Raw genomic sequence first — 288,358 nt, forward strand, 5'->3', positions numbered from 1 at the left:
TGTTCAACATTTTTATAAATGATCTGGAGAAGGGTATTGATGAGAAACTGATCAAATTTGCTGATGACACAAAGCTAGGAGGATTAGCTAACACTAGGGAAGAGAGAGAGAGTATTCAAAAAGATCTAGAAAAGCTTGCACAGTGGGCAGCAACTAACAGAATGGTATTTAACAAGAAGAAATACAAAGCCCTACATCTGGGCAAGGAAAATGAAAAAATCACATACATAATGGGAGGAATTGAGCTAAGCAGCAGCACATGTGAAAAAGACTTGGGTATACGAATAGATCACAGACTGAACATGAGTGAACAATCTGATGCAGCAGCCAAAAAGGCAAAAACAATTCTGGGATGTATTAAGAGAAGCATAGAGTCTAGATCACGTGAGGTTATTATCCCCCTCTACTCTTCCTTAGTCAGACCTCATCTGGAATACTGTGTCCAGTTCTGGGAACCCCCCTTTAAAAAAGACAAATATCTGTCTGGGATGATTTAGTAAATCCTGCATTGAGCAGGGGGTTGGACCCGATGACCCTGGAGGTCCCTTCCAACTCTACCATTGTATGTTTCTATGATGTCAGCAGAGTGCTGTAGATTGCCTTTGCACTACAGTGATGCAAAGGAGAGAAAAAAAGAAATATGCAGACTGTATGCACAGTCCTAAAAAATTGGAGCTGGACCTTCTAAATGAAACGCGGGATATACTGGGTATGCTGCTGATGTCTAAGTCCCCTATTGGCATGTGATATGTCTCCTTAATATGTACAGAGAGACGAGAGGGGCAGGATGCCTTACCTCCATTGTGCTAGTGCTGGTAATAGAGTAGGTGATGGTGGCTTACTCCCATGTTGAAGGCTGTATCCGGTGGACCGCTAAGGCTGTGAGGCAGAGAAGGGCTAAGGAATGATGGCCGCTTTCGCCACTGCTGGCAGAAATGACCGATTGCTGCTACCGCTGGTCAAGATGGGGGCCACAGGATGGCAGCTACCAGTCAGAGCTCTAGATACAGGCCAGTGCTGCGGAAGTTTCCTGGCGCTGGATGAGAGGATCACAAGGTGTGGAGCACAATAGAATGCCCTAGGGTACAAAGCAGACTATTAGAAGGCACTCTACTGTAGAGATGAAGTGCTCTGCAAGCTTGACAGCTAATTGAGACGAGGCTTAACCTACGTGTAGGCCTCCGCAGGTGTTTCCAGAGCCATTTGGTGACCCATGGTATGAATGTACAGTAGGTGAGGGTTAATAAAATCCAAATGAAGCTCTCTACTCAAGCATTTGCTCCCACTGTCAGTCATGCTAAGTCTCTGGGTGTACTTTTTTTTAACTCACCAGGCTTCCCATTCCTAAACTGTCACTCCTGAAAGTTTGCATGTGGGCAGTGCAGCAGACTCATCTCTGCAGACTGTGTAAATGATACCAGCTGCTGCTTTTCTGTATATATGAAAGGGAAGCAGAATCTCCTTTACTTTCTGTGTGCAGTGTTTGGAGACAACATAGCAGCAATCACTTCCCCCCATTAGACATAGAGCTGGAAAAGGGGGAAACTGCTATAAAATTCTATAAAGTACACACACATAACAGCTAATTTTGAAAAGCCACCCGAAACAACAGATGTGTTTCAGGTAAAAAGAAAAATGTTTTTAAGAAAACACTATAAGGGAATTCATAAAACAGTTTATGCCAAATTTGGAGTATAAAAGATGCTATTTGAGCAAAAATTAGATTTTTTGGCTGCCTAGTCACTTTTGTAAAAAAGTAGGTATGACTTGATGGGATGGGGTGGGACTCCCACAACACCCAATGCCTATCAAATGCACTATTATTAATGCTAGAAACTGGCACAAAAAATACAGTGAAAATGTAAGGCAAGTTTTACCAGCATTGCAGCAGGTGGCACATGGGTGGTCCAAGATACAATAAATGTAATAAGAGGCATGCACTCCTTATTACATTTGGTGTTTCTTACTCTAGCATCACTAAAAGGGAATCTGCCATGTCCCCACAGACGATAAACTAATTTACAGTGCTATTAGGGGACGTGACAGAGAGCAGGGCAATGTATTTTTTACACTCACCCCATACCCCGATCCAGCAGTGTCCTACTCTGAAGTACCGGCGTGCTCACAAAACTCTGAAAATGGTCAGATTTCTGTCCAGCACCATTACCTGGCACCCTGTTACATCCCCTAACAGTATCATAACTTAGTCTATGGTGCTGTCTGGACATGACAGGTTCTCTTTGAAGGGGTTGTCCCGCGCCGAAACGTTTTTTTTTTTTTTTCAACCCCCCCCCCCCCCCCCCGTTCGGCGCGAGACAAACCCGATGCAGGGACTTAAAAAAAAAACCGCACAGCGCTTACCTGAATCCCCACTCTCCGGTGACTTCTTACTTACCGGTTGAAGATGGATCTTCTCCCTCGGTGGACCGCAGGGCTTCTGTGCGGTCCATTGCCGATTCCAGCCTCCTGATTGGCTGGAATCGGCACGTGACGGGGCGGAGCTACACGGAGGCGGCATCCTGCACGAGCGGCCCCATTGAGAACAGAAGAAGACCCGGACTGCGCAAGCGCGGCTAATTTGGCCATTAGACGGCGAAAATTAGTCGGCTCCATGGAAACGAGGACGCTAGCAACGGAGCAGGTAAGTGAAAAACTTCTTATAACTTCTGTATGGCTCATAATTAATGCACAATGTACATTACAAAGTGCATTAATATGGCCATACAGAAGTGTATAGACCCACTTGCTGCCGCGGGACAACCCCTTTAACTCTGACCAGCATGTCTAACATCAGTCTTAGGGTGAAGTCACACGAACGTATATCGGCTCGGTTTTTACGCCGAGCCGATATACGTTGTCCTCGTGTGCAGGGGGGGAGGATGGAAGAGCCAGGAGCAGGAACTGAGCTCCCGTCCCCCTCTCTGCCTCCTCTCCGCCCCACTGCACTATTTGCAATGGGGAGAGGTGGGACGGGGGTGGGGCTAATTCTCGGAACTTAGCCCTGCCCCTGCCCCGCCTCTTCCCATTGCAAATAGTGCAGAGGGGCGGAGAGGGGGACGGGAGCTCAGTTCCTTCTCCTGGCTCTTCCATCCTCCCCCCTGCACACGAGGACAACGTATATTGGCTCGGCATAAAAACTGAGCCGATATACGTTCGTGTGACTTCACCCTTAGATAAATTTGCCCTTATGTTACCATGGTATGAATACCAGTAGGTCACTAACTGCTGGAAACTGCCACTATGGCAAATGATTCACACTATGGAAATACCTCTAGTACACCAGGGACTAAGGTCTTTATAATGTTATTATCTGTGTCATACCATTGGGATATGACTTTTGTCATTTGGCACATTATATCACACTTAGTCCCAAAAGTAAGCACAATTTATACAATTAAGTATATTTTAATAGATAATTAATTACGATATTAAGTCAAACTATGACCAAGTTATCACAATGGTAAATGAGGGGTTTAACTAAGCACAATTGGACTCCTAGGACACAATATGCACCATTGGGCCTCTATACCCCATGCATACCCTGTTCCTTGTTTGGTAATACCTCTTTAGGTTGCTGTTTACAATAATTATACACTTTAGCTGGTTATATTTTTCTTAATCATTTGGGAACTCTCCATGACTAACAAAGGCTCTAATAAGAACTTACCGGCATTTATCCCGGTCTGCTTTAAGCAGCAATACAAAGAAACTATAAATAACATGCGGAAAAATAAAATTGGAAATGAAAAATGTATTCATAGTTAATGTGCAATTTATTTACCACAATTACTGCAGTGCCTGTTTGATTGCAGTCCTACTGTGGTAATCATCCTCGCTATAGAGCCGATAATAGCTGTTGGAGAACCTTGACATACAGTATTATGTATCATAGTAGATCACAATAGTTTTGTCAAGAATTAGGAAGGATTTTAGAATTCCTTTTTAGTAAATTTAATCGTAACAGAGATAATAGCAAATATGCAGTATCAGTCCATTGATAGTAATGGGACAATAAACATAATGTGCAAAATAAAACCTGGTAATACATGCTATTTAAATTCAGTGCATGTTAAATATCACGTCCCAACAATGATTTATATATGTAAAACACCCCCGTCAGAGTGCAGCATTGGTTTTTGAATAAGTTATTAGTTCTTTCAATATTCACAGGTTGGAATGTAGTCGGAGATTATAATCACTGTAGCACTGTTTTATCAGAAGAAGCGAAAAACTGAGAGGAACATTAAAAATCACGGCTAATTGCCCTAATAATTGCGTGAACAAACGCTTTTTTCGTGCAGAAGCCTCGAGCATCATTCGTGTGAAAATCGCACATTCACATGACCCGGACCAGCGTCGTTTAAAAAAAGTACTGCTCCTCTGGGAGGAGATGGAGAGAACGATGAACGAAAGTCCTTGGGGAACCCCCTTCTTCTTGGGGCTTCCCTTCATCTCAGCAGGGCTGGAGGGATACCCCCGCTGTGGGGAGAGAGAGGTTCACCTGCAAGGCAGAAGAAGGACTCCTCCAGCAGTGTGATACCAGGGTTTCCCTGCAGGGGAGAATAAGGGGCTCCCCCGCTGCTAGGGATTTCCTTATTCTCCCCTGCAGGGGAACCTCTCTCTCCCTGCTATGGGGGAATTCCCCTGTAGTGGGGGGAGAGAGAGAGGGCAGGGCTAGGTGGGTTCTCCCATGTATCCCCCTATAGCAAGGAGAGATTGGGTGGGGCTAGCCACACCCTCTCTCCCCTCTCTCATGGAGAATCCCTCATGGATGCCCTCTAGCTCCACCCCCCTCTCTCTCCCCGCTATGGGGATTACCTCATTCTCTCCTGCAGGGGAATTCCTTTTCTTCCCGTTATGGTAAATTCCTCGTTCTCCGCTGATAAGTGGGGGGGAAATGTACTGCTGTTCGGAGTTCAGGGACAGCTGCATAGCAAGTTTAAAATGTCTCGCTGTAAATTCCTGTTAGTCCCCGTTGGGAAGAGGGGAAGCCCTGGGGTGATGAAGTTAACTCTCAGAGAGTCCCCTTATCCATGCAGGGAATAAAGGGCCATTTATACGCAAAGACAATCTTTCAAACGATTGACAGTTTTAGTGATCGTTTTGCATAAAGTGTTAATGGACACCTGTCCATTAACACTTTATCAGCTTCATTTGTATGTAAAAGGGCCTCTGGGAGCTGTTTGCAGAGCACAGCATGTGGTCTGAGCTCTGCACAGAGCTCCATTGTTCTCACAGGGCTGTCGGCAGAATACAATATAGCCTCCGACTCTCATGCAGAACATAGCGTGCGGTCCCTGTAATCTCTCTCCGGCTGAATGATGGATTTTAAGCTCACCTTAAGATCATCATTCTGCCAAAGAGTGAAAGATACCAGTGTTTGCACGCAATGATTATTGCTCATATGCCATCATTTGAACAAATTTTGAGCGATAGTTGCTGCGTGTAAACGGGGCTTAACAGAACAGGGACATTTAAAATATGCTTCTGTGTTTAGTGACATGGTAGCACTCCCTCCCACCTTATCTCCCTTCATCTTCTATTCCAATTGTTTAGAGGTTTAAAATAAACAATCAGATGTTTACCTAATCAATCTCCCTCCCCTTTGTTATCCAGCTCCCATAGGAGTCTATAGAAACTCCTGTGCACCGCGCATCAAAGATAAGTCAGGTCCTATTTTTGCACGCAGCAGGAAATTTCAGTCGTGCATGTCCTGTTTTAGGTGCGTCTTTTTTGCGCATGTACGTGCATTGCACAGAGAATAGAATCCATTGTTTAGAATGATTTCATTCATACTCTCATTATATGCATGCATCCTGTGACAGGGTCTATTCCTGTGCTTTTAGGAGTCTATTGGGGTGTGCAAATATGCACCGATCCCTGTGAAATTGCACAATGAACTGTACAATTTTGCAGAGAAACCGAAGCGCCAGGAACTAATTAGGCTGCACAGCCTTTTCAATCTCTCCGCAGGTGTCCCACACCGATGTGAATAGCCCCTGCAGCGCAAAAAGTACAGTAAAATGCGCTAAAATACTCGCAGTAGCTTGACCTTCACTGCGCAAAAAATCACGCTATTGTGAGCCCAAATAAACCTGTGTGAAGCTGTCCTAAACCCAAAATTAAAGGGGTTGTCCCGCGAAAGCAAGTGGGTCTATACACTTCTGTATGGCCATATTAATGCACTTTGTAATGTACATTGTGCATTAATTATGAGCCATACAGAAGTTATCAGAAGTTATTCACTTACCTGTTCCGTTGCTAGCGTCCTCGTCTCCATGGTGCCGTCTAATTTTCAGCGTCTAATCTCCAGATTAGACGCGCTTGCGCAGTCCGGTCTTCTTCTTTTCTCAATGGGGCCGCTCGTGCAGGAGAGCAGCTCCGTGTAGCTCCGCCCCGTCACGTGCCGATTCCAGCCAATCAGGAGGCTGGAATCGGCAATGGACCGCACAGAAGCCCTGCGGTCCACCGAGGGAGAAGATTCCGGCGGCCATCTTCACCGGGTAAGTAAGAAGTCACCGGAGCACGGGGATTCAGGTAAGCGCTTTGCGTTTTTTTCTTAAAGTCCCTGCATCGGGTTTGTCTCGCGCCGAACGGGGGGGCTGTTGAAAAAAAAAAAACCCGTTTCGGCGCGGGACAACCCCTTTAATCGCTGATAACTTTCTATCAATATACAATGAGTTCTGTGTATCAAGGTTTTCCATACAGACTGCTGTATGGACATATGCAAACACAGGTGCCCAATCCTGAAGCTTTTTGGATAGTCAAAGAGGGACACTTATGGTTCAATGTGCACCAGATCCATTTTCCATCCATATCTGAATGCCTTTAATGTAAATATTATCACAACAATTATTAGAATATAGAATTTTTTACTATGTAGATTGCAACATATGATGAGATTATATACAAATTTGATTTTAGATACAGTTTAGAAGCATACAGATAGTTTATGGACCAATATGGTAAATTTATTAATGCAAATGTATTCCCAAGGTGAAAAAGAGGGACTTTTAAGAGCCACAGAGGGACTTGGGTCAAAAATAAGGACTGTCCCTCTAAGAGAAGGTCACTTGGGAGGTATGCTGAAGTACCAATCTCTAACTCCACCGCTCTAGCATTCTATTTCCAACACAAGTACTGTATGTCTATTCTGCAAATTCAGGGCATTTTTACAGGTTGGTTCCAACAAATAATTTCCATTAAACATAATATGCGCTGAAAATAAAGCGTCATTAGATAGTGCCAGATGGGGATTTCTCTTCATTTGTGTTTATCTTTTTAATAAAAATCTAATTAAACTTGCGTGATAGAAGTGCTGCCTTTGACCTGGGTGTATTTTTTCTTCTCTTTTCTCATTAAATAGCAATAAGGCACACTGTCTCTTTAAGAGAAGTGCCACCCAGTGTCACAGAAGGAGATAAAAAAGAAGAGATGTTCTCAGACAGGGAGGGGGGGGGGGGGGCATATGGAATGTCGCTCAGGGGCTACTCCATAATCAGAGTGCAGGAAAGAGTCCTAAATCCCACTAGTTCACTGGACTTTATAGTGGTGAGGTCTGTTCCACTGGATTGGCACATATCAAATGTGGTGCCGATGTTCAAAAAGGCAACCTGGAAACTTTATGCTAGTAAATCTAACTTCTATTGTGGGTAAAATATTTGAGGGGTTTCTAAAAGATTCTATCCTAGAGGACCTCAAGGTAAATAGCTGTATAAACATGGGCTTATGAGAAATCGCTTCTGTCAAACCAATCTGATGGGCTTCTACAAGGAGGTTAGTTCTAGACTGGACGGGGGAGAGTCACTGGATCTTGTGTATCTGGACTTTTCCAAAGCGTTTGATTCTGTGCCGCATAAAAGGTTGGTATATAAAATGAGAATGCCTGGTCTGGGCGAAAATGTGTGTAAGTGGGTAAGTAACTGACTTAAAGGGGTTGTCCCACGCCTAAACAGTAAAAAAAAATTTTTGCCCAGTTCCCCAGGTACTCCAAAGGAATACCGCTGCCATGTGTTATTTAAAAAAAAAAATTCTCTTACCTGAATCCCCATTCAGCATCTTTAAAAAGTCTTCTGTCCAAGATGGCGCCGCTCGTCTTCTCCCACGGTGCACCGCGGGTCTTCTCCCTTGGTGCACCGTGGATGTTCTTCTGCAGTCTGCGTTTCACTGCCGATTACAGCCACCCCATTGACTGATCGGCACCACGTGATGGAGGCGGAGCTACGCGATGACGAGTAGAAGAGGGAGGAGCCAGGCTGCAGCTCGTGAGCCCGGACCATCCAGAAGAGGAATTGTCTCTGCGCAAGCGCGACTGCTCCTGCGACCAGAGGAGAAGTTTGGTCGGCGCCATGGAAACGGGGACGCCAGCACAGGGGGGGGACCCCCTGTAGGTAAGTAAATAACTTCTGTATGGCCAATATTTAATGCACGATGTATATGACAAAGTGCATTTATATGGCCATACAGAAGTGTGTAACCCCATTTGCTTTCGCGGGACAACCCCTTTAAGGCCCATTTACACACAACGATTATCACTCAAAAGTTGTCTTTTGAGCGACTTCTGAGCGATAATTGTTGTGTTCATTTACAGCGCAAGGTGATCGCACAAACCTTGAGTGATCACCTTGCGCTCTAAGCGGGGGATGCAGAAGACAAGTGGGGCCGCTTGTATTCTACATCTAGCTGTTCCCCGCTCGGAGCCCCCGGCTGTTATACAGCGGAGCGCTCAGAGCGGAGGATGCAGAAGGCAAGCGGGGCCGCTTGTGTTCTGCATCCAGCTGTTCTCTGCTTGGAGCTCCCAGCTGTTATACAGCTGGACAGCTCTCTTCTTCATACCCAGCCTGTGTTCAGGAAGCGGGATACAACTGAAACATTAATATCAGCTGTATCCCGCTGTGAATTCCTAATAAGGATAAACGACGGCTTAACGAAAATTGCACAATGTCAGTGCAGTTAGACCCAACGATTATCGCTCAAAATGCGCGGCTCGCATGTGCTGGGAACGTGTGTATGGGCAATGTTTTATATGTGCAGCGTATGAAACATTGTCAATTCACTAGAGCTGCTGCGCTTTGAGAAACGCAGCTGCTCCAGGAGGAGGGAGAAGAAGCCCCACTGGCACGGAGAATGAGACGAGCTATGGGGGGTTTCCCCATAGCATGGAGAGATAGAGCGGGGTGAAGGGTTAATCCCCCATTGCTCAGCTCTCTGTCCCTTGCTATGGAGAATTCCCCCGTAGGTCCGCTTACTCTTCCTGTTCTGGGGAGATCCCCCATAGCTCTGCTAAATCTCCCTGCTATGGAGAAATCCCGAGGGATATCCCCATAGCGTAGAGTGAGTAGGTGGGGCTTGAAATAGTGAGTGGGGCTATAGGAATTCACACAGAGAATCCCTATAGCAGATCATAGGGGGTGGGGCTAGAGGGGTTGGACTAGAGGGTGATCTGTCTAGCCCTGCCCCTCCTCCCATGCTCTTCGGTGAAGCCGTGTAACTCCATCCCCCTCTCTCTTTCCACAATAGGGAAATCCATTCTACAGCAAGGTGGGGGAATCCCTTACTGCCCCCCACTGCTGGGGAATTGCCCAACAGGAGAGTAGGAGAAATACCCCCCTGCTTACAGCGAGACATTTAAAATGTGCTTCTGGTTAGAAGCACCTTTTAAATGTCCTGCTGTAAGCACCAGGGAAGCTATGGGCAGCTCAGGAGTTTCTATTAACTCCTGCTCCCATAGGACTCAATGGAAACTCCTGCTGTCACGCACGGAAGATAGTGCATGTTCTATCTTTCTTATGTGCACAGCGTTTTGCACCTCTAATTCTGCGCATTTGAATGCTTCTATAGGAACTCATTGGTTCTTTTAGGAGCGTTCATTTTGTGCACGCAAAAAGCACGTTTCTTCTGACCGAGGCCTAATAAACACAGTAAAGCAAAGTATATGTTTGCAAATGGATCTGGATGAGCTGGGGGCTTAGGCAGAAAAGTGGCATGTGAGATTTAAAACACTGGATAAAACTGACATGGAAAAGGACTTGGGGATTTTAAATAAAGGAGTTTTCCAGGTAGAATACTATAGATGACCTATCCTCAGGTCTACTGCCAGACATCTCTGTCAAAGGCGAGAACATGCACATGGCAATAGAACCTGGCTTACTATATAAATATGGTAACAGAACCAAGTTAATTGCATACATATGATACCAGAACCAAACTTACTTCTACATAGGCCTGATACCAGAACCAAGCTTGCTACATTGCTACAGTACTAGAACCAAGCTTACTACATAGATATGGTCTATGTAGTAAGCTTTTATAGAGTGTTAAATTAGGAACAGAGCGGAACCAAAACAGGGAATTAGACCAAGAATACATGGACAAGGTCATGCAGGGAGCTATCCAACTCTCTGAATAGCAGGAAGAGCCGCCACCTAAAGCACAGGAGCTCTTGGGTTCGAGTCCTCTGCTCTGTAACAGAATCAAGCTTACTAACAATATACTGATACAGTTCATAACCACGGTTTCAAGCTTACCCCTCCTGGTGGAAGCAGCATTCTATTCCCCCAGGACTCTAACCCAGGAGCTCCTGTGCTCTAAGTGGCAGCTCTTCCTGCTGAGCTATTCAGAGAGTTGGATAGCTCCCCTGCCTGACCTTGTCCATGTTTCCTTGCTCTTGGTCCAGTTCCCTGTTTTGGCTCTGCCCTGTTCCTGATTGGACACTCTATAAAAGCCTGGCCCTTCCACTTCCTCATTTCAAGATTATTGTGCTCTTGGCCCTTAGTCAAGCTTTTCTCCCAACTGCTCCTCTCACTACAATTGCTGCTTCTGTGTACAGACTGCTGGTTTCACCCTGACTACACTACCTGCCTGCTCCTTTTGTACCGCAACCGGTATTAACTGTGTATCGACCCCGGCTTTCCCTGACCATGCTACTGATCTGCACTGGTCACAACAAAGGGACTCCAACTCTGAACTGGATCGTTACACATGCAGCCGCTATCAGATGTGGCCCAGGAGCCATGACAGTAGGACCTGGCCAAAAGGAGGACAGGGAACAGAGAATGGCACTTGCCAGTGCCGGTGAGGGACCTCTCCACTGGCCCAGTGCTACAACTGGGGAGGGGAAGAAGAGAGGCACCGGAGCACCAGTGAAAGTCCCTGCACCCCTGCCAGAGGTCTGTGACAGGGAGTGGGAGAGTGTAGAGGGTGCAAAAGGCCATTTTGTTGAGGCCTCCTGGAGGCTGTATGAGTAGTCTGCCCCCTAAGTGACATGGCAGTGACAAGCTGCAGAGTGTGTATGCAGTAGAGCAGTGGGCAGTTTTGACTTTAAGGAGAGTGCTACAGGGAGACTTTTGACTGATGTGGTAGCTGCCATTCGGTGAGATGATCAAGGCACTGTCCCCCATGCTGGTAGAGCAGCGTTGGAGAAAGGGCCCTGATGACCAGAGCGCCGTATATGACAGCACTGCATGGAAAAAGAGGGAGGCTCCTTTCCCACAAGGACTTCATCCTGAAGAAGATGACAGTACTGTAGACCTGGATATGATAAAGTGCTCAGACATGTAAGATCAGTAGAACAACTGTTAGTGTGCGTATGCTAATGGATGAGTTCAGACTGGAGAAGTATCTTCCCAAAGGGCTGTAATGTAAGAAGTATGATGGGTGATGGGTTTTGATAGTAATACATAATATATAGAAGATGCATCCGATGAAGGGACCCAAAAGTATATAAAAGTAGTAACTCAGAAAACTCCTTTATTAATGTGGTAACATGTGAGGAGGGACCAGCATGACGCTATATTACTTATAAAACAAAAGGTAATAAATTAATTTGTATGTTTTAATTTTTGTTTTCTAGATCACTTAGAGCAAATATCATTGACTCACATAGCACTGACTTAAGGAATTTATAGAGTGGAAGTTTAGTGTTTTAATAATATCCAAGTTGTCCAACAGACAATGAATGTGATTAAAGGAAAACATGACTCACCTGTGTCTGTTCAATGTTAAGTCTCAAAATGATAAGACTGATTCCTTCTTACATTCAGACTGCTCCTGAGTAATGTGGCAAAACTATTAGCTATTATTAAAAACAGTTGGTGACCTTCTACTTTCTCATGAGAGATAATGTCTAGACCCTGACACAGTGGCATGTAAATCTGTAATGGTATAAAACAGATGACATTCTCCTGTATTTACACTAATAATATTTCTTAAGGAGGCAGGGGGCAGATGAGTGTTTTTTTTTTTTTTTTTGTTAAAGTCATTTTACAATCTTCATGTATCCATCTTAGTAATAGGATACTTAGCCAATGTTTTGCCTCTAAGAGATGCTCTTAGGAATCAGAGGTTAAGTAGGTACAGAATGTACTTTAACCAGTGGCCCATAATGATACTTAGAGAAATGGGACCTGACAAGAATCAATGTATTTGTTGAGCCCAATGTAAACCTGTACAGTATGTTAGCAAAATTCCCTAATACACTAATATTATTGAAATTTCTTCCAGACCACTTTAACACACCCTATTTTTGTTGCCCCATTATGTTAACTATGGGGCAGCATAAATAGCAAATTATATGCATTATATCGAAATACATTGCAAATGCACTGCATTACATTCACTCATTGTAAAAAAAAATCAAGCATCTAGAGGTAGTTGTTAGAATTGAATGGAACTTTCTATGTGTGATTGTAATATTAATATAAGTAAATGATTACAATATCAGAGCAAAAGGACAATTTATTGTGTAAAATTGAACCCTTAAGGGGAGGCTCTAGTACCCTGTTGGGCCGCCTCTAGCTTGGATGCAAGATGTGATACGGGTGGACATGCAGGCATACAGGTTCTGTATGGTATCCTGCGGCATATCAGTCCACATTTACTCTAAATGAGCCTTTAGATCGTGCAAACTTGTAGGCTGTTGAAGTTGGCGTCCCAGATGGTCCCATACATGTTCTATTTGTGATAAATCTGGTGACGGGCAGGCCACAAAAATGTGACAGTCTTGTGGAGACATTCATGTGACCCCCTTGTGTGCATGACTGAGCATTATCCTGCTGGAAAATGCCTCTTGGAAGCTGCCATGAGAGGAACACATGTGGCTGCAGGATGTCCTGAACATATCGCTGAGATGTCATCATACCACTACAAGGGCACATGTGATGGCCACCCCCAGATCATCACACCAGCAGTGCAGGCAGTGTGCTGCTTCACAGTAAAGGCAGAATTGAGGCACTCACCCCATGGTCTCTAAACACAAAACCCGACTTTTGTCAGTGCCCAAACTAAACCTGGATTCATTACTGAAGACAAGCCTTCTGCAGCAGTCCAGTTTTGTCATTCACAACACGACTGCAAAAGGAGAATGGGTGCCATGAGACCAAATGGAGATGCTCATGCTTATTGGATGATCAGCTTATCCGCTCCACTGACGGTTTGTTGAGGGTGTACTTAGCCCACTTGCCTTGTGTGCATGCCATCACACATGCACTGGCCCGAAAACCTCCTAATAGTCTGGTCTGAACACCCCAGTTGGCTGGCAATACATCGATAAGACCATCCATCTTCTCACATTTCAATAATGCGCCTCTCTCAAACATTGTTAACTGGGTGAAATCTCTTTGATTGCATCGTAGAGGTGTCTATTGGTCAACAAGCTCTACACAAGCAGAAAAAGAGATCCTCTACACACAAGTAGCCTCTAAGAGTATTTTCATAGGCCAAGGGTGGAACAACTTTTAGGGCTTATACAATTGACAGCAATCTTGCCAACACCATCCTACACTTGCACTCTTGGCCAAGATCTTGCACGTAGATAGGAAGAAACTGCTGTCAGACTCATCTAGCAGTGGCTTATCTCCCAGACAATGAAAGGATAAGGCAGATGAGATTTATATGCCTGATCCTCAACTCATGGGAATTGGAAGGCCCCATATTCATTAGATAATTCAGTTAGTTCTTGCAAAAGGGGCTACCCTTAGAATCAGCAAGGGAAGATTTGGGGTGGATTTACATGGCATGAGTGTCATTTGAATAATAGCTCAAAAGAGAAATTCAAAATGACAGTTGCTCCATGCAAACACAGCCACCAGCCTGGTGACAAGTGATAGTTTACTTACTAGTCGTTTTGTTTCAACTCGCCTAAAAAATAGTCGTTGGTTAATCAAAATTTGAGAGAAAGTCATAGTCATTTAGATTTGAATGACTTGCGAATAGAGATGAGCAAGCACCAAAATGCTCGGGTGCTCGTTACTCGAGACGAACTTTTCGCGATGCTCGAGGGTTCGTTTCGAGTAACGAACCCCATTGAAGTCAATGGGCGACCCAAGCATTTTTGTATTTCGCCGATGCTCGCTAAGGTTTTCATGTGTGAAAATCTGGGCAATTCAAGAAAGTGATGGGAACGACACAGCAACGGATAGGGCAGGCGAGGGGCTACATGTTGGGCTGCATCTCAAGTTCACAGGTCCCACTATTAAGCCACAATACCGGCAAGAGTGGGCTCCCCCCCCCCTCCCAACAACTTTTACTTCTGAAAAGCCCTCATTAGCATGGCATACCTTAGCTAAGCATCACACTACCTCCAACAAAGCACAATCACTGCCTGCATGACACTCCGCTGCCACTTCTCCTGGGTTACATGCTGCCCCCCCCCCCCCCCCCGCACGACAGTGTCCACAGCGTACACCAAATTGTCCCTGCCCAGCCTTCAGCTGCCCTCATGCCACGCCACCCTCATGTCTATTTATAAGTGCGTCTGCCAGAGGAAAAGCAGGCACACACTGCAGAGGGATGGCATGGCTAGGCAGCGACCCCCCCATAAAAGGGGCGGGCCGATAGTCCACAATGCTGTACAGAAGCAATGAGAAATCCAATCCTGTGCCACCTCCATCTGGAGCTGCACACGTGGGCATAGCAATGGGGAACCTATGTGCCACACACTGTTCATTCTGTCAAGGTGTCTGCATGCCCCAGTCAGACCGCGTTTTTTTATAAATAGTCACAGGCAGGTACAACTCCGCAATGGGAATTCCGTGTGCACCCAGAGCATGGGTGGCTCCCTGGAACCCACCCGCTGTACATAAATGTATCCCATTGCAGTGCCCTGGACAGCTGAGGTAATGTCGTGCTTAATACAGGTGGGCTTCGGCCCACACTGCATGCCCCAGTCTGACTGGGGTTCTTTACAAGTGGACAGATGTAGGTTAAACTCTGTGTGCACCTACAGCATGGGTGGCTCCCTGGAACCCACCGGTGGTACATAAAAATATCCCATTGCATTGCCCATCACAGCTGAGGTAATGTCGTGGTTAATGCAGGTGGGCTTCGGCCCACACTGCATGCCCCAGTCAGACTGGGGTTCTTTACAAGTGGACAGATGTAGTAACAACTCCCTGTGGACCCACAGCATGGGTGGGTGCCAGGAAGCCACCGGCGGTACATACAAAATATCCCATTGCATTGCCCATCACAGCTGAGGTAATGTCGTGCTTAATACAGGTGGGCTTCGGCCCACACTGGATGCCCCAGTCTGACTGGGGTTCTTTACAAGTGGACAGATGTGGGTTAAACTCCGTGTGCACCTACAGCATGGGTGGCTCCCTGGAACCCACCGGTGGTACATAAATAAATCCCATTGCATTGCCCATCACAGCTGAGGTAATGTCGTGGTTAATGCAGGTGGGCTTCGGCCCACACTGTATGCCCCAGTCAGACTGGGGTTCTTTACAAGTGGACAGATGTAGTAACAACTCCCTGTGGACCCACAGCATGGGTGGGTGCCAGGAAGCCACCGGCGGTACATAAATATATCCCATTGCATTGCCCAACACAGCTGAGGTAATGTTGTGGTTAATGCAGGTGGGCTTCGGCCCACACTGCATGCCCCAGTCAGACTGGGGTTCTTTACAAGTGGACAGATGTAGTAACAACTCCCTGTGGACCCACAGCATGGGTGGGTGCCAGGAAGCCACCGGCGGTACATAAAAATATCCCATTGCATTGCCCATCACAGCTGAGGTAATGTTGTGGTTAATGCAGGTGGGCTTCGGCCCACACTGCATGCCCCAGTCAGACTGGGGTTCTTTACAAGTGGACAGATGTAGTAACAACTCCCTGTGGACCCACAGCATGGGTGGGTGCCAGGAAGCCACCGGCGGTACATAAAAATATCCCATTGCAGTGCCCTACTCAGCAGAGCTAACGTCAGATACAATACAGGTGGGCTTCGGCCCACACTGCATGCCCAGTCTGACTGGTAATATGTACCTTAACAGTAACCGCGTTGGTGGTAATGTGGTGGTGACTGCGGACCTGGTAGCGCGGTTTTATGTAGTTGGTTTTCGGAATGTGGCCAGGATTAAGTGGGCCATGGCGGGGGGATGGTGGTGGTGCTCTTTTGTTGTGTCGTTAAAGGTGAAATTCTTGGACTGCCACCAGACGGACCAATGCAAAGGTATTTGCCAAGAATGTTTTCATTGTTGGAGGAGGAGGGGGATGTTTTGGAGGCACTATGTGTCCTCTACACGTGTCTGTGGTTATATGCACCTTAACAGTAACAGCGTTGGTGGGAAATGGCCTCGCCGCCATCATGTCTTTGTGAAGCCTCTGTTTCCACACCCCAGTGACATACCATTAGCAGCGGTATAGGCAGAGCCCAGAATTATTAACATTTCAGCGGTAGCATTAGGGACAGGCCCCACTAACATATCACTAGCAGCAGTATAGGGGAAGCGCAGTGTTAGTTCCATTTCAGTAATAGTAGCACTCAAGACAGGCCCCAGTAACATTCCCATTGCAGCAGTTTAGGGAGATAACAGTCTCTTTCACATTTCAGTAGCTGCAGTATAGACAAGGCCCCAGTTACATTTATGTAGCTAAAGTGTAGGCCAACCCCACACACCTTTCTGTACCATGAGTGCAGGCGAAGAACATAGAAATTACTATGATTACACTGTAGGTGAGGGCCCAAAAAAATTGGTGTACCAACAGTACTAATGTACCTCAGAAAAAATTGGCCATGCCCAACCAAGATGGCAGGTGAAACCCATTAATCGCTTTGGTTAATGTGGCTTAAGTGGTAACTAGGCCTGGAGGCAGCCCAGTTTAACGAAAAATTGGTTCAAGTTAAAGTTTCAACGCTTTTAAGAGCATTGAAACATATAAAAATTGTTTAGAAAAATTATATGAGTGAGCCTTGTGGCCCTAAGAAAAATTGCCCGTTCGCGTGATTATGTGAGGTTTCAGGAGGAGGAGCAGGAGGAGGAATATTATACACAGATTGATGAAGCGAAAAGGTCCCCGTTTTTGATGGGGATACAGAACGATGCTTCCATCCGCGGGTGCAGCCTACCTATTGCTTAGGTATCGCTGCTGTCCGCTGGTGGAGAAGAGAAGTCTGGGGAAATCCAGGCTTTGTTCATCTTGATGAGTGTTAGCCTGTCGGCACTGTCGGTTGACAGGCGGGTACGCTTATCTGTGATGATTCCCCCAGCCGCACTAAACACCCTCTCTGACAAGACACTAGCCGCAGGACAAGCAAGCACCTCCAGGGCATACAGCGCTAGTTCAGGCCACATGTCCAGCTTCGACACCCAGTAGTTGTAGGTGGCAGAGGCGTCACGGAGGACGGTCGTGCGATCGGCTACGTACTCCCTCACCATCCTTTTGCAGTGCTCCCGCCGACTCAGCCTTGACTGGGGAGCGGTGACACAGTCTTGGTGGGGAGCCATAAAGCTGTCCAGGGCCTTAAAGAGTGTTGCACTGCCTGTGCTGTACATGCTGCTCGATCTCTGCACCTCCCCTGCTACCTGGCCCTCGGAACTGCGCCTTCTGCCACTAGCGCTGTCGGATGGGAATTTTACCATCAGCTTGTCCGCCAGGGTCCTGTGGTATAGCAACACTCTCGAACCCCTTTCCTCTTCGGGAATGAGAGTGGAAAGGTTCTCCTTATAGCGTGGGTCGAGCAGTGTGTACACCCAGTAATCCGTAGTGGCCAGAATGCGTGCAACGCGAGGGTCACGAGAAAGGCATCCTAACATGAAGTCAGCCATGTGTGCCAGGGTACCTGTACGCAACACATGGCTGTCTTCACTAGGAAGATCACTTTCAGAATCCTCCTCCTCCTCCTCCTCCTCAGGCCATACACGCTGAAAGGATGACAGGCAAGCAGCATGGGTACGGTCAGCAGTGGGCCAAGCTGTCTCTTCCCCCTCCTCCTCATCCTCCTCATGCTCCTCCTCCTCCTCCTCAACGCGCTGAGATATAGACAGGAGGGTGCTCTGACTATCCAGCGACATTATGTCTTCCCCCGCCTCCATTTCCGAGCGCAAAGCATCTGCCTTTATGCTTTGCAGGGAACTTCTCAAGAGGCATAGCAGAGGAATGGTGACGCTAATGATTGCAGCATCGCCGCTCACCACCTGGGTAGACTCCTCAAACTTTCCAAGGACCTGGCAGATGTCTGCCAACCAGGCCCACTCTTCTGAAAATAATTGAGGAGGCTGACTCCCACTGCGCCGCCCATGTTGGAGTTGGTATTCCACTATAGCTCTACGCTGCTCATAGAGCCTGGCCAACATGTGGAGCGTAGAGTTCCACCGTGTGGGCACGTCGCACAGCAGTCGGTGCACTGGCAGATTAAACCGATGTTGCAGGGTGCGCAGGGTGGCAGCGTCCGTGTGGGACTTGCGGAAATGTGCGCAGAGCCGGCGCACCTTTACGAGCAGGTCTGACAAGCGTGGGTAGCTTTTCAGAAAGCGCTGAACCACCAAATTAAAGACGTGGGCCAGGCATGGCACGTGCGTGAGGCTGCCGAGCTGCAGAGCCGCCACCAGGTTACGGCCGTTGTCACACACGACCATGCCCGGTTGGAGGCTCAGCGGCACAAGCCAACGGTCGGTCTGCTCTGTTAGACCCCGCAGCAGTTCGTGGGCCATGTGCCTCTTATCTCCTAAGCTGAGTAGTTTCAGCACGGCCTGCTGACGCTTGCGCACCGCTGTGCTGCCACGCCGCGCGACACCGACTGCTGGCGACGTCCTGCTGCTGCTGACACATCTAGATTGCGAGACAGAGGTTGTGGAGGAGGAGGGTGCTTTAGTGGAGGAAGCATACACCGCCGAAGATACCACCACCGAGCTGGGGCCCGCAATTCTGGGGGTGGGTAGGACGTGAGCGGTCCCAGGCTCTGACTCTGTCCCAGCCTCCACTAAATTCACCCAATGTGCCGTCAGGGAGATGTAGTGGCCCTGCCCGCCTGTGCTTGTCCACGTGTCCGTTGTTAAGTGGACCTTGGCAGTAACCGCGTTGGTGAGGGCGCGCACAATGTTGCGGGAGACGTGGTCGTGCAGGGCTGGGATGGCACATCGGGAAAAGTAGTGGCGACTGGGAACTGAGTAGCGTGGGGCCGCCGCCGCCATCATACTTTTGAAGGACTCCGTTTCCACAACCCTATACGGCAGCATCTCAAGGCTGATAAATTTGGCTATGTGGACGGTTAACGCTTGAGCGTGCGGGTGCGTGGTGGCGTACTTGCGCTTGCGCTCAAACACTTGCGCTAGCGACGGCTGGACGGTTCGGTGCGAGACATTGGTGGATGGGGCCGAGGACAGCGGAGGTGAGGGTGTGGGTGCAGGCCAGGAGACGGTAGTGCCTGTGTCCTGAGAGGGGGGTTGGATCTCAGTGGCAGGTTGGGGCACAGGGGGAGAGGCAGCAGTGCAAACCGGAGGCAGTGAACGGCCTTCGTCCCACCTTGTGGGGTGCTTGGCCATCATATGTCTGCGCATGCTGGTGGTGGTGAGGCTGTTGGTGGTGGCTCCCCGGCTGATCTTGGCGCGACAAAGGTTGCACACCACTGTTCGTCGGTCGTCAGGCGTCTCTGTGAAAAACTGCCAGACCTTAGAGCACCTTGGCCTCTGCAGGGTGGCATGGCGCGAGGGTGCGCTTTGGGAAACAGTTGGTGGATTATTCGGTCTGGCCCTGCCTCTACCCCTGGACACCGCACTGTCTCTTGCAACCTGCCCTGCTGCTGCCCTTGCCTCCCCCTCTGAAGACCTGTCCTGAGTAGGCGTTGCAAACCAGGTGGGGTCAGTCACCTCATCGTCCTGCTGCTCTTCCTCCGAGTCCTCTGTGCACTCCTCCCTCGGACTTACTGCCCTCACTACTACCTGACTGCAAGACAACTGTGTCTCATCGTCATCGTCCTCCTCACCCACTGAAAGGTCTTGAGACAGTTGCCGGAAGTCCCCAGCCTCATCCCCCGGACCCCGGGAACTTTCCAATGGTTGGGCATCAGTGACGATAAACTCCTCTGGTGGGAGAGGAACCACTGCTGCCCAATCTGAGCAGGGGCCCGAGAACAGTTCCTGGGAGTGTTCCCGCTCCTGAGCATGTGTCATTGTAGTGGAGTGAGGAGGCTGGGAGGAAGGAGGAGCAGCAGACAGAGGATTCGGATTTGCAGCAGTGGACGGCGCAGAACTGTGGGTGGACGATAGGTTGCTCGAAGCACTTTCTGCCATCCACGACAGGACCTGCTCACACTGCTCATTTTCTAATAAAGGTCTCCCGCGTGGACCCATTAATTGTGCGATGAATGTGGGGACGCCAGAAACGTGCCTCTCTCCTAATCGCGCAGCAGTCGGCTGCGATACACCTGGATCAGGAGTTCGGCCTGTGCCCACACCTCACTTGGGCCTACGCGTCCTCGGCCGCGTCCACGTCCTCTAGGCCTACCCCTACCCCTCAGCATGCTGTATTACCAGTGATTTGATTTCCCAGCCAGGAAATAAATTGGCGCAAGCCTGCTGTTAAACTTAGCTGGCTGCGTATGATTTTTTTTACGTTCTCCACCCAGCACACACGTACCCAGAACGCTGAGGACTGTCAGAGGCAGGCCAAATAGAATTTTTGCCCTTTTTTTTTTTTTAAAGGAAAGGCCCACTGCGTATATTCAATCAATAATAAATGTGTTGTGGCCCTGCAGTGTGTCACAGAACTGCAGTGTTGCACAGTTATTAACTGCAGCAGAGCGGTGATTTCCCAGCCAGGAAATAAATTGGCGCAAGCCTGCTGTTAAACTTAGCTGGCTGCGTATGATTTTTTTTACGTTCTCCACCCAGCACACACGTACCCAGAACGCTGAGGACTGTCAGAGGCAGGCCAAATAGAATAGTAGTTGCCCTTTTTTTTTAAAGGAAAGGCCCACTGCGTATATTCAATCAATAATAAATGTGTTGTGGCCCTGCAGTGTGTCACAGAACTGCAGTGTTGCACAGTTATTAACTGCAGCAGAGCGGTGATTTCCCAGCCAGGAAATAAATTGGCGCAAGCCTGCTGTTAAACTTAGCTGGCTGCGTATGATTTTTTTTACGTTCTCCACCCAGCACACACGTACCCAGAACGCTGAGGACTGTCAGAGGCAGGCCAAATAGAATTTTTGCCCTATTTTTTTAAAGGAAAGGCCCACTGCGTATATTCAATCAATAATAAATGTGTTGTGGCCCTGCAGTGTGTCACAGAACTGCAGTGTTGCACAGTTATTACCTACAGCAGAGCGGTGATTTCCCAGCCAGGAAATAAATTGGCGCAAGCCTGCTGTTAAACTTAGCTGGCTGCGTATGATTTTTTTTACGTTCTCCACCCAGCACACACGTACCCAGAACGCTGAGGACTGTCAGAGGCAGGCCAAATAGAATTTTTGCCCTTTTTTTTTTTAAAGGAAAGGCCCACTGCCTATATTCAATCAATAAAATATGTCCCTGGAGTATTACTGCAGGGCGCAATGCTCTGCACGGCTGATTTGGAAAAAAAAAAAAAGTGCAACACTGCTAACAGCAGCCTCCACAGTACTGCACACGGTTAGATGTGGCCCTAAGAAGGACCTTGGGGTTCTTGAAGCCTACACTAACTCCTAACACTCTCCCTGCCTAACCACCACTTCTGTCCCTGTAGTATTACTGCAGGGCGCAATGCTCTGCATGGCCGATTTGGAAAAGAAAAAAAAATGTGCACCACTGCAAAAGGCAGCCTCCACAGTACTGCACACTGTTAGATGTGGCCCTAAGAAGGACCGTTGGGGTTCTTGAAGCCTACACTAACTCCTAACGCTCTCCCTACAGCAGCTCCAACACTATAGCACTGTCCCTGATCTCTGTCACAAGTGAGGGAGGGGCCGACTTTTATACTCGGGTGACACCTGATCTCCCCAGCCACTCACAGCAGGGGGGTGGTATAGGGCTGGAACATCACAGGGGGAAATTGTAATGCCTTCCCTGTCTTTCAATTGGCCAGAAAAAGCGCGCTAACGTCTCAGAGATGAAAGTGAAAGTAACCCGAACATCGCGTGGTACTCGTTACGAGTAACGAGCATCCCGAACACCCTAATATTCGCCCGAGCATCAAGCTCGGACGAGTACATTCGCTCATCTCTACTTGCGAACAAATTTGCATGCAGATACCCCCACAAATTATATCTTGGTGAACAACTAATGAACAATTAGCACTCTGTAAAAGCTTTCAAACAACTGTTGTTTATTCGTATATTTAAGCAAATTGTTTGGGTGACTGTCTGAGTAGTAGTTGTTCAATGTAAAGGTACCTTTAATCGCCAAACCCAGGTGAACTGTAAGTAGAATTTGGACCATAATACATCCCATAATTTAGGATTAATAAAGCAATATATTTGTAAAGATCTTTAACTTTTTGTGTAGATTAATTGTATGTATAACTATAAAAAGATGCCTGGCACTGGATATTTGCTTTAAGCGATTGTTTAAGTCTTAATATATGATGTAATATTAGTGCTTACTAGAGATGAGCGAGCATACTCGCTAAGGCAAACTAGTTGAGCGAGTAGTGCCTTATACAAGTACCTGCCCGCTCATCTCTAAAGATTTGAGATTTGGGTGCCGGCAGGGAAGACCGGTGAGTTGCGGGAGTGAGCAGGGGGGAGCGGAGGGGGGAGAGAGTGAGAGAGAGTACTCCCCCCCGTTCCTCCCCGCTCTCCCCCGCCACTCCCCGCCCCCTGCCGTCACCCGAGTCTTTAGAGACGAGCGGGCAGGTACTCGCATAAGGCACTACTCGCTCGAGTAGTTTGCCTTAAAGGGGTTGTCCCGCGCCGAAACGTTTTTTTTTTTTTTTTTTAACCCCCCCCCCCGTTCGGCGCGAGACAACCCCGATGCAGGGGTTAAAAAAACAACCCGCACAGCGCTTACCTGAATCCCGGCGGTCCGGCGTCTTCATACTCACCTGCTGAAGATGGCCGCCGGGATCCTCTGTCTCCGTGGACCGCAGGGCTTCTGTGCGGTCCATTGCCGATTCCAGCCTCCTGATTGGCTGGAATCGGCACGTGACGGGGCGGAGCTACACGGAGCCGGCATTCTACACGAGCGGCCCCATAGAAGACTGCAGAAGACCCGGACTGCGCAAGCGCGGCTAATTTGGCCATCGGAGGGCGAAAATTAGTCGGCACCATGGAGACGAGGACGCCAGCAACGGAGCAGGTAAGTATAAAACTTTTTATAACTTCTGTATGGCTCATAATTAATGCACAATGTACATTACAAAGTGCATTATTATGGCCATACAGAAGTGTATAGACCCACTTGCTGCCTCGGGACAACCCCTTTAACGAGTACGCTCGCTCATCTCTAGTGCTTACCATAAATATAAAGTCTACCAGAGTTCGCTCGCCACACAATAACTGAAAGAGTGTGCAGATATCGCCATTAGTTTAAATGCACTCAAAATGATTATGAAAACATATTTTTTTCAAACTGTTAAAGTCATCTACAACTTCCAGAGTTCGGATGGATTAGTGATTTCCACATCTCATCTTGATATTGTAATATATTTTCAGAGATTTTCGAAACCTCTGACTTCCGTAAGCATAAGGCCAGTTGTAGATGAATATACCGTATATACAAGAGTATTAGCCGACCCGAGTATAAGCCGAGTCGATAAGGTTTATCACAAAAAACTGGTAAAACTTATTGACTCAAGTATAAGCCCAGCTATACTCGAGTATATACTAGGTAAAGAAAAAATGCAATACTCACCTCCCAGCTGGCGTCTGTGTCCCCGGCGCGATGGTCTCCCCGGTGGTGCGGCAAGCTGCTTGAGAATTCTCCCCTCTGCCATCTCCCCTCTCGGCTTTGAATTCCCCCACCGTCAGCGCTGTGTAAGTAAGCGCTGTGTTTGGACCGGGGTTTTTTTTTTTTTACCTCACTCGAGTATAAGCCGAGGGGGGCTTTTTCAGCATTAAAAAATATACTCGAGCATAAATGGTATTATGGGCATAATTTTGCACATGTATTAAGGATGTGAGTCCAAGTCCAAGTCCAATCTCTAATGGTGTAAGTTCGGGTCAGTGGACCGGTAGTCACTTGATTGTATTACAGGTGCAAAAATATGCTTGTAATATGTTTCTCAGAAACTGGCCTCACTGAAATGATAAAATTAGCTCTGCTATATCTGTAGTTCTAACCAAAATATTATTTAACGAAAATATAAATTAGACACATTTTGAAGTGTTTAGTTTACATATGTTGCATAAGTTATAATTACATCTGAAAGATTCTCAGCAATGCATAACATACATATTTTTCTTGCTAATCAAGTAACATAGACAAACAAACAACACATCATTTATGCTTTTGTGCTCCATAGCTATTTTTATAGTGACCAAAGGCAAGTGTAATTGTTTAAGAAAGTAGATTATGGCTTTGATTTTATTAAGAGACCTCAAAGTTCAGCATTAGGGATCTGACATGTGGTTTGTGTTGAGGTCATGTCAACATGATTTGTTCTGGGTCTTTACTCGTTTGTTTCACAGTGGAGAAATTGTTGCGGAAATTTATATATTCATTGAAACAAAAAAATCAAACTTTATCTTGCTTCTATAAATCTACATAGTGAATAAAATTGGCAAGCCCGGCATTTTATTATGCCGTCAAACAGAACATAGGCTTCACTAAGCACTTGGCTTAAACGTACTGCAAGTAAGACTCTGCCCACATTATGTCTATGGTGTGGGTTTCGCATATATCTGTGGACCAATTCTTCACATATATCCTGATGTGCCCAATGACTCCAAAGAAACTGATCAATCTGCTGTTTTCATCTGTCTAATGCAAGTGAGTACACTTGTTTGTTTCCGACTATCCAAGGATGGGACTTGAGGTCCCCCATTATTGGCAATGGATATGATTTGTATATAGAGGTCCTTAAATGTTTGTGGACCCTTCAAAATGTTCCATATTTCTGCATGTATTTGGCCTAAAACTCTATCAGACTTTTGCATAAGTCCTAAAAGTAGATAAAGAGAACATAAAAACAAACAAATGAGTCAAAACATTTTAAACATGGTTATTTACTTATTGTCTGTCAGGGGCAAAAGAGTGTGAACCTTTAGGATTAGGAGATAATCTGAAAGTGAAATTAGAGTCAGGTGTTTTCAATCAATGAGATGACAATAAGGTATGACTGGGGGACCTGTTTTATTTAAAGAACAGGGATCTATCAAAACCTGATCTTCACAATGCAACACATATTTGTGGAATTGTATCATGACACAAACAAAGAAGATTACTGTAGACCTAAGAAGAGTAGTTTATGCTCATTAGGCTGGAAAAGGTTACCATCCCTAACGAGTTCATTAATCTACAGTCAGATTGTGTATAAAAGAGGAAATTCAAGACCATTATTACCCTCCCCAAAAGTGGTTGATCAATAAAGATCCCACCAAGAGCAAGACATATAATAGTCCACAAGGTCACAAATGAACCCAAGGGAACTTCTAAGCAGTTAAAGGCCTTTTTCACATTAGTTAATGTTAATGTTCATGAGTCAACCATCAGGAGGACACGGAATAACAATGGTGTACATAGCAGGATTGCAAGCAGAAAGCCATTGCTCTCAATAAGAACATTGCTGTTTAAAGAAGAATACAGTTGAAGTTTTGGAATAGCCAAGTCCAAGTCCTGCCCTTAATCCTATAGAAAGTTATGGAAGGACCAGACGTGAGCAGTTCATGGCAGGGAACCCACCAACATAACAAAGTTTAAGCTGTTTTGTATGCAGGAATGGGCTAAAGTTTCTCCAAGCAGGACTTATTAACAATTTCCTGTAATGTTTATATGCAGTTATTCCTGCACAATGTGGTCACAACAGATACTGAAAGTGAAGGTTCACATACTTTTTCCACTCACAGACATGTGATGTTGGATTGTTTTCCTCAATAAATAAGTGACCAAGTGTAAAATTGAAGAAAATGTGGAGAGCGTCTCAGGGGACACATGTCAGTAAAGGATATCAATTGATGGGGATATACAGAAAGTTATCCCTACTCGTTCTTCAGGTTTCACTTCAATCCTCTTGGGAAAAGGAGAGCTGCAGAATAAGACACTGGGGGTTGCTGAAAATCAGCTCTCCCCCAGAAAACGAAATAGGAAAATGTCAGAAAAAGGATCTGCGCTTGAGTAGTGAAAACCAGAATCACAAATTGGTGTATATGCCACACCAGGAAAGGATCAACTGGCCCTTACTTGAGAAGGAGGGGGGGTATGATGTACAAAAGCCCCCTCCTCTGAGTGTCGTCCACATATACCAAAGGATATTCACTCCAAAGTGTATGGTGTGAAGAAAACTTTATTCTGACGACGCGTTTCGGTGCAACACTGTACAGCTTGAGAAAGGTGCTAGGTGTTGCACCGAAACGCGTCGCCCGAATAAAGTTTTCTTCATTAATTGGTGCGAGTTCATTGCCCATGCCCCCAGTGATCAGCTATTCTCTGAGCCAATGTGCTTATGCATAGAGCTGATGTGTGCAACAAGCAGACAACTCTTTTCCCACTGCAGTGGGCCAGCTTGGGATTACAGGCCAAGGACTCACTGAAATGAATGAGAACTTGACCTGCAGTACTAAACTAAACCTCTACAGTGGGAATAGAGCTATCTGCTTTTTGCAGAAATAAGCTCAGTGCACAAATGCACTGGCCCAGAGAATAGCTGATTACTGGGGGCTCTGGGTGATGGATCCCTAGCTATTTACTATTGTCCAGTAAATACGCAGACCCAGACCCTGGCCTATCTACTGGACAATCCCTTTTTAACATGCACATTAAACATAGGCTCCAAATGCAATGTGTACAGAACCTTGCATCTTACTGCCAAACTTCTATATCATAGAATGGTAGCATTGGAAGGGACCTCCAGGGTCTAGACCTCCAGTCTATATATGTTTTTGACTGGCCACAGACATCTACAACCTTCTAAAGAGATGGCATTGATGTTTTCTATATATGTAGTGAACAGGTTCTGTTTTCTTTTACATTATTCTATCCAATTGTAAAGCATGTTGCCAATATAGAGATAAAGCTTATAATTATTACCCAGGTTAGCTGACCCAAGCATTGACACCGTAAGACTTCTATCACAGTGGTATTATCATTTCCGCAGAATGGTTCCATCATGGTAGCCGAACAATCAAAGTACCGGAAGCACTGGACCTGGCACATGGCAGACCCAAATGGCATTGGACAGACCCCATTGACTACAGTCCATCCAGCTTCTGCATGCCATATGCCATTGTCCTAGATGAAATAACGCAGCATGCTGTCCTATTTCATCCAGAATTTTGTGTCTGCTGTGGAGATTCCAAATATACCCTAAGATTTCACAAGAATATAAAATCAAATAACAATCCTGTAGAAATAATTTACAAGGCTAAAGTATGGTAATTCATTCCTCATCACCAACGTGTTGCTACTCTATACACAATATTAACCCTTTGCAATCCAATTTTGGATTCAGGGTTTCCCAGGGGGCTTTCTCTTTCTGCCACTATACAATGGTGCCATCTGCTGGTTAGAGCCAGTACTGCGGTACAAGACATGCTGGAGAGGCCCATGACAATAGAGTGGCCAGTAATCCACAGTAAGAATACCCTGCCAGACATCTTCCAACATCGGAACTGTACAGCTTTCAATCAGAATGTCTTTAGACATCAGACAATGGATTGGAAAAGGTTAATGCATGAGAAGGAAAGATAAGTCATGGCAGCATGTAAAGATGCAACAAAATAAATCTTTTATTCTTCCTCCATTGTAAAAGCTGAAACGTTTCGAACTCTACAGGAGATCTTTGTAGAGATCGAAACGTTGCAGCTTTTACAATGGAGGAAGAATAAAGGGTTTATTTTATTGCATTGTAATCCTGCAACTTACCTGGAATTTTTGGATCCAAATTCCCTTCAGTGCATATTTTGATCCAGTCCTGCTTTATTTAAAGCTAGAAAAGAGTGCTGCCTGTACTTATACTTGTGGTTAATGCATGAGAAGATGCAAAAAAAAGTAAATAAAAGATAAAAAATAAAATGTAGTTGGACACATTGTTTTTTCCTGAAGTAAAATGAGTAATTCTTTATTTACACAGTTGCCCCCATCATTAACAATTAACAGGTCACAAAAGAAAACGCCAATCTTTATTAGAAATAAGTAGTCACATCCCATTTCAAATTTGAGCTGTGAAGACACGGCTATACTCTACAGCTATCAATCAAGCCTGTTGATCTTATTTAGAACACATCTGTTTCTTATGCTTTCTTTGTTTTTTTGACCTGATAAGAAACTAAAGCTTTCCTGTTTTCCTATTCCATGTCAACATGGTTAGCATTGTTTTATCAGTGCCTTACTTCAGATTACTTCCCACAGAACTGCAAGAAAGTTGTTAAAAAGTTTGGTTTAATTCAGATATTTATATGTAATACATGATTAGATATCATCTGTTAAATATCATTTTGACTCAATACAAAATGAATAGAGCGGCATGTAGAGGATTTTATGAAGAAGTGTGTGAGTGATTTACACACATCCATACTGTACCTTGAAAGCCCTTATGAAGTCATGTTTAGCAACTGACCTCCCCAAATATTGCCTTTACAAGCGAACAGAAGTTCCGCCCCTGCTTGGTGCTGTGTGCTACATGTTGTAGTGAAAGGAATGAAGGAAGCATGGCAAGGCTTTGAAATTGTCAATGCTGAAGATGGGATGGTAAATTGACTCCATAGCTCAATGTTAAAAAATATAAAACAGTATGGTCAGCCTACACACATGGAATATGTCAGCTCTTAGGCCAACTTCATGGTCTGAACCAGAGGTGTAACTTGAAGCTTCTGGGCCCCCATGCAAAATCTGTAAGAGGGCTGCCAAATATAATGCTTTATTCATAGTACTCAACATTCTATATGCAGAAAAGTTGCCTTATGGACCCCTTAAGGCTCCTGGGCTTGGAAGTAACAGCATCCCTTGCATACCCTAAAGTTACGCCCCTGGTCTGAATATATTAGATCTTTTTTCATTATTTTTGCAAATAAATGTTAAAATATATTAAAGGGCCACCCAAGTGAAGTTTTTTCATTCATTATGTAACTTGTCCTGCAGTTTATATATGGCAGCTAGTATCACTTTGTTTAGTAATCTGGATTGGAGCTCAGCCAATCACAGGCAGCTCTCATCTGTCATTCAGCGAGAGCTGCCTGTGATTGCCTGAGCGCCTCAGGCAATCACAAGCAGCTCTTTCAGCAGGCAGGGATTTTAAATTCCTGCTTGCTGATGGATCAGTACTACAGAGCCGGGGACAGCCCAATGTCCCCGGTTCTGTAGTACTGATCTATCAGCAGAACTACAGAGCCGGGGACACTGCGCTGTCCCCGGCTCTGTAGTACTGACCTATCAGCAGTACTATAGGGCCGGGGGCCTTAAAACAGCCGGGCGCTGGAGCAGGGGAACAGCTGCATGCAGAAGACAAGCGGGGACACCCCGCTTGTCTTCTGCATCCTCCGCTCACAGTGCTCAGCTGTATAACAGCCGGGCGTTGGAGCGGGAAACAACTGTATGCAGAAGACAAGCGAAGACATCCTTTTTTTCTAACAGGACACAATTTTGAAACATATTTAGAGTAATGTATCTGTTGTGTAGCAAAGAAAAACAAAAACTTAGTCAATAGACTTTCTCCTACTTATTTTTCATCTAGTAGCAGTATGAAATGTTGATTATCTCAAATAGTTTTTTTCACTTGTGGCACCGCTCGCTGTGGTGTATGCTGGTTAGGTATAAAAGCACAGGGGTTTCGGAGTGCAAATGGCACTGTTAATTTCCCTATTAAATCATTCATTAATTGAGACACCAATCGTGTTGTATATAACATGTTTTGCACCAGCTGCAATTTAGTTTACTGAGGTTGCACAATCCGCAAGCTTGAAACCAGAATTATGGACCATTTATATTATATTGGAGAAAATAACAAAAATGCTTTGGGTTTTGACAAACATTTTGTAGAATGTCATGCTGCCTCTTTAAATACCATTAGATTCTGTGGTATTGAAGGGGAAAAAAAACTCTCCCATGGGAGGAGACTGGAAAAAGGAGGGGTAATCAGTTGTTCAGGAAGCTGTGATCAAGGAAGCAGTTGCTTCCGAAACGCGTCTTAGCGTGGCCATAGCCTCACACGGTACCTTTTCTTATGTACCTATATATTTGTGAAATGAAGATGGTTCCTTTTATATGGAGTCGGCATCTTTCTGCTAAGCTAAATTCACACGGGTGAGCGTGATATAGGGCCAAGAAACTCGTCCGATATCGTGCTTGCCAACGTGCATTTTTCACGCCAATGCAGATGTTTTTGAATCTGTAAATCTGTGAAATTGCGATTCACAAAGTCTTGCGTCATGCGTGTCAGAAAATCGCAAGTGTTTCCTGTTGATTTCAATGGCATGAGAGTGCCATGTGATATCCTTTAAGGTCCATTGAAAACGGTGGGCGAGGTGTTCCAAGGGAACACCAGAAGTTAGAACATGCTTGATTTTTTTTCCTCACAGTATTGAATAGATTTCATATCCGTGCGTCTCAACGCAAAAAACGTGCACAAGATTCTTGCCCGTGTTAATTAGCTCTAATTCACATAAATGACCAGACACATATAACAAGAATGAACCAAGTTTGCCAGAGCAAGCCATTGCTTCTTAGTAGCTTCCTGCTTTGACTCATTATGGGGGGGCCTCAGCGAGTGTCACCTTCCTATGTTATTTGTAGAGATGTAGCAAATATGATCTTTACGCTTTACGTGTTAAATTTGTAGTTACAGCAAACTCTAAACTGACACTTAGCATAGCAGAAGTCATTGAGAAAGTCAAGCTAAAGTTTGCTGCAGATGTACATTTAACACATAAAAGAGTCTGTACTAAGATTACAAGTTATTCCCTATCTACAGGGTAAGGGATAACTTGCTGATTGGTGGGGGTCTCATTTCTGAGAACAAGGGTCCCGTGTCCCCCTCTACATGTCACTGCTGGGGTTTCCTCTTCCCCCGCAGTGAAGTCAGAATGAATGAAGCACTGGCAAGCATGCACATTCATTTCAATGGGGCTGACGGAAATATCCAAGTGCTTGCCACTCTTTTCTCTTCACAGTCTCATTGAAATTGACCACCACTCTATTCAGTCTTTCTCACTGGGGGAGGTGCAGTAACCCCACAGTATGGAGATCGAGGGACACTAGACCCCTGTTCTTGAGATCTGTGGGGGTCTCAGCGGTGAGACCTCCACCAGTCAGCAAGTTATCTCTATCCTGCAGATACGGGATAACTTGTAATCTTGGTACAATCCCTTTAAGCGCTGAGCCAATCAGGGGGCAGGTCTGACTCACACCCCCTTCACACCCACTGCAGGCCGGCCACACGGAACTCCAGCTGCCGGGAGCAGGTGAGTATATATATATTTTTTATTTTAACACTTTTCTGGATGAATTGCAGGGAAGGGCTTATATATTTAAGCCCTTCCCGACAATTCATCCCACACTCGCCCGCAGCGCATTGCTTTCAATGGAGCGGGCTGTATTGCCGGCTCCATTGAATGCAATGCGCTGGACAGCTCCGGCCCGTTTCTAATGAAACGCGGCTAGGAGCAGATTTTCGGGCGATTTTCGGGCACCGGTCACGCGATTTGCGGATGCGCATCCGTCATGCGATCCGCAAATCGCACGAAAAAACGCCGTCTGACTAAGGCCTAATAATGTACATTTTCAGCTCAAATTCTCCCTCCCTTCTGTTAGCAACCAAATTGTCTATGTGTGGAGCAGATACAGTACTTACTGTAGTAGTTACTTAGGGCTTTGCTGTTTGTACTGCTGTACATTAGTGTCTAGATAGAGTTAAGTTTCATTTCATGTTGGTTTATCGTATTTACTTTTATAGAAAATGTACGATGTGGAATTATAGATTCTTACGTCTAACATCTATAGAATGGTCTTACTTTTATGAAGTTTTGTTAGCAATTTCCTTGACTATATGTTCTTGAATGAAAAGATAATGCAGGGTCATAATTCTTTAAACGACTTTGCTGAGTGGTTTCGATAACAGGTACCTCACATCACTTTGCTACAGAGTTATTCTTGGACCACAACGACCAGTCCATTTTCTGCTCACAATGGTGAATGGACAGTCATAACAGTGAATAGCACCTTGGTCTTTCTGCCTTTCTTCCAGTATAATACTAGTACTTGCTATTGGAGTAGTATGGATTGCACTTTGGCTCTTCAGACATCATTATCTTTCATTTCTTCCTTCTGAATGTTGCCTTGTCTGCTCCAAATGATGCAACTGTACTTATATGTTTTATCTTCCCTCTCCCCTAAAAATATCTTTCAGAAAGAAAACCATTATTTCAGCATTAATCTCCAGATAATCCAGATTTCCATGGTTTTCTCTTACACAGTTTAGATGAAAGACAAAGAAATGTGGTGAAAACTGCAAATGTCTACACTATGTTAATCATCCTTAAATGAAACACAATTTACAAGGTCATTTCTGTATATTTAGTCAGGATTTCAGGTTTATTTAAACAGTTTTGATATCAAGAGAAAAGTGAACTATTTGTTTTAGAGGAACAAAAACTTTGGACAAAGTGTGTTGACAAATGCTATGTAATGGCTTGAATGGTCATGCGGACTTGAGTTCAAAGTTGTCATTAAGAAGGTAGTTCTAGAATCAGTATTTGTGTTACTAAATGCATGGGAAATATGGATTTTATTTTGTGTTTGCTTTTACCTGTGGTGTACATAGAGGCAGCCACATAGCAATGGACTGCTTCTATAACACTTGTTTTTGCTAAGCACAGCCTTTTAATGATCTTTGGACTAGTTTATAAAGTACTGCTTGCTAATAAGGTCGTTTCTTTGGAGATGGAAGTCCAGTATAGGTGTGGTCCTTTTTGGACCCTTATGTCTTGGTGTGAACCCGTTTGTTTGTGCGGGCAAGGTGAATAAGCCCTGCATGTATGTAACAGCTTCTATGCTGTTTATTTGTCACTCCGTACCACAAACACCTCTATAGAACCCAGCAAGCTGCTACTTTTGATACCTGCTAACTAAATTAACTGCAACATCTAATGGCAAAATGTGAAGAATGGAAAGGAAGGAAGTAGTCTCCCCTGGATTTAAAGGGACAGTAGTTCAAAATATGGACAGCGGCCCCCAGAATAATAGTGACATCCCAAAGCAGCCCCCAGTGTACTAGTGACATCCCACAGTGGCCCCAAAGTAATAGTGACACCCCACAGTGGCCCCAGAGTAATAATGACACCCCACAGCAGCCCCCAGAGTAATAGTGACACCCCACAGCAGCCCCCAATGTAATAGTGACATCTCTCAGCAGCCCCAGTGGTAACAGTAACATCCCTCAGCGGCCCCTCGTGCAATAGTAATAGCCCACTGTGGTCCCAGCGGTAATAGTGACATCCCACAGCGGCTCCCGTGTAATAGTGACACTCAACAGCGGCCCCCAGCGTAATAGTGACATCCCACGGTGGCCCCCCCGTGTAATAGTGTCATCCTTCGGCGGCCTACCGTGTAATAGTGTCATCCCTCGGCGGCCCCCCGTGTAACAGTGACATCCCTCGGCGGCCCCCTGTGTAATAGTGACATCCCTCGGCGGCCCCCAGTGTAATAGTGACACCCCATAGCGGCCCCCGGTGTAACAATGACATCCCTCGGTGACCCCCAGTGTAATAGTGACACCCCATAGCGCCCCCTCCATGTAATAGTGACACCCCATAGCGGCCCCGGTATAATAGTGACACCCACAGCGGCCCCGGTATAATAGTGACACCCACAGCGGCCCTTGGTGTAATAGTGACACCCCACAGCGGCCCTTGGTGTAATAGTGACACCCCAAAGCGGCCCTCGGTGTAATAGTGACACCCTGCCCTCCCCCACTCAGAGTTGTGGTGCGCTCTCCTCCTGTACCTCAGCCTCTGCCACCGCAGCTCCCAGGGTCAGCGCTGTCCTCTGTCCTGACGCTCCCAGCCTCGCTGCTGTCCTGTATGCTGGGGCCGATGGGCAGGCTCTGCGCGGCCTGTGCCGCCGCCGCTCTCAGCCTCGCCGGCCGGTGCTCCTGGCCTTGGGCCCGCTGCTCTCAGCCTTGCCGGAGTCATCCGCCCCCAGCCAGTCAGAAGCTGGGGGCGTGAATCAGTTGATTGACAGGTGTATTATGTTGCCACCCCTTACTTCCGGTGGCAACATAGTATACCAGTACCCGAGAGCATATTAACTTTTTCCTCAACACTTCTGCCCTATTCAGCAATTCCAACAACCTGAGTGGTTGTTTGCTGAATCAGCCAACCCAAACAACCAATCAGGTTGCTGGAATTGTCGGGGGAGGAGGATCCTGGCTGCACACTGACATCACAGTGTGTGCTGGGATCGGCGCTGCTAGCAGTGCAGCTGAGTGAATGCCGGCAGGGGAGCCGCGACCCCTGCCAGTATTCACAAGTGGTGAGCGGCTGATGGCGGCGCGTGCCAGCAGGGAGGGCTCTGCGTGCTGCCTCTGGCACGTGTGCCATTGGTGCGCCACCACTGCTGTAGGCCCACCAGTGCAGACTGACTGCTGTGTGCCTGTGACTAGGAGAAAGAGGCGGTGGTGGTACTTGAGGCATGCTGTGTCATTCACTTTATGATCTGTACTGCATGCCTTGGATGAAGCACATGGGTAGAACCACTAATAAGGAATGGCAGCGAGCTTGCCTCGCCTCCTGCACAACATGAAGCTGTTGCTTCAGTGGGAGCTGCTTGAAGTGCCAACTTAGCCTGTCCTCTACCTCCTCCACCACTTCTGACATGCCCCTTACTTTTTGCTTTCTTCGTGTTTAATTTTTATGTATTTATTTTTTATTTAGTTGGTCACTGTTTAGTGCAGTTTTATGTAACTTATCAGCTAACTTTGTAGTTTGCAGAAAACCATTGTTAGCTGTGTAAGGCCTGCAAATAATTCATAGTGGCTGAGCTGATGACTTTCAATGATGTCTGAGGCTGCTGACATGCACTGTGTGTATTTGCTATTTCCCTGTTTGGTTTTATTTTTATTTTATATAAATAAAAAAAGGGCTACCAACTAAATAAGCCGCAATCCCTGGGAGGCACAATTTGTGAGAACAGAAGGCCGAAGAGTATAGCTTTAATAATAGTAACAATGTAGTGTAAAAAACTCTCCTTTTATTAAATAAAGTGCTATTTAAAAAAAGAAGTTTTTTTTCATCACATTGATGCTATTATTAATTTCATGCTTAGAGTGTTGGCCCATCAACACCAGTCTTTCTGTTCAATCTGGTAGGCAGCATCTTTGTCACTGCTACCTCATCCCATTCTTCATATATAATTCTTCTTCACGTACACGGGTTTTGTTCCACCCTTCTTCTTTCTTTCCTCATCTACAGAGTATAGCTCGTATCTTTGTGAGCTGTTTCTGTGTGGTGCAGCGTGATTGAATTCTCCAAGCCCCACTGCTAGCTATGTAAGGCCTGCAAATAATTCGTAGTGGCCAGACTTGTGACTGAACGACATCTGAGGCCACTTACACACACTGTGTGTATTTGCGGTTTCCCTGTTTGGTTTATTTTTGGTTATATTAACACAAAACACGTCCAACAACTAAATAAGTTGCAATCTCTGGTTGGCACGATATGTGAGAACAGAAGGCCACACAGTACAGTTTGTATATTTGCGCACTGTCCCTATGTGATGCAGCATAATTGAATTTTCCCAAACCCCACTGCCAGTGACATAACATCTGCAAATAATTAGTAGTAGTCAGACTAGTAACTAGTGACTTTGAACAATGTCACAAACTAAGAACTGCAATATTCCCCACACAGAAGTGTAGTTTGTCTGCTTTTGCTGCCATACATGTTGACAGCAGCAGAAATATACCCCCAATGTACAGACCATGTTTTATATAGACATATAAAGGTGATGCAGCTTCTTTCTCAGCTCCCTCTAATGGAACTCAGTTTACGTTCTCTTCTAGTATACAAGATTTCAACCGCAGCAGCAATACAAGATGTTAACAGCAGCAGAAATATACCCCCAATGTACCATGTTTTATATAGACATATAAACGTGATGCAGCTTCTTTCTCAGCTTCCTCTAATGGAACTCAGTTTATGTTCTCTTCTGGTATGCAAGATTTCACACCCAGTAGTAATATATCCTCTGCAGAATATCTGTCCTTATTAAGAACAGACCATGTGTTATATACGCATACAAGGGCTTAAACACATGGGTGTGTTTTTGTTCCGTTTTGCAGCCATAAAAATCATGGCCGCAAAACAGGAAGAAACTAAATCATTGATTTCAATGGTTTTGTTTTCACTAGCAGGATTCCCACACATTAATACTATATGGGAGAAAAGGTAGAACTTGTCCTATGTTTCCCACGTGTAGTTTTTCTACATGCAGGAAAGATATGGCAGGACCTATCTTCCCGCTTTTTTTTTTTTTTTTACCAGCACGCAATAGTGGGAAATTTGAATGGTAAAGAAAAAAAAGAGTTTTACCTGGTTCATCTGCTAATACGGTCCATAGCGGTGAGTGTATTTGTGCATTTCCAGTCTGTTTAAGCCCTCAATGTGATGCAGCTTCTTTCTCTGATCCCTCCAAGGAAGCTCTGCTATAGCAGACAAGCAGCAATATATACTCTGTAGAATATCTGGCCCTAACAACAGGTCACGTGTTATATAGGCACATTAACATGATGCAGCTTCTCTGTCCTGTGCTCAACTGTAAAACCGCTGTTGGTTACACTGTGCCTATGTTATATTTGGCTAGGTCATATGATGCAGGTGTCCAATGAAACTGCTACGCATATGCAAGATGGAGGACACATTTGGTGACATCACCAAGGTACCCCAGCAGTTGATTTACTGCATGCTGATCTCTGCAGTAGGCATTATGGGAAATATGATTTTCCCATGATTTTCATCAAAAATCGGTTGGACTTAAACTATTTGATTTTGGGAAAATTGTGACTTTTTTCACCCGGCCAATCAAGATGAGCAATACTAGTGGCACAGAGGGAGATCCATTAATATAAGGTGATAGAGTGAAGCCTCTATTAATATAAGGTAGCATAGAAAGCAACTCTGTGAGTATGAGGGCTCAGTCAGACAAGCGGCGATCCGTGTGTATTTTCACGCGGAAAAACGTCGGCACCACGTGCGGATGTAAATCCGCATGACCAGGTCCATTGCCAGCCATATGTTCTTTCTCTGGCAGGTGCGGATTTTTGTCCGCACCTGCTGTGCGGCAGTTTTTCAGCTTGCAAATACGCTCGGATCTCCGCTCGTCTGACTGAGCCCTCAGGGGACACAGAAGGAGCTCTATCAGTATGAGTGGACACAGAGGGGGCTCGGTTAATTTAAGGTTACACAGAAGGGGATCTATCACTATAAGGAAGGATCACTGTTACTTTAAGCCTGGTTTCACATGGGACAGATTTCCAGCTGAATTCTCACGGATTGGCCACACCGAAAATTCGCGAGAATACCACTGTAAAACCGCAGCTGTTTTGGATCGGCTTCACTGCCTGAATTTCTGCGAGGAGAGAGGACGCTGTGGAAAAAAAGAAAGAATTGACATGCTGCATCTTTAATTTCCGCGCGGCATGGCCGTTTCCGTACGGTTTGCCCACAACGGATTGGCTGCAGCGTGTGGATGAGATTTTTGCACAATCCGCACGGAAATTCTGTAGCAAATTCATCCCGTGGGAATCCAGCCTAAAGGCTTGTTCTAGTTGCAGCAAACTTTGATAGAGGACAAGATTTTTTTTTTTTTAAATGACACACTCCCCGCTAGTCCAGTGCCACCAATTCGGTCCTCACTGCCAATCTTTGTTTACTTGTCATTTTTGTATCAGTTGGTTTCCATCTCATTCCTTTTTAATGGTTCTGTTTTGTATTCTTTGTTTTTCTTCCTTTCTGCACATGTTCCTTTTAAAATGGATCTGTTAAAATGTGCTGCAGTCTGTACAATGACACAGAGAACATTTAATTTGATTCCCACAATTACTAAATTACTATTAGGTGTTTGTTAAATTTTTTTTACAAAGAATATATATATATATATATATATATATATATATATATATATATATATATATATATATATATCCTGTGAAAATAAGACCTACCCCAAAAATAAACCCTAGCGTAATTTTTCAGGATTTGTAGGTATGCAGCATGATTTTTTCTGGATTTTTGAGGATGCTCGAAATATAAGCCCTACTCCAAGAATTAGTCCTAATTACAGTTAATAAAACAGTCAATTGTCAATTTAAATAGTGCCCAGGCAGCTATACATGTGAAAAAGTAAAATCTTTTGGAGCAAAAATTAATATAAGACTCTGTCTTATTTTGGGGGAAACAGGGCATGTATGTATGTATGTATGTATATATATATATATATATATATATATATATATAGTGATGTGGGGGAAGGGGCCTGGGCCTATTCTTTGCACAGGGGCCCCCAGTGGTCTGTGTCCATCAGTGCTTAGAAGTACTATTAATCTGAGTAAACCTCTACTTCTAGAAATCTAATGTATACCAGAAGTTCCAAAGAAATTTCCAAACTCTGCCAGCTTTAAGTTGAAAGAAGAGCAGCAGTGAAATCCTGTATCGCACATCAATGAAATCCACATGATTAAACAGACATCTTTAGATGTGATTGTAAACTGACTGCATTCTGCGATAAATGATACATACCCGATTACATATGTTTTCTATCTGTGCTTTAATCAGTCAGGTGGTTTGGTCAGTGTACACTGCAGGATACATTGCAAAAGGCTCCCATGATATATTTTTTTAGTTCAATACATTTAGAGTGAACAGTAAATATTGCATGTAAGGGTTACTTTTCTAGCTTTTGTTGGTCCTTCCACTCAGTTATGCTTAGTAACAATATGTTGCTTTCAGCTTCACTTCAGCTGGTGCAGAGAAGTACCAGGTACTCGGCCACATTCCCGGACTGGTATCTCAGAGCACATGCACAACTCTACACCTGTTTATAACAACTAGTAGGCGGCTCAGATTGTTTTAGAGTTATAGGGACCTTTTACGCGGGACAGAATTACGCCGCAGGACGCAGCCAAATCAATTCTTGCAGAACTCCACACCAGAATTCACAGGTCTAACTTTGGATTTTGATGCAGAATTGCAGGCAGGTTTTAAGCCCTTTTCAATTTTGTATCAAAATCCGCAGGTAGTCTGTGGATTTTGGTGCGGAATTCGCTTTGATTCAACTTTGATATCGCTGCGTTTTTTTACGTGATTCTCAATGGGACTTTCTAATGCTAAAAACGCATCACACAGAAATCGCAAAGCACCAACTTGCGAGGCGTTTTTAACATTAGAAAGTCCCATTGACAATCGTGTAAAAAAAAACACAGCGATATCGCAGCATTAAAAAAACGCAAGTGGGTAAGAGCCCTAAGGGGGGTGATAAACGAAAAAAAAGAAAGTGTTTAAACTACTAAAACAAGAAGGCAGCGAAGAAGCACTAAAATTATACAGGAGGAAAAAATCATGCAAAGAAAATATCAAAATTGCTAAGGAGGAGGCTGAAACACTGATCGCCAAAGAGAGCAAAAATAACCCAAAACTATTCTTCAATTATAAAAAAAGTAAAAGGATTGCACTGAAAACACTGGCCCTTTAACAAATAATGCAGGAGAAACCATAGAAGACGATGGGGGGAAGGCAAATCTATTACATAGTTTTTTTTTCAAGTGTATTCATGAATGAAAAAGAAATATCCCACGAGATGCAAGGGAATTAACTCCTCCCCCCTCCCCCCCCTTCCCCACCGCTAAATATTGCATGCTTAACACAAGAGGAAGTGCAGAGCTAGTTAAAAAGTATTAAAATCGATAAATCGACGGGCCCAGATGGAATACACCCAAGGGTTCTAAGGGAACTAAGTGACGTGATAGCTAGACAACTATTTCTTATATTTATGGACACTATTGAGACCGGGGTTGTACCACTGGATTAGTGCATTGCCAGTCTGGTTCCAATATACAAAAAGGGGTCTAAAAGAGAGCCTGGATACTACAGGCCATATATTTATCAATGACCTGATAGAGGGGCTGCACAGTAAAATATCGATATTTGTAGACAATGCAAAATTATACAAGACAATTAATAAAAAGGACGACAATGTGTGGCTACAAAAGGACCTAGATAAACTGGGGGCTTGGGTAGAAAAATGGCAAATAAAGTTCAATATTGATAACTGTAAGGTTATGCCCATGGGCAGGAGAAACGGATGTCACCAATATACACTAAATGGGGTACTGCTAGGGAAAAGTGACATGGAAAAAGACCTGGGGGTACTAGTGGATTGTAGATTAAACTGGAGCAACCAATGCCAGTCAGCTGCTGCAAAAGCAAATAAAGTCTTGGGGTGCATCAAAAGAGGTATAGGGGCGAGGGATGAGACCATTATTCTTCCACTATATAAGGCACTTGTCAGGCCCTCACATGGAATACTGCACACAGTTCTGGTCACTGGTGCTCAGGAAAGATGTTGCAGTGCTTTAGGGGGTTCAAAGAAGGGCAACTAAACTAATAAATGGAATGGGAGGACTGCAATACCCAGAGAGGCTATCAAAAGTGGGATTATTCACCCTCGAAAAAAGACAGTTATGGGGCGATCAAATACCTATGTATAAATACATGAGGGTACAATACAAGGATCTCTCCCATGATCTGTTTATAGCCAGGACTGCGACGGTAACAAAGGGGCATTCGCTACGTCTAGAAGAAAGCAGGTTTCAGCACCAACACAGAAGGAGGTTCTTTACTGTAAGAGCAGTGAGACTGTGGAACCCTTTGCCTGAGGATGTGGTGATGGCAAAATCCATAGAGGGGTTTAGGAGGGGACTAGATGTCCTTCTAGAGCGCTATGATATTACAGGATATAGACATTAGGTTACCAGAGGGTTGTTGATCTCAAATATTGATCCAGGGATTACTCTGGCTGCCATTATGGAGTCAGGAAGGAACTTTTTTCTTCCAAATGAGGTAAATTTACTTGTGTTTTTTTTTTTTTGCCTTCCTCTGGATCAACAAGAGGAAGGGGGGAGGTAGAAAAAGGCTGAACTAGATGGACATTGTCTTCATTCAGCCTAACATACTGTGTTACAATGAATATACACAGGCGGATTTGCATTGCGGAATCTGGAGTGGGCGTTCGCCTCCGGATTCCGCAGCAAATACTGGTCATGAAGAATCCGGAGAGGTAAACAGGGTCGACGGCTGGGTAAAGGGTCAGATTCTGATGCAGCATCCCGCATGTGGAATCCGACCCAGCCATGTGCATTCAGCCTAAGATTACAGCAAATTTTGCAAGCTTTTGAAAAGTCGTTATTCTTAAATCTATCTAAAAAACTCCCACCACACAAACCACTTCTTCTTTCTTCTGTACTTTGGAAAATTGGAGTGAGAAATGTAAAAAAGAAAAAAAAGTTGCACATTTTTGGGCACAGCCCTACTTGTGCAAAAATTACCCATGCACACACTTACATCACATGACTCAAGTGCAACCACCAGGGATGATCTATCTGAGCCACTCAATCTTGCACATACCTTTCACACAGGCTGCAAATTGAGCATAGATCACACCCCAACACAGTCCTTACACCCTAAGCTCTTGCTGCCACCCTTCCTGGAGAAGGCCTTGGGACCTGCATACACACACCCATTCCAGCAATCTAGGGTGAACACGACCAAAGCTTCGGGTCAGAACCCCAAGATATGCCTACTTATAAAGGCTTTAGGCCTTTCTCACACAGGAGCTTCTTTCTGCGATTTCGCTGTGGCTGAAAACAAAAGTAAATCACAGCAAAGCGACATGAGGGTGCTTTCAGATGAGCGTGTGTGTACATAGGTGCGCACAAAACCACACATCTATTAGAAACATTGGTTCGCTATGGAGTGTTCACATGTCTGTGTTTTACAGGCATGCAAATGCACGTACCTGCAAAACATAGGACATGTGTGCACTATAGGTCCATGGTACATGTCAATATTCCCCAACAGGAAATCCCCTTGTCACTGAACACTGTGACAGCACTGTCACAGTGTTCAGTGACAAGGGAACACCCCGCAGGGAGTCAAGAATCCCCTGCCACAGCTGTCAAAGCTGTGGCAGAGGATTCTTCATCTTCGCCAAGAGTCCCCTTGTCACTGAACACTGTGACAGCACTGTCGACAAAGGGACTCCCTGCAGGGCTGAAGAATTTCCCTGCCACAGCTGTGAAAGCTGTGGCAGAGGATCGCAATGTTCTCCCATTGCTTTGAATGGGACCGGCGCTTCTGTAGCCCCATTGAAAGCAATGGGCTGCCGGCAAACCCTGCAGGGATTTTTGGGGAAGGGCTTTAAATATAAGCCCTCCCCGGAACATCATCCCTAGAATGTGTTAAAAATAAAAAAAAAATATACTCCCCTATCCACAGCTGCCGGGGCTCAGGCGCACTAATCTGAATCTCTTATTGCAACTCGCTGCTGATAGGCCTCCCCTGTTCCAGATTCTACCCTCTCCAATCCATCCTGAATGCGGCAGCCAGGCTCATCTTCCTGTCCAGCTGCTACTCGGACCCCTCTGCCCTGTGCCATTCACTGCACTGGCTGCCCGTCAAATACAGAATACAATTTAAACTCACTACCCTCATCCACAAAGCGCTCCACAGCACCACCCGCCCAACATTGCTTCCCTCATCTCAATTCACTACCCAGCCCACGCCCTCCGCTCTGCTAATGAAATCAGACTGAGTGCCTCTTTAATTCAAACCTCTCATTCCCGCCTCCAAGACTTCCTCAGAGCAGCACCTGTGCTCTGGAATGCGCTACCAAAAACTATCTGGGCAATCACTGACACACTAAACTTCAGGTGTGCTGTAAAAACGCACCTCTTCAGGGAGGCATACCATATTTCCTAAACCAAACCCCTCATTACTCCGCCTGATAACATGCTTCCTGTCCCACAGACTGCAATCCCTGCTAGCCATAATCAACCGGCACCTGCAGTCATCCCGATTCCGCCACTATACGGCCTGAGCATTGTCTGTGTGTATAGCATCCCTCACTCTCCACCTTACCATACCGTGCACATCTCCAGCCCCTTTACCTTCTGTATCCCCCCATTATTTGTACTATGTAAGCTCGTTGGAGCAGGATCCTCACCCCTACTGTTTCCATCAATTGATTACTTCATGTAGCCGTTGTCTTGTGTTATTTCCCCTGTTTTGTAAGCGCTGCGGAATATGTTGGCGCTATATTAATAAAGATTATTATTATTATTATTCTTTCAGCAGGCAGGCATTTAAAATCCCCGCCTGCTGAAGGGGCTGTATCTGATTGGCTGAGCATTCAGTCAATCACAGCCAGCGCTTAGCCATTCATTGAATGACAGCTGAGCGCTGCCTGTGATTAGTCACAGCGCTCAGCCAATCACAGGCAGCGCTTGGCCATTCATTGAATTCAAAGCTCATTCAATTCATTTAAAGCCCTTCCCTGAAAATACATGCAGGACTTGCCGATAGCCCATTGCTTTCAATGGGTGCTGCAGAAGCGTCGGTCAAATTGAAAGCAATGGGAAAACATCGCAATCCTCTGCCACAGCTGTCACAGCTGTGGAAGGAGAATTCTTCAGCTCCGTGGGGAGTGCCATGTCACTGAACACTATGGATGGTAGAAGTAGTTGCATTATCAGCGGCACAGTATTAAAAAACTTCACATGAAAACAGATGTGTAGTTGTCTAGGCCTGGTGATAGTGGCCAACTGCAGGTGTAGTGGACTGGTGGTAGTAGTGAGTCGATAGCAGGGGTGGTGGTAGTAGTAGCAATAACAGATCTAATCAGTTGCATCAGCCACTTGAGGTTTAAAATTCCCAGTAATCCAGGCCTGATTCCATTTCACAAACATGAGTTTTTCCAAGATTTTGGTGGACAATCTTGTTTGCCTAAGGGGGAATGACACCATATTCCACACTGGATACCCTCTTTGATACTGCACTTGAAGGTGTATACCCATGGCAAACTGAGCCAATTCTTGCCAATGCCCCAATCTACTGATTTAGAGGTCCATGTGGTCTGGGCTCAGGGTATCTGCCGAAGAAAGTGCACAGTTCAGGTATGACAGAACTGGTTCTTCAGGTGGTGGTACTCAACATCTCTATGGTGATAATAATGTGTATCAGATCGGTATATTGGATGCCAAAACATTGTCATTATCTTCCTACACCTCTAACTCTGGCTGCAATGACTGCTGAAGCTCTGGTGCATAGCTTTTTACAGTGCTCTAACCTGACCTCTATACTGTATCCTGATTAGCTGGGGGGGGGGGGGCTGTTTGCAAGAGATTATGGGCTACCATAAGGTCAAGCAATCCTTCCTCCTTCTCTTTTCTGCTATTTTAGTGGGTTTGGTCAACACAAACCGCCCGAGGTTTAGGTTTGCACTGAACCGAACTTTTAGTGAAGTTTCGGTTCTCTCAACTCTACTTGTGGATATAAAACGTACACACATATATACTGACATCATACATGTTTATCAACACCACCCATTCTTTTCTTTTGTAAAAGGACTATTGGTCTTGCCAACTGGATGCATACAATGTGACAGCAATAACCTCAAATAAGAATGCCTCAGGGCCTTTCTAACAATTTTACAAAGCATTTAACTACTTTTATAATAACAAGAGCAGCTGACATGACAAACTTAGTTGCAACTTTTAAGATGCCTCCGTTAAAGAGCAAGAAACAGATACATGTATAATAGTCACAGCAGCAGTATTCAAAAAGAATGCTTCAAAAGTAAAACTGCTTTCTTCATACATGAATTGACATACAATAGCCAGAATGATATGAAAAGATAGAAGAACTCTTCAGGTTTTTAATGCACCCAAGGCCCAATGCACAGGGGCGTATGTGCATTGCGGAATCCGGAGCAGGTGTCCGCCCTCGGATTCTGCAGCGCAATCCGACTTGGCTGTGTGCATTCGGCCTTACTGATGTTCAATAGGAGCACTGTTGGTGACACCATATGACCTAAAACAATGCATCTCGAATCGATAACACAAGATGTGCAGAATGTGTCTGGGCAATACTGGACAACCGACTGACATCCGACTTTACCAACGGCGCCTACATCAAACATCTGTAAAGTGGATTAAAAACTTAAGAGTTCTTCTATCTTTTACTGTCATCCTGTCAATTCATGTATGAAGAAATCAGCTTTACTTTTGCACCATTCTTTCTGAATCCCCCGTATGCTGTACAGAATATTTGAGGTCGTTTTCAAGACCGTATAAGTAAATGAAGCGTTTTGCTTTTGCTGTCTGAAGACTGAATGCCTCATTATTATTTCTTTCCCTATGTTAGCCAGAAGGCATGTACTAAACTGTGAATCCCCCTCCTGTAAGTGGAATGCCGGGAGTTGTAGTTCTGAGAGATCAAGGAGGGGGAAAGAAAGTCCACATACACGTCACTATAGACTGTTAACCCTCCCACAGCCCAGGAATGCAGGCATGAAACCCAGCATGAGAAAGGAACTACACAGACACAGATAAGTAATAAAATGCAGCCCAACACACTTCTGTATAGTTATTAGTGAGGCCCGCCTGAGATGTTCTATTCTTTAGTTATTTAACCGTGTCCTTAATTCTTCATCAAGTAGCAGAGCCACAAAGATGCTGGGCATGTATGTGCCAGACAGATTTTCTCTGAAGTCTTCCCAAGTCCAAGACGGGATGGGGATATATACCAGCAGGAGAGTAAAAAAGGTTTGTGTCCTTATACCTTAAAGCCTTGGAGGGTGGCACAGATACCCAGGAAGCAGCATTAGTACTTACTCAGTCTTGTAAGGAGGGTTAAGCTGCCACATCTACACATGAAGAACACAGAAGCTGCTGTAAAGGAAGCTCAGCCCGGCTCCTGGATATACTTCATATAGTCTCCCATGTTATCCGGCAAATTTGTATCCTCCCCAGACTGCAAGCTCCGTAGACTGTAAGGAAGAGTATCTGTTGCTATTAGATTGCTATATGGCCAGTAATATTAACAGTGCTGTACATTCTATGGAAGTAAGGATGAGGCTAAGTTTGTGTTTATTACAGTTTGGCCATTGCTATTTACTGCAGATACTGGATATGACATTGTAATGAATGAGATTAGAGAATACAGAGTTTTAAGTAAACACAAAGTTTTTTTCTCAGACTACTGCATGCCCCATCAGTCCTTCCAGCCAAAAAACATGCACATAGAAAATTGCAATTGCATAATTTCCAAGTCTCCCTTTGCTGCCGTGGTAGTGATGGAGTTTTCAGAGAGTATTGTATCCACTTCATCGCTGTCACAGGCATAGTGGGCCATCTGCATAGGCTAATGCACTTGGTACTGGAGCTCAGTCGAATTTAAAGGGATCCCTTTCAGAAAGCAGTGATGGGGCAAACAGCTGATCACCCGAGGTCCCTCTCCTGGCATCCCCATGAAGCAACTGATTCTGCCAGTGGAAGCAGCGACCAGCAATAATACAGCATATGAATAGAGGTTTCCTTTTTGGCACAAACCCTGTAAGTGAATGTAAGTTACCAGCAGCTGTCTCCCTTTTATGAAACATTGATGACTTATCCTAAAGATAGGCCCAGGGGCGTAGCTAAAGGCTCATAGGCCGGGGTGCAAAAGTTTATCTTGAGGGCCCCCTAACTTCTCTAACCCCTAACGCAGAGGCGTAACTTGAAGCTCCTGGGCTCCAATGCAGAACCTGTAACAGGGCCCCCAACTATAATGCTTTATTCATAGTACTGGGCTCCCTATATGGAGAAGAGAGGCCTTATGGGCCCCCTAAGGCTCCTGGGCCCGGGTGCAACCGCATCCCCTGCATCCCCTATAGTTATGCCAGTGGATACGCTATTAATATGAAAAACCCCTTTTAAGTATTGATTAGGAAACCAAAATCTAGTGAGTGCTATATTCGAATATCTCATTGCCTACTACTCACTAAGCCCTCTAAAGCTGTCTATGTATACTGTACATGATAGATCTGATATTATGATTAGAGATGAGCGAGCATACTCGCTAAGGCTAACTACTCGAGTGAGTAGTGCCTTAGTCGAGTATCTGCCCGCTCGTCTCTAAAGATTCGTCTGCCGGCGCAGGTGACAGGTGAGTTGTGGCGGTGAGCAGGGGGGGGCGGGGGGAGAGAGCGATCTCCCCTCCGTTCCTTCCCGCTCTCCTCCGCCGCTTCCCGCCCCCTGCCGGCAGCCGAATCTTTAGAGACGAGTGGGGAGATACTCGGCTAAGGCACTACTCGCTCGAGTAGTTAGCCTTAGCGAGTATATTCGCTCATCTCTAATTATGATCATGGAAGAATGTCCGCAGATCCTCTCAAAAATGTCATGATTCTCTAACAAAAGTCGTTTGTCAAAAACATCAAAAGAACTTTTTCTAAGCAATTCCTACTTTAAATGTTTAAGATGTAGAAAAAAAACAAATGAGATCTCACAACCCCAAAATGAAATAAACTCCGCTGAAGTCCAGATAAGACTCCAGAAAACATCAGTGCTGAGAATTGGGAAGAAAATAAAAGTATCTTAGAGTGCACTACACCTACACTATACGAAGAAATAGACAACCCCAATTCCAAAAAAGTTGAGACGCTGTGTGAAATGTAAATAAATGTAAATTTAAAAGGAATGCCATGATTTGTAAATTTCATATAATTATATTTTATTCACAACAGAACATAGAACACATATCAGAAGGGGAAATGAGACATTTTTCCATTTCATTAAAAAAAAAATTTAGAAATTTTTGGCAGCAACACATCTCACAAAAGTTGTGACAGGGTCATGTCTACCATTGTATAGCACCCCCTATTTTTTTACAACAGTCTGTTAACGTCTGGAGACCAATTGCTGGAGTTTTGGGAGAGGAAGGCTGTCCCATTCTTGTCTGATGGAGGATTCTAACTGCTCTACAGTCCTGGGTCGTCTTTGTCAGATTTTTTTGTTTCATAATGTGCCAAATGTTTTCTATTGGTGAAAGGTCTGGACTGCAGGCAGCCGGTTCAGCCCCTGGACTCTTCTGGGAAGCCATGCTGCGATAGATGCAGTTGATATGTGGCTTATTCTTTGCATTTGTGGATTGTATTAATAGATAATGATTAGAGATGAGCGAGCACCCAAATGCTCGCATCCGGGTTATTCGAGTCAAGCTTTCGTAAAATTCGAGAGTTCTACTCAAGTAACGAACCCCATGGACTACAATGGGAGACTTGAGCATTTTTGTATGTGGGACACCAGGTCCCGAGCTTTTTTTTCCCCTTGGTTCTCTCTCTCTCTCTCTAAAACAGGCACGTCACAGCAGGAAGGAGCTAAAAAGTGGGGCGGGGTCGAACACTGTTTGATGCTCCTTCGAGTAACGAGCACCACCGAGTATGCTAATACTCGAACGAGCATCAAGCTCGGCAGAGTATGTTCGCTCAACTCTAATAATGATTTCTGGAAGTATTCCTGAGGCCATGCAGTGATTTGCATTACAGAATCATATGTGTTTTTAATGCAGTGACGTCTGAGGGCCCGTAGATCTCAAACATCCAGTATTGACTGTTGGCCTTGTCCCTTGTGCACATAAATTCCTCCACATTATGTACTGTAGATGGTGGGTTATTCAAAAGTCTTTTGTTATCCCTGTCTCAACATTGGCGAGATGTGCTGCTGCCATGAATTTCTAAATGAGTTTTTTTTAATGTAAAAATGTTCAATTTTCAACTTCAGATGTTTTCTGTGTTCTATTGTGAATAAAATATGGCCGTATGGGATTTCCAAATCATTACATTCTTTTTCTTAACACTTCTGTACATTTAACACACTGTCCCACGTTTTTTGGAATTGGAGTTGCAGATGTAGATGTTACGGATTACTACCATTATTTATTGACAACACATTTCCCAGTACTACTCAGAGAATATATTCATTCTCATTGGTCATGGCCACAATGGGGTAACTATCATATGTCACTAGGACTACCACTTGGATCATTGATGATGTGTTTTTCCTTAATAAAATGGACTGATAAAATAAAATAAATGAAGCATGTCCTCTTTGGCTTTACCTCTTAAAGTAAATGAACTGCTTTACACACAAAATAATCTTTTGATGTATTAAAGGGAGTTTGTCAGCTTAAATATGCTGTCCAAACTACAGGCATCACCTTATAGAGCAGGAGGAGCTGAGCAGATTGATATATGGATTTATGGGAAAAGATTCAGTGGAACTAGTATTTTATTCATTGATATCTCTGCTCATTGTAAGCTGAACAGTCCAATGGGCGGAGCTATCAGTGATTGACAGCTACCACTGTATGTATAGTCATACACAGATAGCAATTAATTACTTATCTGCTCAACTCCTCTTGATCTTTAACATGCTGCCTGCACTTTAGACAGCATGTTTGAGCTGACAGATTCCATTTATGGTGCATTCACATGGGCGAGAAAATTGAGCAAGTTTTCTGCACAGAGCTCACACAAACATACAATCCTTTACATGGATGATTTTTCTCTCCCAGCGATGCTGCAAGACGGAAGAATTGTGTTATGTTCTATTTTCTTACAAGTCTCACACGAGAATAGAACATGCAGATGTGCGGTCTCCCACACATTGCACAGCACACAGTTGGGGTGGGCTGTTCGTGTGCTGTGTGATGCGACTCGTGCCTGAGAATGTCGGGTGTGACTCGCTATCACCCATGTGAACGCACCCTTAAAAAGACAACTTAGAAAATAGTATTCTGGGCAGTGGCGTACATAGAAGAGAAGGGGCCCCATAGCAAAGATAAAAATGGACCCCTTATTAAGGTGCAGAATTTTGGCACACCGGATAGAAGGGTCTGGTGTTTGAGTTCCCCTTCATTCTCTTTACATGACCTTTTAGACATTTAAATACCCCGTTATTTTTGAGCAATTTAGTTCCTTTGGAAAGAGGAGTTTTATGCTGGTTCCAAAACTTAGTAGAGAAGGGAGTGAGGCCAAACATTGCTGTGCCCCCATAGCAGCCACATGGTCTGTTTCTATGGTGCACTTGGGTCTGGGGTCTAGACAATGCTATCAAAGAAATGTTAGAGTAAAAAACTTTGTGGTGCTCAACAGAGCTCTGCACTGCTTTCACTTAGATCAGACAGTCTCTTGGTTTCTCTCTAAGGGCTTAAATAGAGGGGCGTATGTACTAATATGCTCGCTGCTATGGAGTGTATTAGTGCATGAACCAGGGTTCTTTTTCACTATTCGAACGATTTTGAAAAAAGAAGCGAGAACATAGCTCATGCTTTATCTTTCTTGCATGTAGTAAAACCACGTGCAAGAAAGATAGGGCTAGTCCTATCTTTTCTCATGCATAGTATTAATGTGCAAGAATCCCAATAGCATAAACAAAACCATTGAAACCAATTATTTCGTTTTGTGGCTGTAATTTTCACAGCTGCAAAACGGGACTAAAGCACACCCATGTCTTTAGGCCCTAAAAGTCATTGTTAGGCCCCAGACCTTTCATTCTAATGATCAGTATAGGAATCCGGATCTCCTTTATACAGACTAACATGTCTCTACGATATGTCAAAAGAGAACGTGCCTTTATTAAGCCTCATACACATGGTAGTGCTGTGTACACATAGTCTGTATGACACTACCAGAAAACCTTATGGCTAAGTAGTGCAGAGCCATACATGCTCTGTATGCTGTGTTATGGTGCCTATTAGAGATGAGCGAACGTACTCGGTAAGGGCGATTCCGCAATCGAGCACCGCGATTTTTGAGTACTTCACTACCCGGGTGAAAAGTACTCGGGTGCGCTGTGGGGTGGGGGGTTGCAGAGGGGAGTGGGGGGTAGCAGCGGGGAACAGGGGGGAGCCCTCTCTCCCTCTCCCCCCCACTCCCCTCTGCAACCCCCCGCTCACCCACAGCGCTCCCGAGTACTTTTCACCCAAGTAGTGAAGTACTCGAAAATCGCGGTGCTCGATTGCGAAATCGCCCTTACCGAGTACGTTCGCTCATCTCTAGTGCTTATGAATAATATCATATAAGAGAGAAGAACCCTGTAATACAACATTTTTATCATTTTTTCCACTTTTCTGTTCCATTATAGGAACAAATAATTAAAATATGACTGACACTTACAACACTCAATGGAACCCATTGACTATAATGGGTTGTGTTGGGTTTTTATCCTGATGTCTATCATTTTACCATTTTACCCAGAAAAATAGAGCTACATGCTGTGCTATGTTTTTCAAGATTTATGATGGAAACCTTGGATGGAACCTCCAAATATAAATGTGAATACAGCCTAATATGAAGCTATAACACTGCAACACGATAAAAAATGAGTGATTTATGGTCATTATATGTATATTATCAGTGTAAGTGCTTCATGCATTCATACTTAGTAATATGCATGTATACAAAATTTGGTAGCAATGACCAGCTATACAGTCCAAGGCAGAATAGAGACAAGTGTCTTGTAATAGATGTGCAATACAATTTTGGATAGACTTCTATGTAAGCAGCTCTATGGCTATAAGCAGACAACAAAACCATTTTACCAACAATGTTAAGCTGCATTTTACAAATCAAAGATGAAATACTTTATTGTTTATAGCTTGTCCCAAAAAAGTTGCTGTCTGATGTCCAGGGAAGACGTCCATGTTGGTAGACACAGGGTACGGGCTGTAGACTGACCTATCCTATATGTACTTCACCTTCTGGTACTGCAGATATCACCATTAGAGATGAGCGAACGTACTCGGTAAGGGCGATTTCGCAATCGAGCACCGCGATTTTCGAGTACTTCACTACTCGGGTGAAAAGTACTCGGGGGCGCTGTGGGTGAGCGGGGGGTTGCAGAGGGGAGTGGGGGGGAGAGGGAGAGAGAGAGGGTTCCCCCCTGTTCCCCGCTGCTACCCCCCGCTCCGCCGCTCCCCCCCTGCCCCCGCCGTACCCGAGTACTTTTCACCCGAGTAGTGAAGTACTCGAAAATCGCGGTGCTCGATTGCGAAATTGCCCTTACCGAGTACGTTCGCTCATCTCTAATCACCATCCTAAAAGATAATTTTACACATAGACTGATGTAATAAAGACATTTAGCAGTGCCAATAGTCCATTGTCCAATGATCTTCTAGCACAGACTTTCAAAGCAGGGTTCTTAGTCAAGCTGCAATCCTAATACAGGAATAAGAGTTTCAAAAATATTAATGCTGATATTTATTTCTAACATGTTCTTTTTTTGTAGAACATTAATTTTGGCTTCTTTACTTTATGATTAGGGTGAGAAGTTTGGACCATTTGCTGGAGAAAAGCGGATTCCAACTGAAGTGGATGAAATTATGGATAACAGATTAATGTGGGAGGTAGCAACACATAACTCTTTGATTTTACATTTTCTCGTTTGAAGATGACCGAATCTAGTTACTATAATGAAATGAATGCAGAAAAACAATTCCAACCAGATCACTGTCTGAAACCTGTTCTTAATATGCAAAAAAGCTGAGATCTGTTCCTGGGTGTACATCACTGAATTTGAGTTTTTTTATGTATAAAAGTCATAACATGTTCTCTCCAAAGGATAGGCCATAAATGCCTCATACAGATTCATTTTTAGCTTTATTCTTAATGTGATGTGCTATCAGGTTGGTTTATTTACACTTTGAATTGCTTTACAATGGTTTTTGTTGTGTTAACCTAAGAGAGCAATGGCATTTTAATGGGTTAAGATAAGATAACTTTCTGCACCATGTTATCGCAATCAAGCTAAAATTTACTGTCTGTAGATGGGGGGAGGGAATGCCTGATTTATAACAGCAACCAGCTGCATTGGCTTCAATGGAGAGGTGGTTGATTGAAATCTATTGGATCTATGCCTTTTTCAGTTATTTCCATAGACACCAATGGAAAGAGATGGCCGCCTTTCCATTGAAGTCTTTGCATCAAGCATACTTGTGTCCAATTTGCATCAGGAAACAGAAGTTAGAAGATCTCCATTCTCCTAATAGGTAAATGTCCCAGAGATGGGATGACGAGCTATAAAGAATTTTATGGCATATTCTGTGGCTTGATGAATGTGCTTAAGAAGACAATGCACATTTAAATATATAAACATAGGTAAATGGATTCTGTCATTAAGAAAAGAAAACAAAAATCTACACTTACCTATTTCTCCCACGTCAGTCTTCACCTCTCTTGCAGTCTGGGGAAAAAGTCACTTCACCTCCAGCTGGCTGATTCCTGTCCTTCCTGTGAGGTTAAGTACATTGCCGGCAGTCTTCTTTCTGCTAGCTAATGTATGTTATGTCACAGTTCACAGGCCAGCAGAGGTAGTGCCATTCTACTTCAGAGACTGCTCATGCAAGCTGTCTTGGCAATAGTTTAGAATTCCTTGCTAGGCAGTGAATGCTACAGCACAGGGGTGTGACCTTCACTGACCCGGCTAGAAGAGAATGTGAGGAATGCAGCCTTCACAACAAGCCGGTTGCCCAGAACTAGACACAGTATTCTGGAGGAGGTCTGACTAAGGAAGAGTAGAGGGGGATAATTACCTCACGTGATCTAGACTCTATACTTCTCTTAATACATCCCAGAATTGTGTTTGTCTTTTTTGCTGCCGCATCACACTGTTGACTCATGTTCAGTCTGTGATCTATTAGTATACCCAAAGATTTTTTACATGTGTTGCTGCTTAGCCCAATTCCTCCCATTCGGTATGTGCTTGTTTAATGTTTCTTGCCCAGATGTAGGACTTTGCATTTCTCCTTGTTAAATACAGTTCTGTTAGTTGCCGCCCACTGTTCAAGCTTGTCTAGATCTTTTTGAATTCTCTCTCTCTTCTCTAGTGTTAACTATCCCTCCTAGCTTTATGTCGTTGTCAAATTTATAAAAATGTTGAACAACACTGGGCCTAGGACAGAGCCTTGTTGTAACCCACTTGATACATTCTTCCAATTTAATGTGCAGCCATTTATGACCACTCTTTGAGTATGATCACTCAGCCAGTTGTGAATCCACCTAACAAATACTAAATAGAAATTTACCGGCCTTTTCACCAATTTACCATTTTCATCTTGTAATCACTCTATAGCATCTTTAACTTTTCTTTTGCTTTTGACATACCCCAAAATCATTGTTTTAATTAATTTTGGCCTTACTTGCAAACCTCAATTTATTATCAGCTTTAGTTATTCTGACACTTGCCCTACAGTCTCTGCAAACTGCATTATATTCTTCTTTAGATATGCCCTCCTTTTCCATTTCATAAACATATTTCTCTTCCTTTTTAACATGTGTGGAAATTCTGTGTTTATCTGGTCTCTTTAAATGCTTCCCATTCTTCCTTCTTTTAAGGATTGTTAACGATTGTGCTTTGAGAATCTCATTTTGCAATATTTCCCAACAACATTTCTGTCCTTAAGAGCATCCAGCCATTGGATTCTTCCTATCCTCTTTCTGAGTCCATTCAAATCTGAAACTTCCTAAACAAACTGCATGGTTCCATGATACTCTCCTGCCCCATTACTTCCTATGATTTTGCCCTTCTGCTTTCACTTGTATAAAAGGAAATTTCATTCAAAATTTAGTCAGATTTTGCAAATTGCACATAATTTAGCATTCTCCAACAGCATTTATGGAATTATTGTATTGCTTTTTACATCAGCGAGGATTAGTTTAGTGATTATTAGTTTAGTATTTATAGTGTATTTTCATTTATTTACAGGATTTTCTGTTCATATTTTATGATGGAACTTTGACGCTATGAGCAGAACAGATATGATTACAAAAAGAAAATGAGATATATGGTCAGTTTTCACTTAATCTCTAATAATATTGATCTTGTTAAAGTATACCAGAGATAATGAGATTTTCTTCCTCTCAGGGAATCTATATTCTCCACTAGCATTAAGACCTACTTAGGCTAATTTCACGGAAGCTCTGTTCAAACAAGCAATCATTTTCAACCTTCTTCTTTGTAAATACTGTAGAGAAGGAAACACATATGCTCAGCTCTAATGCTCAGTATATCAACATGTACAGTGTAGTGTTTGCCTATATTTGACACCATTCTGTCTGCGTCCCACATAAGGTCAAGAAAATAAACCCAAAAATGTACTGAAGAGAAGGCTTTTCTGTAAGGTTAAAACCACATCTGTGTAATGTCTCTCTGTGGGTTAATGTACTGAATATGGCATGCACTTTAAAGCTGACCATAGATGTTTGATGGTTCTTTTGAAAACTATCTTCTCTGACTCCATCATAAAAAATACCTGTTCCTTTAAGGCGGCCTGCAGACGTCCGGGTCAAATCCCCTGCGAGAAATCTTGCAGCGGGACCCGACCCTGCGCCCCTGCAGGGACCAGTGCGGCTCTCACCTTCTCCTGCGGCTCCAGCTCTGTGATGTGCTGGCTGCTGGCCAGCCAGTGCATGCGCATAGCAGAGCAGGGGCGCCAGGATTGACATTTCTGTACGGGCCTCTGCGAGACCTGCACAGAAGAAGAGCATACCGCAATTTGTTTTCCGCGTGCATTTTCACGCGGACAAAACAGTCCGTCTGCATAGGCTTGTGTTTGCAATGCAATCCTATGCAAGCGGGCAGGGGCGAAAATTCTGTGGGAAATGTTGCTGCAGAATTTCCGCCCATGTGCAGGGAGCCTTAGTGCATAAGCATAGTAATGATATGGAAGGGTGAGATAAGTAGCTGCCAGATACCTCTTATAGCACTTATCTTGCGGGAAGTATTTGTCTTTCTCCAGACAACAAATGTTGACGCAGATCTGTCCAAAAATCATGGACAAAATTGTACCGAATAACTCACTATTTCATCCAGTAAGATGCCGTAGAGCAGAACAAAAGTTGGCTGGTACACTATTGTAGTCAATTGGGTCTAGCTGGTACTGTTCAGTTCCATTATAGCGCAGATATGTTCTCTGTAGGGAAAAACAGACAGATGTAAATATGGTTCAAAAATATTTTATTAACTGCACCAGATATTACAGTACAATTGCAGAAATAATCAAAATATAATCAGGACCAAGCCACATTTCCTCATCCTTGCATAGTCCGCAACTACCCAACATGCCATAAAGATTTTTAGAAAAACAAAACATACCATTATCCCCCTTTACATATATCACTGAACATCCCATTATTTGGGGACTTGAGAAAGAAAAAATAAAAATATCAAGACCTGAGTAAGAAATAGAAAAAGATGGGAAAGACCCTGAAGAGAAAGAGAGAATGGAAAAAAAGGGAAGGGTAAGGGAATTAGGGAAGTCTGTCCAGTCTAGGAACACTCCGGAGGCAATCTCCCCAGCATGTTAGAGCACATTGTCCATAGTAGAGGGTGTATCAGAGCCATTTAGGGGGTAACAGGGCCACCACACAACCATGCATTCAACTCAGGCGAGGCCCGAAACTGTAGCCACACCGCCCATGTATTATAAAATTTAGAATATCTCAACTCATCTTTGGCACAAAGTTCCTCCATATGTTTTAAGTTATCCATGGCTTCCAGCCACATCAATCGCGAATGGGTAGTCGTGAACTTTTATCTTCTAGGAATGATTTGCCTAACTGCCAGTAAAAAGAAGCGCAATAAGGAGCCTTTTTGTTTGTGACAACAACCCCGGAATCATGAACAGCAGCGCCATTTCTGGGGTAAGGTTGGGCGAGCCTTTACAAATAGCTGTGTACAGAGTTTCCACTTCCCGCCACAGTGGTTGAATTAGTGTACAGGACCACCACAAGTGGACAAAGGTCCCTCGTTCGCAGAGACACCTCCAGCAGAGATCTGGATGCTAAGGGCATATTCTGGCTAGTCCCATCGGGGTCCTATACCATCAAGTCAGAATCTTATAACTAAGCTCCTGTAGTCTGCTGGAGATGTTCAATTTATGGGTCATGACATAAGCCTTTTCCCATGACTCAGCCGAGAAATCTATTCCTAGCTCTCTTTCCCCCGTCAATTCTAAAATCCTGTATCCTCCAGATGTTTCCATCTCTAGTAGCAGTTTATAGAGAGAAGAAATGGTCAGTGGGCTGTCCGGGTTTGACATACAGATCTTCTCGAAAGTCGTAATTGGCCTCCCCAATTGTTGCAGACTGCCCAAAGACTTAATGTAATGACACAATGATACCAAACTCAGGCTTGGGGGGGGGGGGGTCTCATCAATCTAATATCTCCTATAGGGTTTTTAACCTTGTACCAGTCATAGTGTCCCGGATCCTCAGAACAGGGTCTGTCATCCTAGCTGTCAAAGAGGTACCCTTTAAGAAGGCTGGCGCATCCGGATTACCCACCAGAGGGGTGAGCGGGCTGGGGATAAAAGTAGTCCTAATTTAAAGGCAGGACCGATCCAAGCACTGAGCAAATTATCTATGAAGGGAGATAATCCCAGATCTCTATGTCTATCCTTGCCCGGTATCTAGACGTACCCCTGTCCTCCAAATGGTGCCAAATCCTGCTCTGCCTCTACCCATCTTTTGCGCACTTTGCAATGAAACAGATCCAAAACACATTGGTCAGGGATGCCCTATATTACAATGAGAAATTGAGGACTCCCATCCCTCCGCTTCTCTTAGGACTAGAAAGGGCCCTCCAGTTCCGCCTGAGCCTATGATTGCCCCAGATAAATCTCATGACTAGACGCCGAATCTGTGAGAGGAATCTTCCTGTTAATTTTATATGGACTGTTTGAGAGACGTTCAAGAACCTGGGGAGGAAGTTCATTTTAATTGTGTTTATCCTCCTGAACCAGGACAGTGGGAAAGTCTTCCATCTATCCAGGTCCTTCTCAAGGTCTGCAATCAGTGGAGTGTAATTTTTTTTCAAAAAGCTTATCAGGATCTGCTGTTGTAACCGTCCCCAGGTACTTGATCCCGTCCTCCCTCCAGGCAAAAGGGAACGCTAGTTGTAAAGATTATCTTCCCCCGCTACTCAATGTTACATTTAACATCTCAGATTTATTAAGGTTAACTTTGAAATTAGATAACCTACCAAACACCTTAAATTCTTTCAGGATACATGGGAGTGCTACTCTAGGATTGGTGACATATATCAGCAGGTCATCTGCATACAGAGCAACCTTATGTTCCGCCCGACCTGTCTTGGATATTACAATTGGCTCTCAGTGCATTCGCCAATGTCTCCATCACTAATTTATAGAGGAAGGGAGACAGAGGACAGCCTTGCCTAGTACCATTATTAACCCGTATTGGTTGCGACAGCTGTCCATTGACCCGCACCCTAGCAGTAGAATTATGGTAAAGGGACAAAATCTTACTCAAAAAACGTGGGCCTCAGCCCACCGTCCGCAGAGTCGCTTCGACAGATGTAAATAGAGCCTTAAAAGGAACTTGTCATAAAAATAGGCTCAAGTATACTTTGTCAGCTTAGGGCGGCTTTACATGGAACAACTATCGTCTGAATAACTGCTGAATTGATTGCATTTAATGGAGAATCAATTGAATGAGCAAATAAGTTAGCGACATCACCGTTAACTCGTTAACACTTCTTAAGTCTGATTAGACAGGCAAATGATTTGTTGGCGAGAATCGTTCAGAATCATTTAGTTCCTGTATTAGCGAATACAGGGACTGAACAATTGCCGTTTAAACCAAATGATAAGCCAACGAGCCAACGATGATTCATATGCTTGCAGCAAATGAGCAACAAACAAACAAAAGTCTTCATTCACTATGTAGCTATCCCCCCAGTATATACAAGTGAATTAGTATTACCTTGGTTAGTCATTTCTTTCTGTCTGAATCTCCCAGCCTCTTTTTCCTCAGATGGTCATGTCATCATGAGATCTGAACAGCTCAGATATGCTTGGGGGTTATAGGTTCATTTCTAGAGATGAGCGAACGCGTTCGTCCGAGCTTGATATTCGTGCGAATATTAGGGTGTTCGGGATGTTCGTTATTCGTAACGAACACCATGCGGTGTTCTGGTTACTTTCACTTCCTTCCCTGAGACGTTAGCGCGCTTTTCTGGCCAATTGAAAGACAGGGAAGGCATTACAACTTCCCCCTGTGACGTTCAAGCCCTATACCACCCCCCTGCTGTGAGTGGCTGGGGAGATCAGGTGTCACCCGAACATAAAAGTCGGCCCCTCCCGCGGTTCGCCTCAGATGCGGTGTGAGTTAGATGAGGGACAGTGCTGTTTGTACCGGAGCTGCTGTAGGGAAAGAATTGGTAGTTAGTGTAGGCTTCAAGACCCCCCAAAGGTCCTTATTAGGGCCACTGATAGCTGTGTGTTGGCTGCTGTTAGCAGTGGCAAATTTTTTTTTCTCAAAATCGCCTCTGCAGACCGTTGCACCTGGCATTAGGGACAGAAGTGCTGCATAGGCAGGGAGAGTGTTAGGAGTGAGTGTAGCCTTCAAGAACCTCAACGGTCCTTTCTAGGGCCATATTTATCCGTGTGCAGTACTGTCCAGGCTGCTGTTAGCTGTGCTGCATTTTTTTTTGCTTCTCAAAATCGCCTCTGCAGACCATTGCACTCTCCATTGATACTGCAGGGAAAGAATTGTATAGGCAGGGCCACAACACAGTTATTATTCATAGAATATACGCAGTGCTGCCTTTTGGTGGAAAAAAACTGAAAACAAATCTATTTGTCCAGCCTCTGTCCGTCCTAAGGGCGGTGGACACGTGTGAGCTGCTTGAACAACATTGCTAAATCAGACGCACCCAGCTACGCTTTACTGCTGGCTTCGCCATTTGCTTTCCTTAATTGGGAAAAAAATACCTGCTCTCCAAGAGTTATAATAACTCTGCTACCCTCACGTTCTGTGACACATAAGCAGGGACACAGCACAGTTATTAAACTTCTCATGTTCATTGAATATACGCAGTGCTGCCTTTTGGTGGAAAAAAACTGAAAACAAATCTATTTGTCCAGCCTCTGTCCGTCCTAAGGGCGGTGGACACGTGTGAGCTGCTTGAACAACATTGCTAAATCAGACGCACCCAGCTACGCTTTACTGCTGGCTTCGCCATTTGCTTTCCTTAATTGGGAAAAAAATACCTGCTCTCCAAGAGTTATAATAACTCTGCTACCCTCACGTTCTGTGACACATAAGCAGGGACACAGCGCAGTTATTAAACTTCTCATGTTCATTGAATATACGCAGTGCTGCCTTTTGGTGGAAAAAAACTGAAAACAAATCTATTTGTCCAGCCTCTGTCCGTCCTAAGGGCGGTGGACACGTGTGAGCTGCTTGAACAACATTGCTAAATCAGACGCACCCAGCTACGCTTTACTGCTGGCTTCGCCATTTGCTTTCCTTAATTGGGAAAAAAATACCTGCTCTCCAAGAGTTATAATAACTCTGCTACCCTCACGTTCTGTGACACATAAGCAGGGACACAGCACAGTTATTAAACTTCTCATGTTCATTGAATATACGCAGTGCTGCCTTTTGGTGGAAAAAAACTGAAAACAAATCTATTTGTCCAGCCTCTGTCCGTCCTAAGGGCGGTGGACACGTGTGAGCTGCTTGAACAACATTGCTAAATCAGACGCACCCAGCTACGCTTTACTGCTGGCTTCGCCATTTGCTTTCCTTAATTGGGAAAAAAATACCTGCTCTCCAAGAGTTATAATAACTCTGCTACCCTCACGTTCTGTGACACATAAGCAGGGACACAGCACAGTTATTAAACTTCTCATGTTCATTGAATATACGCAGTGCTGCCTTTTGGTGGAAAAAAACTGAAAACAAATCTATTTGTCCAGCCTCTGTCCGTCCTAAGGGCGGTGGACACGTGTGAGCTGCTTGAACAACATTGCTAAATCAGACGCACCCAGCTACGCTTTACTGCTGGCTTCGCCATTTGCTTTCCTTAATTGGGAAAAAAATACCTGCTCTCCAAGAGTTATAATAACTCTGCTACCCTCACGTTTTGTGACACATAAGCAGGGACACAGCACAGTTATTAAACTTCTCATGTTCATTGAATATACGCAGTGCTGCCTTTTGGTGGAAAAAAAACTGAAAACAAATCTATTTGTCCAGCCTCTGTCCGTCCTAAGGGCGGTGGACACGTGTGAGCTGCTTGAACAACATTGCTAAATCAGACGCACCCAGCTACGCTTTACTGCTGGCTTCGCCATTTGCTTTCCTTAATTGGGAAAAAAATACCTGCTCTCCAAGAGTTATAATAACTCTGCTACCCTCACGTTCTGTGACACATAAGCAGGGACACAGCACAGTTATTAAACTTAGATAATTCATTCACTAGAGGCAGTGGGGCCTTTCGTTTTCCAAAAAGGGCAAAAATTATATTTGGCCTGCAGTCTTGCGCCAATTTATTTCCTGCCTGTGAAATCAAATCACTGGTAATACAGCATGCTGAGGGGTAGGGGTAGGCCTAGAGGACGTGGACGCGGCCGAGGACGCGGAGGGCCAAGTCAGGGTGTGGGCACAGCCCGAGCTCCTGATCCCGGTGTGTCGCAGCCGACTGCTGCGCGATTAGGAGAGAGGCACGTTTCTGGCGTCCCCACATTCATCGCCCAATTAATGGGTCCACGCGGGAGACGGTTATTAGAAAATGAGCAGTGTGAGCAGGTCCTGTCCTGGATGGCAGAAAGTGCTTCGAGCAACCTATCGTCTACCCGCAGTTCTGCGCCGTCCACTGCTGCCAATCCGAATCCTCTGTCTGCTGCTCCTCCTTCCTCCCAGCCTCCTCACTCCACTACAATAACACCTGCTCAGGAGCGGGAACACTCCCAGGAACTGTTCTCGGGCCCCTGCTTAGATTGGGCAGCAGCGGTTCCTCTCCCACCAGAGGAGTTTATCGTCACTGATGCCCAACCATTCGAAAGTTCCCGGGGTCCGGGGGAAGAGGCTGGGGACTTCCGCCAACTGTCTCAACAACTTTCTGTGGGTGAGGAGGACGATGACGATCAGACACAGTTGTCTTGCAGTGAGGTAGTAGTAAGGGCAGTAAGTCCCAGGGAGCAGCGCACAGAGGATTCGGAGGAAGAGCAGCAGGACGATGAGGTGACTGACCCCACCTGGTGTGCAACGCTTACTCAGGAGGACAGGTCTTCAGAGGGGGAGTCAAGGGCATCAGCAGGGCAGGTTGCAAGAGGCAGTGCAGTGGCCAGGGGTAGAGGCAGGGCCAGACCGAATAATCCACCAAGTGTTTCCCAAAGCGCCCCCTCGCGCCATGCCACCCTGCGGAGGCCGAGGTGCTCTAAGGTCTGGCAGTTTTTCACAGAGACGCCTGACGACCGACGAACAGTGGTGTGCAACCTTTGTCGCGCAAAGCTCAGCCGGGGAGCCAACACCAACAGCCTCACCACCACCACCATGCACAGACATATGATGGCCAAGCACCCCGCAAGGTGGGACGAAGGCCGTTCACCGCCTCCGGTTTGCACCCCTGCCTCTCCCCCTGTGCCCCAACCTGCCACTGAGATGCAACCCCCCTCTCAGGACACAGGCACTACCGCCTCATGGCCTGCACCCACACCCTCATCTCCGCTGTCCTCGGCCCCATCCAGCAGTGTAGTTCAGCGCACCGTTCAGCCGTCGCTTGCGCAAGTGTTCGAGCGCAAGCGCAAGTACGCCGCCACGCACCCGCACGCTCAAACGTTAACCGTCCGCATAGCAAAATTCATCAGCCTTGAGATGCTGCCGTATAGGGTTGTGGAAACTGAGTCCTTCAAAAGTATCATGGAGGCGGCGGCCCCGCGCTACTCAGTTCCCAGTCGCCACTACTTTTCCCGATGTGCCGTCCCAGCCCTGCACGACCACGTCTCCCGCAACATTGTGCGCGCCCTCACCAACGCGGTTACTGCCACGGTCCACTTAACTACGGACACGTGGACAAGCACAGGCGGGCAGGGCCACTACATCTCCCTGATGGCACATTGGGTGAATTTAGTGGAGGCTGGGACAGAGTCAGAGCCTGGGACCGCTCACGTCCTACCCACCCCCAGAATTGAGGGCCCCAGCTCGGTGCTGGTATCTGCGGAGGTGTATGCTTCCTCCACTAAAGCACCCTCCTCCTCCTCCTCTGTCTCGCAATCAAGATGTGTTAGCAGCAGCATGTCGCCAGCAGTCGGTGTCGCGCGGTGTGGCAGCACAGCGGTGGGCAAGCGTCAGCAGGCCGTGCTGAAACTACTCAGCTTAGGAGATAAGAGGCACACGGCCCACGAACTGCTGCAGGGTCTGACACAGCAGACCGACCGCTGGCTTGCGCCGCTGAGCCTCCAACCGGGCATGGTCGTGTGTGACAACGGGCGTAACCTGGTGGCGGCTCTGCAGCTCGGCAGCCTCACGCACGTGCCATGCCTGGCCCATGTCTTTAATTTGGTGGTTCAGCGCTTTCTGAAAAGCTACCCACGCTTGTCAGACCTGCTCGTAAAGGCGCGCCGGCTCTGCGCACATTTCCGCAAGTCCCACACGGACGCTGCCACCCTGCGCACCCTGCAACATCACTTTAAGCTGCCAGTGCACCGACTGCTGTGCGACGTGCCCACACGGTGGAACTCTACGCTCCACATGTTGGCCAGGCTCTATGAACAACGTAGAGCTATAGTCGAATACCAACTCCAACATGGGCGGCGCAGTGGGAGTCAGCCTCCTCAATTCCTTTCAGAAGAGTGGGCCTGGTTGGCAGACATCTGCCATGTCCTTGGTAATTTTGAGGAGTCTACCCAGGTGGTGAGCGGCGATGCTACAATCATTAGCGTCACCATTCCTCTGCTATGCATCTTGAGAAATTCCCTGCAAACCATAAAGGCAGCTGCTTTGCGCTCGGAAACGGGGGCGGGGGAAGACAGTATGCCGCTGGATAGTCAGGGCACCCTCCTGTCTATTTCTCAGCGCATACAGGAGGAGGAGGAGGAGCATGAGGAGGATGAGGAGGAGGGGGAAGAGACAGCTTGGGCCGCTGCTGACGGTACACCGGCTGATTGCCTGTCATCCTTTCAGCGTGTATGGCCTGAGGAGGAGGAGGAGGAGGAGGATCCTGATAGTGATCTTCCTAGTGAAGACAGCCATGTGTTGCGTACAGGTACCCTGGCACACATGGCTGACTTCATGTTAGGATGCCTTTCTCGTGACCCTCGCGTTACACGCATTCTGGTATAAGGAGAACCTGCCCACTCTGATTCCCGAAGAGGAAAGGGGTTCGAGAGTGTTGCTATACCACAGGACCCTTGCGGACAAGCTGATGGTAAAATTCCCAGCCGACAGCGCTAGTGGCAGAAGGCGCAGTACCGAGGGCAAGGTAGCAGGGGATGTGCGTAGATCGAGCAGCATGTACATCCCAGGTAGTGCAACAGTCTTTAAGGGCCTGGCCAGCTTTATGTCTCCCCACCAAGACTGTGTCACCGCTCCCCAGTCACGGCTGAGTCGGCGGGAGCACTGTAAAAGGATGGTGAGGGAGTACGTAGCGGATCGCACGACCATCCTTGGTGACGCCTCTGCCCCCTACAACTACTGGGTGTCGAAGCTGGACATGTGGCCTGAACTAGCGCTGTATGCCCTGGAGGTGCTTGCTTGTCCTGCGGCTAGCGTCTTGTCGGAGAGGGTGTTTAGTGCGGCTGGGGGAATCATCACAGATAAGCGTAGCCGCTTGTCAACCAACAGTGCCGACAGGCTAACACTCATCAAGATGAACAAAGGCTGGATTTCCCCAGACTTCTGTTCTCCACCAGCGGACAGCAGCGATACGTAAGCAATACGTAGGCTGCACCCGCGGATGGAAGCTACGTTCTCTCTCACCATCCAAAACGGGGACATTTCTGCTTCATCAATCTGTGTCTAATATTCCTCCTCCTCCTCCTCCTGCTCCTCCTCCTGAAACCTCACGTAATCACGCTGAACGGGCAATTTTTCTTAGGGCCACAAGGCTCACTCAAATAATTTTTCAGAACAATTTTTATAAGTTTCAATGCGCTTAAAAGCATTGGAACTTTAACTTGAACCAATTTTTCGTTACACTGGGCTGCCTCCAGGCCTAGTTACCACTTAAGCCACATTAACCAAAGCGATTAATGGGTTTCACCTGCCCTTTTGGCTGGCCATGGCCAATTTTTGGGATGTACATTAGTACTGTTGATACAGCAATTTTTGTGGGCCCTCGCCTACAGTGTAATCAAATTAATTTTTAGCCCACCTGCATTACAGCTGACGTTACCTCAGCTGTGTTGGGCAATGCAATGGGATATTTTTATGTACCGCCGGTGGGTTCCAGGGAGCCACCCATGCTGTAGGTGCACACTGAGTTTTTAATACATCTGTACACTTCTAAAGAACCCGTCTGACTGGGCCATGCAGTGTGGGCCGAAGCCCACCTGTATTACGCACGACATTACTACCTCAGCTGTGTTGGGCAATGCAATGGGATATTTCTATGTACCGCCGGTGGCTTCCTGGCACCCACCCAGGCAGTGGGTCCACAGGGAGTTTAACCTACATGTGTCCACTTGTAAAGAACCCCAGTCAGACTGCGGCATGCAGTGTGGGCCGAAGCCCACCTGCATTAAGCACGACATTACTACCTCAGCTGTGTTGGGTAATGCAATGGGATATTTTTATGTACCGCCGGTGGGTTCCAGGGAGCCACCCATGCTGTAGGTGCACACTGAGTTTTTAATACATCTGTACACTTGTAAAGAACCCGTCTGACTGGGGCATGCAGTGTGGGCCGAAGCCCACCTGTATTACGCACGACATTACTACCTCAGCTGTGTTGGGCAATGCAATGGGATATTTCTATGTACCGCCGGTGGCTTCCTGGCACCCACCCAGGCAGTGGGTCCACAGGGAGTTTAACCTACATGTGTCCACTTGTAAAGAACCCCAGTCAGACTGGGGCATGCAGTGTGGGCCGAAGCCCACCTGCATTAAGCACGACATTACTACCTCAGCTGTGTTGGGCAATGCAATGGGATATTTCTATGTACCGCCGGTGGCTTCCAGGGAGCCACCCATGCTGTAGGTGCACACTGAGTTTTTAATACATCTGTACACTTCTAAAGAACCCGTCTGACTGGGGCATGCAGTGTGGGCCGAAGCCCACCTGTATTACGCACGACATTACTACCTCAGCTGTGTTGGGCAATGCAATGGGATATTTCTATGTACCGCCGGTGGCTTCCTGGCACCCACCCAGGCAGTGGGTCCACAGGGAATTATAAATGCATCTGTTTCCACTTATAAAGAAACCCAGTCTGACTGGGGCATGCAGTGTGGGCCGAAACCCACCTGTATTAACCCTTTCCAGTCCACTGTGTGACCTGTGAAGACATTAGGGTTTAAGGCTGTACAGCTCCGTTGTTGGTAGACGTCCGTCGGGGTTCTCTTACTGTATATTGCCAGCCTCTCTGCTGTCGGAGCCTATCCTACGTGTCAGCTCATGCAGTACTGGCTTTAGCCAGCATATAGCGCCGTTGTATAACAGCAGAAAAAGAGTAAGCCCCCTAGGAAAACCATATACAAATTGGATTGGAAAGGGTTAAGCACAACATTACTACCTCAGCTGTGTTGGGCAATGCAATGGGATATTTCTATGTACCGCCGGTGGCTTCCTGGCACCCACCCATGCTGTAGGTGCACACGGACTTTTTACTACATCTGTACACTTATAAAGAACCCCAGTCAGACTGGGGCATGCAGTGTGGGCCGAAGCCCACCTGCATTAAGCACGACATTACTACCTCAGCTGTGTTGGGCAATGCAATGGGATATTTCTGTGTACCGCCGGTGGGTTCCAGGGAGCCACCCATGCTGTGGGTCGACAGGGACTTCACAATAGGGAGTTGTACCTGCCTGTGTCTATGAATTAAAAAGCCCGGTCTGACTGGGGCATGCAGACACCTTGACAGAATGAATAGTGTGTGGCACATAGGTTCCCCATTGCTATGCCCACGTGTGCAGCTCCTGATGGCGGTGGCACAGGATTCTATTTCTCATTGCTTCTGTACAGCATTGTGGGCTATCGCTCCGCCACTTTTAAAGAGGGTCGCTGCCTAGCCGTGCCAACCTCTGCAGTGTGTGCCTGCGGTCCCTCGTCATGGCAGACGCAATTCTAAATAGACATGAGCGTGGTGTGGCATGAGGGCAGCTGAAGGCTGCCCAGGGACACTTTGGTGTGCGCTGTGGGGGGGGAGGGGGGGCGGTTGGGCAGCATGTAACCCAGGAGAAGTGTCAGTGGAGTGTCATGCAGGCAGTGATTGTGCTTTGTTGGAGGTAGTGTGGTGCTTAGCAAAGGTATGCCATGCTAATGAGGGCTTTTCAGAAGTAAAAGTTGTTGGGAGGGGGGGGGGCCCACTCTTGCCGGTATTGTGGCTTAATAGTGGGACCTGTGAACTTGAGATGCAGCCCAACACGTAGCCCCTCGCCTGCCCTATCCGTTTCTGTGTCATTCCCATCACTTTCTTGAATTGCCCAGATTTTCACACATGAAAACCTTAGCGAGCATCGGCGAAATACAAAAATGTTCTGGTCGCCCATTGACTTCAATGGGGTTCGTTGTTCGAAACGAACCCTCGAGCATCACGGGAAGTTCGTTCCGAATAACGAACACCCGAACATTTTGGTGTTCGCTCATCTCTATTCATTTCCTATTCAATTTCTTAGTCTGTGTGATGGTATTACAAGAACCCTACCACATAAACTGTCTAGAGGTGGATACAGAATCTATCACAGGTACTGATAATGATCACACACCTCTTGTCACAGTTATAGTAGAGTAGATCACAGCTCATCCTCCTGACTGTATATGGTCTGCAGTTTATTTAGGTGACTATAGAAGGAATTAAAAATCAAACTATATCCTCACCCCCCATCCTTTACAGGCGAAAATTGTATAGCCTTAACTAATACAAAACTGATACATTATGGGATTGATTGAAAGTGAAAGTCAAAAATCTCACCATCAAGAGGGTGACTGAAAGGGGGCTTCACAGCATGGAAGTGACTGGAATACACCGAGGAGACCTCCAGAGTATAACAGGCAATCAGGAGAGGGGCCAGGCATGGAAAAATGTGTTTTCTCCGAAGTCACCCTTTAACATAGCATCATAGTAACATAGTATGTAAGGCCGAAAAAACACATATGTCCATCCAGTTCAGCCTACCCCCCAACATATTAACCAATGAGTATGAGTTACACTATTGATTGTACAGTAAACTGTTTCTAAAATTTTGGATAATGAAAACAAAGATCGGGTACCGTGTTAGCCAGTAGAGCAAAATGTGATTGTTCTCAGCAAGAGAAACGACGTAGTCTTGTAGATATGATACCTTTTAATGGCTAACAAAAATACATGATGTAATAATAGCGAGCTTGCGAACCAACGCAGGGTTCTTCTTCAGGCTTATGGATTGGATCTGAAGAGGCATGGATATTTATACACACTTATAACATACATACTTATGACAAGGCACAGATATGGATGTGATTGGTTCGCACTTAAAAAGAATTCTGCAACAGCAAACAAACATTTTTGTCTAGGCACTGATAGCGGAGTGAAAGTTTTATGGTCCCTAAATTACTGTTGGGGGGGGGGGAGGTCGGCAGGCTAGAAATGCTATAAGAGGTACACAAACATTTTTAGCTAAACACTGATAAGGGAGTGAAAGTTTATGGTCCCTGAATTACTGTTGATCGGGGTCTTATCTGTGCAATAAATGTCTCACACTTCCCATTCACGCATAAATCCTGGGGAATAATTTAACCCAGTATTCAGCGTGTCAAAGGTTGTTATCAATTTATATTCCCAAATTCTTCTGTGGTTTTGTGACTTGAAACCACCCTTCAATATCAAAACTCTCATATCTCCTATGTCATGTCCATGGTTAGAAAAGTCCTCGGCCACAGGCAATTCTCTTTTTCTGTGTTTAATCGTGTGGCGATGAGACCTCATCCTCGCTTTCAGTTTCTGTCCTGTTTCTCCAACATAAAGACCCCCAACAGGACATTTACTGCACATGATCAGGTACACAACATTGGACGAGGAACATGTGAATGTCCCTGGGATCTTATAGTCCTGCTGTGTGTTGGGGATCCGTATCCTGTCCGCAGTCAGTAGATCCAATCCATAAGCCTGAAGAAGAACCCTGCGTTGGTTCGCAAGCTCGCTATTATTACATCATGTATTTTTGTTAGCCATTAAAAGGTATCATATCTACAAGATTACGTGATTTCTCTTGCTGAGAACAATTAAAATTTTGGACGTACGCGGGCCATTGGTGCCCTGAGATTTTATTTGTGAAGTTTTGATACTCTGACACATTTTTTACTTGTTAATAACAAGTTGTTATGTATGTGATCAATTGTTCAGTAAAGAGTAGCTATTTTTTATTCATAGCTTGTGTACGGTGAGTGAAGGGCTTTTTGCACAGCCCCATTATCTATCAAGAACCAGGGTTGCCAACCTAAATGTTTCTTTTTTCTGCACAACATTTTTTAAAACCATAATGAGTGATAAAGATTGTAAGTTATACATTTCTATAGGGCAAAAGTCTGATATGAACTAGTTGCCAGTATTTAATGTGAGCAGCAAAAGGCTTATAATTGCAGTCATTATAACTGTTACAGTATACTGCCCTTGATATGCCAGCCCGGGTATGCCCTGATCTTACCCACAACCCCTGTCCCTGCCTACTTGCCTCCACTCCTGGCTAACCCCAGGCGGGCAACTGGGCGACGGTCCCTACTCTCGCTAGGGACTGAGAAGGGACACTGGCATACCTGATGAAAAGGGCAGAATACTGACAGAAAAGGCAGATGTAATAAACCAACACGAAAATACAAAGCAGACCTGAGGCAGATGGAATAACCTGACAGAAATAGCAAACAAGCTAACAAGAGCAGGAGACCCACAGAGGCAGGCTAGCTAGCTCACTAAGGGAAACCAATAACTGGCAGTGATTGTAAGTCACTGCCAGACTTATAAACAAAAGCCTCCGCCCAGGGGCGGAGAGGGGGAGAAGCCAACCCCAACAGACAATGTAAAAAGGAAGCTAGTGCATGGCAGCTGCACTCACCGGTGCATGAGCCACCAGCACACCTCTGGCCAGGCACCTGCGCCCCCGGCAGCCGGACCACAACCTGGGGGGGCACGCCCCGACTGCGGGACCCAGCACCCCGCCGCAACCGCCGCATGGTAATAATAACCTGCCAAAGAACCACCAGCTTAAAAAAAAATCACAGAGGCATACATTATTTTTAATAGACACTGGAAAAAAGTTCCCTATGTTTATGGACTGTCCAGGAATTTCTGGCAAGAATCTGCATCTGAATGCTCACTTGCTCTTGTAAAAGGGCAAATGAATAAACTGTATCTTTTATGTAAACATAAAAACACTCGCTGGTCAGCTGCTGATCTTTCTGTGTAACTGGGAATAGCCGACCAATGATAGTGGTATATAGATAAATGATTGTGCCACTATGCAGCAGATAATCTGCCTGAGTGAATAATATAAATGAGCGCTGACCAATATGCTCATTAGTGTTGAGCAATTAAATATTCAGGTCAGCATTATCTAACACAATTTTCCCCAAATAATCATGAATCGGAACAGCCAATTCCGACTCCCATTGATTTAAATGGGAATAAAAATTGGCTTCACTAAGGTACATGTATGTGTTCTATTAATGTGGCCCAGTAATTAGGACTGTTGCCCTTCAGTGCTATGGTTGTAAGTTCAAACCCCATCAAGGGTAACATCTGTATGGATTTTTAAAAACTACAAAGAGGCAGTAAAATCCTAATAGTCAACAACTCACTCAAAGAATAGAATCTAAAATTAATTCCATTATTATACAATGATTAAAAACAGAGCAAAACATATGGCTTTGCAGCCGTAGACTGATTACTATGGCTGCCGGTCACAAACTAATAGAAAAATCCTGTGTGTAAGACCACAGCCTAATTTACAAGCCGGCAACCCAAACAATAAATAACCCCCTATTTGTAGGCCATTGGTAATTGATTTTATTACTTGTGTACTGAGGCGTATGGTTGCCACACTTGTAATAACAAGGTCACTTGTCATGTGTCAATGTGTTCACATATAGATTTATAATGGAACACTCATTTCATACTGACTTGGTATTGATAATTTACAGCGGCGCAAAATCACTTGTCAAGAATGTGAACATGTGCCTACACCTAGCTGTGGATTTGAGCACCAGAGTGTACTAATAGCCCATTGTGACATATTGCATGCATACTGACCCTAGTCTAATGTAGATGCTGCACTACAAAGACCCTGGTCCGAAAGGAGAACTTCAAGTGGGTGCCAGGGTCTATTGTTACATTAGATAAATGACCCAACCTGACACCCCTAGAGAAGCCTGGATATTTCTAGGAATGCCCTGTCTGTTCCTATATCAACACTCAAGCTCAATGTGTTTCTAAGCTCAATTTAATAGACCTCTCATCAGGAGCCAAGTTAAAGTGATAGAAATTAGTCTTTTGTTAATCAAGCTGTCGTGATAATGACAGGAAAGATTATCGAATCACATGAGAACAAAATAATAAAGGTTGATATTCAGGTAATCCAACTGTCATGATAACGCCAGAGAGGATTGTCAAATCGCCATGCACAAAAGTTGATATTCAGGTAATCTAACTGACATTTGGACACTGACATACTGCCAGGCAACATGGCTATTTGACAGTCCTCTGACATTATCATGACACATGGATTACCTGAATATTAACTTTTATTTGAAAGTACACTGTCAATGCGAGGTTGGTGCTCAAATCCGCATGTAGAGTGAACTTTTGAAAAGTTCGGTTAAGCCGATACGCTAAATGCTTGCAAAGTTCAATTCAGTCTGAATTAGTTCACACTAAACTGGAAGTTCACCAAATCCCCTAAAACTAGTGTATAACACTGTCTACGAGCCATGAAAGCCCTGTATTACCTCTTAGACTCTTATACAGGATTTATTTGTCTCTTAAGGCCCTTTTACACACAACGTATCTCGTTAAAAGGTCAGTCGACCCACCGAAAAAAGAGCGACTGTTTTCTTTGAAAAAAAAAAAAGAGCGTTTAAACCTAACAAATTTCACACAGTCTGGCGCTTGCTAGTGTTTACTTCTGCAATGACGGAACGAATGTCAATTAGACCATGCAAAAACAAATTTGTGAATGAAAACTTTCATGTGGACTTAACGTCAACGATCAGCGAAAGGTCAGCAAAAAAGTTATCACCAACTTTTGGCGGTTTGGGCAAAATTCTTTGTGTGTAAAAGGGCCTTTAGACAGTCTTATACACCAGTATTAACCCTTTCCAATCCAATGTCTGGCCTGCCCCGACATCATCATTTTACTCCACAGCTCCGATGTCGGGACAGGCCCGACACTGCAGTGCAGGAGTGCATCTGCACCCGATGTGTCTGATGATCGGGTGCAGATGCACTCCTGCACTGGTCCTCATCGAGGACCCCCCAAGGAGAAGGCAAAAAGGGTTAAAAACCCTTTCTGCCTTCTCCTTTACACATTACATAGCGCTCAATTAGCGCTATGTAATGCACGGAGATTCCAGACGACGATCATGTGACCGCGAGTGTCACCTGACCCCCAGCAGTCACATGAACGCCGAGCCATGAGCCTGAAGGAAGAATGCGGAAGTATTACTTCCACATTCCGCCTGGCGATCATGTAACCGCCGTTGTCACCTGACCCCCAGCGGTCACATGAACGCCGAGCCGGGAGGCTGAAGAGAGAATGCGGAAGTATTACTGCCACATTCCCCCCACGGTGTAGTGACCACCTGCACCCTCCTGAACTGTCAGATCAGGAGGGTAAAGGAAAAACTTATTTTTTCTCATCCATTATCCCCAGCTCTAATTTATTTGGAGCTGGGGAGAATGGATGAGAAAAAATAAATGGAATGGAAAGGTTAAAGGGTAGTATTCAACAAACCAAACCTGTTTCGGCTCGGTACAGATTCATGCCGAACTGAATTTTTAGCAAAGTTAGACCTGAAACAGGGTTCTACTGGTTTGGTTTACTTAACACTAATAAAAATCATTTTTGAGTATGTCATTAAAAAAATAAGTTGCATTTAAGTTAATGAGATCCACTGAAAACAGGAATATGGCAACTTGCTCTTTATGTGATCTGTTGATTTGTTAGTACAAATGTGAGTCTTTAACTAAGTAAAATTAGTTTCTCTGAAGTACTATGTGTTTTATCATGGATTGCTAAAACAAATATCTGCCTAAAAGACATAACACATTCTTATGGCATCAGTCATCAGAATTATAAATGGTACAGTTACAGAATTTGCTTTGGACCCCAAGAGCCTCTGGTTATGCCTCTGTTGTCACCTACAGAATTCTAGCAGCAGTTTGAGCTTTGGAGTTGGTGTTCTTTCAATCATTGTAGACAGGAATGTAAGTGACCCAATTTCTGAGGATCAGTCAGTACTCCTAACAAAGGCGGACTTCTACCTACACCGATGAAGGGCAAATACCCTGAAACAGCTGTCTGTACATGGAGTCTGGCTTTGCTTTCAATTCCCAGTCATTGTTACAAGGCCTGAAAAAAGAGACTGACTTTGGCTTGAATGCTGCCTTTCAATAGGTGGCACTGTGGAGGTTTTATTCCATCTCCCTTATTTGCATATTACCCAGAGGAGCGTGCATGGCCATTTGAGTCTCCTCACTCACCGTCTAGGTGCTCTCCCTAAGGAGAAAAGATAGCGTTTCAGTCAGCTCTCCTGACACATGTTTTACTGAATAATTGTGTTATCCATGAAATAACAATTCTGGAGTACTGCTTCTTAGAACCCAGCATTGTGCTATTATTCCTTCTAGAAATAGATTAATACATTTACAGCTGGGTTGTATCAGTTGGTGGTAGGTCACTACAGTTTGGTACTGTCTAATCCCTGCTGATTGTTTAGGGACACATACTTTTGAAGAGGGGAATTTGTTCATAAATCTCTAGGAGGAATTTACAGAGGAACGGCACAACACAGAGTTGTAAGAAAAGTTACTCCAAAATTATTTTGTTATGGAGTAAGAAATTATTTACTAAAACAGACATGTCAGGAGTACCAAGTCCTATTTAATCCCCCCACCAGTCATGTTAAGATTGGAAAAACCCTCACTTTTTGGAAAAACTTCACAAAAAATGTCACTTTTTTCTCTAGATTTTGAATTTATGTCTCATGGGAATATATTTTAGGCAGAACACAGTTCCCTTAAGTGCATTTTTAACCCCTTGGTGACATAACTAAGTTTAGCCTTAAGAACCAATAAATTGTTTCCCCTTTTGTGTTGCAGCAGTCATAACTTTTTTTTCTTCATTGTAGCTATGGGACACCTTGCATTTTAAAGGATTAGTTTTTATAAGAACTAATTTCAAGTACATGTAATGTATTGAATACCATTACATTTTTTGGCTGTGGGGCAATGGAAAAAAAACCAATTTCACCATTGTTGTTTGGGATTTATTTTTACAGCGTTCATAGTGTGGTATAATTATTATGTTACCTTTATTTTACAGGTAATGTAGGTTTTAACATGTTTTACCACTTTTGTACAATATAAAACCTTTTTTTTCACAGGAATAGTTTTTGTGTGGGGCCACATTCCAGGACCAGAGCATTTAGATTTTTCAGTCAACAGAGCCTGTTAGGCCTATTTTTCTTTTTCAAGGAATTTATTATTCTAGATGAATAATGAAATATATTTTACAGTATGGGCTGTCATGAATGTAGAGATACCGGATATTTGTAGTCTTTTTTTTTGTTCTTTTTATTTAGTCCATATTTAAAACCTTGTGTAAGAGGAAAAAAAGTTAGTACTTTTTTTCTGTAAAACATTTAGATGCCACAGTTAGCAATGACTGCAGCATCTACAGGGTTAAAGGGTGTAGAGGAGTGATCAGATAAACAAGTTCACATCATTTCCCTCCTTTCTGGAGAAAAAAAAACATATGTGACAATCAGAGCTCAACTATACTCTCTGATTGATGGTGGGCTGATGACATGAACAAAACGTCATGTCACCCCTCTCCTGGCACAGTGAGATATACGAGACAATCACTGTAGCTGGTCTCCCCTCCCTCTCCTTCTCCACTCAGCATAACCTGTCTGAGATAACAGCTTTAAATTCAGTATTCTCAACTCCATTTTAAATGGCTGTAGCTCTGGTTCTGTAAGGGCTATCTGTAATTGTAATGTTCCTTTCCTGCAGAATGAACGGAACATCTCCAAAACTAATGAAGGGGGGGGGGGGGGGGGGCGGTTAAAACTGGTGAAAACCTCATGAGGAGATCATGGCTCATCTCCCTGATTATATACTTATGGCCTGTAGCTTATTTAGGTCAATATAGATGGTATATATAATTAAAATGCCCCCTCGCCTGGCAGGAATAAATTGTATAGCCCCTGGTATAGCTGTGCTGATGCATCATGGGATAGATGTGTATGGGAAACTAAAAGAATTTCAATCTCAAGATCATGCCTGATAAGTATCAGACAGGGGGCTGCATTGCAAGGAAGTGGCTGCAGTATACAGAGAAGACCTTCAGAGTGTGACAGGCAATCGGGTAATGTGGGCAAGCATGGAAAATGTTTTTTTTTTTGCCGGAGTGGCCCTTTAAACTGTATCATTGCATTTGCAGACTATGTCATCAATAAGGTCCAATAGGATTTTTGTGAATCTCATAAGTAGACCTGAATGACAAACAGTTGGCTGCAAAGTCAGTGCCAAATAGTGTTGATCTTCTTCTGCACTTTTAAGGCTCGGTTGCATGAGAGGCGTACTATTATGGCAGAACTTGGACCTAATTAATGATGCTCACATTGCAATTTCTGTCTTTGAAATGTATCAGAAGCCATTAGGACCGGAAGTCACAAACACAGATATATTCAAATCCAGAGAGAGGACAATCACCATACTTTATCATCCTTTTAGTTTTGCTGTCACGCACAGATGAAATACGAATAGTAGAGACCCACTCATGTAGATGAGCCTAGCATTTGTCTATACACGGTTTTATTTTCAGCCTCTTTTCATACAGAGCGGTTTTGTTTGTCTTCTCTTGTTTTATTGCAATGGAAAATAAGATCTCATTTCCTTAATGGCCAAATCCGATAACATCCATATTCTCACGGTGTATCCAAAGGCCGTGAAAATTGTTGATAGGTCTTTTAGTAGTTGCATATATAGTTTGTTTTGTCAGTGGTTTTCTATTTTTCTTTTGTGAAGGAATGTTTCTTTTTCCTCTTCAGGTTCGAGGAAACAAAGGCGAAGTACTGTATATTTTAGATGCTACAAATCCACGCCATTCCAATTGGTTACGCTTCGTCCATGAGGCACCATCCCAAGAGCAAAAGAACTTGGCAGCTATTCAGGTTACTTTTCCTTATGCATTGACACAATTGTGTTTAGAACTTAACAACAACATGCAACTCTACAGTGCATTCTTTCAGTAGCTTGTGGGATGCCACATCGTTTTCACACACCTACTTACAGACTCAGCACTAATTAGCTTACAAATGAAGAAAGTTGAGTATGTCCTTATGACATTTGAGCAGTGGATGCCACCTGGCACCTAATTCTGGTAACCCTTTCCAATCCACTGTCTAATGTCTGAAGACATTCTGATTGAAGGCTGTTCAGCTCCGATGCCGGAAGACGTCCGACAGGGTATTCTTACTGTATATTACTGGCAGCTCTGTTGTTCGGGGGCCTTTCCAGCATGTCCCAGTACTACAGTACTGGACCTAGCCAGCAGATGGCGCCATTGTATAATGGCAGAAGAGAATACCCCCTAGGAAACCCTGAATCCAAAATTGGATTGCAAAGGGTTAAAGGGGTTGCGACATGAAGAAAATAGTTTCTAGTTAAATCCAGCCTATAATTATAAACATTTTCTTATTTTAAAAATGTTTCTATCCCCAGATAGCCCAGGACTAATGTTAGAATATTGCCACCTATTTTGTGTCCAACTCAATGATTGTTCCACCAGCTCTGCCTTGCTTTCTTCTCTGCTCTACTGGGTAGTAAAGGAATCCCTGGTGTGGTGAGCGGCTGCTTCTGAAGTTGCTGCATCTTCTCTCATGTCAGAAGAGATGCTGAGCAGGCGATAAGAGAGTGAGGCAGCGTTATTGCAGAAAATGAAAACTGATCACTTTGGAAAATTTTACTGTGGTGGACTGGACACAGAATGGCTATTTAATAGAAACAGCAGGTGGCGCTATTCTAACATTAGTCCCTGAATATCTTGGGATAGATACATTTATTTAAATAATTGGAAATACAAGAAATATTTAGAATTATGGGCTGGATTTAACTCAAAACAATATTTATCATAGATTAATCTCTTAAGATTAGAGATGAGCGAACGTACTCGTTTAGGGCGATTTCGCAATCGAGCACCACTTTTTTCGAGTAACTGACTACTCGGGCGAAAAGATTCGGGGGGCGCTGGGGGTGAGCGGGGGGTTGCAGAGGGGAGTGGGGGGGGAGAGAGAGAGAGCTCCCCCCTGTTCCCCACTGCTACCCCCCGCTCCACCACGCCACCCCCCGCACCCGGCGCCCCCGAATCTTTTCGCCCGAGTAGTCAGTTACTCGAAAAAAGCGGTGCTCAAGTGCGAAATCGCCCTAAACGAGTACGTTCGCTCATCTCTACTTAAGACCTCATGCACACAACTTTGCTTGTAAAGGAAAAATATATTTTTCAATGGAAGCACCTTTTCTAATACCTTTTTTTAGGAGATTGTTAGTTAAGTGGGTTTTCTGCATCTCAATATTGATGACCTATCCTCAAGATAGGAAATCAATTTTCATTCTGTGGGGATCTGCCCTTTGGGTCGCTCACCGATCTGTAATTTAAAAAGGCTGAAAAAAGGAAGAGAGCTGTTAGTCTACATGCTGCAGGCAGGTAGAGGCTGTCGTGATCTGCCTCAGAATCAAACTTCAAAGTGTGTTAACACATATACATGGTGTGGGCACTGTGCATACCTGTCCTGGGGACATGCCGCTCATGGTTTGGGCAGCAGGAATCTTGTGACAAAATCCCTTTAAATACATTTGTAAATACTTTCATTTCATTAATGTAAACATTCTGAAGGCTCGATCTTAGAACTTATGACTACTGTTTATCATTTCTCTCCATTATAACTGTTCATTCCATTGACTGTGAATACCAAAAATGATCACTATTGTCAATGGTATTGATAAGTATGATTGATGCTCATAGTAATACTTTCAATACGTGTGTCTGTGTAGTCCATGGCTGTTGGGAGAACCGTGATAAAGCAACAATAATGCAACTTGTTGTCTATAACTGTCATTCCAGCTCCCACAATGCACTGTTCTGTAGTAACAGGGAACCAGATATCTCTTAGATATATTTATATTAGTATAGAGGGGAAAAGGTCATGTAATTAAAATGTAGTACAAGTTAAGAAAAGCAAAGTATTTACAAATGCGGTATATAAAAATGTAATAGAAATGTAAAGTGTGTAAAGTTGCACAACATCGTTTAAATGATTATAGAAAAACTCAAGTTAATGCTAGAACTGCAGGTTTAAAACAATCAAGCTAACCTAATGTTACATAACCAGACTATCACAGAATACCAGGCAGAAATGGGAGAACTCTTACGAATTGAGAGGGCACTAGATAAGCTACTTATTTGAATTTACATATTACCGAAGTGTTTGGTGAACACAGCAAATCTACTACATTCTGCATAACTACAAAGGGAAGATTAACTTGTAACAGAACACAAATTGTAAATTGGAGATAGAATTTGTGTCAAGGATACATTGAGGACAGAATTAGGCTGTCTGCTTGATGTTTTTCTTTTAAAGGATGCTAAAATCCAGCTTTTTAAGGTTATCACAAATACGAAGGAAACATTTCTTTTTGGTGCACTGTTTGATAGTATTAACTTTAGTTAAACCTCGGATGACTAGACATTCATTGAAAATCTAAAGTAAAATAATACTGCCTGTGAACATAACTGGGAGTTATTTCATTCTGCATCAATCTGAGCTCTAAAATGCCTGGGTGTACAGACATCAAATTCAAAAGTTTAACTCTTCCAGGGGTCAGAAAACTTTGACTAAGGCCTCATGCACACGGGGCAAATTGAGCAGCGGATTCCACGCTTGTCAGCAGGCACAGGCGATCTGCTGCTCAATTTGCCCATTGATGTGTGTGTAGATTCCTCTCTCCACGCACACCAGCGGATTTTATTTGTGGCCCCTCCGTGCCAAAGTAAAATTGCAGCGTGCTCTATTTTTAGAGCGGATACGCAGGGATGGCTTCCATTGAAGTTAATGGAAGCCATCCCTCCCGTAGCACTTCTGCAATGAGCATTGCAGAAGTGTCGTGGATCTGCGTGATCGCCTATGCATTCTTTCTACTGCGCATGTGCACCGAGGTGCTAGCGGCACATCGGCATACAGAAAGAAGAAGAATCTGACAGGTACACAGGGTCGCCGTCAGCGGGCACGGAAGGATTCCGTGCGGGATTTCCCACATGAAATTCGTGCATGCCCGTGTGCATGAGGCCTAAGAAGATTGAGGTTTAGTGTTAAATGATCATTAAATATCAAACAATCAGAACTGTTACAAAATTTGCAAATATGTTTTACTTAAGGGTGTTGTTGCAGCCGTTCTGAGGCCTGCACCTTGCTTGCAGGCCAGACCAGGTTTTGGGTGTGCCATTGCGTCTCCTGGAGCTGAGGGGTGTGGTAGTTGCAGGAGTAATGTCAGTCAGCACCTGGTGCTGAGTAGCTTGGCTCCTACTTAAACAGTGCCAGCATGATCTCCTGTGCTGGTCAATCCTTCAGTTCCCTTTGGACAGCGACGGAGGAACACACCTTGGCTGAAGCTCCTAGCTAAGTTCTTTTATGCTTTGTTTGGTTTTCTGTTTTGCCTTTCTTTTGTGCTAGGGCTCCCTGATAGGGACTTGTCAGTGGCCCAGGCACGCGTGCAGGCTCACACTTGTCAGAGCGGTCGGTCTGCAGAGTAGGCAGGGCCCCCTCCCGGGTTAGGGGACCATAGGGAGAGAATTCCCCTTAGTTTTATGTTTCCTTTTTGCACTGTTGTGCCTTTTGTTTGTGTTTTTGAGGTTGTCCGTCCGGAGGACGCAACAGGTGTATTCTGTTTTTTTTAAATTTAATAATACATCATATAATAGGATTTAGATTCAGAATAGAATGCAACATTTTATATTATACATGTGCTTAAAATACTGCTCATAAATACTCATTACACCAGTGTAGTAGACTCCTTTCTCTACATGCAGATATACCGGCGCTGATTTAGAAATCAGGTGTGCTTCCTCTGCACTGCAGACCACAAGGAGCCTGTCAGCCATGCTATGCTAATTGCACAGTGGGGCCTCTGTTATCCTTTTTTAACAGAGGTCATGCTGCACAATTAGCATAACCGCGTTGAGTCATGCTGACCCGCAAGTTTTTTAAAATCTCTAACCATTAATGCGAGATTTATTAGCAGTGTTACATCTGTTGTCCATCAATATGGCTTCATCACGGCTGGATTGAGGCCCCTGGGCAAAAATTTTAGAGGGAGTCCCTCCCTAGTAGCAGTGCCGAGTAATGTGTGACTACTCATGCTGGAAATAAAAAATACATTACATTTTATGGTACATTGAATGACACCATTAAAAAATATAGCTTGGCCAGCAAAAAAAAAAACTTTCTCAGCCATATTGATGAAAAGAAAAGTTGTGATTGCTCTTGAAAGGCAGGGATGGCATCAAGGGGTTAAACTCAATAAGAAAATTGTATGGCTTCCACAAATATTAATTAATTTATTAAATAGAAAAAAAAGTAATACTGTTTCATAAAAAAATAGATGGGGTACAATTAGAGATGAGCGAGCGTACTCGGAAAAGCACTGCTCGCTCGAGTAATGTGCTTTATCCGAGTATCGCTGTGCTCGGGTCTGAAGATTCGGGTGCCGCTGCGGCTGACAGGTGAGTCGCAGCAGGGAGCGGGGGAGAGCGGGCGGGAGAGAAGGAGAGAAAGATCTCCCCTCCGTTCCTCCCCGCTCTCCCCTGCAGCTCCCCGCTCCGTGCCTGCACCCGAATCTTCAGGGACGAGCACAGCAATACTCGGATAAAGCAAATTACTCAAGCGAGTAGTGCTTTTCCGAGTACGCTCGCTCATCTCTAGGTACAATCCATTAAGCCAAGGATAGACAGATGCTAATAAAGTACTAGAGTATTTACGTGTTGTAGTCTAGGTGTTAGCACTTTTTAGGTTGTGCTCTAAACTACGTGGTTAAAACTGAGAAGCACAAATATCCGAAATGCCGGACTCGTCAAATCCTTCTGCATTTCTCACAAAAGAAACATCTTTTAATGCATAAGAAATAGAGCTGCAGACTCAGCATATAATATCCATGACTTACTTTGAGCTCTACGGGCCATCGATGCTTGGCATGCATGAAATTTGCCTTGCGCTCTATGCTAGTGATGTGCTAACCAGAAATATGATTGATGAATGTTGTGCAGAACAAAGATTACAATTATGCACAGAGCAGAATGAAACTGTGCTGTGGTTTCAAATGGCTTTTGTGAAATGTGTTGAGAAGTATGGAAGTAGTCAATATGTTTGAATTTACCTTCCTACACGGGGCTTCACAGAAATCATATAATATTAAATATGCTCACCGCCATGTTCTAATGGACTCAGCCCAGAGACTGCTCTGTGCCAGGAGCACTCCCCAACCTGTGGCAGGGTAATGAAGTTGAAAGAAAATCCAATCCAGCATAATAATGAGTTATAAAGTTGTATATTTTATTCATTTTCAATAAAAACATATGATAAGAGTTCACATCAGTACTACCCCACAGGCTTATACTGTAAGCAAGGACTTTCAGTTCGAAACGCGTAACCTTGATTTTGGTGCCCATTACAACCACAAGGGTTTTTACCCAACTTTTTTATAATTTTGCATGATAAGTCTGCCTGCTTATTCAATGATGTCCACTATCTCATTGTTATGTAGTTAGTTATCATTATAACTCTAGTGGGAAATGTAATGGCGGCCATGTTGATTCAGACCAAGATTTAACAGCAAGAGGTATAAATTTAAATGTAGCTTGAGCAAAACGTTAAAAGGCTTCCTGTCGAAATAACATCAGTTCAATATTAATTGAAGGCATTAAAACAATCTGTAGCATTTTAATTTCTTATGCTCTGACTTCTCTCTATCTCAATTCCTGTAGTCACCTTCATTACTGCTGGGTAGAGATGAGCGAGCATACTCGTCCGAGCTTGATACTCGTTCGAGTATTAGGGTGTTCGAGATGCTCGTTACTCGAGACGAGCACCACGCGATGTTCGAGTTACTTTCACTTTCATCTCTGAGACATTAGCGCGCTTTTCTGGCCAATAGAAAGACATGGAAGGCATTGCAACTTCCTCCTGTGATGTTCCAGCCCTATACCACTCCCCTGCAGTGAGTGGCTGGGGAGATCAGATAACACCCGAGTATTTAAATCGGCCCCTCCCGCGGCTCGCCACAGATGTATTCTGACATAGATCAGGGACAGTGCTGCTGATGCTGCTGCTGCTATAGGGAGAGGGTTAGGTGTTATTTTAGTCTTCAAGAACCCCAACGGTCCTTCTTAGGGCCACATCTGACCGTGTGCAGTACTGTTGAGGCTGCTTTTAGCAGTGTTGCACAATTTTTTTTTCTGTATATCGGGCATGCAGACCATAGTGTCCTCAGTCTGCTGTCATTTTACTCAGTATAGGGGCAGTACTGGTGAGGCAGGGAAAGAGGTATATTGGCTATATAGGCAGTGGGCTTTTTCCCCAAAACTTCCAAAAAATACAATATTAGGCCTGCCTGTCACTGCCTTCAGTTTACTGCGTCTATGCTGGGGGTATTAGTTGTTGAATTAATACCCAGCCTTGCGCATAATTGTTGCCTGCCTCTGCAGTGTGTTACGTACGCGAAGTCAGCCTCGAACAGGGCAATTGAAATACAGTGCATATCACAGGCAGTGGGCTTTTTCCCAAAAAGTTCAAAAAAATACAATGTTAGGCCTGCCTGTCACTGTCTTCAGTTTACTGCGTCTCTGCTGGGGGTAGTAGTTGTTGAATTAATACCCAGCCTTGCGCATAATTCTTGCCTGCCTCTGCAGTGCGTTACGTACGCGAAGTCAGCCTCCAACAGGGCAATCGAAATACAGTGCATATCACAGGCAGTGGGCATTTTCCCAAAAAGTTCAAAAAAATACAATATTAGGCCTGCCTGTCACTGCCTTCTGTTTACAGCGTCTCTGCTGGGTGTAGCAGTTGGTGAATTAATACCGAGCCTTGCGCATAATTGTTTCCTGCCTCTGCAGTGCGTTACGTACGCGAAGTCATCCTCCAACCACAGGCCAATAAGCGGCACATTTAACTACAGCTTTCTGTTTCTGCTAATCTCGTAATACACCATGCTGAGGGGTAGGGGTAGGCCTAGAGGACGTGGGCGAGGACGCGAGGCCCAAGTCAGGGTGTGGGCACAGGCCGAGCTCCTGGTCCAGGTGTATCGCAGCCGACTGCTGCGGGATTAGGAGAGAGGCGAGTTTCAGGGGTCCCCAGATTCATCTCACAATTAATGGGTCCACGCGGTAGACCTTTATTAGAAAATGAGCAGTGTGAGCAGGTCCTGTCGTGGATGGCAGAAAGTGCATCCAGCAATCTATCGACCACCCAGTCTTCTACGTCGTCCACAGCTGCAACTCTGAATGCTCTGGCTGCTGCTCCTCCTTCCTCCCAGCCTCCTCACTCCATGAAAATGACACATTCTGAGGAGCAGGCAGACTCCCAGGAACTGTTCTCGGGCCCCTGCCCAGATTGGGCAGCAATGGTTCCTCTCCCATCAGAGGAGTTTATCGTGACCGATGCCCAACCTTTGGAAAGTTCCCGGGGTCCGGGGGATGAGGCTGGGGACTTCCGGCAACTGTCTCAAGAGCTTTCAGTGGGTGAGGAGGACGATGACGATGAGACACAGTTGTCTATCAGTGAGGTAGTAGTAAGGGCAGTAAGTCCGTGGGAGGAGCGCACAGAGGATTCGGAGGAAGAGCAGCTGGACGATGAGGTGACTGACCCCACCTGGTTTGCTAAGCCTACTGAGGACAGGTCTTCAGAGGGGGAGGCAAGTGCAGCAGCAGGGCAGGTTGGAAGAGGCAGTGCGGTGGCCAGGGGTAGAGGCAGGGCCAGACCGAATAATCCACCAACTGTTTCCCAAAGCGCCCCCTCGCACCATGCCACCCTGCAGAGGCTGAGGTGCTCAAAGGTGTGGCAGTTTTTCACTGAGACTGCAGACGACCGACGAACTGTGGTGTGCAAGGTTTGTCGCGCCAAGATCAGCCGGGGAGCCACCACCACCAGCCTCACCACCACCAGCATGCGCAGGCATATGATGGCCAAGCACCCCACAAGGAGGGACGAAGGCCGTTCACCGCCTCCAGTTTGCACCACTGACTCTCCCCCTGTGCCCCAACCTGCCACTGAGATCCAACCCCCCACTCAGGACACAGGCACGACCGTCTCCCGGCCTGCACTCACACGCTCACCTCCGCTGTCCTCGGCCCCATCCAGCAATGTCTCTCAGCGCAGCGTCCAGCCGTCGCTAGCGCAACTGTTTGAGCGCAAGCGCAAGTACGCCGCCATGCACCTGCATGGTCAAGCATTAAATGTGCACATAGCCAAATTGATCAGCCTGGAGATGCTGCCGTATAGGGTTGTGGAAACGGAGGCTTTCAAAAACATGATGGCGGCGGCGGCCCCGCACTACTCGGTTCCCAGTCGCCACTACTTTTCCCGATATGCCGTCCTAGCCCTGCATGACCACGTCTCCCGCAACATTGTACGTGCCCTCACCAACGCGGTTACTGCCAAGGTCCACTTAACAACGGACACGTGGACAAGCACAGGTGGGCAGGGCCACTATATCTTCCTGACGGCACATTGGGTGAATTTAGTGGAGGCTGGGACCGAGTCAGAGCCTGGGACCGCTCACATCCTACCCACCCCCAGAATTGCGGGCCCCAGCTCAGTGGTGGTATCTGCGGCGGTGTATGCTTCCTCCACTAAACCACCCTCCTCCTCCTCCTCCTATGCAACCTCTGTCTCGCAATCAAGATGTGTCAGCAGCAGCACGTCGCCAGCAGTCGGTGTCGCGCGGGGTGGCAGCACAGCGGTGGGCAAGCGCCAGCAGGCCGTGCTGAACAGCGTAGAGCTATAGTGGAATATCAACTCCAACATGGGCGGCGTAGTGGGAGTCAGCCTCCTCAATTCCTTACAGAAGAGTGGGCCTGGTTGGCAGACATCTGCCAGGTCCTTGGAAACTTTGAGGAGTCTACCCAGATGGTGAGCGGCGATGCTGCAATCATTAGCGTCACCATTCCTCTGCTATGCCTCTTGAGAAGTTCCCTCCAAAGCATAAAGGCAGAAGCTTTGCGCTCGGAAACGGAGGCGGGGGAAGACAGTATGTCGCTGGATAGTCAGAGCATCCTCATGTCTATATCTCAGCTCGTTGAGGAGGAGGAGGAGGAGGGGGAGGAGCATGAGGAGGAGGGGGAAGAGACAGCATGGCCCACTGCTGAGGGTACCCATGCTGCTTGCCTGTCATCCTTTCAGCGTGTATGGCCTGAGGAGGAGGAGGATCCTGAAAGTGATCTTCCTAGTGAGGACAGCCATGTGTTTCGTACAGGTACCCTGGCACACATGGCGGACTTCATGTTAGAATGCCTTTCTCGTGACCCTCGCGTTACACGCATTCTGGCCACTACGGATTACTGGGTGTACACACTGCTCGACCCACGGTATAAGGAGAACCTTTCCACTCTCATACCCGAAGAGGAAAGGGGTTCGAGAGTGATGCTATACCACAGGACCCTGGCGGACAAACTGATGGTAAAATTCCCATCCGACAGCGCTAGTGGCAGAAGGCGCAGTTCTGAGGGCCAGGTAGCAGGGGAGACGCGGAGAGCAGGCAGCATGTACAGCGCAGGCAGAGGAACACTCTCCAAGGCCTTTGCCAGCTTTCTGGCTCCCCAGCAAGACTGTGTCACCGCTCCCCAGTCAAGGCTGAGTCGGCGGGAGCACTGTAAAAGAATGGTGAGGGAGTACGTAGCCGATCGCACGACCGTCCTCCGTGACACCTCTGCTCCCTACAACTACTGGGTGTCGAAGCTGGACACGTGGCCTGAACTCGCGCTGTATGCCCTGGAGGTGCTTGCTTGTCCTGCGGCTAGCGTCTTGTCAGAGAGGGTGTTTAGTGCGGCTGGGGGAATCATCACGGATAAGCGGACCCGCCTGTCAACTGACAGTGCCGACAGGCTTACACTCATAAAGATGAACAAAGCCCTGATTTCCCCAGACTTCTGTTCTCCACCAGCGGACAGCAGCAGTACCTAAACAATACGTAGGCTGCACCCACGGATGGAAGCATCGTTCTCTATCACCATCAAAAACGGGGACCTTTTAGCTTCATCAATCTGTGTATTATATTCATCCTCCTCCTCCTGCTCCTCCTCCTGAAACCTCACATAATCACGCCGAACGGGCAATTTTTCTTAGGCCCACAAGGCTCAGTCATATGACTTTTGTAAACAATGTTTATACGTTTCAATTCTCATTAAAGTGTTGAAACTTTCACCTGAACCAATTTTTATTTTAACTGGGCTGCCTCCAGGCCTAGTTACAAATTAAGCCACATTAATCAAAGCGATTAATGGGTTTCACCTGCCCTCTTGGTTGGGCATGGGCAATTTTTCTGAGGTACATTAGTACTGTTGGTACACCAATTTTTTTGGGCCCTCGCCTGCACTCATGCTACAGCAAGGTGTGTGGGGTTGGCCCATACTTTTGCTACATAAATGTAACTGGGGCCTTGTCTATACTGCAACTACTGAAATGTGAAAGAGACTGTTATCTCCCCAAACTGCTGCAGTGGGAATTTTACTGTGGCCTATCTTGACTGCTACTACTACTGAAATGGAACTAATACTGTGCTCCCCCTATACGGCTGCTTCGGAATTGTTACTGGGGCCTGTCTTGACTGCTACTATTACTGAAATGGAACTAAGACTGTGCTCCTCGTATACTGCTGCTAGTGATATGTTACTGGGGCCTGTCTTGACTGCTACTATTACTGAAATGGAACTAAGACTGTGCTCCCCCTATACTGCTGCTTCGGAATTGTTACTGGGGCCTGTCTGGACTGCTACTACTACTGAAATGGAACTAATACTGTGCTCCCCCTGTAATGCAGCTAGTGATATGCTACTGGGGCCTGTCCCTAATGCTACAGCTGAAATGTTACTAATTCTGGGCTCTGCCTATACCGCTGCTAATGCTATGTCACTGGGGTGTGGAAACGGAGGCTTCCCAAAGACATGATGGTGGCGAGGCCATTTCCCACCAACGCGGTTACTGTTAAGGTGCATATAACCACAGACACGTGGAGAGGACACGTAGTGCCTCAAAAACATCCCCCTCCTCCTCCAACAATGAAAACATTCTTGCCAAATACCTTTGCATTGGTCCCTCTGGTGGCAGTCCAAGAATTTCACCTTTACCGACACAACAAGAGAGCTCCCCCACCATCCCCCCGCCACGGCCCACTTAATCCTGGCCACTTTCCGAAAACCAACTAAATAAAACCGCGCAACTATGTCCGCAGTCACCACCACATTCCCACCAATGCGGTTACTGTTAAGGTACATATTACCACTCTGACTGGGGCATGCACTGTGGGCCGAAGCACACCTGTATTGTATGTGACGTTAGCTCTGCTGAGCAGGGCACTGCAATGCGATACATTTATGTACCGCCGATGGGTTCCAGCGAGCCACCCATGCTGTGGGTCCACAGGGACTTCACATTAGGGATTTGTACCTGTTAGTGTCTATGTATAAAAAACCCCGGTCAGACTGGGGCATGCAGTGTGGGCCGAAGACCACCTGCATTTAATCGGACGTTACCTCAGCTGTGCTGGGCAATGCAATGGGATATATTTATGTACCACCGGTGGCTTCCTGGAACCCACCTATGCTGTCGGTCCACACGGAGTTGTAACTGCATGTGTCTACTTATAAAGAACCCAAGTCTGACTGGGGCATGCAGTGTGGGCCAAAGCCCGCCTGCATTAAACCTGACGTAACCTCAGCTGTGCTAGGCACTGCAATGGGATTTATATATGTACCGCCGGTGGGTTCCAGGGAGCCACCCATGCTGTCGGTCCACACGGACTTCACAATAGGGAGTTGTACCTGCCTGTGTCTACTTATAAAAAACCCCAGTCTGACTGGGGCATGCAGTGTGGGCCGAAGCCCACCTGCATTAAACCTGACGTTACCTCAGCTGTGCTGGGCACTGCAATGGGATTTGTTTATTTACCGCCGGTGGGTTCAAGGGAGCCACCCATGCTGTTGGTGCACACGGAATTCCCATTGCGGAGTTGCACCTGCCTGTGACTATTTATAAAAAACCCCGGTCTGACTGGGGCATGCAGTGTGGGCCGAAGCCCACCTGTATTTAATCTGACGTTAGCTCTACTATCCGGGGCACTGCATTGGGACAAACTACAGGAGCAATACAGCGCTAATGAGACGTGCACAGCTACGCTAGCATTGGAGTCCGCTGTAGGCCCGCGATTGCTGAGGGTTTGTGCAGAGGCCTATGTCCTGGGTGCAGTGAAAGTCCGCTTCCTGCCTAGGATTGCTGAAGCTGGGGGCCGAGGCCTATGTCGTGGCCACGGTGCAAGTCTGCCATGTTTGGCCGGTCAGATCAATTTTTGGTTCATGTCTTGGGTTTCCTAGGACCCACCTATGCTGTTGGTGCAAACTTAGCTCCCATCGCCGTGTTTGACCTGTCTGGCACAAAGACACTGACTGACTTAGGTAGGGGGCAGATCGCAGACGGCTTTCCCCTTGCAGTGTGGATTGAGCTATGCGACACCTTGACAGAATGAATAGTGTGTGGCACATGGGTTCCCCATTGCTATGTCCACGTGTGCAGCTCCTGATGGAGGTGGCACAGGATTGAATTTATCATTGCTTCTGTACAGCATTGTGGGCTATCGCCCCGCCCCTTTTAAAGAGGGTCGCTGCCTGGCCCTGCCAACCGTCTGCAGTGTGTGCCTGCGGTTCCTCCTCATGGCAGACGCACTTATAAATAGACATGAGGGTGGTGTGGCTATGAGGCCAGCGTGTGGCATGAGGGCAGCTGAAGGTTGCGCAGGGACACTTTGGTGTGCACTGTGGACACTGGGTCGTGCGGGGGGGGGGGGGGGGGGGGTTGGGCAGCATGTAACCCAGGAGAAGTGGCAGCGGAGTGTCATGCAGGCAGTGATTGTGCTTTGTTGGAGGTAGTGTGGTGCTTAGCAAAGGTATGCCATGCTAATGAGGGCTTTTCAGAAGTAAAAATTGTTGGGAGGGAGGGGCACTCTTGCCGCTATTGTGGCTGAATAGTGGGACCTGGGAACTTGAGATGCAGCCCAACATGTAGCCCCTCGCCTGCCCTATCCGTTTCTGTGTCGTTCCCATCACTTTCTTGAACTTCCCAGATTTTCACAAATGAAAACCTTAGCGAGCATCGGCGAAATACAAAAATGCTCGAGTCGCCCATTGACTTCAATGGAGTTCGTTACTCGAAACGAACCCTCGAGCATCGCGAAAAGTTCAACTCGAGTAACGAGCACCCGAGCATTTTGGTGCTCGCTCATCTCTACTGCTGGGCCCTGACAAAGTAGACAGACATATACAAAAATGCAGATTTTTTTCTGTCTTCGAGGGCATAATGACACCTATTGAAAGAGCCTGAAATTTGGACTTGAGGAGAATTGTAAATCTAAAGTAACTGAATTTGCTTCTGTAATTGTATGTATTGAGCACTCTACGAACAGCGATGTTCAGTTATCATCAGCTCAGGCTGAATTGCACCAAATTATTTCCATGCAGAATCTACTTGATAACTTTGATTCTAGGCTAAAGAGAAACCATGTTAAGTACTGGACTGAGACTGAAACTTTATCTGTTATTCCTAAACTGACAACAATTTTTGAAGATGTATTAAAGTTACCCTCCAGTCCTGAACTAAGAAAGATGACCGCACTGCTCCTCTGACTACCTGATGCACACTGTGCATTAGTAGGAATCATTAGTCTAAGACACTACACACTGATCTGATTGGCCAGTGTTTGACCAATCCTTTTTTGTTATGTGCTACCTACAGCCCATTCTTTCTGTGTTAGATTATGGTTTCATCATAGCCAACTGTATCATGGCACATACTGTAAATTAACCCATGAACTGGGTATCATCGATCTATCCTACACTGAGGCAATGTCTTATTTCTAGACCCCACTCACAACTGTAGACTGTAATGTCTTCCCTTTCTTCATGCCCCAGTTGAGATGGTTCTTCTCAGTCACTGAATTCTGCTGAGAGGGTGCAGCTGTAGGGTCAATTACTAGAGAACACAGTCTGTGTGTTGGGGAGTCTAAGTAGCAAAGGAAATGGGTGGACCCGATGGTATTGGAGGCTTTGGTCCCAGATGAATGTTTAGAGATGAAACATGCCTTAGGAAGGGCTGTGAAGAATGAATGAACTGTGGAGGTGCTGCAAACCAGCGGTACCCATGACAGATGTGTGAAGAAAAGACTAGTGGATAGGCGCAACTCGCCAGAAAAGATGGTGGGACGGTAGGATGTACTATCCAACTTCTCTTTTATTAGGTATATTAAAAAAAACAGCTATGCTGGTAGGTCTGGGACACAGGCTTAATAACATGTGGACCTCATTAGGCTAAATAGTCTTTTAGATCGTGGCCAATACATGCGCAAATCTACTTTGTTCATAGCACAAATACATTGCACTAAAGCGTTCAAAATTGCGCTTACGCTTGTGTGAAGGAGCCCTACAAGTATCTTCTACTCATACAACCTGACTACCAGAGGAAACTTTTTGTAGTCAGTATCAGTTTAGTTTACCACACGATTCTGTACAACAGTAACATAAACACCCAACAATGAAACAGGTCTTAAAGGAGATGTCCCGCGCCGAAACGGGTTTTTTTTTTTTTAAACCCCCCCCCCCCGTTCGGCACGAGACAACCCCGATGCAGGGGTTAAAAAAACCACCCGCACAGCGCTTACCTGAATCCCGGCGGTCCGGCGTCTTCATACTCACCTGCTGAAGATGGCCGCCGGGATCCTCTGTCTTCATGGACCGCAGGGCTTCTGTGCGGTCCATTGCCGATTCCAGCCTCCTGATTGGCTGGAATCGGCACGTGACGGGGCGGAGCTACACGGAGCTACACGGAGCCCCATAGAGAAGAGGAGAAGACCCGGACTGCGCAAGCGCGGCTAATTTGGCCATCGGAGGGCGAAAATTAGTCGGCACCATGGAGACGAGGACGCTAGCAACGGAGCAGGTAAGTATAAAACTTTTTATAACTTCTGTATGGCTCATAATTAATGCACAATGTACATTACAAAGTGCATTATTATGGCCATGCAGAAGTGTATAGACCCACTTGCTGCCTCGGGACAACCCCTTTAAGCTGGGTTCACACGGGGCGTAATCGCCGCAGAATATCGGTGCAGACTTTCTGGATGGAAATTCCAACCATGGCTTTTTATCCCAGGTTTAGCCAACAAAGTGGACAAGATTTGCAAGAATCTTGTCCACATGCTGCGGCCGATCCAGAATTCAAAGACACGGCATTTCAGTTCTTTCTCCATTTCCGCAGCTGCCGCTCTCCTTTCTATGTGGAGAGATGGCCGCAGCGGAATGCACGTGGCGAAACCGCTCCAAAATCCGTGCAGGTTTTGAAGCGGAAATCTGGCGGTATTTCCGTGAGATCATTCCATGGGATTTCCACGGGACTTCAGCGCCGTGTGACCCCAGCATAAAGGGCCAAGATATGTAATTAAAATAAATTACAAGGTGACATAGTTTTCTATTTAATGATTACAGGTTCTAATTTGTTAACTAAAGGTAAACTTGTACTTCATGCGGTTTATGATTATATTTTTAATTGTTTCTTCGGTCTATGAATATTTCAGGAAGGAGAGAACATTTTCTATTTGGCTGTTGATGACATTGACACAGACACTGAACTACTGATTGGCTACCTAGACAGTGATATGGAAGAAGCTGAAGAGGAGAGCAAAGAAGTTGTGAATGTGGTCACCAAAGAAGAGGAAGAGAGCATTAAAGAGGTTCAGCAATCTGGAGAAAAAAGTGAAACAGGTTAATATAATTGTCTTCAAGTCGGGAATATATAAATGTTAGCTCTAGGCTTATTGTACAAATACTAAGTGAATAGCTGTAGAGTTCTAACTAAAACACAATTATTTTGAAGCAAGATTTCATAAAGCACTAAACATGATAGAGATGTGCAGATTGCTAGTTATTAATACTTAAGGGGAAGCCCCCTCAATAGGATCCTCTGGTTTGTAATAAATACAAATGAGAAGACGTTTTTCAAGCCAGAATTAAAGGAACTCTTAAAGAGCTGCAAGTTCCTTGACATTGTTCATAAATTTCTGTTAAAGGAAATGTGATACAATCGAAGCAAAGGACAGTGCAAATCAATAGCACTTTCTTTAGAGCTTTTAATTTGAAGAACACTACAAGTCAAAAGAATTGGAGCCATCTATAAAGTGCCCATCATTAAAATGGTGGAAAAAAACTGTACCTAAAAGTCCTTATTAACTTATGTTGGGGAAAGTTGTCTGCCATTTTGATGGAAAAATTGGCCCTGTATTTTGAAAGTCTTTGCAGTGGAGGAACCACCAATACAAATGTGAACAAGGATCAGTTTCATTGGATTCCCCCTTTAAGATAAAGGCTTAGTCAATGGACTTGGAAGGGAGAAGATGACCAGGCACAGATATGAAGAAACAACAATGCACTATATGTTGAGGTTACTTCATCTGAAACTCCCTTCTGATTATTGGTTAAACATGGTGAAAAACATGTCCTGATTATATTTGACAAGGTACTTGAGGGCACATGCCTAGGGCATCCATTAATGGCTTATTATGTTGGTGTAACCTTAGAGCTGCTGACTGTGTCCCCCTCTAAAGCAATTTAACAGTAATAAAATAGGCGTAAGTTGGGTGGGCACTGATAACATTCATAGTGGCTGGTACAGAGATTTGGGAGAGAAAGGCAGTATGAACCCAGCCTTATATATGGGGTGCATTCAGATTCTGTGCCTAGGGCAGCACCCCCTGAAAACACAGCCTTGTGTTGGGGCATGTAAAGGTAAATGCTAAAATACGTGCACCAATAAACTTGAGTAAATCTTTCTAGAATAGTATTCACTATAAGAGCAAATAACCACTATTGTTTGAGCCATAGATGCATAGTTGTATTAAGTGCCTTTCCTTTCAACTTTCTAGAGCACAATTGTAAGGATGACCATGACTGCCCACTTTGTGAGTCCAGTTTTCCAAGCCAGGAAATCTTAGCAGAACATCTTCAGACTTTGCATCAGAAGCCAAGTGAAGAGAAGGAGTTCAAGTGTAGAAACTGTGGGAAGAAATTTCCAGTAAAACAGGCTCTCCAACGACAGTATGTACTTGAAGTTAGTTTTTGTTATTTAATGCAATCTGCCTGCCTGGCTTGTCCTATAAACGTCTTAAATGTGTGGTGAAGGTGGAAGTGTAAACTTTCAATGCAAACAGGTAATGACTACGGTATCAGTAACTATTAGTTCAAATAAAAGGCGAATGGTTGCCTGGAGCAGCCAATAAAGTTGCAGTTGTCACTTTTCTAGGTTTTAAAATATAAGTTGTGACCTAATTGGTTGTTTAGGCACGATTTTTCATTTGCACTGCTTTGTATTAGTAACCACAATCGGTACCGTGTTTAATACTGAGCTCATTCATTCTCTTCTATATCCTTTGTTGCCTGTTGTTCTGTGGGATTCTGAATATCTCAATATATTTTAGTCTCGGTTTACATATATCTGTTATATATGCCCAGTTGTTTTATGCTTGAGATGGACACACTTGATATCAACGTTGTATAGAGGTGGAAAATGCTGCATGCAAAGTGTTACTGTCCAGTGCTGGAGATGCCCATAACCGATGCCACCGGATGCAAAACTGTTCTCATCGAAAAGTATGGGATTATGCTGGCCTAGAAATATGTGAAAAAAATAGTAATAAGTTTGTATTTGTACGTAGAGAAAAATATACAATATTTTTAGTGCAGTAATCCCTTTCCCCATGTCACAGAAACATAATTTTAGAAAACTGTTGACCAAATAGCTGATAGCTCTCTCCCAATTCCCCCATACGCATGCTAGCTTGGCTAGGCCAAATATGCATGTTTTGTAAACGGGAAGAGGAAAATAAGCTGCTGCCTGACTCCTATGGAGGCAACTTATCTTCCCGAGAGCAAAAGGAACAGCATGTTGAAATCCTACTGCCCGATCCTTTTCTTTCCCAACATCTGCCATCGGGGAAGAGTCATTCAATTGGTTGGCTTGTCTGAAATTAATCTAATGTGTATGGTCAGTTTAAGTGATATAAAGCACATATTCCTCAATGCATTACTTTTAGGGTATGCAACTAACATACAAAATGATAAATAGCTTAAACCAAAGGTTTGTAGATAACTTCTTTTGAAAACCCCTACTAATTGCTAAAAAGAAGGGACAAAATTCTATGCCTTTTTTATTTGAATGGAGCTATTATGTGAATGATGATAGCCCCTATTGGGGATTCCAGCAACCTCTATATTTGTCTTTGAGGCTTTAGTAATAGTGTAAAAACCACAAAATGCTTATTACACGTACAGTAAGGGCCCATTTACATGGAACGATGATCACTCAAAGATCGCTCAAATGACAGTTTTAATGACAGTTTTGAGTAATCATTTTGCATAAACTATTAAGTAGCTACTCAGCTACTTAATAGCTATTTAGCTGAAAGCAGTTAAAAGCCCGAGGACTGTTATCTCCATTTGGCTCCTTTGTTCTCCGACGGGAAACAATGCTATCAGCACTCCCCGAGGAAAACTTCTGATAAGACCGCACAACGATTTTTAGGTTGGCCTGAATTTAACGATCAACCAGCAGTGCATGAAAATTGCACGATGACCACACGTTTAGACGCAACGATTATCGTTCAAACGATCGCTCTTTAGCGATTTTTGAATGATCATCGCTCCGTGTAAATGGGCCTTAATATAATTACAAATGTAGTACTTTTTACCTGTTCCTATCATCCGCAATGATGCAGAGTGAGTTGTCAGTTATTTATCACTTTGTGTTACTTCTGTGTTATGACCTTATTAAGTGTGCTCACCTTCGCTACCATGTTATTACAGTAATAGCTTATGTAAAAGTTTTTTAGCACATTAGTATGATTTACTTAATTACACTCAAAAAAGTAACAATGTACCACACATTTAAGTAGCTAAAGGGTAATTTATAAAGTAGGATACTCGTGTCATTGAATCTGTTTTTATACATAGGATATGCTGCAAAAACATCAGATTAAAATAGCATTACCTGTGCCAAGTATGGCTAAATGTGTATAAACCAAATATTTTTTCCTAATATGTCAGGGAAATAATATTGAACTGATTATATCTGTTTATTCTAAATTTTCCATATTATCTCTGACCTGATCAAACGCTGTAGTTAGCAGAATGTATTTATAAGTGAGAGTTGGTCCATATGTTGACCCAGAGTCGGCATCGACTGAATGGTCAATCATCATTTATAAGTGTGTGTGTGTATATATATATATATATACCTGTCAAGTTAACCGGCTGAACCAGATGGACATTGTCTCCCTTCAGCCTAACATACAATGTTACTATGTATATAATTTTATATATTCGTTGTACTGGTATTGACAGCATCAGACTAGGGTTCCTTTGGCAGACCAGAGGATACAACCTCCATCTAAGAACATTAACTTTCTCGTCATCATTGTTTAAAGCTAGAGATGAGCGAACACCAAAATGTTCGGGTGTTCGTTATTCGGAACGAACTTCCCGTGATGCTCGAGGGTTCGTTTCGAACAACGAACCCCATTGAAGTCAATGGGCGACCAGAACATTTTTGTATTTCGCCGATGCTCGCTAAGGTTTTCATGTGTGAAAATCTGGGCAATTCAGGAAAGTGATGGGAATGACACAGTGACGGATAGGGCAGGCGAGGGGCTACGTGTTGGGCTGCATCTCAAGTTCACAGGTCCCACTATTAAGCCACAATACCGGCAAGAGTGGGCCCCCCCCCCTCCCAACAACTTTTACTTCTGAAAAGCCCTCATTAGCATGGCATACCTTTGCTAAGCACCACACTACCTCCAACAAAGCACAATCACTGCCTGCATGACACTCCACTGACACTTCTCCTGGGTTACATGCTGCCCAACCGCCCCCCCCCTCCCCCCCCACAGCGCACACCAAAGTGTCCCTGGGCAGCCTTCAGCTGCCCTCATGCCACACCACGCTCATGTCTATTTAGAATTGCGTCTGCCATGACGAGGGACCGCAGGCACACACTGCAGAGGTTGGCACGGCTAGGCAGCGACCCTCTTTAAAAGTGGCGGAGCGATAGCCCACAATGCTGTACAGAAGCAATGAGAAATAGAATCCTGTGCCACCGCCATCAGGAGCTGCACACGTGGGCATAGCAATGGGGAACCTATGTGCCACACACTATTCATTCTGTCAAGGTGTCTGCATGCCCCAGTCAGACCGGGCTTTTTAATTCATAGACACAGGCAGGTACAACTCCCTATTGTGAAGTCCCTGTCGACCCACAGCATGGGTGGCTCCCTGGAACCCACCGGCGGTACACAGAAATATCCCATTGCATTGCCCAACACAGCTGAGGTAGTAATGTCGTGCTTAATGCAGGTGGGCTTCGGCCCACACTGCATGCCCCAGTCTGACTGGGGTTCTTTATAAGTGTACAGATGTAGTAAAAACTCCGTGTGCACCTACAGCATGGGTGGGTGCCAGGAAGCCACCGGCGGTACATAGAAATATCCCATTGCATTGCCCAACACAGCTGAGGTAGTAATGTTGTGCTTAACCCTTTCCAATCCAATTTGTATATGGTTTTCCTAGGGGGCTTACTCTTTTTCTGCTGTTATACAATGGCGCTATATGCTGGCTAAAGCCAGTACTGCATGAGCTGACACGTAGGATAGGCTCCGACAGCAGAGAGGCTGGCAATATACAGTAAGAGAACCCCGACGGACGTCTACCAACAACGGAGCTGTACAGCCTTAAACCCTAATGTCTTCACAGGTCACACAGTGGACTGGAAAGGGTTAATGCAGGTGGGTTTCGGCCCACACTGCATGCCCCAGTCAGACTGGGGTTCTTTACAAGTGGACACATGTAGGTTAAACTCCCTGTGGACCCACTGCCTGGGTGGGTGCCAGGAAGCCACCGGCGGTACATAGAAATATCCCATTGCATTGCCCAACACAGCTGAGGTAGTAATGTCGTGCGTAATACAGGTGGGCTTTGGCCCACACTGCATGCCCCAGTCAGACGGGTTCTTTAGAAGTGTACAGATGTATTAAAAACTCAGTGTGCACCTACAGCATGGGTGGCTCCCTGGAACCCACCGGCGGTACACAAAAATATCCCATTGCATTGCCCAACACAGCTGAGGTAGTAATGTCGTGCTTAATGCAGGTGGGCTTCGGCCCACACTGCATGCCCCAGTCAGACTGGGGTTCTTTACAAGTGGACACATGTAGGTTAAACTCCCTGTGGACCCACTGCCTGGGTGGGTGCCAGGAAGCCACCGGCGGTACATAGAAATATCCCATTGCATTGCCCAACACAGCTGAGGTAGTAATGTCGTGCGTAATACAGGTGGGCTTCGGCCCACACTGCATGCCCCAGTCAGACGGGTTCTTTAGAAGTGTACAGATGTATTAAAAACTCAGTGTGCACCTACAGCATGGGTGGCTCCCTGGAACCCACCGGCGGTACACAAAAATATCCCATTGCATTGCCCAACACAGCTGAGGTAGTAATGTCGTGCTTAATGCAGGTGGGCTTCGGCCCACACTGCATGCCCCAGTCAGACTGGGGTTCTTTACAAGTGGACACATGTAGGTTAAACTCCCTGTGGACCCACTGCCTGGGTGGGTGCCAGGAAGCCACCGGCGGTACATAGAAATATCCCATTGCATTGCCCAACACAGCTGAGGTAGTAATGTCGTGCGTAATACAGGTGGGCTTCGGCCCACACTGCATGCCCCAGTCAGACGGGTTCTTTAGAAGTGTACAGATGTATTAAAAACTCAGTGTGCACCTACAGCATGGGTGGCTCCCTGGAACCCACCGGCGGTACATAAAAATATCCCATTGCATTGCCCAACACAGCTGAGGTAACGTCAGCTGTAATGCAGGTGGCCTAAAAATTAATTTGATTACACTGTAGGCGAGGGCCCACAAAAATTGCTGTATCAACAGTACTAATGTACATCCCAAAAATTGGCCATGGCCAGCCAAGAGGGCAGGTGAAACCCATTAATCGCTTTGGTTAATGTGGCTTAAGTGGTAACTAGGCCTGGAGGCAGCCCAGTGTAACGAAAAATTGGTTCAAGTTAAAGTTCCAATGCTTTTAAGCGCATTGAAACTTATAAAAATTGTTCTGAAAAATTATTTGAGTGAGCCTTGTGGCCCTAAGAAAAATTGCCCGTTCAGCGTGATTACGTGAGGTTTCAGGAGGAGGAGCAGGAGGAGGAGGAGGAGGAATATTAGACACAGATTGATGAAGCAGAAATGTCCCCGTTTTGGATGGTGAGAGAGAACGTAGCTTCCATCCGCGGGTGCAGCCTACGTATTGCTTACGTATCGCTGCTGTCCGCTGGTGGAGAACAGAAGTCTGGGGAAATCCAGCCTTTGTTCATCTTGATGAGTGTTAGCCTGTCGGCACTGTCGGTTGACAAGCGGCTACGCTTATCTGTGATGATTCCCCCAGCCGCACTAAACACCCTCTCCGACAAGACGCTAGCCGCAGGACAAGCAAGCACCTCCAGGGCATACAGCGCTAGTTCAGGCCACATGTCCAGCTTCGACACCCAGTAGTTGTAGGGGGCAGAGGCGTCACCAAGGATGGTCGTGCGATCCGCTACGTACTCCCTCACCATCCTTTTACAGTGCTCCCGCCGACTCAGCCGTGACTGGGGAGCGGTGACACAGTCTTGGTGGGGAGCCATAAAGCTGGCCAGGCCCTTAAAGACTGTTGCACTGCCTGGGATGTACATGCTGCTCGATCTACGCACATCCCCTGCTACCTTGCCCTCGGTACTGCGCCTTCTGCCACTAGCGCTGTCGGCTGGGAATTTTACCATCAGCTTGTCCGCAAGGGTCCTGTGGTATAGCAACACTCTCGAACCCCTTTCCTCTTCGGGAATCAGAGTGGGCAGGTTCTCCTTATACCGTGGATCGAGCAGTGTGTACACCCAGTAATCCGTAGTGGCCAGAATTCGTGCAACGCGAGGGTCACGAGATAGGCATCCTAACATGAAGTCAGCCATGTGTGCCAGGGTACCTGTACGCAACACATGGCTGTCTTCACTAGGAAGATCACTTTCAGGATCCTCCTCCTCCTCCTCCTCAGGCCATACACGCTGAAAGGATGACAGGCAATCAGCCGGTGTACCGTCAGCAGCGGCCCAAGCTGTCTCTTCCCCCTCCTCCTCATCCTCCTCATGCTCCTCCTCCTCCTCCTGTACGCGCTGAGAAATAGACAGGACGGTGCCCTGACTATCCAGCGGCATACTGTCTTCCCCCGCCCCCGTTTCCGAGCGCAAAGCAGCTGCCTTTATGGTTTGCAGGGAATTTCTCAAGATGCATAGCAGAGGAATGGTGACGCTAATGATTGTAGCATCGCCGCTCACCACCTGGGTAGACTCCTCAAAATTACCAAGGACATGGCAGATGTCTGCCAACCAGGCCCACTCTTCTGAAAGGAATTGAGGAGGCTGACTCCCACTGCGCCGCCCATGTTGGAGTTGGTATTCGACTATAGCTCTACGTTGTTCATAGAGCCTGGCCAACATGTGGAGCGTAGAGTTCCACCGTGTGGGCACGTCGCACAGCAGTCGGTGCACTGGCAGCTTAAAGTGATGTTGCAGGGTGCGCAGGGTGGCAGCGTCCGTGTGGGACTTGCGGAAATGTGCGCAGAGCCGGCGCGCCTTTACGAGCAGGTCTGACAAGCGTGGGTAGCTTTTCAGAAACCGCTGAACCACCAAATTAAAGACGTGGGCCAGGCATGGCACGTGCGTGAGGCTGCCAAGCTGCAGAGCCGCCACCAGGTTACGCCCGTTGTCACACACGACCATGCCCGGTTGGAGGCTCAGCGGCGCAAGCCAGCGGTCGGTCTGCTGTGTCAGACCCTGCAGCAGTTCGTGGGCCGTGTGCCTCTTATCGCCTAAGCTGAGTAGTTTCAGCACGGCCTGCTGACGCTTGCCCACCGCTGTGCTGCCACACCGCGCGACACCGACTGCTGGCGACATGCTGCTGCTAACACATCTTGATTGCGAGACAGAGGAGGAGGAGGAGGAGGGTGCTTTAGTGGAGGAAGCATACACCTCCGCAGATACCAGCACCGAGCTGGGGCCCGCAATTCTGGGGGTGGGTAGGACGTGAGCGGTCCCAGGCTCTGACTCTGTCCCAGCCTCCACTAAATTCACCCAATGTGCCGTCAGGGAGATGTAGTGGCCCTGCCCGCCTGTGCTTGTCCACGTGTCCGTAGTTAAGTGGACCGTGGCAGTAACCGCGTTGGTGAGGGCGCGCACAATGTTGCGGGAGACGTGGTCGTGCAGGGCTGGGACGGCACATCGGGAAAAGTAGTGGCGACTGGGAACTGAGTAGCGCGGGGCCGCCGCCTCCATGATACTTTTGAAGGACTCAGTTTCCACAACCCTATACGGCAGCATCTCAAGGCTGATGAATTTTGCTATGCGGACGGTTAACGTTTGAGCGTGCGGGTGCGTGGCGGCGTACTTGCGCTTGCGCTCGAACACTTGCGCAAGCGACGGCTGAACGGTGCGCTGAACTACACTGCTGGATGGGGCCGAGGACAGCGGAGATGAGGGTGTGGGTGCAGGCCATGAGGCGGTAGTGCCTGTGTCCTGAGAGGGGGGTTGCATCTCAGTGGCAGGTTGGGGCACAGGGGGAGAGGCAGGGGTGCAAACCGGAGGCGCTGAACGGCCTTCGTCCCACCTTGTGGGGTGCTTGGCCATCATATGTCTGCGCATGGTGGTGGTGGTGAGGCTGTTGGTGTTGGCTCCCCGGCTGAGCTTTGCGCAACAAAGGTTGCACACCACTGTTCGTCGGTCGTCAGGCGTCTCTGTGAAAAACTGCCAGACCTTAGAGCACCTCGGCCTCTGCAGGGTGGCATGGCGCGAGGGGGCGCTTTGGGAAACACTTGGTGGATTATTCGGTCTGGCCCTGCCTCTACCCCTGGCCCTGGCCACCGCACTGCCTCTTGCAACCTGCCCTGCTGATGCCCTTGACTCCCCCTCTGAAGACCTGTCCTCCTGAGTAAGCGTTGCACACCAGGTGGGGTCAGTCACCTCATCGTCCTGCTGCTCTTCCTCCGAATCCTCTGTGCGCTGCTCCCTTGGACTTACTGCCCTTACTACTACCTCACTGCAAGACAACTGTGTCTGATCGTCATCATCCTCCTCACCCACAGAAAGTTGTTGAGACAGTTGGCGGAAGTCCCCAGCCTCTTCCCTCGGACCCCGGGAACTTTCGAATGGTTGGGCATCAGTGACGATAAACTCCTCTGGTGGGAGAGGAACCGCTGCTGCCCAATCTAAGCAGGGGCCCGAGAACAGTTCCTGGGAGTGTTCCTGCTCCTGAGCAGGTGTCATTGTAGTGGAGTGAGGAGGCTGGGAGGAAGGAGGAGCAGCAGACAGAGGATTCGGATTTGCAGCAGTGGACGGCGCAGAACTGCGTGTTGACGATAGGTTGCTCGAAGCACTTTCTGCCATCCAGGACAGGACCTGCTCACACTGCTCATTTTCTAATAACCGTCTCCCGCGTGGACCCATTAATTGGGCGATGAATGTGGGGACGCCAGAAACGTGCCTCTCTCCTAATCGCGCAGCAGTCGGCTGCGACACACCGGGATCAGGAGCTCGGGCTGTGCCCACACCCTGACTTGGCCCTCCGCGTCCTCGGCCGCGTCCACGTCCTCTAGGCCTACCCCTACCCCTCAGCATGCTGTATTACCAGTGATTTGATTTCACAGGCAGGAAATAAATTGGCGCAAGACTGCAGGCCAAATATAATTTTTGCCCTTTTTGGAAAACGAAAGGCCCCACTGCCTCTAGTGAATGAATTATCTAAGTTTAATAACTGTGCTGTGTCCCTGCTTATGTGTCACAGAACGTGAGGGTAGCAGAGTTATTATAACTCTTGGAGAGCAGGTATTTTTTTCCCAATTAAGGAAAGCAAATGGCGAAGCCAGCAGTAAAGCGTAGCTGGGTGCGTCTGATTTAGCAATGTTGTTCAAGCAGCTCACACGTGTCCACCGCCCGTAAGGACGGACAGAGGCTGGACAAATAGATTTGTTTTCAGTTTTTTTCCACCAAAAGGCAGCACTGCGTATATTCAATGAACATGAGAAGTTTAATAACTGTGCTGTGTCCCTGCTTATGTGTCACAGAACGTGAGGGTAGCAGAGTTATTATAACTCTTGGAGAGCAGGTATTTTTTTCCCAATTAAGGAAAGCAAATGGCGAAGCCAGCAGTAAAGCGTAGCTGGGTGCGTATGATTTAGCAATGTTGTTCAAGCAGCTCACACGTGTCCACCGCCCGTAAGGACGGACAGAGGCTGGACAAATAGATTTGTTTTCAGTTTTTTTCCACCAAAAGGCAGCACTGAGTATATTCTATGAATAATAACTGTGTTGTGGCCCTGCCTATACAATTCTTTCCCTGCAGTATCAATGGAGGGTGCAATGGTCTGCAGAGGCGATTTTGAGAAGCAAAAAAAAATGCAGCACAGCTAACAGCAGCCTGGACAGTACTGCACACGGATAAATATGGCCCTAGAAAGGACCGTTGAGGTTCTTGAAGGCTACACTCACTCCTAACACTCTCCCTGCCTATGCAGCACTTCTGTCCCTAATGCCAGGTGCAACGGTCTGCAGAGGCGATTTTGAGAAAAAAAAAATTTGCCACTGCTAACAGCAGCCAACACACAGCTATCAGTGGCCCTAATAAGGACCTTTGGGGGGTCTTGAAGCCTACACTAACTACCAATTCTTTCCCTACAGCAGCTCCGGTACAAACAGCACTGTCCCTCATCTAACTCACACCGCATCTGAGGCGAACCGCGGGAGGGGCCGACTTTTATGTTCGGGTGACACCTGATCTCCCCAGCCACTTACAGCAGGGGGGTGGTATAGGGCTTGAACGTCACAGGGGGAAGTTGTAATGCCTTCCCTGTCTTTCAATTGGCCAGAAAAGCGCGCTAACATCTCAGGGAAGGAAGTGAAAGTAACCAGAACACCGCATGGTGTTCGTTACGAATAACGAACATCCCGAACACCCTAATATTCGCACGAATATCAAGCTCGGACGAACGCGTTCGCTCATCTCTATTTAAAGCATAACTTTTTAGGTGATTTTATAGAATAAAATGTCATGAGTGTGTCTGCATAAGGATTAGCACTATTTCTGGCTATTGTATATGACATTTTTTCACAAGTTTTTCCCTCTGCAGGCTGTATCTTATTCTAAGTTTTCTCTGAGCTAGTAGACAGAGACTATCAGCTGTGACATCTCCCATACATAGCTTCTATAGAGAAGATAAGATCCTGACCACCTATCTGTATTTCTCACACACAGAGTAGCAGAAAAGATGACATTATACAGCAGTAGTGAGCAGTATAGAAGTGAATCCAGTAGCTGCGAGATCATAAACACTTACTATCAGCTGCAACGGCATCTGTGTGAGTCCATCTACTTCTGTCTCCCTCCAGTAGCTTCCTTCTATTCCTTTATTTCTTCTCAATAGACTTCTGTGGGTAGCAGGGACATACCTTCACTGACTCCCTGTAATATGTCTTGGTGTATTTGTTACTAGAGATGGATTTCACATGACCACAGACAGTGAACAAGAATTTAGAAGGAAGTGGGAACCCTAGTAATCAGCAATTTAGAGAAATTTTTCAGCACAAAATATTATTCTAGGTAAATAAAGTGATTTGCACTTTTCCTAGTTATCACATTGGATATCACATAAGCCCAAGTTTACTGAAAAGTTAGTGACCATTTATACATAACGTATTAATTATATGGTCTACTATTGGTGTATCAACACAGTTGTGGTTGTTTTCTGCAGGACCTTTTGGGTCCCATTATTGTGTCAGAGCCTGAATCATCTTGGGCTCTGGTTAGCCGTTCTGACCCTGGGTACTTACAAGTGGAAGCATTGTAGCTGAACATTTACTCACCTTAAAACTCTACTGAAAGTCAGTTAGAATTGCATGTATAATTTGAATACAAGTCAAACAAATGCATAAAGCAAGTCACAGATCCTACAGTGAAACTGCAAATATTAGCTTAAATGCTACATTTCTTGCTTTTCCTATTCTGCCTTGTGCCTAATTCATATATCTGTTTCATTTTGCTTCAGTGGGTTGTTCCATGCCTATAAAGGGGTTTAGTCTTTGGGTGTTTACATATTAGTGTAACATTATAAGTAATGCACCCATGGACAATTGGATTCTGTCTGGAGTTATTCTGTGTCTATGGTCATCTTCATATCCTGTTTTTTATTCTGTTTTCTTTCTGGGGACTCATACACATCAGCTCTCAGGGCACCCCTCTGCCCAAGCAAGTTCCTATTCTATAGATTGGTTCTTCTGAATATAGGATGAGATGTACTCTCCTACAAGTCTCCCTCTAGCCCTGCACTTAATACAAGTAGGCAAAATCTGGATTTCACTGTGTATTAGAAATCTGCACCCCATCCTGAATGGTACAAATGGAACAATACTCTAAGAAATTGTAGGACCCTTTCTAAAGAGGTTTTGGACAATCCCACTTCGTAGAAGGTTCCTTCAATGATAAACTCACAGATCACAGGATGTTTTGCTGCTGGGGCCTTTAGCAATCAGCTAAGCTCTGCAACAAGTGCTCTATTCCTTGGCAGTGCTGAGCTGGGAACATTATTAGAAATTACTAGACGGGTTTCACTAGAAATCAATTGACTGTACCTGATTATCCAGAGCAAAAGATGCTCTTTATTGGTCCCATTCAACTCTAGGGCTTGGTATGAGGCTCGTACTTTCTAGTTGCAACTGGAACACACTTATTTTCTTGCTTTGATCATGGTTAATACATTGTTAGTGCATTACTGTTTACGAGAAAAATAATAATTGCCATTTAGTATATAAAGTTCCTAGTGTTAAAGTGGATTTTCCCATCAATGGAAGTGATGGCGTATTTCTAGGAAGGAAGGCCCATGACTCGGATGCCAACCAATCCTGAGAACCAATGTTGTGGCTCCTTCAAGTAATTGGGTCATATGCAGTTCGCTTCTGCAGCTCCTTCATTCTCTAGATTAGTGGGGTTCCTGACCCCCATTGATCAAAGTCATTGCATATCCTAGCAATATTTTATCAGTTTCTATGATGGAAAACTCCTCTAAGTGTTTCCAAGGGTCAACTTTTTATATGATATTTGTGTGACGATTGAAAGTAAGGTCAAAATACAGCATTTTGCTGTTATATTCTAGACTCTAAACTGTTCTCTTTTCTTTAGTGTACTTCAGTGCTCAGAAAGTATCATCTCCGGAGACACTTCAGGGAGTTATCAGTGTTCCGTTTGCAATACCTTCTTCGGCTCAGCGTTGAGGTTTTGTGTTTGAATTACTGAACCGCTGTCTAATTTCTGGCTTCCCTTTTTGCATGCCTGCTTTCAAGCTTCTTCTTGTTCTTTTTTGACATCTAACCAAGAAAAAAGAAGTTCCTCCTTACCTCCTATTTAGGTAATGCACGTGTTAACTTGTGTTCGTAATATAAGGCATTGGTCTCTAACCTGTGGCTCTGTAGCGGTTGTGAACCTACAACGCAGGTTGAAGTCCATTGCTATAAGGCATGCTCAATTTAAAGTGTGCAGATTCACCATATTCTTTATTGCTATTCAGTCATTTTCTTTATTGCAGCTTTGACCAACACAAAGAAGCCTGCAAAGGAGATGTGAGATTTATATGCAAGTCGGATAGTTGTGGGAAGAAATTTAGAAGTAAAGATGCCCTGAAAAAACACAAAGAAAATGTACATGGTATGATCTTTATGTATATGAGCAAAATAGCTACTTACATATACCTGCATGACATTAGGCCTTGTTCAAAGGGTTTTAAGAGTGTCTGTCACCAGAATGCTGTTTTCCGGTTTTTGGAGCAACCATTATAGAATCATATGACAAATACAGCTGGTAGAAATTGAGAGCGTTACTCCCAAAAGGAATTGGTGGATTTTCATGAAACTTGGTAGATACTCAGAATAAACTTATTGCAAATTGGAATTAATCAATCAAAAGTTCATTAGTGTTTGGTACAGGTTTCAGTAAGATCCTTGGATCCTTACAGGCATTGAATCAATAAGCATTCAGATAGCTTGTTGAGGTATGTCTTTCCATTCCTGCAAGACTTGTGCAGTCAGTTGTACACTTTGTGGTGGGTGTCCTTGCGATGCATTTGACATAACACGTCTACCTATGGCATCCCAGTAGACTAGTGGGGATAAATCTGGTGATTGCAATGGCCAATCCATGGTCATGATAACTTGCAAGGCCTGTCTTTTGACTGATGCAGTATATGGATAGGCATTATCTTGTTGGAAGATACTATTTTGGGTATTCGTCATGAAGGGTATGACAATAGCATGTACCACATACTGGCTGGCAGTCATTGTGCCTTTAATAACCAGCAACTCATTGCCTCTCAAACCATGACTCCAAGGGTTTGACCTGTGTGGCACTTTGAAATCACAGCAGCGTAGGCCTTTTCTCTATAACACCAACGGATATGTTGCCGATTATCACTTTGCCTCAGATAGAATTGGGACTCATCACTAAACTCAACTATTCTCCATTCATGTGTCCAATAGCCTCTAGCAATACACCAGTTAGTTGTTGAAGGCAGTGAAATCGGGTTAACGGAACACACTGCATGGGGGTCCGAGAATGCAACCCAACTTCAAGCAGTCAGTTTACAATTGTTCATGGTGAGACTCTGACTCCAACCATCGCTTGGATCTATGCAGCAGTTGCCCATCTATTAGCAACAGCCATCCGCACAATTTGGCAGTGTTCAAGTGGCATTGTCCTTTTGCGTGGACCTGTGCCTGGTCGGTAAATACTAAAGCCTTCTTGTGCCCACTGAGTAACCATTCTCTGTCCTCACATTGCACTCTGGACAGTCTTTCAGGAGGTTTCAAGATATGATGCCCCTATTTTGAACATACCAGTTATCCGACCTCTGCCAAAGTCAGGCGTTTGGGTATACAAAGTTCAAACTCTACGATTTGGCATACCTGATCACCAACAATTTGTGGACAGAAGAGGATCTTCTTATGTAACACACTTTACAACTTATAAACCAAAACAATGTAACATTTTGCATAACAAAGGGTTCAATAATTAGCATACTAATACACGTAAGTCATTCAATTTTTAACTATTCAGCACTAATGATGAGCGAGCATACTCGCTAAGGGCAATTGCCTTTAGCGAGTACCTGCCCACTCGAGAGAAAAGGTTCGGGTGCCGGCAGCGGGCAGGGAGCTGCGGGGGAGAGCGGGGAGAAACGGAGGGAAGATCTCTCTCTCCCTCTCTCCCCCCCACTCCCCCCTGCTGACTGCCGCAACTCACCGCTCACCCGCATCGGCACCCGAACCTTTTCTCTCGAGCGAGCAGGTACTCGCTAAGGGCAATGCTTGCTCGAGCAATTGCCCTTTGCGAGTATGCTCGCTCATCTTTATTCAGCACCCTTCATATGGAGATACTTTGATCTAAGTTTCATACATTTTCTGCAACTCTGTCTAGGTGTAACACTTTCAATTCAGTGTATATGCTGCGCTACATAACTATAATGCATACTGCAGCTGTTCTGAATTTTATCTATGTGCCATTAGAGAATGACCTATTGTATAAATCAAGTATGTTTAAATATGCTAAACATATTTTGAAAGAATTTTTGATGTCACAATCTATATTGTAAAATGTGAATGACTGAATAAGCACTGTTTAAACCAAACGAGAAGTAAACAAATGATTTTTATGCCTGCATAAAATGAATGGCGAGCAAGAAGCGAGCGATTCTCGTTCATTGGTCAGTCAATGGCTCGCATTTAGACTGAACAATTATTGTTCACTTTTGCTCATTTTGAATGTTTTTTTGAACGATAATCATTTCGTCTAAAAGCACCCTACGTCTCTGTTTATGCATATATACAATACCTAGTATCCACTATTCCCAAAGGATACAAAAGATGATAGTGACAATTCAACACTTCCCCGTCCTGATACAATGACCTCTGCACATATTACAAAGCATTCCTTGAACACTCCCCCATGGAAATCAATGGGTTCCCTTATGTCCATTGTGTGAATGGCTAAAGATTTCTGCTGTCTCAAAGGGGAACTAAAGGATCAAGCATTGAAATTCATGGCACCCTATCCTTCTTTCCCCCAATATTATCTGTCTGGGGAGAGTCAGGAGGCCCCATACGCATACAATACTGAGCGAATCCGCCAAAATTGGTGGAACCAGCGAATATTTTCTCTAAGGTGGATGATGGAAGCCATTAGACTTAAGCTCACACAAACTGACTTATTAAATTCACTTCAAAGTGAAAATGATTGAAAAATACACACAGGAGCACTAAAGATGCAATAGATATAAAAACAGTCTCCTTGAGTGTGCTCATGAAAATATATGATAAACTGCTGTCATACTAATTACATTGAAAAAACATTGGCAACAGATATACCTTAAAGGGGTTGCCCCGCGAAACAAAGTGGGGTTATACACTTCTGTATGGCCATATTAATGCACTTTGTAATATACATTGTGCATTAATTATGAGCCATACAGAAGTTATTCACTTACCTGTTCCGTTGCTAGCGTCCTCGTCTCCATGGTGCCGTCTAATTTTCAGCGTCTAATCGCCCGATTAGACGCGCTTGCGCAGTCCGGTCTTCTCCCTTCTGAATGGGGCCGCTCGTGCCGGAGAGCGGCTCCTCGTAGCTCCGCCCCGTCACGTGTGCCGATTCCAGCCAATCAGGAGGCTGGAATCGGCAATGGACCGCACAGAAGACCTGCGGTCCACCGAGGGTGAAGATCCCGGCGGCCATCTTCACAAGGTAAGTCAGAAGTCGCCGGAGCGCGGGGATTCGGGTAAGTACTGGACGGTTTGTTTTTTTTATGCCTGCATCGGGTTTGTCTCGCGCTGAACGGGGGGGCTATTGAAAAAAAAAAAACCCGTTTCGGCGCGGGACAACCCCTTTAAAGTAGTTGAATAAGTAGAAATAAAGTAGGATCTCCTATCCACAGGATTCAATAATCAAGCAAGATTTGAATTATTCTAGTTAGGTTTCTGACATCATTTAAAACTGACACCTAAATGGAATTGAGTTGTAATACCAGACACAGACCAGGTACTAGGGTGGCACTGTTTCTAGAAAAATAGCAGACCCTTTTTTTATATTGATCACCCCCTCTGTTACATTCTATAAACACCTCTAGCACATTTTTTAAACTACCATTTCTAAACACGGTGTAGCCTTCTATATTTATTACCCTATCATGGCTGTTCCAAAGACTGTAAGGCTACTAATTCATAATTGCTGTACATCTTAGAACATATAATTCTTGAATTTTGTTTTTGGAAATTTCTGGCATTTACCAGTATACATGTAATATTACACAAAAACTCCTAATCATTTCCCAATTTTCCCACTAAATTTCCATTACCCCACCTACGGTCCACTCTTTAGCTACTCTATATTCCATTTAACCCTTTCCAATCCACTGTCTGATGTCTAAAGACATTATGATTTAAGGCTGTACAGCTGTGATGTTGGAAGACGTCCGTCGGGGTTCTCTTACTGTATATTGCCAGCCTCTCTGCTTCTGGAGCCTATCCAGCGTGTCACCTCATGCAGTACTAGCTTTAGCCAGCATATAGCGCCGTTGTATAACGGCAGAAAAAGAGTAAGCCCCCTAGGAAAACCTGGATACAAATTGGATTGGAAAGGGTTAACTTGCTTTAACCCAATAGATTTGACCTTATATCATTAAAACAAACCTAGTATGTAGTGCAGGGATTTGATACCGGAAATTCTGGAGCAAGACCACAGGTTTACATGTTTTCCTTGGGTATATTTGGTAAACAAGCAAAAGTAAGAAAGGAATCTAGATCAAAAGTTGTGATCCGATTAGCACTTATAATTTCTGCTGCCAGTTTCCAAACCTTTGCCCCCTCTCTACTCTAGACGCACATTGATAAACAGACTGGTATTTTTATTTTACTGGTGTATGAAGTATTTTATGTGGTTCATTTGGATTCAGTAGCCAGAGGGATCAGAAAAAAAGAGGTGATATTCGATACTTTCTAAAAGTCTTTGCAAGTTTGAAACCGGAAAATCAGCTAATCAACCAGTTCTGCTAACTGAAAATCATCTCAGTTAAGAAAAATAATCAGATGTTACTCTGAATCCTATAGCATATGGCTGCCTTCCTGCATAAAATAGCGCTTTGTGAACCGATCATGCTAGGACATCTGTAAATGTTTTGCAAGTAAGTTGCTTTGATAGAAATGGTTACACTTGATTCTGGTCTAGTCATTTTTATTTGTAAAGCTTGTATTAAAAAGAGGATATTCAAAAACATTATATATTGTTGGAGTTTCTTCCAATTTCCCAAGAACTAAAATTTTAATTTACCCAATTTGCTAAGTTGTAGTAATAATAGAACTATGTCACCATTATTAGTTAAGGCACATTTTTCATAGGCTGATAATTGGCCAAGCAAACATTCATACTAATGCTCGTTTCTGCTTATAAACAGGACAGCAATAACCCTACTGCATCTTTTAAAATCATAATTTTAAAAAAATCATCATTATTGGCAGTACATCTCCCCATGTAAATAAGGGATACCCTACAAACAATAATGGAAGTGTATGGTGGATGAAGAATCATATTAATGATTGTTCATTCCCCTTACAGTTTGCATTGACCTATGTGAAGGCACTGAAATACTGAGGGGTGCAAAAAAATCGCGTCTCCTGTCCAATTCAGTGTTTGATACTGAAAACAATAAGTGAGCAGCATGCAACCTTCATGAACTATTGTAATTACATTTAAAGTACATTTTATGGAGGTCGCTTACTGTTTTTTGCACCAAATGGAGCATTTACAAGTGTTTGACAAACCAAACAGTAAGGCTGTTCTTGCTGTCTATAGCAACCAATCATAGCTCAGCTTTCATTTCTTAAACTGTTCTGCCAAAATGAAAGCCGAGCTCTGATTGGTTGCTATAGACACCAACCTAAGTCTTACTATTAGTTTTGATAAATTAAGCCTTCTGTTTACACATCAGAACATTATGTATCATACTGTAAACACCCTATAACCGTCTGTATTATATCTTAGGGGTTTTCAAATAGTGATTGTTACAAAGATGTTCTACATAAAGTATGCTGTTGCCATATAGTTGTGTTATATATTAATGCTCCATGGCAATTTCAATATATTAATGTCATATAGGAATGCACCGTAGTAGTGTTCAAATGAAGGCGATGCCCATATTCCTTTAGATACGTCATATGTACTTCACCTTAGTACTTTTATAGGTCTGTTGCATACGGTAGTACTTTCCCTATTATTCCTTCTTCTTCTTCCTTGAGTTGTATTTTTCTTTTATTTCAGGAAATTCTAAGAAGAGGTTGATGTGTACAGTTTGTAACAAAAAATGCTCATCCTCAGTTAACCTTCAAGAGCATCGGAAAGTAAGTACCGCGTTTTCCCGATAATAAGACCTCCCCTGATAATAAGACCTCCCCCGATTTTCGGGCGGAGGGGGCTTAAAATATATGCCATTCCCCGAAAAGAAGCCCCAGCTAGGCTGCATGTAAAAATGAAAAAACAATACTCACGTACCGCCGACGATCCAGTCCTCGCGCTGGTCTCCGTTGCTGCTGCAGGCTTCCGCGTCCTTCTTCAAGCCGACAGAGCAGTTCTTCCTAGAAGCAGGGCTTGAATACCCTGCTTTCAGCAATCTAATGCTCTGATTGGTTAATCCAGCACCGTGTCAGCCAATGAAAGCCGGGGCTGGATTAACCAATCACAGCCATTCAATGATGTCATTCCAAACAGCTGGAAAGGAGGAAAGGATTTGGCTGTATTTTTAATCGTGGAGTTGTTGTGGTATTTAACCCTTGTTTTTCAATGGTTGAATTCCACAGCATTAATAGACATGCTGCGTATTTAGGATACCTTCAAACCTATAAAAATTGCTGTTGGCATCCTACAGCGGAATACCAGCAGCAATTCTGCATGAAATCCATGGTGGCTAGATCCACACCTAGATAGTGAAGATTTGCCCACATTTTTAATTGTGGATCAACCGCAGAGTTTAACACTTGTATTTAAAATGAAAAAGGTATTAATAGGCGGCGCTCCGAGAGGATTAGCTAATAGAAATACAATAATAGATGATGAAATAAATCAATAAAGTAAAGTAACCATTTGTGTCAAAGGATATCCTCAAGAAGGTACTGTGGATCTTCTTGAATAATATGAAGAAGAAGAAGAAAAACAACCGCCAATCAGATGGAAATCCTATGAGTTGCAGGAGAGCGACCTGAGAGTGCTCCAATCATGAAATATGGTGGAGAAAGAAATAGAAGCAAAGGAAAAAAAATTTCAGCACTCTGGCGGTATCTGTAATTAAAGAAGAGCAGTGATATAATATATTATGTCACTTACTTCATGGAGGTGCCTGTACTTAGGCACCCCCAATCCCAGCAGGCGTATAGATAATGGTCAGCGGCAGTAGTAGTTCCACAAGTTTATTAAAGTACGACGCGTTTCGGCCTTTACAAAAGTACTTGAAAAAGGCCTACTTTTGTAAAGGCCGAAACGCGTTGTACTTTATTAAACTTGTGGAACTACTACTGCCGCTGACCATTATCTATACGCCTGCTGGGATTGGGCGTGCCTAAGTACCAGCACCTCCGTGAAGTAAGTGACATAATATATTATATCACGCTCTTCTTTAATAACAGATACCCCCAGAGTGCTGAGATTTTTTTCCTTTACTTGTATTTACAAGGTGTAATTCTGCAGTATCAATCCGCAGCATAAGTGGACATGCTGTAGATTTAGAATCTGCAGCGTTTTTCACAAATGCTGTGGATTCATCATGGAAAATTTCTGCACCACATGCTTATACTGTAAAGACTGCAGAATTTCTGTACGGATTCTGCCAATGGAAATCCGGAGGAATTTACTACCCATGTGAAGGCGGCCTTAGCACCCGCAGTGCTTTTCTAAAACGTTGCAGACATTTTCCACACCACGTGAAGGAGATTTTGTTAAATTCCACAAGGCTTGTACTGTAAATGCTGCAGAGTGTCCAAAGCAATTCCGCCAATAGAAATTCAACAACATTTCTGCCATGCATGAAGACGGCCTTAGACTTGTTTATGAGCCATAGAATGGTTCCCTACAACTTTGAGGTTTTGTGCATCAAGCCTAATACTATATAATACCCTTCATTTAGAATGCCGGTATTTTCATGTCATCCAACTACCATTAGTCCATTGTAAAGACTTGTAATGAGATCTCTAATTACAATTGTGTGTCTTCAAATTGTGCATAACAAATTGGGGCTTTCAATTGAGTTTCCTGTTTCAGGCCACAACGCTGCCAGATGTGGAGAATAAAGCTTTAGTAAACGATGTCCCCAAGAGTGCTACATTTCTCTTTTTCCAATTTACACTATTTACTTTGCCTTAACATCCCACTTCACAATGTTATCAAAAGAAGTAAACGAACCACTAGGCTCTCAAATTGGTTTAATTACGTCTTGAATAGGAGAACCTATACATTTTAGTCTTATTAACTGTATGAAACCAGAATGGTTTGTGTTGGTGTCATCAGTTGATTAATGTTCCCTATCCTTGGAAGCGGTTGTATCTACTGCATTAAACGATAACATTTTATCTTCCTTTGATGCTAATTTACTGTAATTCAGAGTTTTTTGGTTGCAGTTTTCTATACAGCTCTAGAGATAAGGGATACTATATAAAGATTATCGAATATATGGTCAATTTAATAAGTCGGAGCATTGCAGAGATAAACTTGCATGTAAGTTTTTGAATAATACTATGTTATATTTGCAGCAATTAAAGGGGTTAAAAACCAATGCAATATCCTTAAACAGTGGGTACATAAAATGATACATTTTTTAATATAAATACTGTCAGAATTTTGCTGCTATCAGCAGCTCTTGGGAACCGATGTCTGAGGAGGAGGCAGACCGACGCTACAGCTGAATTCATAATAAACTCAATTGTTTATTGCATGTTAGTTACATAGTGTCATCATATTTGGCAATGCCTTATATACAATGCATCCTGTCCCATCAGCCTCTAGCATTAATGGAATTACGGTCTTATTGCCCTGTCACTGGCTCAGAGGAGTGTATAGTAACACGTCCGTATTACAGATCTGTATTACAGACATGTGACTGATGACATTGCAATGGTATGTCATCAATATATGATCAGTACGTGCCTCTGTATATTTCATTTTCTAAAGGGCAAATACTTATCCATATTTGCCTAATAGAAAAGAACAGCAATACGGAGGTAAAAACACACACAAAAAAAATCGCTGCTGGTGCATAAAAAAAAGGCAGTGAAAAATACGCCATGTAAATATATATATAGATTTTAGAGATGAGCGAGCACCAAAATGCTCGGGTGCTCGTTACTCGGGACGAAATTATCGCGATGCTCGAGGGTTCGTTTCGAGTAACGAACCCCATTGAAGTCAATGGGCGACCCGAGCATTTTTGTATATCGCCGATGCTCGCTAAGGTTTCCATTTGTGAAAATCGGGGCAATTCAAGAAAGTGATGGGAACGACACAGCAACGGATAGGGCAGGCGAGGGGCTACATGTTGGGCTGCATCTCAAGTTCCCAGGTCCCACTATTAAGCCACAATAGCGGCAAGAGTGCCCCCCCCTCCCAACAATTTTTACTTCTGAAAAGCCCTCATTAGCAATGCACACCTTAGCTAAGCACCACACTACCTCCAACAAAGCACAATCACTGCCTGCATGACACTCCGCTGCCACTTCTCCTGGGTTACATGCTGCCCAACCCCCCCCCCCCTCCCAACAATTTTTACTTCTGAAAAGCCCTCATTAGCAATGCATACCTTAGCTAAGCACCACACTACCTCCAACAAAGCACAATCACTGCCTGCATGACACTCCGCTGCCACTTCTCTTGGGTTACATGCTGCCCAACCCCCCCGCACGACCCAGTGTCCACAGCACGCACCAAAGTGTCCCTGCGCAGCCTTCAGCTGCCCTCATGCCACACCACCCTCATGTCTATTTATAAGTGCGTCTGCCATGAGGAGGAACCGCAGGCACACACTGCAGAGGGTTGGCACGGCTAGGCAGCGACCCTCTTTAAAAGGGGCGGGGCGATAGCCCACAATGCTGTACAGAAGCAATGAGAATTCCAATCCTGTGCCACCTCCATCAGGAGCTGCACACGTGGGCATAGCAATGGGGAACCTATGTGCCACACACTATTCATTCTGTCAAGGTGTCTGCATGCCCCAGTCAGACCGCGGTTTTTTATAAATAGTCACAGCCAGGTACAACTCCGCAATGGGAATTCCGTGTGCACCCACAGCATGGGTGGCTTCCTGGAACCCACCGGCAGTACATAAATATATCCCATTGCATTGCCCATCACAGCTGAGGTAATGTCGTGCTTAATGCAGGTGGGCTTCGGCCTACACTGCATGCCCCAGTCAGACTGGGGTTCTTTAGAAGTGGACACATGCAGTTACAACTCCCTGTGGACCCACGGCATGGGTGGCTCCCTGGAACCCACCGGCTGTACATAAATGTATCCCATTGCAGTGCCCAACACAGCTGATGTAACATCAGCTTTAATGCAGGTGGGCAAAAAATTAATTGGATTACACTGTAGGCGAGGGCCCCAAAAAATTGGTGTGCCAACAGTACTAATGTACCTCAGAAAAATTGCCCATGCCCAACCAAGAGGGCAGGTGAAACCCATTAATCGCTTTGGTTAATGTGGCTTAATTTGTAACTAGGCCTGGAGGCAGCCCAGTTAAAATAAAAATTGGTTGAGGTGAAAGTTTCAACGCTTTAATGAGCATTGAAACGTATAAAAATTGTTTACAAAAATTATATGACTGAGCCTTGTGGGCCTAAGAAAAATTGCCCGTTCGGCGTGATTATGTGAGGTTTCAGGAGGAGGAGCAGGAGGAGGAGGAGGAATATTATACACAGATTGATGAAGCTAAAAGGTCCACGTTTTTGATGGTGATAGAGAACGATGCTTCCATCCGCGGGTGCAGCCTACGTATTGTTTAGGTATCGCTGCTGTCCGCTGGTGGAGAAGAGAAGTCTGGGGAAATCCAGGCTTTGTTCATCTTGATGAGTGTAAGCCTGTCGGCACTGTCGGTTGACAGGCGGGTACGCTTATCTATGATGATTCCCCCAGCCGCACTAAACACCCTCTCTGACAAGACGCTAGCCGCAGGACAAACAAGCACCTCCAGGGCATACAGCACGAGTTCTTGCCACGTGTCCAGCTTCGACACCCAGTAGTTGTAGGGGGCAGAGGCGTCACGGAGGACGGTTGTGCGATCGGCTACGTACTCCCTCACCATCCTTTTACAGTGCTCCCGCCTTGACTGGGGAGCGGTGACACAGTCTTGCTGGGGAGCCAGAAAGCTGTCAAAGGCCTTAGAGAGTGTTCCCCTGCCTTTGCTGTACATGCTGCCTGATCTCTGCGCCTCCCCTGCTACCTGGCCCTCGAAACTGCGCCTTCGGCCACTAGCGCTGTCGGATGGGAATTTTACCATCAGTTTGTCCGCCAGGGTCCTGTGGTATAGCATCACTCTCGAACCCCTTTCCTCTTCGGGTATGAGAGTAGAAAGGTTCTCCTTATAGCGTGGGTCGAGCAGTGTGTACACCCAGTAATCCGTAGTGGCCAGAATGCATGTAACGCGAGGGTCACGAGAAAGGCATCCTAACATGAAGTCAGCCATGTGTGCCAGGGTACCTGTACGCAACACATGGCTGTCCTCACTAGGAAGATCACTTTCAGGATCCTCCTCCTCCTCCTCCTCCTGCTCCTCAGGCCATACACGCTGAAAGGATGACAGGCAAGCAGCATGTGTACCCTCAGCAGTGGTCCAAGCTGTCTCTTCCCCCTCCTCCTCATCCTCCTCATGCTCCTCCTCCTCCTCCTCAACGCGCTGAGATATAGACAGGAGGGTGCTCTGACTATCCAGCGACATACTGTCTTCCCCCGCCTCTGTTTCCGAGCGCAAAGCGTCTGCCTTTATGCTTTGCAGGGAACTTCTCAAGAGGCATAGCAGAGGAATGGTGACGCTAATGATTGCAGCATCGCCGCTCACCATCTGGGTAGACTCCTCAAAGTTTCCAAGGACCTGGCAGATGTCTGCCAAACAGGCCCACTCTTCTGTAAAGAATTGAGGAGGCTGACTCCCACTGCGCCGCCCATGTTGGAGTTGGTATTCCACTAAAGCTCTACGCTGCTCATAGAGCCTGGCCAACATGTGGAGCGTAGAGTTCCACTGTGTGGGCACGTCGCACAGCAGTCAGTGCACTGGCAGATGAAACCAATGTTGCAGGGTGCGCAGGGTGGCAGCGTCCGTGTGGGACTTGCGGAAATGTGCGCAGAGCCGGCGCACCTTTCCGAGCAGGTCTGACAAGCGTGGGTAGCTTTTCAGAAAGCGCTGAACCACCAAATTAAAGACGTGGGCCAGGCATGGCACGTACGTGAGGCTGCCGAGCTGCAGAGCCGCCACCAGGTTACGGCCGTTGTCACACACGACCATGCCCGGTTGGAGGCTCCGCGGCGCAAGCCAGCGGTCGGTCTGCTCTGTTAGACCCTGCAGCAGTTCGTGGGCCGTGTGCCTCTTCTCTCCTAAGCTGAGTAGTTTCAGCACGGCCTGCTGACGCTTGCCCACCGCTGTGCTGCCATGCCGCGCGACACCGACTGCTGGTGACGTGCTGCTGCTGCTGACACATCTTGATTGCGAGACAGAGGTTGCGTAGGAGGAGGAGGAGGAGGAAGGTGCTTTAGTGGAGGAAGCATAAACCGCCGCAGATACCACCACCGAGCTGGGGCCCGCAATTCTGGGGGTGGGTAGGACGTGAGCGGTCCCAGGCTCTGACTCTGTCCCAGCCTCCACTAAATTCACCCAATGTGCCGTCAGGGAGATATAGTGGCCCTGCCCGCCTGTGCTTGTCCACGTGTCCGTTGTTAAGTGGACCTTGGCAGTAACCGCGTTGGTGAGGGCGCGTACAATGTTGCGGGAGACGTGGTCGTGCAGGGCTGGGACAGCACATCGGGAAAAGTAGTGGCGACTGGGAACTGAGTAGCGCGGGGCCGCCGCCGCCGCCATCATACTTTTGAAAGACTCCGTTTCCACAACCCTATACGGCAGCATCTCCAGGCTGATCAATTTGGCTATGTGCACGTTTAACGCTTGAGCGTGCGGGTGCGTGGCGGCGTACTTGCGCTTCCGCTCCAACACTTGCGCTAGCGACGGCTGGACGGTGCGCTGACAGACATTGGTGGATGGGGCCGAGGACAGCGGAGGTGAGGGTGTGGGTGCAGGCCAGGAGACGGTAGTGCCTGTGTCCTGAGAGGGGGGTTGGATCTCAGTGGCAGGTTGGGGCACAGGGGGAGAGGCAGCGGTGCAAACCGGAGGCGGTGAACGGCCTTCGTCCCACCTTGTGGGGTGCTTGGCCATCATATGTCTGCGCATGCTGGTGGTGGTGAGGCTGGTGGTGGTGGCTCCCCGGCTGATCTTGGCGCGACAAAGGTTGCACACCACTGTTCGTCGGTCGTCTGCACTCTCAGTGAAAAACTGCCAGACCTTTGAGCACCTTGGCCTATGCAGGGTGGCATGGCGCGAGGGGGCGCTTTGGGAAACAGTTGGTGGATTATTCGGTCTGGCCCTGCCTCTACCCCTGGACACCGCACTGCCTCTTCCAACCTGCCCTGCTGCTGCCCTTGCCTCCCCCTCTGAAGACCTGTCCTCAGTAGGCGTAGCAACCCAGGTGGGGTCAGTCACCTCATCGTCCTGCTGCTCTTCCTCCGAATCCTCTGTGCGCTCCTCCCTCGGACTTACTGCCCTTACTACTACCTCACTGATAGAGAACTGTGTCTCATCGTCATCGTCCTCCTCACCCACTGAAAGGTCTTGAGACAGTTGCCGGAAGTCCCCACCCTCATCCCCCGGACCCCGGGAACTTTCCAAAGGTTGGGCATCAGTCACGATAAACTCCTCTGGTGGGGGAGGAACCATTGCTGACCAATCTGAGCAGGGGCCCGAGAACAGTTCCTGGGAGTCTGCCTGCTCCTCAGAATGTGTCATTGTAATGGAGTGAGGAGGCTGGGAGGAAGGAGGAGCAGCAGCCAGAGGATTCAGAGTTGCAGCAGTGGACGGCGCAGAACTCTGGGTGGACGATAGATTGCTGGATGCACTTTCTGCCATCTACGACAGGACCTGCTCACACTGCTCATTTTCTAATAAAGGTCTACCGCGTGGACCCATTAATTGTGAGATGAATGTGGGGATGCCAGAAACGTGCCTCTCTCCTAATCCCGCAGCAGTCGGCTACGATACACCTGGATCAGGAGCTCGGCCTGTGCCCACACTCTGACTTGGGCCTCCACGTCCTCGGCCGCGTCCACGTCCTCTAGGCCTACCCCTACCCCTCAGCATGCTGTATTACCAGTAATGCAGTAACAGAACGCTGTAATTAAATGTACTGCTTATTGGCCTGTGGTTGGAGGCTGACTTCGCTTACGGAACGCCAGGAAATAACTTTGCGCAAGCCTGCTGTAACACTTAGCTGGCTGCGTATGAATTAGGAGGACTACTACACCCAGCAGAGACCCAGTACACTGAGGACAGTCACAGGCAGCCCAAATAGATTTTTTTCCACAAATGTTTTTGGAAAGGCCCACTGCCTATATACACTGTATATGTCTTCTCTCTCTGCGTCACCACTACTGGTCCTGGAGTATGTCAAATAACTGCACTCTGTTGCACTGTGGACTGGAATACAGCGGTGATTTAACAGCCAACACAGAGCCAGGAAATAATTTTGCGCAAGCCTGCTGTAACACTTAGCTGGCTGCGTATGAATTAGGAGGACAACTACACCCAGCACAGACCCAGTACACTGAGGACAGTCACAGGCAGCCCAAATAGATTTTTTTCCACAAATGTTTTTGGGAGGCCCACTGCCTATATACACTGTATATGTCTTCTCTCTCTGCGTCACCACTACTGGCCCTGGAGTATGTCAAATAACTGCACTCTGTTGCACTGTGGACTGGAATACAGCGGTGATTTAACAGCCAACACAGAGCCAGGAAATAATTTTGCGCAAGCCTGCTGTAACACTTAGCTGGCTGCGTATGAATTTGGAGAACTACTACACCCAGCACAGACCCAGTACACTGAGGACAGTCACAGGCAGCCCAAATAGATTTTTTTCCACAAATGTTTTTGGAAAGGCCCACTGCCTATATTCAATAAATATGTCTTCTGTCCCTGCCTCACCACCACTACTGGCCCTGGAGTATGTATAATTACTGCAGGACGCAATGCTCTGCACGGCCGATATACAAAAAAAAAAAAAAGTGCAACACTGCAAAAAGCAGACTCCGCAGTACTGCACACGGTTAGATGTGGCCCTAAGAAGGACCGTTGGGGTTCTTGAAGCCTAAAATACTCCTAACACTCTCCCTATAGCAGCTCCGGCACCAACAGTACTTTCCCTCCTCTATGTCAGAACGCATCTTTGGCGAGCCGCGGGAGGGGCCAATTTTTATACTCGGGTGACACCTGATCTCGCCAGCCACTCACTGCAGGGGGGTGGTATAGGGCTTAAACGTCGCAGGGGGAAGTTGTAATGCCTTCCCTGTCTTTCTATTGGCCAGAAAAGCGCGCTAACGTCTCAGAGATGAAAGTGAAAGTAACCCGAACATCGCGTGGTACTCGTTACGAGTAACGCGCATCTCGAACACGCTAATACTCGAACGAGTATCAAGCTCGGACGAGTACGTTCGCTCATCTCTAATAGATTTACATTAGCTTCGTCTTACCGTCCCCAAAACACGGATCAAATACGGATTCACGTCTGAAAGCAGCCTTAGGCCTCAGTCACACGGGCACATCGGCACCCGTACACCGGTGCCGATGCGCCCGTATGACTGACACCAGCAGACGGACGTACCTGCAGACGGCCGTCTCTCTGCAGCGCTGGAGGAAAGAACATGTGACCAGCTTCATTGCCGGTCATGTGTTCTTTCCTCCAGCGCTGCAGAGAGACGGCCGTCTGCAGGTACATCCGTCTCCTTCCTGCAGTCACACGGGCGAATCGGCGCCGGTGTACAGGTGCCGATGCGCCCGTGTGACTGAGGCTTTAGGCCTCTTACACACGACAATATCCGTTTTTACGTTCGGCCAATCACCACTAAAAATTGCGTGTAAGAAGAATAGCCGCAATCAAGTCCTGATCTAAATTAGGCGACTGTGGCGTATCAGCAAAAAAATACGCTGCAGCACGGAAATCCCTCGGTCAGCAGAAATCCTCGGAATGACAATTAATGCCTAAATAGAGCCACCTGCCTTCGTTTCCCAGCGTTGTACGCAGCTAAACTCCCTCCACCTCCCATTTTTATTCGGCTCCCATAGAAGTCTATATTTAGACAGAATTTCTTTATGATGAGCTATTCCTGAGGATAGGTCATCAATAGCATTTTGCTATACAGTGAATTATACAAACTTTGTTAATTGAATAATGAAAAGTTTTTGTATTGGCTACACATGGTTTTCAAGACCTCTGCTTGCCTTCATTGACTACTTTCTGGGGGTATAAATCTGTCCTGGTCATGTGCTAATCACACAGGCGCACAGCTCGTTACAGTGACAGTGCAGCCATCAGATCTGTGACTTGCAACAAGCCATATATCTGTGTGATTATCACATGATCAGGGCAGACTTATATGCCCCAAGAAGTAGTCAATGAAGATTTCTATTTAATGACAGCAAGCAGAGATCTTGCAAACCATAGGAAATTGATACTTATTAGAAAATTGTATTTTCACTATATAATGAATAACCTTTCAATGCCCCTATACTTTATCGAATCCTCCTTTATTCTGTAAGCATTCTGTTTTTAGATACAGTATGTTTGAGGAGCAGCAGCCATGTGTGAAATCAGGTCGTTGCTTAGAGGGGACTCTCCAGCACTTAATACTTGCAGTGTGAGAACAATCACATTTTTAATTATCGTTAAACATTCATTTTGCAGGTTCATGAGATCTATGAGTGTCAGGACTGTGACAAGAAATTTATATCAGCTAACCAGCTTAGACGGCATATGATAACTCATTCAGGTAATAACCCCCCCCCCCCTCTCTCCCACATATTTATTGCCTTGTAGTGTGCTATTATAACAGCATTTAGAGAATGCCTATTGCTGTGTAGTATTGCGGATGAGAAAGTCCATTCTTTGCAAAATTGTTACTTTTGAATTTCCTTGTGTTTATCCATAAATGCATTGCACATCTCCCAGTTTATAATCTTGTAGTTAGACTTCTTTGAAGTCATTCTCTTTTGATTTAAGCTAGTTAATGCGATGTCGGTTTGGGAAGATTATTGTGAAGAATGTGGCAGTGTCTCGCTATTCCATCCGCTATGAACCATCATGTTAAAAAGGGCATTTGATGCTTTTCTAATTGGTTAATCTTAATTGGACTGACTTAAATGCAAGAGTCTCTCTGGAGCGGACTCTGTTTGCCTTTCATCTTCTACCTCCTTCTCAATGAACAACAGATTAAATGTCCCCAATCATTTTCTGCAGAGAAGCGCCCCTACACCTGCGAGGTTTGCTGTAAGTCCTTCAAACGTCTTGATCAAGTGACCGCACACAAAATAATACACAGCGAGGACAAGCCTTACCAGTGCAAACTTTGTGGGAAAGGGTTTGCTCATAGAAATGTTTACAAGAATCACAAGAAGGTAAAACTACTAATTTACAGACTTTGATGCTGAATGCTAATATGCTTAAAATGAAAATGTTTAAAAATAGAGAATAGATCCCATGCATCACTATGGGAGAATAATGGTATCAGTCTTATACAATAACATAGTATGTAAGGCTGAAAAAAGACATATGCCATTGAGTTCAGCTTATTACTCCACAATGTTGATCCAGAGGAAGGTAAAGAAAAATTTCCAATGAGGTAGAAGCTAATTTTCCTCATTTAGGGCAAAAAGAATATTCCTGACTCCAAGTCTGGTAATTGGAATAATATTTGGATCACCGATCCTTCTGAAGTAATAAGTGACTATAACATGTCACTAATTGTAAAGCTCGAGAAAGGTGTCCAGGTGCCTCTTAGGCCTCATGTCCGCTAGCTAAATCTGCCCATTAAATTGATTTTTGCACCCGCGGATGGCATTTTAAAAGAATTGCGTTTTTCACGTGCGGATATCTGTATGCAAAAAAAATACCATTTAAAGCAAGTCCGCACGGAATCCGCCACGGAAATCCGCGGCAGATTCTGCACGGATTGTATTTTTCTAGTGGACATGAGGCCTTAGACTCTTTTAGTGAGTTCACCATCCCCATGTCCTCAGGCAGAGCGTTCCATAGTCTCTTTGCTCTTACAGTAAAGAACCCCCTTCTATGTCAGTGTAGAAGCCTTCTTTCCTCTAGACGTAGAGCGCCTGCCCTTATTAAAGTCATGGGTACAAACAGATGATGGGAGAGATTTCTGTATTGTTCCCTGATATAGCTATACATAGTTATTACGTCGCCCCTTTTGTAAAGGGAATAACCACAATTTTGATAAAATCTCTGGGTATTGTAGTCCGCTCATTCCATTCATTCATTTAGTTGCCTGCCTTTGAACTCGCTGAAACTCTGATTTGTCCTTCTTGAGTAGCGGTGCCCAACACTGTCCACAATATTCCACTTGTGGTCTGACCAGTGACTTGTAAAGAGGAAGAACAATGTTCTCATCATGTGCGCCATGACCTCTTTTGATGCACCTCATGATCCTATTTGCCTTGGTAACAGGTGCTCGACACTGGTTGCCCCAGTTAAGTTATGTTTACAGTTAACTAAAATCCCCAAGTCCTTTTACATGTCAGTTTTGCCTGGTGGTTTCTCATTTAGTGTGTAATGGTGACATGTATCTCCTCTGCCTGTGTGCATAACCTTACATTTATAAGTGGTAAACCTCATTTGTCACTTTTCGGCCCAAACCCCCAACTTATCTAGATCCTGTTGCAATCTCCATGCATCCTCTCTTGTGTTAATTACTTTACATAATTTTGTATCATCTGCAAATATTGATAGTTTACTGTTTGATCCTTCTACCAGGTCATTAACAAATATATAAAAAAATAGGGCCCAATACTTACCCCTGTGGTACCCCACTGGTACCTGTGATCTAATCAGTGTATGTAGCTTTCATAACCACCCTCTGCTTACATACATACTCGCCCAGACCAACCGTCCTTATTTTATATACCAAACTTTTATGCAGCACAGTATCAGACACTTTGAAAAAGTCAAGATATACAGGATCCAATGTCCTCCCCGGTCCAGTCTAGAACTTACCTTCTCATAGAAGCTCATCAGTTTAATTTGACAGGGGTGACTCCTCATAAACCCATGCTGATATGGAGTTATACAGCTATTTACCTTGTGGTACTCCAGAATGGCATCCCTTAGAAACCCTTTAAACATTTTACCCACAATAGAATTAAGACAGGTGCTATCGTCTCTGACTGGATGGTCCTATTCACTGATCGACAGTTATTTCCATATACAGAGTCCTACAGGAAAAGCTGTCAATCACTGAGTAGAACCGCCCACTGGACTCCTAAGCTCTGAATAAGTAGAAGCTTAAATTAATTTATCTCTCAGCTCTTTCTGTGACACTGTATTAAAGGCTTTAGTTACATCCAGATAGACCATATCCACGGCACCATCTTCATCCACCACTTTTGTAACATAGTCAAAGAAATCAATAAGACTAGTTTGACTTGAACTTCCCTCAGTAAAGTTATGCTGTCCAGGATCCGACAGGTGGTTGCTGTTTGTTAGGTGATCAATTATCATCTTTTTCAGGAGACTTTCCATTACTTTAATGCCGCCTGTCAACGGCCACGACGGAATATTGCAAGGGATTTTCCACCGTGGGGGAGCACTAAAGATCACCGTGATGAGCCTATCTTAATGATAGGTTCATCGCGGATAATCGCGACAAATCGCAGCACGCCACGATTTTTAGACGCGAGCGGAAAATCGCTATGGCTTTCCGGCTCGTGTACATCAGTCTGCACTTTCCATAGTTATCTTATGGAAAGCGTTTCAAGCATGATCCACATTCAATTTATTGCCATGGATCGCACTATGAAATATCGCCCGTGGACAGCCAGCCTAACTACAAAAGATTTCAAACTATCAGGCCTTTAGTTACCAACGTCTTCTCTACTACCTTTCTTATTTCTGAACAGCCACTAAACTAGGACAATATCAGATTATAACAGTGTACAGGATGTAAATAATTGACATAATGATAAACAAATGAAACTACTATGAGTAGTTATCTATCATTGTACAGTATGTAGATTATTCATAGTTAAGACACATAGATGATCGCTCAAAAGATGGCTTTTAAGCAATCATTTTGCATAAACTACTAATCGGTACTAATGTCTGTTAGTACTAATTGGTAGTATGTTAGTCCTTTGGAGCTGTATTCAGGGAACAGACCACCCACTGTTCTCTGAATACTTCCCCTTTGTTCTGCCTCGGGGCTGACAGCTGAGAGAATGTAATCAGCGCTCCCCCGGCAGAACACAACATGCAGTCCTTTTTATCAGCTCTTCTGCTGAATCACAGATTTCATGCCGAACTGAAGTCTATCGTTTGGCAGAAAACTGAAAGATGGGCACATTTACACGCAACGATTCGCTCAAAAGATGGCTTTTGAACAAATTTTAGCAATAATCGTTGTGTCTAAATGGGCCTTTAAAAATAACTTTCAGAGTTATTTCCCCATTGAACTAAATGTGTCTAAAACCTCCCAAAACTCATGGGCAGTGTTCTGAGTTTTGAAAAAAGATGTGTTTGGAGTAAGACAAATGGTGCTAATACGGTAGATCTGTTACTTCACAAGTATTGGTAATTACAAGCATTCTGTCAGTGATATAGTTTTTCTTGGCTTATTTTAGGATAATATTTTGACGAAAAACTTATTATTCTTTGATCGCTACATTTTCTCTAAGTTTCCCACACCTAGTAATGCAGAACTTCCCAGGCTTTCTAATAAGTGGACCGTTGCAGAGGGTCAATTCAGCCAAGCACTTATAGCTAATGATAATTGTTTTCTTGTGTAGCCTTTCTCTGTCTACTGCTTTTTGCGGTCCGCTTGCTACATATCCAGCAGCTGTGCAAAGAAAGGTTGCTTAAGTGATGTGGCTAGTTTCCTTCTCACTATGTAGAGTTTCACCCTCATCTTTAATATGTTATGACATAAAAGGTTCTTATGCCTCTGGATGCCATATGGAAAGGAATTATCAGGTGAATTCTTCCTCTTATAGAAGTAGTCATAAATCATGCCTCTGCTGATATTGGTTTACTGTACCTTATTCTTACAACCTGCATTAGCCTGCTGGAAAGTGTACATTTACTGTATGCGTGCTCTTTGAGTAGACCTAGTAAATACAATTCTATCACAGAGTGATTGATTTCTAGACTGAAGCATGTAATTCATATTTCCACAGTTGTAAATTCATATCAGCAGGCATATCTATCTATCTATCTATCTATCTATCTATCTATCTATCTATCTATCTATCTATCTATCTATCTATCTATCTATCTCGTATCTATCTGTCTGTCTCACATCTATCTATCTATCTCTCTCATATCTATCTATCTATCTATCTATCTATCTATCTATCTATCTATCTATCTATCTCATATCTATCTATCTATCTCATATCTATCTATCTCATTTCTTTCTTTATTTCTATCTATCTCTATCTCATATCTATCTATCTATCTGTCTCAAATCTATCTATCTCATATCTATCTATCTCACATTTATCTATCTATCTCATATCTATCTATCTCTATCTCATATCTATCTATCTATCGATCGATCTATCTCATATTTATCTATCTGTCTCACATCTATCTATCTATCTATGTATCTGTCTCACATCTATCTATTTATCTATCTCATATCTATCTATCTATCTCATATCTATCAATCTGTCTATCTATCTATCTGTCATCCATATATCTATCTCTCATATCTATTTATCTATCTATCTGTCATCCATATATCTATCTCTAATATTTATCTCTCATATCTATCTATCTATCGATCTATCTCATATCTATCTATCTCATATCTATCTGTCTCACATCTATCTATCTATCTCTCTCATATCTATCTATCTATCTATCTATCTCATATCTATCTATCTCTATCTCATATCTATCTATCTCTATCTCATATCTATCTATTTATCTATCTCTATCTCATATCTATATATCTATCTATATATATCTATCTCTATCTCATATCTATCTATCTATCTATCTATCTATCTATCTATCTATCTATCTATCTGCCTCACATCTATCTATCTATCTATCTATCTGTCTCACATCTATTTATTTATCTATCTCATATCTATCTATCTATCTCATATCTATCTATCTATCTCATATCTATCTATCTGTCTATCTAGCTATCTATTTATCTGTCATCCATATATCTATCTCTCATATCGATTTATCTATCTATCTGTCATCCATATATCTATCTCTAATATTTATCTCTCATATCTATCTATCCTTCTGTCTATCATGGCTAGTTCTAGATTGGTCGATCTACCGATCTGTCATCACTAGTTCTATATCTATCTATCTATCTGTCATCCATCTATCTATCTTATCTATCTATCTATCTATCTATCTATCTATCTATCTATCTATCTATCTGTCATCCATTTATCTATCTCATCTATCTCTCTATCTGTCTGTCTATCTATCTCATATCTGTCTATGATTTGTATATAAGTAAAGGGGATTATTATTACTGTATATAAACTGTATTCAGCCCAGCTAGAATGAAGTGTGGAATATAGAAATACATAGTCACGATGCGCTGCTATATTTGATCTCATTTGTAACGTCATTTTCATAATGTGAAATAATCCAAGCTATAAATACTATTCAGATTTTGCTACTTCTCATGATTTTTGTTCTTTAATAAAATAGATGGAAAATAATGAAACAATAATGCCTTCATTAGAGGGTTTGTCCGCTTTGAACCATGCCTGTTCTGCCAGTAAAAAGGAAAATATTTTGGTACCAAGTTATCCAGTAGAACAAAGTGTGATTGTTCTCAGTAATAGAAACAAAGTAATCTTGTAGATATGATCCCTTTTAATAGCTAACAAAAAGACATGATGTTACAGCGAGCTTTCGAGGCTTATAGGCCTCTTTATTGGACATATGACAAGATATATCTGAAGTCGCATATATATGTACATATGGCGCAGACATGGTGTGATTATTTAAATTTTTCATTTAGAACAATAACAGAATAGGATGAGCCAAATATTAAATCCTTAATCAGTTCACAGATAAGAATGTGGAAGTTTTATTATCTCTTTACACACAGCGATATCGCTCAAAATTAGTTCAAATTAAGTAATTTGAGCGATAATCGTTCCATGTAAACGTGAAGCCATCGTGCACTATTCGTTCACTTGTCGTTTATCGCTGACTTTTAGCCTGCATAAAAATAGTCATTAGTTTGTTCGCTTGTCGTTAGGTTTAAATGATATTCATTCAGTAATTGTAAGCGCAGCTAAACACAATGACCCATGCCAAAGTAGACCATGCCTTTTTCTTCGCACTAATTAAAAACCTCCTGGCAAGAGATTTTTCGCATATACACTCACCCACCTGAGCAAACAACATATACAGTGTTAACATGGCTAACGAGGGAAATGGCGAGGATTTAAAATGATTATCTTTACGTTTTGAAGCAAAAAAGTCATTAATTTATTCGATCAAACAACAATCATTGCGTGTAAATGGGCCTTAATTCGGTGTGATATCAGAGGCCTGGAGCCCCCACTATGCCTGCACCAGATCTCTGATAGCCCACCCTGCCATAAAAGCCTAAGAGCTATTCAGACCTGTGTTCAGAGTATTAAAGATGGTCATTAATTTGTATTATCTGTTCTGTGGGCTAATTAAGGATTTAGGCCAGGCTCACATGGGCGGATTCCAATCCGCAATTGGAATCCGTGTGGAGGATTCATGGCAAAACGCGAGCAATGTAAACCATGTAAAATTGTTTTGCTCACACGTGCGGATATGAATGTGCATTCTGCGAGCGGAGGAAAAATCACAGTATGCTTTATTTTGCTGACCCTAAGCACACAGCCAAGACAACACAAGAGTGGCTTAGGCACAGCTCTGGGAATGTCCTTGAGTGGCCCAGCCAGAACACTTACTTGAACCCAATTGAACATCACTGGAGAGACCAGAAAATGGCATCCACAAATGGCCTCAATCTAACCTGACAAGTTTGAGGGGATCAGTAAAGAAGAACTGCAGAAAATCCTCATATCCAGGTGTGCAAACTTTGTGGCATCAGACTAGAGATGAGCGAGCACACTCGTCCGAGCTTGATGCTCGTTCGAGTATTAGGGTGCTCGAGATGCTCGTTACTCGAGACGAGCACCACGCGGTACTCGTCTCGATTAAACGAGCACTGACCATTGAATTCAATGGAGCCGGCAATACAGCCGGCTCCATTGAAAGCAATGGGCTGCCGGCGATCTCAGGATAAATTTTCGGGAAGGGCTTAAAAATATAAGCCCTTACCTGAAAATCATCCTAAAATGTGTAAAAATAAAAAGAAAATGTATACTCACCTTTCCGCTGCAGCCGGAGTTCAGCCGCGTCTGGCCGGCAGTTCTCCTGAACTGCTTTCTGTAGTATTCAGCAGCCGGGGATTTAAAATCCCCGCCTGCTGAATGAGCTGCCTCTGATTGGTCACAGCCTCACCAATCAGAGGCAGCTCTCACTCACACCCGTGAATTCATGAATGGGTGAGTGCTGCCTCTTATTGGCTCAGCGCAGGGACCAATCAGGGGCAGCTCTCAGCTGTCAATCAGAGGCAGCACTCACTCACCCATTCATGAATGGGTGTGAGTGAGAGCTGCCTCTGATTGGTGAGGCTGTGACCAATCAGAGGCAGCTCATTCAGCAGGCTGGGATTTTAAATCCCCGGCTGCTGAATACTACAGAAAGCAGTTCAGGAGAACTGCCGGCCAGACGCGGCTGAACTCCGGCTGCAGCGGAAAGGTGAGTATATATATATATATATTTTTTACACATTTTAGGATGATTTTCAGGTAAGGGCTTATATTTTTAAGCCCTTCCCGAAAATTCATCCCGCGCTCGCCGGCAGCCCATTGCTTTCAATGGAGCCGGCTGTATTGCCGGCTCCATTGAATTCAATGGGCTAACATCGTTCTTCTCTGCCACAGCTGTTACAGCTGTGGCAGAGGAGAACGATCTTTATGCTGACAGTGCTGGGGGGGGGGCACTCTTGCCGCTATTGTGGCTTAATAGTGGGACCTGGGAACTTGAGATGCAGCCCAACATGTAGCCCCTCGCCTGCCCTATCCGTTTCTGTGTCGTTCCCATCACTTTCGTGAATTTCCCAGATTTTCACAAATGAAAACCTTAGTGAGCATCGGCGATATACAAAAATGCTCGAGTTGCCCATTGGCTTTAATGGGGTTCGTTACTTGAAACTAACCCTTGAGCATCGCGGGAAGTTCGACTCGAGTAACGAGCACTCAAGCATTTTGGTGCTCGCTCATCTCTACATCAGACGCAAGAAGACTGGAGGCTGTAACCACTGGCAAAGTTGCTTCAACTAAGTACTGAGTGCAGGGTGTGAATACTTATGTGAATGCAAAATGTTAGTCTTTCATTAAAAAAAGCGAAGATTTCTAACATTCTGTTCTCACTTTGTCATTATGGGGTATTGAGTACAGAATGATGGCAAAATTTAAAAAATGTATTTTTACTTTGCACAAAGCCACAACATAACAAAATGTTAAGAAAATTAAAAAATAAAATAAAAGGGTCTGTAGACTTTCTGAATACATTTTGCATATATATGTGCACAGAGGGATATTATTTACTATCCCTATTCAAAATAGTCCACCTTCGCTGTTTGTTTTTAATGCATGCATTTTTGTAACATCGTCATAGATTTTTTCTTGCAGTTGTGACTTATTTAAACTTTTTATTTCCCCTTCCCTAAATTCCAGTTAGATTAGCTTATTTAGAGTTACCTTATTTGAAAAACAATATCTAACTGAAATTTTAGAAAGTAGCCGGACTATTATGAAAAGAGGTAGTATGTTTTTTTTTTCATTTTACCATTTGGCCTGAAGTACTCCGTGGGAATTTCAAGAATGGCCAAATTATCCTAATCATTAAGATTCTTTATGAGAATGTTAAATCCAGAATATTATGAGATGTTTCCGGAACCATTTCTATAGTCTCCCCAAATCCTATTTTGCAAGGTTTACTTGTATCCACTGTTATCATTGTAATTAGGCTTAATTAATTTGCGTGATCTTTTTACCCAGACCCTTCTTCTTTTTCCCCTCTTTGCAGACACATTCAGAGGAAAGACCATTCCAGTGTGAGGAATGTAAAGCTTTGTTCCGCACTCCCTTCTCACTGCAAAGGCACCTGCTAATACACAACAGTAAGTGCTAATTTAAGGGCAAAAGGACACCATTAATTTACATGTGTATATCTCCTTTTCTTTAAACCTAATAGAAACGGCTCTCTTCTATTACCCCATATATTAGTGCAAGTAAAAAGATTAATTACATAGTATAATGCAAAATAACAATGTAGTGTAAAGCAGGGGGCTTCAACTCAAGACATGGATGCAGGACGAAGAATGAACGGACCTTTCTGCCTTATTCCCTTCAATGGTATTTCCTTTACTGAGGGAATGCACATTCAGTATCATGAGATGTGGGGTTCATTCAGCAGTGTCACTGCAACAATAGATGGAACACATCATGAATAAGCTGTAAGTGATACCTTTAGGATGGGCTTTTTCCTAGTTTGTCTATGATGTATTTTCTTAGACCTATTTAGGCACAGGTTTTATAGAAATATAATTTTATGTAATTTGATGGCAAACATTGTGGAAACAACATATCTTGCACAGTTCAATGTTTGTCCATACAGAATTTCCAAAATCTGACAATTTGGGGTCTAATTTATCAGTTTGCTGAGTACATTTTTAAAAATACTTTTCTAATAAACTTTGCAATTATACATTTCATCGTTGAGAAGGAATTGCTTATGTAGCAGCTTAAAAGGGGTGTACCAAGATTGATTTTTATCACCTGGGTAATAAAAGTTTGATCCATGGTGGTCTCACTGCTGAGACCCCTCCAATCCTGAGAACAGAGGTCCCATGTGCTTGCTGCAGTAAGATCAGATTGAATAGAGTAGCGGTCGCAAATGCGCGGTGCTGCTCCATTAATCTCCGGCAGGGTCATTGAAAATAAACGGAGCAGCGCCATGCAAACACGACCACCACTCCATTCCATCCCCTCCTCACTGTGAGAAGTGCAGCAAGCCCACAGTTAGTAGGGGAAACATGGGCCACCCGTTCTCATTATCGGTGGAGGTCTAAGCAGTGGGACACCCACCAATTAGATTTCCTTCACCTATCTTGTGGATAGATGATAAATGTAAGCCGTGGTACAATTACTTTGACATGCTATAATTCTCAAAATAACTGCATTGACCTCTTATCTGGGAGACTTCAATGTTCCTTCTTCATCCCTTTCTGAATACAGACAGTTGATTTTACAACAGTCTTTTGTTAGAAGCCAAAATTACTTAAGAAATTTAAAACCCTTCAGTAGAAAGCTCTAATTTGCTAATTAAAATTTAACATTGAAATAAAAGTTTTAAAATGGTTTGTTAGACTTTCTTTTCCGAACATAAATAGAATGAAGTGATGGTCATGTGTGCACACTACCCTCCATTCACTAGGGAGATTGAGGAGCCACTCTTCTGATGATTTATACAGGTCACTGTGGTCATACCCCAGTGATCATATATTTATTTCCCACCCTATGGATAGTTGATAAATATGTTTAGTGGGAAAACCCTGATTGCTATTGATCATGGCATGTAGGGCGGTAAATAGCCAGGACCAGCGGTTTATCGGCCATTAGATCAGGAGCCCGACTGACAGTAGACACCCAAGCTCTGGCACTTCCCGGCATGGGATTCCCATGTTGGCCTTAGACTAGACCGCCGTGTTTTTACAGCGGCCAAGCGTAAGGCCCATTATTGAGTGGTCACTAAGGGGTTTCCTTACCCACAGGATATGACATATCAGTAGGCTATAACTCACTTATTTAGTTGGTTTGACCTCTATCATCTCCACTTATCACTAATACCAAGGAAACAGGGAAAGAGATTTTATAAAGTTCATGTTCACCTGTTGAATCTGTGGACTGTTATAGCTGGCCGGGACAGGTGGACAGGGGGTCCCTACGCCAGCCCTCTCCCGTGTCCCTACCTACTTGCCCCCCTGGGCTAGGCCCCAGGGTGACAACTGGGTGACGGTCCCTGCGCTGCACTAGGGACAGGGACCCCAAGGAAAGAGGGACAGGGAGACCGGCGAGGGGGGGGGGGGTACCGCATAGCAGACAAGATGCAAACAACTAAGCGACAGAGAGAAGTCGGGAAACAGGCCAGGTCAAACCAGATAGACACGTGTGCAGTACAGGAGGACAAACCAAAAACAGAGTCAGAATAGAAGCCAAAGTCAGAACACAAGTGGTCAGGTCAACAATGAGGTTGTAGGCAGATGGAGTCAGAACCAAACACTGGCAACCAGTGTCTGGCCCAGCCAGGTATATAAGCAGAACTCCCAGCCCAGAGGGGCGGGGAGAAGTCACATGACACCAGAGGGAATCACAAGGTCGCGGCGACCACTGACCCGAGCGCCGCGCAGCCGATCAGCAGACAGGCGCGCACACGCACTACGTGGGGCGCGCCACCGACTGCCTCAACCAACCACTAGAGTGGAGGAACACCCGACATGGCCGTCAGGCCGGGCCGCTGCAGCTCCAGGACGAGCGTTCCACCTCACCCGGATACTGGCGCCCCTAGTAAAAACCCCAACTCTATCATGGACTTGCACTGAATGTCTTGAAATACTTTATTTTAATACATTCTGCAGGTAATCATTTCTTTATTAAGCTGTTTAAATGTTTGGTATTAAATACATTGCATAACATAACAGTACATCTTCTTTTAGTCACTCTTATATTCAATGGCATATTGACATTTTCAATAATGATTTGGATTAAGCTTGACATTTCTTTAAATAGTATATTTGTTTCTTCAGCACTCTGCATGTACAGGAAAACGTAAAGAATTTACAATGGTAATATTTCAGCTGTTTCCTTTGAAAGAGTCCTTTGTAGTCTTGATATCTTACAACCAACCTTAGTCTTGTATGACAATAAATATTAAAGCTGAGTTGAAGTCCATATTGAGCAATGCATTTGTTTGTTGACTTAAAAAAAGAAAGCATGTAAAATATAATAGTTTTCAATAAATTCCTGATAATAGCACAGGAAGACATCTTATTTATATCCTGGTGAGATCAAGGAGTCTTAATGAATAGACCTATAAACATCCTACATAGTTTTGGCAAACCACACAGTCATGCTGTTGGCTCCACTGATCATGACGGTAACAAAACTGTCCTCGATGTCCAACAGAAGACAAATCCTCCATAGGACACATCACAAACGGGGAACACTTTTTCCAATTGGCCATCATGATCGATCTATCTTCCATTAAGGTGGTTAGTTTTCCCAAGTCCTTCTGCTCCTTAGATTTTGATCTGTTAAAGTACATGTGTCAAACATAAGGCCCGCGGGCCAAACCGGCCCGCCGCCTTGTTCAATGGGGCCCGCGAGCATGGCCGGCATCGCCTGCCGGCGGCTGCTCACCACAGCAGCGAATACCAGCTGGGGAACCGCGGCTCCCCTGACGGTATTCAGTCAGTGGCACCGATCCCAGGCGCACACTGTGACATCAGTGTGCACCTGGGATCTTCCTCCTCTCCCTCCCCTGGTTCCACGAGAGCAGAAGCGAGGAGGCGTCCAGACGTGCACACTGACCTCATAGTGTGCACTTGCAATCAGCGCCAGGAACAGCAAACAGAGGAGCAGTGACACTTCCATAAGGAGGAGGTAAGTATATGGATTTCAGGAGGCACTATTACTACTGGGGCTGATATAGGGGATACTATTAGTAATAGTGTCCCCTATATCGGCTCCAGTAGTAATAGCATTACTGCTGATGCCTCTGTGGGGGTCAGTATTACTGAGATCTCTTTTTCGGCCAAAAAAGCGCCCATTTGAATAAATGCATTGGAATCCATTGATTAGATTGTTGCGATTTTCAGGCCGGCGTTTTATCATGGCTAAACAGCTACAATAAAACGCTCATGTGAAGGCAGCCTTAAGTTGACCATGCATTTTTATGAAGAAGTCAGGAGGAATAGCTAGCAGCTAAACAACTACTCAATCAAAAATGTAATGTAGTAAATGTGAGGTGGAATCATAGAATACACTACATAACAAGTGGATGGTGCGTAGACTTTTTTAAAATTGTTTTTGTTTTAATTTATCTGTTGCCCATTTCATCTCATTTCCTAGTGCCTCTCCTTGATACAAAGAGCTCAACTCATCTCAGGACATTCAAGGTCTTGGAAATTCTAAACATGCTGTGGTTTTTTTTCTTGTTTTCAAGGTGAACGTACTTTTAAGTGTGATCACTGTGATGCTACATTTAAAAGGAAAGACACTTTAAACGTCCATATACAAGTTGTGCATGATGGTCATAAGAAGTACAAGTGTGATCTTTGTGACAAAGCTTTTGTGACTCCATCAGTGCTAAAGAGCCACAAAAAAGTGAGTATACACCTTTCCTCAAATTACTGGCATTATCAACAATTAGTATAGATATACATGATGTATAAGAAGAGATAACTATCTACTACAAGCATTGACAATTTAGAACAGTAAATATGACACTTTGGGGGACATTTACTTAGACCAGTGTTTTAGATGCCATTTCAGGAGTGCCTTAGAGTGATGTACACCAAATGTAAAGATGGAAAACAGTTAAAGGGGTTGTCCCGCGCCAAAACGTTTTTTTTTTTTTTTCAACCCCCCCCCCCCGGTCGGCGCGAGACAACCCCGATGCAGGGGTTAAAAAAGAACACCGGACAGCGCTTACCTGAATCCCCGCGCTCCGGCGACTTCTTACTTACCCGGTGAAGATGGCCGCCGGCATCTTCTCCCTCCGTGGACCGCAGGGCTTCTGTGCGGTCCATTGCCGATTCCAGCCTCCTGATTGGCTGGAATCGGCACGTGACGGGGCGGAGCTACACGGAGCTACACGAAGCCCCATTGAGAAGATAAGAAGACCCGGACTGCGCAAGCGCGTCTAATTTGGCCATTAGACGGCGAAAATTAGACGGCAACCATGGAGACGAGGACGCCAGCAACGGAGCAGGTAAGTGAAAAACTTTTTATAACTTCTGTATGGCTCATAATTAATGCACAATGTACATTACAAAGTGCATTAATATGGCCATACAGAAGTGTATAGACCCACTTGCTGCCGCGGGACAACCCCTTTAATACATTTGGTGCATGCCTGGCCATGTGTTACATTGTAAAATCTATGCCAGCTATAAGCTAGTGTAGAATTCCTCTAATTTATGGCAATTTCTGACAAAAATTATTGTAAATTTGATGGTCCATGGGAATCTCTCACCCTTCTTTCTAAACCACACCCTCTTTTAGAAAAGTGCTGCATGGAATGCAAGAAGGCTAAAAATAAATCCCAATTGTTTATGCAAATAAGCACAAACAGTCTAAAAGGTATAAGACTATCTCAAAAGATCTTGGCATTCTGGCTTCAATAGTTCGAAGTGTTATCAAGAAGTTTGTATCTCATGGAAGAGTCAAAAACCTTCCAGGATGTGGTGAAAAAAAAAGAAATTGATGAGAGAACTCTACGAAGGTTGGTTCAAAGTGAAGGAATCATTAACAACATCCAAAAAACTTCAGGCTAATCTGGAGACATCTGGAGTGATGGTTTTAACCTGTGCCATATGCGATACACTGAACAAAACAAGGCTTTACAGGTTGTTATGGATATAATGATACAAAATATTGGGGGATTTTTTAAATTTTTTTATATTTTTATAGTAATAAGGGAAAGTGCACAAAAAAAGTTTGTTTTTTTTTAATACATATTTTTTTTACATTTTTTCTGGACCATTAGGCAACTTGAACCATAACAGCTATGATTGCTATGATAACGCATTGCAGTACTTCTGTAGTGCAATGCCTTACCACTTACAATAGCGATCATAGGCAATGGCAAGCCGGGACACCAGTATCTGACGTGCGGATGCTATGGAAACAAATCGGCCCTCCTCAATTACATCGCAGAGGGCCGATGATGTCAAAGAAAAAGCACGCTCCCTCTGTGAACTCTTTGCATGCCACAATGTATATAGATCAATTGCACGTAGGGGGTTAACAGAGGAGATAAGCTGCTCCTATCAATCCCCGCTGTTGCAGTGGGAGGTCGGCTATCAGTCACAGCTCCCACTGTGTGATGGAGCGGGCCCTGCTTCTGCTTACAAGACGTAAGTTTAAATCCCTAGTTGCGATCCCAGTGGTTGGACACCCTCCTATCCCAGTGAATAGGTGATACATGTTTCTGAATGGAATACCCTTGAAGTCTTAATTCTTGATATTAGTTGGTTCATTAATGCAACACATACCCTTGTTCAAATTGTTTCATGCCTATTCCTTGTGCTTTGTAAGCTTTCAAGCAGGGTCCACTCTCCTTATGTCTATATAAAAAGCTAGTGTAGTGAGTGCATAGTGGCATACAATTAGAATCAGCTATAATATACAGTTGGTGCTACAAAATAACGTTGGCACTTTCTAAATCTAATTGTTTTTATTATATGGCAACTGTGTAGGAAAATATAACATGGTCATCAGACAAAAGTAGAATATGGCCAATATCTCTATAAGAAGAATGTAATAACCAGACTGGCTGTCTGTTCTAATTTATCCCTAATATATGGGGATTAAAGCATATTTCCAGCCAAAATTTAAAAAAAAGGTGTAGTCCAATATAAAAAAAATTTAAACAGAGTATTGGTAGTAAGGAACAGTTCAGTTTTATAGATATACTAGTAATTATTAGGAAATTATAGTACCAGTGTTTTTGGTGGAGCAATGCACCACACACAGCACTGCTACATAAATTGTTCATCCTGTACAACAGTGATCAGAAGCAGCACAGCACTAGTCATGAAGGATCTGTGATGACATCATTGTCATGCTCCGCCCCTGATCACATGACATTGAAGCTCATCCAGAGTGAATAATTTACATGCTCCGCCCCTGATCACATGGCGGTGATGTCATCAAAGGTCCTGCATCCTTGTGCTAATTATGGGCGGACTACAAACCCCCTGTGGCCTCAGTTGCTATGGAATACTAACGACCACCTAGCCGGACAGCAGCCACGTGTACAGGACGTGTGATGATGTCACCGTCATGTGATCAGTGGCAGAGCATATAACTCCCTCACTGGGGATGAAGGACCTTTGATGACGTCGCTGTCATGTGATCAGGGGTGGAGCATGTAAGTCACTTAGAAACCCACTCACTCACTCATGCACGAATGGACAGGTTGTTAGTAGTTTGACATTTTTGATATGCTCAGGACTTTTTGTTAATTGTGTTTTAAAATAATATTACTCTTCTGTAGACTCACACAGGAGAAAAAGAGAAGATCTGCCCTTATTGTGGCCAGAAGTTTGCAAGCAATGGGACACTCAGAGTTCACATACGAAGCCATACAGGTATGAACATTTGTTTAGTCCAGAACATGCAATAAATATTTATGCAGTGATATTTTCTCAGTGTAACAAAAACCCCCCAACAAGATGAAGTGTCTGCGCTGCAAGAGTAGGAAGAGGATAATAATCTAAGTCAATGCAGTATCAAATCAGAGGTGGACTTACTTGTTAGGTGCGGAGTCTGTCCGCAGGCAGGACTCCACACCATGTAGGTCCACTTCAGCCTTAGAAAAGTCACTCAAGTGAACAAAATCCCCATTTTGGAGAGCAGCAGGGAACACAGATCTGTTTTATTCAGCCTTGGTAATAAATAGTGAAAGACGAGAAAAAAATGCGCTACAATGCACCATGAAAGAGTGGGGACATATAAAAGCAATGCGGACTTACTTCACTGGGGGATCTGGAACCAGCAATTTACCCCCGCTCCAAGACACCATGGTAGTAATTCCTTTTTCTTATTTATTCGCATAGACAGCAGGTACAGGACAAGGCAACGCATTTCGGGGTTACACTTGTCAAGTCCTAGTGAAGTAAGTGCACATTGCTTTTATATGTGCACACTAGAGATGAGCGAACGCGTTCGTCCGAGCTTGATATTCGTGCGAATATTAGGGTGTTCGGGATGTTCGTTATTCGTAACGAACACCATGCGGTGTTCTGGTTACTTTCACTTCCTTCCCTGAGACGTTAGCGCGCTTTTCTGGCCAATTGAAAGACAGGGAAGGCATTACAACTTCCCCCTGCAACGTTTAAGCCCTATACCACCCCCCTGCTGTGAGTGGCTGGCGAGATCAGGTGTTCGCCTAATATAAAAGTCGGCCCCTCCCGCGGCTCGCCTCAGATGCGGTGTGAGTTAGATGAGGGACAGTGCTGTTTATACCGGAGCTGCTGTAGGGAAAGAATTGGTAGTTAGTGTAGGCTTCAAGACCCCCCAAAGGTCCTTATTAGGGCCACTGATAGCTGTGTGTTGGCTGCTGTTAGCAGTGGCATTTTTTTTTTCTCAAAATCGGCTCTGCAGAGCGTTGCACCTGGCATTAGGGACAGAAGTGCTGCATAGGCAGGGAGAGTGTTAGGAGTGAGTGTAGCCTTCAAGAACCTCAACGGTCCTTTCTAGGGCCATATTTATCCGTGTGCAGTACTGTCCAGGCTGCTGTTAGCTGTGCTGCATTTTTTTTGGGCTTCTCAAAATCGCCTCTGCAGAGCATTCCACCCTCCATTGATACTGCAGGGAAAGAATTGTATAGGCAGGGCCACAACACAGTTATTATTCATAGAATATACGCAGTGCTGCCTTTTGGTGGAAAAACAAGTGGAAACAAATCTATTTGTCCAGCCTCTGTCCGTCCTTACGGGCGGTGGACACGTGTGAGCTGCGTGAAAAACATTGCTAAATCATACGCACCCAGCTACGCTTTACTGCTGGCTTCGCCATTTGCTTTCCTTAATTGGGAAAAAAAATACCTGCTCTGCCAGAGTTATAATAACTCTGCTACCCTCACGTTCTGTGACACATTAGCAGGGACACAGCACAGTTATTAAACTTCTCATGTTCATTGAATATACGCAGTGCTGCCTTTTGGTGGAAAAACAAGTGGAAACAAATCTATTTGTCCAGCCTCTGTCCGTCCTTACGGGCGGTGGACATGTGTGAGCTGCGTGAAAAACATTGCTAAATCATACGCACCCAGCTACGCTTTACTGCTGGCTTCGCCATTTGCTTTCCTTAATTGGGAAAAAAAATACCTGCTCTGCCAGAGTTATAATAACTCTGCTACCCTCACGTTCTGTGACACATTAGCAGGGACACAGCACAGTTATTAAACTTCTCATGTTCATTGAATATACGCAGTGCTGCCTTTTGGTGGAAAAACAAGTGGAAACAAATCTATTTGTCCAGCCTCTGTCCGTCCTTACGGGCGGTGGACACGTGTGAGCTGCGTGAAAAACATTGCTAAATCATACGCACCCAGCTACGCTTTACTGCTGGCTTCGCCATTTGCTTTCCTTAATTGGGAAAAAAAATACCTGCTCTGCCAGAGTTATAATAACTCTGCTACCCTCACGTTCTGTGACACATTAGCAGGGACACAGCACAGTTATTAAACTTCTCATGTTCATTGAATATACGCAGTGCTGCCTTTTGGTGGAAAAACAAGTGGAAACAAATCTATTTGTCCAGCCTCTGTCCGTCCTTACGGGCGGTGGACACGTGTGAGCTGCGTGAAAAACATTGCTAAATCATACGCACCCAGCTACGCTTTACTGCTGGCTTCGCCATTTGCTTTCCTTAATTGGGAAAAAAAATACCTGCTCTGCCAGAGTTATAATAACTCTGCTACCCTCACGTTCTGTGACACATTAGCAGGGACACAGCACAGTTATTAAACTTAGATTATTCATTCACTAGAGGCAGTGGGGCCTTTCGTTTTCCAAAAAGGGAAAAAATTATATTTGGCCTGCAGTCTTGCGCCAATTTATTTCCTGCCTGTGAAATCAAATCACTGGTAATACAGCATGCTGAGGGGTAGGGGTAGGCCTAGAGGACGTGGACGCGGCCGAGGACGCGGAGGGCCAAGTCAGGGTGTGGGCACAGGCCGAGCTCCTGATCCCGGTGTGTCGCAGCCGACTGCTGCGCGATTAGGAGAGAGGCACGTTTCTGGCGTCCCCACATTCATCGCCCAATTAATGGGTCCACGCGGGAGACGGTTATTAGAAAATGAGCAGTGTGAGCAGGTCCTGTCCTGGATGGCAGAAAGTGCTTCGAGCAACCTATCGTCAACACGCAGTTCTGCGCCGTCCACTGCTGCAAATCCGAATCCTCTGTCTGCTGCTCCTCCTTCCTCCCAGCCTCCTCACTCCACTACAATGACACCTGCTCAGGAGCGGGAACACTCCCAGGAACTGTTCTCGGGCCCCTGCTTAGATTGGGCAGCAGCGGTTCCTCTCCCACCAGAGGAGTTTATCGTCACTGATGCCCAACCATTCGAAAGTTCCCGGGGTCCGAGGGAAGAGGCTGGGGACTTCCGCCAACTGTCTCAACAACTTTCTGTGGGTGAGGAGGACGATGACGATCAGACACAGTTGTCTTGCAGTGAGGTAGTAGTAAGGGCAGTAAGTCCAAGGGAGCAGCGCACAGAGGATTCGGAGGAAGAGCAGCAGGACGATGAGGTGACTGACCCCACCTGGTGTGCAACGCTTACTCAGGAGGACAGGTCTTCAGAGGGGGAGTCAAGGGCATCAGCAGGGCAGGTTGCAAGAGGCAGTGCGGTGGCCAGGGCCAGGGGTAGAGGCAGGGCCAGACCGAATAATCCACCAAGTGTTTCCCAAAGCGCCCCCTCGCGCCATGCCACCCTGCAGAGGCCGAGGTGCTCTAAGGTCTGGCAGTTTTTCACAGAGACGCCTGACGACCGACGAACAGTGGTGTGCAACCTTTGTTGCGCAAAGCTCAGCCGGGGAGCCAACACCAACAGCCTCACCACCACCACCATGCGCAGACATATGATGGCCAAGCACCCCACAAGGTGGGACGAAGGCCGTTCACCGCCTCCGGTTTGCACCCCTGCCTCTCCCCCTGTGCCCCAACCTGCCACTGAGATGCAACCCCCCTCTCAGGACACAGGCACTACCGCCTCATGGCCTGCACCCACACCCTCATCTCCGCTGTCCTCGGCCCCATCCAGCAGTGTAGTTCAGCGCACCGTTCAGCCGTCGCTTGCGCAAGTGTTCGAGCGCAAGCGCAAGTACGCCGCCACGCACCCGCACGCTCAAACGTTAACCGTCCGCATAGCAAAATTCATCAGCCTTGAGATGCTGCCGTATAGGGTTGTGGAAACTGAGTCCTTCAAAAGTATCATGGAGGCGGCAGCCCCGCGCTACTCAGTTCCCAGTCGCCACTACTTTTCCCGATGTGCCGTCCCAGCCCTGCACGACCACGTCTCCCGCAACATTGTGCGCGCCCTCACCAACGCGGTTACTGCCACGGTCCACTTAACTACGGACACGTGGACAAGCACAGGCGGGCAGGGCCACTACATCTCCCTGACGGCACATTGGGTGAATTTAGTGGAGGCTGGGACAGAGTCAGAGCCTGGGACCGCTCACGTCCTACCCACCCCCAGAATTGCGGGCCCCAGCTCGGTGCTGGTATCTGCGGAGGTGTATGCTTCCTCCACTAAAGCACCCTCCTCCTCCTCCTCCTCCTCTGTCTCGCAATCAAGATGTGTTAGCAGCAGCATGTCGCCAGCAGTCGGTGTCGCGCGGTGTGGCAGCACAGCGGTGGGCAAGCGTCAGCAGGCCGTGCTGAAACTACTCAGCTTAGGCGATAAGAGGCACACGGCCCACGAACTGCTGCAGGGTCTGACAGAGCAGACCGACCGCTGGCTTGCGCCGCTGAGCCTCCAACCAGGCATGGTCGTGTGTGACAACAGGCGTAACCTGGTGGCGGCTCTGCAGCTTGGCAGCCTCACGCACGTGCCATGCCTGGCCCACGTCTTTAATTTGGTGGTTCAGCGCTTTCTGAAAAGCTACCCACGCTTGTCAGACCTGCTCGTAAAGGCGCGCCGGCTCTGCGCACATTTCCGCAAGTCCCACACGGACGCTGCCACCCTGCGCACCCTGCAACATCACTTTAAGCTGCCAGTGCACCGACTGCTGTGCGACGTGCCCACACGGTGGAACTCTACGCTCCACATGTTGGCCAGGCTCTATGAACAACGTAGAGCTATAGTCGAATACCAACTCCAACATGGGCGGCGCAGTGGGAGTCAGCCTCCTCAATTCCTTTCAGAAGAGTGGGCCTGGTTGGCAGACATCTGCCATGTCCTTGGTAATTTTGAGGAGTCTACCCAGGTGGTGAGCGGCGATGCTACAATCATTAGCGTCACCATTCCTCTGCTATGCATCTTGAGAAATTCCCTGCAAACCATAAAGGCAGCTGCTTTGCGCTCGGAAACGGGGGCGGGGGAAGGCAGTATGCCGCTGGATAGTCAGGGCACCCTCCTGTCTATTTCTCAGCGCGTACAGGAGGAGGAGGAGGAGCATGAGGAGGATGAGGAGGAGGGGGAAGAGACAGCTTGGCCCGCTGCTGACGGTACACCGGCTGATTGCCTGTCATCCTTTCAGCGTGTATGGCCTGAGGAGGAGGAGGAGGAGGATCCTGAAAGTGATCTTCCTAGTGAAGACAGCCATGTGTTGCGTACAGGTACCCTGGCACACATGGCTGACTTCATGTTAGGATGCCTTTCTCGTGACCCTCGCGTTGCACGCATTCTGGCCACTACGGATTACTGGGTGTACACACTGCTCGATCCACGGTATAAGGAGAACCTGCCCACTCTGATTCCCGAAGAGGAAAGGGGTTCGAGAGTGTTGCTATACCACAGGACCCTTGCGGACAAGATGATGGTAAAATTCCCAGCCGACAGCGCTAGTGGCAGAAGGCGCAGTACCGAGGGCAAGGTAGCAGGGGATGTGCGTAGATCGAGCAGCATGTACATCCCAGGCAGTGCAACAGTCTTTAAGGGCCTGGCCAGCTTTATGGCTCCCCACCAAGACTGTGTCACCGCTCCCCAGTCACGGCTGAGTCGGCGGGAGCACTGTAAAAGGATGGTGAGGGAGTACGTAGCGGATCGCACAACCATCCTTGGTGACGCCTCTGCCCCCTACAACTACTGGGTGTCGAAGCTGGACATGTGGCCTGAACTAGCGCTGTATGCCCTGGAGGTGCTTGCTTGTCCTGCGGCTAGCGTGTTGTCGGAGAGGGTGTTTAGTGCGGCTGGGGGAATCATCACAGATAAGCGTAGCCGCTTGTCAACCGACAGTGCCGACAGGCTAACACTCATCAAGATGAACAAAGGCTGGATTTCCCCAGACTTCTGTTCTCCACCAGCGGACAGCAGCGATACGTAAGCAATACGTAGGCTGCACCCGCGGATGGAAGCTACGTTCTCTCTCACCATCCAAAACGGGGACATTTCTGCTTCATCAATCTGTGTCTAATATTCCTCCTCCTCCTCCTCCTGCTCCTCCTCCTGAAACCTCACGTAATCACGCTGAACGGGCAATTTTTCTTAGGGCCACAAGGCTCACTCAAATAATTTTTCAGAACAATTTTTATAAGTTTCAATGCGCTTAAAAGCATTGGAACTTTAACTTGAACCAATTTTTCGTTACACTGGGCTGCCTCCAGGCCTAGTTACCACTTAAGCCACATTAACCAAAGCGATTAATGGGTTTCACCTGCCCTCTTGGCTGGCCATGGCCAATTTTTGGGATGTACATTAGTACTGTTGATACAGCAATTTTTGTGGGCCCTCGCCTACAGTGTAATCAAATTAATTTTTAGCCCACCTGCATTACAGCTGACGTTACCTCAGCTGTGTTGGGCAATGCAATGGGATATTTTTATGTACCGCCGGTGGGTTCCAGGGAGCCACCCATGCTGTAGGTGCACACTGAGTTTTTAATACATCTGTACACTTCTAAAGAACCCGTCTGACTGGGGCATGCAGTGTGGGCCGAAGCCCACCTGTATTACGCACGACATTACTACCTCAGCTGTGTTGGGCAATGCAATGGGATATTTCTATGTACCGCCGGTGGCTTCCTGGCACCCACCCAGGCAGTGGGTCCACAGGGAGTTTAACCTACATGTGTCCACTTGTAAAGAACCCCAGTCTGACTGGGGCATGCAGTGTGGGCCGAAGCCCACCTGCATTAAGCACGACATTACTACCTCAGCTGTGTTGGGCAATGCAATGGGATATTTTTGTGTACCGCCGGTGGGTTCCAGGGAGCCACCCATGCTGTAGGTGCACACTGAGTTTTTAATACATCTGTACACTTCTAAAGAACCCGTCTGACTGGGGCATGCAGTGTGGGCCGAAGCCCACCTGTATTACGCACGACATTACTACCTCAGCTGTGTTGGGCAATGCAATGGGATATTTCTATGTACCGCCGGTGGCTTCCTGGCACCCACCCAGGCAGTGGGTCCACAGGGAGTTTAACCTACATGTGTCCACTTGTAAAGAACCCCAGTCTGACTGGGGCATGCAGTGTGGGCCGAAACCCACCTGCATTAACCCTTTCCAGTCCACTGTGTGACCTGTGAAGACATTAGGGTTTAAGGCTGTACAGCTCCGTTGTTGGTAGACGTCCGTCGGGGTTCTCTTACTGTATATTGCCAGCCTCTCTGCTGTCGGAGCCTATCCTACGTGTCAGCTCATGCAGTACTGGCTTTAGCCAGCATATAGCGCCGTTGTATAACGGCAGAAAAAGAGTAAGCCCCCTAGGAAAACCATATACAAATTGGATTGGAAAGGGTTAAGCACAACATTACTACCTCAGCTGTGTTGGGCAATGCAATGGGATATTTCTATGTACCGCCGGTGGCTTCCTGGCACCCACCCATGCTGTAGGTGCACACGGAGTTTTTACTACATCTGTACACTTATAAAGAACCCCAGTCAGACTGGGGCATGCAGTGTGGGCCGAAGCCCACCTGCATTAAGCACGACATTACTACCTCAGCTGTGTTGGGCAATGCAATGGGATATTTCTGTGTACCGTCGGTGGGTTCCAGGGAGCCACCCATGCTGTGGGTCGACAGGGACTTCACAATAGGGAGTTGTACCTGCCTGTGTCTATGAATTAAAAAGCCCGGTCTGACTGGGGCATGCAGACACCTTGACAGAATGAATAGTGTGTGGCACATAGGTTCCCCATTGCTATGCCCACGTGTGCAGCTCCTGATGGCGGTGGCACAGGATTCTATTTCTCATTGCTTCTGTACAGCATTGTGGGCTATCGCTCCGCCACTTTTAAAGAGGGTCGCTGCCTAGCCGTGCCAACCTCTGCAGTGTGTGCCTGCGGTTCCTCGTCATGGCAGACGCAATTCTAAATAGACATGAGCGTGGTGTGGCATGACGGCAGCTGAAGGCTGCCCAGGGACACTTTGGTGTGCGCTGTGGGGGGGGAGGGGGGGCGGTTGGGCAGCATGTAACCCAGGAGAAGTGTCAGTGGAGTGTCATGCAGGCAGTGATTGTGCTTTGTTGGAGGTAGTGTGGTGCTTAGCAAAGGTATGCCATGCTAATGAGGGCTTTTCAGAAGTAAAAGTTGTTGGGAGGGGGGGGGCCCACTCTTGCCGGTATTGTGGCTTAATAGTGGGACCTGTGAACTTGAGATGCAGCCCAACACGTAGCCCCTCGCCTGCCCTATCCGTCACTGTGTCATTCCCATCACTTTCCTGAATTGCCCAGATTTTCACACATGAAAACCTTAGCGAGCATCGGCGAAATACAAAAATGTTCTGGTCGCCCATTGACTTCAATGGGGTTCGTTGTTCGAAACGAACCCTCGAGCATCACGGGAAGTTCGTTCCGAATAACGAACACCCGAACATTTTGGTGTTCGCTCATCTCTAGTGCACACTCTTTCATGGTGCATTGTAGTGTACAGGAACCAATTTTTTTCTCGTCTTTCACAGTGTAAAAAATAGGTTTATGTAATATCGATTGATTGGATTTCGGTTTCCTTCACACATACACATTGTGTTTCTGGCTTTTTTTTTGTAGCTTGTAAAAAATGTGTTTTTTTACTAGCTTTTTTGCTTGCATTCTTTTCATATATATTTGACAGGCGTTTTTTAAGGCTTTTTCCTTCCTATGAGAAGAAGCCTGGAAAAATGCAATAACTACAGCATGCTTGGTTTTCAAAAAGAAAAAAGATGAATGTGGAAACTAAAAACACTTAAAGTGAGGAAAAAACGACCCAAAAAAGGACTATTTGTAATGTATTTCATAACTCCATAATAACTTGTAGCTAACATTTGGTTGTAGTATTTAAAACATGGCAAACAACACTACAAAAACCTACCACTAAGTGCAAACCAATAAATCACCAACAGTGTCACCAGCAAAGCATCCCTACACTGTCACACCTCCTCCTCAATGCTTCATGGTGGGACCTACACAAATAGAAACCATCCACTCGCTCTTTCTGTATCTCACAAAAACATGGCAGTTGGAACCAAAAATCTCAAATTTTGACTCATCAGACTAAAGTACAGATTCCCAATGGTCTAATGTCCATTCTTTGTGTTTTTGGTCCAAGCAATTCTCTTCATATTGATGTTCCTCAATAGTGAATTCTTTGTCGTAATTTGACCATGAAGGCCTGATTCTCACAGTCTTCTCTGAACATTTGATGTTGAGATGTGTCTAGGAGATGATCTATGTTTGCTCTAATCCAAATTGCTGTTAGTTTCTGAGGCTGGTAACTAGAGATGAGCGAGCATACTCGTCTGAGCTTGATGCTCGTTCGAGTATTAGGGTGCTCGAGATGCTCGTTACTCGAGACGAGCACCACTCGGTGCTCGTCTCGATTAAACGAGCACTGACCATTGAATTCAATGGAGCCGGCAATACAGCCGGCTCCATTGAAAGCAATGGGCTGCCGGCTAGCGCGGGATGAATTTTCGGGAAGGGCTTAAAAATATAAGCCCTTACCTGAAATTCATCCAGAAATGTGTAAAAAGTAAAAAAAAATATATACTCACCTTGTCCCGGCAGAACGATGTTAGCCCATTGAATTCAATGGAGCCGGCAATACAGCCGGCTCCATTGAAAGCAATGGGCTGCCAGCGATCGCACAATGAATTTTCGGGAAGGGCTTAAATATATAAGCCCTTCCCTGCAATTCATCCTGAAATGTGTAAAAATTAAAAAAAATATATATACTCACCTGGTCCCGGCAGACGGAGTTCAGCCACGGCCAGCTGGCAGTTCTCCTGAACTGCTCTCTGTAGTATTCAGCAGCCGGGGATTTAAAATCCCCGCCTGCTGAATGAGCTGCCTCTGATTGGTCACAGCCTGACCAATCAGAGGCAGCTCTCACTCACACCCATTCATGAATTCATGAATGGGTGAGTGAGTGCTGCCTCTGATTGGCTCAGCGCAGCTCTCAGCTGAATGACAGCTGAGCTGAGCCAATCAGTGGCAGCACTCACTCACCCATTCCTGAATTCATGAATGGGTGTGAGTGAGAGCTGCCTCTGATTGGTCAGGCTGTGACCAATCAGAGGCAGCTCATTCAGCAGGCGGGGATTTTAAATCCCCGGCTGCTGAATACTACTCAGAGCAGTTCAGGAGAACTGCCAGCTGGCCGTTATATATACTCACCTGGTCCCGGGGATTTCAAGCCCTGCGTCCAGAAAGCAATGCTCTGCTGGGGAACAGGAGGGAGCGACAGCCTGCAGCAGCGCCACAGAACGCCGGGGGAAGTGAGTAATGATTTTTATTCTTTGCTCCGCTGTATTCCCGGCGTATAAGGTGACAGTTGGGGGGTCGTCTTATACGCCCCGTCGCCTTATACGCCGGTATATACGGTATATATTTTTATTTTTACACATTTCTGGATGAATTGCAGGGAAGGGCTTATATATTTAAGCCCTTCCCGACAATTCATCCAGCGCATGCCGGCAGCCCATTGCTTTCAGTGGAACCTGCTGTATTGCCGGCTCCATTGAATTCAATGGGCAAACATTGTTCTTCTCTGCCACAGCTGTTACAGCTATGGCAGAGGATAACGATCTTTATGCTGACAGTGTGGGGGGGGGGGGGGGCACTATTGCCGCTATTGTGGCTTAATAGTGGGACCTGTGAACTTGAGATGCAGCCCAACATGTAGCCCCTCGCCTGCCCTATCCGTTGCTGTGTCATTCCCATCACTTTCTTGAATTGCACAGATTTTCACAAATGAAAACCTTAGCGAGCATCGGCGATACACAAAAATGCTCGGGTCGCCCATTGACTTCAATGGGGTTCGTTACTCGAAACGAACCCTCGAGCATCGCGAAAATTTCGTCCCGAGTAACGAGCACCCGAGCATTTTGGTGCTCGCTCATCTCTAGTAGCAATGTAAACTACAACACTTCCAGAAAAAAAACAATCCTTTGATGGAAAAATAAAAATGTTATGGATATGAGAATGCAGCGATGCAGATTCAATTGCTTTTCTTTATAAACATCTTTTTATTGTACAAAAGTAGTAAAACATATAAAATCTATATAAACTCGGTACTGCAGTCATCGTTTTGATTCAGATAGGAAAGTTATCATACTATTTTTACTGAATGGTGAACGCCATAAAAACAATGGAGGAGTTTCTGGGGAGAATTTTCATCTCCCCCCCCCCCCCCAAAAAAAAAAAATTTTTTTTGGTACAGGTTATACAACATGTTACATGTACCCTAGAGCAATGTCATTAAAAATACAACTTGTCCCAAAAAAGCAAGCCCTCACACGGCTATGTCAACAAGTTATGCTTGTTGTAATGCAACGATGAAAATCACTTGTTCCTTAAAGCAAACAATAGAGATGAGCGAGTATACACGCTAAAGGCAATTGCTCGAGCAAGCATTGCCCTTAGCGAGTACCTGCCCGCTCAAGACTGAAGGTTCGGGTGCCGGCGCGGGGGAGCGGTGAGTAGCAGCAGTCAGCTGGAGGGAGCGGGGGGGAGAGAGATCTCCCCTCCGTTCCGCCCCACTCTCCCCCGCAGCTCCCCGCCGGCAGCCGAACCTTTCGTCTCGAGCGGGCAGGTACTCGCTAAAGGCAATGCTCGCTCGCGCAATTGCCATTAGCGAGTATACTCGCTCATCTCTAGCAAACAATCATCGTCTTCTCACTAAGGGGTTAAAATATGTTAGCAGCATTTTGGCGTTACATTGTTTCTTGCCTTTTTCATGCTAGATCTAGCATCGCCTCATTCATGTGAACACTCGCTGGATGAAAACATTCTCCAATTGTTTCATGTCCAGCACAACTGAAATGATCCAAAACCCTGAATTCATTTGACGTAACCTGTTATATAAGCTGTTACATGACCCCCAAATCAGAAGGCAGAAGTGATTAATCTGCTTGTGTAATTATTGGAGTTTTTCATTTTTGTAAGTAGTGATGAGCTTATTTTCTTGGTAATACCGCAGTCTACAAACCAGTAAATTGACAATCGGTGCCTTCTAGATAAGAAAATGCTGAGTATTCATTTTTCTAACATAATGCTTTATTTGCCTAATTTATTTCTTTAATTTTGGCTTTCCATTTAATAGAAGCAGTCTTAATGAGTTGCATTCATAACTGTGTAGCATCTCTATGGGAAATACTTTATGATAAGTTCTACAAAGTACTGGGAGAAAAACTAGCTTTACAAGCAAAATCATATTAGCAACCAAGTGGTTGATCCCGGGATTATTCTGACTGCCATTATGGAGTTGGGAAGGAATTTTCCCCCAAATGGGCTAATTGGCTTCTTTCTTCTTGGGGTTTTTGCCTTCCTCTGGATCAACTAGGGGGTGGAAACAGGCTGAACTAGATGGACATTGTCTTCATTCAGCTTAACATACTAAGTTACTATGCTGACGCTGTCTTGTAATTGAAGTAATTTTTAAAGATGGAGTCATAAGTGGATAATTATGCTACAAACACATTTATTAAATTAGAAGCACTACTGCATGTACTGTATTAGCCGTCAGGAAATAGTTAAAATAGCTTCTTGTTCCATTTATTTTAATGTATTGAAAAAAGAGAAATTTTTAAAGTATGGTACTTGGTGACCAACTTTACTCATGGGGAAACCAGAGGATGGAATGCAGTGCAAAATACTTACGTTACCTTCACGCTTAAGGCTCATTCACACGGGTGTAAAAATCATGCAGAAGTTAGCTGCACAAAAAAAAAATTGCCTGAAAATCGCATGAATGGACGATTTTCCACGAGCCTCATTAGCATTAAAATCATCCAGTTTCACAATTGTGTTGCCGATAAAATGCACTGCTGAGAAAGAGAGAAATTTTTATTTTGTCCGGCCAGTACAAAACCTTCACTACACTATATACATACAATGGGATGTTTAGCCTGAAGCTTCTTTCACACGAGCGCATATTGGCCGGCATTTTCATGGCCGGCCGATTAACGCTATGTTGGGAGAGATAAAAATTGGTGAACAGGCGCACAAATCAGACATTTGTGCGCCAGTTCAGACAGCATAGGTCCCAAGAAATATGCTCCGAGACTACCATGTCGTCGCCCCTTTTCCCTCCCTCTCCATCACAGGCTCACCTCTCTTCTCTTCCGCGCTCATTCTTTGCAATGGTAGGGGGCAGAGCGAGGGCAGAGCTAAGCTCCGCCAATGTCCTGCCCCCTCCCATTGCAGAGAGCCAGTGGGAAGGAGAAAAATGATGAGCCTGCATGGGGGGAGGAGAGCAGAGGGAGGGAGTTTTGCAGCCACGCTGCTAAACTCCCTCCCACCTGCGGCCACTGCCATGGGCTCCCATAGAAGCCCATGCAGCGGCCGATGTATTTCGGCCCAAAAGATAGTTCTGGGACTATCTTTTGGGCCCAATGTAAAAATGCCGGGCGCTATATTGGGCTGGCCCGGGCGCTTTTATGTCTCAGGAATATGGCCTTGTCATCTGATGCATTGGAATCCAATGCATCAGATCACAGCGTATATCAGCTGGCCGTGAAAATGGCCCGCTGATATACGATCGTGGGAAAGTAGCCTTATGTTGCTAATCTTCCTTCCCATTCCCATTGTTTAGCAGTCTAAAGGTTCATATAGACAAAACAATTATCGCTCAAAATTCGCTCAAAAGCCATCTTTTGAGCGATAATCGTTGTGTGTAAATGTGCATCCATCGTGCACTTTTCGTGTGACAGCTGTGGCAGGGGATTCTTTACTCCCCGTGGGGAGTGCCATCATCACTGAACACTGTGACAGTGCTGTCACAGTGTTCAATGACAAGGGGACTCCCCGTGGGGAATATTTACACGCAACATGGACCTATGGTGCACACATGTCCTATGTTTTGCAGGCACGTGCGTTTGCATGCCTGTAAAACACGGACATGTGAACACACCATAGGGAACCAATGGTTCAAATAGATGTGCAATTTTGTGTGCATGTATGTGCGCACATAAACATGGTCGTCTGAAAGAGGCCTAAGACAAATATACTCCACTCCACATATCCATACTAGTTACTAGAATGTGATTTATATGTATTTCTTATCTATTTATTTATGCTGTTGGACGTTTGAAAAAATTTTGCAAATTTTATGTATTTTTGTATTTACATGGGGGGTATGCCTCCCTTTGATATCATTTGTTTGTGGTTTCCTATATAAGTAATTTAATAGTCCTAATCAAACACAGTCATAGAGTGGAATATTCATTTAGCTGGTAAGTCTATACATGTACATGTTTGAAAACAATAATAAGATGAGGCTAAAGGATTGCAATAACATATTTGTATATTTATAATGAAGTTCACCCAATGCAAAATGTTACAATATTATTATTTATTATTCCCTTTTTTGCTACATTTACTGTGATCTGTAACTTTATTATTTGCCTCTGTTCAGTACTTTATATGCATATGAATGCATTGCTGTGAATGAGCTGTGGGTGAAGGTGGCTGTTTAATGCACTCTGCCTGATTGTTCACACATGTCTATCAGATACAGTTTTTTGGTATTCATATGTTAATGAGACTACTACTTGAATAATCAAGTCATAATTAGCTAAGTTGCCCTGGGTATGTCCCATAATTAGCATAAAAGTAAATCTCTAATAAGAAAAGTTTATAGCTTATAATACTCTTCACTGATCGTCCAAGATGTGAATCACTAATTTAATAAAAATCTCATGCCAGGTGAATTGTTCTACCGTCTTTGAAGATGTTAAGGCCCATTTAGACATAGCAATGTCTTTTGAGTGACTTTTGAGTGATAATTGTTGTGTCATTTACTGCGCAAGATGATCGCTCAAACGTTGAGCGATCATCTTGTGCTCCGAGTGTAGAACACATTAGACAAGTGAGGCCGCTTGCCTTCTGCATCCAGCCGTCACTCCCTGAAAAATCGAAACACGTGTCAGGGCAGACGTCATCCTCCTATGTTACTCCTATGTTACTCCGCTCTGTATGGGCATGCGTTTACTTACATATGGCCAATTTTGATTTCCTTTTTATGAATTGCAAGTTACTTATTAGCACTATTGCACTTTATACTTTCTGACAGTAAGGGTAATCAATGAGTGGAGCAGGTTACCATGGGAGGTGGTGAGTTCTCCTTCAATGGATGTCTTCAAACAGAGTCTGGACAAAAATCTGTCTGGGATGATTTAGTGAATCCTGCATTGAGCAGGGAGGTTGGATCCGATGACCCTGGAGGTCCCTTTCAACTCTACCATTCTATGATTCTATGACATCGGGGATTAGCCTATATTTACTGTATACGTGGAATGTTTAGAAATTACATTTATCGATATTTCACTAATTATCTTGCAAGTTACATATTTTATAATTTTGTGAGAGTAATGGTATCTATTCAGTGCTGTGAGGCCGATTTTTCATTTTTTACAAAATATTTATTAAGAATTCATATTTTTTTATATGGTATGGGCGGCAATTTTTTAATAGGTGGTTTTTGGAATTTATCGATGCAGTATTATATTTGCTGACGATAGTAAAGGTGATATAGGTGTATTTGATTATTTTCTGTACATCTTGGAGGCTTCTTTTTAGATTGTGTTAGATATGTATTGTTTAATAAAAGTGACACTCTGGTTTCAGGACAAAATTTTGTCCTGGGACAGGAAACGGGTATATTACCTGCAGTCAATCTTCTCTGCTGCTCTTCCAATTCACCGGTTTCAAGCCCTGTTTTCAGCTAGCCAAGTTGGCTGCGGCAATTTCCTAACTACCTAATATACACTGTACACTGCTCTCAGATTGGCCAATGCTATTCATATGAGTAGTTCTGGCCAATTAGAGAGCAAGTAAAGTGCATTAGTAGTCTAACACTACCAATGAACTGTGGGGATTGGACAGTCTGAAGATTGTGTCAGTTATATTGAACAGCCAAAAACCCTGACAGCCAAAAACAGAACCCTGAACCAGCAGGGACAGCACAGAAGAACAACTGCTGGTAATCCACTCCCGCTCGTCCTTCGGTCTCGGGACAACACTATCGTCTATGAAAAAGACATGCAACTGCATGATTGAATTATTTACAGTTCCCTAATATATTCTCACTACCCAAATGGTGGGAGCAGGTCTAACCTACAGTACGATATCCATAACTTTTAGTTTGAGTTTGGTTACCTTGCAGCTGTTCGACTCTCTGGAAATACAGATAGTATATTAGTATTTGCACATAAACAATACAAATGCATAATTTGAAGCCAGATGAAGCTCTAATGCAAAATCAGTAGATGGACCACCAACAGTAATGTGTCATTTATAGTCCTGTGGCTTCTGCCAGATTCTGATTTTTTTGCGTCATGCTCGGCACTTTGGTATTTTGTTGGCAAACAAGGGCGTAATGTAGACTGAATACTTTATTAAGGTTCATTCATCATTTGCAACTTTTTAAAAAGTTATTCAAATTTTTTCTGAAAGCCCATTTCTGAGCTGGCATAAAGTTTGGGGGCTAATTTATCACCAGAGGCATGATTGAAGTCTTTTTTTGCCCAGCTTTTTTTCCTTTGCCAGGGCAAAATGCGACACATTTTTTAAACTGACTCATTTTGTCAAGTTTTGCCCTGGTGAAGGAAAAAAGAACAAGGGGGAAAAAAAGACTTCCATTATGCCTTTCATGAAAAATTAGCCCCTCAGTCTTTAGATAGTATAGATTAAAGAGGTCTTCGGAGAATAGAAAAAAAAAGGTTGGCCATTTATCCGTAATCATTACTAGTGGCTATGTCTGATATTCACATGAATGGGGCTGGGAAACGGCCCAGAAATAGCCGATAGACAAGGGGGCACTCTTTCTGGAAGAAGCCATATTTTTCATGCAACTCCTTAAGTGATAATATTACAGTTTTTAAAAGAATGGCCCCATTGTCAAAGATTAATGTCTACTTGCTGCTCTAGCATAAATTAGCTGGGTTTCTTTAACACGGCTTGACAAATAACACCATTAAGGACCAAATCTGTTGTCACCCAGTAGTATGAGTGGATTACTTACTGCATGTTCAATGTATTACTACATGACATAGTGGTATATTTCTCACCTAAGGCCACAGATCAGTGTCGGAGTGCCTGGCTCTACCAGTCAGAACTGTACAGTAACACAGCTTATAACATATGAAGTAATGAGACTGAAGATTAATGGCAGTCTAGGTTTCCGTTGTTAGGATATGACAAATGCCTCATTTTGGCAGCAACATTTTTTAAGGAATTCGACTTTTCACTATAGTTTACATTACACCCTTTCTCAGATTATTTAGGGCTAGGCAGGGACAAGCTTGTGTATTCTCATTAATCATCAATTTATTAATGGGAAACATCACAAACATGCAAGTCTCTCATGGATATCTTTTAGGCTCAATTAGTGTTCCTTAGGATGTAATGTACACATATGTGGTTTAACATCGAGGCGAGGGCTTGAGTGATTCAGTTTGAGGGATAGTCACTAGAAAGAAATGAAAGCATATGCATTTTGTCATTGTGTATTTTAGGAACCGTTGCTGATATCCTGTGTAATTAGGCTGCATTATGACATCACTAGTGTCTCTGTTCTTAGTTTAGGTAGCAAATAATTAAAAATAGATGTATGCATATTAATGTACATGCCATTCTTCAGGTTTGATTATATCTACGGATTTTCGGCTCTGTAAAACTAGTAATTGGATTAAACTGTTCGAAAAACTACAAGGCCTTATTCAGTCGAGGATGTTCGTGTTGCAACCGTGTGCGTTGTGTGTCCATTAGAGATGAGCGAGCACAAAAATGCTCGGGTGCTCGTTACTCGAGTCGAACTTTCAGTGATGCTCGAGAGTTCGTTTCGAGTAACGAACCCCATTGAAGTCAATGAGCGACTCAAGCATTTTTGTATATCGCCGATGCTCGCTAAGGTTTTCATTTGTGAAAACCTGGGAAATTCAAGAAAGTGATGGGAACGACACAGAAACGGATAGGGCAGGCGAGGGGCTACATGTTGGGCTGCATCTCAAGTTCCCAGGTCCCACTGTTAAGCCACAATAGTGGCAAGAGTGAGACCCCCCCCCCCCGCACTGTCAGCATAAAGATCGTTCTCCTTTGCCACAGCTGTAACAGCTGTGGCAGAGAAGAACGATGTTAGCCCATTGAATTCAATGGAGCCGGCAATACAGCCGGCTCCATTGAAAGCAATGGGCTGCCGGCGATCGCGGGATGAATTGTCGGGAAGGGCTTAAATATATAAGCCCTTCCCTGCAATTCATCCAGAAATGTGTAAAAATAAAAAAAAAATATACTAACCTTGTCCCGGCAGAACGATGTTAGCCCATTGAATTCAATGCAGCCGGCAATACAGCCGGCTCTATTGAAAGCAATGGGCTGCCGGCGATCGCGGGATGAATTCATGAATGGGTGTGAGACCTGCCTCTGATTGGCTCAGCGCTGAGCCAATCAGGGGCATGTCTGACTCACACCCCCTTCACACCCACTGCAGGCCGGCTGCGCTGAACTCCGTCTGCCGGGACAAGGTGAGTATATATATATTTTTTATTTTTACACATTTCTGGATGAATTGCAGGGAAGGGCTTATATATTTAAGCCCTTCCCGACAATTCATCCCGCGATCGCCGGCAGCCCATTGCTTTCAATGGAGCCGGCTGTATTGCCGGCTCCATTGAATTCAATGGGCTAACATCGTTCTGCCGAGACAAGGTGAGTATATATTTTTTTTATTTTTACACATTTCTGCATGAATTGCAGGGAAGGGCTTATATATTTAAGCCCTTCCCGACAATTCATCCCGCGATCGCCGGCAGCCCATTGCTTTCAATGGAGCCGGCTGTATTGCCGGTTCCATTGAATTCAATGGTCAGTGCTCGTTTAATCGAGACGAGTACTCGAACGAGCATCAAGCTCGGACGAGTATGCTCGCTCATCTCTAGTGTCCATGTTTTTACTTCCCTGCTTCATCCATATTTTATCCTGTGCACAGAAAAACAGGAGGGGGTTCATTTATTTTCTAGCATTGCCTAACTACGATCTGTGAAAAACTGAGTGCAAGCAGATACTGCATCATCCATGTGTGCTTATTTGGCTTTTTGGGGTGTACCCAGTGACTTAAATTGTCCAGGAAATTAGACCAAAATATGACATATTGTGATTTTTTTTATATGGACCATCAGCAAAAAAAAACATGTCTGCATAGCCACATTGGTTTTATAGGGGTTGTCTAGTTGTGAACTACTGATGGCCTGTTCACAGGATAGGTGATCAATGGGTCAGTGGGTGTCTGTCTCTCGGGATTCCCATCAATCAGCTGTTTTCTAGGCTGCTGCACTTACAAGCTAAGGCTTCTTTCACACAAACGCATATTGGCCGGCGTTTTCACGGCCGGCCAATATACGCTTCCATCTGGGGCATAGATTCTTTATCAACTCTAAAACGTAACTTTTAAGAAATTTCAAACTAAAAAGACTTCACACAAAAGCCTGACGTACACACAAAGACAGTTTTTTAACATAGGACTGTTCCTTTCAAATGTTCCATAACAGAGTATGGAGCATAGGAGAAGGGGGAATAAGCAAATAACCCCCAATTATAGCAAAGGGACCTTCTAGTGTCAATCATCCAGAGATGTAAAAATTGGACTTGGATGAATTGACAGGTCAGCTAAATTAAGAGCTGACCCAGGTCCTAGATCTCAGATCCTATAGTTCCTGTGATCCAACATCTATAAATGGATCAGGATGTAGGTCTATACTTTGGGTGAGGTATCCCAGTGTAAAGCTTAGACCTATTAAATATTGGTAAAAATTGGAACCTATTTTCAATACATTGAAGTTGATTCGGGAATCAGGTTATATTATCAGGTTATATTATAAAATATAGGTTCTCTAGTTACATCAAGTTTACAGGTTCGATGCGTTTCTGCTATCTTTAGCTAGTTTCATCAGGAACCTAATACCAGCAGCAGTAGTAAACAACTGCTGAGGAGTAACCCTATTAGATTTTAAAAGGATAGTGAATATCACTAGTAACGTCTCTAATGACAAAGGGTAGTAGATACTAAAAGGCTGAAGCTAGTATAAAGCAACATGCATTCCCCACCCAAATCCCAAGCAGGAACCAAAATAAAAAATGGCAGCAGCACCAGCCCTTATGGTAGACTGGCGGCTAGTGACTAGCTCGGTGTACAAGTCAGGTATTTAAGGAGTCTAGGCTTCCACCCACTTGGGGGGCAAGTCTCAAATCAGCCAATCAGAGTGGATACGTATATAGCAAAAAAGAAAAAGAAATGCCCGCGCTCTTTTTGGACCTAAGAACCAGGGACGGGCTGCAGACACCACTTGCTTCAAACTTTTATTCTTAGTATCCTCTGTGCAACGCGTTTCGTCGTCCTTACACAACGACTTTCTCAAGCACAATAATGACAGCTTAACATATGCACTGTATATATAGTAAACTCACTTTTGGATGGCAGCGTCCCATTTGTTGCACGTGTACCAGGTGTCGGCGTCCTCAGCGTCTGTAAGATGCGGGGTGCCATGTCAGGAAGTAGTAACGGCACGATACTTCCGGGTTGGGTGACGTGTACCGGATAGAACTATGTGTCCGGAGCGTTCTATCTACGTGCTGATTGGTCCCTGAAGATGTCAATCAACCTGTTAAGGGTGTTTGCGCAATGTGCGTTAGCTACGCTGGAATAGTGTGTAAATACCGCGTGTCTCTCGTGCCGCTGGCCGTATTTACATGACATCTTCAGGGACCAATCAGCACGTAGATAGAACGCTCCGGACACATAGTTCTATCCGGTACACGTCACCCAACCCGGAAGTATCGTGCTGTTACTACTTCCTGACATGGCACCCCGCATCTGACAGACGCTGAGGACGCCGACACCTGGTACACGTGCAACAAATGGGACGCTGCCATCCAAAAGTGAGTTTACTATATATACAGTGCATATGTTAAGCTGTCATTATTGTGCTTGAGAAAGTCGTTGTGTAAGGACGACGAAACGCGTTGCACAGAGGATACTAAGAATAAAAGTTTGAAGCAAGTGGTGTCTGCAGCCCGTCCCTGGTTCTTAGGTCCAAAAAGAGCGCGGGCATTTCTTTTTCTTTTTTGCTATATACGAATACACTTCGAGTGGGTCCTGCCTGCCAGCAGGACACAGAAGCCCAGCAGCCAAACGGATACACCAGAGGATTTATAAGCCAACGAGGATGTGGAGGTGCTGGTGAGACCTCTTTCTAGGGGTGTTCGCCAGACACCGGGTGAGTTCTATTTTGATTTATTTCTCACGTATTCTAACTCATTTTTAGAGTTAGTGTACAGATAGCTCAAAGCTCTAAGCCAGCACAGTTAGCGCCTCCCTGACGTATTTTTTCGTATTAATCAGAGTGGATAAGGATCCACCTCTAGGTGGGGCTGTATCCGGCTGATGGGTCCAAAATGCCTAAAATAATAAAGCCTGAGGTGAGCTTGAAGCCTCGTCAATAGCCGTGTAGGTGACCTGAGTAAGCCGATGGGTAAACTGTAGCACCGATCATCCCCGATTGGGGCATAGAAGCTCGTAAACGGGTGCACAAATCTAGCATTTGTGCACCTGTTCACACGGTATGGGGCCCGGCGCATACGCGTAGAACTCAACATGCCATCGCAAATTTTCCCTCCCTCCCCATCGCAGGCTCACCTGTCCTCTCGTACCCGCTCGTTCTTTGCAATGGGAGGGAGCGGGGTATGGAGCTAAGTGCCATCCCGTCCCGCCTCCTCCCATTGATGGCTAAGGACAAGGGGCAGGGAGAGGGCAGGAGCTTAACTCCGCCCATGTCCTGCCCCTTGTCCACAGCCAGCAATGGAGGAGGTGGAGCGGGACGGCGCTTAGCTCTGCCCCCGTCCCGCCCCCTTCCATTGCAGAGATCCAGCAGGGAGGAGAAGAATGGTGAGCCTGCATTGGGGGTAGAGAGCAGAGGGAGGGAGTTTAGCAGCCACGCTAAACTTGTTTAGCCACGCTACTAAACTCCCTCCCTCCTGTGGCCGCTGCCATGAGCTCCCATAGGAGTCAAAAATAGGAAACAATTTAATTCTAAAAAAACACAATATTTAAAATAAAGCTTCAGTTCAATGTACATCAATACAAGATAGTAGTCGTGCGATAAGGGATGATATATCTTCCTTACCTCGCTCTTGTATTACTCAGATCAACAATTGGTTGAATAATACAAACCAAAACCCCCCAGCCGTCAAAGCGCACCTCAATTAGGAGGCTGCAGTTCCCAATCAGAACCAGTGATACATTCTTGATGCAGTTTTTCCATATCCTCTTCGTCATATGTTTGTCCTGTTTTGAAATTGCAATAGTCTTGGATAAGCTTCAGATTTTTCCTATCTTTGATTACTTTTTGTAGACCCTCTATGTTTTTTTGCAGGCTGCCACGTCCTCCTCCACACCGACAGAGCATTTCTTCCTGGATGATGTCATTGAATGGCTGTGATTGGTTAACCCAGCGCTGCCTTTCATTGGCTAGCGTGGTGCTGGATTAACCAATCAGAGCATTAACTTACTGGAGGTGGAGAATTCAAGCCCCGTTTCCAGGAAGAAATGCTCCGTCGGCGTGAAGGAGGACAAGGCAGCCTGCAGCAGCGATGGAGACCCACGCGAGGACTGGAACTGCGGCGGTAGGTGAGTGTTGATGTTTGTTTTTTTACATGTAGTGTAGCTAGGGCTTTGGAAAGTTCCGGAACACATTAATGGCATTTCAATTCATTTCAATGGGGAAAATTGATTTGACTTACGAGTGTTTTGGCTTAAGAGCTTCGTCACGGAACGAATTAAACTCTTAACCCGAGGCACCACTGTACTAACTTATGCTGCACGTGACATTCTAGACGCACCACTTTTGACCATGACATCATATAGTGCCTGTTAACGCTTTGTAAATGTTTGAAGGCACTATAGATGTCTCCCTGATCAGATATATCTTTATTAGTAGAAAATACCCGTGTCACTTCAAGGCTAAGTTTTTTGAAGATTAATGCCATGAAAAAGGAATCCCGCCATAACACAGTTATCAAAATATCAAATATTAGTACAACACTATTACTCCATTATGAGGCCCAGAAGGAAAATAATTCCTGAACAAAATCCATAAAGTATACACCGGGCTTATTAACAATAATTATTAACATCACAATTGCCCAAAGGGCAAGAAACACCCCGGTTGAATGCCCTCGTAAAAATCTAACTTTTATTGAACTAAATTAAAATATTAAGAGGCATAGGAATTAAAAATACAAACACCTGCCTAGCAGACCTGGGATGCTGTTGCAATATGCCATACACTGTGCTTTATAGAGCTTTCCTAAATAGCTAGTAGCTATATAAGATGTCAAGCAGGTGACTGCTGACTAATGATATTGCCATGTCTGCATTTTTGAGCTAAAAGAAACATAGAAACTGAGGCCCTGTGACAGGAGGGCACAGTACATACTAGTATGTCTTAGGAGTCACTCAATATAAATAGATGCATACCCTGTGAACTAGTAATGAAATATACGCTTGGACTAGAAGGCATTCAAAATGATATATTATATTGTCCTAATTCTGGGAACCTATCTAGGTGTCTGTGGGAAACATCAGAATTACCCCACGGGCTTAAGCTACATTGAATTGTTCTGCATGAGTAACAGTCAAGATTGGAAGACGCCCAAGGGTCCACCAAGGGTTGACCAAGGGTCAACTTTATCTTCAGCTATAGATATATGTTGGACAGTGTGTACTGACATCTGTAAAAAAAACAAAATATACATATATATTAGTGTAACATGCCTCTCTCGTTAACTTAATAAGAACTTCATCTATAGATTCAACACCTTGAATATCCATCAGAAACCCCTGGCACTCCATAGATGGTGAGCATTTTAGAATCCCTTTCCATAGCACTGAGGCCACAAGAAAGTTTTTAAAGAGTGGATTTATGCAAACTGGACATGCTCTATAAAACAAAGTACAGTGGTGCCTTGGATTAAGAGTTTAATTCGTTCCGTGACAGAGCTCTTAACCCAAAACACTTGTATGGCAAATCAATTTTTCCCATTGGAATGAATTGAAATGCCATGAATCCGTTCTGCCATTGCTTTTAATGGGCCCGCCGATGCTGCTGGTGGCGCGATTGAATGCAATGAGCTGCAAGCAACCCCTGCAGTGATTTTTGAGGAAGGGCTTTAAATATAAGCCCTTCCCTTAAAAATCACTGCCGCTGCAGGGGCTCAGCCGCATGTAGCCACTTGTTCTCCATGCACTGCTCTGAAGTTCTTTCATCAGGTGGGGATTTAAAATCCCCGCCTGCTGAAAGAGGTGTATCTGATTGACTGAGCCGCTGCCTGTGATTGGCTAAACGCTCAGCCAATGAGATACAGCTCTTTCAGTAGGCGGGGATTTTAAATTCCCACCTGATGAAAGAACTTCAGAGCAGTGCAGGGAGAACAAGCAGCTATACGAGGCTGAGCCCCGAGAGCAGCGGAGAGAGGTGAGTATATTTATTTTTTATTTTTTACACATGCTAGGGATGATTTTCAGGGAAGGGCTTATATTTAAAGCCCTTCCCCCGAAAATCACTGCAGGGGTTGCCTTCAGCCCATTGCATTCAATGGGCCTACCGGCAGCAGCGGCAGCCTCGTTGAAAGCAATGCTGCAATGCGGAAGCAGGCTCGTAACCTGAGTTTTTGCTCTTAAATCAGAGCAAAAATTTAGGAGAGAGCCTGTTCGCAAGTCAAGAAGCTCACAAGCTGAGGCACTCACAACCCAAAGTATCACTATATCTTGTTGAATTGCAGCTCTGAGCAAATCAGCCGAAGTACGAGCTTTTATGTATTGAGCATTCACCACAAAATGTAGTGAGAAAATATCAAAGTCCTGGAAGGGCCACACTGAGTATGCTCGGAAAGGCCGAAGTGATGAGGATTATATAACCACACATCGGGATTGGCCATCTTTGAGCTAGGCGCTCTGTCCAATTGACTTAAGGATCTGTCCGGCATTGTTTTCTCTCTATTGGCCGCTCAGCATGCAGTGTCTCTCACTGGTCAGTTAAATGGGAGATTCCCTCCCTTATGTCATATAACAGCTGTCATTTAGGTGGGTGCTAGAGATGAGCGAGCGTACTCGGTTCGGGTGTTTTTGCACTCGAGCACCGCTTTTTCCGAGTAACTGACTTCTCGGACGAAAAGATTCGGGGGGCGCCGGGGGTGAGCGGGGGGTTGCAGAGGGGAGTGGGGGGGAGAGAGAGAGAGAGCTCCCCCCTGTTTCCCACTGCTACCCACCACACCGCCCCCCGGTGCCCCCCAAATCTTTTCGTCTGAGTAGTCAGTTACTCGGAAAAAGCGGTGCTCGAGTGCAAAAACACCCGAACCGAGTACGCTCGCTCATCTCTAGTGGGTGCACTTCCAGGAACCCTGAGGACGTTGGCGGAACATGTTGGGGGGTGGGAGGATTGTATGGTTTTCTTAGCTCAAATGCAAAGACATGCTGATATTAATTAGTCATAAGTCGGCAGCAGTGACCTGTTTGACATCTTCTATAGCTACCAACTATTTAGGAGAGCTCTATAAAACACAGTATACAGCAGATTGAAGCAGCATTGAATGATATATATTATACGTGGCTCAGCGCTCCCAGGTTTGTTAGGTATGTGTTTGTATTTTTAATCTCTTAGTATTTTAATTTAGTTTAATAAAAGTTAGATTTTAATGCAGGTTTTTTACTTGGGGTGTTTCTTGCCTTTTGGGCAATTTTATGTTACAGTATGGGGTTTGGCGCCAGTTACAACTTGTTTCTTTAATTTCAAACTACAGAGAAGGGCATTGCTCAGAGTAGAACTAATAGTAAATATCGCGGCATGGGTAATAGGTTACAGACTGAGGACAAGAAGTGTGAAGTCAGTTTTTTCACATTTTACATAGGTGAATAAAAACCCATTGTAACACTTTATGCCTCTTCAAAAACAAAATCTATGTGTTATGCATTTAGTTTCATGAAGCTTTCAAGCTGTGATAAGAAACCTTATACATGGTGTTTTCGATCCTTTGGGTTTCTACCTCTGTGTGCCATATGTACACTGTACATAGTGATGACAAGTTGTAAATTATATGATGATATGTTATCACCAAAGGTATTGCTCGTTGGGGCTGTTGCTCATATTTCTTTCATGAATACACCTCCACACTTCATACTTAATCTATGTCAGCACAGATAGGGTGCAGCATTGACATTACACACTTGTCTGGGACTATAAGTTTCCAAGATGTTATCTCCTGTGTGCCTTTTTACGACAGTATCTATGGAATCAAATACCTTGGAATACTTAAGACCACATTGTACCACACATGATATGCCAAAAACTGGTTAGTCGGAAAGACAGTGCCACACAGACTGGCTGACAAATTGTATTACATACATATTTATTATGTTAGATTCTAATTAGTATTGTATTACTCGTAGTAGTGGGTTACGGAGCAGTAATTTACCCATAGTGCTGTGCAGTATTCAGTTCTGACAACATTTGCCTCAAGCGAGAACTACATTACTATAACTCTCCTTTTCTCCATTTTATTTCCCTTTTTTGTCGTTTTGGTTTCCCTATGTTCCCCCTTTCTGTGGTTACTGGACAATGAATGTGTTTATTCTGCACTCAGTACTGTCCCTGTCACTTCCCCGAGTACAGAAGCTTTATATCGAACAGCATACATTTATGATTAGAGGTTACAAAACAGACAATACAGTCCATAATAATTGTATCTAATTGTATCACTATTAAAGATGAGCGAGCACGCTCGTTTAAGGCTGATGCTCGATCGAGCATCGGTCTTGTCGAGTAACTGATCTCTCTAGTGATGAGCGAGCATACTCGCTAACGGCAATTGCTCGAGTGAGCATTGCCCTTAGCGAGCACCTGCCCGCTCGAGAGAAAAGGTTTGGGTGCCGGCGGCGGGGAGGGAGCTGCGGGGGAGAGCGGGGAGGAATGGAGGGGAGATCTCTCTCTCCCTCTCTTCCCCTTGCTCCCCCCCTGCTGACTGCCGCTACTCACCACTCCCCCGCGCCGGAACCCGAACCTTTTCTCTCGAGCGGGCAGGTACTCACTAAGGGCAATGCTCACTCGAGCTATTGCCCTTAGTGACTATGCTCGCTCATCTCTAGAGCTCTCTCCCCTCCCCCCCCCCCCCCCACGCCTCCCGGGTCCTCTCCGCTCCTCCCAGTCCCCCCACCCCCTCGCATGGTGCTCGGTCGAGTAATCAGATACTCGACAAGACCGATGCTCGATCGAGCATCAGCCTTAACCGAGCGTGCTCGCTCATCTCTAATCACTATACATTTGTAACAATATTACATTACTAAGTTACATTATATTTTATCCGTATGAAGTATCAGGGAAAGTTTACATAACAGAAAAAATGTGCAACAAAATCCATGTGAAACTCCGCGTCTGGATTTTGATGGGGATTTTGGTGCGGATTGTAATTCGCTCACTATATTGCAATGAATTAATTCTGGGGTGAAAATTCATGCCTTTTACACAACATATTTAGCATGCTGTGGATTTCGAAATCCACGTGATGACTATTCAGCTAGGTTTAAGGCCCATTTACATGAGCAGATGATCGTTCAAAGATCGCTTAAAAGACAGTTTGAGTGACAGCTTTGAGCGATCATTTTGCATAAACTATTAAGTAGCTACTCAGCTACTTAAGAGCAATTAGGTGTGCAAATGAAGCCTTAGCTGAAAGCAGTTAGTAACCTGAGGGCTCCTATCAGCTTTCAATTCTTTTGTTCTCCACAGGACAACAATGCTATCAGCACTCCCCTGGAGAACTACTGATAAGGCTGAAGGATGATTTTTAGGTTGGACTGAATTTAACGATCAGCTAGCAGTGCATGAAACGTGCACGATGGGCGCACATTTAGACACAACGATTATTGCTAAAACAATCGCCTTTTAGCGATTTTTTTTTTAGCGATCATCGCTCCATGTAAATGGGCCTTAATATGGACGTATTTGCATGTGTAAATTTATGCACAATAGGCAGAGAATAGAACCCGTTGATGTCAATGCGTTGGTTCACATGCACGTATTTTTCCCTGCATGTTTTGATCACACAAAAGAAATGCAGCACAATTAATTTTCATACGCATTTGTGCACCAAAGATCCCCATAGAAGTTAATGGGGGGTGCTCAAATGCATGTGCAATACACAAGGAGATGTGTGATATGGTGCCTTATTCCACTGAAAAAAGAACACATCTGGAATTCATTAAACTAATTGGCCATTTGGTGCGTCTTTGTTTGGCAAGCGCAAATTAAAATGCCTTGCGGGTGCAAAAAGTACAGTGATATATGCTAATATGCGCACAAAAAAACCTCGTCCAGGGTGCAAAAAAGTTGAGCAGAGGCGCATGCTCTCATGTAAAGGGCGCCTTTCTGCTTCAAGTGAACGGAGTTTGTTAAAACCCTGTGTACTTACATTGTGCTGTACATTCTGGCACAATGTAGGCATGAAATCCACGACCAAAATTTTGCAACAGTTCCGCTATGTGAACTCACCCTCAGGCTCTGTTTTCATTCCCTCTAAGGATCTGTCCACAAGAGCACCATGCTTTCCATTAGTAAAGGGAACTGTCAGTTAGTTATGAACTTAGTTATGGTGCTGTTGACTTGAAGGGAAGCCAGGGGATGTAATTTTGTATCCCCCACCCCCACTGTCTACCGATAAAGATCGTGCGCGGTCTGAAAATCTGACTTTTTCAGACCACCATGCATGCGTTCCTGAAAGCATTGCCCACAGCAGTCTGCAAAGAGTCCGATTTTTAGAAATTTCAATCTTCACTGGCAGAAAATGTGCGAACTGGGGAGTGAGTCCAAAAATGACATCCCCCATCTCCCTTCATCTCTCAAAACAGCACCATAACTTAGTTTATGGTGCTATTCCGAGGTGACAGTGTCCCTTTAATGGAGTTACAGCAGTTATGACAAATATAATGCAACATAGATCCTAACTAGAGATGAGCGAGCACCAAAATGCTCGGGTGCTCGTTACTCGGGACGAAATTTTCACAATGCTCGAGGGTTCGTTTCGAGTAACGAACCCCATTGAAGTCAATGGGCGACCCGAGCATTTTTGTATATCGCCGATGCTCGCTAAGGTTTTCGTTTGTGAAAATCTAGGCAATTCTACAAAGTGATGGGAACGACACAGCAACGGATAGGGCAGGCGAGGGGCTACATGTTGGGCTGCATCTCAAGTTCCCAGGTCCCACTATTAAGCCACAATAGCGGCAAGAGTGCCCCCCCCCCCCCCGCACTGTCAGCGTAAAGATCGTTCTCCTCTTCCATAGCTGTAACAGCTGTGGCAGAGAAGAACGATGTTTGCCCATTGAATTCAATGGAGCCAGCAATACAGCAGGTTCCACTGAAAGCAATGGGCTGCCGGCGATCGCAGGATGAATTGTCGGGAAGGGGTTAAATATATAACCCCTTCCCTGCAATTCATCCAGAAATGTGTTACAATAAAAATATAAGGCGTATAAGGCGACGGGGCGTATAAGACGACCCCCCAACTGTCACCTTATACGCTGGCAATACAGTGGAGCAAAGAATAAAAATCATTACTTACTTCTTCTGACGTTCTGCGGCGCTCCTGCACGCTGTTGCTCCCTCCTGGTCCACGGCAGAGTATTGCTTTCTGGAGGCAGGGCTTGAAATCCCCGCCTCCAGAAACACAGCCAATCACAGCCATTCAATGACATCATTGTCATTGGCTGTGATTGGCTGAAGGCACGTGTGTTTCTGGAGGCGGGGATTTAAAGCCCTTCGTAGAGAAATCAATGCTCTGCCGGGAACCAGGAGGGAGCAACAGCCTGCAGGAGCACCGCAGAACACCAGGAGGGAGTGACAGCCTGCAGCAGCGCCGCAGAATGTCAGAAGAAGTAGTAATGATTTTTATTCTTTGCTCCACTGTATTGCCGGCGTATAAGGTGACAGTTGGGGGGTCGTCTTATACGCCCGGTCGCCTTATATGCCGGTATATATTTTTATTGTAACACATTTCTGGATGAATTGCAGGGAAGGGGTTATATATTTAACCCCTTCCCGACAATTCATCCTGCGATCGCCGGCAGCCCATTGCTTTCAGTGGAACCTGCTGTATTGCTGGCTCCATTGAATTCAATGGGCAAACATCGTTCTTCTCTGCCACAGCTGTTACAGCTGTGGCAGAGAAGAAGGATTTGTCTTCTATATGTTCTCAATGGGGTCGGCGCTGCTGCCGCCGGCCCCATTGAGCACATATAGAGAAGATTTATGGCCTTAAGAAGGACTGTTGGGGTTCTTGAAACCTAAAATACTCCTAACACTTTCCCTATAGCAGCTCCAACACGATAGCACTTTCCCTGAACTAATGTCAGAATGCATCCATAGCGAGCCGCGGGAGGGGCAGATTTCAATACTCGGGTGACACCTAATCTCGCTAGCCACTCACTGCCCGGGGGTGGTATAGGGCTTGAACGTTGCAGGGGGAAGTTGTAATGCCTTCCCTGTCTTTCTATTGGCCAGAAAAGCGCGCAAATTTCTCAGGTAAGAAAGTGAAAGTAACTCGAACATCACGTGGTGCTCGTTACGAGTAACGAGCATCTCGAACACCCTAATACTCGAACGAGTATCAAGCTCGGACGAGTATGCTCGCTCATCTCTAATCCTAACAGATTCTAATCCACTTTGATTTCTTTTTTTTCACGCCTTGTTCACGTTACCTTTTTATCCTTTCCCCTTTCCTTTAGAGAATCCTTTATTTGATAGGAGTAGCATAGTCTGCACAAATGTGCACAGTATTTGCGCAGACACCATTGCAAAAAACACTAATTCACAGCACAAATATACTGCGTACAAGCAAGCGTTTTTGTGCTTATGCTCGTCTGAAGCCGCCCTTATTGTTCATCTTAAAAACTAATAGTTTAATTGTTCTCATTCACTTATACAGTCAATGTGAAGAACTGAATGATTTATCTGCCTGTGTAGACAGGCTGCACTAGCGAACGACCGACCTCTGACATTGTTCGCCCTTGTGAACGATACATCGTTAGGTGTAAAAGCACCTTAAGGAGTCCTGCACACAGGCCATTTTGCATGCGATTTTGCACATGCGAAATCCTGCGCACGCATTCTGCAGACAATAGAACACGCTGATTTCAATAGGTTCCCTCACATTGAGCATTTTTGCACCCACATTTCCGTTGGACAAAAAAATACACAACATGCTCTGTTTATGTGCGCATGTGCGCAAAAATGTAAAGTAAAATGCACAGGAACATGCACAAAAGCACGTGATTGCGCACAATTTAGAGCAACCGTGGCACCCTTTCATGAGCGTATCATGTGCAGGAGCCCTAAGCGCGTCTTTTTGGTGGCTGGTGCATTTTGATTCAATGAAGATTTCTTGCATTGAGGCATTATCAATAAAAAATGGAAAAGCAATTAAAAGCAAAAGAATAAAAAGTATAAAAAGTCAACTCTGCCACTGAATAAACAGAATATGGCAGATTTATGAGCGCAAGAGAGAAACTGTCTGCTGCTCAAAACAACCAATCACGGTGCAGTTTTCAATTCTCATAAGGAGCACTGTGATTGGTAGCTATGGGCAATATAGACAGTTTTTCTTTCAGACAGCATAATAAATGTGCCCCAGGGTATTTCAAGAAAATATGTAAATTACAAATGGATTAATTAGATTTTGTACTACACCATGCAAAGTGCCGGAGCTTTGAATCTATACATCGGTTTTCCCACACTCTACATTTTATAGCCCCTGTGCCTGGTATGGCATCTCAAATCCATTCTCTTGAATGGGACTGAGCCACTCTTATGCCATGGGACTAAGAAATGTGATGTCAAAGGCCGTGGCATGCATCTGAGCGCCATGGCCTGTTCAAACCGCTGATCAGAAGTGGCGGGCCCCAATGATCAGATATCCTGAGGACGGATCATCACAATCTTTTTCCAGAAAACCCCTTTAAGGATTCCTCTTATTTAAAGACATTCCGCTTTTCTTTTCATTTTTCTAGAAAGATCCAGAAAATCTTGCCATATGGCTTTTCCAGTAAGATACAGAATGTCAAATTCCGAACACAGAATCCAATGTCATGGTCTCTTTTGTTGAATATTTAACATAAAACTGTTGTTGGGATGATTAATAGGTTTTTGACCAGGTAACTTTTCTTCATCTGTGCGAGGAGAGACTTTTTTTTTTCCTGAAGTGTCTTTTAGGCTTGTTAGCCTTCAAAGACTTTTAAGGTCAGCTGTGAAGAGACACTAAATCCATTATATATTCTCTTCGTCTGTCTCCTCGCATCACCCTTCTACTCCCAGCATGGAGCCATCCCACTTTCTTGTCTGCAGGATAGATATAGAATAGAACCGTTTGACTGGTTTGGTATCTTGATGCTTTGCAGTCCTTTTCAAGCAGACGGAAAATCAAAAGCAGCTCATTGGCAATGGTATTGCTATTCCAAATATTACAATTTGGAGAGTCTGAAACTCACTGTGTTAATATTTGTTATATAAAATAAACTCCCCATCGATTAACACTTAATTAGCAGCGTCTGACATAATGCTTGTTCTACAGTCCGCCATGTGCAGTAGATATGCTCAATATAAATACGGTGCAGTTGTTTGGATTGCTGGAAGTGGGTCCACACTGTTAGTGAGATGGTCAAGGAACTGGCCGAAGGTACAACAGAAGTGCAGATATATTCCAGCTAATTACATACATATTGCTGGAGCACATCTGATCCACATCGTGGCAGAACAAGTTATTGTGTTAACAGTTACTGTCAGTAGCAGGCATTGCAGCCGGAGGAGCAGCTGGATACAATGTTTCTCAGTAGGAAGCCAACTGTTTTTCAGAATATGGTCTAGTATTTAGGGACATCAAATATATATATATATATATATATATATATATATATATATATATATATATATATATACACACACACATCTTAGCCTGATGTGGTTTGTTATCAAAACAACGCTGCCCTCATGTGGATGCATTATGTAACTGCATGCTATGCCTCAATCCTCACTCATCATCACCATAGCATCTACAGGGTCAGCCATTGAAAATTAGGCCACACTATCACACTAGTATTAACCCCTGCAGTGGCAGGTTTATTATTACCATGTCAGCACAGCAAGTGAGGTAATTCGAAGTGGCAAACATGTACAGTGGCACAATAACTGTGTGTCCTGGCCAGCATTTCAGCACTAGAGCTGTCCACGGAAATCTTCCATGGTTTAACTGTATGCTTAGTGCAGGAAGCCCCTGAGATTTTACGGGGGTGCCACTAAAGGGGTTTGCTGCTGTAGCTAGCACCTATTGGCCCATGAATTATTGGTAAATACTTTGGTAATAGTGCATTAAGTCCAATTCGTGTGTTGGGTAGCATGTCTCTGTTACCACTATGTGTGGATGAGACTTGCCTGGCTTTCATTATGTAGGCTCTTAGTGTTGTTTACTATGTTCGCGACGAGGAGCGTGTTATAGTGCCATGGCAGCGGCGAATGTACAGTTAAGGGACTATTTATCATGAGATCTCGCGGTATTCTCGGGGGTTGGTGCATGCACGGTAGTCTCTAATGTCGCACATAGGTGACTCATGGTTCAATGATTTACTATTTTAGCACATGCGCTCATGATCTAACAGGATGCCAGCGAGTTGCCTAATATGTCCTAATACCCTGCACATTTGTGATGCTGCTGAAGTGGGTGCACCTGCTGTGGGACCCGCTGTGCCAATGGGAAAGGTGATGGGGAAAATATGTGCGTTTTATTGTAATTGGTTGGCAGGTATTTGGTTTGTGTTTCATATGCGATGCAGTATACATGCATTTATGTTAGACAAAGACCGTGTTTAGGTCGAAATGTCGCACTTTTTAAATAATGGAGTAAATGAAGTTTATAGCTTTTATTTACATAGACTTCTGATCGAGTTGCTGAGTGCTGCACCTACTTATTTGATTGGATTTAAAGGGGTTGTCCCGCGAAAGCAAGTGGGGTTATACTCTTCTGTATGGCCATATTAATGCACTTTATAATGTACATTGTGTATTAATTATGAGCCATACAGAAGTTATTCACTTACCTGTTCCGTTGCTAGCGTCCTCGTCTCCATGGTGCCGTCTAATTTTCAGCGTCTAATCGCCGGATTAGACGCGCTTGCGCAGTCCGGTCTTCTTCTTTTCTGAATGGGGCCGCTCGTGCCGGAGAGCTGCTCCTCGTAGCTCCGCCCCGTCACGTGCCAATTCCAGCCAATCAGGAGGCTGGAATCGGCAATGGACCGCACAGAGCCCACGGTGCACCATGGGAGAAGACCTGCGGTCCACCGTGGGTGAAGATCCCGGCGGCCATCTTCACCAGGTAAGTAAGAAGTCACCGGAGCGCGGGGATTCAGGTAAGCACTATCTGGTTTTCTTTTTTAACCCCTGCATCGGGTTTGTCTCGCGCCTAACGGGGGGGCTATTGAAAAAAAAAAAAACCCGTTTCGGCGCGGGACAACCCCTTTAACATTATTCTATGGGTCAGTACGATTATTATGATACCATATTTATATAGGTTTTTTTTGCCTTACTACTTTTATTTATTTTCAAAGATATTACATTTTTTTAAATTATTTTCTGCAGCCATCTTCTGACTGCCACAATTTTTTTTATTTTTCCATCGACATAGTTGTGCGAGGGCTCATTTTTTGCGGGACGTCCTGTAGTTTGCGTTGGTACCATTCTGGAGTACACACGACTTTTTGTTGGTTTTTTTATTGCATTTTCTCTTGAAGACAGGATGACCAAAAAAAGCACATTTCTGGCGTTCTTTATTTATTTTTTATGACAACCTTCACCACGCAGGGTAATTAATGTGTTACTTTGATAGATCGTACTTTTACGGATGCAGCGATATCAAATATGTATTCTTGTTTTATTATTTAGATTCTTTTATTATTAATATAGCAAAAGTTTTTTTTTTTAACATTTAGCACTTTTTAAAAAAATAATTAGTAAAGCTTTATTAATCTTATTTTTACCTTTTTTCTTAGTCCACAGAGGGAACAAGAACTTGCAATGCTTTGATCGCTGTGGCATTACATCATACTGCGATCGTACAGGCATTCTACCAAGGCATCCCACGAGCATGGCTTGATAGGCATTCTACCATGACAGCCCTGGAGCCTTTCAGAAGGCCCCTAGCTATCATGATAATCACACGGCAGCCAGCGATCTCATTGCAGGGGGGCCATATGGGACCCCCGAAAATCAGTTGGGGCATTTAAATGCTGCTGTCAGAATTGGAGGCGTTTAAAGGCTTAACAGCTCCAATGAGCCTTGTGGCTTATCAGAGCTGTTGTCGGTGGGTGTTGGGTGTAAGAAACAGCCAGCGTCCGCATTATATGATGGGAGATCGCCCCACGATCTCCCTCCATGCACACCCTGAAGCTGTAGGATGTAACTGTACATCCTCCAGCGTTAAAGGGTTAAAGCGGGTTTTATTGCGTATTTCTGTGTGGACTTTACCTCCTCATTGAGAAGAGATGAATTAAGCAGCGGAAATGGCAATAAAATTGACATGCTGTGGAATTCCGCACCACATGTCAATTTCCACACAGGTTTTGAGCGGATTATTTCCTCAGCTTGTAGATGAGATTTTTTTGAAGAACATGTTTTGTTTCATTGGTCTATTTCATCATCATTATCATCATCTCAGTATGGTAATGGGATTGCTTTTAATAGTTTTTTTTTCAGATTGTTGTATACTTATAAATTACATACAAAAGCTGTATCTGGTAAGCATTAGAAAAGTAGTATATTCACTGCTGGTTTAAAATCCATTCTGGGTGATGTAATGCAAACAGCTTGTTGTGTCTGGATCTGGGGACCACCAGCTTCTATTCCCATCCTCTACATAGACTAATTAAGACAGACAATCCTTTCTGCCCATCATCAGTTCTTATCCCCACGGATTCTTTGTCTGTACGTTTTCAGGCACATGAGACTTTTAGAGATGGTCTTGAATTGATCACAAACACATAGTAGCGTGGGAGAGACACACAGTATTCACAAGGCAAGTGACTGAAATTCCATTTGTTGACAAGAGCATGTGAAAACCCCCTGAAACGAATGTAGAGCTCATGTCAAACACATAACGAGAGAAAGATGGTTCATCTGAATGCCCACACATCAACCATCTCTTTCCGAGAATATTGGAGAAGTCCCTTGTGTAATAAGCTTTTGAAGTGAGTACAGCTTAGTTGCTGGGCTGTGTTAACTTCCATTATGTTCTTCATTTTGACCCCTTCCAAAGCATAAACTATAAATACGTATACATCATGCAGTCACAGAGGGTATATGGAGAGGACTCGGGGGCCAAGTACACTCCATGCCTGGTGAGTGTCAGCTATTTTCAACACCAGGCTGGCACCCGGCGTTGGCCGTGGTCAGCGTTGGCTATGATCATGGCCCCTAACTATTTAGAGGCTCCAGTCAAAGCTTACCGTGCATATAAGCAGCCAGCTGCAAAGGGGGCACTTTCCAGCACCCCATTGCACCCCAGAAGCGAGTATATGCAGGGACGAGTATCGGGCATCGTTTGCCCGACATTTGTCCCATCTAAATGGGCCTTTAGATAAATGTCTGCTGATCACACTGATTTTGTTGAACTGGCCAACTATCTAATATCTATGGTGGTTTCCAGACTTTTTCTTGATGGCTGAGGTCAGTGGAAAAAAGAGTCAGGCATGTTAAAATTCTCGGGAAAAATAAGCTATGGGGTGCCCAGCAATGGCTTACTTCACTCTTCCGTGAAAAACATGTACACTCGGCCGGGCCGCTGACAGCTATCTAAAAGTGTATTGTCAGCTTCAGTCTTAAATAGACCACTAAACAATCCAATTGACTAAACAACTCTTGTATAAATTAAGTGGAAATTTTTAAGCTGCATGTCTGCACCTTTCATAAGAGAAAGTCAAATTTTAGTGATATTATTTATGAGAAAATCAAAACCGTCCACCCACCACCCCCCAAAAAAGAAAAGGAGGACATGTAAAAAATGAGTATACTACATCCCAAAACGGGTGGTTGTGTGTTTTCAATTCAGAATTTTTTGCAATTACACTCTTTGTAAAAAAAAAAAAAAAATCAAGTATCTAGAAGAGGTTGTCATTAGAGATGAGCGAGTATACTCGTTAAGGCACATTACTCGAGCGAGTAGTGCCTTAGCCGAGTATCTCCCCGCTCGTCTCTAAAGATTTGGGGGCCGGCGGGGAGCGGCAGGGGAGAGCGGGGAGGAATGGAGGGGAGATCTCTCTCTCCCCCCTGCTCCCCGCCGCAACTCCCCTGTCACCCGCGCCGGTCCCCGAATCTTTAGAGACGAGTGGGGAGATCGGGGAGATACTCGGCTAAGGCACTACTCGCTCAAGTAATGTGCCTTAGCGAGTATACTTGCTCATCTCTAGTTGTCATCTTGCCTATAAAAAGGTTCTCTGAGGCCTTTTGTTTGCAGTGGACCTCCTTTTCCGCTTGTTAACAGTGGGGGAAGTATTTTTTGGGATGCAAGGGTCTGGATGGCTGTATAGATGAAGTGCCTGCTACCTAGGCCATTCAGAGCAGACTGTTAATGAGGTGTTTTGACCTGTGGATACAACATGTGTTCCTCTCATGGCTGCTTCCAAGAGGCAGTTTCCAGCAGGATAATGCTCGTCTGCACACAGCAAAGGGGTCACAGTAATGTCCCTACAACATTGTCAGACTACTATGGCTGCCCGGTCACCAGATTTATCGCCAATAGAACATGCATGGGACCATCTGGGCCACCAACTTCCACAGCTTATGGGTTTGCATGATCTATACTCAGTTACAGCAAATATTGAGTGATATACCACAGGATACCATACAGAACCTGTATGCCTATATGCCTACACGTATCACATCTTGTATCCAAGCTAGAGGCGGTATAACAGGGTACTAGAGCATCCATGCCCACCCGTATCACACCTTGCATCCAAGTTAGAGGTGGTATAACAGGGTCCTAGAGCCTCTCTTCAAGTGTTCAGTTTTCTGTAAGTGATAGCCTCAGATAATCTACTCGCTCAAGTAATGTGCCTTAGCGAGTATACTTGCTCATCTCTAGTTGTCATCTTGCCTATAAAAAGGTTCTCTGAGGCCTTTTGTTTGTAGTGGACCTCCTTTTCCGCTTGTTAACAGTGGGGGAAGTATTTTTTGGGATGCAAGGGTCTGGATGGCTGTATAGATGAAGTGCCTGCTACCTAGGCCATTCAGAGCAGACTGTTAATGAGGTGTTTTGACCTGTGGATACAACATGTGTTCCTCTCATGGCTGCTTCCAAGAGGCAGTTTCCAGCAGGATAATGCTCGTCTGCACACAGCAAAGGGGTCACAGTAATGTCCCTACAACATTGTCAGACTACTATGGCTGCCCGGTCACCAGATTTATCGCCAATAGAACATGCATGGGACCATCTGGGCCACCAACTTCCACAGCTTATGGGTTTGCATGATCTATACTCAGTTACAGCAAATATTGAGTGATATACCACAGGATACCATACAGAACCTGTATGCCTATATGCCTACACGTATCACATCTTGTATCCAAGCTAGAGGCGGTATAACAGGGTCCTAGAGCCTCTCTTCAAGTGTTCAGTTTTCTGTAAGTGATAGCCTCAGATAATTACTCTTTCCTTATTCCTCTTGACTGATTCTTCTCTAGTTAGTGCTTTGATAGTGTCTTTCAGTACAGGATAAAAATAAAAGAACAATACCTAGCACTCCAGGGAATAGGACCATATGTATACAGAGAGTAGAAGTAAGGAAAAGTATTGTTCACTTACTTTTATCCTGTACTTTACACTTTTGAGATCTAAATCAGGGTCCTATTGACGCTCTCCTTCATTGGATGCTTGTATAACCAAAAAACGATTAGAAATTTATAGGCTAATGGGGACTTCAGGTATGATGGACTACCCCTTCTAGGGTGGCCCTATCATGCCAGGTAAGGGTTAATTTAGATGGAACGAGTGTCGGGCATGTCTTCGTCCTCGCATGTCCTTGCTCCCGTGCTCCTGCACTGGAGCTAGTATCGCTGGCTCGCTGACAGAGCGGCCAGCAGGGGGTGGGGTGGCTGCAGGAGATTTCTCTCCTCGTTTTCCCCCGCCCCTCTCCATTGACTTAACATAGCGGCCGCTCAATACTTAACGGCTGCTATTCACACGGAACGAGGAGTGATCAGCTATCGTCCATCGTTTATGCTACATCATATGAACAGCCACCCCACTGTGAGCTAACGATATTAGCTCCTGTGCAGGTACACAGGAGCTAGTATGTGCAGGGAAGAGTGTCGGGCATCGTTTGCCTGAAATTCCTCCCGTCTAAATGGGGCTCAAGTTATATTCACTTTATTTGGGAATTTATCTATTTTCCTATCCCATGAGTGCTGCCTGTGTTTATCTCTCCTTTGCTAGTGACTTTATCACTACTGGCATTGTGAGGTGGTAACTGCAGCCCAAATAAGTTGCACAGGTAGTCCTGCTCCTCCAGGATGGCACTTTCATACATGCCATCACAAGAAGGTTTGCTGTGCCTCCTAGTCTCCCTGCACAGTTTAAAAGCATGGAGCAACTATCAGGATATGAGGAGAGCTAAACAGGGCCATAGTGGGGCATCAACAATCATCAGGACAGGTTTTTGCTCCTTTGTTTGATGAGAAACAAGCGGAGCACTGCCAGAGCTCCTACAAAAGGACCTCCAGTGGTCTGTTGGTCTACATGTTTTTGACAAAACTGTCAAACAGACCATGGGCAGGTGGAATGAACACCAATGTCGTGTAATAGGACCTGTGCTTACAGCTAGATTGGCACTCGTCGGAAAAACACCACAATTGGGGGGTCCGCCATTGGCAGCTTGTTCTCTTCACAGAAGCAAACAAGTTCACATTGAGCACATGTGGAAGAGTCAGGAAATATTGTGGTGAATGTTATGTTGCCTGAAACTTCATCCAGCATGACCTGTTTGGCAGTGGGACATTGATGGTCTGGGGGGAAATATCCTGGGAGGGTTACACAAACCTCCATGTGATAGCCAACGGTACCTTAATAATGTTAGATACTAGGATGAAATCCTTAGAGCCATTGTCAGACTTTATGCTGGTGCAGTGGGCCCTGAGTTTCAGGACAATACCCGGCTTCACATGACCAGAGTGCGTAGGCAATTCCTAGATGATGAAGGCATTGATGCTATTGACTAGCCCTTACATTCCCCAGGCCTGAATCCAACTGAGAACCTCTAGGGCATTTTGTATCAGTGCATCCAGTGCCACAAGGAGCTCACTGATGCCCCGATCCAGGTCTAAGAGGAAATCCCCCAGGACACTATCTGCTGTCTCATCAGGAGCATGTGCAGAAGTTGTCAAGAGTGCATACAGGCACGTGCGGACCATACACCCTACTAAGTCACAGTAGGAGTTACTACGTTGGAATTTACAAAAACTGATTTTCGGGGTGATTTGGAATCCAGCCCTGAATAGTGCCTCATGATTGTGGTTTCATTTGGCTGTTCGTATGTCATTTTGTTCTCAATGAATTACACAATTTATATCAGCAAAGATTTTCAACTTCAGTGTTTCGTTTATCGAGATCTGATGTGGGATTTAAGTTTTTCTTCCACTGTTTTGAGCAATGTATATTGTTCCTTTATAGTCTTTTTTCTGAACACCTGATTCCTGTTCTTAACCCCTTCCCGCCCTATGACGTAAGGGTATGTCATGGCAGGCTGGTATTTCCCGCAAAATGACGTACCCTTATGTCATCGGAATAGCGCGAGATCATGACTGACCTCGCACTATACCGCAGCGGGAGCTGGCTGTCAGTCACAGCCGGCGTCCCGCTGCCACAGCGGATCGGCATTGGAGATGCGCCCTCTGCTGTTAACCCCTTCCCTGCCAAGATCTAAGTAGATCGTGGCAGGGAAAGAGTTCACAGAGGGTGCGATGTTATCGCGAAAGCCCGGTCTGTCGCCATGGCAAGAGGATGCTAGACACTGGCGTCCTGTAGTGCCAATGCCTATGATCGCTGTATAAGCAATAAGGCATAGCAGGGCAGTAGCCCTGCCATGCCTTATCACAGCGATCATAAGTGCAGTGATGTAAGTCCCTCAGAGGGACTCAAATAGTGTAAAAAAAAAAGAAAATAAAAATGTAAAAAAAGAAAAATAAATGTAAAAAAACCCCTTTTTTGTGCTTTTTCTAATATTAGCATAAAAAAGGTAAAAAATTAAAACCCCACATATTTGGTATTGACGCGTCCGTAACGACGCGTACAATAAGTTGAACACACTTTTTATTTTGTGCGGCAAAAAGCGTTAAAAAAAACTCTAAAAAAACAGAGGCAAAATGCTAATTTTTTGCATTTTGCCTCCAAAAAAATGCAATAAAAGTGGTCAAAAAAGCTGTACAGTCCCCAAAATGGTACCAATAAAAACTACAGCTCGTCTCATAAAAAATAAGCCCTCATAAAGTTCCGTACATAAAAAAATAAAAAAGTTACAGGACTTTGAATGCAGCGATAGAGAAAAAAAAAGATTTCCAAAACAAGGGGTTTTATTGCAAAAAAGTGTAAAAACCTAAAAAAAAAATATAAGAATTTTGGTATCGTTGTAATTGTACCGACACGCAGAGAAAATTTAGTGTGTCATTTATGCTACATGATTAACGCTGTAAAAAAAAAAAAATCTATGGCAGAATTGATGCGTTTTCTCTCCCTGTTATCATAAAAAAATAATAAAAGTTTTACGATATAGTCTATGTACCCAAAAGTGGCACCGATAAAAACTACAGTTCGCCACGCAAAAAACAAGCCCTTACACAGCCGCGTCAACGGAAAAATAAAAAAGTTATGGCTTTTGAAAAATGGAGATGAAAATCCGCCAAAAATAGTTGCGTCCTTAAGCCCAAAATAGGCCATGTCATTAAGGTAATCCAATTGCAGGAATACAGCTTTTTGTGGAAAAACTTGCTTTTTATTTTCTTGTGGTGCTTGAATAATACAGAGAACGCGTTTCGGTTATGAAACCTTGTTCACCTCTGACTAACAAATGCATAATGCAGACCTTAAAAAGGTTTAGTGAAAATAAGTGAATTAAAAACACATGTGCAATTAACCCATGGCAATCTGTTACTTCAATTACCAGAGCTCGTTCCTCCTGCAGGAACTTGCCCTGATCATTTTATATATGCATGGCACATTATATGGTATATAAGAATAGCATATTCATATACATATATTGAGCGCTCCGCTGCAAAGAGTAGAGTATGAAAACAATACATCATTGTTATAGAAACAAAAGGAAAATAACCTTTCTGACAGCAATATTAAATCAAGACACAAATTATTAGTATGGAATGTTATTACCAGCGATATATAGTAATCCATAACGCTACACCATACACTTCCAACATAATGAAATCATGCTGGAATAAATGTGTGTTACTTGATAAATAATAATTATTATACCTAATAAATGTATAAAAGGTCCGTTTTATAATTCATTCCTTTAGGGAATCTTGTATTTAAGTTTAATATCCAGAACGCTTCTCTTTTAAACACTTTATCCGGGTTGATTGTTCCTTTCTTTTTATTTACGACCTTTTCAATCCCAAAGAATGAAAAAGTATTTAAACTGCTTTTATGCTTATCACAAAAGTGTTTAACCGCACCTGAACTGTTCACATTATCCTTTTTGATGTTACGGATGTGTTCATTGATTCGGGTCTTCAACTTTCGTGTGGTGCAACCTATATAATTCAAATTACACTCTCTGCCTTGAATCATATATACTACATTAATAGTGTTGCAGTTAATATAATTGCAGATTTTATACTCTTTATTATTGTCGCTGTCAGAAAAAGTTTTTCTCCTATCAGTTAAATGGCATACGGTACATCTGGAATTGCCGCAGCGGAAAAAACCTTGAAATTTCATCCATTGCGGTTTTCCCTGACTGGAGGAAAAAGTGCTAGGTGCTATCAGATCTCCCAAGTTTTTACTTCTTTTTGCAACACACTTAATTCCCTCATTCAATATCTCATCAACAATATCATCTTGTCTTAAAACAGGCAAAAATTTGAAAAACATTTTTTTAATCTCATAAAAATTTCTGCTGTACGCTGTAGAGAAAACCATTCCCTTACTAATATTTCCTTTTTTGCTTATACACTTATCCTTAAGTAGCTCTTCCCTGCTGACTGTTTCTATTTTAGTACATGCCTCATTCAATAATGGCTGTTTGTAACCTCTCTGATACAGCCTATTTTTGATGTCCATTTTTGCTGCATTAAATGAGACATCATCAGAGCAAGATCTTTTTGCTCGTATGAGTTCCCCTACGGGAATAGCTTTGATAGTGTGTCTGGGATGACCACTATTTGCATGTAGTATGGTGTTACCCGCTGTTGTTTTTCTGTATAATTTGGTCTCTATTCCTTTAATACAATCACCTTTCAGGGTTAAATCCAGAAATGGTACTTCCACGTCACTATGCATCACAGTAAACTGTAAATTGACAGAATTATTGTTGATATAATTTTCAAACTCACTGATTTGTTCGTGCACCCCATTTCGTTCCAGACCCTTATTCCAGATAATTATTATATCGTCAATGTATCTCGCATACCACACCATGCGACCAACAAAGGGATTATTATGACTGAAAATAAAGGAATCTTCCCACCAACTCATAAAGAGATTGGCTATAACCGGAGAAAATTTAGATCCCATCGGGGCTCCAGAAATTTGCAAGAAAAATTGTTGATCAAACGAGAAAAAATTATGCGTTAACAAAAATTCCGTAGATAGCAAAATAAATTCCTTCAGCTCATTACTGTAATTACTAAAATTCTGTAAATGAAAACGTACTGCTTCTATGGCCGCATGGTGTGGTATGCAAGAATACAGATCCTTGACATCACATAAGATCCAACACAAGTCATCATTCCACTTCATATTTTGCAACTTTTGTATTACATGCTTGCTGTCTCTCAAAAAACCCGGGGTTCTATATACCAACGGTTGCAGGGATCGGTCCACCCACGAGCTCAAATGCTCACAGGGTGAGCCGATCCCTGCAACTATCGGTCGCAATGGAGGTGGGAATATTCCCTTATGGATTTTAGGAAGGCCATGGAATAAAGCCATGACTGGATTAGGGGGAGACAAATATGAAATAGCTTTATCATCCAATATGCCAAACTCTTTTCCCATATGCAACAACTTGTCAAGTTCCTTCAAACAACCTTGTAGTGGATTGGTATCAATTTTTTTATATATATCAGTATTATTTAATATGTTTTTAACAAGGTTTGCATAGAGGTCAGAGTCCAGCAATACTATATTACCACCCTTATCAGATTTACGTATCACTAAATTTTTATTCTCCATAAATTCCTTCAAACCAATTTTTTCTCTAAAAGTGAGATTATTTTTCTTCTTTTTTCTATGTGCGTTGGTTTCTTTGATTTTAAAAAGTTCTTTTTCTATGGCCTGTTGAAAATCATCCATGTGTTTTGTTCTAGCACTCAGGGGGTAAAAGCCCAAAATAGGCCATGTCATTAAGGGGTTAAACATATTAATATTTTACCTGTTTCGTTCTAAATCTTTAAATATAAAATACTTACAATGCTGATAAAACCATCCCATATCATTGATATTTTTCCTACATTTAGACCTATTGACTTGAAAACATTAAATCAAAGACCCGATCTCATATTTTATGAATAATCAGCTGTGACAATACTATAAATCACCGTTCTAGCTGAGACTGGGAATTCCCATGTGCCTGTCTTCATCAGAGCATTCATTGGCCTCACTAGATTCCATCCAACCATTTGTATATATTGGGTATTGACATTCAAGGCCTCAAACTGTGCAAGGAACATCCACATCTAAGACCTCGGACATAAACACGACTTGAAGCTCTCGCTCACGACCTGAAGGTTGCTGGTTCAATTCCCACTTGGTTCAGGTAGCCGGCTCAAGGTTAACTCAGCCTTTCATCCTTTCGAGGTCGGTAAAATGAGCACCCAGCTTGCTGGGGGGTAAAAGATGACTGGGAAAGGCAATGGCAAACCACCCCACAAAAACAGTCTGTGTCACCCTAGGAGTCAGTCATGACTCGGTGCTCGCACCAGGGGACTTTACCTTTATCTATTATAATAAGCTATTCACCTGAAATGCATTTCTCCAATGTATGTTAGACTAAACAATTTCAATTAGAATTGCTCTGACCTTTTGGTTTCCATGATTTTCTTCATTGCCTAAAACTAAGATGTCTCTGAGTAGATGTACGTTCTTAGCTAAATATAGCACAGGACGAGAAATTGATTATAGTAATTAAATGTGATGTTTCCAATCCAGATGGTAGAAATGTTCAACAGATGTGTGGAGCTGTTAGCACCCCCCCCCAAGAATGAAGTATATCAAAGCACCAAATTAAAAAAAAGCTACAAAAATTGCCACAACAAAATGGATAATAATTTACTCGACTGTCATATTTGCCTAGTATATCGCTGCATGCATTCATATGTTGTTAGCAAACATCAGGCAACAGGAAGAGACGCTTTGATCCAGCCCAGCGTGTAGCCAGTGTGTTCTTTTGTTCTTTATATGAAGTTTTTAAAAGCTCAGATCTTTTCTCTTTTTCACTTTTTTTTGTAAATGAACATGAACCTCAAGCTGCAAGAATGTACCTCCTTTGATGTAGACATGCTGTGCTTTCCTGATGTGTCGGAGCAGTGTTTTCTGTCCATATGGTAATTATGATACTTATCTTGTTTGCAGGTGAGCGCCCCTACCAGTGTCCTTACTGTGACAAAGCCTTTAGTAAGAATGATGGGTTGAAGATGCACATTCGGACGCACACAAGGGTAAGTCAGGAACCACATTCATAGCTAAGATGAGGTTGTTCCGAGTTGGAAACCCTGCTTCATATACCCTGTTCAGGCATGTAAACATCATTGAGTAGAGTCCTCCTCTTGCAATCCTCCTCTATGGCTGGAATGGAGGTTCAAACTGTAAGAGCAGTTCCTGTTCTGGTGGACCATGTGCCGTCCTTGTATTGCAAGACAGCCATTTATGTAACTGGCCATCCTGTAATACTACATTCCCTCAATGCTGCAGGAGAAATGTATGGTGCAAGCTAATGCCACCTGCACATGACCGGGTTTCAACTGCGGAATCCACGATCGTGTCCCGCGCAAACGATCCGCGGCATTTAAACCAATGGAGCAAAAATTGCAGCATGCTCCATTTTCATGTGGCCTCCACACAGATTACTTCCATTGAAGTCAATGGAAGCTTACTGCAAGCACTTGATGTCTCTCTGCAGCATTCTTTACAGACTCCCCTGAGGCCTCCCTTGGTCCTGCCTCTTCTTTGGGAAACTGTTCAATGCCTCCAGCTTCATTCTTCTTTTTCTCCTCAGTAACAGGGATCCTACAAAATACTATAAAGCTTCACCTAAGCATGGATTTACATTCTGCTATCAACTCTTCATGTAAGCCTTCGCCTAGTTTCTGCCACAATACTGACATCTGGAGACAACAGTTAGTATTAAAATATTACCGTATTTTCCGGACTATAAGGCGCACCGGATTATAAGGCGCACTTTCTATGAGCGCCTTATAAGCAATCCTGTTTCATATATAAGGCGCACTGGATTATAAGGCGCAGCACATTAGTGCTGTGCAGGGGCCGGAGAGGCTTCTATCAAGCCTGATAGAAGCCTGTCCGGTCAGATCGCGGTTGCTAGGCAGCCAGGGGCCTTCTGAAAGGCCCTAGGGCTGTCTATGCAGAGCGCCTAGCAAGTCGTGCGCTAGATGGGCACTCTGCATAGACAGCCCTGGGGCCTTTCAGGAGGTCCCCGGCTGCCTAGCAACCGCACAGCGTCCCGCGATCTCATCGTGGGACGCTGTACGGGCCCCCTGAACGTCGGGTGCCGGCTGTTTCTTACAGCGGCCACCCGGCGGCAGCAGTTCTGATGAGCCGCGCCGCTCGTTAGAACTGTTAACACTTTAAATACCGCTGTCAGAGCGGTATTTAAAGTGTTAACAGTTCTGACAAGCGGCGCGGCTCGTCGGAACTGCTGCCGCCGGGTGCCCGCTGTAAGAACAGCCGGCACCCGACGTTGTATGGAGCGGGATCCACCCGCGATCCCGCTCCATACTACTACTTGTTTGACTTGCGAACAGGGGGGGGGGGGGAGGAGCATGGTGTGTGCTGTGGTATGCCGCCCACGATAGAGGTAAAGGATCCTGTATGAACCGGGTTCATATATAAGGCGCACCGGATTATAAGGCGCACTTTCTATTTCTGAGAAAATCTCAGCATTTTATGTGCGCCTTATAGTCCGGAAAATACGGTAGTTGTTAATCACAATTATGAGAGACAACTGTAAACAGATTTACACAGGCAAGCAGTCACATTAGTGAAGGCCCATTTAGACAGGACGAATGTCGGGCAACAGCACGTTAGCTAGTATCGCTGGCTTGTTCACAGAGTGGCCAACGGGAAGGCTGCAGGAGATTTCACTCCTCGCTCTCCCCCACCCCTCTCCATTGACTTAACATAGCGGCTATTCAATACTGAACGGCTGCTATTTACAATGAACGATGAGTGAGGTGCCCCAGAGCTAGTATGTGTGGGGACGAGTGTCGGGCATCGATTTCCCACCTATCCAAGTGCAGAGAATTTACACTACATTTTTATATCCTCTTCCTTGTATATTACTGAAATTCAGATGCTCAGCTTAGAGTTTTAGTACTAAAAAGCAAATCAGATTTTCACCTGAGAGGATTTATAGCCTATAAAATGAATAATCCTAATTTATACTCAGTTTTGAGGATTGCAGAAAATTTTTATTTTTATATATAATATATGTAAAATATATAGCTGCATTACCTTAAAAAAAAGAATACTCACCTACCTGGCGCCATCTGGGTCCCTGTCGCTGTTCTCCGGAGCTCCAGGCAAACTGCTAGGCACTTGTCAAGCCGACAAAGCATCTATTGCTAGTAACGGGGATTGAAATCCCCGCCTCCCAAAGAGATTTCTCTGATTTGTTCAGAAGCACTGGCTGTGATTGGCTGAGCCTGCTGACACTCAGCGGGCTCAGCCAATCAGAGCAATCTATTGCTGGAGGCGGGGTCTTCAAACCCCGTCACTAGCAAAAGATCCTCTGTCAGCAAAGACAAGTGTCTGAAGCTCTGGAAAGCAGCGGCAGGGACCCAGACTACGCCAGAGTACTGATTTTTGCTGCAGCATCCTTCGCTGCATTTTGTGCTGAAAACGCAGCCAAAATGTTGTCAAAAATGTACGACAACGCTGCTGTAACCGCAGTAAACGCAGCATTGAAAAACGCTGTGTTTCTGCAAACACCTGTGTGAGGGAGGCCTGAGGCTTTCTTCACATCTGTGTTGGAACTTGTGGTCGGAGGTTCCGTTGCAGATCCGGCACAAAATACCAGAAGAAACAGTGTTGCATGCAGGACTTTTTCTTTGGTAAAATGCTGGACAGCTGTATGAAAACTGAATGGACCCCATTATAGTCAATGGGATCTATTCTGCGTTGTTTGGTTCCATCATAAAATGGAGCCGTTCAGCCAGGGGATTCCCCTTTCCTGAATGGAGAAGAAAAAAGGAATCCCCAATGCAGATGTGAAGGCAGCCTAACTGAAATTAACGTATAAAGTATTCATGATTGTAATAAAACTACCATATTAATTTGTTTTCTAAGAGCGGACATTGGGCCCCATTGTTACTTGGACAATTCAAAATATTAAACATACAGAACATATAGAGTGAGTTATGTTGCCAATTAGAGATAAGTAAAACTAAAAACTTGAATCATGAAAATTTGAAAATTGAAAAATTTAATTTCCTATAACGTAGCCAGTAGAGGCTAAAATACTTTAATGCAGATCCCAAATCCATCACCATTGTCTTATATAAGGAAGATTTGCCTCTATGAGCGCATCTTTAGACAAACGTGTATGAGCGCAAATCGCAGAGAATAGAACCCATTGTTTTCAATGGGTTCATTCTCACTTTTGTGTACTAAAGGCACCATAGGAGTCTATGGGGGCGCACAATGAACTGCGCAATTTTGCGGGAAAATTGCAAACATAGGGGACTAATGAGGCTGTGCAGCCTTTTAAAGCATGGCACAGGTGTTTCCCCTGCCGATGTGAATAATCCCAGCAGTGCAGAAAGTGCAGTAGAAAGCGCCAATACGTGTGCAACGGGAGTATATGATAAGACAGCTAATTTACCATGAAACCCATGAAAACCAGTTGAATCATCCAAGTAGTAGAAAGGTTTCTGTTCCACTGATGTGATTAAATGAGGTACAGGGATATTGGGTAACACTGTACCAAATATGTGTATTCATATGCTACCACAGAATCATATTGTAGAATGTCAAGCGGTATTATATCTAGAGATGAGCGAGCACCCAAATGCTCGGGTCCGCGTTATTCGAGTCGAGCTTTTTGGAAAATTCGAGAGGTCTACTCGAGTGATGAACCCCATTGACTACAATGGGAGACTCGAGCATTTTGTGGGACGCCGGGTCCCGAGCTTTTTTTTTTCTTGGTTCGTGTGTTCTCTCTCTCTCTCTCTCCCCCTGCCTGCCAGCCAAAAAATTTGCCATTGACGCTCGCGCTGCGTCCCGGTGGGGAGGGGCCAAAACAGGCACGTCACAGTGGAGAGGAGCCAAAAACTGGGGCGGGGTCGAACACGGCGTGATGCTCGTTCGAGTAATGAGCACCATCGATTACACTAATACTCGAACGAGCATCAAGCTCGGCAGAGTATGTTCACTCAACTCTAATTATATCCACAGAACAAAGTAACAAATTTGTAGAAATGAAGAACATGATTGATGTCAGATACAACTTGGAAAAGCCCCATCTCTAAGTTAGTTAATTGAGTTGAACAGGAACTTGCAAATAATTACCCTGTATCTTTTTGGATATGTTGGAAGGTGCTGAATGTAAAGTACATCACACTGACAATGCAGTAGTCTAACAGCGGAAGTGTTATTATGTGCATATTTTTCCACCATTGCAGCTTTTTATCTATGTTGCTCACCAACAATTAGCTTTATTGCAATAAACACCCAAGCTTTCTCCCATGACAGAATCCAATCTAGTCCTCTGCTCTAAATATATGACTCATGCACTGCAAGACAGTTGTGTACATGAGTCTCAAAGGGCTTGTACCAAGTTATTTCCTATCCACAGGGGGCACAATGACTATTGGGGTAGTGAGAGGGGCAATACTGGTACTGGTTGGGTGGAGAATGAGTGCAGAGATGAGTCAGGGCTGAAAGCAGTCCGGACCCAAAAAGAAGAAAAACAAAAATAGACGTCATCAAATATTTTTGCTGCATAGAGGCACTATTACTTTGTGAAGCACATAGGGGGGCATTAGTACTATAGGGGGGCACTAAGAGGAGCATTGGGATTAGCAGCAGAATGAGGAGAATGTGAAGAGATTACTTGTAACACTAAAAGCTGAAGGAGGGAGGACACGAAGCTGCTGGTGAGATTAAGCTCATCAGGATGGTTTCAAGTAGAAGTTTATTACAGCGATCAGGGTGACATGTACCAAAGTCAGAAAGACTCCTTCCTCATGGGCAGGCCAGAGATGACTTGTGGCTGGAAGAATTCTTCATGATAGTCTGGACCTGAATAGAGAAGAAAAGGGAAAGTAATTAACTCTCATCAGAGGAGATGTCACCTGTGATCATTGGAGGTAACTGCACTGTAATCACTATCACTGTGTAGAACTGGTAGCTGACTATTATTTAGAGGTATGCTTATACTGTGAGAGAGTCACTGTAGGGCACCATTACTGTGAGGGGGTCACTGAGGGGCACTATTACTATGAGGGTCACTTAGGGGTGTGGTCTAATGTAAAGAAAAGGCTGAAATGTTTGCCATAAAAAGTTGTCTCCCTTGTTCAAAACTTTGTAGCTTTGCGATATGTATTTTGAAGTGCGAATGGAAACTGTACATGAACATACAAACTCCATACAGATGTTTCCTTGTCAGGAATTTGACTCATGACCCCAGTGCTTCAAGGCAGACATGCTAACTACCTTACCACTGTACATCTGCAACAAGTAACCTGCATGCATAATAAAGTGGCCAGATCTGCATTTGTTATTCTATGGGGACATGTCCAGATATTATGCATAGTATCTACCTATATTCATATGCATATATCTATGTGTATGAAATAACAGGAAATGGGAAAATAGCCTCAGCAGATTTCTTTTCCCTTCTAGTATAATGTATGTGCACTTATGCTATAATGCACTCTAATTCTTTTAGTGCTGGTATTATTAAAATATAATTAAAGAAACTTACATGCAGATAGATGGAATTAAAATTGCTGATGCATTTTCATAATGAATGCCTTTCCCAGGAAAAAAATGTCCTTCCACTGCAAAGAGAGAGATTTAGATTTAGAATTTGTTGTACAAAGTAAATTGTTCCATTAAAGAGGTTGAGTGACTTGTTAAAGGTTGGTAATAGTGTGGGGGTGAAAGACAAAAAAAAAAAAAAACTAGGCATATTCCTATTGGTCCAGCACTGCCATTCCCAACCTCATGGCCAGTCTGTTGCTTTAAGAGCTCATTTACATGGGCATAAGCAATTTTGGTTTGTAAACAACGCACATGCGTATGTGCGTTTTGGTGTTCAAGTTAATTTTTCATGTCAGTGTTCTGTATTTATTGTGTTTTTCACAACGCAAGAAGGACCAATTAATGTTACTTTTTTTTACCCATTGTCGTCTTACAATATGTGTAAAAAATGCAGTGAATACTGCAGTGAGATCTCTCTCACTCTCCACCCCGCACCCCTCCGCCCCCCGCAGCCCCCCCCGAATCTTCAGGGACGAGCCAGCAGGTACTCGAAAAAGGCGATGCTCTCTCGAGTAAATCGCCTTAACGAGTATGCTCGCTCATCTCTAATACTGAACATGTTTATTAAGCACAACCGGTACACATAAAAAAGGCATGTTTGAATAGTTAAGTGTAAGCTTAATTGGAGTAACCAGTGTCAGGTAGCAAATAGGATAATGGTTTTGCAATAGAAAAGGCATAGGGACTAGAGATGAGCGAACGTACTCGTCCGAGCTTGATGCTCGGGCGAATATTAGGGTGTTCGGGATGTTCGTTATTCGTAACGAACACCACACGATGTTCGGATGTTCGGGTTACTTTAACTTTCTTCCCTGAGAAATCATTTCTATATGCGCTCAATGGGGCCGGCGGCAGCAGCGCCAACCCCATTGAGAACATATAGAAGACAAATCCTTCTTCTCTGCCACAGCTGTAACAGCTGTGACAGAGAAGAACGATGTTTGCCCATTGAATTCAATGGAACCGGCAATACAGCCGACTCCACTGAATGCAATGGGCTGCCGGCGATCGCGGGATGAATTGTCGGAAAGGGGTTAAATATATAAGCCCTTTCCTGCAATTCATCCAGAAATGTGTAAAAATAAAAAATATATATATACTCACCTGGTGCCGACAGACGGAGTTCAGCGCGGCAGGCTGCAGTTCTCCTGAACTGCTCTGAACAGCTGTGAGTAGTATTCAGCAGCCGGGGATTTAAAATCCCCGCCTGCTGAATAAGATGCCTCTGAATGGTCACAGCCTGACCAATCAGAGGCCAGCCCTCACTCACACCCATTCATGAATTCATGAATTCATGAATGGGTGTGAGTGAGGGCTGGCCTCTGATTGGTCAGGCTGTGACCATTCAGAGGCATCTTATTCAGCAGGCGGGGATTTTAAATCCCCGGCTGCTGAATACTACTCACAGCTGTTCAGAGCAGTTCAGGAGAACTGCAGCCTGCCGCGCTGAACTCCGTCTGTCGGCACCAGGTGAGTATATATATATTTTTTATTTTTACACATTTCTGGATGAATTGCAGGAAAGGGCTTATATATTTAACCCCTTTCCGACAATTCATCCCGCGATCGCCGGCAGCCCATTGCATTCAGTGGAGTCGGCTGTATTGACGGCTCCATTGAATTCAATGGGCTAACATCGTTCTTCTCTGCCACAGCTGTTACAGCTGTGGCAGAGGAGAACTTGCTGTGTCGTTCCCATCATTTTCTTGAATTGCCAAGATTTTCACACATGAAAACCTTAGCGAGCATCGGCGAAATACAAAAATGTTCCGGTCGCCTATTGACTTCAATGGGGTTCGTTATTCGAAACGAACACCCGAACATCGCGGGAAGTTCGTTTCGAATAACGCGAACCCGAACATTTTGGTGTTCGCTCATCTTTAATAGGGACACATGACGAGAACGTTGTCTTCTTCTTTACAAATTACTGGTCAGACCTAATAACTATGTATAAATATATCAGGGGACAATACAGAGATCTCTCCCATCGTCTATGTATATCCAAGATTGTGACTGTAATAAGGGGGCATCCTCCACATCTAGAGGAAAGAAGGTTTCTACACCAACATAGAAGGAGGTTCTTTACTGTAAGAGCAGTGAGACTATGGAACTCTCTGTCTGAGGACGTGGTATTGGAGAATTCACTATAGCAGTACAAGAGGGGCCTGGATGCCTTTCTTGAGAAATACAATATTATATAATCAACAATCACTTCAGAAGTGTCGGTGATCCAGGAATTATTCTGATTGCCAGATTGGAGTTGAGAAGAAATGCTTTTTCCTAAGATAAGGAAAATTGGCTTCTATCTAATTTTTTTTTGCCTTCCTCTGGGTACACATGGGGAAGGGGGTGATATTAGGCTGGACTGGATAGACACAAGTCTCTTTTCAGCCTAAAATACTATGTTACCATGACATTTAACTCAATGGATCTGCATTCAGTCAGCAAAAAATGTGAAAATATACCTATGTTAATGGGTTTTAGAAATACATTCCCCATTCCAGGCCCCACCACGCCCACCAAAAAAAATCAACTCTTACACATACTTTTTTTAATGGACCACAAATTTTAACATGATTCAACTGGGTTTCAGTCAGGTAATATGCCATGACATCAATAGCAGATTTCAGTCAGGCAAGTGTTTTTTTTTAGTTAAAAAAAAGTGCTGCGACATCATGGGAGAAGGGCTTCAGTTAAGTAAACTACTGTGATATCACCAGTGGGTTTTGGCCAAATAAGCTGCTGTGACATTATAAGTGGATTTCAGTTGAGGCCCATTTAGATGGGACGAATGTGGGGCAAACGATGCCCTACACTCGTCCCTACATACAATTGCTCTCGTGCTGCTGCACTGTCTCACAGTGGGGTGGCTGGAGGAAATTTCTCTCCTCGCACTCCCCCCGCTCCTCTCCATTTACTTAACATAGCGGACGTTCAGTACTGAACGGTTGCTATTTATACTCATTGCTCATCGTTCAACTCATCGTCCAGCTCATCGTCCATCGTTTATGCTGCATAAAAGGAGGACAATGAGCAGATTGCTGATCGCTCAGTGTAAATAGCAGCCATTCAGTATCAAGCTAGTAAAGAAACATGGCTGGGCTGTAATTTGCAGAAACTTGGCATCTGGACAGTGGCATCCCAAAGAGATTTTAATAATAGAGGTTGTCCGATTACTGCAAAATCCTGCTTCAATAGAATCCCCTGTATTAAGATAATAAACTATACTTAGCCCTCTGTGGCCACCGGCATCCAATACAGCAGCCTTTCTGTGGTCCCGGTGATTGATGTGACAGATGATATTATAGGAAATCAGAGGACCCCTGCAAGCAATGAGAGGCTGCAGCATCACAGCTCATTCTCCTGGCATCAATGCTCACATTCTAAATGCCATGATGCCAGGAGTTCAGGATTGGGACACACAACCTCTCATTAACTGCAGTAGTCACCTGATTTCTTGTGACATCATCTGTCAAAATAATTACTGGGACCACAGCAAGGCTACAACACTGGATCTCAGTGACCCCAGAGGACTAAGTATAGTTCATTTTATTATTTTAATAGAGGGGGTCGGTCCTATTGAGGTGGGGTTGTCCAGTAACTGGGCAACCCCTTTATTATTTGCACTTGTATTCTTTTTTTTGTGAATTTGTTAAGAACGGTAGGTCCAAGAAACCTGAAACACAGTTTATACACTGTGGCAATACAGTGCACAGAATGGTCTGCAGGGGGACTGTAAACAGGCCTTTTGTGCACTTGAAAGTGTGCTAATCAATAGGGACAGCTCTGTGGGTGTGTCTGGAGGCGTTAAACCCTCGAGAAACATTGAGTTTCCGGTTGAAAATCAGGGGAAGAGACTGCAGAGGCAGCTACAGCTACTGTGTCCATGAGTCTGGCAGGGGAGGACGCCCCCTAGATATCCAAGGTAATGATAGTGACACGAACACTGCAGGTTGTAAACCAGATTGTGAGTCTTACAGGGAAGGATGCCCCCTAGTTGCCCTGGTGGGGGATAGCAACAAGGATACTGCAGCTTGTAAACCCAGAAGTATTGTTTTCAGGTGTATATGCAGTGTGTGATATGTGCAATAAAGCTGTCAGACGCCAGAAATTTGAAGAGATCCGGTTGTCCAGAATCTCTATGAGAGTGGTTCAATCCATCTTTGATGGAGCAGATTCCAGAGAAAGCAGGTCGCCAGCAGAACAAATTGTATATCCCTCCAAGGGCTGGGCATAGATTATGCAGTAGCCAAAGAAACAGGTGAATGGATCCTTATCACCAAAATCACATGCAGCAATGAAAAAAGACTTCGACTTGCTGCCGAAGTCTTTTTTCATTGCTGCATTTGATGGAGCAGATGGTGGCCCCCATGTCCGAGTAACCCCCAAGTTACCACAACACATATACAGTATGTGAAGCACATTCTCCTCAATATATATATATATATATATATATATATATATATATATATATAATATATGTGTTTGATGTGTATATTTAGATGTGTTGGTTTACTGCAGTACACAAGGTCTCTGTGTCTGTCATGGTTAGGAAGAGGACAGCAGGGTCTGAGCAGTTACTGAGCAACCAGCCCAGTTCTAATCAGACTTGTTTATTACTACAGTACATAGACGGGGTCATAATCGATCAGAGGCTGTGTTCAAATCCTGACATACAGTAGGAGTCCTAGACAATCAGAGAAGTGACTGTAACTGTTTGTTGTTGGTGTGTGACTGAAGTTGAGCCTCAGTCTTCTGTGGAGTTTCAGCATTTTCTGCTAATGTGTTGAGAACAATAGGTTCAAGAGAGCTGAAAAACGCTCTAAAACCTTCGGAAGTGCCCGATTTACTTATATGGCAAATTTGGTGCAGATTGGTCCAGTCATTTGGCCGTGCATAAAGAACAGGCAACAGTAATGTATTTTGATATGTATTTAATGGGTGATGCTTTTTTAATGGTTCTATGTAGTTACATGATATCTCATACCATTCAACAAATAGCACTTACTTATTAGCACACAGATCTCCTATTGCTAACGGAATGAAAGTTCTATGAGTTTTTCAGTGGTTTTTAGTAGCATCCATTATCTTACTGTTCTTACATCCTCTGATAAATGCCCTAATTTTAAGAGATTTGACTGATTAAACTTTTTAAACTGACGTAATATTAACATGATAATATTATCGATGACACTAAGTGGAATTGGAAGTAACATCTGAACCTTCTGGCATTAGTAGAAATGTAAAAATGTTTAATCTTTAAGATCTGTAATAAGGAGACACTTCTGTTACTTATAAAATATAAGACTCGGGTTCCTCTAAGTTCCTTTATGTCATGCTATGTCAAAGGGCAGAGAAAAGCACATCCTCTGAAACCACAGTCTGTATCAATTCTTGCTATCGTGAAGTACCTTTACTTATACCCTGACATGCTTTTGTCATATGTTCTTGCCCTTTATGGATGACCCTCAATCTGTTTAGTGCTCAGGAGGTCTCAAGGTTCCTGGCTGGAATGGGAACTGAGTTTCTGATAGGCTGCTTAGATAAGTTATTTCCTTTTATATTACCTTAAACACAAAGCCTTGACTTGTTTCAAATAAGCATATTTGTAATCTTTATCCTGGGGAATAGAAGCTAAATCTAATTATCTCCCTTTTGAACATTTTCCCATCTGTTTACATGATGAAAAACACATTCTAAAACGGTTTGGTCATTTTTCAACACCATAAACTGCATTAGCTGTTTTAATACATACCAACTTTTATTTCACTTAAATACCTGTGTTTTGTTTGACAAGCATTTTTGCACTCGGGTTTAATCAAAACTTTTGCACTGTACACTATTCTACCAAAGGAAATTGGACACCTGAGGAAGAATCGAAAGTAGTATTTATTTCCATATGTTAATACTTATTGGGGCTCCTTTGCCCTAATGACATTAGAAAGTATGCTAGGAGAGTATCCACTGACATCTGATACACATCAGCTAGTATTTCCCTCAATTCATTCTCCAAACGTCTGGCAAGTTCTTTCAAGAAGATGGATGCTGTTCATATTTCCTAACCCAACATTCCAGTTCATCCCAAAGATGTTCAATACGGTTCAGGTCGGGACTCTGTGCAGGCCAGTCGAATCGTGGAACATTCATGTCCTCAAACCAGTGTAAGACAGCATTGGATTTGGCACAAGAAGCATTGTTTTGTTGGAAGCATTGATAGCCATTCCCAGAGTATTGCTGCATTGTCAGCAGGACATTATTGTGTAGAATGTCGAGGTCCAGCTCTCTGTTCATGCTTCTTGCCACTACAACTAATGGACCAAGACCATGGCATGTAAACCATCCCCAAACCATAAGGGAACCATTCCCATACTTAACTGTTGGCACAACACACTGAGGCAAAAGGCCCTCCTCAGGAATCCTCTACATCCAGGTACATCCATCTGATTTATAGATGGAGTAGCGCAATTCATCACTTCATATAATGTTCTTCTGTTGCTCAACTGTCCAATGACGACCATTGTAGATGGGCCGATGTGTCTTTGTGATGGAATGGCATAATCCATATAACTGAATATGATATAAAACCAGCAGTACCCATAAAGTAGTTTCTGCTACAGCAGTGGCAATACAAACGTGTTATTAGCATATAACAGAACATACATGCCTGAACTTCTCTATTCCTCTGACAAGAACGTATGATGTCACGTTAGATAGATAGATAGATAGATAGATCTACTGCATTCTGTAATCTTTTTCTTGCTTGACAAGGATTTAACGAGTTAGCCATGGCCATATGCAACATCGAACAGTATGTCTACTTCATAAATAACTTTATAATTTGGCTAAAGTTATGAAAACACATATCCCAAGTTACTAATAATTTTCACTTGACCACTTCATAAAGTATTCATTCCAGGGTAACAAGAATCTGTTCTCACTTCTAAAGTAGTACATTAAATACTTCATATTGAAACTGACTTGATTATACACCGTATAATTTTGTATTTGTGTGAAATAATGATGTTTTTACAGTATCTAATACATAAAATCAGACTTGGCATAGAGGAATATGCCCATAAATTATGTTTCACACTACTACAGTTGCAAAAACTAACATTTCAAACCACAAGCAAATTGTAAAGATAGGCATTTATTTTCCAGAAAATACACACCATACGTGTTTTTTAAAGAAACACTCCAAGCACAACATATAGACATGATATTTTATGCATAGAGTAATCTGCAAGGGTCTGTGCAGTTGCTCTGGGTTCTTTGAACTCTTGCGTCATGATGAACCATCACCCTTGGGCCAGGATCTAAGTTCCTTTTAAAGTGAAGCTTCAGGTAGAAGCTAAAAATGCTCAAAATTCCCAGCAAAAAGGCGCTCACCCCATCCTACTTCTAAGTTACATTTACTTTGTCACTGCTGTTCCAGCGATACGTAGGACTTCTCAAACAATAGGCTCCATAATGGAGCCACCTGTATGAAGACACCCATGGATTTACAGAGGTAGGCATAACTTCTTCTTCTGCCTCTAACTGGCAGTCAATCTTGTAAATGCTGGTGGCACTTATACCCTTTCCACTTGATGTGACCTACTATCTTTTATTATCAAGCTGCAGCTAAATATATTTGTGACTGAAACAAATTTAGACCATATACTCTAGTCTCTCCACAGAATCTTGACTGTATAACGCTACTCCACATGCACACAATTTGCCCTTTTGTGTTGTGACTACTATATAACATTGTTAGCAGGTTGTTGGAGCTTTTCCAGAAAGTAAATGGACAAAATTGAAGTGTTTCTTCTAAATATGTCAATGAGCTAATTTGAAATATGCAGAAAATTACTTGCAACTCAATCGGCAATGTCGCAGATTAAAAAACAACTGGATTTGGGTCAGGACTTGTTGGTGAACAGATAGGGGCACTGTGGAAGGAAGTGAATCAACAGCCCTATGGATGATTGAATACTCTTAAAATTGTGTCGGAAGAATCGGAAGGCATACTCCAAATCTTTGAAGCTGCAAATGGAACAAAGTGGTTTCCAGTAAAGCTGTAAGAATGTGAGGAGGCGGCTGTACGATGCAGGTTACCAAGCTTGTCAATCCAGGAAGAAGCAGCTTTTGATTACACAAATGAGACATAAATGCCTTACTTAGTCAGAGCAGTTTAAGAATTGGAGTTGTGAAGATTGGGAATGTGGGTACTTCTCTGCTGAATCAAAGATTGAAATAATGGACAATTGTTACTTGTGTGGAAGTAAGAAACTGGGAGAAGAATTCTTAGAGAATAGCGTTGCCTAAAATATTAAACATCCAAACAAACTGGTTATGTGGGACATCATCTTGGTAAAGGGGCCAGGTCTGCCATTGAACCCCATATAATTCTGATCTGTATGTCTCCGTTGGTGATTGAGATCAAATTAAATAAATATGGGGAGCGTATAGCTTTGTACCCTGACGATACTCTTCTCTCAGGATCCAGAGTCTTCTCTGACCTATGGACTCTCTATCTTTGATGCATTTGGTATTTATTCTGGGGTTACAGTTAACTGGGATAAGACTCATCTGTTTGTGGTTGATCCAGCGGCGACCTTGGTCATCATTCCTGCCCCATTGAGTTGGGTGGATAAGACGATTTAATTGTGGATAGTGGTTAGTAGACGTGTTGATCATTTTTATAGGGTAATCTTGCCACACTTCTGCACTGGGTGGAGGAATTAGGCATTTGAGGGACCTCCCTCCCATTAACTGTGTAGGGCTGTATCAACCTAATTAAAATGAAGCTTTTTCCTAAATAACTCTCCTATTTTGGTCTGTAAGCATTTTTGTATCTTCTTCATTAGGACATTCTCCATATATTATGGAGAGACTCCTCACCTAGAATTAAACTAGAGACTCTTTTTTTGCCTATAAACTGCCTATAAACTGCGGCAGACTAGCTCTTCCTCACTTATATTATTACTAATTATTACTACCTGGCTAGTCAGCTGGTGTATGTCGACTGGCATTCTTCAGTTCTTCAGTTCTTGAAGTCTTATCTGGGAGCACCAAGGATTCTACATCTAAGTGTGTGTCTTTCAGACTTTTGGGCAGCATTCCAGTGGCTCTAGTTACCTGTACTCTGTACAATTTACAATTGTTTTATGTAAAAAAAAAGTAATCTTGCTTAATTGGAAACACTCTAAGAAACCTATCAGAAACACTTGGATATGTGAAATTAACAGTGTAGTGCCCATGTATAAGCTGACGTATATGGGCCGTGGCTATCCTGCTAAATATGGTAAGGTATGGGGCCATTGGTACAGTGTCATTTTACTGTACTGGGTACATCTGATTAATTGCTGGTTCTGCAAGATATATTGGCGTTTTCCTCTATTTGGAACTTTTGCTCCTTACTCTAACAGTCTCACGGTATGTGTGATTTTTCTATTTTTTTGTTTTCTTTTTGTTTGTTCTTGTTATCCACTTCTTGATTCCCCTGTTGGAAATCATTGCTTTCCCTTTGACTTCTATAAAAACGGTAAAGATGGTTATACTTTCGAGATGTATATTGTATGAATGCCTTTGTCATCTACTTTTAGCCCTATTAATTAAGCTTATGGACTGAAAGTATGTGACTCACTGAGTCTGGGAATGTAAGTGTCATATGTACCTCCCACATCATTCTTCTGGTTTCCACATTGAGTGGCACTGCTAGATCGTTCACGCATTCTAAATTAAAATTATGTGGACTACTTAGCATACCGCTCTATGTGGCTATCAGCACTGACACAGGGGCATTGACAGGCGAGGTAAGTAGCCAATAGCCTTGACATGAACCCAATAGAGATCATTTGCTGCAGCCTTAAAGGGGTTCTGTCATTAAAAAAATATATCAATACTTACCTATTCCTCCCCAGGCAGTCTACTTACCGCAACTTCTCCACACCGATCTTCTCCTGACTCCTGCAGTCCCCTTAGGTCACTTCCACCGGCTGATTCTTCATCTTCCGGTGATGAAGCGTCCATTAGCTGCAGTCTTCTTCCTGCAGGTCAATGTACGCTATGCCACTAGTGATGTAGCATTCACTGCCTAACAGGAAGCGCCGGATGCTATGTTGGGCTAATGCCGAGACTGCTATGTTGGGCTAATGCCAAGTCTCGTCGCGAGAGTTCCTATATTAACGCTGCAAGACATCGCGCTGTCTCGGCATTAGCCCAACATAGCATTTGGCACTTCCCGCTAGGCAGTGAACGCTACGTAACTATGACGTAGCCTACACTGACTTGCTAGAAGAAGACTGCAGCTGCATAAAAGGAAGAAGAATGCGCTCAGCTTGTGGTGAGGTGACCCGGGAACTGCAGGAGCCAGGAGAAGATCTGTAAATAGAAGATGCGGTAAGTAGACTGCCTCGGAAGAAATAGGTACCCTAAGTATAGATTTTTTTTTTATGACAAAACCCCTTTAAGAACAAAATTAATGAAGAAGGGCCTGTAACAAACAAAGTTAAACCTTTTGAGAGACTCTTAAAAATCTGATTCCAATATCCTGAAATAAGGGATGTGATCATAAAATCAATTCGAGGAGTGCCAGACAGGATTAAAAAGTTATTAAAAGTCAAAGGCGGGACACAAAATTATTAAAATATGTTGCTTAATGTTGATTATATACAAAGAGTTTCTTTTTTACAATTAACTTCTGACTAAATTTTAAGAAAATTATTACAAAAATAGACATGTTATTGATTCGACCAGAAATGTAAATGGACTTATTTTTGAATGAAAACACTATCTCCATATTTTACCATACCTCATAGCTCATACTGTAGAAGCTATCAAATAACTGTGAAAGTATTTGGAATACATGCAAACAAAGCTTACCTTACTCTGTTACTGTGTGTCAACTCACTCCTTATGCTAGCCTAGGTCTAAATAAATTTGCATTAACTAAGTACTGCTGAAAAGGAATTCTACTGTTTGATTTAGGTTTAGCAGCTGCCAAAAAGTGCACACAGTAGGGAGCCCAGCACAGATCTGGATGGCTCTGCTGTGAGTAGAAAAAGAAGTGTTGAGTGAGGACCACCCTAGGAAAACAGGGGGATCGTTGCCAGCAATTTCTCTATTGCAATGACACACTTGCCAATCGATATAAAAGCTGCGTTAAAGTAACATAGAAAACAGAGGTCTTGGAATATTCCATGTGTGATTTCATGAAAGCGATATGCAGTGTCATGACCTCTTAGCTCCTTTTTTTGGTCCCTGCTCCGCATGAGATGCACAATGCTTAACCTCCATAAATTCGGACACCACTTGCAGACAGTATCAGCATCCCTCCATAATAGTAATTCTGTCAGCATTATATTTAGTCTGCTGATAGTAGTGATGTTTATATCAGGATAATTATTAGTTGTGAGGTCTTTCATCTCTTCTTTAAGTATATATTTTTGAGAAGTGTTGTGTTGATGTTCCCAATATTGTCAGTAATCTCTTGGACGTAAGAAAAGAATGTTTCAAATTAAGCAATGTTTTTACATTTACAAATGAATGGCGCATTGTATCTTTGAAGAAAATCATTCAGTATATCAAATACCTAGAAAAAAAGGTCCACTTGAAGTCAGTTGTGTGTTGTTGCTACTCAACCAGGCGCATAAAAAAGTGAAACTTTATTAAAGACTGGTGATAAGTTTTTTTCTCTGGGATTTGATTTGATTAGATTACTAACTGCGATCGTAGACTTGGACTTTATTAATTAATTTCTTTTGGTACAATCACTTTTCTTACATATACGGGCTTCTTTTGGTTTGAAGTAGAGATGAGCGAGCGTACTCGCTAAGGGCAAATACTCGAGCAAGTATTGCCTTTTCGAGTACCTGCCTGCTCGTCTCAAAAGATTCGGGCACCGGCGGTGGGCGAGGAGTGGCGGGGGAGAGCGGGGAGGAAAGGGGGGGGGGGATCTCTCTCTCTTTCCCCCCTGCTCCCCCATGCTCACTCCCGCAACTCACTGCTCACACACGCTGGCACCTGAATCTTTTGAGACGAGCAGGCAGGTACTCGAAAAGGCAATACTTGCTCGAGTATTTGCCCTTAGCGAGCACGTTCGCTCATCTCTAGTTTGAGCCCTTTGCATTACAAAGTATTCTATCCGCTATTGAGCACTATTAATAAGAATACCACTTTGCCATCATCTTAGTTGACCTAGGTGATTTGTACATCTTGTCTAGTTGGTTGACGGAAATGTTTCTATATATATATATATATATGTGTGTGTGTTCTATTAGGGTATATGGGGATCATAGATGGGTATTCATGGCTTGGGATGCTACTTTATGAGCCAAAATTAAGGGCTTTTTACATGGAATGATTATCCTTCGAAAAATCATTGGATCATGAGAATTTAAAGATAATTGTTGAACCCCATAGAAAATCTTTGTGGTTGCAGCACCCAAATCTAAAAATATTAGTGAACTGATGGCCATTGTCCATGAGGAATAGGCGAAGACTCTTCAGGAACACTATTTGTGTTACATATGGCATAGGCTTATCATGAAGGGGTTGAACAATTTGGAGACAGCAGTAGCCATTAAAAGTGGCATGTTTTGTTGAATTTGGAGAAACCGCTTGCTATATTAGTTTTATTGAGCTATTTAAATTGTCTTTGTCTTTGTTTTTTTTTCTAACAGATGAAACTCTGGGTATATGGGTACAAAAAAATCATGCTTTCCTAAAAAAGAACTTAGTTGATGGGAACAGAGTTTCTGATGTGGTAATATAGTAGTATAGGTTGATATGTTACACTGTCAAGTTGTGCACTCTGCTCAATATTAGGTAGTTCACAAACATACACACTGTTTGAACCATCATGGTGCATTAAAAAAAATTATCTTCTGTTTCAGAAAATACATTACACTCCTTCATGGTCACGAAAATACTGTATATCATCCATTACAAGTAAAATAGAAAACTAACATTGCCATTATTAGCTTTCGAACACCAAAATGTTCATACAGTAAGCAATGCCTAGTACATTAATGTAGTGATCATTGTTTTTTGATTTTACGTAAGGTTCAAATATGTAAAGCCAGTTGCACTATTTTAGACTTAACTTAAACCAAATAAGGCATTATACAGGTATTATCCATCTCAAGTATCCAATGTTTTAGGAAGTAATATTATAGAACCAATAAAGGTGACTATCTGGTTGGCTGCTCCAACTTAAACCCCTTTTATGATATTGACCCTTTACAGCTTATGTCACATAACTGCTAGGCCCTGCTGGGCTGGGAACATGGCTACATTTAGGTTTGCATTGTTTAAGTGACAGATCCCTGTTTGACCAGGAATGCCAGCCTCTGACTCCAGTACCATAAAGAGGGGCCATTTGAATTGATTCTTGTTTATGGCATCACTAGAGCAAATTGTTCTATAAAAAGCCGTAGAGAAGTATAGCTGAATATTCAAAGGAAATCGGAAGGAGTTGGCGTTTCACACTATTATTAACATAGACCCCACAGAAGACAGAGCCCAATAAACTGTACTGGGATACAACCAATGTTAAGGCATGCATTAAAATGTGTTTCACTGTTATTGTGTCCCTTTCTCTATCACTTAAATGTCTTCATATTGCTAAGCTGAAGAAAACTCAGCAAAAATATCCACCTTAGTATAACTAAGAAATGAGTCAATGTTTTGTACAGCAACGCTGAAAGCTAACCCAGCCTTCTGCTTAACAAAAGTGTTCACCACTGTGATTTTATAGCTACTCTTTTGTGGTATTTGTAGCGGTCGTTCAGAAGAGGTATATGCCGGGAAATACTCCCAACATATTTTCTCTGATGGAAAAGAAAAACATGATGTCAGATGTGCCTAAAATAGACAAGCTTCTCCAACTTCTAAGAGTTATTGACTCATTAATTTTTAATTATAGACATAATGATAGACATTATGGCCAAAATGCTTTTATCTTTATTTTCACAAACTATTAAAAATACTTTGCCCTGCACGTAAAGAACTGTATGTAACCAGTATGTGGAATTTCAATGAACTGAAGTTTTACTTTGACATTATCTCATAGCTTGACATCACAAATGGTAAGCACTATTGAGATGCTTTCACATGGCCGGGATTATTCTGCCAGGATGCACCACAAGCTGCCATTGTGGAATTCCACACCAAAGTTTATAAGGCTAATGGCGAATCTTGATGCACAATTGCTGGCAGATTCAATTGCGCATTAAAATCTACCTCTGTGAATTTTGGTATGGAATTTAGGGCTTGAACAGATGGGCGTGATTTTGTCCCATTGTGTGGCCTTAAAATCACGGCCACATATCAGGATGAAGCGAAGCCATTGATTTCAATGGCTTTGTTTCCACTATCAGGATTCTCGGGCGTTAATAGTACGTCCGAGAAAAGATAGGACTTGCCCTATTCCAAAAAAGTAGAAACACTGTGTAAAACATAAATAAGTGTTAAGAAAAAAAGAATGCAATGATTTGGAAAACTCATGTATCCATATTTTGTTCAGCAGAACATTGAACACAAATCAGAAGGTGACAGTGAGACATTTTTCAATTTCATTAAAAAAAAAAACTAATTTAGAAATTGATGGCAGCAACATATTTCAAAAACAGTTGGGCCAGGGCAATGTCTACCATTGTGTAGCATCCCCTCTTCTTTTTACAACAGTCTGTAAATGTCTGGGAAGTGAGGAGTTTTGAGAGAGGAATGTTGTCCCATTCTTGTCTGATGTAGGATTCTAGCTGCTCAACAGTCCTGGGTCTTCTTTGTTCGATTATTCGTTTTTCATAATTCAGGCCAGTTGAACACCCGGACTCTTCTTTTGGGAAGCCATGTTGTTGTGATGGGTGCAGTATGTGGCTTAGCATTGTCTTGCTGAGATAAGCAAGGCCTTCCCTGAAAGATGTTATATGGATGGGAGCATATGTTGTTCTAAAACCTCTATATACTGCTCAGCATTGATAGTGCCTTTCAAGATGTGTAATCTGCCGATCCTATAGGCAATAATGCACCCCCATACCATCAAAGATGCGAGCTTTTGAACTGTGTACTGATTACAAGGTGGATAGTCCTTCGCCTCTTGAGTCTGCAGAAAAAGAATTTCGGGTTTTGATTAATTTGACCACAGAACAGTTTTCCATTTTACGTCAGTCCATTTTAAATGAGCTTTGGTCTACCCGAGATGCCGGTGTTATTGGGTTATGTTGATATATATGGCTTTTTTTGCATGATACAGGTTTAACCTGCATTTGTGGATTACACAGCAAACTGTGTTCACAGGCAATGATTTTTTGAAGTATTCCTGAGCCCATGCAGTGATTTGCATTATTAAATTGCTTTTAATGCAGTGATGAGGGTCCGTAGATCTCGAGCATCTAGTATTGACTATCGGCCTGGTCCCTTATGCTCATGAATGTTTCCAGATTCTCTGACATTTTTTTAAATCGTTCAACCATTTTTAGATGCAGTTTTTTACAAATAGGTGAACTTCTGACCATCTTTGCTTTTGAGAGACTCTGTCTCTCTAACATGCATTTTCTATACACAGTCGTGTAACTTAATAAAAAATTGACCCCCCCCCCCCCTAGCTGTTTTTCATTAGTACCACTTACTTTTCTAGTGTAAACTCTTTATAGGGCCGGGCTCCCATGACTGTATTGGAATTACATATTCTGCTGGCTCTGTACACCGTGTGATACACGGTAGCTCGCAGGCAATTACGTTGCCTTACATGGTTCTGCTCCCATTAGCGTGTTGTAATTGCGTAATCCCAAGCGCAAAATAGAACACAGAATTACCACACATATACGCGAGATAGAGCCCACTGTTTTCTATTGTCAAGTATATACACTTGCCCATATGCCACTACATAGCGTATGGGCTGCGGGTGTATACGTGTCATCGTTAAGTGATGGCATGGGAAATATAAAAAAAAACAGGTGTACTGAGTATGACCACTGGGTTCACAGCTGTAAAACGCTGCTGGAGCCCCGCAGCGTTTCAAGCCTATGGCCGTGTGAGCCCAACCTCAGTGTTCTAGTGTGTTTTCAGCTAATGAAATTTATAGTCATTGTCTGTCTCAAGACTGAGCTGATATCCACAATTTTGTATATTTTTAATGATCTGCCTTTGCCCTTATTTCCTATTTAGCTGAGTGTATATTCCTTTTGGATATTTCATTTCATTTTGATGTGATACAATAGATATACTTGAGAAATTAAGACTTTTATAAATAGAAAATTCCTTATGCATGTATGTTTCAACACATTACCATAAAAAATGTGACCCCCATTAACTCCTGGCAGCTCTGATCTTCACAGCTTAGTCACAGGTAACAGCAGGGGTTGTTTTACCTACTGTGCCGAGTTAATAGGAAGCAGTAATGGGCAGCTCATCACTATAAGGCACAGAAATGCTTAACTTAGCATGTTTAACGGAGTATTGTTTTTTCCATATTTGTATAGATAATGTTGATGCTACTGCATAGTTTACATATATTGTTTTATGTTTTTAGATTCTCCGCTGTATTTTCTCCTGTATCTTTCATTACATCTTTTGGCAAGCATATTAACATTTATATCTGACTAGCTGAAACAATGTGATTTTGTCAAGTCTCTGCAGGACTTTAATTCTGTTTTCATTTCTAACATGCCTATCGCTGCAGTTGTTTGATTTTATCCACACTGGGAAGAAAGGATGCACAGTATTAAATGGATGTCACTACATCACCACCCCATGTGTTACCAGATAGCATGTGCAGATATTTTTCTTCCTGCCATCTGTGTACACTTTACCCCCTGTGCTGATATTAGTTCATATGAGATCATCTAATAACATTTGGAAACAGATACCTTTTCTCTTATATAAACATATACATATTAATTCAGTCTTTTGAAGATAGAATATTATTTTGAACTTGTGATATTGAAAAAAATGGTACATAGCGAAGGATCAGTGACTAGTATCTGCAGCTACATGGGCATAACCTAAGTTGACCTTTTGCTAAAGCATTCCTTGTTCAACAGTATTTCAGTAAATGCACAATAAGGGCTCGTTCAGATGAGCATCGTTTACATGCTGCTAAGCAATGTGTAAACCATGCTGCTGACATGCAGGGAATTCTGTGCAAGAGCGGGCTGCCTCTAGATCCATGGTGCCGCCGGGTCACACATCCGCCGCGTGGGCTACGTGCTTCCACGGCCCTCATAGGAGCCCATGGTAAGGACCCTGGACAGCGCGCACCACGGAGCTGACAGGCAAGACAGCACTTGTTGTCCGTTCTTTTTTAGAAGTACAGATTCTGCGCTTCTAAAAAAGGTCCATGTGAGCACTTTCATAGCAATCTATTGTTTGCTATAGAAGCGTGGTTTACACACTCGTCTGATCGAGCCCTAAGTAATTGTTGCTTATGTAGAATCTCAATTAAAGGGATTGTGTAGCAGTTCAGGCACTAGGGTGGAGCCTTAGGTGTAGCAGCAGCAGGTCTGGAGAGTAGTCAGATGGAAAGCCAAGAGTAAGCAATGGGAAGTCTCAGTTTGCCTTACAATGGATGAGGCAAGTAACATAGTCAGATGGAAAGCCAGGAGTCAGCAGTGGGAAGTCTTGGTTTGCAGTACAATGGATGAGGCAAGTAACGTAGTCAGGAGGGAAGCCAGAAGTTGGTTTCAGGAAGTCTTGTAGAAATAGCAGGCAAAAGAGAAGCTGCATTAAACACTATGGAGCAGAATAGTCATGCACTGAGGGAGCGGCAGGGCCAGGCTTTTATAGGAATTGCAATCAGTAGCAGGGCAGGGCTAGGACAGGGAGACAGGAAGTGGACTTAGCAGGGGGAAGCACAATGCTAGGATCAACAGAGGAGCTGGTCAGGCAAGATGGACAGCTCACTTGGGACAGAAACTGCCTGGAGTTCCCAGGTTCAAGTCCCGAAAGGTTGGCTCAGAAGAAAGCTCTTTGAGTTTGAGGTGAGTCCAACCAGGAGTATACCGAAGATTGCACGGTGAAGTGCTGCTCCCCTCTAAAAAAAAAATATGCAGGAGAAAAAAAATAGCTTTATGTCCGCTTGCATTATGTTACACACATGTTGCACTGTCATATCATCAGGAACATACAGTATATTTCCCTCTTCACACACAGGTTCTGACACAGATTTCAGCATATCCACGTTGGCATCCACATAAGTTTAGCATCCCATTGAGTTCAATGGAAATCCATGTTGTGTTCATACAGCAGAGGATTTTTCCAAACACAGATTTGAAATCCACGTAGCAGAAAAAAAAACAGAAAAACAACTTGCCAATTTTTATTACAGAATCCTTGTCATTGAATGGGGCTAATCAGCATGTGATTCCAGGGCATCTTGAAATGCAGGTCTATGGAAAATTTTGAGGCTCAGTCTTGAATTTCTGCGGCAAATTAGGTGAATTTTTCTAATGTGGATTTTAGATTGCGTGAACGAGGTCTATGCTACAAGCTCACAATAAATTACAAATAACAATGCCATTCTTGGGGGGTGGAGTAAAAAATAACATCATCAAATTTTATTTTTCAGCTCATCCTTTTGCACACAATGGTTGGCAATGCGAAACTGGCTGTATGAAAAAATATGTGATCTGAACTATAAGATTTACATGCCATTTAGTGATGAAATATCAAACTATGTAACGTCACACAGTCAGATACAAATATAATAACAGGAAATAATGAGTGAACCATTTTTTTACTGACATCCCATCAATGAATTTACTTTGCAAGTTCCTGTTCTATGTTGACATTGTAGTGAGGCATGTTGCATTGCAATGCAAATTTCTGTATCTTTAGTTCCCAGTCTCAGTAGGACACACAGAAACAGAAAGACAAGACTTCTGGAAAAGTGTTGCACTACTTTGTATCTTACTGGATTTGGATGGCATTTCTGAAGGTCAATATCTGTGCATGCAGCTGCCCGAAGGAAGCCAAGCAGGGCCAACTGGAGACAAAGTGGCGATTGCCAGGGGTCATAATCGAAGTTTACCGTTTGTGGTTTTTTTTATTTTTTAGTATCCCGAGTAGACCGCAACTTTATTGGTGGACTTTTAATGGACTTTTATCTTACATGTTTAAATAAATCTGCGCTGTCAACCAACATAACTTTTTAGCCTTAGTGGTTATTAAAAAGTCTATAGAAATAGTCACTAAATATCTGATGTTGTCTGTGAAGGTAAATAGCTAATTGAGCTCCTGAGTATGTTTATTTAAGAAGTGAATTTGCCAGTGTATATTCTATACCTTTCAGCAGTCCTTTCAGCATTAAATCCCTGCTGTGTGCTACTGTGTTATTCCAATTGATGTCTTATCTATGCAAGAATGTTAGGGATGGAGAAAGCATATGGCCTGAGTACAACATGTTCAGTGTAGTCATTTGTTTATAAGTAGAGAGGCAGAGCTGCGAGATATCTATTTTGGATAGATATATGTTTTTTTAGTAAATAAGCCTAACACTTAATACTGAACCTAGCCATCTCATATTTATTCTGCGGTTTACAAAGTTAATGGGACATTACTGAATGTTTTCTGTTGTTGCTGATTGTTGATAATTTGTTTTAATACCATCAGGGATAATGATTACAAAATAGCCACTTGAACAATCTAACACAGAAAATATAGTGTTTGCTGTTATAAAAATGGTTTATAGTATATTGCATATTTACACGCTGTCCGTGTGCTGCCCGATTCTCACAGATGCCTTAACGCTGAATGGGCTGTGCTGCGATTTTGTTTCACAGGGACCATCAGCCTGCATGTGTGTGTAGCTTGGGTTGTGCTGTGTTTTGTGAAGTCCATTGGATACATGGACATCCCCCAGACATTAATTGCATCCGCTTGAATAAGCCTTAAAGGGGTTCTGTCATTAAAATAAAAAAAAATCTACTTACCTATTCCTTCCCCGTCCGTCTACTTACCAGATCTTCGCTTGTTTCCTGCAGTCCGTGGGGGTCACCTCACCTCCAGCTGGCTGATTCTTCTGCTTCCTGTGAGGTTATGTACATTGCCGGCAGTATCCTTCCTGCCCAGCAATGTGCGTTACGTTACAGCTCACAGGCCAGCAGGGGGAGTGCTGATCTACTTCAGAGGCTGCTCATGCCAGCTGTTTCTGAAATAGATTAGCATTCATTCCTAGCCAGTGAACAACGTGACCTTGACTGACCGGCCCAAAAGAAGAATGTGAGCAATGCAGCCTTCATAACAAGCCAGCCGGGGTGCGGTGAGGTGACCCGAGGGCACTGCAGAAGCTCAGCGAGGAGAAGATGTGGTAAGGAGACTAACGGGGAAGAAATAGGTAAGCATAGATTTGTTTTTTAAATGACAAAACCTCTTCAAGACTTGAAATATAGCGTAAAGGGGTTTTCCAGGCAAATACTATTGGGGACCTATCCTCGGGATAGATTATCAGTAGTTGATTGGCTGGGGTCCACCAGCTGGGGCCCTGGCCGATCAGCTGATTTGGTATCTGCTGTCAGCACTAAACCATGCAGGGTACAGAGAGGAAGCATTTAGTTCCAATCCATGTCTAGTGGCCAGTGCTCATAATTGCAGTCGTAGCTCTCAGTGATTTTAATAAGAGCTGAGCTTGCAATTATGACTGCTGTCAATACACAGAGGTTGGAGCTGATTGCAACAGCAAGCTCACCAGCTGATTATCCAGGGTCCTGAGCGGAGGACCCCAGTAGAATAACTATGATGACCTTTCCTGAGGATAGGTCATCATCAATAGTATTTACCAGGAAAACCCTGTTAAAGTGCCATTCTATCTATTAGCTGTGTCTATTATTTCAGTTTAAGGGCTCCTTCCCACGGACGGATTTCCACTTCATAATTCGCGGCGGAAATCTGCTGCGTTGCCCGCAGCTATTAGGTTCTATTGAACCTAATAGCTCAGGGCTCACGGTGCGAAATTCCACCGCGGAATTCCGCACCGTGAAATCACCCGTCCTAACCCGCGGCATGCGCGGACAGCTTCCATTGCAGTCAATGGAAGCCGTCCGTTTACGCTATCTTCCGCTGTAGCAGCGGAAGATAGCGTGAAATCGCCTCTCCGTCTACCGCCGGCGCATCATATAACACAGCCGGCCGCATCATGTGACGCGGTGGGCATGTCATGTGACGTGGCCGGCGTGTCACATGACGCTGTGGCGCATCACGCTGAAGCGTCTTGCGGGAGCGAGGACGCCGGATCCGCAGGTAAGTTTGGGGTCTCTGGGGGGCGCCGTGACGGGCTCCGCAGCGGTATTCACGCGGCGGAGTCTGTCACGGCCGTGTGCAGCCGGCCTAACTCAGTTTAGGTATAAACTAATGATGTTCTATTATGATATTTAGTTGGATTGTGATCCTGGAGAGGTGTAAGGGTGTGGCCCCCAGCTATTTGTCAGGTGGTAAATGTCCTTTGTGCAATAACCCCATTGAGTTAACTTTGTAGTGGCAGCTACAGGTGCAGTATTAGGGTTCAGTCACACGGGCGCATCGGCACCCGTACACAGGTGGCGATGCGCCCATGTGACTGGGCCCTCACTGCAGGAAGAAGACGGCCATACCTCAAGACGGACGTCTCTCTGCAGCGCCGAAGAAAGAACACATGACCGGCAATGAAGCCGGTCACATGTTCTTTCTCCCGGCGCTGCAGAGAGACGTCCGTCTTGAGGTACGGCCGTCTTCCTCCTGCAGTAACACGGGCGCCGATGCGCCCGTGTGACTGAGCCCTTAAAGTGACCCTCTGTGCTGGAGGAACAAATATGGCTGAACCACTTCTCTGACTACCTGATGCACTCTGTGCATTAGTCTGCATCAGTAGACTGGTCAGCACTGCTCATGTGGGCAGAACTGGCTAATTAAAGTAGCCTGTAGCATCTTAGACTAATTGTGCATCAGGTAGTCAGAGAAGCTGGTGCAGCCATCTTTGTTTTCCTTGTTCGGAGGGACGCTTTAACCACTAAGCCACACTAGACCACCAGGGATATTACAGGAATACAATCCCTAACCCTATTTGTACAAATGTATGATAAAGTACATGGCAAAGTATGTATAATAGGGGTGGAGGTAGAAAGCAGAGAGCTCTGTTCTCTCTGTTATAAGCAGTACTCTACTTGGGAATTCACCTTTAATAATGCTTAACATGGTAACATGGTGTCAGTATTAATCTCATTATCCTATGCATCACTCTTTTTGTATTGGGAAGAATAAACCTTTAAATGTGGCTTTGTATATAATATTCCTTAAGTTTTAGTGAACTATTAAAAAGAAAAGAAAATGTTGCTGTGGCCCGTCAGTATGTAAGAATGAATATTCTATTTATTCAGCTAAAAGTCCACATTCTTGAAAAAAAAAATTGTAGCTCTGCCAGAAATTGATTACACGTATGTTCCGACCTTATTATTGCTAATATTTTGACTTCATGAATTAAGATATATTTTATATATATTTTATCATGTGCTCCAATAAAGAGAATGATTGTAAGAGACAGTATCCCATCTGTGGGACTTCTGAGTGCACAGTAGAGGAAGGAAGCTTTAAACCCTTTAGGGATATAGCGATCGGTGTGGAAACATAAACTAGTTGTAAGGAAATGTGTTCCTTTGGTCAGTCTTCATAAGCTGTAAAACTACATTCCATGTTTTTTCAGTGATGAGTTCTGTCCTGTGCCAACGAGGGAAAATACATCACCTTTATTTCCAATGAAAACAAAAATCATCAGTTATGTTTTCGTCTTCTGTAAAATGGTTTTATTTAGGGTCTAGACGTGTCTCATAATATTTTTAGACAAAAAAACCTTGCATAGTTAATTCATGTATGCTGGGTTTAAAGAATTTTAGTACATATAGGACCCAATTAGTAATCATCTATAATTTTAAAAAATAACAGTATATTAATAATAACCATCATTAAAGCCAACACATTGATAGAACCCAGATAAGTGGAAGTTCGAAATGTCATTATGTCAAAAAATACCTTTAACTCTGTATTTAGAAATAACCTGTTACGTCATATGAGCTTCGTGTGGCTCTAAGGCAGCAGAAAGGCGAGTTCAATCTCCCCATGATTCAGGTAGCCGGCTCAAGGTTAACTCTCAGCCTTGCATCCTTCTGAGGTCGGTAAAATGAGTACCAGCTTGCTGGGGGGGTAATAAATAAATTACTTAAAAGCGCTGTGGATTAAGTTGGTACTATACAAATAACAAGATATGAGCACCATAAACTTAGTTTATGGGCTCATAGAACAGGGGATGTGGAGTCCAGGTATGTATTGTTTTTATACTTATCGGTCTCCCCATTCCTTGGCTATCAGCTGTGGAAACTAGTGCTCGGTCCATGCATCAAGCTCTTCTCTGCTGTCAGTGTGCACTCACACACTATTGTCTATGGGTGTGTGCATGCACTGACTATAAAGGCCCGTTTCACATCAGTTTAGCAAGAGCATATTACACATGCATTTTTGCATCCGTATTACAGAGCAGTATCTCAAGCCAACCATGGTTATCCTGACTTGAACTAGACCCTGATACTAAATAAATTCCTCTGATGCTCTGAGTTCAGATACCCATGGTTGGCCAGGGAAACTCATCTGTATTACAGATACATAAATGTGCCAGTCGTATGCTCATGTGGAACTGAACTAAGGGTCCATGCTCACCACAATTGCCATGTGAATAAAACTTTTTATTTACATAGCAAACCGTATTGAAGTTCAAAAAAGAGCATTCCATAATCATTGAGTAAAGTTAATATCCATAGTAAATGTATCAGTTACCCTATTTTACCTCTTCCACACCTTGATGTAACAGTACATCAAGGGCTTTAGGTAGTTGGTGCACCTTGATGTAGTATTACATTGAGGTATTGCATGGGCATTTTCCACTGTGCCCACTCAATCACTGGTGGGAGGACAACTGTAATGTGCAGTCACGCTGCTTCCTCAGCAGCTGGGATTGGAGAAGTCACCTTTTGTCTAAATATGTATCAGCGATATGTACTCATGTAGGTCAGCAATGAATCCAGTAAAATGGAAAAAACAAGGTAGAATGATGTTTTTTTGCTTGTCTTCTCAACTGTAATTAAAGATTAAAGATGTATATATATATATATATATATATATATATATATATATATATATATACATACTACACCTCAGAATGGTACATGTAAAAACTGCAACTTGTCCTACAAAAAACAAGTCTCTGTATTGAAGAATTGAGGGGAAAAAAAGTGTATTAATTCAAGATTGGTAGAATGAAAAATCCAAAAATTATGGGTCATCCCAAAGGCGAAAAGTGGCCTGGTACTAGATAGTTTAAGGAAATTTACAATATGTAAAACTATGCACACACAGTGCTCTAGACAAGTGTGCTAGTCCATGGCAGTTGTCCTTCCAAGTTACTTGCGTATTTGAATGTCTGTTTTAACCCTCGTTATTTACAGTAGGGTCTTTTCAGACCCCAAATTATATTTTTTGTTTAAATTTGTTTAAATCTGTTGATCACATCCATTTGTGACTTTATTAGATACCTAATGTCTTGTAGATACTATCATTGTTCTGCTTCTAAGTTACTTACTTTGCTTTTATAGAAATGGGTAATTTCGCTTCAAGGGTCAGTATTGACACCATGGTGAAGTTGTCATAGTGCAAACATTATGAAGTCAAATAGGACCCTGTCTTTAAGTTTGTACAGGATGAAATACTACTGTCCAGTCGAATCCTGAAGTAAAACATCCTATGAAGTTTAAAACTAAAAGATCGCGACCTGTTGATTGCTGCATTTTTGGATACAATTGCAACACGATTCTTGTTTCACACATGCCAAAACAAAGTAATGTTGTGGTCTTGTTTAGTTCTCTCCATCATGATGATGAAATATGTGAATTATCTAAGAAACCTGATATTATTCACTACTATAACAGTACCAAAGGTGGAGTAGACACTTCGAGTCACTTATGTGCCTGATACACGATTACAAGGGGAACACAAAGATGGACTCTCACTCTTCTTTTGTATTGTCATCACTCAACATCTGTTTGGTTTACATATCAAATAATCGGCAAATGTACAGGAACATAGGAAAATACATAGGAAGAAATTCACGTCATAAGAACTTATTGCACTGGAAGTAGTCTGAAGATATGACAACCCTAAGAAGACACGATGAGTGAAGATGACAATAAATCTGTATGGCTTTGTTGAAGATATTCAGACCAGGGGAATAACTATAGAGGGTGCAGGGGATGCAGTTGCACCCGGGCCCAGGAGCCCTAGGGGGCCCATAAGGCCTTTCTTCTTCATATAATGAGCCCAGTACTATGAATAAAGCATTATAGTTGGGGGCCCTGTTACAGGTTTTGCATTGGGCCCAGAAGCTTCAAGTTATGTCTCTGTGCAGCATGGTTTAGATATGGGTACGGGTACAGATACAGATAGAGGGGGGGCCCAGCCCACCTTTTGCATCAGGGCCCCTGAGCCTTTAGTTACGCCCCTGATTCAGACTATCCCTCCATCCATGCAGACTGACAAGCAAAATCCAGAAGCTACCCAAGAACCCCAGTAAGGGCCAAAAAGCAGGAAACAGGAGATGCAGTCTGTACAAATAGAAGAAGAACACGAAAAACAAGTATGTGCCAAATACAAAATGTAGATGTGCAAAACACACTCCAAAATAAAGGTCATCTGTAAAAAGTACTCACATGTTTTTCCAGTTGAAGAAAGCAATTGAGGCGCTAGTTGACGGTGTTCCTTTCTATCAAATTAAACATTTTAATGATATCCAAAGATGCAAAGTATTCAAATAACAAAATCTGTACTTCCATAGTACGCAAAATAAGGATTTTTGTTAATGGGGTCAAAAATGACCCCACAGTTAATACTACATTGTGATATTCCACAGTGAATAGAGGGTTCATAAAGTTGAATTTTTATTTGCCGCGGCTATGCTATTTTTCAATAAAGCTCAAATTAATTTCCAACCCAGAGTTATCTGTAGGGAAGTTCTATGAATACTACCTATTATGAGTCTTTTCTAAAATTTAAAATCTTTATTGCTCAAATTGAAGTGGGAGAACTATGTAAAGTTGCTTTAGGAAATCCTATAGACAAGATAAGATGTGAGCTAACACAGATCAGAGCGCTTGTGCTTGCCTTCATCATCTTTCTTTGTTTATCACACCATTCCCCTGATGCATTACCTAGTCAGACTTTCCCTGACTTAACATATCAGTCTACACATCTGTCATGGACAGAACTTATATAGGACTACACTGTTTATTATATAGGATTATATTGCTTAACTGTATTATCCGTTCAGGTCGCAGAAAGGTCCTTAAGAAGCATATATGTTTTCCATTTATAGCTCACATTTCAGGAAATTATCTTAATCTTTTTTTAATGCATCCTATGTATATTTTGAAGTGCTTATGAGATGATAGACGATGAGCTTGGTGTACGCAAAAAATAATGAGCTGACAAGACTGTGGTGTGGATTACTGCCTTTCTATTTCGATGACTTATGCTTTGTAGGGTGTTAAACAAGCATATCTAATATCTCATGATCATGTCATCGAAGTCTGGCTGGAGAAAGTTCTTATGAGTTTTAGTGTAAAGAAAACTAAAGACTTTAGCGGAATGGTTCTATTTCTATTCATCTCTATTCATTGTCCTTCTACACTTTCCGAAGACAGTATAAAAGTATTGCGCAACAATGTCTGGAACTGAGTGTCTTCAACAATATAAGGTCTTGTGATAACTTACTTTTACATCTTTATGTATAGGAAAAGCCATACCAGTGCACAGAATGTAACAAGGCTTTCAGTCAAAAGCGGGGACTTGATGAACACATGAGGACACACACTGGAGAGAAACCATTCCAATGTGATGTAAGTTTTACAGTCTTTTTATATTAGGATTTAATTACTATGTATTATTTATATAGTAGTGATAAAGTCTTTAGCACTCTACACAGCATGTTGTAGAACGATGGCTTGAAGCTTGTATCCTTTATAAAGCTAAAGCTGGAAGTATCAACGAATTTCCAATAATCTCATATACAGTGATACCTTGGGTTAAGAGTGGCTTGGCTTACAAGCTTTTTGACTTGAGAGCAGGCTCTCTCCTAAATTTTTGCTTTGACTTAAGAGCAAGAACTTAGGTTAAGAGCCTTGCTCTTAATGGAGCCGCCGCTGTTGCCAGTGGCCCTATTGAAAGCAATGGCCTGCCGGCAACCCCTGCAGTGATTTTCGGGCAAGAGCTTTGAATATAAGCGCTTCCATAGCTGTAGTAAAAAATATATACTCACCTGTCCACCGCTGGCAGTGCTCAGGCGTGTCAAGCCGCCGCTTGTTCTCCCTGCAGGGGTGCCAGTGGTCCTATTGCTTTCAAAGGGGTAACGCCATCCCCATTGTAATCAGTGGGAAAGCTTCATGATCTGGAATGGATTAATGACTTTTCCATTCATTTCAATGGAAAAATTGATTTGACTTACAAGTGTTTTGGGTTAAGAGTAGAGATGAGCGAGCACCAAAATGCTCGGGTGCTCGTTACTCGGGACGAAATTATCGCGATGCTTGAGGGTTCGTTTCGAATAACGAACCCCATTGAAGTCAATGGGCGACCCGAGCATTTTTGTATATCGCTGATGCTCGCTAAGGTTTCCATTTGTGAAAATCGGGGCAATTCAAGAAAGTGATGGGAACGACACAGCAACGGATAGGGCAAGCAAGGGGCTACATGTTGGGCTGCATCTCAAGTTCCCAGGTCCCAGACAGGTACAACTCCGCAATGGGAATTCCGTGTGCACCCACAGCATGGGTGGCTCCCTGGAACCCACCGGCTGTACATTAATGTATCCCATTGCAGTGCCCATCACAGCTGAGGTAATGTCATGTTTAATGCAAGTGGGCTTTGGCCCACACTGCATGCCCCAGTCAGACTGGGGTTCTTTAGAAGTGGACACATGCAGTTACAACTCCGTGTGGACCCACGGCATGGGTGGCTCCCTGGAACCCACCGGCGGTACATAAATATATCCCATTGCAGTGCCCAACACACCTGATGTAACGTCAGGTGTGATGCAGGTGGGCTAAAAATTAATTGGATTACACTGTAGGCGAGGGCCCCAAAAAATTGGTGTACCAACAGTACTAATGTACCTGAGAAAAATTGCCCATGCCCAACCAAGAGGGCAGGTGAAACCCATTAATCGCTTTGGTTAATGTGGCTTAATTGGTAACTAGGCCTGGAGGCAGCCCAGTTAAAATAAAAATTGGTTCAAGTGAAAGTTTCAACGCTTTAATGAGCATTGAAACGTATAAAAATTGTTTACAAAAATTATATCACTGAGCCATGTGGGCCTAAGAAAAATTGCCCGTTCGGCATGATTATGTGAGGTTTCAGGAGGAGGAACAGGAGGAGGAGGAGGAATATTATACACAGATTGATGAAGCAAAAATGTCCCCGTTTTGGATGGTGAGAGAGAACGATGCTTCCATCCGCGGGTGCAGCCTACGTATTGCTTAGGTATCGCTGCTGTCCGCTAGTGAAGAAGAGAAGTCTGGGGAAATCCAGGCTTTGTTCATCTTGATGAGTGTAAGCCTGTCGGCACTGTCGGTTGACAGGCGGGTACGCTTATCCGTGATGATTCCCCCAGCCGCACTAAACACCCTCTCTGACAAGACGCTAGCCGCAGGACAAGCAAGCACCTCCAGGGCATACAGCGCGAGTTCAGGCCACGTGTCCAGCTTCGACACCCAGTAGTTGTAGGGGGCAGAGGCGTCACCGAGGACGGTTGTGCGATCGGCTACGTACTCCCTCACCATCCTTTTACAGTGCTTCCGCCAACTCAGCCTTGACTGGGGAGCGGTGACACAGTCTTGCTGGGGAGCCAGAAAGCTGGCAAAGGCCTTGGAGAATGTTCCCCTGCCTGCGCTGTACATGCTGCCTGATCTCTGCGCCTCCCCTGCTACCTGGCCCTCGGAACTGCGCCTTCTGCCACTAGCGCTGTCTGATGGGAAGTTTACCATCAGTTTGTCCACCAGCGCCCTGTGGTATAGCATCATTCTGGAACCCCTTTCCTCTTCGGGAATGAGAGTGGAAAGGTTCTCCTTATACCGTGGGTTGAGCAGTGTGTACACCCAGTAATCCGTAGTGGCCAGAATGCGTGTAACGCGAGGGACACAAGAAAGGCATCCTAACATGAAGTCAGCCATGTGTGCCAGGGTACCTGTACGCAACACATGGCTGTCCTCACGAGGAAGATCACTTTCAGGATCCTCCTCCTCCTCCTCCGGCCATACACGCTGAAAGGATGACAGGCAAGCAGCATGTGTACCCTCAGCAGTGGGCCAAGCTGTCTCTTCCCCCTCCTCCTCATGCTCCTCCCCCTCCTCCTCCTCCTCAACGCGCTGAGATATAGACATGAGGGTGCTCTGACTATCCAGCGACATACTGTCTTCCCACGCCTCAGTTTCCGAGTGCAAAGCGTCTGCCTTTATGCTTTGCAGGGAACTTCTCAAGAGGCATAGCAGAGGAATGGTGACGCTAATGATTGCAGCATCGCCGCTCACCATCTGGGTAGACTCCTCAAAGTTTCCAAGGACCTGGCAGATGTCTGCCAACCAGGCCCACTCTTCTGTAAAGAATTGAGGAGGCTGACTCCCACTACGCTGCCCATGTTGGAGTTGGTATTCCACAATAGCTCTACGCTGCTCATAGAGCCTGGCCAACATGTGTAGCGTAGAGTTCCACCGTGTGGGCACGTCGCACAGCAATCGTTGCACTGGCAGATTAAACCGATGTTGCAGGGTCTGCAGGGTGGCAGCGTCCGTCTTAAAGTTGCGGAAATGTGCGCTGACCAGGCGCACCTTTCCGAGCAGGTATGACAAGTGTGGGTAGCTTTTCAGAAAGCGCTGAACCACCAAATTAAAGACATGGGCCAGGCATGGCACGTGCGTGAGGCTGCCGAGCTGCAGAGCCTCCACGAGGTTACGGCCGTTGTCACACACGACCATGCCCGGTTGGAGGCTCAGCGGCGCAAGCCAGCGGTCGGTCTGCTCTGTCAGACCCTGCAGCAGTTCGTGGGTCGTGTGCCTCTTCTCTCCTAAGCTGAGTAGTTTCAGCACGGCCTGCTGACGCTTGCCCACCGCTGTGCTGCCGTGCCGCGCGACACTGACTGCTGGCGACGTGCTGCTGCTGACACATCTTGATTGCGAGACAGAGGTTGCGTCTGAGGAGGAGGAGGAGGAGAGTGGTTTAGTGGAGGAAGCATACACCGCCGCAGATACCAGCACCGAGCTGGGGCCCGCAATTCTGGGGGTGGGTAGGACGTGAGCGGTCCCAGGCTCTGACTCTGTCCCAGCCTCCACTAAATTCACCCAATGTGCCATCAGGGAGATATAGTGGCCCTGCCCGCCTGAGCTTGTCCACGTGTCTGTTGTTAAGTGGACCTTGGCAGTAACCGCGTTGGTGAGGGCGCGTACAATGTTGCGGGAGACGTGGTCGTGCAGGGCTGGGACGGCACATCGGGAAAAGTAGTGGCAACTGGGAACTGAGTAGCGCGGGGCCGCCGCCGCCATCATGCTTTTGAAAGCCTCCGTTTCCACAAGCCTATACAGCAGCATCTCCAGGCTGATCAATTTGGCAATGTGCACGTTTAACGCTTGAGCGTGCGGGTGCGTGGCGGCGTACTTGCGCTTGCGCTTAAACAGTGGCGCTTAGCGACGTCTGGACGCTGCGCTGAGAGACATTGCTGGATGGGGCCGAGGACAGCGAAGGTGAGGGTGTGGGTGCAGGCCAGGAGACGGTAGTGCCTGTGTCCTCAGAGGGGGGTTGGATCTCAGTGGCAGGTTGGGGCACAGGGGAGAGGCAGTGGTGCAAACCGGAGGCGGTGAATGGCCTTCATCCCACCTTGTGGGGTGCTTGGCCATCATATGCCTGCGCATGCTGGTGGTGGTGGCTCCCCAGCTGATCTTGGCGTGACAAAGGTTGCACACCACTGTTCGTCGGTCGTCAGGCGTCTCTGTGAAAAACTGCCACACCGTAGAGCACCTTGACCTCTGCAGGGTGGCATGGCGCAAGGGGGCGCTTTGGGAAACAGTTGGTGGATTATTCGGTCTGGCCCTGCCTCTACCCCTGGCCACCGCACTGGCTCGGCCTGTGCCCACACCCTGACTTGGGCCTCCGCGTCCTCGCCCGCATCCACGTACTCTAGGCCTACCCCTACCCCTCAGCATGGTGTATTACCAGTAGTGCAGAAAGAGAACGCTGTAATTAAATGTGCCGCTTATTGGCCTGTGGTTGGAGGCTGACGTCGCTTACGGAACGCCAGGAAATAATTTTGCGCAAGCCTGCTGTAACACTTAGCTGGCTGCGTATGAATTAGGAGGACAACTACACCCAGCACAGACCCAGAACACTGAGGACGGTCACAGGCAGCCCAAATAGATTTTTTTCCCCAAATGTTTTTGCAAAGGCCCACTGCCTATATACACTGTATATGTCTTCTGTCCCTGCGTCACCACTACTGGCCCTGGAGTATGTAAAATAACTGCAGACTGTTGCACTGTGAACTGGAATGTGATGTAACAGCCAACACAGAGCCAGGAAATAATTTTGCGCAAGCCTGCTGTAACACTTAGCTGGCTGCGTATGAATTAGGAGGACAACTACACCCAGCACAGACCCAGAACACTGAGGACAGTCACAGGCAGCCCAAATAGATTTTTTTCCCCAAATGTTTTTGCAAAGGCCCACTGCCTATATACACTGTATATGTCTTCTGTCCCTGCGTCACCACTACTGGCCCTGGAGTATGTAAAATAACTGCAGACTGTTACACTGTGGACTGGAATACAGCGGTGATTTAACAGCCAACACAGAGCCAGGAAATAATTTTGCGCAAGCCTGCTGTAACAATTAGCTGGCTGCGTATGAATTAGGAGGACAACTACACCCAGCACAGACCCAGTACACTGAGGACAGTCACAGGCAGCCCAAATAGATTTTTTTTCCAAAATGTTTTTGGAAAGGCCCACTGCCTATATTCAATAAATATATGTCTTCTGTCCCTGCCTCACAATGTATGTCTTCTGTCCCTGCCTCACAATATATGTCTTCTGTCCCTGCCTCACAATATATGTCTTCTGTCCCTGCCTCACCACCACTACTGGGCCTGGAGTATGTATAATTACTGCATGGCGCAATGCTCCGCATGGCCGATATACAAAAAAAACAAAATGTGCAACACTGCAAAAAGCAGCCTCCACAGTACTGCACACGGTTAGATGTGGCCCTAAGAAGGACCGTTGGGGTTCTTGAAGCGAAAAATACTCCTAACACTCTCCCTATAGCAGCTCCGGCACCAACAGCACTTTCCCTCCTCTATGTCAGAACAAATCTGTGGGGAGCCGCGGGAGGGGCCGATTTTTATACTCGGGTGACACCTGATCTCGCCAGCCACTCACTGCAGGGGGGTGGTATAGGGCTTGAACGTCGCAGGGGGAAGTTGTAATGCCTTCCCTGTCCTTCTATTGGCCAGAAAAGCGCGCTAACGTCTCAGAGATGAAAGTGAAAGTAACTCGAACATCACGTGGTACTCGTCACGAGTAACGAGCATCTTGAACACGCTAATACTCGAACGAGTATCAAGCTCGGACGAGTACGTTCGCTCATCTCTAATTAAGAGCTTCGACACGGAACAAATTAAACTCTTAACCCAAGGCCCCACTGTACTACCATTTATCAATTTAACTCCTTAATGAGAAGGTCATGTGAGGACTTTTTGTGGGGTGAGTTGTAGATTTTATTGGTACAACTTTTTTGGTACTATAACTTTTATTAAAGGGGTTGTATCGCGAAAGCAAGTGGGGTTAAGCACTTCTGTATGGCCATATTAATGCACTTTGTAATATACATCGTGCATTAAATATGAGCCATACAGAAGTTATTCACTTACCTTCCCTGCGCTGGCGTCCCCGTCTCCATGGCTCCGTCTAACCTCAGCGTCTAATCGCCTGATTAGACGCGCTTGCGCAGAAGGGTCTTCTGCCTTCGGGTCTGTCCGGCAGCAGCAGCGTTCTGGCTCCGCCCCCTTCTACTCGTCATCGCGTAGCTCCGCCCCGTCACGTGTGCCGATTCCAGCCAATCAGGAGGCTGGAATCGGCACACATGATGGGGCGGAGCTACGTGATGACGCGTAGAAGGGGGCGGAGCCAAAACGCAGCTCGTGCCAGACCGAGCCGAAGGCAGAAGACTCTTCTGCGCTAGCGTGTCTAATCGGGCGATTAGACGCTGAAGTTAGACGGAGCCATGGAGACGGGGACGCCAGCGCAGGGAAGGTAAGTGAATAACTTCTGTATGGCTCATATTTAATGCACGATGTATATTACAAAGTCCATTAATATGGCAATACAGAAGTGCTTAACCCCACTTGCTGCCGCGAGACAACCCCTTTAATGTTTTTTGAAGGGCTAGGAGAAAAAAAAACACATCAATTCTGCCAAAGTTTTTTTTTCTTTGTACAGCATTAATCATGCATCATAAATGACATGATAATTATTTTTTGCAGGTAAAACAATTATATCAATACCAAAATTATATATTTTTAAAAGGTTTTTCTACTTTTGCACACTAAGGGCTCAGTCAGACGGGCGTTTTTTCGCGCGATTTGCGCATGCGCATGCGTCCGGCGATTTATAAAACCATTGCTTTGCAATGGTATCGGACACATGAGCGCTTTTTATGCGCTCGTCCGATAAATTATGGAACAGAAATCGCAGATCGCACCTATCTGCGATTCCTATTCTCTTCTCTATATGCGCTCAATGGGGCCGGCGGCAGCAGCGCCGACCCCATTGAGAACATATAGTAGACAAATCATTCTCCTCTGCCACAGCTGTAACAGAATGACAGAAGAATGACGTTTGCCCATTGAATTCAATGAAGCCGGCAATACAGCCGGCTCCATTGAAAGCAATGGGCTGCCGGCGATTGCACGATGAATTTTCGGGAAGGGCTTAAAAATATAAGCCCTTGCCGGAAATTCATCCAGAAATGTGTAAAAACAAAAAAAATATATATACTCACCTGGTCCCGGCAGACGGAGTTCAGCCGCGGCCGGCCGGCAGTTCTGCGCTGAGCCAATCAGAGGCAGCACTTACTCACGCATTCATGAATTCATGGATGGGTGTGAGTGAGAGCTGCCTCTGATTGGTGAGGCTGTGACCAATCAGAGGCAGCTCATTCAGCAGGCGGGGATTTTAAATCCCCGGCTGCTGAATACTACTCAGAGCAGTTCAGGAGAACTGCCAGCCGGCCGCGCTAAACTCCGTCTGCCGGGACAAGGTGAGTATATATATTTTTTTTGTTTTTACACATTTCTGGATGAATTTCCGGCAAGGGCTTATATTTTTAAGCCCTTCCCGAAAATTCATCGTGAGATCGCCCGCAGCCCATTACTTTCAATGGAGCCGGCTGTATTGCCGGCTCCATTGAATTCAATGCGCTGGACAGCTCTGGACCGTTTCTATTGAAACGCGGCTAGGAGCAGATTTTTCGGGCGATTTTTCAGCCCCGGTCACACGATTTGCGGATGCGCATCCGTCATGCGATCCGCAAATCGTGGCAAAAAACGCCCGTGTGACTAAGGCCTAAAAACCTTTTTGGGGATTTTTTGGTTTATGCATCATTGCATTTAAATTCAAAGTTTCATAAGGTTTTTACTTTTCCATCGATAGAGCTCTGAGAGGGCTTGTTTTTCCGTGACAATATGTAGTTTTTATTGGTATCATTTTGGGGTACATATGGGTTTTTTGATCACGTCTATTGACTTTTTGTGGGGAGGTGAAGGTGCACAACAAAGGTGTTTTTCTTTTACTATTTTCTTTACTTTTTGTACAATTTTTATGTCCCTGTAGGGCACTTGAAACTGTAATGCTATGATTGCACTGATAATACATTGCAGTGCTGTACTTCTGTACTGCAATACATTATTGTTTTTCATAGTAATCCCAGGCAATGGCAAATCTAGACGTCACTGTCTGACATCCGGTTTTCATGGCAAACAATTGTCCCTCCGTGGTTACATGGTGGAGAGTCAATGACATCCCTCTGTGAACACTTTACATACAGTGATTATCATTGATGGTGGCATGTAAGCTGATCCCCGCTGCTGCAGAGGGAGGCTGGCTGTAACAGCTACTAAGCCCACGCCATCCATAGGATGTAAGTTTAAGTCCATTTGCAGCAACTCCTTCCCAGCCAGGATGTACATTTACGTCCCGGGGCGGGAATGGGTTAAGAAGTCAAACAATGTTGTTATTTGAATTTGCTCATGTATGAACTGTATTTCCAAATGGTGCGTCTTTTAATTATGCCATGTGATACCTATTTTTTCAGGTTTGTGACCTATCATTCTCACTCAAAAAAATGTTGATCCGACACAAACTAACTCACAACCCTAATCGTCCCATGGCAGAGTGCCAGCTGTGCCACAAGAAGTTTACAAGAAATGACTACCTCAAGGTGCATATGGAGAATGTGCATGGAGAAACGGACAGTTAATTTGCAGCTGCCAGAAATGATACTATGGATTTTGTTTACTTGGGCGGTACACAAAATAATTCCATGTCTGAGACATACTATGTTTGTACAAGGACCAATACAATAATAAGCTGTGTTCATATTAGCATTGTGGCTGTTTATAATATTGCCATGACCAGTAGAATGGATCTGTAAAGTTACAATGGGATCCATTGGGATCCAGCTATTCTTGCTGACAAAAATGCTGACCTGGAAGTTCGCTCTGCGAATGTAAACAGTCTTAACATTTGTGAAGCTACTCCAAAGGGTAATAGTTGGCACTTTATATACTTAAAAAAAAATGGTATCTGATTTTTGATTATTTGTCACAAGTATGCCTATAGGAGTGCTGTTAGCAATAAGGCAGCAATTCAGTTTGCATATTTAGGGAGGAAAGGGATGGATAATGCTTGAAAAATGTTTCATCCACTGCTGTATGAAACAATCGGTTTTACATAGGGTATGGCTAGAGCTATACTATGTGTATTATAATGTGAAGCTGTGCTATAATATGGCAGTTCCAACTATACATACTGTAGTAGTCTCATTGACAAGATCATTCGGTTATTTACAGATGACAACTTTGTGGAGCAATGCAATGTCTTGTTAGAGCAGTACAGTTACCGGTAGTACATACCAGTTTTCACTATGTATCCCTAATATAAGACTTCAAAATGTCAAAATGTGTTTGTTCTGTATTGTTCTTGTAACTCGTCCTTTTTAAGTTTTGTAAAGTTTTGTAAAGTTTAACAGTATGCTTTTATACTTTTTGACTATTTTTTTGTGCTCTTTGGTCTGTTAGAGCAATAGATATACGGTACTGAGAGAATGTGGTGTTAGGTGAACTTGTATTGATTTTTTAAATGAATGTTAATGTGCAAAGGCCACATTAAAGAGGAATAATAGTATCAATTCTTTTTACATAACGTTTCACAGGACAAATTTGGGCATTAGGGTATTGCTTTTCAGAATAAAATGTCAAGTAAGCACAAAACAAAGTGGACGTGAGGATGTGTTTCTTAATTAATATTATTGTAGCATGCTAAATAAATTGAACAATATAAAGGCTAATTCCCACAGGCGGATTTCTGCCGCGTATCACGCGGCGGAAATCCACGGCGTTGCGCCACAGCTATAAGGTTCTATTGAACCTAATAGTGCAATGCTCACGGTGTAGAATTCCATTGCGGAATTCCGCCCCGTGAATTCTTCCGTACTCACCTGAGGCATGTTCTATTTGCCGCGGGCGTATGCGCGGACGGCTTCCATTGCACTCAAGGGAAGCCGTCCGTCACGCTTACTTCCGCTGTGTAGCACAGCGGAAGATAGCGCAAAAACACTTTCCCGCCTACCGCCGGCCGCGTCATATGCACTCTACTGCGCATGCGCGTCGGAGCATCACGCGGGATGTCGGGCAGTGGATCCGGAGGTAAGTATGGCGTGTCTGGGGGGGCGCCGTGACGGGCTCCGCTGCGGTATTCCACCTGCAGAGCCCGTCAAGGCCGTGGGCATTAGGCCTAAGACAGCTTTTGCAGAGTCAAAACTAGGCTTTCCTTAATAATGGGCAAAGATTCAGTTGGTTGCCGTAGCTTTGTATTTTTTTTTTTTTATAAATGTCTTTATTGCACAGATCAGGTTACACAAATAGTAATGTCATAAATTTGTTAGAGTCCTTCTTTCTTTGTATGTGTGTGTTAGTCCTAACCTGTTTTTTTTTTTTCCTTTTCTTTCAATTACTAAAAAACATAACAAACTCAACTTTAAAACACATAGTTGACATACATTAACTCAGTCTCTTGATCTACTACGACCACCTATATTTTTGGTCTACTGACCTGTGTGTTGAGGATCTTCAAGTTTGTGGAGGCCTCCCGTGTCCACGGCACAACTCATGTATCACCCTAAACAGGTATTTCCCCAGCTGCTATTTGTTCCTGGAACCAGCAGGTATAGCTAAAGCAGTCCCTCAGTTTATCTTTTACCCTTTGTGGTAGTTGTTGGATAAAGCTCTCCCAAGTTTCGAAGAAGGCTTGTACCTTTTTTTCCTTAAATAATGATGTTTCTGCCCAGTCCATTTGGAACAGGAATGCTAATTTGTCTAGGAACAATCTGAATGGGGGCCCTGTTGGCTGAATCCATGTTTGCAGTATGGCTTTTTGTCCTGCTGCTGCTATGAAGTGTAGTAGTTTTCTTACGCCTCTTGTGCAGCGGTATGTTTCTGGGTCTAGATATCCAAATATTGCCCATGTCGGCTCTTGTGGGCAGAAATTCGTTAAATGTGTTTTTGTAGCTTTGTATTTTTAATAAATACCCTAGCCAAGGCAGTTGCCGAAAAATCGCTCAAACGAGGGTTTTCAATTGCTAGTTGTCTCATGTAAAAGCAAGACCCAAAAGAGTACTGAGCGAGAAATTGCACATTAGCTGCTAGTCGCTTCATTTTAGCTCACTGAAACAAAACAACTAGTGAGCGACTTCTTACTCAATGTGAACAGGCAGTCATTCATCTTTGAATGACTGCCTGTTCACAGTAAATGGAGGCTGGTGGCTGGAAGAGGTCTCAGGCCTGAGGATTGTGCAAGACTTAACTGATCTCAGATCCAAACTTGGGATCGTCACTCGTAGACATACCGCTAGGTCTGGTGGCCTTTTTACTCTCTTAAAACCCACAATTTTAGACTTCGTCACTCAGGCTGTAGACCATGTACTGCATCTCACTAGGTGGGAACAGTACTATTTCTATCAACTGCACGTGCAGTGATGCAATGTGTTTTTCTTGCACTCACCTGTGTAAATATCGCGTAAATGCTGGAACACTCTAGAGGTTTTCTTACAGCTTGATGATGACCACCTGGCACCCAGCACCAGGTCCACACTATAGCGTTCTTCTGGAACTAGAGGTCCCAGAATTGTGACTTCGGCTCTTTGGGAACTATAACTCTCATTAGTATCAATTTTGGTTAATTTTGTTCCTGGACATTCGCGCTGGATGTTTTACCAGTAGTCCACCATCATATGTGTAACCTGTGGTCCTTATTTCCTGGTGAAATCATTCACCCTGTTCATCACCTACATCACCATGACAATCTGGAAATCCATCCAGAATGACTGAAGGTCCTGCAATCTGATGCTCATGTTACACCCAAGTGTTCAGAAAGAGAAGTGCGCATATTCTCCACAAGTTCATCGGAGTTTGCGGTCTTATAGTTCCGAAGGAAATACTTTACAACCATACAAAACAGCGACTGCGCACATGCCTCAAGGTTGTCTGCTGAATCTTGGAGATAGTCTTTCATGAGATTTGTGGTCCATCGAATTTACCTGCTTTTAGCTTCTCCAGGTTCATCGCAGGAAATTTTCTACATTTGTAGACAAAACACGTTCCACTTCTTTTCAATGTCTTTACAATTTGGTTCATTAAACCAAGTTTGATATGCAGTGGTGGCGATATGTATCATATGTACTAATAGTAAGCAAATGCTTACTAACAAAATGAGATAGTGACATCAGGAATATCTCAAAAACTTGAGTTCCTAGAACAAAGAACTGAATCAGTGGCACAAAAGTACACAAAATAAGGTCTAAAATTCCAGGCACCATGATAAAATATTTATTTTGTTCCCCAGTGTTATTTCAAAAAGCTTTCCATAATTCAAGTGTACGCTTTCTTGCAGTGACCTCACCTTTCAAGTTAAATTAGAATTATTTCTCAATTTCATCCGCCTCATTTTTTGTTAACTTGGAAGAGGGGTTGATTCCACATATGATCCAATGCAATTTTCAATTAGCTTGCCACAGTTACATACCGCATCCCCTCGAAAATAGGTCCTACCCCGATAGTAGGACCTACCGGGTTTTCAAGTTGAAATATAAGGCCTGCCCCGAAAATAGGACCTAGCTAATGTGCCCGTAAGAAAAAAAATCAATACTCACATGGTCCACGGCGTCCCGGTGCAGCATCCTCCTCGTCTCACAGCTAATCTTCTGCTGGTGACGGCGTTTTGAATACCCTGCCTCCAGCAAATCAAGCGCTGTGATTAGCTAATTGAGCGCTGGCAGCCAATCACTGACGGCGCTTGATGAGCTAATCACAGCCATTCAGTGAATGACATCACTGAATGGCTGTGATTGGCTCATCGAGCGCCGGCTGTGATTGGCTGCCGGCTCTCAATTAGCCTATCACAGCGCTCGCTTTGCTCAAGGCGGGGTATTCAAAACCAGCAGAAGACAGCTGTGAAGCGAGAAGGCCGCTGCGCCGCTGCCGGACACCATTGGGAGGCATCGGGACGCTGCGGACCAGGTGAGCATAAGACCTCCACCAAAAAAATTAAACACTGTGCCCTTTTTGCGGCAAAAAAATAATATAAGACAGTGTCTTATTTTTGGGGAAACACGGTACCTAGAGTACTCAGATTTACCACATTACACTCATCCATTACTTATAAACTTACTGTATACATAAATTTTCAGTATCATAGGCATGCACAGCCCATTTAATTAAGGTGGAAAGCTATTTGCAGAGATTTTCCACTTTTTTACCACATTGTGCGGAGTCAGAACCAAGCTTAACATACAGATATGGTGCCAGATCTAATCCTAGTGCACAGACACAACAAAAGAGCCAAGTTTATTACAGAGGTGTTGTATCAGAACCAGGCTCTGTGCATAAATGCAGTGCCAGAAAAAAGTTGAATACATGCATACAGTACCAGAACCAAATTTGGCACATAAGTACAATAACAGAACCAAGCAAGCTATGTAAATACAGCACCCGAGCAATGTTCAATGAATAAACTCGGTTCCAGGTCCATAGCCCAATTCAGGGTATAAATACAGTACCAGAAACAAGCTTGGTACATAAATACAACACCAGAACCAAGCACAATACATAGATAAACTACCAGATCCCTATGACACTCTAGGTATTGGTCAGTAAACCACCACTCTGGCTGGGACACTCATTCATGTTACAGGCATATAAATACGCTCTTAATATGCTCTTGGGAAACTGACCTAAGTATACACATGTGACACCGGTATCCTATCTATCTAATTGTCCAATCTTACATTGGCTTGTAATGCCTAACTATATAGTTTTGCCTCTGTGACTGAAAATTACATGCAACTTTAAAACAAGACCACACGGGCATAACATTTGCACAGGTGTATCATGCACTGCTGTGAGCTAGAGTAAAGAATTTAGTCAGAGGAGCTACAGCCCTATAAAACCCTACAGTCACCAATGTTTGTTGTCATAGTTGGCCAATTATAATAAAACTAAAATAGGTTTATTATTAAATCATTAGTATTTTATAAAATATTTCACTATGTATAAGATATAAAAATGAAATACTTTGAGACTATACAATCTGCTTTAGGGAGCAGCATTTCTGAAATGTTACATTCCTTATACATTAAAATGTTATAGCATAGTAAAACAGTCATATAACTAAGAGCAGATTTATTTAACCTCTTACTGTGAATGTACATGTTGCAAGCAGATGGCAGCATGTGTAATTACAATGGGACACAGATATGAAAAGAAGCTGCAAGTGAACTCATAAGCAAATATGTAGCTCCAATACACAACATTTATATAATGAAAACCTGTGTAAAGGTGCATTTAGACACAAGAATGATTGCTCAAAAGATGGCTTTTGAGAGATCATTTTGCATAATCTACTAATTAGTGCTAATGCCTATTAGTACCAATTAGTAGTGTGTGAGACGCTGTGAGCTGAATTTGTTCAGATGACCACCCGCTGTACTCTGAATAAATTCTCTTTTTTCTGCCGGCGGGACTGACAGCTGAAAACAGCTGAGGCAATGCAATCAGCTGTTATGAGTGGTCCCCGGGCAGAACTGAAAATCCATCCTTCGGCAGAAAACTGCAAGATGGGCACATTTACACGCAACGATTATCGCTCAAAAGATTGCTTTTGAGCGATAATCATTGTGTCTAAATGGGCCTTAAGACTTTCCAGGCTTTAAATGGGTATGACAAGAGATGGAGCAAAGAATATATTAACATTCAGCATTACACTAGTATATGTACTCTTATCACACAATACAGTAAGGCCCCCTGCACACGGGTGACAATTCCGCGGCTGGATTTCCCACACAATTTTTGCCTGCGCCCACTTGCATAGAATTGTAATAGATCCTAGGCAGATGGCAGTGATTTGTCTGCATGAAAACACACGCGGAAAACATAGTAACATAGTATGTAAGGCCGAATGAAGACATTGTCCATCTAGTCCAGCCTGTCTATCCTACTGTGTTGATCCAGAGGAAGGCAAAAAAACCCAAGGCCAGAAGCCAATTAGCCCTTTTGGGGGAAAAATTCCTTCCCGACTCCCTAATGGCAATCAGACTGTTCCCTGGATCAACCCCTAATAGTTCCTACCTGCCTATATACCAGGATTGACACTTAACCTAATATTTATATCCTGTAATATCCTTCTCCAGAAAGACATCAAGTCCCCTTTTAAACTCCTCTATGGATTTTGCCATCACCACTTCCTCCGGTAGAGAGTTCCACAGTCTAACATATCGCGGCATGTTCTATTTCTGTGCGGGTATCGCAGAGGCCCGCACAGAAATGTCAGTGGTGACGGGCCAGCTCCTCTCTGCGCATACGCCGGGTGGGAGGCAGCCAGCACACAGCGCAGAGAGGAGACGCCGGGAGTGGGTGAGCCGCAGGGCTGTGCAGGGGCATGGGTCCACATCCTCGCAGCGGGATCCAACTCAGCCATCTGCAGGCGGCCTAAGTCTGATATTTTGGACTTTAAAAGCAAGACTAAATCATTCTAAGAATAGGAATCATTGGTGACTACATACAGATTCCCTTACGTTTTGCCTGCAGTACAGCCATGGGGTATTACTACCACTGTAAACTGTGAGATTGTTGGATCTTTTAATTAAATAACAAGAGACTAACTATTACCCCCACACACCCCATATATATGTTTAATTAAAGTTTGCCTACTCTTTGTATTTTTCAGTCCTGCAGAGTGTTTTACTCATTTACCTTAAAACTCCTCAAGCAGCCCTCTGCAACAGTAGATGTGGGGTTGTTTCGAGTTGCTTTCTTCTTTTTAGTCCGTAGGGCATGGATTCAGCCACAGGTCCTTCTCCTCCAGGTATCTTTCTGCAAATAGTATAGACCGGTAGTACTCTACTTCTGTTTGTGTATTTTCTTTTGTTTGTGGTGAGCCATCCCCCAGGGCAGAGCCTGGTGTCTAAGGGCACACAGCTCTGCACATACCTGAAGACCTTCAACCTAACAGCATGAAGGTTGACCAGCCCCTACTCAAAACTACAGGGATATCTAGGAAACTTTACATCCTTTTCAGTCAGTTTAAAAAAACCTCATTAGCACTTGCCAGCTTGTCGTCCATGTGAATACTTGAAGCTCAGCGTTTCCCATAGGAGGGAACAAGCCAGCAAGAGGCTAGCAAGGCTTTCTGTTTGAATGCTCTGCATGAGTGCTGACAACCTTAGCGGTGACGTCAGCACTTGTGCAGTTGTCCAAGCAACTGTCGACCCGTGTAAAAGGGCCTTAAGGGAGAACATACTAAATGTTACAAATCAACACATGTAATTTCTTGGCTGCTTCAGATTTTATAAATGGTGCAGGGTTGGGCTTACGTACTAGAAAATCCCCCAATGGGAACCCCACAAGAAGGGCCATGAGTCCAGCAGACCTGAGGTGAAGCCTCAACATCTTCCATAAATAAGTGTTCTGCAAAGGGCCTTAACCACATTGGAAATCCTCAGAGATTTCCATCACTTGAAAGTCGAGTTTTACAGAATTCTACTTTACCCATTTGCAATAAATTCCAAGATTTTTTCTGTTAGGGTCTATTTACATAATTCTTAAAGGAATGATTTTCATGCTTATCTCTATTGAGAACCATTACCCTGTGTGGCAAAAAATATACATAGGAAATACAGACACCAAATACAGCCATGTAAATGAGCAATTTGCAAAACTTTTGGTTAAACACTTTCAGTGGGAGTTTGTAAATATCTGAAAAAATCAGAGCTTCTCAAAGGTCTATGTACGTTAATGATTAATTTTATAGTACAGTATGAGCTTCATTAGTTTTTCCAAGTATCAACAAATGACAAAGACATTATAATAGTTAAGTAAACATAGATTCAAAGTAAGTAATCTTCAGAAGTGCGCATAGCTATGTGGAGAGAAGATAGTGAATGGAGGACGCGGCACTATGCGAAATCTGTATAAAGGGAGGAATTCAAGAGGGGAGTTTTCGGTGATTTTCTTAATGTCAAGGTCATACTCAGTTTGTCGGCTCTATCTTATAAAATAAGAGGAATATATTAAATGAATCTCCACTGTATGTTTTAAACATCCAATTGCTAAACAAATGCATATTTAGTTGACGAATTGTTACATATGTTTTATTTTAATGAAAGCAAATATATATATGAGTATATACAGTGAAACAACTTTGAAACGAGTACTAAAAATTGCGTTGTAAAACGGAGACTTCTGGAAGAGAGGCCTTCTCAAAAATGGCCATTATGCATAATGGTGAAATCTGATCTGGGTAAGGTAAGTGGTCTTCTGAAGACTTTTCAAGGGGGTAGAACTAAACTTCTCTTGTTAGTACTAAACTTTCTTTGGTTAAAGGCTATGACACAATTAAAAATATACCTCAGTTTATTTTTAAGATGTCTTCAGAAGTCAGTATACTATTAAAAGCAGAGAATCAGTAAAATACACAGTCAAGTTACACTATTAGGCCTTAGTCACACGGGCGTTTTTTGCCGCGATTTGCGCATGCGCATGCGTCGGCCGATTTTATAAAACCATTGCTTTGCAATGGTATCGCACATTTTTATGCGCTCGTCCGATAAATTATAGAACAGAAATCGCAGATCGCACCTATGTGTGATTCCTGTTCTCTTCTCTATATGCGCTCTATGGGGCCGGCGGCAGCAGCGCCGACCCCATTGAGAACATATACTAGACAAATCATTCTTCTCTGCCACAGCTGTAACAGCTGTGGCAGAGAAGAACGATGTTTGCCCATTGAATTCAATGGAGCCTGCAATACAGCCGGCTCCATTGAAAGCAATGGGCTGCCGGCGATCGCGGGATGAATTGTCGGGAAGGGCTTAAAAATATAAGCCCTTCCCTGCAATTCATCCAGAAATGTGTAAAAATAAAAAATATATATATACTCACCTTGTCCCGGCTGACGGAGTTCAGCCGCGGCCGGCGGCAGTTCTCCTGAACTGCTCTCTCTAGTATTCACCAGCCGGGGATTTAAAATCCCCACCTGCTGAATGAGTTGCCTCTGATTGTTCACAGCCTGACCAATCAGAGGTAGCTCTCGCTCACACCCATTCATGAATTCATGAATGGGTGAGTGAGTGCTGCCTCTGATTGGCTCAGCGCTGAGCCAGATTTTTTTTTCCACCTGGTCAACTCCCTTTATGATTACATTACGGGAAGACATGCAAGAATGAGAGTTCAGTTCCAGAGATCTTATGTGCTACATTTAGGGACTAGGCTGAAATCTCAGCACTATTATATGAGTGGTGTGTGTGGCATGTGTCCTATGTATAAATGGCGTGTTTGCAACATGTGTCCTATGTATATTACCTGTGACCCTCCAAGTACAACTCTCAGACCATCCTGACAGCTGTAGAGTTTCTGTCTTGAAGGTCTACAGCTCTCTGAAAATTCTTGGAGTTGCAGTTTCCAAAATAATCATCTGACTATCTCTTTGATAACCAATGACGTAGTAAAAAAGGTGCACTGATGGGTGTTGCTGCTGACAATAAATACCACAGGGGGGCAAGATTTTTGAGCAGCCCAGGGCCTCTGGTAGGCTTAATCCACCGCTGATCACCACCACTGGGACGTCATACGTAAAAACATAACAGAGTATCACAAAAATGTTATTGCTCTCAGCAAGAGATTAAGGTACAGTATATATGGCCTTTCCTTTCTGTTGTTAAATGTTTCATATTTCTGTTTCGCTAGTATTGTAGACTTATCACTCATTATATTTACTGGTTAAACCCTGTACCAAACTTTTTTCTTTATAGAGTATCGCATAATCATGTTTTTTTTTAAAGCTGGTTATCTCGTGCTACACACATCTCAGAATATGTTCAACCAACAGGAAAGGTCAAGAAGGACACATCTCTAAGCGACTCGGTCACGTGATCAGGGTCTCTGTTTTTAATTTATGGTGCCCTCAGGACAGCATAAATATGGTGAAAGATTCTCTTTAAAGACAATTTTAGGAGAGCTATACAATAATCTATACATTATGTACCTTTATGTATATTTATTAGCCTGTGATTCTCTAGAGTTTGCACTCATGACATTGTCAAGGTTTTGGAGTCTTGAGATCTCTGTTGTGTGATCGGTTTTATTTTAGCGCTTTATCTGCCTGAATTGTTATTTATGGTGACTTTGTATCACACTGCTAATGATGTCAAGCGAATGTGCTTAGTCAAACACCTTTTAAAAGTGTTGATTATGACTGAGTTTTTACATGGTCCAAGGTGCTGGTGTCACCTCTTCAAAAATACCAGAAATGTGTTGTGCTATGAAGACTTTCTGTTCAGTGAATGAGCCAAAGCTACCGTATATACCGGCATATAAGGCGACCCCCCAACTGTCACCTTATACGCCGGGAATACAGCGGAGCAAAAAAAAAATTATTACTCACCTCCCCCGGCGTTCTGCGGCGCTGCTGCAGGATGTCGCTCCCTCCTGGTCCCCGGCAGAGCATTGCTTTCTGGACGCAGGGCTTGAAATCCCCGCCTCCAGAAAACACACGTGCCTTCAGCCAATCACATCCATTCAATGATGTCATTGAATGGCTGTGATTGGCTGACGGCGTGTGTTAGCTAATCACAGTATTAGCTTTCTGGAGACGGGGATTTCAAGCCCTGCGTCCAGAAAGCAATGCTCTGCCAGGGACCAGGAGGGAGCGACAGCCTGCAGCAGCGCCGCAGAACGCCAGAGGAAGTGAGTAATGATTTTTTTTTTTTTGACACTTTATTTTTTTTGTATTACCGGCGTATAAGACGACCCCCAACTTCAGAGCAGATTTTTCGGGGTACAAAAGTCGTCTTATACGCCAGTATATACGGTATATTGCTCATACCTATTAATATATACTTAGTCATAACTAAATCGTAAACCGTTTGTTAATTAAGGTAGCAAAATATACTTTATATTATCCGCATCTTCCTTGGTTTTCTATTATTTGTAGGGTAGAGCGTGACTGGCCTGTAGAGAGCCCTGACCTTACGGTACATCTGTGGGCAAAATGTGAACATAAACTTTAATGGATGCATTGTCTCTAGAGATGAGCGAGCACCAAAATGCTCGGGTGCTCGTTACTTGAGACGAAATTTTCGCGATGCTCAAGGGTTCGTTTCGAGTAACGAACCCCATTGAAGTCAAAGGGCGACTCGAGCATTTTTGTATTTCGCCGATGCTCGCTAAGGTTTTCATTTGTGAAAATCTGGGCAATTCAAGAAAGTGATGGGAACGACACAGCAACGGATAGGGCAGGCGAGGGGCTACATGTTGGGCTGCATCTCAAGTTCCCAGGTCCCACTATTAAGCCACAATAGCGGCAATAGTGCCCCCCCTCCCAACAATTTTTACTTCTGAAAAACCCTCATTAGCAAGGCATACCTTAGCTAAGCACCACACTACCTCCAACAAAGCACAATCACTGCCTGCATGACACTCCGCTGCCACTTCTCCTGGGTTACATGCTGCCCAACCCCCCCCCCCCCCGCACGACCCAGTGTCCACAGCGCACACCAAAGTGTCCCTGCGTAGCCTTCAGCTGCCCTCATGCCACACGCTGGCCTCATAGCCACACCACCCTAATGTCTATTTATAAGTGCGTCTGCCATGAGGAGGAACCGCAGGCACACACTGCAGAGGGTTGGCACGGCCAGGCAGCGACCCTCTTTAAAAGGGGCGGGGCGATAGCCCATAATGCTCTACAGAAGCAATGAGAAATCCAATCCTGTGCCACCTCCATCAGGAGCTGCAAACGTGGGCATAGCAATGGGGAACCCATGTGCCACACACTATTCATTCTGTCAAGGTGTCTGCATGCCCCAGTCAGACCGGGGTTTTTTATAAATAGTCACAGGCAGGTACAACTCCGCAATGGGAATTCCGTATGCACCCACAGCATGGGTGGCTCCCTGGAACCCACCGGCGGTACATAAATATATCTCATTGCATTGCCCATCACAGCTGAGGTAATATCAGGTTTAATGCAGGTGGGCTTCGGCCCACACTGCATGCCCCAGTCAGACTGGGGTTCTTTAGAAGTGGACACATGTAGTTACAACTCCGTGTGGACCGACAGCATGGGTGGGTCCCAGGAAGCCACCGGCGGTACATAAATATATCCCATTGCAGTGCCCAGCACAGCTGAGGTAACGTCAGCTTTAATGCAGGTGGGCTAAAAATTACTAGGATTACACTGTAGGCGAGGGCCCAAAAAAATTGCCCATGCACAACCAAGACGGCAGGTGAAACCTATTAATCGCTTTGGTTAATGTGGCTTAATTTGTAAGTAGGCCTGTAGGCAGCCCAGTAAAAAATAAAAATTGGTTCAGGTGCAAGTTTCAACGCTTTATTAAATTGAGAATTGAAACGTATAAACATTGTTTACAAAATTTATATGACTGAGCCTTGTGGGCCTAAGAAAAATTGCCTGTTCGGCGTGATTACGTGAGGTTTCAGGAGGAGGAGCAGGAGGAGGAGGATGAATATAATACACAGATTGATGAAGCTAAAAGGTCCCCGTTTTTTATGATGATAGAGAACAATGCTTCCATCCGCGGGTGCAGCCTACGTATTGTTTAGGTATCGCTGCTGTCCGCTGGTGGAGAAGAGAACTCTGGGGAAATCCAGGCTTTGTTCATCTTTATGATTGTAAGCATGTCGGCACTGTCGGTTGACAGACGGGTACGCTTATCCGTGATGATTCCCCCAGCCGCACTAAACACCCCTTCTGACAAGACGCTAGCTGCAGGACAAGCAAGCACCTCCAGGGCATACAGCGCGAGTTCAGGCCACGTGTCCAGCTTCGACACCCAGTAGGTGTAGGGGGCAGAGGCGTCACGGAGGACGGTCGTGCGTTTGGCTATGTACTCCCTCACCATCCTTTTACAGTGCTCCCGCCGACTCAGCCTTGACTGGGGAGCGGTGACACAGTCTTGCTGGGGAGCCATAAAGCTGTCAAAGGCCTTGGACAGTGTTCCCCTGCCTGTGCTGTACATGCTGCCTGATCTCCGCGCCTCCCCTGCTACCTGGCCCTCGGAACTGCGCCTTCGGCCACTAGCGCTGTCGGATGGGAATTTTAACATCAGTTTATCCGCCAGGGTTCTGTGGTATAGCATCACTCTCTAACCCCTTTCCTCTTCAGGTATGAGAGTGGAAAGATTCTCCTTATACCATGGGTCGAGCAGTGTGTACACCCAGTGATCCGTAGTGTCCAGAATGCGTGTAACGCGAGGGTCACGAGAAAGGCATCCTAACATGAAGTCAGCCCTGTGTGCCAGGGTACCTGTGCGCAACACATGGCTGTCCTCACTAGGAAGATCACTTTCAGGATCCTCCTCCTCCTTTTCCTCCTCCTCAGGCCATACACGCTGAAAGGATGACAGGCAAGCAGCATGGGTACCCTCAGCAGTGGGCCAAGCTGTCTCTTCCCCCTCCTCCTCATGCTCCTCCACCTCCTCCTCCTCCTCCTCAACGCGCTGAGATATAGTCATGAGGGTGCTCTGACTATCCAGCGACATACTGTCTTCCCCCGCCTCCGTTTCCGAGCGCAAAGCGTCTGCCTTTATGCTTTGCAGGGAACTTCTCAAGAGGCATAGCAGAGGAATGGTGACGCTAATGATTGCAGCATCACCGCTCACCATCTGGGTAGACTCCTCACATTTTCCAAGGACCTGGCAGATGTCTGCCAGCCAGGCCCACTCTTCTGTAAAGAATTGAGGAGGCTGACTCTCACTACGTCGCCCATGTTGGAGTTGGTATTCCACTATAGCTCTACGCTGCTCATAGAGCCTGGCCAACATGTGGAGCGTAGAGTTCCACCGTGTGGGCACGTCGCACAGCAGTCGGTGCTCTGGCAGATTAAACCGATGTTGCAGGGTGTGCAGGGTGGCAGCGTCCGTCTTGGACTTGCGGAAATGTGCGCTGAGCCTGCGCAGCTTTCCGAGCAGGTCTGACAAGCGTGGGTAGCTTTTCAGAAAGCGCTGAACCACCAAATTAAAGACGTGGGCCAGGCATGGCACGTGCGTGTGGCTGCCAAGCTGCAGAGCCGCTACCAGGTTACGGCCGTTGTCACACACGACCATGCCCGGTTGGAGGCTCAGCGGCGAAAGCCAGCGGTCGGTCTGCTCTGTCAGACCCTGCAGCAGTTCGTGGGCCGTGTGCCTCTTCTCTCCTAAGCTGAGTAGTTTCAGCACGGCCTGCTGACGCTTGGCCAACGCTGTGCTGCCACGCCGCGCGACACCGACTGCTGGCGACGTGCTGCTGCTGACACATCTTGATTGCGAGACAGAGGTTGCGTAGGAGGAGGAGGAGGAGGAGGGTGGTTTAGTGGAGGAAGCATACACCGCCGCAGATACCAGCACCGAGCTGGAGCCTGCAATTCTGGGGGTGGCTAGGATGTGAGCGGTCCCAGCCTCCACTAAATTCACCCAATGTGCCGTCAGGGAGATATAGTGGCCCTGCCCGCCTGAGCTTGTCCACGTGTTCGTTGTTAAGTGGACCTTGGCAGCAACCGCGTTGGTGAGGGCGCATACAATGTTGCGGGAGACGTGGTCGTGCAGGCCTGGGAGGGCACATCGGGAAAAGTAGTGGCGACTGGGAACCAAGTAGCGCGGGGCCGTCGCCATCATGTTTTAGAAAGTCTCCGTTTCCACAAGCCTATACGGCAGCATCTCCAGGCTGATCAATTTGACTATGTGCACGTTTAACGCTTGAGCGTGCGGGTGCGTGGCTGCGTACTTGCGCTCGCGCTCAAACACTTGCGCTAGCGACGGCTGGACGGTGCGCTGAGAGACATTGGTGGATGGGGCCGAGGACAGTGGAGGTGAGGGTGTGGGTGCAGGCCGGGAGACGGTAGTGCCTGTGTACTGAGAGGGGGGTTGGATCTCAGTGGCAGGTTGGGGCACAGGGGGAGAGGCAGTGGTGCAAACCGGAGGCGGTGAACGGCCTTCGTCCCACCTTGTGGGGTGCTTGGCCATCATATGTCTGCGCATGCTGGTGGTGGTGAGGCTGGTGGTGGTGGCTCCACGGCTGATCTTGGCGCGACAAACCTTGCACACCACAGTTCGTCGGTCGTCTGCACTCTCAGTGAAAAACTGCCACACCTTTGAGCACCTCGGCCTCTGCAGAGTGGCATGGCGCGAGGGGGCGCTTTGGGAAACAGTTGGTGGATTATTTGGTCTGGCCCTGCCTCTACCCCTGGCCACCGCACTGCCTCTTCCAACCTGCCCTGCTGCTGCACTTGCCTCCCCCTCTGAAGACCTGTCCTCAGTAGGCTTAGCAAACCAGGTGGGGACAGTCACCTCATCGTCCTGCTGCTCTTCCTCTGAATCCTCTGTGCGCTCCTCCCTCGGACTTACTGCAATTACTACTACCTGAGTGATAGACAACTGTGTCTCATCATCGTCATCCTCCCCACCCACTGAAAGCTCTTGAGACAGTTGCCGGTAGTCCCCAGCCTCATCCCCCGGACCCCGGGAACTTTCCAAAGGTTGGGCATCGGTCACGACAAACTCCTCCGGTGGGAGAGGAACCATTGCTGCCCATTGTGGGCAGGGGCCCGAGAACAGTTCCTGGGAGTCTGCCTGCTCCTCAGAATGTGTCATTTTAATGGAGTGAGGAGGCTGGGAGGAAGGAGGAGCAGCAGCCAGAGGATTCAGAGTTGCAGCAGTGGACGGCGTAGAAGTCTGGGTGGTCGATAGATTGCTGGATGCACTTTCTGCCATCCACGACAGGACCTGCTCACACTGCTCATTTTCTAATAAAGGTCTACCGCGTGGACCCAATAATTGTGAGATTAATCTGGGGACGCCAGAAACGTGCCTCTCTCCTAATCCCGCAGCAGTCGGCTGCGATACACCTGGATCAGGAGCTCGGCCTGTGCCCACACCCTGACTTGGGCCTCCGTGTCCTCGCCCGCGTCCACGTTCCACGTCCTCTAGGCCTACCCCTCAGCATGGTGTATTACCAGTAGTGCAGAAACAGAACGCTGTAATTAAATGTGCCGCTTATTGGCCTGTGGTTGGAGGCTGACTTCGCTTACGGAACGCACAGCAGAGCCAGGAAAGAATTTTGCGCAAGCCTGTAGTGAGACGTAGGTTCGTATGACTGAGCTAGTGGAATTCACAGCGCAGAAGCAGTCAAGTGTCCAAAGGCCACTAGTAGGCCTTAAGTATTTTGCTTCTATTTTTTTAAAGGCTGAGCTGAGACAGCAGACAGATACTGTAGGCAGCGTATATATGTATACTGTTTCCCTCTGGACGGGATGACGGTGGTGATGTAATGGGCAACGCAGAGCCAGGAAACAATTTTGCGCAAGCCTGCTGTAACACTTAGCTGCGTAATAATTAGGACTACTACCCCCAGCAGAGACGCAGTACACTCAAGACAGTCATAGGCATCCCAAAGATAGTATTTTTTCCAAATTTGTTTGAAAAAGCCCGCTGCCTATATAGACAGTATATCTCTTTCACCTTTCCCACTGTCCCTGCCTCACCAGTACTGGCCCTATACTATGTAAAATTACTGCAGACTGTTTCCCTCTGGACGGGATGACGGCGGTGATGTAACGGGCAACGCAGAGCCAGGAAACAATTTTGTGCAAGCCTGCTGTAACACTTAGCTGCGTAATAATTAGGCCTACTACGCCCAGCAGAGACGCAGTACAGTGAGGACGGTCACAGGCAGCCCAAAGATAGTATTTTTCCCAAATTCGTTTGAAAAAGCCCACTGCCTATATAGACAGTATATCTCTTTCACTTTTCCCACTGTCCCTGCCTCACCAGTACTGGCCCTATACTCTGTACAATGACTGCAGACTGAGGACGCAATGCTCTGCACGCCCGATATACAAAAAAAAAATTGTGCAACACTGCTCACAGCAGCCTCAACAGTACTGCACACGGTCAGATGTGGCCCTAAGAAGGACCGTTGGGGTTCTTCAAGCCTAAAATAACTCCTAACGCTCTCCCTATAGCAGCAGCAGCATCAGCAGCACTTTCCCTGATCTCTGTCAGAATGCATCTGTGGCGAGCCGCGGCCGGCCCCAGTTTAGATACTCGGGTTTCACCTGATCTCCCCAGCCACTCACTGCAGGGGGGTGGTATAGGGCTGAAACATCACAGGAGGAAGTTGTAATGCCTTCCCTGTCTTTCTATTGGCCAGAAAAGCGCGCTAATGTCTCAGAGATGAAAGTGAAAGTAACTCGAACATCGCGTGGTGTTCGTCTCGAGTAACGAGCATCTCGAACGCCCTAATACTTGAACGAGCATCAAGCTCGGACGAGTACGTTCGCTCATCTCTAATTGTCTCCCAAACTGGTGTCCGACCTACCACGTAACAAAATATAGTAGAAATCCTTTCCAGAAGAGTTGGGGGTAAACAAATTCAAAATAAATGCCCATAGTATTGTAATGAGAAAAAAACGTTCATATGAAGAAGTAGCAGATTTTACAAGGAAGCTTTATTTTTATATAGTTACAGAACTATATATCTAGAACTTCATTGTCTGATCTGTCTTCTACGTTAGCAAAAACAATGCAAATGTGAAATGATAGGAAATTACCCAATAGTGTAACATTGTTCCTGGTCTGAACACTGGCAACTGTTAACTTTCCGATGTGAAACAATCTGCAGACAATGGAACTTAAGCAATGCTGGGCATCAAACTTCATGGGGGTAAAGACATGGCAGAAAGGATGTGTATGAGGGTTTTCTTTGTTTATGGCATTTTTTTTATAATCTATGTCTATAGGAATTTGTCAGTAGACAGTCAACCTTAATTTCTTTGTGATGGATTTTGAGTGATTTCCTATATATCTTGGCCTTCTCTTGGAAAGGTCTACCCCTGTAGAAGACTGTGTTTTACTGCAATTTTTATTTAGTGCTTATGCAAATGAAGTTTGACTCGGTATTATTGTATCTTGATGCCACCGGAACTAGGGGTTTGACAGGGGAACGCCCATGTCCCACCCCTAGCTTCCAATTGACCATATTCAAGAAGGCCCTAGCAGCAGCAGTGTCTGGATAGCTTTTTGCCTGCCCTGGAGGGTTAGGGATTGGTGTTCCTGTGAGGCTTACTTTATTACCCTTCAGTGCTTCCATGTTACAGCGGTTACATGAAAGCATTTACAGCAAATTATGTAAGGCTAACAGGAATAGTAATCCCTAACCCTAACCCTCCAGGGCAGGCTAAAAGCAATCCACACTTTGGCCAGATATCATAGACCACGGCACCGCTGCTGCCGACGAACTTCTGCACTCTTCACACTGCGCCCCACCACCGCTTCGCATCGCTCACATGGGCCACTGCAGCGCTGACATGTGGCGACCGCCGGCTGACAGCTTACTGCATGGCCATTGCTCACATGTGGTGACCGCTGGCTCTCACCTTCCTCCATGGTGACCCAGAGAATGTGAACGGAGGTGGCAGAATACAAGCGACACGGAGAGTCACCGCGGGCCCGCTAAAAGGGAGCAGAGATTATGCAGTTAAGCGGTGCTGTGAGGCCCCTGTCTCCTACAGGACCTATGAGCCCGTGGAAGGGGAGAAAGGCGTGCAGCAAAGAGATTCATCGCGGCCTGGCTAAAACCGAGCGGAGCCCGATCACATTCAGCAGCGCTGCTGGAAGCCTGTGAGCCTGAGGAAGGGCAGACAGGTGTGCAGTCAATCACGAACAGGGGGCATCAACCCCCTGTCAAACACCTTGTATCTTGGCTCCACCACTACTTCCGGTGGAGTCAAGATACAATAATACCGTTTGACTCTATCATTCTTACATTTCTAGACTACATAAGTGGTTATTCCTTAATCTGGTAGATAAGCTAAATTTAAAATACTATACAAGAACTAACTAAACCATACAAGACTATGGACAACCACACGGAGCTCAGATATCAGGCCTGACACATAGTGACTGGAGTTCCTTTTTAATGATCTTCTCATGTATTGTGTAAAGATATATTTTTCAAAGGTAAGCACTTTAGAAAATGTATACCTTGTGTAAACTCAAGTCAAGTAAACAAAATGTAAGAGGTTCATTCCCCCATAACTAAAAGCCTTACTGATGTCTATCTCTGTTTTACTTTCCTTGATTTGTGCATGTAACAAATACATGGTATCTCTAGAACTCCTTCCTCTGTTTTGTGTATGTTTATTATATGTAATCTCTGTCCTTAGATAATAATCTGTGAAAGCTTAAATGGACGTCTCTTCCCTACAAATTGTTATTGTGCGAGTAATTCACCCATAGTGAATAGTGAGATGAACTTAATTTTCTAAGCAACTGTTTGAACTCGGATGTTACCATCAAAAAACAAATTCCATGAACATTGTGAATTATCAGTTTTAATCCATCAATGTCTTCAAAAGATGTGAATAATGGATGAAGACAACCGTGCCTGGAACAAGCATGTCACGGTAAGAACAGGCGGCACAGGAACCAGGGCACGATGTGGACACCAGGCTTACAAATTATATATATATATCTATATATATCTATATATATATATATATATATATATATATATATATATATATATATATATATATATATATATATATATACACATATATATATATATATATATATTCATTATATTAAATTAACTTAGAGACTGAATTAGCAATAGAAGATTTTGTCACTTGCAAAAAGTTAGGCAGTTACTACAGAAATATTAGACAACCTAGCTGGCTCTAGCTAAAGGTAGGAATAACTTTACCATTTAGGTAGGGCTCTTCAATGCCATTCTGTATGGCCTCAATCATCTGGACGCAGAAATATCTATGCTAGGCTACTCACATAAAGTTTCCATCCCAGAGTGAAGAATGGCATATAGCAGGGCAACAAGAATAGACAGATACTACTGGTCCACTGTGTAGCCATATCTGGGTCTCTTATACATTAGGAGAACAAAATTTCCTGATATATTCGGCACTCCAGCAATAAGTATATGGGTTAGTATATGGGACCACCCTCAACTTACAGTTTTCCAGGTGTACTCAGTACCACAGAGGGAAAGAGGAGTATCTCTTAATCAGTCCAAAAGAGATGATTAACGCGAAGAGTTGCAGAACAATCTCTCTCTCTCTCTCTCTCTCTCTCCTGTGGTCCCTTCGTCCACAGTCCTTGTGAGTTTGTAGGATTGCTTCCTTTGGTCTATCTTTTCCAATTAATAGTTCCTGACACGGCAGTCGTATAGGCAGTATCAGTCAACACTCTCAGCTGCAGATTGACGCTCTTCACCTGTGTTTGTCCCTCTGTTCAGCTCTGCTGCGTTCTCTCCTTTCTGATGTGTCGCAGCTTCTTATTTCCATCACACACAGGACTCAGTCATACATCTTCTCTTCCTTCCTTTCCCCAGGAACTGTCCCCCAGACCACGTGACCACACCAGCCAATAAACCCACATTATACACAGATCAATACAATGGTAATAGTAGAAATAGCAAATTCAACACATTTTCAACAATGGAGGCACACCATCGAGGGGCTGGTTTAACAGCACATCACACCCACATTACAAACGCATGGAGTGTACTTCTTTAGCAACCAGCAGTATCAAATGGACCAAAATATCATTATTTTTTCCAGAAAACATAGGTAAAAAATTGTTAATAGTTCTACTTAATCATCACATGTGCAGTTATATTAGTGCAGCTTTCACTACTATGGTAAGATGGAAACTACTAGTACACTTCAGACGGCAACAAACATCCAGTTATGCAAAACACATCTGACACATCAGTATCTTTTTCTGCTAACTCCTAGTCACTATAGCAGTTGTAGACAAGGCAGTAAAATGCTGTTTTGCTCCTAATGCATGACTTTATACTAGAATTCAGAAGAAAGATGCCAGTTCTTTAATCTAAGAAAATCTGCATAGCTCAATTACTGCTGATTCATGGAAGCATTTTAGAATTCGGACAAGTCTTTAGTCCTTTGCTATAGAACCAATAGATATCTATTCTCAGAATTGGTGGGGGGTGCAGAGGTTGATGTGCCATCACTGTAAGAGAAGGAAATACATCATTAATCCATTCCCAACCACATAATGCAATTGCAAAAGGTGTATTGAGTGGGCTTGGGAGCTGAGCTTTAAACAGCTGACAGCTACTGGCAACAGCTGTAATTGGAGTTAGCTCATATCATGGCAATTAACTACTTAGATACCTCTGTCAATACTGACTGCTGTATTTATGAAGTGGACGGGTGGGGGGGGGGAGGGGTGCCTCTGTTGCTCCATTGCCCCCACAGCAATGCGATCATAGGATGCCAATGGGTTAACATGACAGTTCAGGGCCTAGTGAAGGCTAAAAAGCTTTGCCGGGGCTTAATAGGCAGTAATAAAGTGTACTACATACTGTAATACCGAAGTACTAAAGTATATGGTGCAAGCAAAAATAAGATTGCAAGTTCAAAGCCCCTAAAAAAAATCAACAAATAGTGTAATGTCACACCTGTTAAATCCCCAACTATTAGGCCTCATGTCCACGGGGAAAATCAGGCCCGCTACGGATTCTCCATGTAGAATCTGCAGCGGGTCCCTCCTGCCCCGCGGACATGAGGGCTGAAAATAGGAATAAATCAGAATAAACTTACCTCTCGCACGCTCCGGATACTTCCTTCGCTGCCGCGTCATCTTCTCAGCGTCGCGGCCGGATCTTCTTTCTTCGGCTCGGCGGATGTGCATGATGACGTCGGTGACGTGCCCCGCGCATGCGCCGGGCCGAAGTAAAATGATCCGGCCGCGACTGAGAGAAGATGGCGCCGCGGCGAAGAGAAGAACCGGAGCGTGTGAGTAAAATCAGATTTTTGTGTCCCGCAGATCCGGACGGCTTCCATAGGCTTCAATAGAAGCCCGCGGGAGCCGTCCCCGCGGGAGACCCGCATGAAAATGGAGCATGGTCCAGATTTTTTCATGCTCCATTTTTTTTAAAATCACTTTTATTGACGATCCGCGGGTATTTATCTACCCCGCGGGTGGTCAATGCATCCCTATGGGATGCGGATCCGCGGGCGGGAGAAGAGTTAAAATCCGCTGCGGATTTTAATTCTTATTTTGCCCGTGGACATGAGCCCTTAAAACATTGCACTATTTATCCTGCATGGTGAATGCAGGAAGAAAAAATACATATTGCCAGAGTTGTAGTTTCTTGGGCACCCAGTTTCCTAAAAATAATGAATAGAAAATAATCAAAAAGTTATATGTGACTCCAGGCGGTACCAGTAAAAACTACATATCTGTCTAGAAAAACACAAGCGCTCACACACGTCTGTCAATGAGAAAATAAAAACGTTATGGGTGTTGGAATATGGTAACAATAATCTATTTTTTGAACTTTTTTAAAATAGTACAACATACAAAGAATATATAAGTCTGGTATTAAAGGGGTTGTCCCGCGCCGAAACGTTTTTTTGTTTTTTTTTAACCCCCCGTTCGGCGCGAGACAACCCCGATGCAGGGGTTAAAAAAACAAACCGGAGAGTGCTTACCTGAATCCCGGCGGTCCGGCGTCTTCATACTCACCTGCTGAAGATGGCCGCCGGGGTCTGCTCCCTCCGTGGACCGCAGCTCTTCTGTGCGGTCCATTGCCGATTCCAGCCTCCTGATTGGCTGGAATCGGCACGTGACGGGGCGGAGCTACACGGAGCCGGCATTCTGCACGAGCGGCTGCATTGAAGAGAGCAGAAGACCCGGACTGCGCAAGCGCGGCTAATTTGGCCATCGGAGGCCGAAAATTAGTCGGCACCATGGAGACGAGGACGCCAGCAACGGAGCAGGTAAGTATAAAACTTTTGATAACTTCTGTATGGCTCATAATTAATGCACAATGTACATTACAAAGTGCATTAATATGGCCATACAGAAGTGTATAGACCCACTTGCTGCCGCGGGACAACCCCTTTAATATAATCATATGACCCACATGATAAAATTACTATGACCTTTTTATCATACTGTGAACACCAAACCCTCCCCCCCCCCCTCCATTTCACCCATTGTAAACATTTTAAAAGTTTTTTTTAGTATGTTATCTAGTACATTAAATGGTGCAAAAGAATACAATTCATCCCACAAAAAACAAGAACTCATACAGCTATGTCGTTGGAAAAATAAAAATGTTACGACTTTTTGAAGGTGTGGAAGAAAAGTAGAAAACAAGAACACTTTGGTCTTGAAAGGGTTAACAGCACTATTAAAGGGGTTGTCCCGCGGCAGCAAGTGGGTCTATACACTTCTGTATGGCCATATTAATGCACTTTGTAATGTACATTGTGCATTAATTATGAGCCATACAGAAGTTATAAAAAGTTTTTTACTTACCTGCTCCGTTGCTGGCGTCCTCGTCTCCATGGAGCCGACTAATTTTCGCCCTCTGATGGCCAAATTAGCCGCGCTTGCGCAGTCCTGGTCTTCTGCTCTCTTCAATGGAGCCGCTCGTGCAGAATGCAGGCTCCGTGTAGCTCCGCCCCGTCACGTGCCGATTCCAGCCAATCAGGAGGCTGGAATCGGCAATGGACCGCACAGAAGAGCTGCGGTCCACGGAGGAAGAGGATTCCGGTGGCCATCTTCACAGGTAAGTATAGAAGTCACCGGAGCGCGGGGATTAAGGTAAGCGCTCCGGTAAGCTTTCTGTACGTCCCTGCATCGGGGTTGTCTCGCGCCGAACGGGGGGGGGGGGGGGGGTTGAAAAAAAAAAAAACCCGTTTCGGCGCGGGACAACCCCTTTAAGCAATTAGTTAGCATCTGTTTCTACATGGTTTCCATTTGATATACTGTACAGTGATTGCTTAGTCATTGGGTGTCTTGGGGAGAGGTTTATACATATGGCATTGCAGGCATGTACATAGCTTTAATTCTGTGTGCCACTCTGTGGCCTCATAGGGCATTGCTTATGGAGAAGAGTATCTTGGTAAAACCTAATTGCCTGGGATAACTCATTCCAGAGAACTGGCGCAGCTTGAGAAAAGTCTTGGAAACAAGAATGTTAGGTTGGAATTATAGAGGATGTCAATTGTAGATCATTAGCAGAAAGGATAGTTGTTACAAAGAGATGAGGAGGTCATATAGGGCGGTGCAGCACTATGGAGAACTTTATGGATGAGAGGAATTGGTAAGATGAGTGATAAGTTAAAGCTGTGTTCTAAAGTGTTTGGGCAACCAGGGCAGTGACTGGCACAGGGTAAGGACATCGGTGTAGTGTGGGACAAAAAGATGAGCCTGACTGCTACATTCACGACAAATTGGAGAGGGAAGGATTTGGAGAGTGGAAAATCGATTATTAGCGAGTTACAGTAGTCAAGAGTAGAATAGATCAGGTTCACTATAAGAGTTTTTGCTATATTTATTGTTTGTAATTTCAGGATAATATATTCATCATATATCGTCTATATCCATTTTATATTTTGTAAAAAAGTATTATATTGTAAGTGACTTGTATATCCTCTCTAAAGCATGAAATCCTAAATATGCCCTAAAGATCAGTTACATTGAAATGTTAGCCCCTATTAGTATTCACAGCACTTGTGATGTATATGGCTGCTTTGGAATGCATTCTGGCTTTGTTCATTCACCACAGTGGTAGCGCATACAATACTTCTGCCTCATTCATCAAAATCTTGACAAACTTCTTGAAACATCCATTATCACTGACTGACAGTCTCTGGTGTTTGACTGAACACATCACATCCTTGTTGCTATACTTTTTCTCTTTCGAATGTCCATCCATGATTTTTATTCTGAAAGAGTTTAACTACAAGGCAAGTTTCAATCTGTGGCCATTTAGTTGAAAATCACTTTCAAGAATGTCCATATAAAGATATGTATTCGTATGGATTACATGTGCTATGAGATGAACTGGTTAAAGGATTTCCTGGTACAGTAAAAATCAAAGTGTCATAGGGATGTGGGTTCCCTGGGCGCTGGAGGTGGACCTCTCTAAGGTGAGACATGGAAGGGATGACAGACGCAGCAGGACTCTTGGTAATATAAAACTTTTATCTTCACAGCAATAACACACAGGAACAAAACTTGGATCAGGCAGGAACACAGGTACAGGGCATGGCATCAGAATATAAACTGGGCATGGTGGCTTGGGTCAGGAACAAAGCAAGTACCAACAGAATGGAGCAAGGAATAGGACATAGGATCTGAACATAGACATTGACCAACATGCTAGGACTGAATAAACAGACAGGATATCCATCACGAAAGCTAAATTGAAAACAGCAGATAGGTGATGAGTGGTAGAGTCCAAAGCAGGAAAGGATTAACTGTTCATTGACTAGTGAGATCTAGCAGAGCCGGAGATCAAAGAACACATAGTAAACAGACTTCATGACAAATCAGAAAATCAAGAGTACTTTGTTATATTTTTGAACAGGTAGCATTTCTCTCCCATCTGGGGAAACATTGCTTTGAGGCATGTAAAGCATTTATGTTGGTTTGCAGAAGTGTGGGGCAGTGAAGGACGTGCATGAGCACCTCAGCTCGCTTCACTTTAATGGGACTGCTGGAGATAACTGAGCAGTGCCGTCTTAACAGCATTATGGGTCCCCGGGCAAAGCAGTGTACTGGGGCCCCTATGACTACTACTCAGAGGAATAAAAATGATGATGCGGCAGGCATGGGAATATGTTGGGAAAACTCTGGAGGACAAGCAGTTAGTAACCGGCGACCTAGACCAGAGAACCGGAAGTCTAAGTCTCTAGGGTCCATTTTGCTGTTGCACTGTAGACGTCTCTTTGGTCACAGTGCCAGGCTACTTTACACTAGAAAGTAACGAGACGATGTACTACATTTCACAAGATGATCCACACATCCATTCAGCGGGAAATCTCACTTTTAATTATAGAAATTATGGATAATTTACAATTGAAATTATGGGTAATTTATAAAAGGAATTCTGGGTAATTTGAAAGTGAAACAGAAAGTAACAAAATTAAAGTTTTCACACATGGCATCGACAGATTGGAGTCAAGTTCACATCCCACCACACACCATTATCATATATGATACTAGCTGCATTGAAATGTCAATATACATAGATTAGTATTGGGTCCCTATGCTTGTGGGGCGCCCAGGGAAGTACCCGTCAGGCCCACGCATTAAGATGGCACTGTAACTGAGTTTAAGTGCTTGACTATCTCCGGCAGTCCCATTGAAGTGAACGGAAAGACGATGGTCTTGCACGTCCACTGCCAAACACTTCGGAGTTGGCTAAGGCTGTATTCTAGGTAAAGGCTGTCGTGAGTCAATCCCTTTTTGATATGAACCAGTCAAGTGACTTCTGCCACCTAATCTGTGCGCAGGATGTTATAGAAGGTGATAAGTTGAGATCTTTGAATTCGTTTTAAAATCAAATTTTGTTCATGTGCCTGTTCTCAGTTTGATAACCTGTCTTGGCACACTGCTTGGTATTTGTATCAGAAATCTGTCCATGGACCTTAGTCAGTTGGTCAGACTGTGGATGTAAATATGTCTAGTTCTATTTACTGACGGTATGTCGATATCTTGAAAAATGTGAGACGTTGAAGAACATGCTTATAGAGAACATACAGATGAAGACTTGCAAGACAAGTATATTGAAAAGACTTTATAGAACAGTTTTAAAATAATTATACATTTTTATTGTAGTGGAAAAAAATCCTTCAATGCAACTTGCACCTCTGCGTCATGATTGCTTCAAACGGCTTTTGGCGGTGATTGATGGAACATCTATTTCTAAGTCCCGGACTACAGGAGCTGAAGGTCAATCAAGTCACAAAATACCCAGAAGGCTTGTTCTTGTCATAGTGTTCTGTCCTCTTAAATGTCCGACTGACACACAATGCCACTACTCTTGGCATGACCATGACATTTTTAAAACTTCTTTCTGGTCTGAATGCAATGGATTACTCATTGGACTTGCTCAATTCATTTTTGGGAAGGCTTATATACCTAGCATTGGTATTAGTCTATTCTCTATAATGTAGTTAAGAGGACACAGAAAACATAATTGCAATATTCAAATATCCTGTTTACCATATACTCCACTGACTTCTTAATATTTAGCTTCATTAACTTATGCATTTACATTGGTTCCTGAAGTTACAGTGGCCCCAATCGCAATATCTTCTACTTACAGTGGTTGTTCCCAAGGGAAATATTTTCAACTTGAATAGACTGCAGTACTTAGACTGTTCTAAAGTCTTTATTCAGTGTCATTTGTGATTGATGGTTTGCATCACTTGTAGAGATGAGAAAGTTCTCAGTTCTCACTGGTTCACCAATTCAACAATGAGCCATTTCACTTTTTTTGTCCTATTACAGAATGTTATTCCGGCCATTAGAAGTTGGCATATGGATTTGTAATTTCTTTCCTGGCCTAAATGGAGAAAGGTGGGCCTATAAGAGGAAATTTGCTCATTAGTGAATTGAGGAACTGTCAAATTTTCCCTATTTTGTTTAGCTGTAATCTCTTGATAAGGGTAAATAAGTTGACTAGTTTGTAGAGATGAGTGAGCATACTTGGTAAGGACAGATACTCAAGCGAGTATCGTCCTTACCGAGTACCTGCCTGCTCGCCCACAAAGATTCAGGTGCCAGCGTGGGTGAGTGCTGTGTTGCGGGAGTGAGCAGGAGGGAGTGTGGTAGAGAGAGAGAGATCTCCCTCCCGTTCCCCTCCACTCTCTCCCGCCGCTCCCCGCCCCCTGCCGGCACCCGAATACTTGTGGGCGAGCAGACAGGTACTCAGTAATCCCCGCCTCCAGAAACACAGCCAATCACAGCCATTCAATGACATCATTGTCATTGGCTGTGATTGGCTGAAGGCACGTGTCTTTCTGGAGGCAGGGATTTAAAGTCTTTCGTGGAGAAAGCTTGTCTGCCGTGGACCAGGAGGGAGTGACAGCCTGCAGGAGCGCCGCAGATCATCTAAAAACGTAAGTAATGCTTTTTATTCTTTGCTCCACTGTATTACCGGCGTATAAGGTGACAGTTGGGGGGTCGTCTTATACGCCCCGTCGCCTTATACGCCGGTATATATTTTTAGTGTAACACATTTCTGGATGAATTGCAGGAAAGGGGTTATATATTTAGGCCTCCTTCCCACGAGCGTGACGGGCTCCGCAGCGTAATATTACGCAGTGAAGCCCGTCACGGCGCCCCCCAGAGCCCCTATACTTACCTGCGGGAGATAGCGTGAAATCGCTTCCCCGCCCACCACCGCCGCGTCACCGCTCGTCACCGCTCGTCACCGCCCACCGCTCTCGCGTCACCAGCCGTGTCACGTGCACGGCCGGCCGTGTCACGTGACGCGGCCGGACCGCGTCATTTGGCGTCATATGACGCTCGGCGGTGGGCGGGAAAGCGTTTTTTCACGCTATCTCCCGCTGGTTACAGCGGGAGATAGCGTGAATGGACGGCTTCCATTGACTGCAATGGAAGCCGTCAGTGCGTACAGCCCGTCCTCACCCGCAGAAAATAGAGCATGCTGCGGGTGAGGACGGGAGAAATCGCGGTGCGTAATTCCGCGGTGGAATTACGCATCGTGAGCATTGAGCTATTAGGTTCAATAGAACCTAATAGCTGCGTGCAACGCAGCGGATTTTCGCCGCGAATTACGCGGCGGAAATCCGTTCGTGGGAAGGAGGCCTTAACCCCTTTCCGACCATTCATCCTGCGATCGCCGGCAGCCCATTGCATTCAGTGGAGTCGGCTGTATTGCCGGTTCCATTGAATTCAATGGGCAAACATCGTTCTTCTCTGCTACAGCTGTTACAGCTGTGCCAGAGAAGAAGGATTTGTCTTCTATATGTTCTCAATGGGGTCAGCGCTGCTGCCGCTGGCCCCATTGAGCGCATATAGAATGCATCCATAGCGAACCGCGGGAGGGGCCGACTTTTATGTTCGGGTGACACCTTATCTCCCCAGCCACTCACAGCAGGGGGGTGGTATAGGGCTTAAACGTTGCAGGGGGAAGTTGTAATGCCTTCCCTGTCTTTATATTGGCCAAAAAAAAGCGCTAACGTCTCAGGGAAGAAAGTTTAAGTAACCCGGACACCGCATGGTGTTCGTTACGGATAACGAACATCCCGAACACCCTAATATTCGCACGAATATCAAGCTCGGACGAACGCGTTCGCTCATCTCTAGTAATAAATTATCTCAAATAACCCCTTTAATATGAGTTAACCTATCAATATTAACTATTTAATTTTTTACTTTCCCTATGGTTTTTAGTGACTGTAAAACTGCACAGGTAAAATGCTGAAAAACCCAATTTGTGAATATATTCTAACAGGTTAAAAAAAAATCAACGTCAGTATAAAAATGTGAATATTCGATTACAGTACTTCGTATTTTGGCGAGACTTATAACCACATTGCTGTACCAATGTTGTAGCTGCTACAAAATATTCCCTGTGGCCTGGACTCAACAATGTAAATCTGGCTCTGACATGAAACAATGGTAACCACTCTACAAAACTAGGGGAATTAGATCTTAGCCACTGGAAATGAGAAGGATAAAAATCTCTGCATACATTAGACATGAAAGGTGCATGCGTTTCTTAAAAGTTTCATACACAATATAGAAGGTCTCCATATGACATGTTCACTTATAGCATACAGGAATGCTGGTCAATCCATATCACTGATTCTAAAAGAGGTTTCATAAATGACTACTGCACATATTCCTTTTGTAATACTGTTTAATTTCTCTTTTTTTCTAAATATTGCTGTAATTGTGTACATAAAGAAAACCAGAATGATATCAAAAACTAACGTATTCTCCAAACAGAGTCTAAGGCTTCATTCACACGGGCATGACAATTTTCGTCTGGCCGTGTCACGGTCTCAGCGCTGCCAAGAATCGTGTGAACAAGAGGCAGCCATGACAAAGTCATGGCTACAAATCCCATTTTAACGCCTTTTTAGACAGCCGAAGCTGCAGCGCATATACACCGCATCCCTGGGATACCATCGGCCGAGGGGTTGAAGTTCAGCTCTGCCCCTCTTCTGCGCCCCTTGCCAGCTTACAGGAAGGGGAGGGGGCAGGAGCTTAGCAGAGCTAGCCCCTCCCCTCTCTACTCCAGCCTATGGCAGCTGACGACAAGAAGGAGGGAGTGGGACTTTAGCACATTAGCTCCCGCCCCCTCCCATTGCAGATAGCCGGCAACGGGCAGAGAGGGAGAGAGAAGGGGGAGGGAGTTTATGAGGTCATGCTGCTAAACTCCCTGCCACCTCCTTTCTCCAGCAGCTGTCATAGGCTCCCATAGGAGTTTATAGGAGCCGCCACCGTATTCCAGCCAAAGATAGTTCCAGAACTATCTTTTCTGGCCGGAGTAAAACCGTCCAGGCGGAATGCGCACTGTATGCGCTATTTTTGCCTGCTGGACATTTTTACGCATCAGAAACACGCCCATCTGAACTGGTGCATTGGAAACCAATGCATCAGATGGTAAGCGTATATCAGCCAGCCATGAAAACACAGCGGGTATATGCTCGTGTGAAAGAGCCCTAACTCTGATAGATATTGATAAACAACAAATCTAAATTCTGATTTCTGATGGTAATAGATTGACATTTGCTGCTTCTTTTATAGATTAGTCAATAAATTCAAGCTATTAACAGATAATGTGATGAACAATATTTGACTTCATCCTTTAAAGACGTTTTTCAGGTCTTAAAAGTAAGTAGCTCCCTTGGTCTTTGGGAAAGTGAATGGATATATTGTACCTCATCACTTCTTCGATCATCCATTGGTCTATTAACATTTCTCTGACCATTAACATTTATTCATGGCAGCTGCCATAAAGTGCACACACCCTGCTCTACCATCTAAACAAACAATACAGGAAAAAGATATGTATTGTCAATATCTCCACGGGAAGTTTTTAAAAATAACTTGCTAGATTGATTAATACTAACTTAAATTTAGACACTTTATTATAAATTTGGTACATTAAACATTTTTGTCCAACTTTATGCCAACTTTTTATTTGGCTTACTTTAGCCAACATATTTGCACCAAACTTTTGGCCTACAGTTTTGCATTTTAAGTTAAGCCCCCTTCTGTCCAGCCAAGAAATCCTAGTCCACCATCAGGGCTAGGGGGTATGCTCTTTGTTTGTTGTTTTTTGTACCACTGCTAGAGAACTATAGACAAACAATGATGCTATCCTGATTGAGGGGAATGGGGAACAGATTAATTGAGATTGGTTATCCTGAACGCTGAGGACTAGCCAAGTTGGATGAACCTCTGATTGGGGAGGGGGCTCTCTTTCTGAGAGGAATTTAACTCTGATGAACGTTGCTAGGGGATATTGATCCCGGTAAGGACAGTGCGCCGATATCACTACATTTAGGTGATTGATGCGGTTGATGCACAGTGTCCTATCTACAGATCTCAGAACTCCTCTAAAAAAATCCTTTAGAGAAAACATTATTCACTTTAGTCTTCCTCTTTATTCACCCTCGTCAATTAAGTAGACTAAAGACACCCTTGCTACGCTACAAATTATCCAAATGTGGGGAAAGTAGAGGCCGTATTGATATCAGTCATTATTGTTCTCCTCTGAGACATCTTACCTCTAGAGCTGCCTGACAACCTATCTATCCAGATCTATAGGGATTGAGTGAGTGATTCCTCATCATGGATGCATAGTCAGTTTAGATGTTCCTGATGAACATCGACATTATTGGGGAAACACACCGAATTAATGAACTGAGTGACATTAGAATAAATGAATAAAGGAACTTAGTGACATAAGAAATAATAGGTAACTTTGAAGGATGAATGGAATGATGAATAAATACGGAATGATACATTCTAAATGCTGATAGATTGGACGCAATAAATAATTAAGTGATACAATCTATCGGTATTATAATCCCTAGATCCCTCCCATCCTGCATAAATTGAGCAACTGAAGAATTGAAGGTCTTGATAGAGCTTGATTCTCATCATTGGCCTATATACCTATTGTTTACTATATATGGCCATTGCATATGCTATACCTATGATTCCAATGGGAATTTCCTATCATAGAACGTATGCATAAGGTACCTCCCAAGTCAGGGTGGCCATAGTTATTTTTATGTGTACATGGTGTGCCTAGCTGATTATCTGTCATTGGTTTTGACATAGTTGACACAGCTTTTTTGTGGTGGGCCATAATATACAATTTTAAATCAATTTAATAAAATTATTGTTTTAGATAGACGTGTCTGTTCTGTGAAGGGTTCTTCTGTCTAATGAGGAAAAAAGGGTGCAAAATACATAACTTATCAAGTGCTTGCATCTTTAGCTTAGCAAGTCTACCGATTATTTCTCTTCTTACAGACATACATCTAATTAAATAAAGTAACTAGAGATGAGCGAGCATACTCGTCCGAGCTTGATGCTCGTTCGAGTATTAGGGTGCTCGAGATGCTCGTTACTCGAGACGAGCACCACGCGGTACTCGTCTCGATTAAACGAGCACTGACCATTGAATTCAATGGAGCCGGCAATACAGTCGGCTCCATTGAAAGCAATGGCTGCCGGTGATCTCAGGATGAAGTTTCGGGAAGGGCTTAAAAATATAAGCCCTTCCCTGAAAATCATCCAAAACTGTGTAAAAAAAAAAAAATATATATATACTCACCTTGTCCCGGCAGACGGAGTTCAGCCGCGGCCGGCCGGCAGTTCTCCTGAACTGCTGTGAGTAAAATTCAGCAGCCGGGGATTTAAAATCCCCGCCTGCTGAATGAGCTGCCTCTGATTGGTCACAGCCTCACCAATCAGAGGCAGCTCTCACTCACCCATTCATGAATTCATGAATGGGTGAGTGAGTGCTGCCTCTGATTGGCTCAGCGCAGGGACCAATCAGGGGCAGCTCTCAGCTGTCATTCAGCTGAGAGCTGCCCCTGATTGGTCCCTGCGCTGAGCCAATCAGAGGCAGCACTCACCCATTCATGAATTCATGAATGGGTGAGTGAGAGCTGCCTCTAATTGGAGAGGCTGTGACCAATCAGAGGCAGCTCATTCAGCAGGTGGGGATTTTAAATCCCCACCTGCTGAATACTACAGAAAGCAGTTCGGGAGAACTGCCGGCCGGCCGCGGCTGAACTCCGTCTGCCGGGACAAGGTGAGTATATATATATATATTTTTTTTTTACACAGTTTTGGATGATTTTCAATGGGCTAACATTGTTCTTCTCTGCCACAGCTGTTACAGCTGTGGCAGAGGAGAACGATCTTTATGCTGACAGTGCGGGGGGGTCTCACTCTTGCCACTATTGTGGCTTAATAGTGAGACCTCGGAGCCCGAAATGCAGCCCTGCATGTTGCTCCTCGTCTGCCCTATCCATTTCTGTGTTTTTTACATGACTTTGGTGATTTGCTAAGATTTTCACAAATGAAAACCTTAGCGGAGCACCAGTCATATACAAAAATGCTCGAGTTGCCCATTGACTTCAATGGGGTTTGTTACTCGAAACGAACTCTCGAGCATCACTGAAAGTTCGACTCGAGTAACGAGCACTCGAGCATTTTGGTGCTCGCTCATCTCTAAAAGTAACATTAATGACATTTAACTAATCAGTAATATTACCCAATTGTAGATTTTGAATAGAACAGGAAATGCCAGCATGATGCAAATATAAATATGTTCAAAATCAATCTAAAACCCCCTGAACAGTTGAACAGAAAAGTTTCGGCTTTGAATATAGCCTGATTTTAGGCAAATTATTGTAAGTCTTAGCTGCTTAATTGGTGTCTTGCCAGCATGACCTTTGCAATTAACCTAACCTTTAAATCAAAACATGTTGAAAAGAGTCTGCACAACACTTACCATTGGGTCCATATTGGTGGAAACATGCTTATTTGAATCATCTCCTCATCCAGATGTGCAGGTCACTAGTATTAGGCTGTGACCTTTGCACTTTTCTACAGCTACTGGATGACATTGCTTTAGTGCATTGTTTTTCTCCGATTAGCTGAAAGGTTCAATACATCTCTTATTTCCTAAATTTTTATTTATGCAATTCCTACAAAATTGCAATTTTTCAACTTTAACTATACTTACAGATTACAAGATGAACAACGCAGCTTGTTGAAAAACTGTGGACATGTTTTAATTGGTCACAAAGCTAATATATTACGTGAAATCTGGATGCAATAACCTAATGATGTAAATAATATGGAAACCATTGCATCCTATGATAGTGTTAGTGCAAATCTGTAAAATAATGATAATTAATCCTAAGAAGCAACATATTTATGGAGAACAAACTTTCACTCCTTGTAGCAAAATGAAAGCTGTCTCTACTTCCTATTTGACGAAGACTAACTGGAACCTTGGGGCATTTTAAAAAGTTATATCAGGGATATTCTTTGCAGATGTGTTTGTGGGCAAAGGGAGAGCCAACATGAGTATGCATGCGATAGTGATTGCATTCAGATGTTTCCATCATAAACAGGAGAGTAGAAGGAAAGACGATAAACAGTCTATGGCGGACATCAAAGTGGGACTGTTTGTAAACAGCTTCTTAAAATATTTCCCAGTACCTAACCCCATAAACACATGGCTTGGTTTGATAAGTTGCAATCATTTCAAGGACGCAATCATTTGGGGATTTTTCACCACCACTTTTCAAAAGCCATAGCTATTTTATTTTTCATAGCCATATGAGGACTTGCTCATTGCGGGGCGAGCTGTACTTTTTATTGGTGCCATTTTGGAATACATATGATGTATTGCATAACTTTTATTAAATTTGGGATGGAAGGATGAAAAAACGCATCATTTGTGTTAATACTTTTTTTAATGGCACTCAATATATGGAATAAGTGGCATCATAACTTCTTTCTGGTGGTCAGTGCAATTACGATATCAAAGTTATAGTTTTGTAGGTTTTTCCACTTTTTAATAATAAATCCCCCTTTTTTTGCATTGCTGCATTGAAAGACCTGTGACTTTTATTATTTTCCCATGGAAGGAGCTGTGTTAGGCTAACTTCACATGGGTGAATGAGATATCGGGCCGTAATTCATGGCCCAATATTGCACTCGCCAGCATGCGATTTTCCTGTGGATGTAAGGCATTCCTATTTCAAAACCACCTTGTATTACTTTGGGGAAGCAGTGATTTTGTCATCAGAGGATCGCAGAAGTTTTCCCATTGTTTTTTAATGGGGAAACCTTGCATCGCACCGAATGCACCTAGTACATGGTGCGATGTTGCCACCAGCCCCATTGAAAACAAGGGCGCTGCGCTGCAAGGGCACGCTCAAAGATAGGATATGCCGTGATTTGTTTCCCACGATGCGATATGAAAAAAAAATGGCTCATGTGTATGTACTAGAGATGAGCGAGCATACTCGTCCGAGCTTGATACTCGTTTGAGTATTAGGGTGTTCGAGATGCTCGTTACTCGTAACAAGCACCACGCGGTGTTCGGGTTACTTTCATTTTCTTCCCTGAGAAATTTGCGCGCTTTTCTGGCCAATAGAAAGACAGGGAAGGCATTACAACTTCCCCCTGCAACGTTCAAGCCCTATACCACCCCCCTGCAGTGAGTGGCTGGCGAGATTAGGTGTCACCCGAGTATTAAAATCTGCCCCTCCCGCGGCTCGCCACAGATGTGTTCTGACATTAGTTCAGGGAAAGTGGTATCGTGTTGGAGCTGCTATAGGGAGAGCGTTAGGAGTGATTTTAGGCTTCAAGAACCCCAACGGTCCTTCTTAAGGCCATAAATCTTCTCTATATGCGCTCAATGGGGCCGGCGGCAGCAGCGCCGACCCCATTGAGAACATATAGAAGACAAATCCTTCTTCTCTGCCACAGCTGTAACAGCTGTGGCAGAGAAGAACGATGTTTGCCCATTGAATTCAATGGAACCAGCAATACAGCAGGTTCCACTGAAAGCAATGGGCTGCCGGCGAGCGCGGAGATGAATTGTCGGGAAGGGCTTAAATATATAAGCCCTTCCCTGCAATTCATCCAGAAATGTGTTACAATAAAAATATATACCGGCGTATAAGGCGACGGGGCGTATAAGACGACCCTCCAACTGTCACCTTATACGCCGGCAATACAGTGGAGCAAAGAATAAAAATCATTACTTACTTCTTCTGACGTTCTGCGGCGCTGCTGCAGGCTGTCGCTCCCTCCTGGTTCCCGGCAGAGCATGGATTTCTCTACGAAGGGCTTTAAATCCCCGCCTCCAGAAACACACGTGCCTTCAGCCAATCACAGCCAATGACAATGATGTCATTGAATGGCTGTGATTGGCTGTGTTTCTGGAGGCGGGGATTTCAAGCCCTGCGTCCAGAAAGCAATGTTCTGCCGGGAACCAGGAGGGAGCGACAGCCTACAGGAGCACCGCAGAACGTCAGAAGAAGTGAGTAATGATTTTTATTCTTTGCTCCACTGTATTGCCGGCGTATAAGGTGACAGTTGGGGGGTCGTCTTATACGCCCCGTCGCCTTATACGCCGGTATATATTTTTATTGTAACACATTTCTGGATGAATTGCAGGAAAGGGCTTATATATTTAACCCCTTCCCGACAATTCATCCTGCGATCGCCGGCAGCCCATTGCTTTCAGTGGAACCTGCTGTATTGCTGGCCCAATTGAATTCAATGGGCAAACATCGTTCTTCTGTGCCACAGCTGTTACAGCTATGGCAGAGGAGAACGATCTTTACGCTGACAGTGCGGGGGGGGGGGTCACTCTTGCCACTATTGTGGCTTAATAGTGGGGCCTGTGAACTTGGAGATGCAGCCCAACATGTAGCCCCTCGCCTGCCCTATCCGTTGCTGTGTCGTTCCCATCACTTTCTTGAATTGCCCAGATTTTCACAAACGAAAACCTTAGCGAGCATCGGCGATATACAAAAATGCTCGGGTCGCCCATTGACTTCAATGGGGTTCGTTACTCGAAACGAACCCTCGAGCATTGCGAAAATTTCGTCCCGAATAACGAGCACCCGAGCATTTTGGTGCTCGCTCATCTCTAGTATGTACTCATTCAAAAGAATAGGGTTCATATTAATGTGAGATTTGTGAGTCTTGAGCAATTTTTTTCGGGCGTTTGAAAAAGGCATTAGGGCTTGTTTTTTGTGTGCCAAGCTGTAGCTCGTATTGTCTCCATTTTGGGAAACATTTTTACTATTTGATCAATTTTAAGCCAGCTTCACATGCAGAAATGCTGCACAATATTCATGGTGGAGGTCATTACTGATGCAGCAATAACAAGCGTATGGTGTAGGGGTCTCTCAGTGCAATGGGGTGTCACTGAAAACAAAAAAAGCTCTACATAGGGTCTACTAGACCAGGAATTACACCTAGACAGACAACAGGCGTGGTGCTTTTTTTTGCAAAAATGTATTTTTTTTTTTTAAAGAAAAATTATATTAGCTGAAGAGAAGACACAAACACGGACCTCCTCCAGGTAAAACATTAGCGCTATAGCTTTTTCAAGTGTTTTCTCATTATATTTTTTCTGTTTTTTGGAGGGGAGGGAAGTAGATGTAACAAACATGGTGGAACAAGGAGAAGGACAGCAGCACCACCTCCACCTTGAGGGCAGAGTGTGCTCCTCATAAACTTCTGGAAATACAATATAGATCAGGTTATAATCCCAAAAATATCGGAGAGATGGATGGTCTGATCTGATATCTACCCTTATTGTGCTGCACGATAGCCCTGGTTTTATTATCCATTTTCTATGATGGTTTTAATATTAATTAAATAAATATTACATTTTAAGGGAAGTAACCAAAGGATCTTTTTGCCTGTACAGGCAATATATACTTTTCTTATCAGCATGACTATGAAATTGTCGTGATTATGACATCAATGTGAACGAATCATGGTGACTATTTAAATATATTTAGAGAACAGTGGGTGGTCTGTTCTCTAAATACATCGCTATTGTTCTCCAGCGAAACAGCTGCAGAAAGAATGTTATCAGAGCTGCCTGCGGAGAATTCAGCATGCGGTCCCCTTATCAGGGATGACATATTTTAAGCTGAGCTGAACTCAGTGGTGGACGAAAAGTGCATGGTAAATACACAATGGGCACACATTTACACACAACGATTATCACACAAAAGATGGCTTTTTGAGTGAATTTTGAGCGATCATCATTGTGTGTAAAAGGGCCTTATGACATCATTGTGATTGTTATCATTGGCATATCACCCTTGTGATTACGAAATCTTTATCATGACATCATTGTGGTTGTTATACGAGATCCCCATTCTTGGTATTGATCGGGGACTCAGTAATGAGATCCCCATAAATTAGACTTTTAGCACCTTTCCTTGGCTTAGTCGATAAACATCAGTATTGGGAATATTTAAGTGTATGCTTTTTGTAGAGGAAAAACAGTACATTTAAGTCTAGACTTTCAAAGTTTTTATGATTGGGTAATTTCGCAAATGTTTGCAGCTTTGGAATAATTTAGTAATTTCTTTATTATTTGGGGGTGTTAAAGGTTCTTCAAGTAATAAAATGTCCTTACGATTACAAACTTCAAGTCAGAAATTCTAAAAAAAAATCAAACCATCCATCTATTTTATTTTTAGCTGTCACTTTAAATCATTCCTATAATTACTATTTGTAACTAGGTAACATACTTATAGAGATCATTTTTATGTCTGAAAAATCTACAAAAGTGATTTATGTTTCTTACATTGAATGACATCAAGCTCATATGGAAATCATGAACATTTATTGTTAATGTGCTTTTTATTTCTCCCCCTTAAAACTTATGTATTCATACATTGTGCCAGAATTTCATGCACATGTCACATAAAAGACGAAAAGTGATCACACCTAGTGGGACAATATATAGGAGTGATAGAAGTTTTATAGGTTTTTTTAGTCTATTATTGACAAAAGATACTATCATCTTCGAAATGTATGTCTATCCACGGCCATAAAACATATCCACTGCTCAGCTATTTCATTCTTTCTAAATACAATATTTATAAAACAGCTACATAAAAATTGTTACATTTGAATTAGTTTGTGTGAAATGATGTCAGGAAATAAATGTTTAGCATTTAGTGAAATTCACTTGCCCCATGAGCTATCAATTACAGACATATGAAAAACAATACATTTACACTACATCAGTTCAGCTACAAGCTCAAAATGTCAAACTTGGTTAAGTTAACAGGATTTCACATTTTTGCCCACCAATGCCAATCCATACCACCTGTCTCCATCTCCCAGCAAAGCAGTACAGGGGAACAAAGGACATGTTCCCATATCCATGGTCTAACCAATGTAAACACAGTGGATTGGAGGATTGAACCATTGCAACTCCAATTTGTGATGTAAGACACAGGACATATATGTTGATAGGTGTTCTGTCTCTGGAAGGAAACCCATTTGGTGTATATTATCAACATTGACACATTCTTAGTTGCATGCAATTGGTTTGGGAGATTTCTGAACATAAAGTTCAATTGAGAGCATTGTGCTACAAAAGTATACATAAAAAATATACATTGATAGTCCCAAAGATGAACAGTAACCATATTTAAAACATAAAAGACATCAGGCAGTGTGGTGATTTCCAAGATCAAACACAAATCTTGAAAGAAAAGAGAACAATAACACATACGGGATGAATAAGACTTAAGTCGGTCTGTATCATAATGCCAAGTTTTCTTCTTTTTCATAAGGTTAAATCAAAGAATGCGCATAGATTATTTATTAAACAAATTACACAGTAAAATTAATGGATCCTAAATTTAGAAATTGATATTCAGCATTTTATTTTGAGTTGACCAAAGACTTCCCTTTTAAGTTAGTCTTAGATGCTTTCTATAAATATTTAATATTCCAGAATATTTGATGATTTTGTAAATTTCTATACCGATTAGAGATAAGCGAGCATGCTCGTCCGAGCTTGATGCTCGTTCGAGCCTGCTTGATGTACTCGTTACTCGAGTCGAGCACCACGCAGTGCTCGGGTGCTCGAAAAAAGTTCACCCTCTCCTCCCCACATGTTTTCAATGGAGCCGCGGCTGCTGCCAGCGGCTTCATTGAAAACAATGGTCTGCCGGCACCCTTGAATTGTTTTTCATGGAAAAGCTTTACATATAAGCCCTTCCCTGAAAAACAATCATTTTAGTGCAAAAAAAAAACTTACCCTCCGCCGCTGCCGTGTCCCCCGCAGGGATGAAGAACACATCTGCCGCATGTGGCAGATGTTTTCTTCATCCGCGCTAGTAAAAAGAATTCCCTGCTGCTACATCTGTGACAGATGCAGCAGAGGAATTTTTCAATTCCCTACGCAGCTGTCACAAATGACAGCTTCGGTAGAGGATCCTGCTGCTTGCACCCCGTCATTGGCTTTCAGGGAAGGGCTTTAAACATAAGCCCTTCCCTGAAAAACAATCATTTTAGTGTAAAAAAACTTACCTGTCCGCCACTGCCATATCACCGCGGGGATGAAGAACACATCTGCCGCATGTGGCAGATGTTTCCTTTATCCCCATGAGGAAAAAGAATTTCCTGCTGCACCTGCCACATCTGTGACAGATGCAGCAAAGGAATTTTTCATTACTGCGGGGAATAAAGAATGCCCTACCACAGCTGTCACAGATAACAGCTGCGGTAGGGGATCCAGCTGCCGGCATCCTGAAATTGTTTTTCAGGGAAGGGCTTTAAATATAAGCCCTTCCCTGAAAAACAAGAAGAAATGGTGAATAAAATTTAAAAAGAAGAATACTCACCTTTCTTCAGCTGCCGGGGCTCAGCTGCGTCCAGCCGGCTCTTCTCCCTGCACTGCTCTTAGTAGTATTCAGCCCCCGCCTGCTGAATGGGCTACTTCTGGTTGGCTGAGCACATTGACCAATCAGAGGCAGCTCTCAGCTATTGAATGACAGCTGAGAGCTGCCTCTGATTGGTCCCTGCGCTCAGCCAATCAGAGGCAGCACTCACCCATTCATTAATTCATGTAAAGCCCTTCCCTGAAAAACTATTCAGGGGTGCTGGCAGACCATTGTTTTCAATGGAGCCGCCAGCAGCAGCAGCGGCTCCATTTAAAACAATGCAGAGCATGGGTCACCTTGAAAAATGCTCGAGTCTCCCATCGACTTCAATGGGGTTTGTTACTCAAAACGAGCTCTCAAGCATTACAAAAAGCTCAGCTCGAGTAACAAGCACCCAAGCATTTTGGTGCTCGCTCATCTCTAATACTGATTAATTTCTTAATACACTTTTGTTGTAGTCGGAGCTCCATTTTTGATAGAAGCTTTTGCATAGCTTCAAATCCTCTGCATAGCCATAGAGTTCAATGGTACAATTTTTGTTTCCTATTGCCCGCAATAAGGGAATCTTAGGAGGTTTCTGCATACAAAGTAAGCATTAAAGGGGTTGTTTCGCGAAAGCAAGTGGGGTTAAGTACTTCTGTATGGCCATATTAATGCACTTGTAATATACATCGTGCATTAAATATGAGCCATACAGAAGTTATTCAATTACCTGCTCCGTTGCTGGCGTCCCCGTCTCCATGGCTCCGTCTAATTTCGGGGTCTTCGTGCTTTTTTAGACGCGCTTGCGCAGATGGGTCTTCTCCCTTCGGCTCAGCTCGGCAGCAGCGGCGTTTTGGCTCTGCCCCCTTGTACGCGTCATCGCGTAGCTCCGCCCCGTCACATGTGCCGATTCCAGCCTCCTGATTGGCTGGAATCGGCACATGTGACGGGGGCGGAGCTACGCGATGACGCGTACAAGGGGCGGAGCCAAAACGCAGCTGCTGCCGAGCCGAAGGGAGAAGACCCATCTGCGCAAGCGCGTCTAAAAAAGCAAGAAGACCCCGAAATTAGACGGAGCCATGGAGACGGGGACGCCAGCAACGGAGCAGGTAAGTGAATAACTTCTGTATGGCTCATATTTAATGCACGATGTATATTACAAAGTGCATTAATATGGCCATACAGAAGTACTTAACCCCACTTGCTTTAGCGAGACAACCCCTTTAAACTAAATAATAAAACAGTGTGAAGTAAACTCTGAAGCTTACCCCCATTGTGGTTGCAAGCTGCCAGAATTTAATTATTTAAAGGAAATCTGTCATGTAGTGAAAGACACTGATTTCAACAGCCTTTCACTTATTTGATATCAATATCTGGTTTCTAAGAACTTACATGTGCATCCCACAGCACCTCATAGGAAATGAGTCCATTTTATTCATGAGGCTCTGTCAACTCTGCCAACTCCACCCACAGTTAACCCCACCCTTTATGATTGAAAGTTTTCAAGCTAGTTTACATTGCATAGTTAGAAAACTATGGGTGGGATTAAAAGAGCCTCATTAAAAACTGGACTAATTTTTCCCTAAGAGCTGCAAGAACAAGCTATAAGTTCCTAAAACCACTACATGTTACACCATAAATGATAGACTGCATGTTTGTCACTACTTTATGCTGCTCACGGGGAGTAAAGCATAAATAGTATGGTTATATAGGTTATAAAGAAATATAAGTTTATGGCATATAAAAGTCACACCTTTTGCGCACCAAATGTGTGAGTTTTTGTTATTTTACACCATTCCCGACACTTTCTTAAAAACAAATAGGTGGAGACTAGAGATGAGCAAACATACTCGTCCGAGCTTGATGCTCGCTCGAGTATTAGGGTGCTTGAGATGTTCGTTACTCAAGACGAGCACCACGTGTTATTCGAGTCAATTCCATTTCCTTCCCTGCATGTTTAGCGCTATTTTCTGGCCAATAAACATGCAGGGAAGGCATTACAACTTCCTCCAGTGATGTCCCAGCCCTATCCCTCCCCCCTGCAGTGAGTGGCTGGTGAGATCAAGTGACCGCCGAGTATTTAAAGCGGTCTCGCCCGCGGCTCGCCTCAGACACACGCTGGCAGAGATTAGGGAGAGTGCTGTTCCTGCTATAGGGAGAGTGTTAGGCTACTGTTTGCGTCTTCAAGAACCCCAACGGTCCTTCTTAGGGCCACATCTGACCATGTGCATTACTGTTGTGGCTGCTGGGAGCAGTTTTGCACAATTTTTTTTTTTTCATCTTGGCCTGTGCAGGCTATAGCATTCTCAGTCTGCAGTCAATTATACAGAGTATAGGGGCAGTACTGGTGAGGCAGGGACCGTGATAGTGTAGAATCCTGTCAACAAGTACCCCAAAAAAGCTCCTTCTTAGGGCTACCTGTGACCGTGTGCATTTTACTGCGTGGCTGCTGGGAGTTGTAGTGCCTCACTATTACCCAGCTAGGCCTTTTTGCAGCCTTGCGTATAATATTTTTGGGACTGCAGTGTGTGTTACATATCCGCTGTGAGCCTCCAACTGCAGGCCAATAATTGTATATTTTTTTACACCGCTCTGTGTGTGCCGTCAACTTCACGCACAGCGTGCGGCGACAGTCCCTGATAGAGGGAAAGACATATACGTGCTCTCTAGGCTGTTTGCTTTTTCAATAAATTTGAAAAAAAGCTCCTTCTTAGGGCTACCTGTGACCGTGTGCATTATACTGCGTGGCTGCTGGGAGTTGTAGTGGCTCACTATTACCCAGCTAGACCTTTTTGCAGCCTAGCGTATAATTTATTTTTGGACTGCAGTGTGCGTTACATAACCGCTGTGAGCCTTCAACTGCAGGCCAATAATTGCTTAATTTTTTACACCGCTCTGTGTGTCCCGTCAACTTCACGCACAGCCCCTGATAGAGGAAAAGACATATACGCGCTGTCTAGGCTGTTTGCTTTTTCAATAAAATTTGAAAAAAAGCTCCTTCTTAGGGCTACCTGTGAGCGTGTGCATTATACTGCGTGGCTGCTGGGAGTTGTAGTGGCTCACTATTACCCAGCTAGGCCTTTTTGGAGCCTAGCATATATATTTTTTTGGACTGCAGTGTGCGTTACATAACTGCTGTCAGCCTCCAACTACACGCCAATAATTGCATAATTATTCAGACCGCTCTGTGTCTGCTCTATTCGTAATCCACCATGCTGAGGGGTAGGGGTAGGCCTAGAGGAAGTGGACGTGGGCGAGGACACGAAGGTCCAAGTGAGGGTGTGGGCACAGGCTGAGTTCCTGGTCCAGGAGAATCGCAGCCGGCTGCTGCGGGATTAGGAGAGAGGCAAGTTTCTGGGGTCCCCAGCTTCATATCATAATTTTTGGGTCCACGCGGTAGACCTTTATTACAAACTGAGCAGTGTGAGCAGGTCCTGTTGTGGATGGCAGAAAATGCATCCAGCAATGTATCGACCACCCAGTCTTCTATGCCGTCCACTGCTGCAACTCTGAATCCTCTTGCTACTGCTCCTCCTTCCTCCCTGCCTCCTCACTCCATGAAAATGACACATTCTGATGAGCAGACAGACTTCCAGGAACTGTTCTCAGGCCCCTGCCTTGATTGGGAAAAAATTGTTCCTCTCTCAGCTGAGGAGTTTGTCGTGACTGATGCCCAACCTTCGGAAAGTTCCCGGGGTCCGGTTGATGATGCTGGGGACTTCCGGCAACTGTCTCAAGAGCTTTCAGTGGGTGAGGAGGTCGATGATGATGAAGCACAGTTGTCTATCTGTGAGGTAGTAGTAAGGGCAGTAAGTCCGAGGGAGGAGCGCACAGAGGATTCAGAGGAAGAGCCGCTGGACGATGAGATGACTGACTCCACCTGGTTCGCTAAGCCAACTGAGGAGAGGTCTTCAGAGGGGGAGGCAAGTGCAGCAGCAAGACAGGTTGGAAGAGGCAGTGGGGTGGGCAGGGGTAGAGGCAGGGCCAGAGCGAAGACTCCCCCAACTGTTTCCCAAAGCACCCCCTCCCGCCAAGCCACCCTGCAGAGACCTAGGTCTTCAAAGGTGTGGATGTTTTTCAGTGAGAGCGCGGATGACCGACGAACAGTGGTGTGCAACCTGTGCCGCACCAAGATCAGCCGGGGAGCCACCGGTACCAGCCACACCACTACCAGCATGCGCAGGCATATGATGGCCAAGCACCCCACAAGGTGGGACGAAGGCCGTTCACTGCCCCTGGGTCGCACCACTGCCTCCTCCCCTGTGCCCCAACCTGCCACTCAGATCCAACCCCCCTCTCAGGTCACAGGCACGAGCGCCTCCCAGCTTGCACCCACACCCTCACCTCCGCCGTCCTCAGCCCCAAGCAGCAGTGTCTCTCAGCGCGGCGTCCAGCTGTCGCTAGCGCAAGCGCAAATACGCCGCCACGCACCCGCACGCTCAAGCATTAAACATGCACATTGCCAAATTGATCAGCCTGGAGATGCTGCCGTACAGGCTTGCGGAAATGGAGGGTTTCAAAAACATGATGGCGGCGGCGGTCCAACGTTACTCGGTCCCCAGTCACCACTATTTTTCCCGGTGTGCCGTCCCAGCCCTAAACCAGCACGTCTCCCGCAACATCAATCTTGCCCTCACCAACGCAGTTACTGGGAAGGTCCACTTAACCACAGACACGGGGACAAGTACTGGCGGGCAGGGCCACTATATCTCCTTGACGGCACATTGGGTGAATTTGGTGGAGGCTGGGACCGAGTTAGAGCCTGGGACTGCACACGTCCTACCCACACCCAGAATTGCGGGTCCTTCCTGGGTTCTGGTATCTGCGGCGGTCTATGCCACCTCCTCTAAACCCTCCTCCTCCTCCTACGCAACCTCTACCTCTCAATTAAGAAAAGTGAGCAGCACGTCGCCAGCAGTCGGTGTCGCGCGGCGCGGCAGCACAGCGGTGGGCAAGCGTCAGCAGGCCGTGCTGAAACTACTCAGCCTAGGTGACAAGAGGCACACGGCCCGCGAACTGTTGCAGGGTCTGAGTGAGCAGACCGACCTCTGGCTTTCGCCGCTAAGCCTCCAACCGGGCATGGTCATGTGTGACAACGGCCGTAACCTGGTGGCGGCTCTGCAGCTCGGCAGCCTCACACACGTGCCATGCCTGGTCCACATCTTCATACTGGTGGTTCAGCGCTTTCTGAAAAGCTACCCACGCTTGTCAGACCTGCTCGGAAAGGTGCGCAGGCTCAGCGCACATTTCCGCAAGTCCACCACGGACGCTGCCACCCTGCGAACCCAGCAACATCGGTTTAATCTGCCAGAGCACTGGCTGTTGTGCGACGTACCCACACGGTGGAATTCTACGCTCCACATGTTGGCCAGGCTGTATGAGCAGCGTACAGCAATAGTGAAATACCAACTCCAACATGGGTGGTGTAGTGAGAGTCAGCCTCCCCAATTCTTTACCGAGGAGTGGGCCTAGATGGCAGACATCTGCCAGGTCCTCGGAAACTTTGAGGAGTCTACCCAGATGGTGTGCGGCGATGCTGCAATCATTAGCGTCACCATTCCTCTGCTATGCCTGCTGAGAAGTTCACTGCAAAGCATAAAGGCTGACACTTTGCGGTGGGACCAGGAGACGGGGAAGAGAGTATGTGGCTTGATAGTTAGAGCACCCTCATTTCTATATCTCATTTCTATAGCGCGTTTTGGCGGAGGAGGAGGAGGAGGAAGAGGAGCAGGAGGAGGAGGGGAAAGAGACAGTTGGGTCCACTGCAGAGGGTACCCATGCTGTTTGCCTCCCATCCGTTCAGCGTGTATGGCCTGTGGACAATGAGGAGGAGGAGGATCCTGAAAGGGATCTTCCTAGTGAGGACAGCGATGTGTATCATACTGGTACCCTGGCACATATGGCTGACTTAATGTTAGGCTGCCTTTCTCGTGAACCTCGCGTTAGACGCATTCTGGCCACTATGGATTACTGGGTGTACACCCTTCTCGACCCCCGGTATAAGGAGAACCTTTCCACTCTCATTCTAGAAGAGGAAAGGGGTTCAAGAGTGATGCAATACCACAGGGCCCTGGTGGACAAACTGATGGTAAACTTCCCATCTGACAGCGCTAGCGGCAGAAGGCGCAGTTCCGAGGGCCAGGTAGCAGGGGAGGCGCAGAGATCAGGCAGCATGTTCAGAACAGACAGGGGAACACTCTCCAAGGCCTTTGCCAGTTTTATGGCTCCCCAGCAAGACTGCATCACCACTCCCCAGTCAAGGCTGAGTCGGAGGGAGCACTGTAAAAAGATGGTGAGGGAGTACGTAGCCGATCGTACCACCGTCCTCTGTGATGCCTCAGCTCCATACAACTATTGGGTGTCAAAGCTGGACACGTGGCACGAACCTGCTCTGTATGCCCTGGAGGTGCTGGCTTGCCCTGCCACTGGCGTCTTGTCAGAGAGGGTGTTTAGTGCAGCTGGGGGAATCATCACGGGCAAGCGTACCCGCCTGTCAACTGCCAGTGCCGACATGCTTATACTCATAAAGATGAACAAAGCCTGGATTTCCCCTGACTTCTCTTCTCCCCCAGCGGAGAGCAGAGGAACCTAAAGATTCTTTTTGCTGCAACCGCAGATAAAAGCACTCTTCTCTATCAGTGGGAAAATGGGGCATTTCTCTTTGTCAATCTGTCTCTGACATTAGTCCTCCTCCTGCTACTCCTCCTCCAGAAACAACATGTCATCGCGGTGAATGGCCAATTTTTCTGCGGCCCAAAAGGCTCATCTATATCTACCAATGTTTTTACAATTTTGCTAAGTTTCAAAAGTATTGAGACTGTAACATGAACCAATTCTTTCAACAGGGCTGCCTCCAGGCTCTGTTACAAATTAAGCAACAGTGAGCTATATCTTTAAAAAAATGTTTATGGGTTTCACCTGCCCTCTCGGTTGATAAATTTTTCAGAGGTACACTTGTACTCTTGGTACCCTAATTTTTGGGGCCCACGCCTACACTCTTATCCAACTAATTTTTCCAGCCTATACTATTACTACAGAAATTTTACTGGGGTCTGCCTGCCTATACTTCTGCTACAAGAAAGTTACAGGGGTCTGCCTATACTGCTGCCACTTACATGTTACAGGGGTCTGCCTATACTGCTGCCACTTGAATGTTACAGGGCTCTGCCTATACTTCTGTCACGTAAATGTTACAGGGGTCTTCCTATACTGCTGCCACAAGGATGTTACTGGGATCTGCCTATACTGCTGCCCCATTAATTTTCCAGGGATTTGCCTATACTGCTGCCACAAGGATGTTACTGGGGTCTGCCAATACTGCTGCCACGTTAATGTTACAGGGGTCTGCCTATACTTCTGCTACAGAAATGTTACTGGGATCTGTCTATAGTGTTACTACAGAAATGTTACAGGGGTCTGAGTATACTTCTGCTACAAAAATGTTACTGGGATCTGCCTATACTACTGCCACGTACATTTTACAGGGGTCTGTCTATACATCTACTACAGAAATGGTGCTGGGGTCTGCTTATACTGCTGCTACAGAATTGATACTTGGGTCTGCCTATACTGCTGCTACATAAATGTTACAGGGGTCTGCCTATACTTCTGCCACATAAATGTTACAGGGTTCTGCCTATACTACCGCTACAAAAATGTTACTGGGGTCTGTCTATACTTCAATAACAGAAATGGTGGTGGGGTCTGCCTTTACTGCTGCTACAGAAATGATACTGGGGTCTGGCGATACTGCTGCTATATAACTGTTACAGGGGTCTGCCTATACTGCTGCCACTTACATGTTACAGGGGTCTGCCTATACTGCTGCCACTTGAATGTTACAGGGCTCTGCCTATACTTCTGTCACGTAAATGTTACAGGGGTCTTCCTATACTGCTGCCACAAGGATGTTACTGGGGTCTGCCTATACTGCTGCCCCATTAATTTTCCAGGGGTTTGCCTATACTGCTGCCACAAGGATGTTACTGGGGTCTGCCAATACTGCTACCACGTTAATGTTACAGGGGTCTGCCTATACTTCTGCTACAGAAATGTTACTGGGATCTGTCTATAGTGTTACTACAGAAATGTTACAGGGGTCTGCGTATACTTCTGCTACAAAAATGTTACTGGGGTCTGCCTATACTTCTGCCACATTAATGTTAAAGGGGTCTGCCTATACTGCTGCCACTTAAATGTTACAGAAGTCTGCCTATACTTCTGCTACAAGAATGTTACTGGGGTCTGCCTATACCTCTGCCACGTAAATGTTACAGGGGGTCTGCGTATACTTCTGCTACAAAAATGGTTCTGCGGTCTGCCTATGCTTCTGCTACAGAAATGTTACAGGGGTCTGCTTATACTGCTGCCACATAAATGTTACAGGGGTCTGCCTATACTGCTGCCACTTAAATGTTACTGTGGTTCTGCCTATACTTCTGCTGCAGAAATGTTACAGGGGTCTGCCTATACTTCTGCTGCAGAAATGTTACAGGGGTCTGCCTATACTTCTGCTAATGAAATGTTACTGGGGTCTGTCTATACTGTTACTATAGAAATGTTACTGGGGTCTCCCTAGACTTCTGCAACATAACTGTTACTGAGGTCAGCTTATACCTTTGCTACAGGAATATTACAGGGGTCTGTGTATACTATGGGTGCACTAAGTCTTCCCATCACGGTGTTTTACCTATCTGGCCCCCAAAAAAACACGACTGACTAGGGCATGAATTGTGGGCCGAGGCCAACATGTATTTCCTCTCACGTAACCTCAGCTATCCGGGGCACTGCAATGGGATTTCTTTCTGTACCGTCTATGTGTTCCTGCTAGCCACCCATGCTGTGGGTGCACACAGACTTGCCGTAGCGGAGTTGTACTTGCCTGGCACTTTAAAAAAAAACAACAGAATGTCTAGGGCATGGAGTATGGGCCGCAGCCAACATGTATTTCCTCTCACGTAACCTCAGCTATCCGGGGCACTGCAATGGTATTTCTTTATGTACCGTCTGTGGGTTTCTGCTAGCCACCCATGCTGTGGGTGCACACAGACTTGCCATAGCGGAGTTGTACCTGCCTGTCCCCAAAACACTGACAGACTTGGGTAGGGTGCAGAGTGCAGATGTTTACCCCTTGCATTGTCGATGAGGTATCCGACACCCAAACAGAATGAGCAGTGTGTGGACACATGGAGTTCCCATTGCTATGTCACTCGCAGCACCTTGGGCCACACAAGGTGTTTGCTGGGACAGAGGCTGACCCATGGCCCGCTCACATACTTCCCACACCGAGTATTGCTGCATTGTGGAGATGAGTAGAAGTGCTGGGCTGGCAGCGGAGTCCCCTTTATGCCCACGTTTGCAGCTCCTGACGGAGGTGGCACAGTATTGGAATGAAGATCGAACGTAAATCTATTATCAATTCTCAACAGCATTGTGGGCTATCCCCCCCCCCTCTCAAAGAGGGTCGCTGCCTGGCCCTGCCAACCCTCTGCAGTGTGTGCCTCTGGTTCCTCCTCATGGCAGACGCACTTATAAATAGACATGAGGGTGGTGGGGCTATGAGGCCAGCGTGTGACATAAGGGCAGCTGAAGGCTGCGCAGGGACACTTTTGTGTGCGCTGCGGACGCAGGGTCGTGCGGGCGGGGGGGGGGGGGTTGGGCAGCATGTAACCCAGGAGAAGAGGCAGCGGTGGGTCCCGCAGGCAGTGATTGTGCTTGGTTGGAGGTAGTGTGGTGCTTAGCTAAGGTGTGGCTTACTAATGAGGGTTGTCCGAAGTAAAAATTGTTAGGGGGGGGGGGCACTCTTGCCGCTATTGTGGCTTAATAGTGAGACCTGGGAGCCTGGGATGCAGCCCAGCATGTTGCCCCTCGCCTGTCCTATCCGTTTCTGTGTCGTTTCCATCACTTTCGTAGGTTTTGCAGATTTACACAAATGAAAACCTTAGCGAGCATCGGTCATATACAAAAATGCTCGAGTCGCCCATTGAGTTCAATGGGGTTTGTTACTCGAAACGAACTCTCGAACATCGCGGAAAGCTCGACTCGAGCAACGAGCACATGAGCATTTTGGTGCTCGCTCATCTCTAGTGGAGACTAGTGAAGGTGGTGTGGCAGCCCATGGTTTCTTAGATTTACAATAATTCAGCCAGAAACTAAGAGTAAATTATTGTTAAAAAATGATAACCCATCAAGTCAAAGGGATTGGAATATATTTATTTCAAGAAATAATATCCATAATTCTAAGGCCTCGTTCAGACAAGCGTGTCTATGTGCGTACATATGTCCGCACAAAACCGCACATCTATTAGAACCATTGGTTCCTTATGGTGTGTACACATGTTCATGTTTTACAGGCGTGCAAACGCATGTACCTGCAAAATATAGGACATGCATGCACATAGGTTGAATTCAGTAAATGGCCAAGCGCTGCCTGTGATTGGCTGAGCGCTGTGACCAATCACAGGCAGCAATCAGCTGTCATTCAATGAATGGCTGAGCATGGCGGCCCCATTGAGAGCAATGCTGCAGTGAGCTGCGTTCACGTGTGTTTTGTCACATGTCTGGATGCATGGATTTGTGCACACCTATGCACGTGCAAATGCACGCTTGTGTAAACGAGGCCTAAAAGTGGTTTCTTGGACAAAAAAATGTGTGTGCAGGTAACAGTCTATAAAAATGTACTGCCCAACCATTAAATGATACCCCAAATCCCACTATCACACCCTGGTAGTTCCTTCAGTGGTCACATGCCATTCATTGGTCTCATGAACACTGCAGCCAATCACTGGCTTTAGCAGTGATACTTCCATGAATGGTACATGATGTCCAAAACCAGTGATTGGCTTTAACAGTAATGTGACTACAGTATGGCATGTGACTGCTGCAGGAGCTTCTGGAACCAGAGTGGCATCTACCTTGGCCACTTCATTGAACTGGTGGATATTTAACTGGTAAGTAGTGCTCTTCTTTAGTCTATTACCTGCCCATATGTTTTTATTTCCGAAAACACTATTAAAATCTTTCTAACAACAACCACTAATCTCAAGCTGCCCTTCCTTCGAGTCCTATCATATAAATTGAAAAAAAATAAATATTCACTGAGAATTACACAATCCAGTGCTAAGTCTGGCAGCCATCTTTCTCTCTAAGGGGCAAACACTAATGTCAAATAGAGATACAGCAGCATTTAAAGGTAGAAGAATCTTTTTTATCAAACCTTTATTTGTTCAAAAAAATTAGGAAGGACCAGCAAACACTAGCAGTGATTGTTACACATATTAATATGCCCTGCCAGAACTTATAATCAATGTGAAGGCCAACCAAACACCTAACTTCTAAGAGTTGATCTAGGGTTGTTACCCACAGGCACCTCAGCTTATACATCAATTATTTATTATTCTGAGTTATTTCCTAGGCAGCATTGGATTATTTCAAAATTTCAGGAACTGAAATCTACATCACTCGTCTGTCTGAGGATTGTAAAAATAACCCCTAAAGAGAAATCACAATCTTTTAGTACCGTATATACTTGAGTATAGGCCGAGTGTCCCAGGCGCGATGCTCTCCCCGGTAGTGCCGCAAGCTGCTGCAGTCTTCTCCCCGCTGTCATCTCCCTGGCTTAGTTTTGAAATCCCCGCTGTCAGCGCTGTGATTGGATCGAGCGCCGGCCAATCACAGCCGACGCTCGATAAACCAATCCCAGCCATTCAGTGATGTCCTTCTGAATGGCTGTGATTGGTTTATCGAGTGCCGGCTGTGATTGGCCAGCACTCAATACAATTACAGCATTTCCTCACACAGTGCTGACGGCAGGGATTTTAAAACCAAGCCGGGGAGATGACAGAGGGGAGAAGACTGAAACAGCTATGCTGAGAGGTGAGTATTTTTTTTTTTTTTTACCTAGTGTAAAACTTATTGACTCGGCTTATACTCGGGTCGGCTAATACTCAAGTATATACGGTAATCTAAATTGTGCATTGTTTCACTTCTTAATACACCTTTATAGTGGGCGGAGCTCCGTTTTTTCATATGTAGAGCTCCAAATTCACCGCATATCATACATTTCAAAAATAATATCCTTGCTACATACAGCTACCACTTTAGCTACCACTAAAGGAAGCATGGGAGCTTACTGAATACTCTTTATACATTGACCTCAATAATAACACAGTCTACAGTAAGTTCATTACAGCTCCCTTTAGTTCCATTTGCAGGTAACTAGCATGTTTTAAATCTATGTCTACATTTGGGAGATATGTGTTAGATTATAAAATTAAATCATTGCAAATGGGAATATGGAACAATGCCTCTACAGCCCCAACTATTAGAAAGCAGCATTCCTGCAAGTCAATGACAGACTTTTTAACAAGCCTTGTAACTATTACTGGGAATATAAGCCAAAGCCAGAGTCTTTTCCAGAAGGAAAAGATAAACCATGCACAGACAGATGGCTTGGGGTTTTTTGCTCCTCATCAGTGCGCAATAGGTTCCTGGCTTGGCTAGGTGCAGGCCTATGATGTCGGTCAGGAAAAGTATCATTTCTCCTTAGGGAGAACACATAGTGAGGAGACTTAGAAAGGCTATGCAATCTATCCATAATGGAGATGGAACAATGCCTCAACAGTGCCACCTATTGGAAGGCATCATCATCAAATCTTCTCACTATTTCCCTTTCTTTTGGTCAATAGCATAGCATTTTCAACTTATCTTTCTGGACACTTATGATGCATTATAATATAAAAGTTTTAAAGTGGCATAAAATATGCTTTGTAATTGTCCCTTAAGTAAACATGAATATGCAAGTTATTATAATTCAAGGAGGTACCTCTCATATTGACTTTCCTTTATCCTAAATTTTACATTCATAAACCTCCCTTATCCCAGTGCCACTATTTTGCTTTCTCTGGAAATGTGGGCAGTATTCATTCATCAATTATTCCCCGCTACCTTCCAATAGCGGCAGAGAGGGGGCATTATTTTGGCAACTTCCCCTGAACAACCAGTAGCATTCAGCCATTTAGTTACGTCTTGTGGTGTTCAGGAACTAAAGTGTATGTAGCGCCTAGGAACTAGCATTTGAAGGACGAGTGTGAAAGAATTAGTAAACTTTTTAAACAACTTGTGCTTATATGACAGCTATCTCTGTAATCACTTCAGTTCAAGCAATTCAGCAGTTCAACAATGATTTTTAATTAAAAACAGCCTGAATCTGTTAATTACATTTATTTTAAAAAGTCTTAAAATGACCTATTTTTTAGATTACAAAAAAATAAAAACTTAAATAGGAGTTACACTTTAAGAGCTTATTCAGACGTGCTTTCATGCCTGGATGATATATGCTGTCCCTCCCACTCACCGGCTCTCTGCTTCTCTCCCTCCGAGAGAAGGGTTTAGGCACTAAGCTTCCGCCCCTTGTCCATAGCCAGCAATGGTTGTGGGCGGGACAGAGCTGAGCTTAGCTCCACCCCTCCCCTCCCCCTCCCATTACAAATGCAGGAGTGGATGAGGGAGGCAGAGAACCGGTGAGGGGGAGAAAAGGGGGGACTGCTTAGATGGAAGCGTATATCATGGGTATATATGCTCGTAGGAATAAGCCCTAAAGGTCACTAACTTTTAACTTGGGATTATATGATGGCCAGCATAATAATTAGCAAAACTGAATTATTTTTTTTCGCCTAAAGTTATGTTTTTATGCTGAAATATCCCCCTAACGTGCTGGCCAGTAGAGATTTCTTCTCCTCGTAACCTGCTGTCCACTGCCTGTTCTCAAATTATGTTATCTGTGCTACTGAAGATGGCATGATGGCAGAATAGGTAGTGTAGGAGGGGGATGAGTCATCCTGGTCATTGAAGTGAATGAGAGCATTGTGGAGAAAAGGGAGGGACAGAAACAAAGACTCATACAGACAAGCTTTTATAGCTAATGGTGACTTATTTACTGTTATTTATCCCCATCTCTACAGCTCAGTACTGCTTAAATTGTCCTACATGTTGATGTTATGGCCCTGCGTGTGTGTTACTGAGAGAAGACTCTACAATGTTCTGTGGCCAGTCTATAGAACACAGAATAACAGCTAAGACTCATCTCACCAGTTCTGAGAGAACTGAGAATCAGCTATAAAGCCTGCAAGGGGTCAGTAGGAAAAATGCAGGATGCAAGTCATATAATTGACAAAAATAATGCTATTCCTCATGTACACACAGCAGCTTATTCTGAAAAGTAACTGTAGTCACTTTTATGCTCTATGACCCTAGTAATCTCTGTTTCACTGATTTTGAAAATGTGCCTAGAGTTTCAATTTAAAATGATTAAAAATAGAAATACAATACAATCAATAGAACTAGATATATGCACAATTACTTATAAAACAATCTATTTTATTACAAAGACTCCAGATGTGAACATACAGTAAAACAACACTCATCCCTTGGGTTATAAGTCACAAATTCAACCAGTCTCACAATATCACTCTCAACAGCATCTATTGCCAAAACTATACTTATATCTGACAAACAGTAACATGATAGCAAAAGTAACTTCATGTTCCAAATATATTATTTATATGTGTGTCTAAAGTGGATGAGCAATGCTAAGATTTCACTCAATGCTTCCTTCATTTAGTCTAAATTGAATAATAGGAGTGGAGAGCAAGCAGTGACCACACAGCCTTAGTATATAGAGTATATAAAGTCAGGCGTATATTCTATTCTGTAACTTTAAGTGAGTATAATAATATAGAAAAATATTCAGCATTTCTGTTCTCCATATGCTCTTTACTGAAAATGCATTACATCAAGTCCTTTGCCAGATTCTCTACCTCCATTGATAAATGAGTACCAGTAGTAAAAACAGTTACTTACTAAAATATAAAAAGGTATGAGATCTGTAGTGGCCAGAAGTCTATGTTGCAGGCCCCTCCATAAATGTCATACATGAAATGTCTTTTGTAGATGCGCTGTGCAAAGTTTTCTAGTCATTTTGTTATGTATATTGCACAGCTGCAGCAAGTGAGAGGTTAATGTTTGCATGAGACTGGGAGATGCCTGTAATGTATCGATTTATGTCCTGTCATGTGGTATGTGAGAGATGAAAAGTATGAGTGTCTGAGAGTGGGAAGAGAGTTCTATTCTTCTGGGTTGCTGAAAGAGAGTGCCAGCCACATTGGGGTACCTTCAACCCTCATGTAGTGAAGAATGGAAGAAGAAGATAGGTTCCCTGAGGACCCCAATGCGAGGAGCCTACAGTGAGTGAGAAGAAGTAAGAGAGAGTTTGAGAGTGAGTGTGAGAAGAGATGGCCAAAACTACCATGCAGAGGTTCTGTTCCAAGAGAGTGTCTGTGGAGTGACCCTACCCCTATCCTCCTCTGGAGAGTTCCCCTTCCAGGAGCGGTTCCTAGTAGATAACTGCGACTGCAGGACCGGTGTCATCCTGTGTTTCCTCCCTGACCTATAATCTTCTGTTTATCTGCACCAGTGATTTCTCAAGTGTACAGTTAGGGCCAGAAATATTTGGACAGTGACACAAGTTTTGTTATTTTAGCTTTTTACAAAAACATGTTCAGAAATACAATTATATATATAATATGGGCTGAAAGTGCACACTCCCAGCTGCAATATGAGAGTTTCCACATCCAAATCGGAGAAAGGGTTTAGGAATCATAGCTCTGTAATGCATAGCCTCCTCTTTTTCAAGGGACCAAAAGTAATTGGACAATGGACTCTAAGGGCTGCAATTAACTCAGAAGGCGTCTCCCTCGTTAACCAGTAATCAATTAAGTAGTTAAAAGGTCTGGGGTTGATTCTAGGTGTGTGGTTTTGGATTTGGAAGCTGTTGCTGTGACCAGACAACATGCGGTCAAAGGAACTCTCAATTGAGGTAAAGCAGAATATCCTGAGGCTGAAAAAAAAGAAAAAATCCATCAGAGAGATAGCAGACATGCTTGGAGTAGCAAAATCAACAGTCGGGTACATTCTGAGAAAAAAGGAATTCACTGGTGAGCTTGGGAACTCAAAAAGGCCTGGGCGTCCACGGAAGACAACGGTGGTGGATGATCGCCGCATACTTTCTTTGGTGAAGAAGAACCCGTACACAACATCAACTGAAGTCCAGAACACTCTCAGGGAAGTAGGTGTATCTGTCTCTAAGTCAACAGTAAAGAGAAGACTCCATGAAAGTAAATACAAAGGGTTCACATCTAGATGCAAACCATTCATCAATTCCAAAAATAGACAGGCCAGAGTTAAATTTGCCGAAAAACACCTCAAGAAGCCAGCCCAGTTCTGGTAAAGTATTCTATGGACAGATGAGACAAAGATCAACCTGTACCAGAATGATGGGAAGAAAAAAGTTTGGAGAAGAAAGGGAACGGCACATGATCCAAGGCACACCACATCCTCTGTAAAACATGGTGGAGGCAACGTGATGGCATGGGCATGCATGGCTTTCAATGGCACTGGGTCACTTGTGTGTATTGATGACATAACAGCAGACAAGCGTAGCCGGATGAATTCTGAAGTGTACCGGGATATACTTTCAGCCCAGATTCAGCCAAATGCTGCAAAGTTGATCGGACGGCGCTTCACAGTACAGATGGACAATGACCCCAAGCATACAGCCAAAGCTACCCAGGAGTTCATGAGTGCAAAAAAGTGGAACATTCTGCAATGGCCAAGTCAATCACCAGATCTTAACCCAATTGAGCATGCATTTCACTTGCTCAAATCCAGACTTCAGACGGAAAGACCCACAAACAAGCAAGACCTGAAGGCTGCGGCTGTAAAGGCCTGGCAAAGCATTAAGAAGGAGGAAACCCAGCGTTTGGTGATGTCCATGGGTTCCAGTCTTAAGGCAGTGATTGCCTCCAAAGGATTCGCAACAAAATATTGAAAAAAAAATATTTTGTTTGGGTTATGTTTATTTGTCCAATTACTTTTGAGCTCCAAAAATGTGGAGTGTTTGTAAAGAAATGTGTACAATTCCTACATTTTCTATCAGATATTTTTGTTCAACCCTTTAAATTAAACGTTACAATCTGCACTTGAATTCTGTTGTAGAGGCTTCATTTCAAATCCAATGCGGTGGCATGCAGAGCCCAACTCGCGAAAATTGTGTTACTGTCCAAATATTTCTGGCCCTAACTGTATTGTGCTGAAGTTTCCTAAGTAAAGTTTTGCCAGGCCCTGACTGTTCCCAGGGACCTGAGATACGTTACACAGTCTGCGGCTCCTTTGTTTACCACTGAGGGTCATTCCGGTGAGTAACGGAATGGTGGCGTCACCAGTTACAACCTATTCTCTTGTTCTCATGTTTATTGGCCATCCATCTCCTAGGAATGTCCGGAAGAGGCCCAGTGCTGCTCTGGCCAAAGCTACGTGTGTCCCTCCGGGAGGGAGCCTGGTAAGTGCCACCGAAACAAGTGACCACTCTACCCTCCCACCCTACGGGACACTGCAGATTCATTATACATACATAGCAGAGAAACATCTTGGGGGGAAACAATGGGGGACAGCCACCACAGGGATCCAAACTTAGCCTTAAATCAGAGGTTTGGGCAGTACACATCAATAGTTGAATACTACATGGTGGATACATACAAAATCTACATGACACCTAAAGCAACCATTTGGCATAGGGTCAATTAGCAAATAATTAATGGGAAAGTCCAGTTTCTGCTTGAATTTTAAAAAACTGAACTGAAAAACTGAACAAAAAGTTTGGGTACAATTTCGAATTAATATGTCATCAGCGCTCAAAATTATTGCAGTATTAGGGTAAAAGGTTTAGCAGTTTCAGAATAGTTCTCTGTAAGGCCGCCTGCAGACGAGCGGGTCAGATCCGGCGGCGAGAATTCTCGTCGCGGGACCCAACCTGAGCGCCTGCAGAGACGAGCGCGTACTCACCCGCGCCCGGCGGCCCCGGCTCTTTCATGTGCCGGCTGCCGGGCAGCCGGCGCATGCGCAGACCGGAGCCGGCGGCCGGGTGAGTGACGTATCTGTGCGAGGCTCTGCGAGCCCCGCACAAAAATAGGACATGCCGCGGTTTGTTTGCCGCGCGACATTTCGCGCGGCCAAACCGCGGCCGTCTGCATAGGAGTGCGTATTGTAATGCACTCCTATGCAGGCTTTGAGCGGCGGAAATCCCGCTGGAAATCCCGCCGCGGGATTTCCGCCCGTGTGCAGGCGGCCTAAGGAGTAAGGGCTCCTGCACACTTGCGTTTTTCTTGCGATTTTTTCTTCACGTGATTGTCAATGGGAGTTTCTAATGTTAAAAACGCATCGCAAGTTGGTGCTTTGCAATTTTTGTGCGATGCGTTTTTAACCCTTTCCAATCCGATTTGTATCCTTGTTTTCCTAAGGGGCTTACTCTTTTTCTGCTGTTATACAACGGCGCTATATGCCGTCTAGAGCCAGTACTGCATGAGGTGACATGTTGGATAGGCTCCGACAGCAGAGAGGCTGGCAATATACAGTAAGAGAACCCTGATGGATGTCTTCCAACATCAAAGCTGTACAGCCTTAAATCATAATGTCTTCAGAGGTCAGACAGTGGATTGGAAAGGGTTAACATTAGAAAGTCCTATTGACAATTGCGTGAAAAATATGCAAGAAAAACGCAAGTGATGAAGCCTGTTTGCGCCTTAGTGACGGAGCCAAATTTTGGAAATCTGACGTGTCACTTAACATAGAATAAATCCGTAAAGGTTTTGCATATCCAAGTGATTCTGACATTCTTTTTTTCGCCACATGTTGTACTTCCTTTAGATAGTAAAAATAGACCATAGAATTTGTGCAGATTTATTAAAAGTGCCAAAATTGGGAAAATGTGGAAAGAATTGTTATTTTTTTCACATTTTTAACTGTAATATCTCAAATATGTGCAAACATACTGCACAAATTTTTGATGAGATATATATTTCCATCTGCTTACTTTATTCTAGATGCACATTTTTTTTACCATTTAGGAGATGTACACAAATTTAACATTGATTATATTATCAACATTTTAAGGAACAGTTTGTTTTCCTACACTAAGTCAAGATTGCAAAGGGCCATAGGTATCAGAATGATAGATACCCCCAGAACTGAACATTTTAAACTACACCCCTTAAAGGGGTTGTCCCGAGGCAGCAAGTGGGTCTGTACACTTCTGCATGGCCATAATAATGCACTTTGTAATATACATTGTGCATTAATTATGAGCCATACAGAAGTTATAAGAAGTTTTATACTTACCTGTTCCGTTGCTGGCGTCCTCGTCTCCATGGTGCCGACTAATTTTCGCCCTCCGATGGCCAAATTAGCCGCGCTTGCGCAGTCCGGGTCTTCTGCAGTCTTCTATGGGGCTCCGTGTAGCTCCGTGTAGCTCCGCCCCGTCACGTGCCGATTCCAGCCAATCAGGAGGCTGGAATCGGCAATGGACCGCACAGAAGAGCTGCGGTCCACGGAGGAAGAGGCCATCTTCAGCGGTGAGTAGAGAAGTCACCGGAGCGCGGGGATTCAGGTAAGCGCTCCGGTGAGCTTTCTTTACCTTCCTGCATCGGGGTTGTCTCGCGCCGAACGGGGGGGGGGTTGAAAAAAAAAAAAACCCGTTTCGGCGCGGGACAACCCCTTTAATATATTCACTGAGGGCTGTCATGAGTATTTAAACCCACAGTTTTTTTTTCAGGATTTAGTGCAATTTAGAGGAGAAAAAGAAAAATTTCATATTTTTGCAAATATGTCATTTTAGCGACATATTTTTTTCTATAGTGAACATGAAAATGAGGATTTACACCCCAAAATGGATACTTTCGTTTGTCCTTTTTCAGAAACATATCCATTGTGGCCCTAATGTTATGTCCGTATGCACAACGGGGCCCAAACCGAGGAGCAGCCGGTGGCTTTCAGAACAGAAATTTAGCATGAAGGTGGTTTAGGCCCGATTGCCCACTTGTAGAGCCCTTGAGCGGCCAAAACGACAGAGAACGCCTACAAATGACCCCATTTTGAAAACTAGACCCCTTAACAAATTCATCTATGGGTGTACTGTGTCTTTGACCCCACCGTTTTTGAATGAATCTAATTAAAGTAGTAGGAAAAAAATTATGATTTTCATTTTTTGGCAATTATTTCATTTTAAAAACAATTTTGTTTGTACAGCACATATATGAATGAAGACTTGCCCCCCAAAATGGATACCCACATTTGTCTTGTGTTCAGAAACATACCCGTAGTGGCCCTGATATTATGTCCGTATGCACAACAGGGCCCAAACTAAAAGCGGTATTAC

The 288,358-nt window shown here is 44.5% G+C and overlaps 1 protein-coding gene across 2 annotated transcripts; it reads left to right on the forward strand.

Annotated features, from left to right (window-relative positions):
* The first annotated feature begins 45,875 nt into the window (after positions 1-45,875).
* Positions 45,876-227,996, forward strand: PRDM5 (PR/SET domain 5). Of its 2 annotated transcripts, XM_066573807.1 has the most exons (17): positions 45,876-45,942; positions 46,050-46,155; positions 52,691-52,774; positions 76,639-76,761; positions 92,468-92,654; positions 93,812-93,983; positions 106,194-106,286; positions 106,597-106,715; positions 112,368-112,447; positions 123,086-123,170; positions 123,638-123,795; positions 132,527-132,620; positions 136,724-136,884; positions 139,781-139,874; positions 185,810-185,895; positions 218,242-218,346; positions 226,859-227,996. In XM_066573807.1, the coding sequence occupies exons 2-17, from the start codon at positions 46,063-46,065 to the stop codon at positions 227,021-227,023; spliced, it is 1,899 nt and encodes a 632-aa protein (XP_066429904.1). In that variant the 5' UTR covers positions 45,876-45,942; positions 46,050-46,062; the 3' UTR covers positions 227,024-227,996. The 2 variants fall into 2 exon arrangements, with proteins under 2 accessions (XP_066429904.1, XP_066429905.1); XM_066573808.1 differs by lacking the exons at positions 45,876-45,942; positions 46,050-46,155 and adding an exon at positions 46,768-46,954.
* Positions 227,997-288,358: the final 60,362 nt, after the last annotated feature.

The sequence above is a fragment of the Eleutherodactylus coqui genome, chromosome 7 (genome assembly GCF_035609145.1).
Source record: "Eleutherodactylus coqui strain aEleCoq1 chromosome 7, aEleCoq1.hap1, whole genome shotgun sequence".
Lineage (NCBI taxonomy): Eukaryota > Metazoa > Chordata > Amphibia > Anura > Eleutherodactylidae > Eleutherodactylus > Eleutherodactylus coqui.

Bases quoted from the DNA above. Each gene is read 5' to 3' on its own strand.
- PRDM5 (XM_066573807.1), top strand. From the start codon at position 46,063: ATGCTGGGCATGTATGTGCCAGACAGATTTTCTCTGAAGTCTTCCCAA. The intron at 92,655-93,811 runs GTTAATATAATT...TCAACTTTCTAG, and splicing joins TGGAGAAAAAAGTGAAACAG to AGCACAATTGTAAGGATGAC. The intron at 132,621-136,723 runs GTAAGTGCTAAT...CTTGTTTTCAAG, and splicing joins GCACCTGCTAATACACAACA to GTGAACGTACTTTTAAGTGT.